Source organism: Nerophis ophidion, linkage group LG01 (genome assembly GCF_033978795.1).
Source record: "Nerophis ophidion isolate RoL-2023_Sa linkage group LG01, RoL_Noph_v1.0, whole genome shotgun sequence".
Taxonomy (NCBI): Eukaryota; Metazoa; Chordata; class Actinopteri; order Syngnathiformes; family Syngnathidae; genus Nerophis; species Nerophis ophidion.
Window position 1 is genome coordinate 26,262,823 of NC_084611.1, and position 265,000 is coordinate 26,527,822.

General features: G+C 40.1%; 3 protein-coding genes across 8 annotated transcripts in view; 1 reads left to right on the top strand and 2 right to left on the bottom strand.

Annotated features, from left to right (window-relative positions):
• Nucleotides 1–36,434: 36,434 nt before the first annotated feature.
• On the top strand, nt 36,435–51,218 carry LOC133552546 (corticotropin-releasing factor-binding protein-like). The gene is made up of 7 exons (XM_061899786.1): nt 36,435–36,638; nt 36,710–36,797; nt 37,078–37,235; nt 39,189–39,399; nt 42,573–42,727; nt 47,091–47,211; nt 50,826–51,218. The coding sequence occupies exons 1-7, from the start codon at nt 36,450–36,452 to the stop codon at nt 50,978–50,980; spliced, it is 1,077 nt and encodes a 358-aa protein (XP_061755770.1). The 5' UTR covers nt 36,435–36,449; the 3' UTR covers nt 50,981–51,218.
• Nucleotides 51,219–60,161: 8,943 nt separating this feature from the next.
• rasgrf2b (Ras protein-specific guanine nucleotide-releasing factor 2b) lies at nt 60,162–217,639 on the bottom strand. 2 transcript variants are annotated; one of them, XM_061899799.1, is made up of 29 exons: nt 217,161–217,639; nt 147,150–147,256; nt 141,695–141,842; nt 124,406–124,495; nt 124,190–124,326; nt 115,673–115,789; nt 115,495–115,574; nt 111,163–111,356; nt 109,595–109,704; nt 109,396–109,514; nt 104,857–105,017; nt 104,688–104,754; nt 104,328–104,464; nt 104,002–104,084; nt 100,348–100,596; nt 96,088–96,180; nt 92,032–92,513; nt 81,669–81,794; nt 79,319–79,408; nt 79,136–79,242; nt 75,137–75,249; nt 74,830–74,890; nt 74,629–74,732; nt 73,492–73,576; nt 70,962–71,159; nt 68,205–68,284; nt 68,007–68,124; nt 67,858–67,926; nt 60,162–61,585 (listed from the first exon to the last, which is right to left on the bottom strand). In XM_061899799.1, the coding sequence occupies exons 1-29, from the start codon at nt 217,434–217,436 to the stop codon at nt 61,493–61,495; spliced, it is 3,894 nt and encodes a 1,297-aa protein (XP_061755783.1). In that variant the 5' UTR covers nt 217,437–217,639; the 3' UTR covers nt 60,162–61,492. The 2 variants fall into 2 exon arrangements, with proteins under 2 accessions (XP_061755783.1, XP_061755791.1); XM_061899807.1 differs by lacking the exon at nt 96,088–96,180.
• Nucleotides 217,640–250,825: 33,186 nt separating this feature from the next.
• The window catches only part of msh3 (mutS homolog 3 (E. coli)), a 122,119-nt gene continuing 107,944 nt past the window's right edge, over nt 250,826–265,000 (bottom strand). For 4 of the 5 annotated variants that reach the window (XM_061899829.1, XM_061899840.1, XM_061899818.1 and 1 more), the window contains 3 exons: nt 256,015–256,147; nt 252,746–252,914; nt 250,826–251,043 (listed from right to left, as the gene is read on the bottom strand). In XM_061899829.1, coding sequence (XP_061755813.1) covers nt 250,962–251,043; nt 252,746–252,914; nt 256,015–256,147 — 384 coding nt within the window. In that variant the 3' untranslated portion in view covers nt 250,826–250,961. The remainder of the gene's footprint in view (nt 251,044–252,745; nt 252,915–256,014; nt 256,148–265,000) is intronic. The other variant, XM_061899848.1, reaches the window with a different exon arrangement.

Here is a 265,000-nt window from a genome sequence, read left to right on the forward strand (position 1 = left end):
CGCAGGGCCAACACAGATAGACAGACAACATTCACACTCACGTTCACTGTGCAACATAAAAACACCTATAACACAGAATAGGTAATAAATAAATAATAAATACTTTGTGATTAAAACACCTTCAAATGTGTTAATTAGAATTTCAACTAAGATGCACGATACAATCAAACAGCTGGTTTGTACAAAGTACAACACTTACAGTATAAAGACTTTGTAAGGCTCCACAAAAGACAAGACTGGTTCCTTCAACTTGATGGCAAAGACTACTCCCTGACCAAATACAAACCGAAATGAATGCATACTCAGATGTGTGAGAAAACGAGATATTAAAATCAAACAGAATAGTCGCCATCATCAGCTTGGTGTTAAACAGAAGGTATTTTATTATTAGACAAATCAACATTAATTGCCACATAAAGTACATAAAATCATTATTGTTGTGTACCTGTATGGATTCATATATATCAGTAATTGGTACAGTTTAAATGTGATAGTATTGCTTAGCAAACCTTGTTCCCGCTCCACTGTGTGTATTTTTCACACATTAAGGTGAGTGGTTTTCCTTCTATTTAGCATTATCACAGTGGTTAGCTCTATTGTTAAACAAATATGAAATACAGTTGGCCAAAGTGATAAAAGCGAAAATCTTTGAGTAGTTGAAATACCCCTAAACGTGTTTATTTTTGACTCTCTATACTCCTCCAAACCCCTCTGCACCTTGACGCTGTCTTTCTCCTCTGCCGACATCTTGTATGTGTGTTGCTATGCCGTAAAAACAAACATTTTACAAATCATTATCACGATTTATTTGTCCTACTTAGAGTAAAAGAGATGTGTTTTATGTGGCAAAAATGCTATTTTTGGAGATAGTTAATAATAGAAAAGCCATTTTGACCAAAAATGTGTAAATATGCAAGGATCTACTGTAATTATAAATGCTAAAATGTACATTAAAACATGTAATCAAGCTTTAAAAATGACCCTGAATCAAAATGACTATATTGACCCAAATCTAAGACTTTCTGTATGGGTTATTGGTAAATACAGTTATATTTTGGCTTTTTTAAAATGTATTTATTTTTGTACGTAGGCCGAAATATTCCTTCTCTTAAAACAAATTCCAGTCCCTTGAAATCCCATTTATCTGTTCCAGACACCAAAAAATATTAACACAAACACATTAGGGTATACTTTTAGTTCAAAAAATATATACAAGTAAAATACTAAATGATGAATGAAAAGGCTTAATGAACGTTATACATGAAGTGAAGTGAATTATATTTATATAGCACTTTTTCTATAGTGACTCAAAGCGCTTTACATGGTGAAACCCAATATCTAAGTTACATTTAAACCAGTGTGGGTGGGACTGGGAGCAGGTGGGTAAAGTTTCTTGCCCAGGGACACAACGGCAGTGACTAGGATGGTGGAAGCGGGAATTGAACCTGCAACCCTTTAAGTTGCTGGCACGGCCACTCTACCAACCGAGCTATGCCGCCACATGACCGTTTCCTTATTTAAGACTTACGCGAAAGAAGGACGGAAATTAGCAGTAGTGGCGGTGGCGTGGTAGATACACGAATGCCAGCTTTGTACTTTGCCCCAAGTTAATCCATGACTTAGGGCTGGGCTATATGGCCTTTTTTAAATATCTCAATGTTTTTAGGCCATACACGAGCTATATCTTGATATTTTGCCTCAGCCTTGAATTAACTCTCAATACATATAATCACAGCAATATGATGATTCTATGTGTCTACATTAAAACATTCTTGTTCATACTGCATTAATATATGCTCATTTTAAACTTTCATGCAGAAATGGAAATCACAACTAAGTCAATTGACCAAAACTGTATTTATTAAACAGTTATTAAGCAGTGGCACAAACATTCATGTCATTTGCAAAACAGAAAGTGCAACAAGCTATTAGTGCACTTTTGTGCATGATGTCACTAAGATGACATATCAAAACAACACTAAATTAAAGTGCACTTTTTGTACAGAACGCCGCTACAATAGTTTAAAACAAATGAAGTGCACTTTTGTGCATGATGTCACACAATATATTTCAGTGACTGTCAAAAAAAAAATTAGTTGCATAATAAGAATTCAAATAGTGTATGTCCTTCGCTATGTGGTAGATTCCTGCGGACATTATCTCCTTTTGTTGTTGACTATTTTTTTCATACGGTGTTGATCTAGAAATGTTTGCCTTAGTGTTTTGATGGTGTGGGCATGTGGCACCGAACGGAGATGATGACATGCGGAGTATGTACTCTTCATTCTCTAGCGGGTGACTTTTCAAATGATGCTACATATTAGCAATAATGCTACTTTTGTAGTAACGCTTGTGCCCCACACTTGACAAATTCCATTTGTCTATTCAACATATTCCCACTTGAAGTCAAACCACCGCCAGATGATGGACCCCCTGCTGTTTTTCTCGGGAATTAATTCTTCCTTCATTTGTTACCAGATTCTCACCTTCTTTCTCTTGTATTACCACTTGTAAGGCTCCGCTAGCATCACAGCTAACGTTACCCATGCTGCTACCTCTCTGCTCCCTGAGGGCGTATACGTATGTGAGCTATGACGTGACTGTATGTGATGTATGTAAGAAGGTACGCTTGCTGTCTGTGTGAAGGAGAGACAGGAAAGAGAGAGAAGAGCCTGTAGTATAATGCCCGCAGCTAAAAGCAACAGCATGAGAACGTATACTCGAATATCACGATATAGTCATTTTCTATATCTCACAGAGACAAACCCGCAATATAGCGAGTATATCGATATATCGCCCAGCCCTACTTTGACTGCAATAGTGTTTTTCAACTTTTTTATCAAGGGCCAGACACTTGTAACTTTTGTTGGCCTCATAGTGGCTTATTTTAGGTGTTCTCGTCTAAATGTTGGTTTGGGCACTCAGTTTCACGGATTAATACGCAGGCAAACCGATTTGTTTGTAATGTGTAATGTTTGCTATAGAATAACTAACAATAATAAAACGAAAACATTATCAATCAATCAATCAATGTTTACTTATATAGCCCTAAATCACTAGTGTCTCAAAGGGCTGCACAAACCACTACGACATCCTCGGTAGGCCCACATAAGGGCAAGGAAAACTCACACCCAGTGGGACGTCGGTGACAATGATGACTATGAGAACCTTGGAGAGGAGGAAAGCAATGGATGTCGAGCGGGTCTAACATGATACTGTGAAAGTTCAATCTATAATGGATCCAACACAGTCGCGAGAGTCCAGTCCAAAGCGGATCCAACACAGCAGCGAGAGTCCCGTTCACAGCGGAGCCAGCAGGAAACCATCCCAAGCGGAGGCGGATCAGCACTGCAGAGATGTCCCCAGCCGATACACAGGCAAGCAGTACATGGCCACCGGATCGGACCGGACCCCTTCCACAAGGGAGAGTGGGACATAGAAGAAAAAGAAAAGAAACGGCAGATCAACTGGTCTAAAAAGGGAGTCTATTTAAAGGCTAGAGTATACAAATGAGTTTTAAGGTGAGACTTAAATGCTTCTACTGAGGTGGCATCTCGAACTGTTACCGGGAGGGCATTCCAGAGTACTGGAGCCCGAAATGAAAAAGCTCTATAGCCCGCAGACTTTTTTTGGGCTTTGGGAATCACTAATAAGCCGGAGTCCTTTGAACGCAGATTTCTTGCCGGGACATATGGTACAATACAATCGGCAAGATAGGATGGAGCTAGACCGTGTAGTATTTTATACATAAGTAGTAAAACCTTAAAGTCACATCTTAAGTGCACAGGAAGCCAGTGCAGGTGAGCCAGTACAGGCGTAATGTGATCAAACTTTCTTGTTCTTGTCAAAAGTCTAGCAGCCGCATTTTGTACCAACTGTAATCTTTTAATGCTAGACATGGGGAGACCCGAAAATAATACGTTACAGTAGTCGAGGCGAGACGTAACAAACGCATGGATAATGATCTCAGCGTCTTTAGTGGACAGAATGGAGCGCATTTTAGCGATATTACGGAGATGAAAGAAGGCCGTTTTAGTAACGCTTTTAATGTGTGACTCAAAGGAGAGAGTTGGGTCGAAGATAATACCCAGATTCTTTACCGTGTCGCCTTGTTTAATTGTTTGGTTGTCAAATGTTAGAGTTGTATTATTAAATAGAAGTCGGTGTCTGGCAGGACCGATAATCAGCATTTCCGTTTTTTTGGCGTTGAGTTGCAAAAAGTTAGCGGACATCCATTGTTTAATTTCATTAAGACACGCCTCCAGCTGACTACAATCCGGCGTGTTGGTCAGCTTTAGGGGCATGTAGAGTTGGGTGTCATCAGCATAACAGTGAAAGCTAACACCGTATTTGCGTATGATGTCACTTAGAGGCAGCATGTAGATGCTGAAGAGTGCAGGGCCAAGGACCGAACCCTGGGGAACTCCACACGTTACCTTAACGTAGTCCGAGGTCACATTGTTATGGGAGACGCACTGCATCCTATCAGTAAGATAAGAGTTAAACCAAGACAGGGCTAAGTCTGACATACCAATTCGTGTTTTGATACGTTCTAATAAAATATTATGATCGACAGTATCGAAAGCAGCGCTAAGATCGAGGAGCAGCAACATAGATGACGCATCAGAATCCATCATTAGCAATAGATCATTAGTCATTTTTGCGAGGGCTGTCTCCGTGGAGTGATTTGCCCTGAAACCGGATTGAAAGGTTTCACATAGATTGTTAGACGCTAAGTGTTCATTTAACTGCTCCGCAACAATTTTTTCGAGGATTTTTGAAATAAAGGGAAGGTGAGACACCGGTCGGTAGTTTACCATGAGGTTAGGATCGAGGTTAGGTCTTTTAAAAAGAGGATGAATAACCGCTTTTTTGAATGCTAGGGGAACAGTGCCCGAGGAAAGTGATAAGTTTATAATATTTAGCACTGATGGACCTAATAATACAAATAGCTCCTTGATCAGTTTCCCAGGAAGTGGGTCAAGTAAACATGTTGTTTGTTTTATTCCATTTACACGTTGTAACAATTCCTCTAATGTTATTTCCTCAAAACGAGAGAAACTATTTTGGAGGGCAGCATCCGCCGTATATACCATCGTATCAGTGTTAATAGAACCCCGTTGTAGCTGGGACGCATTGTCTTTAATCTCCTTTCTAATGACTTCAATTTTCTTACTAAAGAATTGCATAAAGTCATCAGCTGAGTGGGTGGAGCTACTGGAAGGGGTCCCTTGTTGGGTTAGCGATGCTACCGTACTAAACAAAAATTTAGGATCGTTTTTATTACGATGGATGAGATTTGAGTAATATTTAGCTTTAGCTAAGGTAAGCATGCGTTTATAAGTTATTAAACCATCACTCCATGCTTGATGGTGCACCTCAAGTTTAGTCGTGCGCCATTTGCGTTCCAGCTTTCTACATAATAATTTCTGAGCTCTAGTTTCTTCTGTAAACCACGGGGTGCGCTTTTTTGGAGCCTTTTTTAACTTTAGCGGTGCTATGTTATCAATGGTTTCGCGCAGGGCGTCGTTAAAGTTATTAGTGAGGTTATCAATAGAGCCCACATATTTTGGGAATGGTGCCATTACCGAGGGCAGTAGGTCAGCAAGAGTTGTCGTTGTGGCCGTATTAATGTTGCGGCTGCTATAGCAGTTATTATTATTATTAGTTTGATGAACATGCGTCTGAACCTCGAATTTTATAAGGTAATGATCGGACAATACTTTAGTATACGGGAGTATCGTAACTTTGGAAACGGTGATACCCCTGACAAGCACTAGGTCTATCGTATTACCGTTGCGATGCGTGGGTTCATTTATTATTTGTGTGAGACCACAGCTATCAATTATAGTCTGGAGCGCTACGCACGGTGGGTCCGATGGGGTATTCATATGGATATTAAAGTCCCCCATTATGATTATATTATCGGCGTGTGTCACTAGATCAGCAACGAACTCTGAGAATTCATTGATAAAGTCCGAACAGGGCCCTGGGGGGTGGTAGATAACAGCCAGGTGTAGACGCAGCGGTGTGACAGACTTCATAGTAAGCACCTCAAACGATTTATTTTTATTATTTATGTTAGGACTAAGGTTAAAGTTTTCGTTGTATATTAGTGCGACCCCCCCACCCCTTTTAAGCGGACGGGCAATATGCGCATGTGTAAAGTTAGGAGGACATGCCTCATTTAGCGCAAAAAAGTCGTTTGGTTTAAGCCAGGTTTCGCTGAGACCGATGACGTTAAGATTGTTGTCTCTGATAATATCATTAACTAACAACGTTTTGGGAGACAATGATCTTATGTTTAAAAAACCTATATTATAGGTACTTATCATCAACTAAATCATACAAAAAGTGTGGGCTAAATTATTATTTATTTATTATTCATTTATTTTTATTGTGATTACTTATGAAGTATATTGTGCATACATCGAGAACAGGAAGTGAACAAAAGTTTTAGCAACTGTTATGTAAAAGAAAAGGGGTAGTATTAAATAAACTCTGCTTCTTTCTACTCCTTTTCGAACATTTTGAAAAGAGAAAAAGGAAATTGTGATGTATCATGTTGTATGCTTGCATGTTCCAAATAAACTCAAACTCAACTCAACTCAACTCAACTCAACTCAACTCAAAGTTTAGCCCTCACTTTTAAGATTTAGAGAGATTTATACATGCACCTAGTGGCCCAGGTGAGTCGGAGCTTTTATTCCTGTCACTCACATACACTACAGATGCTAAGAAGAGACGCTGGGGTGGGGAAAGTGTGTCAAAGTTTTTTAGCAAATTGGCAAACAACGGGAGAGTCTTGATAATTATTTTGACAGAACAGTAATCAGTAATGTCCCACACGCCCTCAGACTGTACAACTCCTTTCTGGGGGCAGGGGAGTACTAAAACGACAGGGGACGCAAAGCAATAATAATACTGAAATAAACTGAAACAAAAAAAACAGTGCAATTAACAGTGCAATAAACAGCAATAATAGTGCAATACATTTTAAACGTGCAATATACACATCAAATCTTTCATATAATCGACAGTATTACCGTTTTTCTTCATTTTTTTCCCCTTTTCATAACATGGTCACTACTGCCTAGTTTCTCTTGTTATATTCTTATTTTTACTGTAATATTTTTATTCTTATTGTTACTTTTTATTTTTATTCATATTGTTGTATTTTTTATTTCCATTTATAAGTCCACTATTTACTTTTAAATTCTCAATTCTGCACACTGATGCTGGAATTAAAATTTTCCTGAGGGAACTCTCCTGAAGGAATCAATAAAGTTCTATCTATCCATCTATCTATCTATCTATCTATCTATCTATCTATCTATCTATCTATCTATCTATCTATCTATCTATCTATCTATCTATCTATCTATCTATCTATCTATCTATCTATCTATCTATCTATCTATCTAACTATCTATCTAACTATCCATCTATCTGTCTGCCTGTCTGTCTGTCTGCCTGTCTGTCTGTCTGTCTGTCCGTCCGTCCGTCCGTCCGTCCGTCCATCGATCGATCGATCGATCCATCTATCCATCTATCTATCTATCTATCTATCTATCTATCTATCTATCTATCCAAAGCAGAGTCACCAGATAACTTTTAGCCTTCGGTTTTATCTTGAAACGTGTTTTTTCCAAAAACATCTGTGAAAAAGAAAAAGAGGGGGCGTCTTCGTATGGTAATGGCCTTGACATTGTTTCATATCGTGGAGAAATGCTGTAATTACAACATCTCGGAAGTCAACCATCTTCAGAACCTTTGCGTTTCTGCTGAAAACTAAAAGCAAAAAAAAAAAAAAAAAAAAAGTATTTGAAGTGACATTTCTTTTTAGGGAGAACCTCTCATTGATTGCATCATGAAACCGCCATCCATCAACATCAGCTGTTTGCTTTCAAACACGCTGATTTTGACATTTCACAAAGGCCTTGAAGAGAGCGAGAGAGGCCATAATTATGACGGCATATTCTCAGTCATTTTTCTCCCAATAACAAGTCATTTTTAATCCAATTAGGGGCGCTAACGTGAGAGGCATAATACTACGGCCCCTGGGACACATGAGAGAATATGCAGGACATTTATCCCGACAGTCAATATTGAATTTTTCAGCAAGCAGCTGTGCCTGCTCTCACTGACATTCTCCACCTCTGCACAGTGATCCGTCCTGATTAAAGCGGCTTTTCTACTTCATCAACATTCATTATATGAGCCAGCCATGCATGGCCACGTAAGGGCCGGCAGTAAACTTACACGTTTTCCTATACTGTACTTTTAGGGGCAAAGGTCATAAGTCACATTCCTCTCTGATGCTGCTTATTCCCTCAAAACTTTCCTAACAAAGATGGACGACCTCTATTGCACCACAATATAAGACGACTCCTGCACATTCTAATGACATCCAATTATGTGCTATTAAAAATCAATAATGCTCAATTTAGCATGTAAATATTAGAACCATCTCTTAGCATACTGCCGTGCAGATCTACACCAAAGCACAAGAATAAACATGACAACAGAAGGCGTTCTTGTCTAATTATATTGTGCAGGTGTACTTACTGTTGCTGCTCACAACAAATATTATGCAGCAATTGATGTGCCTCGTTTGCTAAGTATCAATACTTTTACACATTGTACACAAAGAAATCATGTCAGTGCTTTCATGCCAGCTTGGCTCAATGTCGCCATCTTCCGGTGACTTTAAAAATGACAGTGCTTTTTAAAAAACCCTTACATACTGTATGTATATCGTTAATTTTCTGTCCCTTCACTTTCAATTTTGACATGGAACAATCAGCATCAGAATCGGACATACTTTATTAAACCCTGAGGGATTAATTAAAATTTTCAGCACAATCCCATTCAAGGTCAGACAACCATTACAGGGAGACAGAACATGATCGCAGACGGGTCTGCTAGTTTCCGGCGCCCCTTACAAAAAAGGTGAGATACAGTTAAACAAGTGGGGGGAATGGGAGAAAAAAAAAATAAATAAAATAAAATAAAATAAATCGGTCTAAGCTTTGGGCTTCACGGTGGCAGAGGGGTTAGTGCGTCTGCCTCACAATACGAAGGTCCTGCAGTCCTGGGTTCAAATCCAGTCTCGGGATATTTCTGTGTGGAGTTTGCATGTTCTCCCCGTGAATGCGTGGGTTCCCTCCGGGTACTCCGGCTTCCTCCCACTTCCAAAGACATGCACCTGGGGATAGGTTGATTGGCAACACTAAATTGGCCCTAGTGTGTGAATGTGAGTGTGAATGTTGTCTGTCTATCTGTGTTGGCCCTGCGATGAGGTGGCGACTTGTCCAGGGTGTACCCCGCCTTCCGCCCGATTGTAGCTGAGATAGGCGCCAGCGCCCCCCGCTACCCCTAAAGGGAATAAGCGGTAGGAAATGGATGGATGGATGGGTCTAAGCCTGGGCCTCTGGAGAGGGGGTCCAGACTGAGGCCAAGGGAAAAAAAACAACTCATAGCCATAACACACATCCCTCTTACATGTACAAACCCCGTTTCCATATGAGTTGGGAAATTGTATTAGATGTAAATATAAACGGAATACAATGATTTGCAAATCCTTTTCAAACCATATTCAGTTGAAGATGCTACAAAGACAACATATTTGATGTTCAAACTGATAAACATTTTTTTTTAATGTAAATAATCATTAACTTTAGAATTTGATGCCAGCAACACGTGACAAAGAAGTTGGGAAAGGTGGCAATACATACTGATAAAGTTGAGGAATTCTCATCTAACACTTATTTGGATCATCCCACAGGTGTGCAGGCTAATTGGGAACAGGTGGGTGGCATGATTGGGTATAAAAGCAGCTTCCATGAAATGCTTAGTAATTCACAAAAAAGGATGGGGAGAGGGTCACCAATTTGTAAGCAAATTGTCGAACAGTTTCAGAACAACATTTCTCAATGAGCTATTGCAAGGAATTTAGGGATGTTACCATCTACGGTCCGTAAAATCATCAAAAGGTTCAGAGAATCTGGAAAAATCACTGCACGAAAGCGATGATATTAAGGACCCTTTGATCCCTCAGGCGATACTGCATCAAAAACTGACATCAGTGTGTAAAGGATATCACCACATGGGCTCAGGAACACTTCATAAAACCACTGTCAGTAACTACAGTTGGTTGCTACATCTGTAAGTGCAAGTTAAAACTCTGCTTTGCAAAGCAGAACCCATTTATCAACAACACCAAGGAACGCCGCTGGCTTCGCTGGACCCGAGCTCATCTAAGATGGACTGATGCAAAGTGGAAAAGTGTTCTGTGGTCTGACGAGTTCACATTTCAAATTATATTTGGAAACTGTGGACGTGGTGTCCTCCGGAACAAAGAGGAAAATAACCATCCGGATTGTTATGGGCGCAAAGTTCAAAAGCCAACATCTGTGATGGTATGGAGGTGTATTAGTGCCCAAAAAATGGGTAACTCACACGTCTGTGAAGGTACCATTAATGCTGAATGGTCCGTATACAGGTTTTGGAGCAACATATGTTGTCATCCAAGCAACGTTATCATGGACGCCCCTGCTTATTTCAGCAAGTCAATGCCAAGCCACGTGTTACAACAGCGTGGTTTTGTAGTAAAAGAGCTGTCTCCCATCGAAAATGTGTGGCGCATTATGAAGCGTAAAAGACTACATCAGAGACCACAGACTGTTGAACGACTAAAGCTCTACATAAACAAGAATGAGAAATAATTCCACTTTCAAAGCTTCAACAATTAGTTTCCTCAGTTCCCAAACGTTTATTATATTGAGTGAGAACAGGTGATGTAACACAGTGGTGATCATGCCCTTTCCCAACTACTTTGGCACATGTTGCATCCATGAAATTCTAAATTAATTATTATTTACAAAAAAAATTAAGTTTATGAGTTTGAACGTCAAATATCTTGTCTTTGTAGTGCATTCAACTGAATATGGGTTGAAAAGGATTTGCAAATCATTGTATTCTGTTTATATTTACATCTAACCCAATTTCCCAACTCATATGGAAACGGGGTTTCTATATAAGAGGGAAACATCAAACATCAAAGAAAACAAAGGACATTAAATACATTAAAGACATTCCTTTTTTATTTTCAGTTCACTGGTATTTTTCTGTCATGATAGACTGTTTTTTTTTTAATATATTTTCTTGTGTGTGATGTTATCTTTTGATCACAGAGTTGTAACTGGAGTGTGACGTTTGCAGATTTCAGATGGAATTTAAATATTTTAACACATATTATTTTCACCATTTTTTAACCTACAAACGTATTCAGAAAGTTTAACTAGTCAATGCCAGTGTTATATAATTGTAGGGGTTAGGGCTCATTGTTGGGCAAGGAGTGTACCTATAATTGCCAACCCTCCCAATTTTCATGCCCCTCCAGAAAATCTCCCCGGGACAACCATGCTCCCGAATTTCTCTCGATTTCCACCCGGACAACAATATGGGGGGCGTGCCTTAAAGGCACTGCCTTTAGCGTCCTTCACAACTTTTCGTCATGTCCGCTTTTCCTCCGCACAAACAGCGTGCCGGCCCAGTCACAAAATATATGCGGCTTTTACACACAGAAGTGAATGCGAGGCAACTTGATCAACAGCCATATAGGTCCCACTGAAGTTGGCGGTATGAACAACTTTAACACTAATACAAATATGCGCCACACTGTGAACCCCCACCAAACAAGAATGACCAACACATTTCGGGAGAACAGCCGCACTTTAACACAACATAAACACAACAGAACAAATACCCAGAACCCCTTGCAGCAGTAACTCTTCCGGGACGCTACATTATACACTCCCCCCACCCCTGCTACCACTAAACCCCACCCCCCGACCTCAACCCTCCCCCAGCTCCAGAATTTGGAGGTCTCAAGGTTGGCAAGTATGAGTGTACCCGAGAGGGCCGCCAAAAAGTACCTGTTTAGCAGGTGTGGTCCGTATTGGCTGCAGTCCTAAGTTGTAATACACTTTCCCACCACTTGTATCAGTAATGACAATCTAAAAAAAAACGGAAGAAGTGTGGAGTTAAAGTCATGAAGAAGTTACTTAAGCAAATTTAATTAAGACTAAAGTGGAAGCTTCCCTTTCATTTTATTGACAGTTTAGTTAAGAAACATATATATTATTCATAATAAAGGTAGTTAGAATGTATTTATTTTAGCAATGCGTAATTATATGTAAATTTATTTTTTAAACAGTTTTCATGAGTCTTTTCCAGTGTTTTTGGTTAGTATTTATTTTGTAATCAACCTGACCTAAGCGTTGCTAATAATCTTTATGATGAACGCATGCTTTCATATCGCTTGACAAGGTTTATCCTTTTAAACTATAAGTAGGTTAAATATAATTATACAATTAAAATCAAGCGATATAATTCAGTGTTAATATTTGAGAGGTCTTTGGGCCCCTGCGTAGTGGAAAAGTTTAAGAACCCATGGCCTATGCCACTTGAAAATAATGAAGGATTGATTTTTCATTAATGTTTTAGAGAGCAGGGAAAGTATATTTTGGTCAAAAACTTTTAGCTAAACTGTTCAACAGTATAATAGTTACGATCGGACCCCAATGCAGGAGAAAAACAGTCAGCCACAATAAGAATGTTTAATTACAGAAAGTGCACTGAGAAGTGGCAAAATAACGAAAAGTGCACTCAAAAAAGACACACTCAGAAGGAGTGGGGGGAAATATATAATAACTATACCGGGAAAAAGCCACTGGAAAGGTAAGTGTGAGGTGAGCCACGAAGGAAAATTATGTTCACCAGAAACGCCAAGCGAGTGAAAAAAGTACAAGCAACTGGCACTAAGACGACTGGCAGGGAGACTCAAGTAGGCCAGTAGCAAATTGTGTGCAAAAAAGGGCAGAAAGGAGGCAGCAGGGCAGCTAAACACATAACAGTACCTTTTCTCTTAAAAAGCGACACCTGGGGGCCTACCTGGTTTGTCAGGATAGAGAGAATGGAAGTTGCGTATTAGATCAGGATTAAAGATAGAGGAGCGGGAGACCCATGAGCACGCCCCTGTCTCTGCCTTTTAGAGTCCAAAATGGCCTCCACCTAATACTCTGGGAGGCCATTGATCATGCGGAGGAGGAGGTGTCGACGTAGGACACAAAAGACTTGTGGTAAATTGTTTGATGTTTGACATGTGAACCACCAGATGTCCCTTGATTGACGGAGGTAACTGAAGTTCGACCGCTGTGGGACTTACGATCTTTGTGATTCAAAGGGTCAAACAAACCTCGGAGACAGATTCCTGGGGACGCCGGCCAATGGTAAGTTGCGTGATGTGATGAAAGCCAAACCTCTCATGCAGGTGCAGGGACTCTGTGACAATCAGCCAGCCTACATCTGCGAGCAGCAGTCCAGGACAAGGATCCACACCCAATGTGCTCGAAAAAGGTGAAGGTGAACAGACGGAATGGCTAGCTCTGACTCCTGGGAGGGAAACAAAGGAGACCGATAGACGTTTTTTCTCTCTGGCACTTCTTTTTCTCTCTGGCACTCATCGAGGGTGGACGCCCCCCTTTCCCCTCCCTTATCTCTCCTGCTTGCTTCTTTGTTTTGTCTTGTCTTAACTTTCTTGTTGCCTCTTTTTGCACTGCTCTCCAAATCTAAACATTGGAACTATTTAACTGGCCTCAACAAAATTGACAAGATCTTGGGTTTGGGGGAACCTGCTGTCGTGATGAAGCGGTTGTTGCTGGACACACGACGGACTCTTGGGAGAAGAAGGAGTGTCGCGTGTCTGGCAACCCTTTTCTATCGAGGACGTGAAGATATCCACCTATTCGGAATTATGACAACAGGACATCTGCTGACTGGAGTAAGCATTGCTCGGGTTTTTCGACGAATCGGAAGTTGCTGGCAGTCTTCAAAGTACCCCAAAGCTTCCACAAATGATTGGAGGATGCGGGAAGAACTGTGGATTACATCGTACTGTCTACCCCGCAGTTTTGAGGACCAGTCATTGACAATTTAAAGTGAAAAGCAAATGTTATTTTCACCCGAATAAAAAACATTCTAACTTGGATTGTTTCCCTGGCTTTGAGACTCTCCCGAAGGACAGCGCAGTGAAGACACAACAAACTTCCATTTTGTCTTTCATGGACAAACACCTGTTGTTGTTGACTTTGGACTAGCGACTGCAATACATGAAGGCCGCGGAACAGAGACACACTACGGGCTTACACACACACATCCACAAAAATATACGCCACACATACACACCCCAATACCCTCCCGACCCCAACAGCCTCAACGCAAATCCCATAAGGGTGATGAATGGATGGTCAGCGCCTGAGAGCGCTGCGGCCTACCACCATCACCTTGAACTACCTTCCCTCTGTTGCTAGATATCTCGAGATATATGTTGTAATATGTATATGTGCTTTGCTATGGAAGTTTGTTCCCACTCCAGACTGGGCCCCCTGAGGAGCCCAGTCTGGATTGTATTTTTTACTCATCCTTCCCCAGCGTTTACCTTTATCCCTTCTTATATGGGGCGCCTTATGGCGGCCCATCAGCGTTCTTGTTCTGTAACCCTGTATGCTGTTTGTTTGTCTAATCTTGAACAGGTTTGTGCTGAAAACAAAGTTTCGTTGTACTTGTGCAATGACAATAAAGACCTATCCTATCCTTTAAAGGGAGACATACCTGTGGCCGAGGAGACGGTCGTTGCCCCAGACATTGGTCCGCTCCATCTGGCTGTTGGTTTGGGGAGAGAGGAGAGGCACCTAGATGCACCCAGTGCGTTGCAAAAAGTCTTATAAACTTGAACGAGCTTGTGGAGATGTCTGGAAAATATTAGAATGTCATCTAAGTAAACAAAGCAGAATTGGTCAAGCATATCGCTGAGGACATTATTAATTAGGCTTTGGAATACAGCGGGCGCATTAGTGAGGCCAAACAGCATGACAAGGTATTCAAAATTCCCCAATGTGGGTGTTAAAGGTGGTCTTCCATTCATCCCCCTCCTTTATTATAAACAGACAATAGGCATTGTGCAGGTCCAATGTAGTGAAAATAGTAGCAAATACCAAATCGATAAATAGCAGTGGGTAGCTTTTTTAACGATTATATCGTTTAAGATCCGATATTCAATACAAGGGCGTAAGGACTTATCTTTCCTCTCAACGGAAAAAAAATCCTGGCATCCACCGGCAAAGAAGAAGGGCGAATGAGAGACGAGGGATCATAGTCCTTTAATGCAGCATGTTCAGGGCCTGACACCTAAAATGTCAGCAAGAAGTTTGATGGCGCAGTTTTATTGAAAGTGCATAGGAAGACTCTGAGTATGGTATTTGGCGGCTTTGCCCGAGAGAATATTGGTCTCCTCAACCTTGCCAGGCATAACCGTGATGGGTACTGCAAAGCATAGAGAGTTAGCGTGGCATAATGCATTCCAGTTTTAACAATGTTGATCCTGCCCCCAATCAATACAAGAATTGTAGAGTTTAAGCCACATAAAGCCTCACGGGCGTCGACTGGCACGGGAGAATAAACGAGCGAATGGACTCGTGGTGATTACCAGATAACTAGCCTTTAAATAGACCCCATTTTTAGACCAGTTGATCTGCCGTTTCTTTTCTTTTTCTCCTCTGTCCCCCCTCTGCCTTGTGGAGGGCCATGGATGAAGTACTGGCTGTCCAGAGTCGGGACCCAGGATGGACCGCTCGTCCAGAGTTGGGATCCAGAATGGACCGCTCGCCTCTGTATCGGTTGGGGACATCGCTGCGCTGCTGATCCGCCTCCGCTTGGGATGGTTTCCTGCTGGCCCCACTATGGACGGGACTCTCGCTACTATATTGGATCCACTTTGGACTGGACTCTCACCGTTTTGTTAGATCCACTATGGATTGGACTTCCACAATATCATGGTCGACCCGCTCGACATCCATTGCTTTCGGTCCCCTGAGGGGTGGGCGGGGGGTGGGGGGAGTTGCCTACATATGCAGTCGTCTACAAGTTTTCTCATAGTCATCATTGTCACTGTCACCGACGTCCCATTGGTCGTGAGTTTTTCCTTGCCCTTATGTGGGCTCTACCGAGGATGTCGTTGTGGTTTGTGCAGCCCTTTCAGACACTTGTGATTTAGGGCTATATAAATAAACATTGATTGACTGATTGATTGATTGATTGATTGATTGATTGATTGATTGATTGATTGATTGATTGATTGATTGATTGATTGATTGATTGATTGAATGATTGATTGATTGATTCACTGTAAGGACAAAGATTCAGTTTGGTGTGTAACAAGTGCAAGTAAACAGCCATGTGAAGAGTGGACCCCTTATAGGGAGGCTGAGTTTGACTTCGGCAATCTTGTGTTTGTCCACAAAGTTTGCATCAATAAAGCAATCATCAGCCCCAGAGTCAAAGTCACAATTTTAAGATCTATTTTGGCTTGGTTAGAAGAATAGGAACTGGGCTTTTAGTGGAATACTAGCGAGCACTGTTGAAGGAATTGCTTGCATGAGCCTCACTCACTAGAAAAGCGGCAGGGGTGAAGAATATTAGGTTCCCCGGGTGGTAAAGCTGTGATGGTCCCCATCCCGGAGTGAACACCTTCCGAACTAACAGTAGCGCTAGCTTGCTCCAAGCACTGGACGAGAAACCCAATATTGGAGAACAGAGCCTGAATGGCGGCTGTCATATCAGGCAGCTGGTCGTGATTACCGATCGTCTGTCCAAGAGTTTTGCGTGCCGAGCGAAAGTGTTTTAATTCTGCGTGGATCATATTGGCCAATTTATTTTTTACAATTATTTTTAGTAGCTGGAGTAGGACCCCAAAGGAGAGAATAAACTCTTGGCAAAAATAAGAATGTTTAATAACCGAGAGCACACTCGAGGAGTGGAAAATGGAACAAAAAGCACACATAAAAAAGAGAGGAGAACAAAAGGCGCACTCAGAAGGAGTGGAGAAAAATATAACATTACTATACTAGGACAGAGCCACTGGGAAGGTAAGTTGGAGGAGAGCCACAAAGGAAAATTATGTTCACCAGGAAAAGCCAAGCAAGTGGTAGAATTCCATGGAAGTGAGTGGAACATCCACCATCAACGGGCATCGGGACAACTGGCAGGGAGGCTAGGTAGGTCAGTAGTAATTTGGCTGCAGGTCTGTGTGGGTTGCTCCACCCCGGAACTCCATAACAACGTCCTGCAAAGAAGGTCAGAAAGGAGGCAGTGGAGCAGCCAAACAAATTACTTCAAAATATAACCATAGAAAACTGTCATCACTGCTAGTAGATCCATCCATCCATACATTTTCTACTGCTTGTCCCGTTCCGGAATATCGTGCAAAAGTCTATTAAATTTAGCAGTTCAACTTCAAATGTGAAACTCATAGGTGATATCACCTCAATACATGCAAAGTGAGATATATCAAGACTTTATTTGGTATATTTTTGATGATCATACCTTACAGTTTTTGGAAACCTAAAATGTTCAGAGATTTTTCAATACCAAAAGAAGGCTTAAAATAGCTTGAGTTGCATATTATGAGTCTATGTCATATCTTAGTAGCATCTTGTAAATCTGATTGCAGGAATTAACGACCCTTTGCACGATATCCTTTTTTTTTTAACTGTACATTTTCACAGTTTTAACATTCCATGAAGTCATAATTTCTATTCAGTTGGTCTACACTGGTAGTTCTAAAATACCTCTGAATACATTCAACAGCTTCAAAGTTAAAAAATCTGTAGCACCTTTACACAAATATATAGTACAGGCCCAAAATTTGGACACACCTTCTCAATCAATGGGTTGTCTTTATTTTCATGACTACTTACATTGTAGATTGTCACTGAAGACATCAAAACTATGAATGAACACATGTGGAGTTATGTACTTAACAAAATAAGGTGAAATAACTGAACACATGTTTTACATTCTAGTTTCGAGTTTCTTTCTTTAAAAAATAATAATAAATCAAAATCAATGTCATTATGAATTATTGACCTATTCAAGGCCCCAATTACGTCACGTTAAATTTTCCACTTTGAGATATTTTTCGGGGAAAATGTTGCATATTTTTTGTTTGCCATATAAAAAACTGAGCTGTTTTTTTTTAAAAGAAGGGCCTAAAATGAACAAACAAAAAACATAAACAAAAATAAAACTTATAATTGACGGATAGATCTGAAGTTGATCTCGAGATTGTTGTGTTAAAAGTAAACTGTAAAAAAATGTATATTTTATATTTTAGCACTTTAAAGAGTAGGACCCTTTTGGATACCCGATAATTTTAGTGTGATTTTTTTTTAAGTGTCGTTGCTCAGAAAATAATAATGAATTAAAATCAATGGTGTTATTAGATATTGACTTTTTTAAGGCTCCAATTACTATATAATCTCAAATATTCCACTTGTAAAATATTGGGTGATAATATTGCATATTTTGTGTTTTTTTCCATCAAAAAACAGGGTTTTCTTAGACAAAAAGAATATACAACTTAAATCTTTAAAATCATTATATTGACAGATGGACCTAATGTTGATCTGGAGATTTTAAAACTTGAATAATAATAAAACTAAATTATACTGAATAATGAAACATTTTTAATATTTTTTGGACCAAAACCCTTTGGGGTCCCCAGGATCAAGCTTGGGTGGAGGCCAAATGTATATATGTTAAACATATATTGTATTAGTTTTTAAAATAAAACAATTTCAAAATGGCCCCCATTTGCTTTGATTTTTCAGTCTGCGGCCCTAGGTGGAAAAAGTTTGGACACCCCTGATTTAGGGTAACTGGAATATGTTAAGTCTGCAGTGAGTATTAAGAATATATAAATATAAAAACTGCTATTTTCAACTGATTGCAGGTCAATAACATGTATGCAAGGGCTGTGAATCATTGTCATTGAGTGCATTGATTATGTACTGTAATCAATGTTTATTAGGGCAGATAAGATGGGTCAGACAGAGGAGAGGCAGGATGATGGACGGACACATTTACTGTGTGAGAGTCATGGTGGGGCACAACATTTGGTGCACATTGATCTAATTTCTTCAAGAACTTTACAACAATAAACACTTTGTCAGCATATACAGCCTTGTGTACAATTCGGGATGAATGTTTTATTCCCTAATAAATTTGGGAAAATTATCTAAAAATTGGGTCAAAGGCTTTGTTGGAAAATTGCCTGTTTTCTTACTTGTTTATGCAACAAAGAAAACAATGCATTTTGTTATGCAGAGAACATCAATCCTTCTTTAAATTGTCCGTCAAAAAATATTATAAAAAAAAAAGTAAAATAGATAAATACATGAATACAAAAAACAACAAGTTAACTCCTTATTAATCACAAAATACTGTCGCAGTAATCATGTATGAATGCAGATTTTTCACTAAATTTGTTTTTTTAGGACTGTCCATGCTCGTTTACTTTAAAGGCCTACTGAAACCCACTACTACCGACCACGCAGTCTGATAGTTTATATATCAATGGTGAAATATTAACGGGCTTCACGGTGGCAGAGGGGTTAGTGTGTCTGCCTCACAATACGAAGGTCCTGCAGTCCTGGGTTCAAATCCAGGCTCGGATCTTTCTGTGTGGAGTTTGCATGTTCTCCCCGTGAATGCGTGGGTTCCCTCCGGGTACTCCGGCTTCCTCCCACCTCCAAAGACATGCACCTGGGGATAGGTTGATTGGCAACACTAAATTGGCCCTAGTGTGTGAATGTGAGTGTGAATGTTGTCTGTCTATCTGTGTTGGCCCTGCGATGAGGTGGCGACTTGTCCAGGGTGTACCCCGCCTTCCGCCCGATTGTAGCTGAGATAGGCGCCACCGCCCCCCGCGACCCCGAAAGGGAATAAGGGATAGAAAATGGATGGATGGATGAAATATTAACATTGCAACACATGCCAATACGGCCGGTTTAGTTTATTAATTACAATTTTAAATTTCCCGCGGAGTTTCTTGTTGAAAACGCCGCGGAATGATGACGCGTGCGCGTGACGTCTCGGGTTGCAGGGGACATATTAGCGCAGCACCATTTGCGGCTAAAAGTCGTCTCTTTTCATCGCGCAATTACACAGTATTCTGGACATCTGTGTTGCTGAATATTTTGCAATTTGTTCAATTAATAATGGAGAAGTCAAAGTAGAAAGATGGAGGTAGGAAGCTTTAGCCTTTAGCCACACAAACACACGGTGTTTCATTGTTTAAAATTCACGGATGTGAAACTTTACTATGGATCAGAGCGGTCAAGCGAACATGGTTCCCGACCACTTGTCAACGGGCAGGTTTCGGTGAGAAAATTGTGGTAAAAAATCGCCTCTTACCGGAGATCAGCTGAGCTTGCGCCGTCTATGCAGCTGCCGTCGACTTCCCTCAGAGACTGGCCTCAAGACACCCATGGACACACCCTTCCGACTATCAGGTACTATTTAACTCACTAAAACACTAGCAACACAATAGAAAGATAAGGGATTTCCCAGAATTATCCTAGTAAATGTGTCTAAAAACATCTGAATCTGTCCCAATGCAATCGCCTTTTTTTTTCTTCTCTTCTAGTCCGTCGCTATCAATATCATCCACGAATCTTTCATCCTCGCTCAAATTAATGGGGAAATTGTCGTTTTCTCGGTCCGAATAGCTCTTGCTGCTGGAGCCTCCCATTAAAAATAATGTGAGGACGTGAGGAGCCCTCACCCTTGTGACTTCATCGTCTGTGACTTCCGGTAAAGGCAAGGCTTTTTCATGAGCGACCAAAAGTTGCGAACTTTATCGTGGATGTTCTCTACTAAATCCTTTCAGCAAAAATATGGCAATATCGCAAAATGATCAAGTATGACACATAGAATGGACCTGCTATCCCAGTTTAAATAAGAACATCTCATTTCAGTAAGCCTTTAACTTTAACCAGTTATAGTGTCAGTGATAAGGTCAATGCATTGGTCAGTGCAAAGATTAGGGAGGAGATTCGCTGGCAAATTTTAATCAAAAATAAATCCCGTGATTAATCATGCTTAATCCAAATTCAAAAAGTATGATTAAACTGATTTTATTTTTTTTAAGATAATTTGACAGCATGAGGTTAAATGCTCCAATGACAGTCTGTATTCACTTAACTACTGAGTGTCCTATAACATCGACGTTGACACAGCTGTGGTTGTTGGCAACCTCTGGATGTAGTTTTTTTAATAATGCACAAGACGGCAGTAGCTGCATTTGTTAAGTTAAAGTTAAAGTACCAATGATTGTCACACACACACTAGGTGTGGTGAAATTTGTCCTCTGCATTTGACCCATCCCCTTGATCACCCCCTGGGAAGTGAGGGGAGCAGTGGGCAGCAGCGGTGCCGCGCCCGGGAATCACTTATGGTGATTTTACCCCCAATTCCAACCTTTGATGCTGAGTGCCACGCAGTGTAATATCATTAGTGGTCAGTTCTGCATGTGCTTTAAAATTATGTTAGCGCTACATGCTGTTACACTTGTCGTAATGTTGTGTGCAATGAACGTATATGTGGTATTAATGCTGATCCAACAGTTTTCTCCTTACCACTATTACAACGTTGGTTCTTTTGCCCTGGTGTTGTGCAATATTCTCGGTAAATAAAGTTTTTTCCAATTGCTTACACACTAAGTTTTACATTTCCAGACAGTTAAAGTCTACACACAGTAAGCAAAACCACTGTGCAGATTTGTCTAATATTAGGCATAGACTCTGCTTCACAGTTTTTGCAAAATATTACACACAATGTAGACACACCTTCCCATCTTACACACATATCAGGACTGTGATACACACATCTTCACATCTTGCACACAGATAACGATCATTATACACACATTTTCACACTTTACACACACACAAGGATTGGGATACACATATGTTTTCCTCCAGATTTTTTTTCAAACCTTTTTATTTGTCTTGGATTGTAATTTGTACCGCATGACATTGTTGACTACTGTGATAAGTTACTTGACCTGATTGTGGTAAAAAATAAATATTTGCAGTTTGCAGCATCATTGTGGAGCAGTTCTTGAAAAGATTAGAGGATATTTTTACTTTCTCTTTAGGCCCATGTCAAAGTAAACAATGACTATCGCTATGGATTTGCCAATATATTTTGTCAAGTTACAGTAATCATTCATCACATATTCTAAAGAGGTCGAGCAAAATGCCCCAAACATGTGATTTCTTCTAGCAAAATAGTATTTTTTTTTATGTGTTTTATATTCATCAATATTCTGGGTAATCCACTCCAATAGTTTCTTATCATTTGAAGTCTGTATGAGTGAGATGACAATAAAACTGCATTTTTACAAACGCTTGCTTTATTTTGATGAATGGGCATATAATATGACTGAAGTGTGTCATTTTGCTAATAATCTCAGAATTAGGAAAATTGAATGTGATGATTGGAAATGTGTGTATTTCTTTTGAAAAAAGACACAGTTAGTAAAATCGTGTGTAAGCAAATGGAAAAAAAATGTAAATGACGATGTGGTCAAACAGGCTATTTTTTTCTTTCCACTTGTATGCACTCATTATACAAGTTTTATAAGTAAGTTGTTATATATGTTTTAAACTTCCCAAATAACCTTTCTCCAATATCATTGTTTGCCAATTCACACTGCACCCTCTCAGTACAATTAATATTTTGGAACAGGTTAATATAATTGCATGTTTCGTGAAACTGTGATAATGTCTGTGATAGAGATGCACGGGTGGGCAATTATATCATCCGCTAGTGGGGGTGTATAATATAGTGGATGCAAAGGATTCTGGGTATTTGTTGTGTTGCGTTTATGTTGTGTTACTGTGAGGATGTTCTCCCGAAATGTGTTTGTCATTCTTGTTTGGTGTGGCTTCACAGCGTGGCGCATATTAGTAAGAGTGTTAAAATTGTTTATACCACAACCATTGGTGTACTCTGTATCACCCAGTATGCCTTGCAGTCGTGTGTGTGTGTCAGCGGAAGCCACACACAACATATAGCTGGACTGACAAGTAGATTGTATATGTTGTAGAAGGAGTCAAAGGCAAAGGCTTCATAGCACTCCCTAATACTTATTATCTGGGTGGCTGCCAGCAGACATTCTTAAGAATGATCACGTTAACTAATGTCTTCTTCGCTTTGTGACACGGATCCAAAATGGCTCTTTGAACGGTAAAGGTTACCGATCTCTGAACCATGTATATCATATATTTCCAAATGGTTCAACCGCCACCTGCCCGAATCTATTTAAAATCTATTTTTTCGTCATGTCACCCGCGGACTCCGCGGATGCGACCGCAAACCACGCATCTCTAGTCTGTGATAACTGGGTTGAATGTCATCTTTTTGTGTCAAAGTTCATAATCAAACACAGTAATGACTGGCTAAAAACTCTTTGAGTCTACATGTAAAGAACCATACTTCGACTAAATAAACTCTAACTTAAGACGGCACAAATGAGGGACTTGGCTCAGCAAAAAAAACAAATAAGATTGGCACCAGGAGACCTCCCTTGAAGTTGTGTCCAGGGAGGTAATTAACAGCAGACGGTGTTATCCATCGCTCTTCATTTAAACTAAACACATTCGGAGGGGATGTGAAAGAGATTAGGAGGAGGTAAAGAAAATCCATGCAGGCTTTGCAGTAATCTCTCTCTGTCCAGTCAGTCCAAACAGGGAGGGTCTTCTCATTAAGACCCCCCCCAGCCCCCCCACAGGAGATGAATCATTCACGTTGGACTGCCAGAGTAAAGTGAAAGGCCAACTAAATGTTCATTTTCCTTTCTTTCTGCCAGGGAGCAGGTGTGCTCAGGCGGCTTGCATGCTGAGATGCAAAAACAGGTGTGCAAAGTCAACAATCACCGCAATTTCACTTTGACCACATGATGTCCTGTGTAGACCTCTCATCTGACCTGCTCCAGCAATCATGACACTCAGTGGATTCTGGAAACATGCTCTTTTTTTTCCTTGCATCCGGATCGACCTGCATCTTGCAGGCCTGGGTGCCAATATAGTTCTCCCTCTTGGCCGCCAGAGGGCAGTGTTGCTTGAAGCGTAAGTAACTTTCAATTGTGTTTTTTTTTTAACTGATGAGGAAATAAACTCAAAGAAATCAAATAAAGTAATAACTTTGACATAATTTTTCTCAAGTACAATTGAAATCAATACAAATACTTTTAAAAAAAATAATTTTTTCACAATTTTAATAGATGGCCACATTTTTAAAAAAAAATGTTGCTTTATGGTAAACTTTTGCAGTTTTATCAACTTTGCAAATACGGTAATTTACAAAGAGGGTTAAGGGACAAGCGGTAGGAAATGGATGGGATGAATGGATGGCTTGCAATGGTTTGTACAAACCCTGTTTCCATATGAGTTGGGAAATTGTGTTAGATGCAAATATAAACGGAATACAATGAATTGCAAACCATTTTCAACCGATATTCAGTTGAATATGCTACAAACACAACATATTTGATGTTCAAACTGATAAAGTTTTTTTTTTTTGCAAACAATCATTAACTTTAGAATTTGATGCTAGCAACACGTGACAAAAAAAGTTGGGAAAGGTGGCAATAAATACTGATAAAGTTGAGAAATGCTCATCAAACACTTATTTGGAGCATCCCACAGGTGTGCAGGCTAATTGGGAACAGGTGGGTGCCATGATTGGGTATAAAAACAGCTTCCCAAAAAATGCTCAGTCTTTCACAAGAAAGGATGGGGTGAGGTACACCCCTTTGTCCACAACTGCGTGAGCAAATAGTCAAACAGTTTAAGAACAACGTTTCTCAAAGTAAAATTGCGAGAAATTTAGGGAAAAGTGTTCTGTAGTCTGACGAGTGCACATTTCAAATTGTTTTGGGAAATATTCGACATCGTGTCATCCGTACTAAAGGGGAAGCGAACCATCCAGACTGTTATCGACACAAAGTTCAAAATCCAGCAGCTGTGATGGTATGGGGGTGCATTAGTGCCCAAGGCATGGGTAACTTACACGTCTGTGAAGGCACCATTAATGCTGAAAGGTACATACAGGTTTTGGAACAACATATGCTGCCATCTAAGCGCCATCTTTTTCACAGGATGCAGTATTACTGTCATTCTCAAACTCACAAAAAACTCTCCGAATACCATCATAATGACCAAGATTTAGAAAAACAACAACAGCGTAGTAGGCCCAAGTATTCAATAAAAACTAGGCAGAGGTTTTATTCAACATATATATTTAATATTTGTGGCTATTGTAACGTTACTCACATGTTTAACATAAACACTGTGTTTGAATATAGGAAATAAAAGAGTGAAGTTTAATCATCCGATTCTTTGGCGTACCACTAGATCATCAATCAATCAATCAATGTTTACTTATATAGCCCTAAATCACTAGTGTCTCAAAGGGCTGCACAAACCACCACGACATCCTCGGTAGGAAAACTCACACCCAGTGGGACATTGGTGACAATAATGACCCAGTGGGACGTCGGTGACAATGATGACTATGAGAACCTTAGAGAGGAGGAAAGCAATGGATGTCGAGCGGATCTAACATGATACTGTGAAAGTTCAATCCACAATGGATACAACACAGTCGCGAGAGTCCAGTCCAAAGAGCATCCAAGACACAGCAGCGAGAGTCCCGTTCACAGCGGAGCCAGCAGGAAACCATCCCAAGCGTAGGCGGACCAGCAGCGCAGAGATGTCCCCAGCCGATACACAGGCGAGCAGTACATGGCCACCGGATCGGACCCCCTCCACACGGGAGAGTGGGACATAGAAGAAAAAGAAAAGAAACGGCAGATCAACTGGTCTAAAAAGGGAGTCTATTTAAAGGCTAGAGTATACAAATGAGTTTTAAGGTGAGACTTAAATGCTTCTACTGAGGTGGCATCGCGAACTGTTACCGGGAGGGCATTCCAGAGTACTGGAGCCCGAACGGAAAATGCTCTATAGCCCGCAGACTTTTTTTGGGCTTTGGGAATCACTAATAAGCCGGAGTCCTTTGAACGCAGATTTCTTGCCGGGACATATGGTACAATACAATCGGCAAGATAAGATGGAGCTAGACCGTGTAGTATTTTATACGTAAGTAGTAAAACCTTAAAGTCACATCTTAAGTGCACAGGAAGCCAGTGCAGGTGAGCCAGTACAGGCGTAATGTGATCAAACTTTCTTGTTCTTGTCAAAAGTCTAGCAGCCGCATTTTGTACCAACTGTAATCTTTTAATGCTAGACATGGGGAGACCCGAAAATAATACGTTACAGTAGTCGAGGCGAGACGTAACAAACGCATGGATAATGATCTCAGCGTCTTTAGTGGACAGAATGGAGCGAATTTTAGCGATATTACGGAGATGAAAGAAGGCCGTTTTAGTAACGCTTTTAATGTGTGCCTCAAAGGAGAGAGTTGGGTCGAAGATAACACACAGATTCTTTACCGTGTCGCCTTGTTTAATTGTTTGGTTGTCAAATGTTAGAGTTGTATTATTAAATAGAGTTCGGTGTCTAGCAGGACCGATAATCAGCATTTCCGTTTTTTTGGCGTTGAGTTGCAAAAAGTTAGCGGACATCCATTGTTTAATTTCATTAAGACACGCCTCCAGCTGACTACAATCCGGCGTGTTGGTCAGCTTTAGGGGCATGTAGAGTTGGGTGTCATCAGCATAACAGTGAAAGCTAATACCGTATTTGCGTATGATGTCACCTAGCGGCAGCATGTAGATGCTGAAGAGTGCAGGGCCAAGGACCGAACCCTGGGGAACTCCACACGTTACCTTAACGTAGTCCGAGGTCACATTGTTATGGGAGACACACTGCATCCTATCAGTAAGATAAGAGTTAAACCAAGACAGGGCTAAGTCTGACATACCAATTCGTGTTTTGATACGTTCTAATAAAATATTATGATCGACGGTATCGAAAGCAGCGCTAAGATCGAGGAGCAGCAACATAGACGACGCATCAGAATCCATCGTTAGCAATAGATCATTAGTCATTTTTGCGAGGGCTGTCTCCGTGGAGTGATTTGCCCTGAAACCGGATTGAAAGGTTTCACATAGATTGTTAGACGCTAAGTGTTCATTTAACTGCTCCGCAACAATTTTTTCAAGGATTTTTGAAATAAAGGGAAGGTGAGACACCGGTCGGTAATTTACCATGAGGTCAGGATCGAGGTTAGGTCTTTTAAGAAGAGGATGAATAACCGCTTTTTTGAATGCTAGGGGAACAGTGCCCGAGGAGAGTGATAAGTTTATAATATTTAGCACTGATGGACCTAATAATACAAAGAGCTCCTTGATCAGTTTCCCAGGAAGAGGGTCAAGTAAACATGTTGTCTGTTTTATTCCATTTACACGTTGTAACAATTCCTCTAATGTTATTTCCTCAAAACGAGAGAAAGTATTTTGGAGGGCAGTATCCGCCGTATATACAATCGTGTCAGTGTTAATAGAACCCCGTTGTAGCTGGGACGCATTGTCTTTAATCTCCTTTCTAATGACTTCATGGTTGTCAAACTCTGGCCCGAGGGCCAAATTTGGCCCGCTGTTTAATTTCATTTGGCCCTTGAGGCAATATGAAATTAACATTAGAGCTGGCCCGCCGGTAACACCAAATTCACCGCTAATACTCATACTTGACAACCCTCCCGATTTTCCCGGGAGACTCCTGAAGTTTAGTGCCCTTCTTGAAAATCTCCCTGGGCAACCATTATCCCGATTTCCACCCGGACAACAATATTGGGCGCGTGCCTTAAAGGCACTGCCTTTAGTGTCCTCTACAACATGTCGTCACGTCCTCTTTTCCTCCATGTAAACAGCGTGCTGGCCAAGTCACACAATATATGCGGCTTTCACATACACATATGCGAATGCCTTGCATAATTGGTCAACAACCATACAGGTCACACTGAGGGTGGCCATACAAACAACTTTAACATTGTTACAAATATGCGCCACACTGTGAACCCACACCAAACAAGAATGACAAAACAGATTTCGAGAGAACACCCGCACCGTAACACAACATACACACAACAGAACAAATACCCAGAAACCCTTGCAGCACTAACTATTCCGGAACGCTGCAATACACACCCCCCGCTACCACCAAACCCCGCCCACCTTATGTTTATTTTATTTTCTAATTTATTAGCCTGTGGAAAAAGTTAATGTTGATATTTACCTCAGAAGGCTGCAAATAGAAGAGAGGCATTCATTTTTTAATGTAAATTTAATTTAATATACCACTGATGTTTTTTTAAAGTTGATTTTGCACCATTTCGTTATATAAGCTCTGCCTGTTCCATGGGAGGAAGCCCGAGTACCCGGAGGGAACCCACGCAGTAACGGGGAGAACATGCAAACTCCACACAGAAAGATCCCGAGCCCGGGATTGAACCCAGGATTACTCAGGACCTTCGTATTGTGAGGCAGATGCACTAACCCCTGTTCCACCGTGCTGCCCTATTTAAGCCTTGCTTGTTCAGTATTCATTGCAAAACTTGTTTGGGTCCCTATTAAAAGGTTAATTTGTTCAAGCTTGGCCCGCGGCTTTGTTCAGTTTTAAATTTTGGCCCACTCTGTATTTGAGTTTGACACTCCTGCACTAGATGAAGCCTTCAGTTTGAAAAACACTGAAATCGTAAGTGTTTGTGTTCTTTTGTCTTCTTTTAATTAGATTTTTACTCTTTATCAGAATTCATTTTAAAAAGTACAATACTTAAAACAAAGCCCATTTTATTGTCAACATTATCATTATTATTATTATTATTATTAGTTGTAGTCGTGGTAGTAGTATTGCTGCTCCTCGATCTTAGCGCTGGTTTCGATACCGTCGATCATAATATTTTATTAGAGCGTATCAAAACACGAATTGGTATGTCAGACTTAGCCCTGTCTTGGTTTAACTCCTATCTTACTGACAGGATGCAGTGCGTCTCCCATAACAATGTGACCTCGGACTATGTTAAGGTAACGTGTGGAGTTCCACAGGGTTCGGTCCTTGGCCCTGCACTCTTCAGCATATACATGCTGCCGCTAGGTGACATCATACGCAAATACGGTGTTAGCTTTCACTGTCATGCTGATGACACCCAACTCTACATGCCTCTAAAGCTGACCAACACGCCGGATTGTAGTCAGCTGGAGGCGTATCGTAATGAAATTAAACAATGGATGTCCGCTAACTTTTTGCAACTCAACGCCAAAAAAATGGAAATGCTGATTATCGGTCCTGCTAGACACCGACCTCTATTTAATAATACAACTCTAATATTTGACAACCAAACAATTAAACAAGGCAACTCGGTAAAGAATCTGGGTGTTATCTTTGACCCAACTCTCTCCTTTGAGTCACACATTAAAAGCGTTACTAAAACGGCCTTCTTTCATCTCCGTAATATCGCTAAAATTTGCTTCATTTTGTCCACTAACAACGCTGAGATCATTATCCCTGTGTTTGTAACGTCTCGCCTCGATTACTGTAATGTATTGTTTTCGGGTCTCCCCCTGTCTAGCATTAAAAGACTACAGTTGGTACAAAATGCGGCTGCTAAACTTTTGGAAAAAACAAGAAAGTTTGATCATATTATGCCTATACTGGCTCACCTGCACTGGCTTCCTGTGCACTTAAGATGTGACTTTTAGGTTTTACTACTTACGTATAAAATACTACACGGTCTAGCTCCATCCTATCTTGCTGATTGTATTGTACCATATGTCCCGGCAAAAATCTGCGTTCAAAGGACTCCTGCTTATTAGTGATTCCCAGAGCCCAAAAAAAGTCTGCGGGCTATAGAGCGTTTTCCGTTCGGGCTCCAGTACTCTGGAATGCCCTCCCGGTAACAGTTCGAGATGCTACCTCAGTAGAAGGATTTAAGTCTCACTTTAAAACTAATTTGTATACTCTAGCTTTTAAATAGACCCCCTTTTTAGACCAGTTGTTTTGCCGTTTCTTTTCTTTTTCTCCCCTGTCCCACTCTCCCTTGTGGAGGGGGTCTGGTCCGGTGGCCATGGATGAAGTACTGGCTGTCCAGAGTCGGGACCCAGGATGGACTGCTCGTTCATAGTTGGGACCCAGGATAGACCGCTTGCCTTTGTATCGGTTGGGGACATCCCTGCGCTGCTGATCCGCCTCTACTTGGGATGGTTTCCTGCTGGCTCCACTATGGACGGGACTGTCGCTACTGTGTTGGATCCACTTTGGATTGGACTCTCACGGCTGTGTTGGATCCTCTATGGATTGAACTTTGATAGTATCATGTTAGACCCGCTCGACATCCATTGCTTTCGGTCCCCTGGGGGGGGTTGCCCACATATGCGGTCCTCTCCAAGGTTTCTCATAGTCATCATTGTCACTGTCACCGACGTCCCACTGGGTGTGAGTTTTCCTTGCCCTTATGTGGGCTCTACCGAGGATGTCGTAGTGGTTTGTGTTGTGGTTTGTGCAGCCCTTTGAGACACTAGTGATTTAGGGCTATATAAATAATCATTGATTGATTGATTGATTGATTGATTGATATTCCTGCTTCCTCCCACGTCCAAAGACATGCAAATTGGGATAGGTTGATTAGCAACACTAAATTGGCCCTGGTGTGTGAATGTGAGTGTGAATGTTGTCTATCGAACTGTTTTGGCCCTGCGACGAGGTGGCAACTTGTCCAGGGTGTACCCGCCTTCTGCCCAAATGCAGCTGATATAGGCTCCAGCACCCTCCGTGACCCCAAAACGGACAAGCGGGAAAAAAATGGATGGATGGATGGAAGTATTAGCATAGCTGTTTATAAGGATTACTCAAGAAATCGATGAATGAGGCTGTTTGCAACATTTACACACATGTCTGTAGAGGGTGCAAACTTTCCAATGTATTTTAAGCATTATATCCCACCCTCTTCTGGCTTCTACGACGTAATGACGTACGTAAGTAACACAAAATGGCCACCCTTTGCTCTGATTACTGCTTTGCACACTCTTGGCATTCTCTCGATGAGTTTCAAGAGGTAGCATCTGAAATGGTTTTCACTTCACAGGTGCGCATGAAGCTCATTGAGAGAATGCCAAGAGTGTGCAAAGCAGTAATCAGAGCAAAGGGTGGCTATTTGGAAGAAACTAGAATATAAAACATATTTTCAGTTATTTCTCATTTTTTTGTTAAGGACATAACTCCACATGTCTTCATGTATAGTTTTGATGCCTTCAGTGACTATCTACAATGTACAGTAAATAGTCATAAAAAAATAAAGAAAACGCATTGAATGAGGAGAAGGTGTGTCCAAACTTTTGAGCTGTACCTTTTGAGGTTTCTGTGGTTTTATTTCCCTGATTTTAATCCCCTGGCAAGCAGAGGACAAGCAACATGTTTTTTCCTGACCTAACACATATATATATATATATATATATATATATATATGTATATATATATATATATATATATATATATATATATATATATCCCTGTATATAAATATATTTAACAATCATTTTTTAAAAGGATGTTTTTTATATATATATATATATATATATATATATATATATATATAAAACATCCTTTTAAAAAATGATTGTTAAATATATATATATATATATATATATATATATATATCTCCCTGTATATAAATATATTTCACAATCATTTTTTAAAAGGATGTTTTTCAGGTCATCTCCGTGCTTACTTGCTACATGTAAATATCATATGTCCGCAGCCAAGAGAAGCGTTTGTAACCTGCAAACTGTTTTGAAAAATGTTCAGTATTATTTAATTCCAAATAATATGTTGCGATAATCGGTTTGAGTCATGAACCGTATTGAATTGAGAATCGATTCCGAATCGCATCGTTAGATGCTGTAAGATTTCTATCCTTACTGTTTGACATGTTTTATAGTTTTTGTTTTCTAATTTCTGAATTTCACCTTGACTTTTATGTTCAAATGCATTTATCCATCATGCATGTTTTGTTATGGAAGTTTCCCTTTTTGAATATGAGAAAAGATGCCATTAGTCCATATACTGTTATAAGTAACTTGTTTTTAATCACCATTAATCATGTATTCCATGGTATTTTGTAATCAGCTGCTGAAAAATATATATTTTTTTAAATAATGTAGTTATTTCTATCCATCAACTAAAAAAAAATAATATGCCATTTTTGCAGCAGAAAGCCTTTCTTAATTTGATTTCAATAGCCATATTTTAAAAAGCAAATGATTAATTTAATGAAATTAGTTATACTGTAGTCATATTATCAATGTTAGCAAGCATTAATTAAGAACACAAGCTTTAAAAGACTCCCAATTAATTTTGGTTGACCTCCTGGCGTTGAAATGAAAGTAATGCACCTTGAGTAGGTCATTGTCGCTGAGGGGATGACGCTGTAATTGCTTGTTGCTCTTCATTTTGCTTCTTATCTCCGAGGCGAGCGTATGGCGTCACAGCCTTTCATCGCTGCACAGGAAACGTCAACAGTCATTAGGCAAGGAGGTGGGGGGTTAGGGGGGGATAATTATAGGCCAGACTTTCACGCGGTATTTTTGTATTTGATGAATGGGAGCGAGCACGAGGCATCGCTGTCACATAGCTTCAGCTCGGAGTCGACTTTGACCTTTTCGCAATGGCAGCATGGTTCCTGCAATTAGCCTCATCTAAGAGAGGAATTAGATCACAGCATGCATTGTTTTCAGCGCCGCAGCCATTTAAAGAAATAATCAGATTGGCTCGTTGTGTCGATTACACAATCCTCAAGATGAGGGGATGTCAAACGTTTGGTTTGCAGAAGGTCTTTAAGGTTAAAATAAATCCACACAAAATAACCCAAAAACCCAATTTAAGAGGGAAAGAAGATACGTGTCCCCTGCACCTTTTCAAAAGGCAAGTTTTGGTTCCCCTGCTCTTTTTCCAAAAATAATGTTACGTTTCCCAGTGCACCGCAATGATTTACAGCAGGGGTGTCCAAACCATGCCAATGTCTCCAATTTTGCCATCCAGAATCCGCGAGACGTAAGTTTAATAATTAATCTCACACACAGGGAATTCGCTGATGTTATGTCACAGTCCAGTGGGCAACGTAAGTACTAGAGGTTTAGTAGTAAAGGTTTGCGCAGCATATACTTATATGGCCCAGTGCAAACAACCTTCCCTAGTTACGGTGAAAAAGAAAATATCCAACCCAACCACCACAAAATGTCAACAGACATGGAAACAGATAACACAAACCTGCTCACTGAACTTTGTGGACGTTAAAAAAAACGTCAGGGAGGTTGTCACAGAAGTAAACAAGGTAGAAGTTGAACTATCACATACTCTTAATATTCAATTATGTTAATTATTAATTATATATACAATATATTAATATAATATGTAGACATAATGTATGTATGTATCGGCTATATATATATATATATATATATATATATATATATATATATATATATATATACACATTAGGGGTGTGGGGAAAAATCGATTCAAATACGAATCGTGTTTCTCACGTTGTGCGATTCAGAATCGATTCTCATTTTTAAAAATATCGATTTAAAAAAAAAAATTATTTCATTTTTTTTTTTTTTTTTTTTTTTTTTTTTTTATCAATCCAATAAACCAATACAGAGCAATACCATAACAATGAAATCCAATTCCAAAACCAAACCTGACCCAGCAACACTCCGAACTGCAATAAACAGAGCAATTGAGAGGAGACACAAACACGACACAGAACAAACCAAAAATAGTGAAATAAAAATGAATATTATCAACAACAGTATCAATATTAGTTATAATTTCAGCATATCAGTGATTAAAAATCCCTCATTGACATTATCATTAGACATTTGTAGAAATTAAAAAAAAAAGACCAATAGTGTCACCGTGGCTTACACTTGCATCGCATCTCATAAGCTTGACAACACACTGTGTCCAATGTTTTTACAAAGATAAAATAAGTCATATTTTTGGTTCATTTAATAGTTAAAACAAATTTACATTATTGCAATCAGTTGATAAAACATTGTCCTTTACAATCATAAAAGCTTTTTTTTTTTTTAAATCTACTACTCTGCTAGCATGTCAGCAGACTGGGGTAGATCCTGCTGAAATCCTATGTATTGAATGAATACAGAATCGTTTTGAATCGGAAAAAATATAGTTTTTGAATCGAGAATCGCGTTGAATCGAAAAAAATCGATATATAATCTAATCGCGACCCCAAGAATCGATATTGAATTGAATCGTTGGACAGCCAAAGATTCGCAGTCCTAATATATATTTATTTATATACAGTACAGGCCAAAATTTTGGACACATATTCTCATTCATTGTGTTTTCTTTAGTTTCATGACAAGTTACAATATGGATTGTCACTGAAGGCATTAAAACTGTGAATGAACACATGTGAAGTGAAGTGAATTATATTTATATAGTGCTTTTCTCGAGTGACTCAAAGCGCTTTACATATCCATCCATCCATCAAATTTTTTTTACCGTTTCTTCTCTTCAGGGTCACGGAGGGTGCTGGAACCTATCTCAGCTACAATCGGCCAGAAGGCGGAGTACACCCTGGACAAGTCGCCACCTCATCACAGGCGCTTTACATGGTGAAACCCAATATCCAAGTTCCAAAAAAAGGTGAAATAACTGAAAACATGTTTTATATTCTAGTTTCTTCAAAATAGCCACCCTTTGCTCTGACTACTGCTTTGCACACTCTTGGCATTCTCTCTATGAGCTTCAAGCACACCTGTGAAGTGATAATCATCGCAGGTGACTACCTCTTGAAACTCATCAAAAGAATGGCAAGAGTGTGCGAAAAAGTAATCAGAGCAAAGGGTGGCTATTTTGAAGAAACTAGAATACAAAACATGTTTTCGGGTGATTTCCCCTTGTTTTGTTAGGTACATAACTTCAGTGACAAGGCACTTTAAGTGCAGTCGGCTTTCGGCCCTGGGCCAGATTTTTTTTTAGCTCATTGCAGCCCCCAAGTCAAAAAGTTTTGGCAACCCGGATTTACAGGATGCAGCAGTTGAATGCAGGTGGAGAGAAAAGCTCCAAATGGCAATATGAATCATAACTTCAGCAAATAAAAAACGAAAAAACATAAAAACAAGAGGAGCTTCACTTAATAAGGGCTATGTTGTTACATAAAACTTCATTTTATTTTTACTAAGTCAGAGGGCATAATAATACTAGAATACTTTGCATCCGTGACAATTCCTGAATATATTTTACACCCCCGCGCCCCTAAACCCGCCCACCTTACCGACGCACTTGCTGCTAGCGGGGTGTATAAAATAGTCGGGATTTTTCATATTACGGGGCGGCATGGCGCAGTGGGTAGAGCGGCCCTGCCAGAAACCTGAGGGTTGCAGGTTCGCTTCCCACCTATTGACATCCAAAAAAGCGCTGCCGTTGTGTCCTTGAGCAGGACACTTCACCCTTGCCCCCGGTGCCGCTCACACTGGTGAATGAATGATGAATGAATGATTGTTGGTGGTCGGAGGGGCCGTAGGCGCAAACTGGCAGCCACGCTTCCGTCAGTCTACCCCAGGGCAGCTGTGGCTACATATGTAGCTTACCACCACCAGGTGTGAATGAATGATGGGTTCCAACTTCTCTGTGAGCGCTTTGAGTATCTAACAATAGAAAAGCGCGATATAAATCTAATCCATTATTATTATTATTATTACTATTAGGATTTATTGTAGTCCTTTACGTATAATTGCACGCAGTAAAGTATTAAGTTATGCTGTGTCTTCTACATCGGTGTTTTTCAAATGAGGGTACGCGTACCCCTGGATGTACTTGAAGGTATGCCAAGGGGTACCTGAGATTTTTTTTTAATATTCTAAAAATAGCAACAATTCAAAAATCCTTTATAAATATATTTATTGAATAATACTTCAACAAAATATGAATGTAAGTTCATAAACTGTGCAAAGAAATGCAACAATGCAATATTCAGTGTTGACAGCCAGATTTTTTGTGGACATGTTCCATAAATCCATCCATTTTCTACCGCTTATTCCCTTTTGGGGTCGCGGTGTACCATAAATATTAAAGTTAAAGATTTATTTTTTTTGTGAAGAAACATTTAGAATTAAGGTCATGAATCCGGATGGATCTCTATTACAATCCCCAAAGAGGGCACTTTAAGTTGATGATTACTTCTATGTGTAGACATCTTTATTTATAATTGAATCACTTGTTTATTTTTCAACAAGTTTTTAGTTATTTGTCAAAAAAAAAATTCCCAATAGTTCAAGAAAGACCACTACAAATGAGCAATATTTTGCACTGTTATACAATTTAATAAATCAAAAACTGATGACATAGTGCTGTATTTTACTTCTTTAGCTCTTTTTTTCAACCTAAAATGCTTTGCTCTGATTAGGGGGTACTTGAATTAAAAAATGTTCACAGGGGGAACATCACTGAAAAAAGGTTGAGAACCACTGGTCTACATGTACGTTGTAATCTGTGTTGATGGAAACGAGAGAAAGTCCTGCTCCACTGAGCTCCTGGCTGCGCTATAAAAGCGTCCACGGTGCAGACCCAGCTGTTCTTTCTCCTTTCCAAGACTTTAGCATCAGCATGTCTGCCTTCGCGCGCACACAGCTTCTCTTCCTCCTCCTGTCTCTCTCATCCCGGATGATGCTGAGCCGCCATATTCAGGTAAAAGGTCACTTTTACAATGCCTCAATCAGGAATTCATCATAACCATGTGTGTTTTTTTCGGCATTAAGGATGACGACGCTTCAGATGGATTACATTCTCTCCTCAGTTTGGACCAGAAGAGAGAGTCAGAGGATTTTATTTTCAGACGACCTCTCAGTAAGCTGCTTTGTATTAAGTGACGTATCAATCATGCATATTAATTATATTCATGCCTTCATTACTATCACTTGTTTACTGATCTTCCACACTTTGTTTGTCTGCATTCTTTGAACAACAATATTTGGCATCTCTTTCTAAAATGCATGATTGTCTTCACCACAATGTACACCAATTGATTATGAGAATATCTGCAAATATTAATGTATTTTAGGCTACTTTATCTACATTATTATTTATTATTACGGTGTTGTCCACCCTCATTCTCCACTTTTGTCAGGATGTTTGGACATGTTGGCCACAGAGGGCCACTTTACCTTCGTGGCGTCGAAGCCGCAGCTCGCCTGTGCCACTTTTGTCATCGGCGAGCCCAGTGAGGTCATCGCCATGGAGCTGTCTGACGTCAAAATCGACTGCAACGCCGGTGACTTCATCAAGGTCCCGCAATAGATCCCAAACAATGTGTTTGTTACTGTTGCTGCATCACACTGAGAGCCGTTCCTAATATTCTGACCTATTCATACAGCACAACATGCAGGCAACTGACTCCTTAGAAAAAACTACTTGTCAATAGATACATTTTTATCCCAAATTATTCACACTTTTGCATTTTCATTCATCGCAGTAAATTACTTGCATGCATTGTTTGCACTGACTTTAAAAAAGACCCCAAATTTTTGACACAAATGCAGTTTTGTTGTCCGAATATCAGGTCATGTATTTGTTCAAACGGTTTTATCTGAAGTCCAGCCAGTCTGCCTTTTAGGTAAGCATCCCCACTAATGGTGCTACCATGAATTGATTAACGTGGACTCCGACTTAAACAAGTTGAAAAACTTATTTGGGTGTTACCATTTAGTGGTCAATAGTACAGAATATGTACTGAACTGTGTAATCTACTAATAAAAGTTTCAATCAATCAATCAATCAATGGTAAAGGAGCATGTGCCGCCTATAAAAATCTTTGGAGGATTAATCAGCGTTTATACATGATTAATATGTTAATGTATTGTGTTTAATCACATGAGTTAAAGCACCGGTCTCAAACTCAAGGCCTGGGGACCAGACATGGCCCACCACTTCATTTTATGTGGCCCTCGAAATAGTTGATAATGTCAATAGAGCACTTGCTAAATGTATTTGTTCTTTTATTTTTAACATGCAAAAATGCACCGGATGCATTTACATTTATTCTAAATTGTAAAGTTTTTTGATCATTTAACAAGATAATGCAAACATTTTGACTTGCCATTTCAAAGCAAATTATCCATCAATTTGTTTGGTAAAAATAATATTTATCATAAATACGAAGGTCCTTGTGTAAATATGTCATTAGGCAATTATACAGTATATTTATATCTATAATATATTCACCGTTACAAGTGTCTCTGAGTGGCAGCCGTGAGATGTGGCCCTCAATGAAAACGAATTAGTGTTAGCTTCTTAAAATAAACATATTTTTGTGTTTGTTTTTTTTTGTTTTTGTTTTTTCAAATAATACACATTTGACCGACTCAAAATGACTATAGGCCCATCTCAGGCAAAACAATGTTGCACAAGGTTGCTATGGTGAATATAACTCATTTATGCAACAGGACTGAAAGCAACAGGGGTGCGTTCTTAGCTTTGAATTTGAAAATACATCAATCAATCAATGTTTATTTATATAGCCCTAAATCACATGTGTCTCAAAGGGCTGCACAAGCCACAACGACATCCGCGGTACAGAGCCCATATAAGGGCAAGGAACAACTCACCCCAGTGGGACGTCGGTGACAATGACTATGAGAAACCTTGGAGAGGACCGCATATGTGGGCAACCCCCCGCTCTAGGGGAGACCGAAAGCAATGGATGTCGAGCGGGTCTAACATGATATTGTGAAAGTCCAGTCCATAGTGGATCCAACATAACGGTGAAAGTCCAGTCCATAGTGGATCCAATATAGTAGCGAGGGGGACAAAGGAAAAAAGAAAAGAAACGGCAGATCAACTGGTCTACTATTTAAAGGCTAGAGTATACAAATGAGTTTTAAGATGAGACTTAAATGCTTCTACTGTGATAGCATCTCTAACTGTTACCGGGAGGGCATTTCAGAGTACTGGAGCCTGAATAGAAAACGCTCTATAGCCCGCAGACTTTTTTTGTGCTCTGGGAATCACTAATAAGCCAGAGTTCTTTGAACGCAGATAGAAAAATACATCAAATTTAAGTACTTCCGATGCATGCTCATATAGTTTTGACACTAAGCACATTATTAAATAGTTGATTCACAGGACTCTGCTGAGATTTTCTCAGTCATGGTTGAAATATCATTGACTATTCAGAATCAGATACATTTTGGAATGCATGTTTTGTATTGGATGTTATCACACTAAATTGTGTATTTGCAGATGTTCGATGGTTGGGTCCTAAAGGGGGAGAAGTTCCCTAGCAGTGAAGACCACCCGCTGCCAATGCACCAGCGCTACACGGACTTCTGCTCCTCCACGGCACCGGGACACACCAGTCGCTCGTCCCAAAACGTGGCCATGATCTTCTTCCGCATCCAAAGCCCCGACAGTGGTTTCACCCTCGTAGTGAAAAAGCTGCGCAATCCTTTTCGTAAGTGAACGCAACATCTGTACAGACTGTAAAGGTCAAGAAAGCAATCCTATATTGTGGTGCTTCTCAAACCTCGTTCACCAGAACAAACTTGGCCTTCCAAGTACCATTATAGTGACCAACATTACAATACACAGTTTGAACAGTAACACTGTGTTTGAATATAGAAAAATAAAAGACTGTACTTTAATCAAGTGATTATTTGGCGTGCCACTAGATGACGCACACGTAACACTAGTGGTACACGTACCACGGTTTGAGAATCCCTGCTATATTGTGATGAATGTAAATATAAAAGACTAAAAAACAATGTAACGCAGATATTTTTACGCTCAGTTGTGCATCAATCATGTGTAACAGCGAGGACGAGTACAGCTAAAAAATACCAAAATAATGAAAATGATGGCATCTATTGGTAAACAATGAAAATCAAGGTTTAAAGTCTCTTTTGGACTGATTTTATTGGAGTTACAGTCAGAAAAATTTCATATCTTCATATCATACCCCATGATTAACCCTTTTAGAACTAAAAATACTTTTGTTAGTAAGATATAACGCAAACCCAGACGCCCACAAATATTGTACTTTGCTACAAGTTATTTCCTAAATTCAATGGTGTTTCTCACTTTCTTCTTCAAAGTGTAAAGTACTTGCAACTTTCTTTGGCCCCATGGTAGCACGAGTCACCAACTCCTGCAGTTCTTGGTTTGGGCTCTCGACAGCACGGGGACAAATGGACTTGTTTGTTACGTCCAATGTTTGGCCGCACAATAATAAAGACTGTATACAAAAACTGGGACAAGCTTGTGACGACAATGTTAGAGGAAAACCGAAAAACTTTACACTTTAGACCCGCAGGATCTAAGTTAACTTAAAGTTAAAGTACCAATGATTGTCACAAACTAGGTGTGGTGAAATGTGTCCTCTGCATTTGACTCATCCCCTTATTCACCCCCTGGGAGGTGAGGGGAGCAGTGATCAGCAGTGGTGGCTGCGCCCGGGAATCATTTTTGTAAATAACTCCCAATTCCAACCCTTGATGCTGAGTGCCAACCAAGAAGGTAATGGGGGCCATTTTTATAATCTTTGGTAAGATTCGGCCGGGGTTTGAACTCACAACCTACCGATCTCAGGGAGGACTCCCTAACCACAAGGCCACTGAGAAAGCTGATATGGTCTCTCATGTTAACATGTAAAAATATAATAAAACATATATTTACCTACATTGTATTGCCGTGCAAAGTGTTCAATCAAACTTTATATGATGAACTTTTGTGCTATTGTTGTTATTAAGATTGCTCATAACATAAAACCCAGTGGTGTGCCGTCAGGGCCAGCAAGGCCTTCTCTGCTGGCCTAACATAACCATAAATAATGATCATAATTAAAGATAAAAAAATTGTTTTTTTACTTTCCCTAAATATGTAAAATGTATATGTATTCATATTCTCTTCACGTCAATATATGCTCCTTCGAGTGCTGTTGTTTTTAAGTTATAGTTTTTAGCCAATCAGAATTCAGCTAGTTTATGTTGCCATGCAGTACCAAATCTGCCCAGGGCCTTTTGAATCAACAATGAAGGCATTCATGAAATGTAAGTGAACGTGGACATACAGTTGATAGACAGTTGCCATTGCCAATAAGATCACGAGTTGTTGTCAGTAAGGCTTTTAAGCTGGCCTCACATTTTACGTGTCCTGTGATTGGATACTCACCAGAACCATTAGTGGATAAATTTGAGAACACATAGAGTTGAGAGACAGTTGCGATAGCCAATCAGATCACAAATTGTTGACAGTAGCCTATCTAGATAACCTGATGTTAACGAAACTGTGATTTGATACTCACTTGTCGTTCCAAAATGAGTATCCAATCATTAGTTTTAATTTAGCAGGAAGTGTTGACCCACAACGAAGGAGAACAAAACGTTGATTAGATGGCAGATATATATTTGCAAGGCCATTTTCAAGAAGGATATTTAAAGAAAAACTAGTTCTTATGAGACGATGTCGGCGATGAAATGGGGAAATGCCCGCCGTTTCCACTCTAATCAGCCGACTACGCGCGGTACTACTGTCTTATACGGGGTCGAATGGGTTCTGCAAATTTTGAGTTCAAATATTTTATTTCGAAAATGTTTTCACGTTTGATATGTTTTTTGCAATTTTAATTTTGACTGTAGCACATAACATATGTTTTAATTACTGATGCGGGTTTATTGATTTCTAAATGTGCCCAAAAATAACCCGTTTTGTTCACTGTTGAGGTGGTTCAATGCCTAGTAGTGCGCTAATGTGTTTCTGTATAGTATTTCTCCAGCAATGGTCATGTGGTGACATCAATGATGGTATCTTGAGAGGTAATCATTGAAGTCGGACATCACTGAAGGCCTAGGTGGGCAACGCACGGCCCGCCACTGATAATAACCATTCTATTTTTTATTTTTACTCTTTAGGTATTAACTGGAAAATCAAGATTTAAGATGAATTAATTCAAAAACATATTTTTATTGGGAGTCAACGGAACCAAATGGGTCCCGAGGGTGCAGCAAACTAATTTCCTCCTTGGAAGAAAGACGGTCCTATAATTTTAAATCAAACATTTTTTAAATCGATACTGAGAATTAAAGCAATCGAAGAAGCTTAATGTACTGTACCACATGCCTTAAAGTGAAGTGAATTATATTTATATAGCACTTGTCTCTAGAGACTCAAAGAGTTTTACATAGTGAAACCCATTATCTACATCTTTAAGCTACATTTAAACCAGTGTGGGTGGCATTGGTAGCAGATGGGTAAAGTGTCTTGCCCAAGGACACAACAGTGGGGCTCGAACATGGATTCCTGAAGTTCCTGGCACGGCCGCTCTACCAACCGAGCCACGCCACCCCAAAGGTTCAAGTTACAAAACATTTCAGCCCTGTCAATCATTACTTGACAGTGTTAAAATTCACACAATTCCACTGCCGTATGAAGTGTGAAGTTACCAAATATGACCAAATATGATTCCCAACCCTATAACATGCAGACAACCACAATGTATGTCCCCCTGGCATCTTCTGTATTCTCTCATTCCTCTGATGCATATTATGCTATTGTATTGAACACGCTTTGATGATGTCAAGAGAACAGTATGGCATTTAAAACCTGTCCTCCCGTGTCTGTTGTGTCAAGCGTGTAACATCATGTCTCAGAGTCCAGAGGGCAGCTTCACCATGGTGACGCCACATCAGCGCAGGAACTGCAGCTTCTCCATCATCTACCCGGTGCAGATCCAGCTGACACAACTGAGCCTGGAACAAGCCAAAAGTAATGAGATCAGCCCCGAGGTGAGACACACATGATAGGAACATATGGATATACTGCATAGAGGTTATCTTGTCTCTATAATTACCACACAGGTTTGTTGGCCAAAGGAGCATTTTATAGTGACTCACCATTTCCTCTGCAGTAGAGTTGTACGGTGTATTGGTATTAATATACTATAGTACAGGGGTCACCAACCTTTTTGAAACCAAGAGCTACTTCTTGGGTACTGATTAATGCGAAGGGCTACCAGTTTGATACAGACTTAAATAAATTGCCAGAAATAGCCAATTTGCTCAATTTACCTTTAATAAATAAATCTATGCATACATATTTTTAAAAAATGGGGATTTCTGTCTGTCATTGCATCGTACTTTTTTTTCCTTTTACGGAAGGTTTTTTGTAGAGAATAAATGATTAAAAAAAAAACACTTAATTGAACGGTTTAAAAGAGGAGAAAACAGGAAAAAAATGAAAATCTAATTATGAAAGATAGCTTATCTTCAATTTTGACTCTTTAAAATTCAAAATTCAACCGAAAAAAAGAAGAAAAAAAACAAACTAAATCAAATCTTTTTGAAAAAATTGAAAAAAGAATTTATGGAACATCATTAGTAATTTTTTTGGTTAAGATTATTTTAGAATTTTGATGTCATGTTTTAAATAGGTTAAAATCCAATCTGCACTTTGTTGGAATATATAACAAATTGGACCAATAGCTATATTTCTAACAAAGACAAATCATTATTTCTTCTCGATTTTCCAAAAGAAAAATTTTAAAAGAAATTCAAAAGACTTTGAAATAAGATTTAAATTTGATTCTACAGATTTTCTGGATTTGCCAGAATATTTTATTTGAATTTTAATCATAATAAGTTTGAAGAAATATTTCACAAATATTCTTTGTCGAAAAAACTGAAGCTAAAATGAAAAATGAAATTAAAATGTATTTATTATTCTTTACAATAAAAAAAATACATTTACTTGAACATTGATTGTCAGGAAAGAAGAGGAAGGAATTTAAAAGGTAAAAAGGTATATGTGTTTAAAAGTCCTACAATTATTTTTAAGGTTGTATTTTTTCTCTAAATTTGTCTTTCTGAAAGTTATAAAAAGGAAAGTAAAAAAATAAATGAATTATTTAAACAAGTAAAGACCAAATCTTTAAAATATTTCCTTGGATTTTCAAATTATATTTGAGTTTTGTCTCTCTTAGAATTAAAAATGTCGAGCAAAGCAAGACCAGCTTGCTAGTAAATAAATAACATTTAAAAAAATAGAAGCAGCTCACTGGTAAGTGCTGCTATTTGAGCTATTTTTAGAACAGGCCAGCGGGTCACTCATCTGGTCCTTACGGGCTACCTGGTTCCCGCGGGCACCGCGTTGGTGAACCCTGCTATAGTATATTAATACAAATGAATCATATTCGGTACTATACTGCCTCTGAAAAGTACCGGCTTCACTACAGACCCTAGCTCATCCGCGTCAAAATGTAAACAAACGCCATTGGTTGAACCAATACCTAACATCCACTGTAATGATACCAAGTACAGGAGCGTATCTGGTCGATACTACTATGATTACATCAATATTTTAAGCCATCACAACATCTTCTTTCATTTAAAAAATATATATTATGTTCATAAACTCAGGAAATATGTCCTTGGACACATGAGGACTTTTAATATGACCAATGTGTGATCCTGTAATGACTTGGTATTGGATTGATACTCAAATGTGTGGTATCATCCAAAACTAATGTAAAGTATCAAACAACAGAAAAATAAGTGATTATTACAATAAAACAGAAGTGTAGATAGAACATGTTAAAAGAGAAAGTAAGCAGATAATAACACTAAATGAACAAGTAGATTGATAATCGATTTTCCACCACTTGTCCTTAATAAGTTTGATTAAAATAATAGAATGGAAAATGACACAATATGTTACTGCATATGTCAGCAGCTAAATTAGGAGCCTTTGTTTGCTTACTTACTACTAAAAGACAAGTTGTCTAGTATGTTCACTGTTTTATTTAAGGACAAACTTGCAATAATAAACATATTTTTAATGTACTGTTAGATTTTTCGTTTTAATAAAGCCAATAATGCAATTTTTGTGTGGTCCCCTTTATTAAGAAAAGTACCAAAAAGTACCAAAAAGTATCGAAATAATTTTATCGAAATATCAATATTATCAAAATAAAATATTGGTATCGGGACAACACTACTCTGCAGGACCAAAGTGGTGTTGCAAAAGGGTTTATTTGATGTTTTAGAAATACTTTACAAAAAGTGGCTTGAGGCGTAAAACCAGTTATGTGTGCAAAACACATGGTTTGCTTACCCAGTTCTAAACTATTTACATGGCAACTAATTAACAACCACAGTTGTGATCAAAATTATTCAACCCCCACACAATTTTGGTGTTTTAGCAAGTTGGACATTTATTCCGTATTTTGTTTATAGTCATAGCAAATAAAGATGTGTCAAATAGACAAATGCAACTTAAATTGTAACACTGTATTTTACAAAATACCAAAAAGGACATTTTTCTTAATATCTCATTGACAAAATGATTCAACCCCCTAGTTACATGCATCTTTAGTACTTAGTAGAACACCCTTTGGCAGTAATTACATCCTTCAAACGTGATACATAACCGGACACAAGCTTCTTGCAACGATCTACAGGTATTTTAGCCCATTCCTCTTGGGCAAAGGCCTCCAGTTCATTCATATTCTTGGGCTTGCGTGCTGCAACTGCCTTCTTCAAGTCCCACCACAGGTTTTCTATAGGATTTAGGTCTGGCGACTGTGAAGGCCACTCCAGAGTCTTCCAGCCCTTCTTCGGCAACCACTCTGATGTTGATTTGGAGGTATGCTTGGGATCGTTGTCCTGTTGGAAGGTCCAACGTCTCCCAAGCCTCAGCTTCGTCACTGACTTCATGGCATTTGCAGCTAATATATCCTGGTAGGAAATAGAATTCATAATGCCTTGAACACGCTGGAGATTCCCGGTACCTGAGGCAGAGAAACAGCCCCAGAGCATGATTGACCCCCACCATGCTTAACAGTAGGCAAGGTGTTCTTCACTTTGTAAGCTTCATTTTTTCTCCTCCAGACATAATGTTGATTCATAGGCCCAAAGAGTTCCAATTTTGTCTCATCACTCCATAGAACAGTTTCCCAAAACCTTTGGGGTTTGTCCAGATGATTTTTGGCATACTGGAGTCTATTTTTCGTGTGCCTGGTAGTCAGAAGGTGGGTGCGCCTGGGAGTTCTGCATGTGTCCTGTTGTAGTTCCTCAGCTGTTACCCGGGGGTTTTTCACCACTGTACGCTTCAAATACCGGACAGCATCCTCTTTCTACCACGCCCAGGTAGTGTTTCCACTGTGCCTTTAGCTTTAAACTTGCGAATTATGCTCCCAATTGTGTCTCTTGGAATGTTTAATGTCTTTGCTATTTTCTTATATCCATATCCTTTCTTATGAAGAGAAATTACCTCCTCTCTTGACTTCTTTGACCACTCCCTGGACTTCACCATGTTGCAAATACACCATTGACCATCTACAAGAAGCTGAGCGTCACAGTCTTTTTCAATCAGTTTAATTGATGCTCGTTATGGTTGTAATCACATCTACAGGTGTTTTTAACACCTGATTGAAAATACCTTGTTCAAATTCTGTTCTTAAGAGTTAAGATCTTCAAGGGGTTGAATAATTTTGTCAATGAGATATTAAAAAAAAATGTCCTTTTTTGGTATTTTGTAAAATACATTGTTACAATTTAAGTTGCATTTGTCTATTTGACACATCTTTATTTGATATTACTATAAAAAAAATACGGAATAAATGTCCAACTTGCTAAAACACCAAAATTGTGTGGGGGTTGAATAATTTTGATCACAACTGACCAAATATGTGGTATGACACTAACTAACCTCTCGCATGCGCTTCTTCCAATTCCAGCAACAACGTACTATGCGCGCTCCAAACGCAGCAGAGAAACGACAGGGAGACTAAACAGGTCACACTGGAAGACAAAATACCTAATTATGAATGCATATTATGAAACAAATGTACTCATACATATTAATTTCACAATTTAGTCAGTAGTCTGTATTAAATATACATTTTGCATGTGGCACATAGGACAGAACGAACGAGGCAAGTCAGCAGCAGTCCCTAAAAAAACACCAAAAACAGCATTATAAATAAATACTGTCAAACAGGTTTATGTGCACTTATTACATTCCATAATTCAGTCATTACTAAATATAAATATCATATTAACATGAAAAGAATGCTTTTGTTTAATGAGTATGTTATGAATAAAACTAGCATAGCATGAAAATAGAAATGATTGCTTTTCTGTGTCTGCAAAGGCGAGGCTCCGGTCCGGCTGTTCAGGTTCTGGGGACTACGTGGAGCTGTTGGGAGGAAACGGAGTGGACACATCTCGCATGTTCCCTATGGCCGATCTCTGTTTCCCACTCAACGGACTCGGTGAGAATCTCACTGAGAAGTTGTGTCTCGTTGGAGTAAAATTCACTAAGCAGAAAACTACTGTTGAACAAAACAACCTTTTTAAGATGGTAGCATGCTAATATGGACAGTTTTATAAATATCATCATTTCCTTAGATTTTTATCTCCACAGAAAATCCCCCTTGTAAATATATAGTCATGTTCACCTAAATGTTATATGTATAATAAAATAACGTTTAATAATCCATTTGTCTAGCAATTTTTAAATATCTAAAAAAAAAAATTAAATCATCAACTTAAGTATGATTAAAAGAACTGGTGGTGTCGCAATACAACATCTTCACCTCCGATACGATACCGACATTGGAGCCTTTAGTAATATTGATCCAATACAATATTATCACAAACCAGACATACTTGTAATATTTACGCAAACAGAGAACAATGATAAATATGAAAAACTTTAACCTATTTAGTATTAACTCTCTGGATTGGATTTATGCTGTCTTTAAATTGAAGGGGAGTGATTGTTTGGCGACAGCGTGGCCACAATAATTCAATATGTTATAACCCTTATAATCACATATTCCTGACCCAGGTGTTGATCCAAGCCAGGTCGGCCTTCTTAAAGGGACACACACCTAGACACTTAGTCATATTTATGACTTTTTTGGTGACTTCCAGCAAATAGAGGGACGTTTTTTCTATTCCTGACACAGTGTGTTGATCCAAGCCAGGTGGAGATTCTTAAAGGGACACGCACCTAGACACTTGGTCATATTTACAGCTTTTTTGGTGACTTCCAGCAAATAGAGGGACTATTTTTGTATTCCTGACCCAGTGTGTTGATCCAAGCCAGGTCGGCCTTCTTAAAGGGACACGCACCTAGACACTTAGTCATATTTATGACTTTTTTTGGTGACTTCCAGCAAATAGAGGGCCGTTTTTTCTATTCCTGACTTAGTATGTTGATCCAAGCCAGGTCGGCCTTCTTAAAGGGACACGCACTTAGACACTTAGTCTTATTTACGACTTTTTTTTTAATGACTTCCAGCAAATAGAGGGAAGTTTTTTCTATTCCTGACTTAGTATGTTGATCCAAGCCAGGTTGGCCTTCTTAAAGGGACACACACCTGGACACTTAGTCATATTTATGACTTTTTTTGGTGACTTCCAGCAAATAGAAGGACTGTTTTTGTTTTCCTGACCCAGGTGTTGATCCAAGCCAGGTCGGCCTTCTTAAAGGGACACGCACCTAGACATTTAGTCATATTTACAGCTTCTTTTGGTGACTTCCAGCAAATAGAGGGACAATTTCTGTATTCATGACCAGGGGCGGTTCTAGGCATGCTTATATGAGGGGGCAGTCAGAAATGTGAAGGGGGCATCATGTGTACACATCATGCTCCAGCACTTTTTTCTCTGTGCTTATAGTAACGATGCTTTCTTCATTGAAATGGGTCTTTAGCTATGTGTCCAACCCCAACCTGGAGTAGTGGATTGCACTTTGTCAGACCTCTACCTTCAGACCTGTCCAACTTGGGTGTCCCACCTGAAGACTAAGCTCCTGCTGGTATAGCTTTTACAGTCACTGAAGCACGCAAACCCCCCGACCACAGTAAGGTGGCAATCCCTCAGGGGGGGGGGAAGTGCCAAATTAAACTTAAAATTATTTTTTTAATTATTTTTTTTATTAGAGTTTTTTAAAATTTGTCTTTTCTAATCCATTTTCTACCATTTGTTACTCTCGGTCTCTCCAAGCTGTTCAGGCAAATCATATTGTCTAAAAATGCATTTTCCCATCGATACCGTGACATCGTCGCGCTCTCTCTCTATATATATATATATATATATATATGTATATATATATATATATATATATATATATATATATATATATATATATATAGGTGTTGGAAAAATCACAAGACTACTTCATCTCTACAGAACTGTTTCATGAGGGGTTCCCTCAATCATCAGGAGATTTTAATGGAAGCATTCACATACAATAACTGTCGCAAGAAACCTGATTGCCCTCTCAACGGAGGGTGCTTACAGACATCAGTCATTTACCAAGCAAAGGTAACACGCAAGGACATTAACACATCCGACAGGTACGTAAGATTTACCGAAGGAGCGTTCAAAACAAGATGGAATAATCACAACGCCTCCTTTAGAAACCAGACTTTGCGGAATTCTACAGAACTCAGCAAACACATTTGGAACCTCAAAGACAATAATGTTGAATATTCAATAACATGGCAAATTCTTGCATCCAGCACACCTTACAACATTGGTAATAAAAGATGCAACCTATGCTTAAAAGAGAAACTGTTTATTATATATCATCCAGATCTATCATCCCTCAACAGGCGCAGTGAAATCATTTCAACATGCCGCCACAGACGGAAACACCTCCTAGGTAACACATGAGCCAATTACCACGCCCCTACGCCTGCCTGTACCCACCCACTCTGTGCCCTATACAAACCATTGTATGTGAATGCTTCCATTAAAATCTCCTGATGATTGAGGGAACCCCTCATGAAACAGTTCTGTAGAGATGAAGTAGTCTTGGGATTTTTCCCACACCTACATATTGCGCTCTACCACGGTATCAAGCACTATTCTCTGGATAATCCAATCAAGACATATATATATATATATATATATATATATATATATATATATATATATATATATATATATATATATATATATTGTGACGGACTTTCTGCCATCCATGTGTGGGTTGCAGTGACGATGGACACATGACGCATCATAGCAGGTTTGACCCATGTTTATTATTTCAATACACATGAGGTTTTCTTGCCTGTCTGTCGCGCCAATTGCTAGCGCGCCGGCAATTCCTGCTGGTCGCGGCAGCGCACCTTTTGGTGGCCGGTAGTTGCGTCTGTTGCGGTGACTCATCTCGGTCGGGTTCTCCTTTGTCACTCTTGTGGTCGTTCGGGTTGGAACGTTCCTCTCCTACTTCTCCTCCGATTGCTCCTCCTTCGCCCTTTTTGTGCTGCAGCAGAAGATGAAGCGATTGAGCGCAGGTGTGTGGCGTACGCACCTGACGCTGATGGCTGCAGTCTCGCTGCAGGCGCGCCCCGCCTCTCCGCCTCGCCGCACGCTCCGCCCTCTCGCCGCCATCTTGGTCCGGACCATCATTTGTCCGAGCCGCCTCTCCACATATATATATATATATATATATATATATATATATATATATATATATATATATATATATATATATATATATATATATATATATATACATATATATATATATATATATATATATATATGTGTGTGTGTGTGTGTATGTGTGTATGTATGTATGTATGTACATGTACAGTATATACGAGTATATATATATATTTATTTTTATTTATTTATTTATTTATTTTAACCCAATGCAGCCCCCGAGTCAAAGTTTTGGGTACCCCTGCACTAATCTAAGGCCCATAGTATCGTCACCAGCTATAGTTCAACAACCACCTCCATGACAGTGTTGATTGAAAACAGGCATTGCTTTCTTTGCAAAGGCAAAAAGTCTTGCACTGGAAGAACATTCTCATATTCAATGTAATGTTAAATCCTCACTGTGGTTCTCTGTGCGGTTCCTCAGCCCAGATGAAGATCGGCTGTGATAACTCTGTGCTGAGACTGGTCTCCAGTGGCAACTACATCAACCGAGTGTCTTTCCAGTACCGACTATTGCAACGCAACCAGCTGCCGAAGGCCACTGACAACACCCTGGAACACGTGTGCACTGTAGAATAATCACATGCACAACACTACCTGTAAATACATGAGTTCACACATATAAGTAACTGTTTTCTTCTTATTAGCAGATATTCATTTTACTTCTCCGATAATATTAGCTTTTGCTTTATTGAATAAATGAAGGTTAATTCATGGACAATAGTCATTTATTTCTATTGTCTTCCTGAGTAGCCACTATTGTTGGTATCACTTTGATGTTTTGAAAATAAAAAAACATACCATAATGCACGACAAAGCAGATTTTGAATGGTCTGTTTTAAAACGTGTTGTTTTTTCAATGTCCTGCTGCGTACAGTATTCTATATTTAATCTGGCGGGGTTTTTTTTCTGCAGTTGCTCAAAGGACTCACCCATGCTCACTAATTCCAATCTCCATAAACAAACCATCTAATTTTAGGACAATTACAAGCCGAGCTTGAGAGTCATTGACAATGTTTGCGTGTTTATCTTCCTATTAAAAACATGTCTTTGGCACTCAGCGTCACACTCTGGCACATCCCCTTTAATTCCTCCTAATCCGATATGTTCCACGGGCAAACTATGGAAATGCTATGCCATAATTACAAAGGCTTATTTGCGGAATTAGCATGTGTCTGTAGGAAGGTTCTGTTTGTTGACCTCCATGGTCTCCAACTCCACCATGTGCATGAATGTGCAGCTGTTAATGGGATTATCCCACATGCTCTTATTCCCTCAGACATTCCCGGCGAGCTGGCTTGCCATTTGATCTTCTGCTTACGCGGGACTCATCTCAAACTTGCTCAACGGTGATGATTTAATCAAAATAGCTGGCTATAGCTTTTTTTTTTTTTTTTCCCCCAGTTTTTCGAAATATACTTTGGAAGCTACTGAAGAGGAAGGAGGGAGTTTAATTGTAGGAAATGACAGACTTTGTTCTTTGTTCTGCACATTTAAAAATAACCCATTAGTTTCATTGAGTACAGGACTGACCCAAATATAAGACGACCCTTCATCACAGTCAAATTTGATTTTTGATACATATTTATACATATTTCCTAAAAACCGTCATCGTTTTCATAAACATTTCTTGTCTTCTTAAAAGCCTTCTATACTCCTAAAACTGTGTAATTTGAACATATACAATGGGTACTCACGAGTTTAGTTGTTCTCAACCTTTTTTCACTGATGTACCCCCTGTGCACATTTTTTTAATTCAAGTACCCCCTAATCAGAGCAAAGCATTTTTGGCTGAAAAAAAAAGATAAAGAAGTAAAATACAGCACTATGTCATAAGTTTCTCATTTATTACATTGTATAATCGTGCAAAATATTGCTCATTTGTAGTGGTCTTCCTTGAACTATTTGGGAAAAAATATATATAAAAATTACTAAAAACTTGTTGAAAAACAAACAAGTGATTCAATTATAAATAAAGATTTCTACACATAGAAGTAATCCTCAACTTAAAGTGCCCTCTTTGGGGATTGTAGTAGAGATTCATCTGTATTCATGAACTTAATTCTAAACATTTCTTCACAAAAAAAAGAAATCTTTAACATCAGTATTTATGGAACATGTCCACAAAATATCTAGCTGTCAACACTGAATATTGCATTGTTGCATTTCTTTTCAGTTTATGAACTTACATTCATATCTTTTGTTGAAGTATTATTCAATAAATATATTTATAAAGGATTTTTGAATTGTTGCTATTTCTAGAATATTTTCAAAAAATCTCATGTACCCCTTGGCATATCTTCAAGTATCCCCAGGGGTACGCGTACCCCCATTTGAGAACCACTGCACTAGTGAATGTTGCTATTTAATCAGCTGTGCAGTACTGATGGCGATGAATGAATAAATAAACTAATGATTAAATGTTTTATTGGTGCAAGTTACCACCCTCTTACTGTATATCATTGTCCTTTATGTAACAAAAATGGGCAGCACGGTGGAACAGGGGTGAGTGCATGTGCCTCACAATACGAAGGTCGTGAGTTCAATCCTGGACTCGGGATCTTTCTGTGTGGAGTTAGCATGTTCTCCCCGTGACTGCGTGGGTTCCCTCCGGGTACTCCGGCTTCCTCCCACCGCCAAAAACATGCACCTGGGGATAGGTTGATTGGCAACACTAAATTGGCCCTAGTGTTTGAATGTGAGTGTGAATGTTGTCTGTCTATCTGTGTTGGCCCTGCGATGAGGTGGTGCCTTGTCCAGGGTGTACCCCACCTTCCGCCAGAATTCAGCTGGGGTAGACTCCAGCACTCCCCGCTACCCCAAAAAGGGACAAGCGGTAGACACTGGATGGATGGATGTAGTGAAAATGAATGTCAACTTAGGCTAATGGTAGCTGACAGTCGTGCATCTCCTTTAGCATGGAATTGAGAAGTTCCACCTTCTCTGCTTCCTGTGCTTGGGTTCGGTGTCAGAAGCCTTGCAAGGTCCAAATTATTCAGGCAGAAGGGCAAATCTCGACATGTAAGACAAACACATTTATTTGTGTATATTGTAACAATATGTTAATAAGATTAAGGTCTGAATATTGATCCGATGTTGATGTGTTAACCTCAGCAGCATGGCTCTTTTATTACCAGCAACATGAGGGTTCCAGGTTCGATCCCCGCTTCTGCCATCCTATAGTCACTGTCGTCGTGTCCTTGTCGTTGTGGACCCCGACTTAAGCAAGTTGAAAAACTTATTCGGGTGTCACCACTTAATGGTCAATTGTAAGGAATATGTACTGAACTGTGCAACCTACTAATAAAAGTTTCAATCAATCAAAAATTGAGCAAGACACTTTACCCACCTGCTATCACTGCCTCCCAGTCTGTTCTAAATGTAGCTTAAAGACGTAGATAATGGGTTTCACTATGTAAAGCGCTTTGAGTCACGAGAGAAACAGCGCTATATACAAAACCCAAAACCAGTGAAGTTGGCATGTTGTGTAAATCGTAAATAAAAACAGAATACAATGATTTGCAAATCATGTTCAACTTATATTCAATTGAATAGATTGCAAAGACAAACTTATTTTTTTCGTGCAAATAATCTTTAACTTAGAATTAATGGCAGCAACATATTGCAAAAAAAATGGCACAGGGGCATTTTTAACACTGTGTTACATGGCCTTTCCTTTTAACATCAATCAATAAACATTTGAGAACTGAGAAGAACAATTTTTGAAGCTTTTCAGGTGGAATTCTTTCCCATTCTTGCTTGATGTACAGCTTAAGTGGTTTAACAGTCCGGGGTCTCTATTTTTGTATTTTACACTTCATTATGCACCACACATTTTCAATGGGAGACAGGTCTGGACTACAGGCAGGCCCGTCTAGTTCCCGCACTCTTTTACCACAAAGCCACGCTGTTGTAGCATGTGCATAATGTGGCTTGGAATTGTCTTGCTGAAATAATGTCCCGTCCCGTTCCCTCAGGTCTAGTGACCCCACGACCAGGCGCCGAACCTTGGGCAACAGGGCCTTCTCCGTGGCTGCCCCCTCTCTCTGGAACGCTCTCCCCCGGCACATCAGAGATGCCCCCTCCCTCCCGACCTTCAAAACCACCCTAAAAACTCACCTCTTCACACTAGCCTTCTCAAACTGACCCTGCCCTTAGTGTTACTTTATTTGTTTTCTTTTTTTCATTTCTTGCTTGCTTATCTTAGTTTTCTTTTCTAATAAAGTTGCTTTTATACCCCCCCCCCCCCCCCCCACACACACACACACACACACACACACACACATGTAAAGCGACTTTGGGTATTTAGAAAAGCGCTATATAAATCCCAGGTATTATTATTATTATTATTATTATTATTATTATTATATGCAGAGGCGTCCATTAAAAAGAAATTGCTTGGATGGCAAAATATGTTGCTCCAAAACCTGTATGTACCTTTCAGCATTAATGGTGTATTCACAGATGTGTAAGTTACCCATGCCTTGGCACTAATGCACCCCCATACCATCACAGATGCTGGTTTTTGAACTTTGCGCCTGTATCAGTACGGATGGTTCTTTACCTCTTTGGTCCGGAGGACACGACGTCCAAAGTTTCCAAAAACAATTTGAAATGTGGACTCGTCAGACAACATTCGGGTGTTGTTGATAAATAGTTTTGGCTTAGCATATTACAGTTTTAACTTGCATTTACAGAAGTAGCGACAAACTGTTGTAGAAAACAGTGGTGAAATACAACCTTACACAGGCAGAAATGATGCATATTTATCAGGAGAGTCTTGATACCAATTTCCTTGACCCAGCCACTTACAAAGAAGTTAACCTCCATGCTTTTTCAAGTTTCCATCTGTTTTGTCATGTAGAAGATCTCTGGAGCACAATAGTTCAATATGTCTGGGGACTCCAACGACGTATGATCCTTGGTATCACTCGACAAATAATTTTTTGATAAAGTATAGGGATCCATTCCATTGCATAGTTAGATTTTTTTGCTCGTATTTGCTTTTTGCAGGACGATTTAAGCGTCTTTTGTTCTCAGATAGTTTGAGCATTGCTTGCAGTACAACAGCCATCTGACTCGGCTGACCACCACTGGTTCTCACTTCTGTGAAGAAGTCACGTGATGGAATACAATCAATTCCGAACCGCCATCGACAAGACAAAATTAAATATGATTGGATTCTGTTTTTGTCAACATTTTTGTCTCTTTTTTATACTTAAACTAAAATGTCAGTTAATTGTTTTATCATCTTGGTCAACGTGCCTTCGTTTTGATTAGTTGTCAACCTATTTTTACCTTTTGGAATGTAAAAAAACAAAACCCAAATATGGCTGACTTTGTGGACTGGCACAGCAACACTGACTGTGTTCGGTGTTTGCAGTTGGGATTATTCTATTCTGTTTAATTTTATTTGCATGTTTATTTTATGTGGGATTTTTGCAATATATAACTAAAATGTATAATTTAAAACAATTTACTTAACTGAAACCTTTCCCTTTCCCATCTGTCTTTTCGGGCTCATCCAATCACCAGTCAAGACACAGTCAAACTTTTAAAAAATAATTTCAAAAATGTCCAATCTACTGTACCTGTACACAAGTGGAACTCACCGGCTATGTAATGTGCAAATTATCCGAGCCAGAAAAAGCAACCATGGATGGCTGGCACATAATGTCTCTGTTCATCAATGAAGTGATTTATCAGGAGTATTCTCACACATGAAAACCTGCTGCAATCCTGAGGGGCTCAACAGCACATAACTTTACCCCAAACATTAATGAAGTCGTTGCCAAGTATCAAGCTGAGATAAAAGTGCATGAAATAAAATCAACTGGATTGCCAACACTTAATGTTGGCAGCTCTGTAACAATACATGACATAATTGATTGTAAAAAAAAAATGGTAATAGAGGATTATTGGCTATACGCTATCATGGTGTGTTAAAAAGAACGACAAGGTACACCAAAACAAACAGAAAACCGTGACCATAAGTCGTGATGAGAAGCGAACAGTGGACTTTTGCAAACTTTTGCAAATTAATTCCAGATGGCCCCAGATGTAAAATTCCGTTTGACTGAGAGTCGTAAATGCTGCCGTGAAAAGGTAAAACTTGAGAAAACTGCATAAAAGTTGTTTGTGGAGGGAGGTGTGGCCAGTGCTGCCTGCAGGAGCGCAGGTCACCGCCTCTGTCCATGGTGCCGAGGACAGAGCACCATCAGACGGGGGCATGGCAGTGCTGATGGCGAGACACAGCTGAACAGGTGATTAGATCTCCCAGGTGGTACGAGTTATCTAATCACCTGTTGTCTTTAACAATAGCGGCCGGGAACAGGAGAGGAAGAGGATTTGGAGTGACTGAAAAGTCACGACCTGCTGAAAAAACACTTGATTCAATCGATGAACATTAAAACTCTGTTAAAAACTGCACGCCTGGCTCCTGTGACGTGTGTAACAGTGGAACCGCTAGGAAGCGACTTCCACATTGTTGTTTGGAACTTTTTATTCCACATACATACCTGTCTGACCTCCCTGTAGAGGCCTTGAGGCAAAGTCTAAAAAACGAGAATCAAAATACTGCATATTTTTTTAATGTGAATTCTGAACATGCTTTGTGTTGAAAGGAGGACTTAACAAGGAGGGACAACGAATTAACGATCAGGTAGGTCATCATGGCAGTTTAGATTGACAAACACCATTATTGTTAGGACTGGGTGACGTTGTGACTGGAAAATTAAACAATATACTGTAGCGTTAAAAACAAACATTTTACAGTCACAAAACAGTATTTTGCGCGATATTGCCATATTTTTGCTGAAAGGATTTAATAGAGAACATCCACGATAAAGTTTGCAACTTTCGGTGCTAAGAGAAATGTGTGAGGGATGTGTGCTATGGCTATGAGTTGTTGTTGTGTTTTTCCCTTGGCCTCAGTCGGGACCCCCTCTCCAGGGGCCCAGGCTTAGACCGATTTTTTTATTTCATTTTAATCTTCTATTTTTTTCTCCCATTGACCGCGCTCTGATCCATAGGAAAGTTTCACCTCCAGGAATTTTAAACAAGGAATCACCGTGTGTTTGTGTGGCTAAAGGCTAAAGCTTCCCAACTCCATCTTTCTACTGTGACTTCTCCAATATTTTTTGAACAAATTGCAAAAAATTCAGCAACACAGATCTCCAAAATACTGTGTAATTATGCGGTTAAAGCAGACGACTTTTAGCTGTGTGTGTGTGCAGCGCTCATATTTCCTTAAAACCGGTGACGTCTTGCGTACACATCATCATTACACGACGTTTCCAAGACGAAACTCCCGGGAGATTTAAAATTGTAATTTGGTAAACTAAAAAGGCCGTATTGGCATGTGTCGCAATGTTACTATTTCATCATTGATATTAAAAATATCAGTGGTGGGTAGTAGTGGGTTTCAGTGGGCCTTTAAGAAGGAAGAGGTCAATAATTTTGTCTCGCAATTTGTGGGGAATTCGCTTCAATCCAAATAACGTGTGGGCGATTAGTCACAGCCAGAAGTGGTGGGGCATTGACGTTAGTTTGTCCACTTTTTTTTCTCAGTACTGTCTGTTTTGGCAAAAAGTTATTACTTTTGTCACACAGAAAACTACAAACGTGCTGACTTAAAAGAAGAAGAAGAACACCTATGTGCAATTACTGCTATCATGGCCAAAGCTGCAAAACAACCAAAGAAACAAAAAGTTTGTCCGAGGAGACAAATAAGAAAGAGGGAGGTTACCGGGATAAAAGAACGGCGTGAGCTTAAAAGATGAGTGGGGATTTTTGGTCGATGCCGCCTTGGCTCTGTTCCTGTTAAACCAGTGACTTTCGATGTTCAAATCAAAAAAAAAAATGTAATGTTAGCTATCAGAAATGTGTGTGGTAGCAATAAATAGCCACCAGTTTGATAGTTAGCTCCTCCACACTACTTCCTTGCAAAAAACACACCGGCCGGTCTCTCTTTGCTCTGGACCTGCATCCGCTCCGACATGTACTTGGTAGTAGCGTCATGTTTGTAACGCAATCAAAGATCATTGCTTGATAGTGTTTGCTATTTAACATCATCAGAGCCATCAGAGTCGTAATATTTATAATCTGTGCCAATATTTCTGCGGACATCGAGTCAGTTTGACGCCACGAGCCCTAGTCCTCATGGAAAGGTGGTCTTCCTTCTGGCAAAACAGTACCACTTTGGTCCAATCATCCATCCATCTTTCCATCCATGTTCTACCGCTTGTCTCTTTTGGGGTTGCGGGGGATGCTGGAGCCTATCTCAGCTGCATTCGGGCGGTAGGCAGGGTACACTCTGGACAAGTCACCACCTCATCACAGGGCCAAAACAGATAGACAGACAACATTCACACTCACATTCACACACTAGGGCTAATTTAGTGTTGCCAATCAACCTATCCCCAGGTGCATGTCTTTAGGAATGGGAGGAAGCCGCAGCACCCAGAGGGAACCCACGCAGTCACGGGAAAAGCATGCAAACTCCATAGAGACCCCAAGCCCGGGATCTTCGTATTGTGAGGCAATTGCACTAACCCATGTTCCACCGACAAAATCAACCAACACTGAAAATTCTTAAGTGGAGCTTAAAATTAGGGTTATGGTTTATTGTTTAAGTTGGCTTTGATATTGTTACATTAAATGTGGACAGAAGCCAGCAATATTTTACTAATGTCTAGTGATTGGATGAATTCCTCTTTCTACTTAAATCATCTTGCTAAACAGTCTCCCATTTCTTAGTCTTGCAATAATAGTCACTTTGAGTTAAAGTACCACTGATAGTCACACACACACACTACTCCCGTCCAAAGGCAAAACCTAGTAACTCCCTTCTAGCTGGTTTTGAGAAAACAAATGAAAACCAATCTATCTTGATGCTGTCTTACAAAGATCTACAAAGTCATCAAACGTATCGATGTTTTCTTGAGCTTTCATTTTCATGCCGATTGAGCCATGGATTGAATCTGCGTGAACGTGTGCCGTTTCTCCAGATATTTTATCACAATCTCGGGTGGGCCCCATTCTGCGTTTGCACATTGGGCAAGAGCCGTGTACAGCGTCCAGTTTTTATTTTGACCTCCACAGTTATCTGCCCAAAAGAGTATGCAAGGGGAAGAATCAAGAACAATACATTTAATGAAGGTGCTTGCAACGTCCTGGGCCAATCTTCCAAATATCCCCTCGTGCCATAATATCACATAATCAGGTTGACCGTCGGCCCCCATTCGTGCAAATGTCTCATTAAAGACAATAAGGCGACTGACAAAGAAGCTCCGATTTGTCCCTTGAGATACTAGGTTTTTCTGTTGTATCTACGCGGTTATGTGGTAGTTGCTAGGTCCTGCCATGTGCGTAACAGCTTACTTACGGAACAAATTACAGTATCGCATACACTAATGTAAAGCACATCACCTAGGAACTCCAAAATTATCAGCTCAGTTTTGACCAACATTGAGTTACTGGGTTTTGCCTTTGGACGGGAGACTAGGTGCGGTGAAATTGCTTTCTGCATTTGACCCATCCCTTTGTTCCACCCCCTGGGAGGTGAAGGGAGCAGTGAGCAGCACCGGTGGCCGCGCTCGGGAATAATTTTGGTGTTTTAACCCCCAATTCCAACCCTTGATTCTGAGTGCCAAGCAGAGAGGTAATGGGTCCCATTTTTATAGTCTTTGGTATGACTCGACCGTGGCTTGAAGTCTGACCCACAACACAGTTTGGAAAAAAACGCCAACACATAAGGCATGTTGATTTATTTTTTTCCCCTGTCAGTGAAAAATGCAGACAAATACAGTAGTAACAAACACAAAAACAAAGACATGATTTTTAACGATACAAAACACAGCATACATTAGTCCCTTGCCAGCATGTACTGGCGTTTGAAATAAAAAACAAAAACAAAAACAAAAACAAAAAAGCAATATTTTTTGAAGACGACACAGACAGCTGACCTGGTGACTAACAAACACCTCCTGACAGACCATAATAATCTTAGAGAAGCAGAGGGGCTGGCCAGACATGCACAACATGCAGCTGTTGTGTGCATGCAAGACAACAATGTTCATCAAGTTGGAATATTCAAATGCTACATTTGAAAAAAAAAAAAAACATTCAAACTCTTATTTTTCATTTTGTCTTTACAATGAAACAGATTTTCATTGCCACACAAAACAAGAGCCCGGCCTGCAATACATGAAAGCGATGGACACAATATTTTCCTGTGTTGAACCGTATATGCATACAAAAGTAATCAATGTGTATCAATCAAGCAAAGCTACATGTCAGAGAGTGCAAAAACAGGCAGTCCAAGTCAGAACAGAAATTACTTCAAACGCACAGGATCTGCAGAAGCTTTGAAGACAGTTGTATTTACGAAATGTGACCACTAAAGGGTGCTGTTGGCTCACACAAACATGCTGGGGAGAACAACTGTGAGGACTCTGTACTATATATAATATTTATCAGTGCATTCCTGTGATCAGAAGGCACCTGAAAGGGTTTTTAAATTACCATTCTTTTTTTTTTTTAAGGTGCCCATTTGACAAAGAATAAGTTGAAAACACGTACCAATAAGATGTCGGGCATTTTATCAAAATATTTGACTTTTTAGAAAAAAAATATATATGTTGCATTTTTATCGAAACGTTGAAAGATTTAAGGCCTGTCGCCATAGCCAAGCCACTCACGGAGGCTGCATATTGCTAAGCGGTAGGGGTCAGAGGTCAAGCTGAGGACCATTTAGAGACGCACACACAACCCAGGCTAAAATCATGCAAAAGTCAGGAGAAAGCATTTTCGGGAGGCTCAAAGGTGGACAAAGGCGCAACACAGATGACAACACAGAGACTTCAGCTCAGATATCTCGCTGCCACGCCCTCTCTATATGCTACATGTCTATAGATCCACTCCGTCCAACGAGCGGCACCACGGTCGCCGTTGAAAACAAACTCCCTCTTGCACTTGTGAAGGAGCGTCGTTTCCTCAGGCACTCTCGTCGACCGTTCCTTCTCTTGCTTTTAAAACGGGCTTCCTTCTTCATTGAGATCGCATGTTGTGGCAGATAATGCTAGCAATCAATCAGGCAGGAAGCCTAGGCTCAATCTTCAGTGAGAGGTCATAGAGCGTGTCTTCATCCATGATCAGAGTCTTGTCCAGAAGGTACTGGGTCACCTATGGCAGGGAGAAGACTTACATTCTGTTCGCCAATGCCCAATGACTTGCAGTTGAACCATTAGGCCACTGTTTTTCAACCTTTATTGAGCCAAGGCAGATTTTTTGCGTTGAAAAAATACCAAAGCACTTCACCAGCAGAAATCATTAAAAAATTAAACTTAGTTAACAGTAAAAAGTAATTGTCGCAATACATAGGTTTCTGCTAGCGGCGATTACCCATAATCCTTCGTGGCAGCCACCATCCTGTGTGTCAAAACTTGTCTGCGGCAGTTTTCTAAATATTTTTCCACACTTTTGCAGCAACAATGACGTCCACTTCGGGAAATTTGAAAGAAGTCGTAAAAGTTCCCTACAGGCAGACGCTACATGGGGTTTGCAAAGCCAGGTATCTACAGAAATTGAAGAATATTGGCGATAAGGATCCGTATGAGATGGGAAAGCACAAATGGACTACGGACTTGGAATGTTATCCTGATATAACTTACCCCGACATCGTCAACTATTTGGTGAACAATGTTAATGCCTACACTCTGGATGAGTTCAAGGGCTACAAGTCGCTCGAAGCGTACAATTACTTTGTGTGTGGATGTGTACAGGAAATGAAACTGGCTACAATGGAAGATAAATGTGTGCTCATCGCTCGTGTTCGTCACTCTCAGAGATCAACTGATCCGTGTTTGGTGCAATGGGGCATATCAGAGAAGACGGGTCGTGTTTTATCAGGACACTGTACGTGTATGGCAGGCATTGGTGAAATATGTTCACATGTTTCTGCATTGCTGTTGGCCATTGAAGCGAGCGTCAAGATGCGGGACAACACGACAGTCACACGGGAAAAATCTTACTGGCTACTTCCATCTGCAGTCAAGAAAGTTGGGTACAAGACCATTCAGGACATTAACTTTACATCCGCCAAGACAATGAAGAGAAAGCTAGACAAGACAATCGTATCCGGAGATACACCAGCACCATTAAAACAGAGGAAACTACCGGAGGTACAGAAGGGGACACAAGATGAACTGTCAGACTTGTACAGAGAATTAAAATCCAAACGAAAAATTAAGCCTGTCTTACTTTCTCTGATTCCAGGATATGCTAAAGACTATCGTCCAGAAGCACTTGATAAAAAGTACCCAAAAGTATTTTCCGAACTATATGATTCTAACTATGCAACTGCTGGCAAGGAAACTGTACTGACCAGGAGTAATGAAGTGTTTGAAACCTTAACAGTGACAGCACAAGAAGCAAACAATGGAGGCGTCCTTGGTTACAAGTGTTTGTTTTGACACACAAGATGGCGGACAAGGGAATTGTGGGACGGTTGTGACGTCATCGGAAACCCATGAATTGTTGGATATGAATTTAATCCATAACAAAGAATGCATCAATATAGCTCTTGTCTCAAAGTAGGTGTACTGTCACCACCTGTCAAATCACGCCGTGACTTTTTTGCTGTTTTCCTGTGTGTAGTGTTTTAGTTATTGTCTTGCGCTATTTTGGTGGCTTTTTCTCTTTTTTTGGTATTTTCCTGTAGCAGTTTCATGTCTTCCTTTGAGCGATATTTCCCGCATCTACTTTGTTTTAGCAATCAAGAATATTTCAGTTGTTCTTATCCTTCTTTGTGGGGACATTGTTGATTGTCATGTCATGGTGGGATGTACAGACTTACTGTGGAGCCGTCTTTGCTCCACATTAAGTCTTTGCTGTCGTCCAGCATTCTGTTTTTGTTTACTTTGTAGCCAGTTCAGTTTTAGTTTTGTTCTGCATAGCCTTCCCTAATCTTCAATGCTTTTTCTTTTTGGTTAAAGCATTAGACACCTTTTTACCTGAACGCTGCCTCCCGCCGTTTCCGACATCTACAAAGGAATTAGCTACCGGCTGCTAACTACTGATATGGAAGAGTATTACACGGTTATTTTGCCGAGCTCTAGACAGCAACGACACTCAACATCAACACATATTTTGCAGACTATAATATTTAACCCGAATAGGTGAAATTAGATAATCTCCCACAGCACACCAGACTGTACTGCACAGTGGTTTAAAAACACTGCATTAGGCAACTATGTTGGTGCTTTATAGCTGCACTGGTTCAAAGTTTCAAAGATTATTACGGTATGTTGTGGGTAGGGATGGGGGACCAATTTGGTACTGTTTTTAGGCACCAACTGAATTTCATCAGCACTACCGGTTGTGGATTCACAGCAAATCGAATGGTGCATATGTTCTATACATTCGTTGCACGTGAAGCCACGTCCGGTTGCTGACCTACACCGGCTCAAACACTTGGCGAGGAAACTCAAGACAAGACAAACTGCTTCTAAGTAATGTTGCAATTTTCAATGCCAACAAAGCAAATTTGCCTGATAGAAAACACTCAAACGTACAGTACAGGCCAAAAGTTTGGACACACCTTCTCATTCAATGCATTTTCTTTATTTTCATGACTATTTAACATTATGTACTTAACAAAAAAAAGTGAAAGAACTGAAAACATGTTATAAATTATAGTTTCCTCAAAATAGCCACCATTTGCTCTGATTACTGCTTTGCATTCTCTCAATGAGCTTCCAGCTCACCTGTGAAGTGAAAACCATTTCAGGTGACTTCAAGCTCATTGAGAGAATGCCAAAAGTGTGCAAAACAGTAATTAAAGCAAAGGGTGGCTATTTTAAAGAAACTGGAATATAAAACATGTTTTCAGTTAACTCACCTTTTTTTGTTAAGTACATAACTCCACATGTGTTCATTCAAAGTTTTGATGCCTACTTTTGAAAATGCATTAGTTTGATGCTAATTTACATTACATATGTCATTGACATGCTTCTCCTTAGCATTCACAGTTTTACATGGAAATTCTAACACCTACACATTTGGTATTGAATATACAACTAAGTTACAATCAATAAACAAGTGTGTAATGAGTACAATACTTACAGTATAAATACTTTGTAGGGCACAACGTAAGACTAAACTGGCACATTCAGCTTCATGGCCTAGGCTACTTTGCAGCTAGGCACACGTTACTGCCATCTAACGTTTTGGAAGTGCAACTGCACGCAAAGTCTACTATTGTTATATTACTGGCAAATGAGACTCAGAAATGTCATAACAGAACAAGATAGAAAAACTGCACAGCACAATTATTGTAATCAGCTCATTTTTAACGTTGCATTGAAACATTTGATTTTATGATTGTACAATTAACATTTACAAAAGTACCAAAATTTAGTACCATTTACTACTGGTATCAATTCCTATGTACCGAGGATTGGTTTTGTATCGGTTCAAATGTGAAAGGTAACCGTTCCTAATCGTGAGTTGTTCAAATATTATGGAGGATTTAATGAATAGATATTGTCTAAATTCTCAAATATTTTAAATTAATTCCAGAGGTCTTGGATTGTTAGTAGAGCTCCATGCTCAATATTTTAAGATGTGCAGTGAAGCCTGATTTGTGGTGGGCCCATGCATGGAGTCAGATCATTTAGCTCGGAGTGGGTCGGACGCAGAGGTTTTTTTTAAAAAAATTTTTACCTTCATGGCGTTGTGAAAACACAGAACTTCCAAAGCTACCATTTGAGCGCCTCTTTTCTCAAAGAAGTGATGGAGATGATGGCATTTTCTCATATTTGGGGCACATACAATTAGTAAAACAGTTACAGTACAATCAGGATTAATGTGGCCCTGAAAAAAATTTTGTTTGTGGCCCCATTTTAGTTTTTAAGATTACTTTTTTTTTTATTCCAAGACTCCTGAAGGAACCCCAACACAACCCCACCCTAAAGTCACCACCCCACTTACACACACTCAGTACGTTTACTTGCACTAAAAAAATAATCATTGACTTAATTTGGATAAAACTATTTGTTAAAACACACGTAAAAACCTTAATGATTTTTTAAAGCTTAGTTAAAGTTAAAGTACGAATGATTGTCACACACACACACGAGGTGTGGGGAAATTTGTCCTCTGCATTTGACCCATCACCCTTAATCACGCCCTGGGAGGTGAGGGGGGCAGTGGGCAGCAGCGGTGCCGCACCCGGGAATCATTTTTTGGTGATTTAACCCCCAATTCCAACCCTTGATGCTGAGTGCCAAGCAATTAATGGGTCACATCTTTGTAGTCTTTGGTATGACTCGGCCGAGGTTTGTACTCCCAACCTGCCGATCCCAGGGCGGACACTCTAACCACTAGGCCACTGAGTAGGTGATCAGTAGTAATAAGATATTACCATATCTAAAATGACAGGATTGTAAACTAGTTCCCTCTTGCACATCCATTTATCGCTCGTTGTACGCGTGCCAGTCTTACCAGTGTGATAACCCAAAAGAACCGTGCATGGCGCACTCCATCAGCAGAATGCCCAGTATGTATACATGTTTATGTTTCATCAATTGTTTGAACCAGTGGGGTAATTTGGCCCTTTAGGGGGACTGAAGGCCCCTTAAACTATTCTTAAACACCTTTAAACTATTTGGTGTTGGCAATACTTTAAAAAAAAAAACTAACATAAAGTGGCCAGAATGTGAAATTTTTAATAATCATACAACTTGTCAGGTTATATGATTATGAGTCCGTCAAGTTTCCCGTTACTTCACACTGTAAGGTTTGCTGATTTGTGTAGGATTATCATCAGTAGATAACAATAATATAATATTATAAGTGCATCTAGGGTAAAAGCCTTCCCTTTCTATAAAACATAGTGACGCCTTTATTTCGAATTTTAATCAAGGGTCCTTGAACGCACACCAGTTTGTGCTACTGAGCGCAAAAATGAAACATATACACAACTTTGTCCAACGCTACTACAAATCATAGTTTTACCTTTCTTTTATCGCCTCGTCTTGATTCCCAAATGTTGGCACTATGTGTGAATGCTTAAAGGCCTACTGAAATGAGATTTTCTTATTCAAATGGGGATAGCAGTTCCATTCTATGTGTCATACTTGATCATTTCGCGATATTGCCATATTTTTGTGGAAAGGATTTAGTAGAGAACATCGACGATTAAATCGCAACTTTTGGTGCTGATAAAAAAGCCTTGTCTTTGCCGGGAGTCGCAGACGATGACGTCACAAGGGTGAGGGCTCCTCACGTCCTCACATTGTTTATAATGTGAGCCTCCAGCAGCAAGACCTATTCGGACCGAGAAAACGACAATTTCCCCCATTAATTTGAGCAAGGATGAAAGATTCGTGGATGATGATATTGATAGCGAAGGACTAGAAAAAATAAATAAATAAAGTTTTTTTTTTAAAAAGGCGATTGCATTGGGACGGATTCAGATGTTTTTAGACACATTTATTAGGATAATTCTTGGAAATCCCTTATCTTTCTATTGTGTTGCTAGTGTTTTAGTGAGATTAAATAGTACCTGATAGCCGGACGGGTGTGTCCATGGGTGTCTTGAGGCCAGTGTCTGAGGGAAGTCACGGCAGATACAAGGACGGCGCAAACTCCACAGATCTCCGGTAAGTGGCGACTTTTTAACACAATTTTCTCACCGAAACCTGCCTGTTGACAAGCGGTCGGGAACCATGTTCGCTTGACCGCTCTGATCCATAGTAAAGCTTCACCTCCAGGAATTTTAAACAAGGAATCACCCTGAGTTTGTGTGGCTAAAGGCTAAAGCTTCCCAACTCCATCTTTCTACTTTGACTTCTCCATTGTTAATTGAACAAATTGCAAAAGATTCAGCAACACAGATGTCCAAAATACTGTTTAATTGCGCGTTGAAAAGAGACAAATTTTAGCCGCAAATGGTGCTGCGCTAATGTTTCCTGACAGTCCGTGACGTCTCGCGCACACGTCAGCATTCCGCAATGTTTTCAACAAGAAACTCCGCGGGAAATTTAAAATTGGAATTTAGTAAACTAAACCGGCTGTATTGGCATGTGTTGCAATGTTAATATTTCATCATTGATATATAAACTATCAGACTGCGTGGTCGGTAGTAGTGGGTTTCAGTAGGCCTTTAAAGGCAAGCTTTGATTATGTTATGAATTCTAAGTTGAGTGAAGCGCTCCAGAAGGAATGTACCATTTTGCGTGTTTGGAAGCAAGTGTCGGTACACACACATTCCTAATTTGATTCAAACAACCCTATTACTTTGACAGAAAAATTGTTTGATTATGACTTAGTCTTTTTTTAACTAAGACAAGAGACCTCACAAAAGCCCAGACCATGATCATGTGCCCCCCCTAGTGGTTGTGGCCCTGAACATCCACATTCAGTCTATGCCCTGGTTACAATATTAATGATACCTTTACTTGATGTTCTATCCTGTAGGGGGTCTGCTGGAACTGTCGTATCTCTCTGATGATGTGTGAGATCTAAACAAAGGTAGGTGTCAGATTACCTAAAAGAACACACACATGCACACACACACACAAATGCACACGCAGGACACTACCATCCTCATTTTGGAGAAGTTGACCAGCCCCTCCTCTGTGAAGTTAGGCGTTCCCTCCTCAATGAAGGCCAAATCCGTCAGGTACATTCCCAGGTAGGGGACACATGGGGGGTTGCAGCTGAGGTAGACACAGATGACTAGTGTGAGGGGTACGCCAGGACATTTTGCACGCTGTGAAGAAGCTAAAAGATGTCTTACTTTTTTAGGGTCTCCCTCAGATTCTTGAACCTTCCCTCTGAGGATACTGTCTTCTGCAGTTTGTCCATCAGCGCTTTTGCCTGAGACCAGCAAAAGGACACATTTTTGAAAAAGAACCATCTCACAAACTGCGGCCTCGGCACTCATAGACACGGGGGGCTTTGTCCGCTTCAAATATGCGTGTGTGTGTGTGTGTGTGCGTGCGTGCGTCCGCGTGCGTGAGTGTGTGTGTGTGTGTAATACTTGCCAACCCTCCCAGATTTTCCGGGAGACTCCCGAAATTCAGCACCTCTCCCGAAAACCTCCCGTAATAAATTTCCTCCCAAAATTCAGCTGGAGCTGGAGGCCACGCCCCCCCCCCCCCCCAGCTCAAACATGCACAGGTCGAAGTATTTAAAGTCATTTTTAAAAACGACTGCTAATCCTCCTCCTTTTCGACCGGACGACCGCGGAGAATTAAAGTAGGAACACTCCGGAGGCGGAAGTTCATTAAGAGGGGCGGACTAACCGGCTCTCAGCCATGTTTCCGTCACACAGAGGAAGTCAAGTCCGCGGGAAGTGAAGAAATCCTTCAGGATAAACGTTTTGTTCGTCAAAGATCTTGCGTTCACAAGCCCGAACCTGGCGGGGGCCAGCACGTCCAAGGGCGCAGCTAATCCAGGTGGGCCCCGACACACAGCCCGCAGGTGGCGGGGGAGAGGAGCCACGAGGCGGGAAAGGAAGGCAGGAATCCGGCCAGGTGAAAAAGCTGACCGGGACGTCGAAAAACCAGTCGAAGTTGATCATATCAGTGGGAAAGGGGCAAACAGTGTTTGGCGGTCATACACAAGCAGTGAGCTGACAGAGACGAAAATAAATGAACAGAGCTGACAGCGAGAGACGGCAGGGCAAAGCACATACTGGCGCCATCTTCTGGAAATTCAGAAGTGATGTTACTCAAATAGTGAAAGGTAAGTGTGGTTGTTGTCTTTTTAGCAACCAGCAAGCACAGTACGGTTAGAGAACAAATGTGTTTTTATTACTGTGTATTTGATAGGTGACGTCTGAAATTCAACTATTTATTTTATTTATATATATAATAAAATAAACATATATAGCTAGAATTCACTGAAAATTAAGTATTTCATATATATATTTATATATATTCATATATATATGAAATACCCGAGTTGGTGAATTGGCTGTAAATATACTCTTCTCTTAATCACGCCCCCCGCCCCAACCACGCCCCCAAACCACGCCTCCGTCCCACCCCCGACTATACCTCCCACCCCTGACCCCCTACCTACCGAAATCGAAATTCTCAAGGTTGGCAAGTATGGTGTGTGTTCTTGTATTGCTATCATCAACAAGGAAAAGTATCTTAGTATCTTCCATTTGAGGAGCGGTGAACAAGTTAGGACATAAATCATGGTCCCAATACGGAAAACCATTGTATCTAATAGCGAATGTCTATTTTGGACCCACTGGTGGTGAAATCTATTAAATTAAAATTAATATGGTCCCAAAAAGGAAGAATTTTTCAAGATGACTGAGTCGTTTTTAAAAGTGCTCTCCCTCTGGTCAACATATGAAAAAACAAGTGTGTGTAAACATTTTAAGTGCTCCCCCTCTGGCCAACATATGTGATAACAAGTTTGTGTAAGAAATTGAAATGCGCCCTCTTTGGCCCAATTTTTTTTTTTTTTTTTTAAATAAATAAATATATATAGGGAGACATACTGTAATAACTTAAAGTAAATATTGAAGATTAAAAAACAATTCCTAACAAAATAATCCCCCACCCTCCAAAAAAAATGAACTAAAAGCAGTCTTTTTCTCACAATGAGTCGACTTTTTTCTTATAAAATTGGGAACGATTTCTTATATTCTTTCTGTTTTTGCAATATTGCAATATTTTCTCATAAAATTAAGACTTTTTTTTGGAACATTATTCATTTTTAATGAAAAATGGTGACATTTGTCATATAAAATTCTGACTTTTATCACAATCTTGCCATTTGTTTTGTTGCTCTTGTAAAAAAGTGAAATGTTTTGAGTAAAATTGTGACAAACTTTGCCAAGTAAAATCCCGATTATTAGAATGCTGCCAAAATGTTAAAGTGTTCTTATGAAATTGTGACTTATGTCGAGTAAAATTACGACTCTTGTCATAAAATTGCCAAAACTTTAAGCTGTTCTTGTAAAATTGTGACTGTTATTGATTGAAATCCCAACTTTTATCCTATTATTGCACAAATTTTTCAGTTTTTCTTGTAAAGTTTTGACTTGCGTTTAGTAAAATTACGACTTTCATTATAATACTGCCCAAAATTATGAGTTTTTCTTGAGAAATTGTGACGTTTTTCTTTTGAAATTCCAACTCATCTTTCGGAGGTCTCAAGAAGTTAATAAAAACAAGAGTGTGTGTGTGTGTCTGTGTGTGCGTGTGTGTGTGTGTGTGTGTGTGTGTGTGTGTGTGTGTGTGTGTGCGTGCGTGCGTGCGTGCGTGTGTGTGTGTGTGTGTGTGTGTGTGTGTGTGTGTGTGTGTGTGAGAGTGAGAAGTGGATCCCTTAGTGTTCATTAGAATTAGACCAGAAGGTAACGTTTAAACATGGCACCTTATTGTCTTTCTGCCTCTTTTCTAATCACATCCATTCTTCCCCCTGGGGGTCCACATCTTTGTACCCGACAACAAAATGAACTTGTTTCAACAATCCCTGCAAAGGTTAATGTTTTGTTTGTTTACACCTGGTGGGGAGATGGATGTCCGGCTACCTGCTTGCTGACTTTGGCCCAGGTCTTCTTCAAACGATAGATGGCGCTACGGTTGAGCGCCGACGTGATCTCCAGGACGCCGTTGTAGTTGTTGAGGCAGCGGCAGATGTCGGCCACGGCCACCCACTTCTCTATGGAGCTGGCCCTGGAGCCCACATCTGTGTGGGTCATAATCTGCGACGCCACTAGGTTACTCATCTAGAAATTGAAGCAGTTCATGAAACATATTGTTACATTAAAGGACACATAGCGTCCAGATGTGACAGATGACAACCCAGTTGTCCCACCCCTGGGGACTGGAAGGGAGCGGCCAAGGCGGAAGAAGAGACCTCCGGACCGCATGCAAGATTTTGTGGTGTCCTTAGACTGAAGGAAAATAAGGGAAGGGGGAGGTTTGTGAAAACAGTTTTTGTGTGATGTAAGGGTTACGTTGTCTACACTGTTTTGTTTGCACTAATGAGTTGCTCTGATTTACATGCTGCTATGATGTTACCAAATGTTGCCTTACGGGTCAGTCCTCCAGGGCGAGGACGTTTTGTAAGGAAGGGGTGATGTAGCGGCTGGCTATGGGGTGTTAGCCAATGACTTTGGCTGGGGGTTGGGACTCCCGGGAGAGATATGGAAGTGACGTTGCGGATAGGGAGTGAGAGTTCGAGTTTTGCCGGGAAAAAAGGGTAGACACACATTGGAGCTGTTGTGTGATTGAATTGCATCTTGCACAATAAAGACAAGACAAACAAAGAAGTCGTATGAGCCTACATTCCTGGGATTATTACAATATATACATATATATGTATGTATGTATGTGTGGGAAAATCACAAGACTACTTCATCTCTACAGATCTGTTTCATGAGGGGTTCCCTCAATCGTCAGGAGATTTTATCTCCTGACAGTTCTGTAGAGATTAGGTAGTCTTGTGATTTTTCCCACACATACATATCACGGTATCGAGCACTATTCTCTGGATAATCCAATTAAGACATATATATGTATGTATATATACTGTATATATGTAACGGGTATAAGAAATACTTTGATTATTTGAGTGAAATGCCTGCAAAATATGTATAATAATTTGCAGAGCAATATCAGACCGTGGCTTACCATTAGCAGAGTGCGGGAAGTCTAACAGTTTCCGGTTTGCGGTCTTATTTATAGACTTTTAGGTACCAGCAGACGGCACAATTGGACCTCTCATTGCATAACAAAACAATATACATATTTTAGCAGAAATTTCACTCAAATAATCAAAGGGTTGACAAGTGATGCACTGAAAATACAGCCGCTGCTCACCAAAACTGGATGTTGTGAGGATGTATCCACTTCCGCTGGCAAATCGCGTCTTTTTCCGGGCACACGAATGAATTAGCTTGCCCAAAGATTACGCAAATTTTTGCATTCAGGTTGCATTTCTATTTAGACTGCAGTCACATATGAAAAAATCTGATTCGAATCAGAATTAGACTACCTCCTGATGTGGCACAAATTTGATGCGATAAAATCAGATTTGAAGCACTGCGGAGTGTTGAGACTGGCAAAAAAAATCAGATTTGGTGTGCAGTGTAAACGGAGCCGGTGTGACGTCATTCACAGAACTGGACCTATTTCCCATCATAGACAGTGTGGATAAAGGCATGTAAATCAATTTTTTTGATCACTAAATGCCATGTCACCCCGGTCCATGATTACTTCATAACTTTTATGGTTAACATTACGGCCAAAAAATATGTCCAAAAGAGTCACCAATTCCAGACTTCCCTACTCTTCCATCTCCTCTTCCATAGACACCTTAAGCCTGTGATTCCTTATGCAAATTGAGGAAAGCTTCAGTAGAAAAGGACACAAAATACAATAGTAGTTGCTTAGTTGTCCCCCCCCCCCCCCCCCCCTTTTCTTGTTTTTGCGCAGGTTTTGTCTGATTTTTTCCTCCTCGTATGGTGCTCCTCATTTAAGGGATCGCATTTGGCTACAGTCTTTTACATATTTTTCAATTCAAACTCCGACCAAAACCCTTCCTCTTAAAATTTAAAATCATTAAAATGATTGCTGAAAATGACTCTCCTCTCGCTTGGTCCATCCTGTTTTGTGCAAGTTCATTTGACAAAAAAAAAGTCCATACTTTACGCAAATTCCCATGATTTTGAAATGTATGCAGGCTGACGCCTTCTTTAGTAGTATTGCTAGAACCTGCAACAATGACATATTAGGTCATTCTTTCAAATTCTGCACAAAAATATTGTGGTTCTGGAAGAAGATGCTACCAAAACACATACTATGCAATGTGAAATTGCCTCCAGTCTTCTGTAGAAGACGTCAGCAGACTGATGTTTTGGGGCTTGAAATGGCCGTTCCAAAATGGGCTGAAATATGTTAAATAAAATAAGCCCTAAAATCCCTACAGCCTATTTTGGATAGAATTTTAACTGTAGACATCATTTTTATTTTCAGAACTATTAAATAAGTGCAAATGTTGTAACCAATAGAGGGGCCTTTTAATACTTTTCTGACCGTGTTATGAAAAACACTCACGTCGTTGAAGTGTTGACTTGTTTTCATGATGAATGGCGTCCTTTCTGTCTTATCAAACTTCATCCAGCCTTGGCCCAGGAACTCTCTAAGTGAGGGCAGATCAAGACATTGTAATTACACATTGACCTCGTGGGGTTGAAAATGCAGGCTCAGCATAATAGGTTGCAGCCAACCACGGCGATGCTTACAAACCTTGAAATGGCGGGAATCAGTCGGAAGACCAATAATGTTCACCATGATTTTGTCTGTTTTCATTTTATTTGTCATTTGTATGCGCTTTTAGGGCAAAAAAAGCATTATCTTACCAGTCCACTGATACTAGGTGTGTAACGGTACATATATTTGTATTGAACCGTTTCGGTACGGGGGTTTTCGGTTCGGTTCGGAGGTGTACCGAACGAGTTTCCACACGGACATATTAGGTAGCGCATCACAGGTTGAGTAAACAATGCAGGACGAGGCACAATACACGGGGGGCTAGCAGCGACCGGGCTAGGACAACATGCAAAAGCCAGAGCTAGAAGACCCTCCTGCCTCGTTAAGATCTCCCCTTTGGGAACACTTTGGCTGTGCAGTGCGATACAACAATGGAGGACGGAGATTTGCCGACATTTTTCAGCAGCAGTAGGGTACGCTTCTGCCAACACGTCAAACATGCTATCTCCTTTGAAGCGTCACCACCGCATTCAAGCAGCATCTCCTCGGCGAGTCAGGCAGGGCTGAAGTAATAACCAATATTTTTATAGCAGCAGACTTAAGACCATCCATCCATCCAATTCCTACCGCTTGTCCCGTTCGGGTTGGCAGGGGGTTGCTGTATTGCATTAAAAACTACATTTTGACCCACTTCTATGGTGAAAGAACAATAAACCCATATATCCTTTCACTGCCAAGTTACACCCCTAAATGATACGTTGCAATATATTGGATGTTACAAGGTACAATAAGAAATATTTACTAAGCAAACCTACACAACACCGAATTAGTTTCAGCGTGTTTAAAATAAAAACAGTATATGTCTACAATAGTTTTTACAACTGCAAACATGCAAGGTAAACGAAACACAAACTTAGGGTTAAATACTGTATATACATTTCTACTATATATTGTACGACTTGATGACAGTTGAGGACTTACTCGTAAGGAATGCTCCTGAAGACGATGTGATCCAGCAGAGTGATCTGTTCGGCCAGCTCCATCGCAGAAAGGGACTCGAAACACTCCGCCTTTGGACAGTCTGCCTGAACACACATATGAACACACAAACAGATGCACAATGCAGGAGTAAACGTATAAAACAAAGGTGTTGATTTCAAGGTTGACTGTGTGTTTTTTCACCATCTGTAAGATGTCTTCTATCCTCATCTGGGCGTCATCCTGCTCGTCTTGTGAAAGAACACTAAGGGATTTAGGAATATGGAATGAAGGTTCGGTTAAATGGTTACAAAGTTTAAGGAGTTACAGAAAAATACAGAAAGGTTTAAAACAAGAGGAATATCACAGATGTTGCGTTTGCTAAGATAATAATGCCTTAATAACCTAAATGTAATGTACAGTGTGTGTTTGCGTATGTGTGTGCATGCGTGCGTGTGCATGTGTGTGTGCATGTGCATGTGTGTGTGCGTGTGTGTGTGTGTGTGTGAACCTGAGTATGTTGGCAGTGGCTTTCCTCTCCTGAGGCAGAAGGTCAGGATCTCGTAGGACTTCCTCCAGCAGACAGATGACTGACATCTTTAGTTCTCCATTCATTTCAAAGTCCTGATTGCACAAAGAAGAAGAAGTAGAACCTCTATGAGTCATCTTGCCATTTTAAAAGAAGCAAAAGTTAACCAAAAGGTAATTTTCTCCTAAGCTATTCTCCAAAAGAAAAAAACAAAAGAAAACTGACATTGAGATATGTAGTTGACATTGGTTATTCCTTCATTTGTCAAACATTTATGTATTTATTCATTTTTTATTTATGATGAATAATTATTTGGAATTCCATTCAAAAATGTTCAGGATCCATTTTGCACACACACACACACACACACACACACATATATATGCATATATATATATATATATATATATATATATATATATATATATATATACTGTATATGTTCTATTAAATTATTCGCTTTCCTCCTCTTTTTGAATATCCTTTTTTGCATTACTTTATATTTTTGTATTTTTCATTTAGCATTACTTTTAAAATTTCGCAAGATTTATTTTATATTCATTTTATGGTTTTATAACCATTCAGCATTCACGTTTACTTTGCATTATTATGTTCACGTTGCATTTTTTTTTAATCATTGAAAAATAATAAATCAGAACTATATATTTTCCCCTTCTTCTTTTTTTATTTCTTAAAACAATATTTATTTGGGCTTCACGGGGTTAGTGCGTCTGCCTCACAATACGAAGGTCCTGCAGTCTTGGGTTCAATCCCAGGCTCGGGATCTTTCGGTGTGGGGTTTGCATGTTCTCCCCGTGACTGCGTGGGTTCCCTCCGGGTACTCCGGCTTCCTCCCACTTCCAAAGACATGCACCTGGGGATAGGTTGATTGGCAACACTAAATTGGCCCTAGTGTGTGAATGTGAGTGTGAATGTTGTCTGTCTATCTGTGTTAGTCCTGCGATGAGGTGGCGACTTGTCCAGGGTGTACCCCGCCTTCCGCCCAATTGTAGCTGAGATAGGCGCCAGCGCCCCCCGCGACCCTGAAAGGGAATAAGCGGTAGGAAATGGATGGATGGAATATTTATTTCAAATTTTCTTTAAATTTCTTTGTATTCTATGTGCTGTATCCATATTATTACCATTCATCCATCCATCCATCCATCTTCTACTGCTTGTAAGTTGGGTCGCCCAACTTTCTTTCACAACATTTGCCCTACCCTATTGACGGATTATCAGTCACTGCTGGTAAGTTGTTGATCTAACCTCTCTAATCATCAGTTCCTTCTTCTTTTTCTTGCCTTTTATAACTCCTTCCTAAAGTTCATCTGTAACAAGCTGATTCGGCCTATTGTATGAGATGTGTGTGTTGGTGATAGGAGGCATAAATATGAGGCGTATGGCTGGCCCCCAACATAGCGTTATTTTATGGTGAGGAAAAGACAAAGCAGGTCAATGTGGTTAGACTAAAGAGCCGTGATATTCAATTCATTAGAAGAACCCATGATCCAATTGACTCTGCAAGTCAGGATGATGCTACAGTAGTAGTGTGTGTGTGCACTTGAGTGAGGGCAGCAGAGACAAACGGAGCCGCTTTAAATACCCTTTTTCTTTATCCGATATGCAAAAAAAAGGAATGATAAAAGACGAAATAATCAATATTGTGAAAAACGGAAAATCCAAGACCTCAACTGATTGCAACGAAATTGATATGGAAACGATAAAGAAGGTTATGGAAGATATTTCAGAACCATTAACATATATTAGCAACCTATCTTTTCAAATAGGCAAATTCCCAGATTAAATGAAAATAGTACAATTTGTACCAATTTATAAGAGAGGTGACAAACACCAGTTTACAAACTACAGACCTGTTTCTCTACTTCCACAATTTTCTAAAATTATTGAAAAACGGTTTATCAACAGATTGGACAAATTTCATGAACAAAAATGTAACACGCAGAGAAAACCAATACAGATACAGAGCCAACATCTCAACATCACAGGCATTAATTGAAATAACGGAAGAGATCACATATGCAATAGATAGCAAAAAAATGTGCTGCTGCAGTGTTAATGGATTTAACAAAAGCATTTGACACAATTAATCATAGCATCTTAATAAACAAATTAGAAAGGTATGGAATCAGAGGATTGGTCTTGAACTGTGTTAAAACTACATAACCAACAGGAAGATATATGTGAAGATAGGTGAACACACTTCTACAGAGCTGAAAATATCTTGTGGTGTACCTCAGGGATCAATACTTGGACCAACATTGTTCAATCTCTAAAGAAACAACATTTGTAAAGTTACAAAGGACTTAAAATTAGTATTATTTGCAGATGATACAACTGCGTTTTGTTCAGGAGAGAACACACAGAAGATAATACAAATAATAAAAGAAGAAATTAACAAATTAATAAGATGGTTTAACAAAAACACTCTTTCAATCTCAGCAAAACTAAAATAATGCCATTTGGTAACAGTAGAAGGGAAAGTCAAACACATATACAAATAAACAGAGTAAATATTGAAAGGGTAAAAGAAAACACATTTTTGAGTGTAATAATAGATAATAAAATGAACTTGAAATCTCATGTAAAGAATATACAACACTAAGAAGCAAGAAACACATCAATAATGAATAAAGCAAAACCTGTTCTAGACCAAAAATCACTTTATATTCTTTACTGCTCTCTGAGTTATTGTGTAGAAATATGAGGAAACAACTACAAATGTGCACTTCATTCACTAAAGCTGTTACAAAAAAGTCAATTACAATAATACAAAATGTTGGATATAGAGAACATGCAAACCCTTTATTTATTAAATCACAATTATTAAAATTCAACGGTTTGGTGCATTTACAAACAGCTCAAATTCTCATGTCTTGTGATCATGTTTTGTTAAGCTATATTCTGTTTGTTTTTGACTCCATTAGTTCCTGTTTTTGTGCACCCTGGTTTGTTTTAGTTTCCAAGACGACTCATTAGTTTCACCTGTACTCATTTGGACTCACGCACCTGATTTGTTTAGGACTCACGCACCTGTGTTAATCATGTCACTATTAATCAAGCTTGTAGTTGCCAGGCAGTCAGCCTGGTGTCATTGTTCTTTTCATGCTCTGTTCATGCTAGTTTGTTTCACCTCATAGTCCATGCTGCTCGTTTCACGTCAGAGAAAGTGTTTTTTTGGTTTCATGTCCATAGTCTAAGTTAGTTTTTGTTTCCCTATGCTAAGTTTGTGTCTCCGCCTTGTGCGCACCTTTCGTTTGTACTTTGTTAGTGTTAAAATTAAATCATGTTTTCACCTTGACGCTATGTCCCGAGTAGTCCGTCCGCCTTCCTGGGAGAACGACCCCGCAGCAAGATGCGACCCCCCCCCCTTCTTGACAAAAATGATGTATAAAGCAAACTATAACCTGCTAACCAAGAATGTACAGCAATTCTTTTCAACAAAAGAGGAGAACTGTAACCTTGGGGGAAAATTTAATTTAAAACATTTGTATTCTCATACAACACTTAAAACCTTTAGCATATCTGTATGTGGAATTAAATTATGGAATGGATTAACCAAATAAATCGAACAAAGCACCAATATGATTCAGTTTAAGAGACTGTTCAAACTACAAGTGTTCACAAAGTACACAGAACAAGAACTATAATGAACATCTTGAAGCCAATTTTTTTCTTTTGAGATAATGATTATTTATGTATTCATTATTTGTTCACTTACTATGGTATATTATTTATGTATTATTTATTTATTCACTGTTCTGCTACAGAGAACAAGGAAATGGGATAAAAAAGCTATGGTACGAAAATGGGTAGGATTAAATGAGTTCAGCTCCTTCCTACTCCTTTTCGGACATGCTGTAATGAAACAACTGGAAACGTGATGCATTACATTGGATCTTATGCATGTTCGAAATAAACTGAAACGGGACTGAACTGAAAAACAAACCCAAGCACACACACCTGTGAGTGTTTGGAGACCCAGTGTCGCAGGACGTTCAGAACTCTGTTGGTCGCAGCCCGACGAATGATGAACTCTTTATCACATGTTCTTTCAGAGTTGGTGAACACTGATGACAGAGAAGCGGATTATCAAACTGTTCTGTCTGTTTGTGTTTGTGTGTGTGAGTGTGTGTGAGTGTGTACCTGGCTGTGTGCTGTGCCCTGCTGCTGCGGTAGCAATAGCAAAAGCTGACGTAGGAGAAACCGCACAGCGTGAATTCTCCCCTGACTGGACTGTAAGAAGAAAAAAATATAATATTGACTCGCAGGAACGCCAAATTTGTATTAATTAATTAATGTATTATTTTTAATAAAATACAATATGAAATACAGTATATATATTAAATATACATTGAAATATTGATACACATGTCAATTTATTAACCAATAATTACCATCCTAACCGAATATCCTATGAACATTTCTAGTTTGTTCAACTCCATTCATCCAAATCCCCCCCATCTCCCGTTTCCTCTGGTGTGCACCAGGGCTCTGTCCAGGGTCCCCTGCTTTTCATCATCTACATTTTACCTCTTGGCAATATTTTTTGTAAATTTAAAACACATTTTCACTGTTATGCAGATGACACGCAGCTCTCCCAATCGAACAAACCCACTGCTTCTCTTCCTCCTTCCTCCCTTACAAACTTCCTCAACGAACTCCAGTAGTGGTTGTCATCCAATTTCCTCCAACTCAACAGTAATAATACCAAAATCGTACTTGTACAGCTTGTCCATCACCCTGTCATGGTCATCTTTGTGTTCTGACGAGCGCACCGCGGGCCACGGCCACAGGCGCTCTCTCTCCACTGTGGGCGGGCCTCCTCGCGTCTGCAGACAATCTACAATCAGGGTACTTGTCTGTGATGAGCGACCTGCCTTCATAAACCGGCACAACCTGCCATGCTGGGCCGGAATATAATCTTCTGTTGGCGTACAGTAAGCGATCACCTGTTTTCAGCGTGTGTTTTCTTGTGTCGTCCCCGCAGTACCCTAGGTCGTCTTGTAAGTGAGCTGTGTGTCTCACTTTTCCCTGGATCTCCCTCTGGACTCTGACTGCCTCCCTCGTTCCTCGACAACTTGCTCGCCCCCAGACTCTGACGCCTCTCTCTGCCAAACGGACCTCACGTGACTGTCGGATCCCTTCTGCGTTGCCCTCTTTAGTTTTGTCTGCTTCCTCATTCAACATTTACGGTAACACTAAACAGCTAATATACACACATAGTCACACACATACGCTCTTGGATTTTGTCACACACCATTCTATAGTTTATTAGTTTTGTTTTGAATTATTATATATATATATATATATATATATATAAATTGACTATATATAATAAATTATTATACATACCCCCCCCTGGTGTCTGTTCCCGTCTCAACTCCCTCCAATCCATAACACACTCGGCAATTCCTCCATCTCACCCTCTTCCCAAGTTAAGAGTCTGGGTGTCATCCTCGACAGCCCATATAAACTACATTAGTCTGCTTACTTTAATCTACGCAATATGAATCGCCTTCGCCCTCCTTTACCCCATATGCTGCTCACTTATTGGTTCATAGCCTTGTTCGCTTTCTCCTTGTTTCGTCTCCTAACTTCATCTTCTCCAGAACTCTGCTGCCCATGTCTATGAATCTCCACGCCACGCCATCACGTTCCTTAAGATCCTCGTCATCCGTACATCTCACTGTCCCCTTATATAGACTGTCCACCATGAGGGGCTACGAGCTTTCAGCCACTTAGACCCTCATCTTTGGAATTCACTACCACCAGACCTTCGCAAATTGGACTCAATTTCCCTCTACAAAACACACCTATTCCTGACTACTTATTTATTGTAAATGTTATCTATCTGTGTGATGAGGTGGCGACTTGTCCAGGGTGTACACCGCCTTGCGCCCGATTGTAGCTGGAATAGGCTCCAGCGCACCCTGCGACCCCGAAGGGAATGAGCGGTACAAAATGGATGGATGGATGGATTTTATCTATCTATTATATCCAATTAATTTTATTGTTTTGTTTTTGTACAACGTCCTTGAGTTCCTAGACAGGCGCCTTATAACTATATATGTCTTGTTATTATTATTATTATTATCTAAGTAATACCATTTAATGAATATAATTAGATATTAATTAATAATCATTATAAACCAGCAAAATAATGTATTGATTGTATTTAATTAAAACGTAAAAATTAATAACTATATTAGCCTTTTTTTAATGGATTTGTTGGGATAAATCGCACGGGAGTGTCTTCAATATAAATTGATAAAAATACAGACCCTTGTCTTTTGAAGACGACACATGCAGTATTCCCTAGGATCCCTGCAAAGCTATAATTTTGTCTTCCTTAACATTTGCATATTTGCACTTTTTCAATTTAGAAATTTAACCCCTTCTAGAAAATAAATCCAAAAAAACCCACTCTCCATACGCTCATAGGCACATATAGCAAGTACATGAATACTATAAATATGAAAAGTGGTGGTGGTACCTCCTGGCGGCCTGTAGCGCAGGTGTCGCGGTGTGGATGGCGAGCGACACGGGGACATGTCTCCTGCCTCGCTGCCTTGAGGAGATTCTGGAATGATTTTCTCCAGTGACGCTGACTCCAGGACGGCTAGAAAAGAAAAGAAGAATGATAAATAACATAATAATCCCATTTATTATCTTTATTTATCCATCCATCCATCTTCTTCCGCTTATCCGAGGTCGGGTCGCGGGGGCAGCAGCCTAAGCAGGGAAGCCCAGACTTCCCTCTCCCCATCCACTTCGTCTAGCTCTTCCTGGGGGATCCCGAGGCGTTCCCAGGCCAGCCGGGAGACATAGTCTTCCCAACGTGTCCTGGGTCTTCCCCGTGGTCTCCTACCGGTTGAATGTGCCCTAAACACCTTCCTAGGGAGACGTTCGGGTGGCACCCTGACCAGATGCCCGAACCACGTCATCTAGCTCCTCTCGATGTGGAGGAGCAGCGGCTTTACTTTGAGTTCCTCCCGGATGACAGAGCTTCTCACCCTATCTCTAAGGGAGAGCCCCGCCACACGACAGAGGAAACTCATTTTGGCCGCTTGTACCCGTGATCTTGTCTTTTCGGTCATGACCCAAAGTTCATGACCATAGGTGAAGATGGGAACGTAGATTAAGCGGTAAATTGAGAGCTTTGCCTTCCGGCTCAGCTCCTTCTTCACCACAACGGATCAGTACAACGTCCGGATTACTGAAGACGCCGCACCGACTTGCCTGTCGATCTCGCAATCCACTCTTCCCCCACTCATGAACAAGACTCCTGGGTACTTGAACTCCTCCACTTGGGGTCTCCTCCCCAACCCGGAGATGGCACTCCACCCTTTTCCGGGAGAGAATCATGTACTCGGACTTGCTGATTCTCATTTCACACTCGGCTGCGAACCGATCCAGTGAGAGCTGAAGATCCCGGCCAGATGAAGCCATCAGGGCCACATCATCTGCAAAAAGCAGAGTCCTAATCCCGCGGCCACCAAAACGGAACCCCTCATCGCTTTGACTGCGCCTAGAAATTCTGTCCATAAAAGTTATGAACAGAATCGGTGACAAAGGACAGCCTTGGCGGTGTCCAACCCTCACTGGAAACGTGTCCGACTTACTGCCGGCAATGCGGACCAAGCTCTGACACTGATCATACAGACCGCCACAATAAGACAGTCCAATACCCCATACTCTCTGAGCACTCCCCACAGGACTTCCCGAGGGACACGGTCAAATGCCTTCTCCAAGTCCACAAAGCACATGTAGACTGGTTGGGCAAACTCCCATGCACGCTCAAGAACCCTGCCGAGAGTATAGAGCTGGTCCACAGTTCCATGACCAGGACGAAAACCACACTATTCCTCCTGAGTCCGAGGTTCGACTATCCGGCGTAGCCTCCTCTCCAGTACACCTGTATAAACCTATCTTTATTTAATTCATTTATATTATTTAACTAATTCAAAGTTATGGCTTAATCTATTTACATCATTTTTTTTTCATATTTTAAAAGGTTTTCTCTTATTTATGTATTAATTCATCTTTATTTACTTTCAGTTATTTTATTGTCAATGCATTTATCTATTTTTGGCAAATATTCTCTATTGTGTTGTGTACCCATTAAAAAAAATGGATATCATTTAAATACAGGAGGTGAACAAACTATCAGTAACAGTGGAGGCATGGAGAAGGGCAGACCCGTCCAGCTGCTGCAAAAACACATTTAAGGAGGGGGCGTTACATTTTTTTCAGTGGGGCACACTACTGTATCACTTGATGTAAATAAATTGTACAAAACTCAAAACCAGTGAAGTTGGCACATTGTGTTAATCGCAAATTGTAACCTACTCAGTGGCGTACTGGTTAGAGCAGGGGTCACCAACGCGGTGCCCGCGGGCACCAGGTAGCCCGTAAGGACCAGATGAGTAGCCCGCTGGGCTGTTCTAAAAATAGCTCAAATAGCAGCACTTACCAGTGAGCTGCCTCTATTTTTTAAGTTTTATTTATTTACTAGCAAGATGGTCTCGCTTTGCTCGACATTTTTAATTCTAAGAGAGACAAAACTCAAATAGAATTTGAAAATCCAAGAAAATATTTTAAAGACTTGGTCTTCACTTGATTGAATAAATTCATTCATATTTTTACTTTGTTTCTTATAACTTTCAGAAAGACAATTTTAGAGAAAAAACACAACCTTAAAAATGATTTTAGGATTTTTGAACACATATATGTTTTTACCTTTTAAAGTCCTTCCTCTTCTTTCCTGACAATTTAATATTTAAAGCCCACCAGGCTGCACCAAACTTTTGGTGCCTTGTGGACACAGAAAAGTACAGTGGTGTATGTGCAGCAGCTATGAAGGTTGCAAGCCTGTTTGGTTCTACTTATCTTTGTGAAACAACCTTTTCTGACATGAACTTCATCAAGAACAAACACAGAACACGCCTCACTGATGCACATCTGCAAGACTCACTCAGAGTTGCAGTGTCAAGCTACACACCAGAGTACAACACACTAGTTAACAACATGCAATGTCAGGCTTCCCACTAACTGACAAAGAAACAGATAACAGATTTGGTGTCCAGTTCAAAGTGTGACATGATTTATTTAAAAATTTGAGAGTTGACTTTTGTATTTTACATGAGTTATTATTTGTACAAACATGGTGCAAAGTAATTCATGATTTGTTTAAAAATGTTAGTGGCTAGCTAGTTAAAATGGGATATTGTGATTTCACAGGACTGTCTTAGAAGCGATAATTTGAAAATGTTCAATTTGAAAAATGTGCACTTAGAGAAAATATAAAAATAAAGTGTTGCATATTTATATTTATCTGTTTCTATATATATTTATTGTGAGAAATCATTAAGATGATCAGTTTTTCCACAAAGATAAATATCATTATTAATAATAACATAGAGTTAAAGGTAAATTGAGCAAATTGGCTATTTCTGGCAATTTATTTAAGTGTGTATCAAACTGGTAGCTCTTTGTATTAATCAGTACCCAAGAAGTAGCTCTTGGCTTCAAAAACGTTGGTGACCCCTGGTTTAGAGTGTCCGCTCCGAAAAATGGTAGGTTGTGAATTCAAAGCATTGTATTCTGTTTTTATTTACGATTTACACAACATGCCAACTTCACTGGTTTTGGGTTCATTTATGGTAATTTAATCCCCAATTCCAACCCTTGATGCTGACTGCCAAGCAGGGAGATAATGGGTCCCATTTTTTTATAGTCTTTAGTATGACTCGGCCAGGGTTTAAACTCCCAACCTACCGATCTCAGGGCGGACACTCTAACCACTAGGCCACTGAGTAGGTTTCATATACAAGTTAGAACGCATTAAAAAAAATACATCCGTGGTCATGTCTATCATAATGATTGTGAACGATGGGCAAAATTCTAAAAATGTGCAGTTTAAAAACATAATACATCATGTGACACATTTCCAAGTGTCACAGTTAAAAAAAAACACACTTAAAACATTGATAACAAATTTATCATATCACAAGCTGATGTAATGTTATTGAAAAAAAAAATGTACGCCTCAAAACGTGCTGTACATTTGTCGCAACTTTGTAAAAAATCCGCCGCAAAATCGGGCATTTTAGCCTGATCACAAAAAAAACCTACAAAATCCATTCATCCATCCAAACATTATCATTACAATTAGAGATGTCCGATAATATCGGACTGCCGATACTATCAGGCGATAAATTCTTTAAAATGTAAAATTGGAAATTATCGGTATCAGTTTTAAAAAGTTAAATTTATGACTTTTTAAAATGCAGATGTGTAAACTGACATAGGGAGAAGTACCAATAAACCTTAAAGGCACTGCTTTCACACACAAGTGAATGCAAGGCATACTAGGTCAACAGCCATACAGGTCATACTGAGGGTGGCCGTATAAACAACTTTAACACTGTCATAAATATGCGCCACCCTGTGAACCCACACCAAACAAGAATGACACACATATTTCGGGAGAACATCCGCACCGTAATACAACATAAACACAACAGAACAAATACCCAGAACCCCCTTGCAGCACTAACTCTTCCGGGACGCTACAATATACACCCCCGCCCTGTTACCCCCCATACCTCAACCCCGCCCACCTTAACCTCCTCATGCTCTCTGAGGGAGCATATCCCGAATTCCAAGCTGCTTTTTTGAGGCATGTTAAAAAAAATAATGCACTTTGTGACTTCAATAATAAATATGGCAGTGCCATGTTGGCATTTTTTTTCCATAACTTGAGTTGATTTATTTTGGAAAACCTTGTTACATTGTTTAATGCATCCAGCGGGGCATCACAACAAAATTAGGCATAATATTGTGTTAATTCCACAACTGTATATATAGGTATCGGTTGATATCAGAATCGGTAATTAAGGGTTGGACAATATCGGAAATCGGCAAAAAAGCCATTATCGGATATCTCTAGTTACAATGTTATCTGACCATAGATTAGGTCATATTTGCACTCTGCAGGCAAGTAAAGGTCACCAGCAGTACGACAAAGGAGAACACAACCAACATGAATACTTAAGAGTAGTTATGAAGCACACATGCAGAGGAGGTGACATTCGTTTCCTAATTGCTCCTTCTGTGTGTGGTGAAGCCTGAGAAGACGCTTGGGCGCACACTTGATGATGCGCGTGTGTGTCTGAGGTGTGCTAATGAGAGTCTGAAGATGTCCTGACATGTTGCCTGCTCGGTCCGAAAGCGGCGTTTAGCGGTGCAATTAGAAGGAGTGAGTGTGTGAGGGTAGAGGCCTTATTCAGCGCACTTAAAGGGCTCAAGTTAAAGGTGGTGATGATGTCATGGCAGTTAGACCTCAGCTATTTTGAATGGTGAACAGGACTATAGCGTGTGATGAATTTAGTTATAAGGACTTACACACAAAAAAACGATGGGACTATAGCAGGGATGAGCGATATGCCCTAAAATATCACGATAAATATTGGATCCTCTTGCGACAACAATATATATACATCACAATAAAATGATAAAAGAACCATTTCTGAAGGGGGTACAAAGGCTCCTAATTGATTTATGTGCTGACATTTTGCGTAATTTCTGGTTGTATTACTTTGTCAAATGTGATATTAATCTATAAGTTGATTGGCAACACTAAATTGGCCCTAGTGTGTGAATGTGTGTGAAAGTTTTCTGTCTATTGTCACGACGGGGTTTTCGCAGCTCCCAGGAATACAGACGGACTACTCCGGACAAGGCGTGCAGGTAAAAACATAATTTATTCCTCAAAATCAAAGTCCATCCATCCATCTTCTTCCACTTATCCGAGGTCGGGTTGCGGGGACAGCAGCCTAAGCAGGGAAGCCCAAACTTTCCTCTCCCCAGCCACTTTGTCCAGCTCTTCCCGGGGGATGCCGAGGCGTTCCCAGGCCAGCCGGGAGACATAGTTTTCCCAACGTGTCCTGGGTCTTCCCCGTGGCCTCCTACCGTTTGGACGTGCCCTAAACACCTACCTAGGGAGACGTTTGGGCGGCATCCTGACCAGATGCCCAAACCACCTCGATGTGGATGAGCAGCGGCTTTACTTTGAGCTCCCCTTGGATGGCAGAGCTTCTCACCCTATCTCTAAGGGAGAGCCCCGCCACCCGGCGGAGGAAACTCATTTTGGCCGCTTGTACCGGTGATCTTGTCCTTTCGGTCATAACCAAAAGCTCATGACCATAGGTGAGGATGGGAATGTAGATCGACCGGAAAATTGAGAGCTTTGCCTTCCGGCTCAGCTCCTTCTTCACCACAACGGATCGAAACAGCGTCCGCATTACTGAAGACGCCGCACCGATCCGCCTTTCGATATCACGATCCACTCTTCCCTCACTCGTGAACAAGACTCCTAGGTACTTGAACTCCTCCACTTGGGGCAGGGTCTCCTCCCCAACCCGGAGATGGCACTCCACCCTTTTCCTGGCGAGAACCATGGACTCGGACTTGGAGGTGCTGATTCTCCCCCCAGTCGCTTCACACTCGGCTGTGACTCAAAATCAAAGTATTACAAAAAAACAGAAAATGAGGCGACAGAACAACGTGCCCGATCGCACTCGAAGCTAAAGCAAATACTTAGCATGGACTATGGACAACGCAAAACTCACATAACAGGTGCATGTAGCAAACACATAGTATAAGCTCGAAACAAGACATGAACCTATGTGAGTGTTGCATACAGCAAACAATGACTCCAGGCCGATTGACCGGCAAAGGCAGGCTTAAATAATGCCTCTGATTAGTGCTCGGGTAGCAGGTGAGCAGGCGGACACTAATCAGAGACAGGTGAACATAATGAGCAACCATGGCAACCAAAACAAACTCAGAGGTGCACAAACAAGAACTAAAGGAGTCCAAAACTAATAGAAAACACAAAACATGATCCGGACCATGGATCATGATATCTATGTTTTGGCCCTGCAATGAGATGGCAACTTGTCCACGGTGTACCCCGCCTTCCGCACCTGTGCAGCTGGGATAGGCTCCAGGACTCCCGCGACCCCGAGAGGGACAAGCGGTAGAAAAGGGATGGATGGATATTAATCTACTTGTTAATTTACTGGTAGTAGTTAGTTACTTTTTGCTCTAACATGGTTCTATCCACACTTCGGTTAAAATGTAATAAACACTTACTCTTTTGTTGTTTGGATGCATTAGTTTTGGGTAATACTACAAATTTGGGTATCCATCCAATGTCAAGTAGCTAAAGGGGCAGTAATGGTGAGACTAATGCTCATACTTAACATTTTTAGGATCGTTAAATGATTAAACCTTTAATTTACAACACTAATCTGACAAAAACACAGGATAGCGGTGAAACAATATCAATTTTTTTTTTTTTACATTATTTCCTTTGTTCCATTTTTTTATTCAAATGTCAACAAAGTCAATAGTGCAAAATAACTAAACCAAAGTAAACCTACTACTGGCTCTTAAAGTAGATTCTGTGTTTGTGAAAAATAATAACAAAAAACGGTTTTGTGATAATAAAAAAATCTAATCATTGTAGTACTGATCATATACTGATACCACACCTGGTATTGATACGGTCGCTGTTATTTGTATCGATCCGCCTACCCCTGTTTACATTCAAGAGCTCTTGCTTAGTGGCTAGCTATGCGTTTTCATGTATCTTTTTCCTACAGTGTGTAGTGTAGCATTTTTAGCTATTCCTTGTCCTTTTGTACTAAAGTGATGAGGATAAACAAAGTTCATTTTCCACCATGGAGGCGAGGATTAGTGATTTAAAATTCAATTGTTGAGGACGTCTTATTTTGCTTGTCAAATTTGCAAGACACTGATAAAATTTGTCATCAACATGCATTAATCATCTATTGTGCGTCAAATTTGTCTCACTTGTATCACCCATCGTTTATATCCTGTAGATCACAGGTGTCAAACTCAAGGCCTGGGGGCCAGACGTGGCCCGCCACGTCATTTTAAATGGCCCTTGAAAGCCTGCAAATAATATGTATCAATAAAGTACTGGAACTTTTCTGATGAAATGTATTCTTTCATAAAAAAATATATGTACTCCATGTAATCGTAAATGATGTTCACTGTCTAATTATGCAAAATTATATTGTCAAACGTTCAAACCATTTTTTTTTTTTAGTAGAAATAAATACTAATAATGATTTCAAAGCAAGTTATCCATCAAATTGTGCAATGTAAAAGTAGCAATACATTTCATGGTAAAATTGTGAAATTTGGCTGGGGTTTTTACAGCATTTTTCTATAAATGAAAAAACATTTTTTATTTTTTATTTTAACTGCAATAAGCTGTGGTTCTGTTTTGGCATTTGCACTAATACACAAAAAATGCACAATTGTTGATTTGTGGTATAAAAAAAAAAACAAAAAAAAAACTGGCAGCTCAGGTGACAAAATTTGACTGTAAAATTGCAGTTTTTTTATTTACAGTAAAAAAAACTAATGTAAATTTTACAGTAAAATTCTGGCAACTGAGTTGCCTATTTTCTTTTTACCATAAAAATAACAGTACTGTTTTTTCATTTACAGTAATATACCCTACATTTTGAGGTGAAATTAAAGTCGTGTAATAATCATATTTACTGTTAGAAGCGGCCCTCTGGAGCCAAACAACTGCGATGTGGCCCTCAGTCAAAACGACTTTGACACCTCTGCTGTAGATTATAACATTATTGACTATGGCATGGGGGGGAACCTTTACTGTGATGCATACAAGTGGGATCAAAAAGTGTACCGGTATTTGTACTTTTCGTCAGTAAGTTAAGACTAGGGGACTATATCATTTTAGATTCTGGCAAAAGGGGAAGTAGTCAAATAGCAATAAAAAAAATATCAAGGGAATACACTACTTGTGTTTTTGGGGAAAAAGTCTGATTATATTATTCAACAGTCTTCATGTAGGTCAACTGACGGCCCGCGGGCCACATCCGGCCCGCCAAAGCTTTTAATTCGCCCCGCTGAACAACACCCAAATAGGCTTGATGAAACCATTCAAACCAGGGTTGCTCATGTATGCAGTACTCCCACCACGCCGCAGGGGGCAACAGTGATGCAAATATGTCACAAATGCAGCAGTGGGGGAGTAGAAGAGAATGGCTCAATCGACCCTGAAAAAAATCAAAATAAATCGAAATAACTCGAGAAATTCTGACTTTTAACAGTAACTGGACAACAAAGTATGAATGTATTAAAAATCGCTGACTTTGTGATGTCTTTTGTATTTGTGGTCGTGTTGTTTTTGGCTGTTTAACTCTGGTGATCAAAACTGCTTTAATACAAGTCATGCTGAATTTGACCAACAGCAGGCGATGAAGTTAGGTTTAATTGTGTTAAACCACATGTGTGTATTGAAACTCAACCTTCTATTTTATTTATGTAACACACAAAATGGACATTATTTATGTGAAATACAAAATGGGTAGTTATACTTTTTTAATGTTTATATTTTTAGTAGAGATGTCCGATAATGGCTTTTTTGCCGATACCCGATATTCCGATATCGTCCAACTCTTAATTACTGATTCCGATATCAAGCGATACCGGTACATACAGTCGTGGAATTAACACAATATTATGCCTAATTTTGTTGTGATGCCCAGCTAGATGCATTAAACAATGTAACAAGGTTTTCCAAAATAAATCAACTCAAGTTATGGAAAAAAATGGCAACATGGCACTGCCATATTTATCATTGAAGTCACAAAGTGCATTATTTTTTTTTATCATGCCTCAAAACAGCAGCTTGGAATTTGGGACATGCTCTCCCTGAGAAAGCATGTAGCGGCGGGTGTATATTGTAGCGTCGCAGAAGAGTGAGTGCTGCAAGGGGTTCTGGGTATTTGTTCTGTCATGTATATGTTGTGTTACGGTGTGGATCTCATCCATCCATTTACTACTGCTTATTCCCTTTGGGGTTGCGGGGGGCGCTGGTGCCTATCTCAGCTACAATCGGGCAGAAGGCGGTGTACACCCTGGACAAGTCGCCACCTCATCGCAGTACGGTGCGGATGTTCTCCGAAATGTGTTTGTCATTCTTGTTTGGTGTGGGTTCACAGTGTGGCGTATACTTTTAACAGTGTTAAAGTTGTTTATACGGCAACCCTCAGGTATGCAAGTATGCCTTGCATTCACTTTTGTGTGTGAAAAGCCGTAGATATTATGTGACTGGGCCGGCACGCAAAGGCAGTGCCTTTAAGGTTTACTAGCGCTCTGTACCTCTCCCTACATCCATGTACACAGCGACGTTTCAAAAAGTCATACATTTTACTTAATTTTACTTTTTGAAATGAACAATTTTGAAACAGATACCGATCATTTATGATATTAAATTTTAAAGCATTTTATCGGCCGATAATATCAGCAGTCCAATATTATCGGACATCGCTTATTTTTAGTCTTACAAACCTAAATAGAGGAAAACGTATAAGGAAATAAAACTGAAGAAGAAAAATCATTCAAAAGAGGGAACATCAATCAACTAAACTTAGCTTCTGTTTCTTCATGCTGTTAACTATCTGTCTAGCTGCACATGCTGGAAACGAGGCGCGAAGGCAGAATGATGAATGTACTGACAGTGCAGTGTGAAAACTAATGTGTTTACTTTGTAAACAGGTAAATGTAGTCTCAAAGGAATATAACCTACAGAGGCACTTTCTAAAGAAACATCCACATTTTGATGTCCAGCCCTTTTCGATATGTAGTTGAAAAGCCCTGACGTCGGTCATATAGAAATATGTGAAGTTTGTGCGTGCGTGCTTGTGTGTGTGTGTGTGTGTGTGTGTATGTGTGTGTGTGTGTGTGTGTGTGTGTGTGTGAACATGTATGAAAAAACAGCTGACCTCTGCGTATGCTCCGCCTCAGTTTTCCACAAAAAGGGTCAATCTTGGGCATCTCCTCCCCCTCTGTGCTCCCAACAGGACTTTGGTCAGGAGACAAGGGAATCGGGGGCGCTTGATCCTGCAATAGCTTGGAAGTGCTGGGTGGAGGAGAGGTGGAGGCGAGAGGAGGAGGCGAGGAGGAGGTGGTCGGCATTTGAGGCGTCGGGATCTTGGGGGTGTGGGCCGACGTGGGGCTACTGCCGGCAGACTGGGACGTGTTGTGGTTCAAGCCGGAAAGTGGACTGGTTAGGTCCAGCCCACCCACCCTGGCGCTGATGGGTGAGTGGAGCGACAGCTTCCTGGTGCGTACAGGTGAGGAGGTGCGGGAGGAGATGGAGAGTGGAGGCGGGGAGGAGAACTTGCGGCCGAGTCGGGGAGATTTGTCGTGGACGTGCTCGCCGCTTCTGTTGTTCTGGTTGGTAGCGAAGAACAATTCCAGGGACCTGAGAGGAGAAGACAAAGAGTTACAAAGTCATTTTATCAAGTGTCATTGCAATTTATTATTGATCAAATACATTACATACAGACCCCTTGCATTAAAACGTAACATATGAAGTAACATGCAGCTACAATTACTTTCCACAGGATGTTGGAATGTGTCTGGAATTTTTTTTGTCAATTTGTATTGTCAGGGGTCACTGAGGGTCATTTCCGTTCTCAATCATGTCAAAGGTGATGGGGTTTAGGTCAGGGTTAAAGTCAGGTTCTTCTCTATGCCAAACTTACTGTATCACAAAGTCTGCTTATATGAAAAAAAAGGGTCTTCCCCATTTTGTTCACAAAAAGTTGGAAACACAACAAAAAATATATTGTAAAGAGAAAGAATTATGCTGGCGATCTAGTACAATTTTAAATAATTTAAATGTTTGAAAAAATAATCCATGTACAGATTTATATTATTTAATTTTCTTTAACTATTATTTCATTAGATGTAATAATTTTGTGTTGTTTTTCATAATGTTCCACATTTATCTAATTATGTAATTAATTACTAAATAAGATTTTATTATGTTATAATATTCTAATATATTTACATGTATTTTTCTTGTATAAAAATCACAGTATCCTTGTAATGATCATTATTTAAAACTTTAAAATTGTAATTTCATAAATATATCTATATTAAGGCAGTACTTAGGTTGTAAGTTAATGTATGCGATTAATCACAAACAATTATCTCATTAATCATGTATAAACGCAGATGAATAACGCAATTTATCTTGACAGCACAAGCTCCTGATGGTTACCTGAAAGGCGGCCTATATGGGGAAATGTTGCTATATGGTCAGTGATCAGGTCAATGCAAATGTCAGAGGAAACTCCAATGGCTGTTCTTGCTGGAAAATTTAACTTCAAAATAAACCCAATGTGACTTTTTTATAATATTATCAGGTTTTGAGCAAATAAATTCATGCAAAACATTGAAAAATCTTAATATATGACGTTTGACAATAAAATTGCATTTCTGTCAAAATGTATTAGTTTTTTTACAGTTAATTTACATTACACGAGCAAGTAATTTTCTTTGTTTGAACACGGTTAATCAGATGCAAAGAGTGATTATATGGTTAAGGAATAAATTGTAAAGTATTGTGTTGTAATGTATTGTACTTTCTCAATGTTGCATGCATTTATGTATTCAATTAATATTGGGCTTCCATATGTTACAATATTATATATGTAAAAGTAATGAATACTCCAATAATATTTTTTTCCAATCAAATAATGAACAGTAATATTTAGAAAAATATATTTTTAATATTTTGTTTCTATTGATGTAATTATTTTATTTTATTATTGCATATTATATATAATCTTGAAATAGTACTAATATAATATTTGTTTTATGGGGGATTTGTGAAATGTTTACCTTATTAGATTTTTAAACATATATATACGGTATATTAATGTATAAAATTGTATATATTTATATGTATCAGAAATTTAAATGTCTTTGAATTCACATTTACATTAATACAACAGAACAGAAGAATGGGCTTTCAACAAGTGATTATCACCAAAACTAGTTGCTGCGCACGTAGTGGAAGGACACAGTGTGTGTGTGTGCGTGCGTGCGTGTGTGTGTGCGTGCGTGTGCGTGTGGGTGAGGCTGAACCTGCGCTGTGTACTCGCTGTTTAACGTCAGAGAGCTCACAGTTCTGTATCTACAGTACACTGAAAATACAGTAATGCCATTTTTTTATCAACATCATTATGTCTCCCATGCAGCAATGTGACATAGAAGAGACAATGAACATCATTAAAAGCTTAGAGAGGATAAAATGGCCACCAATGTTGCCTGCAAATGTGTTACTTATATTTTGACTATCGCGATAGACCATCATTAAAATTAAAGATAATGTATGTTCATGTAAGGGAGAGTGGTCATTGATTCTATGCCGTTACAAGATGGAGAGAAGAAGTGGTTATCTTTCCTGGCTAGCCCAGGAAAATATTTTACAAAAGGTGGAGACACCTGAAAGACAAGTTAGATACAAGTTAGACACAATTGCAAATCGACCACATGGATAAAAGTAAGTGTAGCCGATATTTAACCATACAGTACAAGCCAAAAGTTTGGACACACCTTCTCGTTCAATGTGTTTTCTTATTTTCATGACTATTTACATTGCAGATTGTCATTGAAGGCATCAAAACAACGAATGTGGAGTTATTTCCCTAAAAAAAAGGTGAAATAACTGAAAACGTTTTATATTCTACTTTTTTTCATAATAGCCACCCTTTGCTCTGATTACTGCTTTGCACACTCTTGGCATTCTCTCGATGAGCTTCAAGAGGTAGTCACATGAAATGGTTTTCACCTCACAGGTGTGGTTGAAGCTCATTGAGAAAATGCCCGGAGTGTGCAAAGCAGTAATCAGAGCAGAGGGTGGCTATTTTGAAGAAACTAGAGTATAAAACATGTTTTCAGTTATTTCACCTTTTTTGTCAAGTACATAAACTCCACATGTGTTCATTCATAGTTTTGATGCCTTCAGTGACAATCTACAATGTAAACAGTCATGAAAATAAATAAAAAAACATATTGAATGACATGTGTCCAAACGTTTTGCCTGTACAGTATATGTATATATATATATATATATATATATATATATATATATATATATATATATATATGTCTTGTGTATTCCGTGTAGTGTGAGTGTCTATGGGGTCTATGTACGTATATTGTAGTCTACTTACACTTTAAAACTTGGCTTAGATCACTGTCTAGGAACAGAACTCATTCATACTCAGAGGACTATCAACTGTATTGCACAATAACAAAGTACCTTTAGGACCAGTTTCATTTAAAACATCGCTCCATCCAAACGGTACTTCAGTTTGGGGATCGTTGGCCTGGAAAATCTCCAAAGACACCTGGTCCCAACATTTAGTTTTTCTAATAAAAACTTAATGTCCTATTACTCTATATAAGAGTGCTGATGTTTCCTTTTTTCATTCATTTAGTAATTATTTGATTGAGAAGTGTCACCATTTTGTTGTGCATTTTGTTCAATTGTCGTCATCCTAAAATACACATTTGGTTATTTAATTCTTACTTACATCATCTTATTTTCTTACTGTCTTCACTTACAGACACAATTTAGTTTGACTGAATTATGTATATATACTCTATGAACAGGATTGTCTTTCGAAATTGACAAATGCTAATAAATTAATCCAAAGGCAATCGACAGAGCAGCAATCAAAGACGAACACAGTCAATGCGTAACAAAAGCAAAAATGATGTTGTATGGGTTGAAATGTAATGGGATATACAGTGTGGAAGGATATATTGCAGGCAGCATAGAAGACTGGATTGAACTGAGTTTGGATGCAGAGATGTTTAAGTCAGAGAACATGCCGTCTTAAATTAAACTACAATGTTTTCAGGCCGGATGGTGGTGTCCATTCATCATAAACTTATAGAAGGTCTTGCATCAAATAAATATAAGACTAAAGGGCATGAGGGCGAGACTTAACAAGAAAGAACAAAGAAAATGTGGTTACTTGGATTGATCCACGGTTATCTTCTTGATCTTCAGACTGTAGTCAGGACAGATGGATGAAATGGATAGACGGTCTAATGAGTGGTACTGCCCCCTGCGGTTTGGACGGAGCATGACGAGACACACAGCCATGGACGACAAGGAAACATCAGTTAAATGGATGATGTAACAATGAAGAGAGAAGTATTTGAGTTGATCACATGGAGGCACAAAATATGTAAATGAGGTTAACAATGTGTAGCAGTACATGGGATCATATTGCATGTATCTAAAGCTACTGCATCGGGTTCTATCTCCAATAAGACACAACTATGACCACGTATTGAATATACGGTTTTAGACAACCATGACATATCCAAGCTGGTATCCACCAGTTGTTGGTTAAATATAACGGTGGGTTTTCTGCCCAGTGTAAAAAATTGCCTCAATTACTTTTGCTAATCACTCTATTTTTCATTCACATTTTAAGTAACAAATCTATTTCAATGCGAGGGGTAGAAATCCCTGCAGGTAACTCCTGATATGATAATATCCCAACATTATGCCAATGCTAATTACAGCATAGGAATATGAAAATGGCCAATAATACAATACTTATTTAATTGAAAGAGAGGCAATATCACCACTAAACAATACTAAAAATATATACATAGCACACGTTAGCATAATACAAGAAAAAGAACAATTTAATATGAATACAAACATACACTTACTGACTTATAACCTAGTTAGAGCAGCACTACCATGAGGACCTACAAGTATGTCAAAATAAATGAAAATATACACATGAAAAGTTGATCTAATTCACTACTTTAATTCACTGTCATATTGTACGGGCCCGATTGACTAAGATAAAAAAAAAAAAAAAGTCATAAATAATATGTGCTCCTACTATTAGTGGGCGTGTTGCGGGTGGTCTAGTAAGACAGCGTGCAGCAGTGTACAACTGAATGAAAAGGGCAAACGTGGTGCAGACTGCTCTGTTTAAATGAGGTTTTTGTGGCCAGCATTGGCTGTCACCATGGAGACAGTAATTTACCGTCACGTCCGTGGCAACATGCTAAAACCTGTGGTGTTTTGCAGCGTTGTGGAACATGCAGTACACTACTAAAATCTGTGAAAACCTAATAGCACACGCAAAGCTGATCTACTAAACGTGTGCAAAGTGGATTCCATCTGTTAAGTGAGCAGAATAAGATGTGCAATCCATTTTGCGTCTCTGTCTTCATTAGAATGCAAAATGCATGCTTATCTACAAAACTGGAGGAGAAAATGCAAATATAATAATTTAGCACCCGCAATGTGATTTATCAACACGCTCCACCGTTTTGCGAGCACTTTTTTGCGTTTTATACTGACATTTCCACACACGGCTGCAGGCTATCCTAAGTGTGTGTGTCAACATTTTGGACATCCAAAAATAAAACATATTAGGTACATCGTCTATTCAGCAATTTCCTTTTATAATTGTATAGCTTCAATTTATGCATTTTGGTGTCCGTCTTTTCTTAATGTCTTTGGTTTGGTTTATTCAGAAAATATACGATTATATTATATCTCCAACATTAAAAGAAGTATTGCATTGAGGATTTGTGCATATGTGTCTGTTCAAAAACGGTTTTACGGATTATAGTGGTGGCCTGGCTCAGTTGGTGGAGTAGCCGTGCCAGCAACTTGAGGATTGCAGGTTCGATCCCCACTTCTGCCATTCTAGTCACTGTCCTTGGGCAAGATACTTTACCCACGTGCACCCACTGCCACCCAAACTGGTTTAAATGTAACTTAAATAATGGGTTTCACTATGTAAAGTGCTTTGAGTCACGGAAAAAAGCGCTTTATAAATATAATTCACTTCACTAATGGATAGATGTGTGCTGCTGGTTCAACAGATTGCACACAAGTAGGAGCATGACAACAAAAATCCTCATTTAAATAGGGCGGCGTGCACCACCTTTCAATCGCACACGCAGTTTTAGTAGATAACACGCAACACGCCCACTCGTAGTACAGACACATTTTTTTTTTGCACACACTGTCTAGCGCGTGGTATTTGGTTCTTAGTAAACCGGCCCTTAGTCTCACATGAACTCCTGAATTCAAACCCTTTTGCACACTATTCTAATTTATTCACATGCACCTGTCTATACATTGTCTATGAATAAATCCCAGCAAAGGTCAAACTGTTTTTGAGGGCTTAAATATTTAGATAAATGATCATTTATTATTAAGTGAATACAGAATTGTACCTAGTAAACCCTGTATAAAAGTAACTTTGAGCTAGTTGCAAACAGCCCCTTTAAGAGTTGATGGATTGTATTTGCATCATTTGAGTATCTTGAAAAGTACTGCAATTTTATTTTTTATATTATTTTAACTGTATGCATGTCCATATTTTTCACAATTACTTTTCATTTAATATAGTTGTATTTGCTTTATGATTTAAATGGAACTGATGGCATTATAATGGACACATATTTAACTAAGTCAAATTATTGCCATTCATCTCATTACACGTTGGAGTAGTTGAACATATAAACATGTAGTTAGACGTTAACACTCACTACCTGCGTTTCCTTTTCAGCCTGAATACAAAGCCACAACTTCGGAAGAACTGAAATCCACTTTCAGAACAGAGTTCCCACACATGAAAATGTGCTTTCCTTTTGAAAATCCCAGTAAATCCGGTGAGGGAATATTAAATCTGATATCCAATGTGGTCAGAATCCTAATAAGGTTACTGGAACATGATGTAAGGAGTGAGTGAGAGGAAACCTTCATTCATATAATCCTATATAGATGCCAAAAAGCTGGTTAAGTACTGCTACTATTGGAATGTACAGTATGCACAAATATAAAACACAAATGTTTAAAGAACGACAATACTGTGAATTTGTCTTAAAATGAGAAAATTCTGGTCATAAACAACCACAATGTGAACATTAGACTTTTTCACAATTAATGTGTCTTTATCGCCTAAATTGAGCTCTTAAGCACTGTTACTGAACTACTACATTGGAATATGATCCTCCATATAACCGCAACCTGTGTATTAGAAAAAGTAAAAAAATAAAAAAGTATTCCATTCTATTCCATTGTTCCACAACCTTTAGGAATGTGAATCTTCCAACAACTCACAATTTGATTCGATTTCGAATTCAATATCCATTTTCCGTTAACATGACTCAAATTTAACCGATTCTCAAAGTATATCATCTGGTACAAGAAATATGATGGAGTAAAACCTTTCAAAACAGGTTGCAGTTTACAACAACTTCTCTCGACTGCTTACATATGACATATATATGCACAGCGAGTTAGCGCGGAGATGTTTTTTTTTAACAGTTGACCTGCCGCTTCTCTTTTCTGCTCAGCCACACTAGCTGTTCCAAGTCGGGACCCGGGTGGTCACCGTCCAGATTATATCATTGTTGGCCCTTTGAGACATTTGCGATTAAGGGCTATGTAATTACATGTTGATTGATTGATTGATTGATTGATTGAAAACAATGTATTCTTAAAATAAAAAAATAAAAAAAATAAAATATATATATATATATATATACATATATATATATATATATATATATATATATATATATATATATATATATATATATATATATATATGTAGTTTTTAATCAATGAAAATTATACATTTATTTACAATCGTAATAAATACAATCGTGATTTGGCTGTGAATCAATTTTGTTCAGCTTCCCTAATAAACTTTATTCATTGATTAAGTTATTTTCAAAATACTATAAAAGCTCAAATTAACGCATATATCCAATTAACTTTGCATCCCCTATAGTTGCATGGTGCAAAATAGCTAAAGAAATCCTGGGGTAATGAATGCAACACCAAAATACATTGGTGTGAACAACTGTGGCTGTGGGCAACCTCCTGAGTGTACTTTTTCATTAACTCCACAAAATGCTAGCACAGTAGCTGCATTTCAAGTATCCTAAGTGTCAGTTGTATCTACCTTATTTTGAAATGTTGGCTGTGCTATTTAGGCATCGGTGTGTGTTACACTTGTCGTACTGTAGTTTACAAGGAACAAATTAGAAATATTAAAGTTGGCTGAGTACTATTACAACATCGGCTCTGTTGCTGTGAAACCTACTTATTAAAGTTAAAACAAATATATTTTTTCAAATGTGTCTCTCCAATTACTGCCTGCTACCAGTTCATGACCGCAACTGTAATTAGAACATTAAAAAACAGAGACTTTAGATAAAGTTAATAATTGTGGGTTGACCTGATGGGAATAGAAGAGAAAGGCTTCTTGTAGATGTCAGCCAGCTTGTCCATGACCACTGTGGCAGTGGTAAAGATCCTGTAGGTGTGCAGGAAGGTGTTGAGGAAGTCGATGGAGAGAAAGCGCAGATCGGTCAACCTCTCCAGCAGACGCTCTACGCTGGCGTAACGAATCTGCGGGACCTTGCAGGAGTTGAGCGTCTTGCTGAAGCAAATGTCAACATCATCTTTATGGAGACGTGCATCGGATCTGATGGGTACACGTGTACACACACACAACACAACACACACTAGCATGGGTGACTTGTTGGATTGATAAGCAACGCTATGAGAACAGCTGAATTACAATGGTTTAAAAAATAATATACTGTACTGTACAGCAGAACCTCTAATGTTGTGTTACAATTTAGAATTGAAAATTGCACAACTTTTTGTTTGAATTAATATAATGCAACGCGTGTTCTAAAACAGTGGTTCTCAAATGGGGGTACTTGAAGGTATGCCAAGAGGTACGTGAGATTTTTTTTTAAAATATTCTAAAAAATAGCAACAATTCAAAAATCCTTTATAAATATATTTATTGAATAATACTTCTTGTATGTAAGTTCATAAACTGTGAAAAAAATAAAACAATGCAATATTCAGTGTTGACAGCTAGATGTTAAAGATTTCTTTTTTTGTGAAGAAATGTTTAGAATGAATCCAGATGGATCTCTACTATAATCCCCAAAGAGGGCACTTTAAGTTGATGATTACTTCTATTTGTAGAAATCTTTATTTATAATTGAATCACTTGTTTATTTTTCAACAAGTTTTTTATTATTTTTATGTCTTTTTTTCAAAATAGTTCAAGAAAGACCACTACAAAAGAGCAATATTTTGCACTGTTATACAATTTAATAAATCATAAACTGATGACATAGTGCTGTATTTTACTTCTTTATCTCTTTTTTGCAACCAAAATGTATTTGCTCTGATTAGGGGATACTTGAATTAAAAAAATGTTCACAGGGGGTACATCACTGAAAAAAGGTTGAGAACCACTGTTCTAAAAGATATGACGCCGTCCTGCATGGCGTCAAAAGAACTCTTTAGATAAAACCTTTTTTTTTTGGCATTTTGGAAACACATTTCGTCCAAAAGGGATGTTGATATAACGACCATTAAGAAGCAAATTGGAACAATGCACAGTAAATCTGAAGAAACTTGAACAGAACTCATATTCATAGCAGAAAAACTAAATCTCTGTCCCAATGCTTTGGTTGAGTGTGATCATATGCATCATCACATTTTATACAAGTTTGCTGTTTTACACATTTTTAACAAATGTATGATAGTTTATATTTTAAAAATGTTACTTGAAACATTTCCTATACAGGGATAATTACAATTATAATTGGGGCGGCATGGCGTAGTGGGTAGAGCGGCCGGCCAGAAACCTGAGGGTTGCAGGTTCGCCTCCCACCTATTGTGAAGTGAATTATATTTATATAGCGCTTTTCTGTAGTGACTCAAAGCGCTTTACATAGTGAAACCCAATATCTAAGTTACATTTAAACCAGTGTGGGTGGCACTGGAAGAAGGTGGGTAAAGTGTCTTGCCCAAGGACACAACGGCAGTGACTAGGGTGGCGAAAGCGGGAATCGAACCTGGAACCCTCAAGTTGCTGGCACGGCCACTCTACCAAACGAGCTATACCGCCCCACTATTGACATCCAAAAAATCGCTGTCATTGTGTCCTTGGGCAGGACACTTCACCCTTTGCCCCCAATGTCGCTCACACTGGTGAATGAATGATGATAGAATGACAGGTGGTGGTCGGAGGGGCCGTAGGCGCAAACTGGCAGCCACGCTTCCGTCAGTCTAACCCTGGGCAGCTAGGGCTACTGATGTAGCTTACCACCACCAGGTGTGAATGAATGTTGAGTCCCACTTCTCTGTGAGCGCTTTGAGTGTCTAGAAAAGTGCGATATAAATCTAAGTTATTATTATTATTATAACAGTAGCTGCAATGAAGGAGGGAAGGAGAGAAAAAGTTTTTCTTGCCTACTATAACGATTTTGTTTACATAAACGAAAGCAGCGCTTTACAGCACAACATGTCACAGTGTCGTGACTCTGCAACTCCACAGCAGTATGCAACAACTCGCAACTTTCTATGTCCCCATGGAGCGTTATTTTGCAGTCATACTCAATAAAAAAAAAAATCACAATGACTAAGTCACCAACCCATAGAAAATTGAATCACAAGAAAATTGGGGCATACTATATACCACTCTCACAGGATCAGTTTGATCCTGGAGAAGACCATTTCTGTTTATATTGTTTCGTTTAGGGCAGTGATCCTCAAACCATGGTACATGTACAAGTCGTGGTACGTGGGCCCCATCTATTTGTACGACAAATAATCCCTTGTACAGTGTTTTATTTTCCTATATCCAAAAACAGCGTTCCTGTTGAAACTGTGTGTAATATTACAGTGGCCAAAAATATTAAATATGCTAGTTAAATAAAACCCCTGCATTGTTTTAATGCATACTTAGGCCTACAATGCAACGTTATTGTATTTGAATGTCGGTCATTATCATGGTACTTGGAGAGCCAAGTGTATTCTGAGGTGGTACTTGGTGAAAAACGTTTGAGAACCATTGCTTTAGAGCAGGGCAGCACTGTGGGACAGGGGTTAGTGCATGTGCCTCACAATACGAAGGTCCTGAGTTCAATCCCAGGCTTGGGCTCTTTCTGTGTGGAGTTTGCATGTTCTCCCCATGGGTTCCCTCCAGGTACTCCGGCTGCCTCTCACCTCCAAAGACATGCACATGGGGATAGGTTGATTTGCAACACTAAATTGGCCCTAGTGTGTGAATGTGAGTGTGAAAGTTGTCTGTCTATCTGTGTTGGCCCCGCGATGAGATGGCGATTTGTCCAGGTTGTACTCTGCCTTCCGCCGGAACGAAAATGAGATAGGCTCCAGCACCCCCCGCGACCCCAAAAGGGAGAAGCGGTAGAAAATAGATGGATGGATGCTTTAGAGCAGGGGTCGGGAACCTTTTTGGCTGAGAGAGCCATGAAAGCCAAATATTTTAAAATGTATTTCCGTGAGAGCCATATAATATTTTTTAACACTGAATACAACTAAATGCGTGTATTTTAAGTAAGACCAACATTTTTAGAGTATAATAAGTCTCTAATTATTTTTAATAACATTGTTATTCTGAAGCTAACCAATAAAAAATAAAATACTTCTACAATTAATGCGACTTCTTGAACAGGTGCGGTAGAAAAACGGATGGATGGATTAAAATGCATGAGAATGTTTATTTTTAACACTGTGATTACCCGCGGAATTATTCATTACTTATAGTGTTAAGCAATGTCAGCTAAGATTTATCTGAGAGCCAGATGCAGTCATCAAAGAGGAAATAAAGAGTGAAATCCATAAAAGACTGGAGCAAACTATATGTTCAACGCAAGAGGTTCCACTGTATTGCAAATAAATAATAGAAACCAAACTTATTTAAAATAAATCAAATAAAAAAGCATCATTCCAAAAAAAGGTACACTTTGTGTTTCAACATCTTCACCCACTTAATGCTTTATGTTATGCAGCATGAAGAGATGGGTGCTCCTCTTCACACACACATTTCCACACTTACTTGATCATATGAGGCACGGTCACTTTGGAGTTCTCCTCAAAGACGCTGGTCATCAGGCCATTGCACCGGATGTTATCAATACACTAGGAGGGAGCGAGAGGGAGTTGACAAATGAGGCTTGAAATCAGATTTTGTCTTGCAGGAATGCTAGCATGGAGACTCTGTGTTTGTGAAGCTCCCCTCCAGGGAGCTGCACCCATGTATGTGTTTACGCTTCACTAAGCCTCGCCAAAGCTCAGTGGAGGCAAGCTCCCGCTCTTTGGAGGTTCTTGTTATTCAGTGTGCTTGTGTGTGTGTGTATTTATGTGTGTGTGTGTGTGTATCACCTGACTAATATCGCTTGTCCACGCAGCCTTCTCCTGCCGCGAGGGCGCCAGCAGCACCACTGTGAACGAAGCCGAGTCGGATGGCTCCACCACCAGCTTAAAGTCCAGCTGACCAAATACTTGACCTCCGGCTTTAGCTGAACAATGACGTATAAGCAAGTTAATTAAGTGCACCTGCTATCTCTACCTATAAATGTGTTTCTACATCCTGAGAAGCAAGCAAATTAATGGACTGTTAATGTCAAAAGATCCTACCCTGACTTTTAAAAGGGGCGAGCTGCTGATATTTAAAGGGAACTCATTTCGGGCTCACTTATCACCTGACAGACAATTAACCTTAAATGTGTGTGAACAGCTTACACTCTTCATCCACGGCATCCGGCTCCTCGATGAGCGTGCAGTCAATTAGGGACAAGACGCCGCCTTGCTGCAGGAGTGGAGCGAAAATGCAGTCAAATGTTGCCATTCAAATCAAACAACATGAAGAAAAGGAAGGGGGTGTGGGGGCGGGGGGAGGGGTGGGAGTGACCTTGAGGAGGTGCAGTTTCCCTCCAGAGCTGCGCGTGCACACAAGGAAGTGTTTTGTGAACAGGAAGCACTGTCTTTCTCCTTCCTTCTTCAGGGAGAGCGAGCCAAGTCGGACCTTGCTCAGCTTGCCCCGCTCCACTGACGGCAGCTGTATGAGAGAACCTGGACAGAGCAGATTAAGCTCAATACGACCCGGAGACGGCAGTCCATAGCTTCATCACACACCGGCTCGACAACAATATTTCACTGTACGTTGGCATTGATTAGGCATCAGTCTGCCGTTTGCAGCTTGTGCAAAACGCGGCTGCCCGTCTCCTCACCAGCACCAAAAAAACGCGAGCACATCACCCCAGTCCTGGCCTCACTCCACTGGCTCCCTGTCCGTCACCGCATTGATTTTAAATTACTTTTAATTGTTTTTAAATCCCTAAATGGTCTTGCCCCACAATACCTGACCGAGCTTCTGCATCATCATACCTCGTCTAGAGCCCTAAGGTCATCTGACCAACTGCTGTTGGCGGTCCCTAGATCCAGGCTAAAGACCGGAGGGGACAGCGCCTTTTCTGTTGCCGCCCCAAAGCTCTGGAACAGCCTTCCCCTCCACATTAAGTCAGCCCAGAGCCTGGGGGTTTTCGAAACCCTTCTTAAGACCTACCTCTTCTCGCTGGCCTTTGACCTGAGCTGAGTCTACCCACTGGGCCACCATTTTCTAGTCCTACCCCCCAACCCCTTCGCTTTACTTTTATTTTTCTATTTGTCGCACTTTTATTACCGTATTTCCTTGAATTGCTGCCGGAGCGCTAATTAATTTAAAACCTCTTCTTACTCCTGCGCTTACCAAAGGCATGCGGTAAAAGTAAGCATGCGCTAATTAATTTAAAACCTCTTCTCACTCCTGCGCTTACCAAAGGCATGCGGTAAAAGTAAGCACGCGCCAATTATTTTAAAACCTCTTCTCACTCCGGCACTTACCAAAGGCATGCAGTAAAATTTGAGTGTGATGTAAGCTTGGACCTTAAATCCTACTGAATAGCTCTTAATCTTCTTCCCTTTATGCGATTTCAAATTACAGGTATTCAAATCAGCCTCCTCCATTTTGAAAATGATGATGGGGAAGTGTCCCTTGTGACGTCACGAGTTTGACCAGGCGGTAATACTAAGCATGCGCTAATTATTTTGCAAAGCAAGTTTGACCCGGCAGAAATTCAAGGCAGGCGCATACTATATGCCCTGCGGCAATTCAAAGAAATACGGTATTATGATTTTTATTTAGCAAATGTTTTACTTTTTATTCGACCCCTTTTACCGTATTGCTTTATGCACTATTTTGTTCAGCTCATTCATTGTTTTTGTTCTTTGTTGGTTTTTTTTTTTGCTCTATGCTTTTTTTTTTTAACCTGTAAAGCACTTTGGTTCAATTTAAAAGTTGTTGTAAACGTGTTATTTGTTACGGTTCAGATTCCTGCCAGCGCCGCTCGTCCGTCTGTGCGCACCTCAGGACACGCCCACGGCCACACACAGCCAGGGACGAGCCGCGTGCGTCTCCGCTCTGCAGCAGCCGTCAGCTGCAATCAATCACGGGCAATCTTCACACCTGATGGTAATGACGGAGCTGCCTTCATAAACCTGGACAACCTGCCATCACTCGGCGGATTATAGTCTTCTGTAAATGTCACTCCCCGTGTTTCTCCTGGATCCCCTGTTGTTCCCCTTGCCTCCCAGACTGCCTTTTGGATTCTCAACCTCCCGCTTAGACACGTTTTCCCACGGACTTCCGCGTTCCTTCGCTCTCGTCAACGTTTTGGTAAGACACACCTCAGCTAATCTACACACATAGCCTTACACCATACACACTTGAGTTTTTGTCACACTTCATTTCCTTGGTTTATTCATTAGTATTGTTTATATTCTTATCATATATATATTTTTATACTTTATATAAAAATAAATATTTTGACAGGACTGCCACCTGGTGTTAGTTTGCCGTCATCTCCTCTTAGTAAAACATAACACTATATAAATAAAATTGACCTGACTTGACAATACAATTTCCAAAGCACATTTTGTTAGATACTTATTGACGTATTGCACTTTGACTACTACATAAAGCACATAGTGGATATTAGGAAGAGATAATCGATTGATTGTTCTGAAATTAAAGGTTGATTAATTGCATCTTAAAGCATTCGAAGATAAATTCAGTGCACTTCATGGATGCAACCACAGTAGGAAAGGGTTCCATATGGGCCCATTTGTCGCGATTTACCTCACACATGAAACGTGACGAATTCGGGGGGTGCACCATCCACTTTAGCCACAAGATGGCAAAAGAGTTTTGAAAAGCTTAAAATGTGTTTTGTGGCAATTCCAACTCTGACCACAGAGTCACCAGCCATATGTAGAGTGGAATGATTAACCCTCCACTTTCCTCTCAGACAAGATCTACCCAGGAATGAGGCTATATGAATCCCTTCCCTACTGGAGCAGAGCCGCTATTGATTCATTCTCAAGTAGGAAGCTGTCTAATGAAACAACATCACATCAGCTGTGGAAATTAGCAACATTTACCCTGTAATTATTTGATCCGCGTTGTAAATTATGTTTAATTTTAAAATGCAAAGTACTGCAAGTTCTATAAATACATTTAAAATGTGCATCAACAGTATTTTTCTGCGCAACATTTCCACTGAAACATTAGTTCAGAACATTAACTAGAAATTAACCTATTCCAAAGATTCTCAAACTGTGGTCGCGGGCCCCAACTGGTGAAGTCTGTATATATGTACTGTGTATGGAGTATCACTGTTATTGCTGTCTGCGCATTGTGTGTAATGCTGCAATGGCCACAAATAATAAATATACTGTATACTTGTTAAATAAAACCTCGGCCTTGTTTTAAATAATACTTAGGCCTATTAGGCTACTGTGGAAGCTCTCTTCCAGTGGGTCCTCCTGACCATCAAGCATCTCCAGGCGAGCCCGTTTCATTGATATAAAGCCAGTTTTTATTCTCACACAACCATGCAGGGATTGCTTTCCAGCAATATAAACTTGGACTTTTTAGTCTGGCATGTCTTTGTACGTGTGTTTTCCTCTGCCTCCCACTCCAACTACCTCTCCTCCCCGGCTGCTGCTTTTTACAGAGCGACAGGTGATTAGATAATAAAGCCCACCTGGAACATCTACGCACCTGTCGCTGACTTCGAGGTCGGCCCTGGCACACCCGGCTTTGCCGCAGGCCCGCAGGACACGCCCCCTCCACAGCTATTGTCTTTTAATATCGGTCATTATGGCGGTACTTGGAGAGGTAAGTGTTTTCTGAGGTGATACTTGGTGAATAGAGTTTGAGAAACACAGTCCTAATCTATTACAAAAAAAAAAAACTGATAATAAATATTCAGAGGAAGTACATTTTTTAATAATCTTCAAAATGTATTTTAGTTTAATTATCTATATTTCACAGCACATTACGCAGACAATACATGTAACACTTTATGTCACGTTAACCACAGGCCCAAAAATGTATGTCTGGCTACTCCGTACAATATGATAATGATAATGATAATGATAATATATAGAATAGAATAGAATAGAATAGAACTCCGGCTTCCTCCCACTTCCAAAGACATGCACCTGGGGATAGGTTGATTGGCAACACTAAATTGGCCCTAGTGTGTGAATGTGAGTGTGAATGTTGTCTGTCTATCTGTGTTGGCCCTGCGATGAGGTGGCGACTTGTCCAGGGTGTACCCCGCCTTCCGCCCGATTGTAGCTGAGATAGGCGCCAGCGCCCCCCGCGACCCCAAAAGGGAATAAGCGGTAGAAAATGGATGGATGGAGAATAGAATAGAATAGAATAGAATAGAATGAACTTTATTGTCATTATATTTGCATATAACAAGATTAAAGACTCCAATTTAAGGTGCGGTAGTGGGAACAAATATGGGGTGAAATAAATGACATAAGAGTTAAAAAGGAAAAACTAACAATATAATGATTGGTATGTAAAATGAGCTTTGTTAAGTTACGTGAGGCAACTATATGGCATGCATTTGTGTGTGATAAAAAGGGGAGTATTTTAAAGTCGTACTATTACAGTGTTTAATTAAAAGCAAAGGGAATAAGCGGTAGGAAATGGATGGATGGATGGATTGAATGTCCATGTATGATAATGAGAGAAAAATTACACTTGTTGATGCCTGTGTTAGGAAAAGAAACTACAAAGGTAAGGTGTGTAACTGTGGCTAAATTAGGGATGGATATCAGAACAGGGTCTCAGAAGAATCATCTGCAGTTTCAGGCTTTTGTTTGAATAAGCAATTGATGTTTAATGATGAGGAGAGCTGTTGGTATTTCTTTATTTTAATAAAAACTATACGTAATAAAACATGTAAAAAGAACCAATAATTTAAAAGTTAATTATTGTGTCCTGCTTTCCCAGTCAAAATAATTACTTGATGTTCATTAGTTTTTGTGGAATTCATGCAACACAATTTTTTTCCTCCTTGGCACTGCAAATGTGGAATTGATGAAGACTCACCCTGCCTGACGAAGGTCTGGCTAGTGTCCAGCAGGATGTCACAACCCTCCACGATCATTCTCTCGATGGCCAGGTTTTTGCGAATATTTTCAGTGTCGCTCACCTCATCGTGCATTACCCTGAGCACGCAAACACAAATCATCTGTCAGTGTTAAAACTAAACAAAGGGGTGAACAATTTAAAAAACATTCCCCTTTACCTTGACAGTTCCTCTAATTTGGACTTTGCAAACTCCAAACTCTTACGCTCCACATGTTCGTGCGGCGTGTGTGCCAATAACTCGTGCAGGGTGATGATATAACGAGGAATCTGGTACAAGAAATTAGTAATAACAGTATTTGATTAGGAAAATTATGGTGTAGTTATACAGTATGAATAGTGTCTTTCAAAAGTGAGTACATATTAGCAACCACTTTTATTATGTTGTCTAAAGAGTCAACACTACGAAAATGAAACCTGTATATAGGTTAGAGTTGTCTGTGTACAGCTTTTCGGTATCCACTAAAAATAATTAAAGACACAACAATTGTTGTCTAAATAGCCAGCATAAGTAAGCCCACCTCACAGTGAACATGCTCAAATTGTGTCCAAATTGTGTTGTGTAAGTATCAACATAAAGGTTTGCGTTTATTAAAACATGTACAAACTAGATTGCGCAAGTAAAGCTAATGAGCAAAATAACGAGAACAATCCATTTAACTTGTCTGTCGTCATGCATATGCAGAATATATGCAGATTGTCAGAAGACGCACAAGAGTAGTGGAAGGAGATGCAAATATAATAATTTAGCACTTGCAATGTGATTCATCAATGCCGCAAGTTTGCATTTATATTCATCATGTTTGGAATCTATGAGCAAACTGGCACAGTTACGCACAAACGGTTGTGCCACAGTCTCCTTCGGTGTGCTAAAAAGTGGGTTCAGTTGTAGACCGCACTGCATAAGCATTCTTTATTGTCCATAAAAGGTGGCACAGAATATAGTTATGTGCTGCATGTTTCAAAACATAACAAAATGCTACATGTTGAAGCTTGGTAACATGAATTTAAAGGGTAATAATCGATTTTCTCCAAGGGATTTAGATTTGAGAACAACTCTCTGACCCACACTTTGGAGCAGGAGGTGTCGGTAAGGCACCATTAAGTTGGATGCCAAACGTCGTAAAACACAAAGAAGAAGACAAAGAAGATTGTCTCCATGGTGACAGTTGGTAACATATCCAAAAATCCTTATTTGAATACGGCAATCTACATCACTTTTGCACTTATGTACTATTTTTGGCCACTGTAGCATTACACACAATGCACATAGTAGATCATCCGATAATAGTCCAAGTGTTTTTATAGTTTACATACGCTATTTTAGCACCTGATGTATACATCAGTCCCTCCTGTAGTTGTGTGTCTGTACTCATTATCAGTCCGTTACATTAGTGAGTTACGGTCCATGTTAGTATTCATTTTTCCTCTCATTGAACCACAGCTCTGCAGTGTTTGCAGCACTCATACATCCCCAGTCCGTGATGCAACCACCAACATGTTTAACTGTAAGTAAGAAAACTGTTTTGAAACTCACTTTTTTGCCAGCTATTTAAACAACAATGATTGTGTTTATAGTGCCTGGAAAATACACACGGTTCTAAAAAAAAAAGCCAGACACAAGATACTGTATATTCATGTACCGGTATATTATTTACTATTAGTAAAAATGCACTCTATCTAATATATTATCCTAAATGATTGAAGATCTCCATTCGTTGTGCAGACCTGAAACATGGGGTAGGTGAGGAAGGTCTCAAGCATCCTCCCCTCACAGGCGGCATTGGACTCGTACTGTTTAAGCAGCTTGTCAAAGTCTCTGTTCTGCTTACAATTGGCCAAAACCTGCAGACTGTATTGGTGGTTTCTTACAAACTCCTGGTAGATGTTCAGCATGGGCAGCAGGATGTCAAAAAGGTCGGCTGCGAAGAGAGCAAACAAGGAATCACATCTCTTTACCACTGACTTTTTATGTACAGAACATGGAGTGGTTGGACGGCAAAACTGTACATGACAGTGTTCATTTTGTCTATGGAGTTGTTATGTTATGGTTCAGGGAGGTAGGAGTGGACCAGTACCTGTTAGATAATCAGTGAAGTGGTTACCACTTGTTTCAAAAACATTGACTCATTGTGATTACCTTGAACACCGACTTGGCCCATTCTGGGACACCCTCATATGGACATACTAATACATTGCATTAGGAAAGTATACTTACACCTTCTCCTTTTACAGCCTTATCCAAACATGTATTGAATGCATTTTTGGGCTAAAAAGTCTGTACATAACACCCTGTAATGACATCTTTAAAATAATTGTATTAATATTTTTACTAAAATAAAATACCACATGTACTGTAGGTACATAAGTTTTCACTATTTTTATTGACTGTGAATTTAATTTGTGGCTGAAAATGCTAGCATACACATAATACGGAGAAGGGGAAAGTTGTATAATAAGACAAATAGTGAATGACATACAGTCATTTACCATATGTCAGCCTATGCCTTTGCAAATAAGTTTTGCTTGATGTTTTGACCAATTATGGTCCAATTTTACGTACGTGCTTACCAGTACCTTTAAATGTGAATTAGACTAGAGCACATTGAGCTGTTTTTTGTTTTAGCTTTTTAAGTCACTCTGGTTTGATGACAGTTCCACTATGTGTTCGTGTTTTTCCGAAAAATAATAACAACAGAGTAGCGGGACAAGTTTTGGCCAATGTTTACCCTTTCGTGTGGCGCAATTCAGGAATAGAAAAAATAACTTGCACATAAAAAGGTAAATACAAATGCATCTTAATGTAAATTAGATGTTCTTTTATCTGATTGTACACACAGTAACTACACAGTCAATACTTTTCAGCCTTCTGTTTGGAATTGACTCACGCTGTTGATGTGTCAAAATTTTGGGTAACACTTTAGTATGGGGAACACATATTCACCATTAATTAGTTGCTTATTAAAATGCAAATTACTAACATATTGGCTCTTAATTAGTCATTAATGACTTATTAAGGCCTTATTCTGCATGGCCTTATTATACAAACAGTAAGCCATTAACTAAGAGTCTTCCCTCAATAACCTCAGAATTATTGCTTATTCATAACCCTATCCCTAACCCTTAAATGTTCCCCAAGTGTCCAATAACTCTAAGTTAAGTCTTTAATACTTAAATTACCAACTAACTAATGATGAATATGTTCCCCATACTAAAGTGTTACCAAATGTAGTTAATCAATATTGGCTCTTATTTAATCATTATTAAGGACTTGTTAATGCTTTATTCTGCATGACCTTATTATACAACCAGTAAGCCATTAACTAAGAGTCTTCCCTCAATAACCTCAGAATTATTGCTAATTAGTAACCCTAACCCTTATATGTTCCCCTAGTGTCCAAATAAAACAAGTAACTAACTAATGGTGAATATGTTCCCCATACGAAAGTGTTACCAAATTTATTTAATCAATATTGGCTCTTAATTGGTCATTATTAAGTACTTATTAAGGCCTTTTCTGCATTGCCTTATTATACAACCAGTAAACCATTAACTAAGAGTCTTCCCTCAATAACTCAAAATTATTGCTTAATACTAACCCTAACCCTTATATGTGCCCCTAGTGTCAAAATAAAATAAGCCACTAAGTAATGGGTAATATGTTCCCCATACTAAAGTGTTACCAAATTTAGTTAATCAATATTGGCTCTTAATTAGTCATTATTAAGTACTTATTGATGCTTTATTCTGCATGGCCTTATTATATAACCAGTAGGCCACTGGCTAAGAGTCTTTCCTCAATAACCTCAGAATTTCTGCTTATTACTAACCCTAACCCTTATGTGTTCCCCTAGTGCATGCATGCATGCATGCATACATGCATGCATTTTCTACCGCTTATTCCCTTTTTGGGGTCGCGGGGGGCGCTGGCGCCTATCTCAGCTAGTGTCCAAATAAAATAAGCCACTAAGTATGGGGAATATGCTCCCCATACTAAAGTGTTACCAAATTAAGTACATCAATATTGGCTCTTAATTGTTCATTATTAAGTACTTATTAAGGCCTTTTTCTGCATTGCCTTATTGTACAACCAGTAAGCCATTAACTAAGAGACTTCAATCAATAACCTCAGAATTATTGCTAATTAGTAACCCTAATCCTTATATGTTCCCCTAGTGTCCGAATAAAATAAGCAACTAACTAATGGGGAATATGTTTTCCATACTAAAGTGTTACCAAGTTTAGTTAATCAATACTGGCTCTTAATTAGTCATTATTAAGTACTTACTAAGGCCTTATTCTGCATGGCCTTATTATACAAGCAGTAAGCCATTAACTAAGAGTCTTTCCTCAATAACCTCAGAATTATTGCTTATTAGTAACCCTAACCCTAACCCTTATATGTTCCCCTAGTGTCCAAATAACTCTAAATTAAGTCCTTAATACTTTAATAATCAACTAACTAATGGTGAATCTGTTCCCCATACTAAAAAGTTTGCGATGAGGTGGAGACTTGTCCAGGGTGTACCCCGCCTTCCACCCGATTGTAGCTGAGATAGGCACCAGCGCCCTCTGCGACCCCAAAGGAAATAGGTGGTAGAAAATGGATGGATACTAAAGTGTTACCAAATTTAGTTCATCAATAGTGGCTCTTAATTAGTCGTTATTAAGTACTTATTAAGGCCTTATTCTGCATGGCCTTATTATACAAGCAGTAAGCCATTAACTAACAGTCTTCCCTCAATAACCTCAGAATTATTGCCTATTAGTAACCCTAACCCTTATATGTTCCCCTAGTGTCCAAATAACTCTAAATTAAGTTCTTAATACTTTAATAATCAATTAACTAATGGTGAATATGTTCCCCATACTTAAGTGTCTGCGATGAGGTGGAGACTTGTCCAGGGTGTACACCGCCTTCCGCCCGATTGTAGCTGAGATAGGCACCAGCGCCCTATGCGAACCCCAAAGGAAATAGTTAAAGTTAAAGTACCAATGATTGTCACACACACACACTAGCTGTGGTGAAATGTGTCCTTTGCATTTGACCCATCCCCTTGATCACCCCCTGGGAAGTGAGGGGAGCAGTGGGCAGCAGCGGTGCCACGCCTGGGAACCATTTATGGTGATTTAACCCCCAATTCCAATCCTTGATGCTGAGTGCCAAGCAGGGAGGTAATGGGTCCCATTTTTTAATAGTCTTTGGTATGACTCAGCCGGGGTTTTGAACTCACAACCTACCGATCTCAGGGCAGACACTCTAACCACTAGCCCACTGAGTAGGCGGTAGGAAATAGATGGATCAGATGGATACTAAAGTGTTACCAAATTTAGTTAATCAATATTAGCTCTTAATTAGTCATTATTAAGTACTTATTAATACCTTATTCTGCATGGCCTTAATTTTACAACCAGTAAGCCATTAATTAAGAGTCTTTCCTCAATAAGCTTAGAATTATTGCTTATTTGTAACCCTGACCCTAACGCTAACCCTTATATGTTCCCCTAGTGTCCATATAACTCCAAATTAAGTACGTGTTACTTTAATAAGCAACTAATTAATGGTGAATATGTTCCCCATACTAAAGTGTTACCAAATGTAGTTAATCAATCAGTTATTGGGCTTTATTTGAGACTTATTGCAAAAATATTTCCTTTTGCTTCAGTCAGAATTGTGATGAGATGGAATTTTATTCAGTGATTCCATTTCTTCTCTTTAGAATTTGTCCCTAGCAATTTGCGGCAGTGTATGTCGGCAGTCTGTCTCCTTGGCGATGCTAATCAGTGCGCAGCCTCCTGTTTTAAAAAGAGGTGAAAAACACCCGAGGCGCCTTCCCCCCTTGGTGCTTATTGTTTGTCCCTACAATGTGTTTACGTGTTGGTGACAGAGATAGTGAAATGAGTGTTTGTGTGTGTTGAGTTAAGACGTCAACGCTAATGTTTGAAGAAGTCGAATTGGATGTCGAGAAACTGTGACCTTGACGTCACTGAGCGACTGCACACAATGTGTGTGTATGTGTGCGTGTGTTTGGGGGGGCAGGGGTTCAAGTAACAGCTTACCCAGCACCAGAGTGGGCCAGTTGGCAATCCTGGCCTTCAAGCCTTGGTGGAAAATTTCATGGAGGAACATGATGGTCTCACTGCAACCCAACACAACACAGTCTTCACACTCCCGTACACAGCGCACACGTCTTGCTTTTTGATCAGCAACAAATCTGGTCCGTTTGTCACCGCGCACCTGTTGAGGAATATGCTGCTGACGTCGTCGTGGCTGATGGGGGGCTTCTTGGAGCTGGCAGCCATTCTCAATGGTCTGAGGAAGCAGTTGACCAGGATGTAGAGCTGGTGGACGTACCTGCGTTAAAGAACAGAGAAACACGACAGCACATGTGAGCAGATCTGGCTGGTCCGCCAATACATGTGTTGTAAATCGCTGCGGTATAGCTGATGCTCGGTCGCCATGGAAACGCCATCGATGCTGTTATTACTGAGCCAATGTGCTTTTAAAGGGATTGTAAAGCCTTAAAGTAACTATCGAAGACATTATAGTGGCTTTAAGAGTGGTATTTGAGACTGTATACCTTCTAATAGTGGCTATAATTCAAACATAAGGCAAAGGGGTTTACCTGAACACATCATTTCTCACAAATAATTTTATCAAAACATTTTCTATGAACACATTATGACTGGTAAATATAAAAATAGAAAATGAAAAAAATACCCACTTAAGAAAATTAGAAAGAAAAACAGTAAGAGTTTTTACGACTCCTACATTTTTCGGGCAGTTTGTAACATCCCTGGCAGTGTGATTATATACGCCTCTGCCTGTAATGGAGGAAAGCATGGGTTTGATTCCCGGCCGGGGTAGCGTCAGGAGCGGAATCTGGGGTGAACAAAACTAAATGCATTTATTCGACTGACATTCTGTGGCTACCTTTGAGGGAAAAGCCGGTATAGCTTGGTTGGTAGAGTGGCCGTGCCAGATATTTGAGGGTTCCAGGTTCGATCCGCACTTCTGCCATCCTAGTTACTGCTGTTGTGTCCTTGGGCAAGACACTTTACCCACCTGCTCCCAGTGACACCCACACCTGTTTTAAATGTAACTTAGATCAGTGGTTCTCAACCTTTTTTCAGTAATGAACATTTTTTTTTAATTCAAGTACCCCCTAATCAGAGCAAAGCATTTTTGGTTGAAAAAAAGATATAAAGAAGTAAAATACAGCACTATATCATCAGTTTCTCATTTATTAAATTACAAAATATTGCTCATGTATAGTGGTCTTTCTTGAATTATTTGGAAAAAAAGATATAAAAAGATATAAAAACTTGTTGAAAAATAAACAAGTGATTCAATTATAAATAAAGATTTCTACACATAGAAGTAATCATCAACTTAAAGTGCCCTCTTTGGGGATTGCAATAGAGATCCATCTGGATTTATGAACTTAATTCTAAACATTTCTTCACAAAAAAAGAAATCTTTAACATCAATACTTATGGAGCATGTCCACAAAAAAATCTAACTGTCAACACTGAATTTTGCATTGTTTATTTTTTTCACAGTATATGAACTTACATTCATATTTTGTTGAAGTATTATTCAATAAATATATTTATAAAGGATTTTTGAATTGTTGCTCTTTTTAGAATATTTAAAAAATATATCACGTACCCCTTGGCATACCATCACGTACCCCCAGGGGTACGCGTACCCCCATTTGAGAACCACTGGTTTAGATAATGGGTTTCATAATGTAAAGCGCTTTGAGTCACTAGAGAAAAGCGCTATATAAATGTATAATTCACTTCATTCACGTATAGCAGAATTATACAATAAAAACATAGAGCATCACCTTTAATGTTTAAACGTCAATATGAACAGCAGCTTTACAGAAGCCCTGCAGGTAGTGTGTAGAAGTAGATTATGCCATTACAGTGAAGATAATTACCAAAACCTTTAGTTTTCTAGTAAGTGAAAGCATGACATGGCGTGATAAATCAATTGAGTCTATTACAGGAGCCTTACTATTTAAAGCAGGCCTGGGCATTTATTTTGACTCGGGGGGGGGGCCAAATCTAGAGAAAAAAAATGTGCCCGGGGGCCGGCATTATTTTTAGGAACACGAATACAAAGCCTCTCAAATAATGTCTGATTGAATGCTAAAAACGTTATGACAGACCGCCTTAAAAACGCAAGGGAATTTCACATTTTTTTTACTGAATGAGACACCCAGAATGTACATGAAAATAAAGAATGTAGGATTTACCGTATTAACTACGAACAATAAAACACTAAATATTGTCAACTTTTGAACGTCGCACCCCCTCTTCCTCCACATATACAAACACAGCAAAATATGGGTAAAAAAAAAAACACCTACGATCTGATACACCTGATATATCACTAAGCTTTAGAACTTTGTTGTAAAAATCTCCTTCCGTGTCTGTCCCTGACACCCACCCTCTGGAAAAGCTCCACACCCACACTGCTTGGTGCCTCGTCTGAGCTGCTGTGACTTAGATTACCATAGAAACTAATTAATTACCAAATTAACTAATATATCATGCAAAAGCACAGATTCCAACCATTGAAATACTTTGTATAGTTGAAGACTTACGGTCATCATAAGACATCCTTGCACATCATAATGATGGCAACAGTTTACATCTTTAAAGGGGAACATTATCACAATTTCAAAAGGGTTAAAAACAATAAAAATCAGTTCCCAGTGGCTTGTTGAATTTTTTGAAGTTTTTTCCAAAATTTTACCGGTCCCCGAATATCCCTAAAAAAAGCTTTAAAGTGCTTGATTTTCGCTATTTGCGATGCGACTATCCATTTCCCTGTGATGTCATACAGTGCTGCCAATGTAAACAAACAACGGCGAATACCACAGCAAGATATAGCGACATTAGCTGGGATTCAGACTCGGATTTCAGCGGTTTAAGCTATTCAACAGATTACGCATGTATTGAAACGGATGGTTGGAGTATGAAAGTATTGAAGAAGAAACTGAAGCTATTGAGCGAATAGCTATTGACGCTATTCATAGCCATAGTTGGGCCGAATAGCTGCGTTAGCATCCCCGGTAAAATGTGCGGACCAAACGATCAGGACTTTCGCATGTTGTGACACTGGAGCAACTTAAATCCGTCGATTGGTAAGTGGGTTTTTTTGCATTAAATGTGGGTGGAAGGAAACGTAATATAGTTGCAAATGCATCTGCAGGTTATCCATACATCTCTGTGCCATGTCTGCTTTAGTACTGCCGGTAAATAGCATGTTAGCATTGATTAGCGTAGCATGTTAGCATCGATTAGCTGGCAGTCAACATCAACAAAACTCACCTTTGTGATTTCGTTGAATTTATCATTGCAAATGCATCTGCAGGTTATCCATACATCTCTGTGCCATGTCTGTCATCGCCGGTAAAATGTGGAGACACTCTGGCACATTCAATGGGGCCTGGCGGCAGACACTTTTGCATCTTCGGGCCAGTGGTGCAACTTGAATCCCTCCCTGTTAGTGTTGTTACACCCTCCGAAAACACACCGACGAGGCATGATGTCTCCAAAGTTCCAAAAAATAGTCGAAAAAACGGAAAATAACAGAGCTGAGACCCGGTGTTTGTAATGTGTTGAAAATGAAAATGGCGGCTGTATTACCTCGGAGACGTCACGTTCTGACGTCATCACAAAAAGAGCGATAAACAGAAAGGCGTTTAATTCGCCAAAATTCACCCATTTAGAGTTCGGAAATCGGTTAAAAAAATATATGGTCTTTTTTCTGCACCATCAAAGTATATATTGACGCTTACATAGGTCTGGTGATAATGTTCCCCTTCAAGATCTAAAAAACTATCTGGGAATGTCCGGCGGGCCAGATTCAAAAGCTTAACGGGCCGCATGTGGCCCCCTTAATTTGCCCAGGTCTGATTTAAAGTAATGATACATTACATAAGACTTCTAAAGGGAAAATATTATTCAAAATCAACTTTTCTTACCTATTGGTACCTGTTTTTGAGTATTTGGGATCTGCATATGTCCTGGAAATTTGAAATTAAACCATGGAGAAATGGAGGAGATATTTATAAAACAACCTTGTCTTTTTTCATACATACTTATTCCAAACAAGCCCTTTGGAATGTGCCCAATTCGTAACGGTTTTTCAAAGTGTGACGTCAGCTGATGAATCCATAAATGGTAGAAATTTAGCCGAAGACCTTTGCGTGAGTTCGTCATTGTAGCCCGACACTGTATTCAGTAAGTTAAAGTAAAATTTAAAGTGCCAATGATTGTCACAAACACACTAAGTGTGGCAAAATTTGTTTTCTGCATTTGACCCATCTTCTTGTTCACCAAATGGGAGGTGAGGTGAGCAGTGGGCAGCAGCGGTGGCCACGCCCGGGAATCATTTTTGGTGATTTAACCGCCAATTCCAACCCTTGATGCTGAGTGCCAAGCTTGTACTCGCACATGCACATGTGTCTTCCGATGTTGCAATTTCTAATACAAATTAGCGCCTCGTTCTAACTTACATGTATATCTGTTTGTAGACTGGATATAGAAGAGCTAAAAACTACGACATTGCTGACGAGGAGAAGACACAAGTTGTGTTTCTATTAGCCCTAGAAATGGGCCAAACCTAAATATTGCAACCAAAAACTGGTAATGGAATCACTCATATATTGAAAAACCTCTCAAATATCGCAAAAACATTTTTTGCGGTTTCATGAGGTGGTTTTTAAAATGTTTCTATTTTTGCAGTTTTTCGGAAAAGCATGATGGAAACACTTTTTCAGAGGGCACCTATACAGCGAACCGACAGGGCGGCCCTGCACGACATCCAGGGCAGACGGGTCATTAGGTACACCTACGTAAGCGCTTAAAAATATGACATTTTTGAGAGGGAGGGGGGGTTTTCCCTCCAACTTTGCCACAGCTGGCCTACTTTACTCCGTGTCTCGACTTCTTTTTACACTCGTAACTACTAATAAGGTTAAGAAACCTACCACGTTAAAAAAATAAATAAATAAATAAAAATCACCTTGGTACTTTGCTTTCGTCAAAATATTGAGGCTGTGTAACTTCCTTTTACACTTGAAAACAAAAATCCCACACATTCACCGTAATATACTTTGGTATTACGCCTTCATCTTACAAACTGTAGAGGTTACACTGCTTATAAGTCCTAATATTTATGGCTGTTAGCTTCTTTTTACACTTTGATGACAGCTAATTATTGTTTAGCGGTAGCTTCGTTTTATACTTTTATGACAGCTGATTATTGTTTTAACTAGGGGTGTGGGAAAAACATTTATTTGAATACGAATCTAATACGTTGTGCGATTCAGAATCGATTCTCATTTTTTAAAAATCGTTTATTTTATTTTATTTTATTTTTTTTTTTATCAATCCAACAAACCACTACACAGCAATGCCATAACAATGCAATCCAATTCCAAAATCAAACCTGAGCCAGCAACACTCAGAACTGCCATAAACAGAGCAATTGAGAGGAGACAAACACGACACAGAACAAACCAAAAGTAGTGAAACAAAAATGAATATTATCAACAACAGTATCAATATTAGTTATAATGTCAGCATGGCAGTGATTAAAAATCCCTCATTGACATTATCATTAGACATTTATAAGAATAAAAAAAAAGTGTTACAGTGGCTTACACTTGCATCGCATCATATAAGCTTGACAACACACTGTGTCCAATATTTTCACAAAGATAAAATAAGTCAGATTTTTGGTTCGTTTAACAGTTAAAACAAATTTACATTATTGCAATCAGTTGATAAAACATTGTCCTTTACAATTATAGAAGCTTTTTTTTTTTAAATCTACTACTCTGCTAGCATGTCAGCAGACTGGGGTAGATCCTGCTGAAATTCTATGTATTGAATGAATACAGAATCGTTTTGAATTGGAAAAATATCGTTTTTGAATCGAGAGTCGAATTGAAAAAAATCTATATATTATGGAAGCGTGACCCCAAGAATCGATATTGAATCGAATCGTGGGGCACCCAAAGATTCGCAGCCCTAGTTTTAGCGATTAGTTTCTTGTTATACTTTTATGACAGCTATTTTTTTTTTTTTTTTTAGCTGTTAGCTTCTTTTTACGCTTTTATGGCAGCTTATTATTGTTCAGCGGTTAGCTTCTTTTTACACTTTATGACAATTATTTATCTCATTGTTTTTAGCAGTTAGCTTCTTTTTACACTTTGTTTGACTGCTAATTATTATTTTAGCGGGTAGCTTTTCTTTACATTTTTATGACAGCTAATTATTGTTTAGCGGTTAGCTTCTTTTTACACTTTAATAACAGCTAATTATTGTTTTTAGCAGTTAGCTTCTTTTTACACTTTGTTTGACTGCTAATTATTATTTTAACGGGTAGCTTTTCTTTACACTTTTTTGACAGCAAATTATTTTTTTAGCGGTTAGCTTCTTTTTGCACATTTATGACAGCTAATTGTTGTTCAGCGGTTAGCTTCTTTTTACACTTTTATGACAGCTGTTTATTGTTGTAGCAGTTAGCTTGTTTTTACACTTGTATGGCAGATAATCATTGTTTTAGCAGTTAGCTTCTTTTTACACTTTGTTTGACAGCTAATTATTGTTTTAGTGGGTAGCTTTTTTTTACACTTTTTTGACAGCTAATTATTGTTTTAGCGGTTAGCTTTTTATACACTTTCATGACAACTAATTTTTATATTGTTTCTAGCTGTTAGCCTCTTTTTACACTTTGATGGCAGCTAATTATTGTTTAGCGGTTAGCTTCTTTTTACGCTTTTATGACAGCTAATTATTGTTTTAGCGGTTAGTTTCTTGTTATACTTTTATGACATGTAATTATTTTTTTAGCTGTTAGCTTCTTTTTACACTTTTATGACAGCTAATTATTGTTCATCGGTTAGCTTCTTTTTACACTTTTATGACAGCTAATTATTGTTATCGCAGTTGTTACACATTTATGGCAGATAATTATTGTTTTAGCGGTTATATTCTTTTTACACTTTATGACAGCTTATTGTTGTTTTAGCAGTTAGCTTTTTTTTTACACTTTTTTGACAGCTAATTATTGTTTAAACAGTTAGCTTCTTTTTACACTTTTATGACAGCTAATTTTTGTATTGTTTGTAGCAGTTGGCTTCTTTTTACACTTCTATAAAGTGGTTTTGATTCCGATCGATTGGCCAGGGTTGAGCTAGGGTAGTGCATCGCCGTACTGGGAAGTTTTACGGGTCTCTCCCCCGAAATAGATGCTGACCTGCAGGCTGGGAGGGAGCCACATTCCCGTACAAGTGTCAAGGGGGCCGTAAGGTAATACCTTAGAGCAATCACCCGCTGCCTTCGTCTTCTATTGACATCGCAAAACAGTGGGTGCAATGTCTTCATTCAAAGTGGCGTCTCGCAGGATGAGATTTTACGAGGATTACAGCTCATGACGTACAACACCCTTTAATGGAAACACCTACAAGCCACAAATGTACTTTATCAGAATGTTTGAAATATCGCTTTTATTTTGCAAATAACTACAATGGAAACGCAGCTACTGTCAAAGTGGAGGCACGTAAATAAGACCGGGCACAAAAAAGCGCATCCTGAGGAGATGGTCAGAAAACGACTTGAAGACGGTCTTTAAAACATAGTGTAATCTAGGCAACATTTTGACCAAACAACCACTAATTCATCTTTTGTAAACCACAAGAAAGTGTTTTAAATGTACAAAATATGCACCATATTTTTTGGACTATAAGTCACAGTTTTTTTCATAGTTTGGCCGGGGAGCGACTTATACTCAGGAGAGACTTATGTGTGAAATTATAACCACATTACCATAAAACATCAAATAGTATTATTTAGCTCATTCACGTAAGAGACTAGACGTATAAGATTTCATGGGATTTAGCGATTAGGAGTGGCAGATTGTTTGGTAAACGTTAAGCATGTTCTATATGTTATAGTTATTTGACTGACTCTTACCATAATATGTTACGCAAACATACCAGGCACCTTCTCAGTTGGTTATTTATGCGTCATATAACGTACACTTATTCAACCTGTTATTCACTATTCATTATTTATTTTAAATTGCCTTTCAAATGTCTGTTCTTGGTGTTGGGTTTTCCATCCATCCATTTTCTACCACTTATTCCCTTTGGGGTCGCGGGGGGAGTTGGGGGGGGGGGGGGGGGCGCTGGTGCCTATCTCAGCTACAATCCGGCGGAAGGCGGTGTACACCCCCTGGACAAGTCGCCACCTCAACACAGGGACAAAACAGATAGACAGAACATTCACACTCACATTCACACACTAGGGACCATTTTTAGTGTTGCCAATCAACCTATTCCCAGGTGCATGTCTTTGGAAGTGGGAGGAAGCCGGAGTACCCGGAGGGAACCCACGCATTCACGGGGAGGACATGCAAAATCCACACAGAAAGATCCCGAGCCCGGGATTGAACCCTGACTACTCAGGACCTTCGTATTGTGAGGCAGACGCACTAACCCCTCTTCCACCGTGAAGCCCGGTGTTGGGTTTTATCAAATAAATTTCCCACAAAAAATGCGACTTATACTCCAGTGTGAATTATATATTTTTTTTCCTTCTTTATTATGCATTTTCGGCAGGTGCGACTTATACTCCGGGGCGACTTATACTCTGAAAAATACGGTATAAGATTTGACCGCTTGTAAAGAAAGGCCTTCAACGTTCAATGTGCAAACAGACATACTCTGTCTCTGCTTCCACCATGTTGAAGACAATCTGGTTCCTCTTCCTCATGCTCTCAGCGTGAGGAGAGCAGATGTAGTCCTGCACGATGATCTTCCACTTCCTCCGACAGAGCCAGCCTCGCATGAAGCTCTGTACCTGAGGCGAGACAAACACATCACCTTGCAGAGAGCAGGCGTTCGTTTCATTCGCCTCTTCATGATATGCATTTGTATACCTTCTTGATCTTTTTAATGTCGGGGTCTTCTGTTTCATGGTTGACGTGGTAGGGTCTCATACGCTCCTTTGTTTTGTTCAAAGCTACAATCTGCAAAACACAAAACATTGTATTATTGTTAACAATATACGGTAACACTTTAGTATAGGGAACATATTCACCATTATTTAGTTGCTTATTAAAGTAACAAATACTTATTTTAGAGTCATTTGGACACTAGGGAAACATATAAAGGTTAGGGTTACTAATGAGAAATAATTCTGATGTTATTGACGGAAGACTCTTAGTCAATGGCTTACTGGTTGTATAATAAGGCCCTGCAGAATAAGGCATTAATAAGTACTTAATAATGACTAATTAAGAGCCAATATGCTACTAAATTGCATGTTAATAAGAAACTAATTACCATATTTTTCTAATTGTAAGTCGCAGTTTTTTTCATACTCTGGAGCGACTTATGTGTGAAATTATTAACACATTACTGTAAAATATCAAATAATATTATTTATCTAATTCACATAAGAGACTAGGTGTTTATCAACAATCGTCACACACACACTCATTGGATGGATTGACAAAGTATGGTCTTCATTGACAACCGAAACCATCCTGTCCGAAGTCAACAATCCAATCCAATCCACTTTATTTGTATAGCACATTTAAACAACATAAATGTTTCCGAAGTGCTGCACAACAATATTAAAAACAATATTTAAATATCCTTAGCTCCACCAATGACTGAATAAAAAATAAAACCAATATAAAAATTAAAAAAAATACATATGATTAAAAACGATTTTAAAGGGTAAAACCAATTAAAACAATAAATAGAAATCAAAATTTAAAAAAATAATTAAAAAACAGAAAACAGAGGACCACACAACTCACGTAGTGTTAAAAGCCAAAGATTAAAAGTGGGTCTTAAGACGAGACTTAAAACATTCCACTGTGGGAGCAGTTCTGACATGGAGGAGCAGAGTGTTCCAGAGCTTAGGGCCGACCCCTGGTTTTAAGTCAGGTCTTGGGCACCACGAGCTGGAACTGGCTCTCGGACCTCAGAGCGCGCGCAGGGATGTAAATTTGGATGAGGTCCGAGATATGAGGTGCCAGTCCATGTAAAGCTTTAAAAACAAACAGCGATGTTTTAAAATCAATTCTAAAATGAACAGGGAGCCAGTGAAGACTCTGAAGAATTGGGGTTGTATGCTCACGTTTCCGAGTCCCTGTAAAAAGTCATGCTGCCGCGTTTTGGACTAACTGCAACCGGGAGAGAGCTTTTTGGCTAATGCCAGCATAAAGTGCATTGCAGTAGTCCAGGCGACTTGATATAAAACCATGCATGACTTGTTCAAAAAGGTTAAAAGATAAAAACGTTTTCATTATTGCTAAAAGGCGAATATGATAAAAACACAATTTTAAAACGCCATTGACTTGTTTGTCAAGTTTAAAATCACTGTCTATAGTGACGCCAAGGCTGGTGACTTTGGGACGCACATAATTTTGCAACGCTCTCAAGTCAGTGAGGGCCGGACCAAAAACTAAAATTTCATTTTTTTCCTCATTCATTATTAAAAAATTATGGGCTAACCAAGCCTTGACGTCATATAGACAGTGGAGAAGGGGTGTCAGGGGGCCGTGGCCTTTTGAAATCTGCAGATACATTTGGCAGTCGTCTGCATAAAAGTGATAAGACACTCTAAAAAATCTCTCCAAGAGGGAGGCGATATAGAGCGAACAGGATGGAAACAAAGGCTGGATTAATTGGAACTGCAGCTGACGATGAATCTGACTTAAACAACGTACCGATAGAAGAGGAATCGGCGCGTTGTCTACCTTTGGAGTTGACCGAGTTGTTTAGAAGTGACACCGAGTGTCACACCGAGACATGGACTATTTTTGCTTCTTCGATTCAAGGAGAATACGGGAAGAGCCAGACGTGACTGTGAGTACATGGTTGTTTATTAGGAATACTAAATACAAAAACAAACAAACGAAGGGCGCTCACAAGGAGGTACAAAACTTGGCTACAAAAATACAAACAGGAAAACCGAACAACTGCTCGATGGCATGAAAGACAATGAACTAAACTTAAACTTGCACTGTGGCAGAACTATGAATAACTAACACAAAAACACTTACTGTGACCGGTACAAGGGGCATGGATAGCAAGGTAATCGAGGGTGCGTGAAGGCATGAGGCAGAATGCAAAAATCCCAGAACGATAAACAGAAAGCAAGTGACATAAATAGTGGCCGTGGTAACTAGAAGCAGGTGTGAGAGGCTGATGATCGGGGCATGACTAGGGGAAACAGGTGGAAACTAATGAGTAGCTATGGTAACAAAAAAAACCCAGGAAGTGAAAAAACGGAACAAGACTCCAGAAAACAAAACAAAATATGATCAAACATAAAACCAGATTTACAGGCGTGACACCGAGGAAGAAGATCTATTCGGATTCAGCGATTTGGAGTGACAGATTGTTTGGTAAACGTATGGCATGTTCTATATGTTATATTTATTTGAATGACTCTTACCACAATATGTTACGTTAACATACCAGGCACCTTCTCAGTTGGTTATTTACAGTATGCGTCATATAACGTACACTTATTCAGCCTGTTGTTCACTATTCTTTATTTATTTTAAATTGCCTTTCAAATGTCTATTCTTGGTGTTGGATTTTATCGAATAAATTTCACCCAAAAAAATGCGACTTATACTCTAGTGCGAATTATATATGTTTTTTCCTTTTTTCTTCTTTATTATGCATTTTCGGCCGGGGCAACTTATACTCCGGAGCGACTTATAAGCCGAAAAATACGGTAATAGTGAATATGTGTTCCCCATATTAAAGTGTTACCCAATATACAAACTGTACATTCCAAGGAGCAATGCTTAGGTGCAATACACTAGGTACATCTGCACAATACTGTACAACACAAGCGCTGTATGAAAAACTATTTTACCCCAACAGGGTGCAGACCTCCACCAAGACTTTTTGCACTAAAACTGCCATCTGCTGACTCTGGTGGGTCACTGCAACACTTGGCCCCAGAAAGGGAGAACAAAAAACACTTGCTACATTCTTTTCATGCTTGGCAGAGATAATGCTTAGTTTGGACTGACACAACTGCATTTGTTTCCCTCTTTAGGGAACAGTCATTCATTGAAAAAAATGTTTGCAGCAAAATATCGGGGTATTTTTTTAAGTTGATTTAAATTGTGCAAGCAAGTAATTAACAGTGATTAATAGTGTTAAATCAAATTTCAAAAATGTGAACAATCTTATTGAAACGATTAATCGTTTGATGGCGCCAGTTTAAAGCTAATAATAATAACAATAATAGTACTTATAACTCATTGTATTGATATAATTAGGTACTATACATATGTAACACAATATGCATGTCATTTTGTTATTTAAATATATTCATTTGATTATTATCAGGGCCTTTGTTACCTTATTGTTAAGCATGGCCATTTCATCTCACATACGTTCGGCCTGTCCAGGAATCGTCATCTACCAAATTTTCATTTTCCCAAGTATCCCAAATTTTCTGGAATTCAAAATTTTTTTAGGATATTTTTCCCATTGAATGGGCCAATATTCAGACTTGTATAACTCCCACATTTCTCACCCTGTATGAACCGTTTCACCATCAACACACTCCACTCACCCTGGACATTCAAGCCAAAGTGTTTGAAAATGTAGCTAATTACCAGGAATTACCAGGAACGTTTTGCCCTTGAAAATCATTGTGGCAAAAACAAATCTCTAAATATCCTATATTTCTTAGCCCATTCAAATTGTTTTGGGTTCTAAAATGTCCCTGATTATTACAAATTCTGGCTTTTAAACAACACTGTTTTTTCCCTTTTATTTTTTTGACTTCTTTTCCCTCAGTTTTCATTCGATCAGAAGCGTTCAAGTATCTAAAAACTTTATTTTTTTTCTTCCCAAAGTTCCCAATTTTCCAGGAATTCCAGGTTTTCCAGGACATTTTTCTCTCCCATTTGTTTGCCCAATTTGAAGTATTCCACCATCCACACACACTGGATATTGAAGCTACAAGTTACCAGGAATATATCTCCATTGCTACCTATCCAGCCATCCAACCATTTTCTACCGCTTATTCCCATCGGGGTTGCGGGGGGCGCTGAAGCCTATCTCAACTACAATCGGGCGGAGGGCAGGGTACACCCTGGACAAGTCGCCACCTCATCGCAGGGCCAACACAGATAGACAGACAACATTCACACTCTCATTCACACACTAGTGCCAATTTAGTGTTGCCAATCAACCTATCCCCAGGTGCATGTCTTTGGAAGTGGGAGGAAGCCGGAGTACCTGGAGGGAACCCACACAGTCACGGGGAGGACATGCAAACTCCACACAGAAAGTTCCCAAGCGCAGCATCGAACCTAGGACCTTCGTATTGGGAGGCAGACGCAGCAAACCCTGTTTCACCATGCTGCCCCCATTGATAACTAATAGGTAAATAATATATCCCACATTTCTCATCCAATTTGAATCGTTCCACCATCCACACACTCCACTCATCCTGAACATTCAAGCCAGCATTATTCCCGTTCCGAAAATTTCCGGAATACATTGAATTACCATTTCCCCCATTGAAAATAAATTGGCAATATACAAACCTCTTCAAATCCCATTTGAACCATTCCAACATCCACATACTCCACTCACACTCGACATTCAGACATTTCAGTTCCAGTGACGCCTATCGGCGGCTTGCGCACATAAGGCATTTACACGGGTTGGAATGGGGGTTAAATCACCAGAAATGATTCCCAGGCGTGGCACCGCTGCCCCCCACTGCTCCCCTCAACTCCCAGGGGGTGAACAAGGGGATGGGTCAAATGCAGAGGACACATTTCGCCACATCTAGTGTGTGTGTGACAATCATTGGTACTTTAACTTTAACATGCAATTTGTACCGGAAATGCATATTCTAGTTTTTGATTGATTGATTGATACTTTTATTAGTAGATTGCACAGTTCAGTACATATTCCGTACAATTGACCACTAAATGGTAACACCCGAATAAGTTTTTCAACTTGTTTAAGTTGGGGTCCACGTTAATCAATTCATGGTACTTAGTTAACTGAATATTCTTCCCTTTTCCCAAACTTTAAAAAGGCTGCCAAAATATTCGAAAACCCAGTGCACTATAGTCCAACATAGAGCTGGGTAATATGGCCTTTTTTTAATATCTCGATATTTTTGAGCCATTTCATGATACATGATATATATCTCGATATTTTGCCTTAGCATTGAATGAACACTTGATGCATATAATCACAGCAGTATGGTGATTGAGTTTGAGTTTGAGTTTATTTGGAACATGCAAGCATACAACATAATACATCACAATTTCCAGTTTCTCTTTTCAACATGTTCGAAAAGGAGTAAGAAGAAACAGAGCTTATTTAATCCTACCCCTTTTCTTTTACATAACAGTTGCTAAAACTTTTGTTTACTTCCTGTTCTCAATGTATTCACAATATACTCCATAAGTAATCACAATAAAAAATAAATAAATAAATAATTGGTGAAGTAAGTTTTATTCTAAGTGAAGTACGTTTTACCAGAAAAATGCATGATGGATGGTGACATTAAGCAAAGAAAAGGTTTTAAAGCAGGATACCGGATGGGAAATCATATTTTATACTAATTGTATGTTCTATTATCTGGCATCAGACTACAAAGGTTGTGATATTGGCTAACAGAAAAGCTTTTAAAGATCCATGAATACACCTGTCAGCTCCTTTATGAGTGTCACATTGGCTACAAGCAGATACCAGTCAGATTAGCATTTAGATGTTTCTCGGAAGAGGGCGAGAAAAGCTGCCATATTATCAAGGCTTGTAAGGAAAGGAAATAAGCTTTTCCATGGTAATTACTCATGATCAAACGACAATTCTGCAAGCACGGCTAATAAAAGCAACACCTGCTTCTGTGCAATGTAACATTAGTTGTTTTACCTTTCAGCCTGTTTGCATATTAAACATCAACTAAAAAGCCATCTTCATTTCCTTCCCTTCAGCAGCAAATAGGATGCTGCCAACTGTTGAGTTACAGTTGCTTGCCATTTTAATTATTCATATACACTGAGCAACACACACACACTCACAAAAAGCAAGTGGGTATTTTTAATGAGAAGGATCGCCGGCTGCAAAATGGCTGTCGAATTGTAATCTTTTTATGAGCGGCAGATGTTCCTTACGAAAAACGGCCCGTGTTAGCATTTTGATTGTCTGCGGGGCTACATAGGATGTGAAGGCATCATGGCCAGAAGACATAGCAAAGGAAATGTTTATAAGTGCAATTATTGAGGCACAACATAATGCATGGTGGTGAAGGTGAGATTTATGGAGGTGATAGCTGCTGGTCCCCAAGGGACCAATAGTTGCTTCGACCAGGACTACAGCACCAGCACATCGACAATATTTCTGCACAGCTACTTCATTAAAAAACACAGCAATAGTACAGAGATTGTGATGTAATTTTTCACATGTACAAGAATAATGTCAAGCCATAACTCATAAAAAGTGTTGCATTAGCTGGAATCTTTCAGAATCAGGGGCAAGTGATATGTGTGTTTTGTTTGTTTTCATCTTTTTTGTGTTCATGTATATACAGCATTGACTTGATTTACTAATCCAAACACCACACGGTAAACGGCGTGTCCATCCATCCATCCATCATCTTCCGCTTATCCGAGGTCGGGTCGCGGGGGCAACAGCCTAAGCAGGGAAACCCAGACTTCCCTCTCCCCAGCCACTTCGTCTAGCTCTTCCCGGGGGATCCCGAGGCATTCCCAGGCCAGCCGGGAGACATAGTCAACGTGTCCTGGGTCTTCTTCCCCGTGGCCTCCTACCGGTTGGACGTGCCCTAAACACCTCCCTACGGAGGCGTTCGGGTGGCATCCTGACCAGATGCCCGAACCACCTCATCATGCTCCTCTCGATGTGAAGGAGCAGCGGCTTTACTTTGAGCTCCTCCCGGATCGCAGAGCTTCTCACCCTATCTCTAAGGGAGAGACCCACCACACGGCAGAGGAAACTCATTTCGGCCGCTTGTACCCGTGATCTTATCCTTTCGGTCATGACCCAAAGCTCATGACCATAGGTGAGGATGGGAACGTAGATCGACCGGTAAATTGACAGCTTTGCCTTCCGGCTCAGCTCCTTCTTCACCACAACGGATCGGTACAACGTCCGCATTACTGAAGACGCCGCACCGAGAACGTGAGAACGACAGGCGGATCGGTGCGGCGTCTTCAGTAACAAATATAGCAAACATCATATAGCAAACAGCGTGTGCAATCTATAAAATAACATGTACTATTTTATGTGATGTAGTTTTTCACATGGACAAGAATAATGTCAAGCCATACGTGACGTTTGCTAGGCATTGTGGTTATGGTGCTTCTTCCAAGATGCAGTTCGGGCTCGGACACAGGGTACAGGTAAGAAATGCTGGTTTATTTAACTAAAAACAGGCTAAGAACAAAAACACTGGTGCTAAGTAGAAAAGACAAACCAAAAGCTCTAGCATGGAAGCTAGGGAACTAAACACAGGAATAGCATGGAAGCTAACAAGTACAAAAACAGGTTTACCAATGTCAGGAGTTAGCGTCGTCACTTGTTGTGGGAAACAAATGCTAGGATGCGAGAGCGAGTAACAGAAAATGCAGGCTTAAATAAGGATGGTAATCACAAACAGATGAGAGTCCGGAAACAAGGAACAGGTGAAACAAATATGCAACCATGGCGACAGAACAAATCAGGAAGTGCACAAACAAACTCAAAAATCCAAATAACAAACGATCCGGGCAGAGGATCGTAACACCATAGATCATAAAAACTTTTGCATTGACTGGAATCTATCACGTGCAGCGGGTCGGGTCGGGGTTTGTTCTCCCGGAATGCAGGACGGCTAAGGACGACAGCGTAAGGTAGAAGATGATTTATTAATCATAAATCATTCTGGTACCAAGAAGACAGAAATATACAAAAGAAAAACGTGCCGATCGCACGGGAAGCTAAGGCGACAACTTAGCACAGGAATCCAGAACAGGAATCAAGAACAGGAATATTGGAACGTAACAGTTGCATATAGCAAACAATGATGCCGCACCGACAGTGGCAAGCAACGTGAATAAATAGCTCTCTGATCAGTGTCAACAGCAGGTGAACGTGCAGAGCACTAATCAGAGGCAGATGAAACCAATTAGTACCCATGGAAACCAAAACAAACACCCAAAGTGCACAAAACAGGAACTAAGGTAGTCCAAAACTAACAGAACATAACTAAAAAAAACTCAATCCGGATCACGGCTCATGACAGGATCTTTCACAATCAAGGGCAAGTGTATTTTATTGTTTCATCTTTTTTATGTCCATGTATGTACAGTATGGACTTGATTTACGAGCGTGTGGAATCTATAAAATCCATCCATTTTCTACCGCTTATTCCCTTTGGGGTGGCGGGGGGTGCTGGAGCCTATCTCAGCTACAATCGGGCGGAGGGCGGTGTACACCCTGTACAAGTCGCCACCTCATCGCAGGGCCAATCTATAAAATAGCATGTACTATTTGTGGTCGTGTTGCGTGTGATCTGCTAAGACTGTGAGTGCAATTGTAAGGTGGTGCAAACCGCCTTATTTAAATGAGGATTTCTTGTGAACTATCTGTGTTGGCCCCGTGAAGAGATAGCGACTCATCCAGGGTGCACCCCACCTTTCGCCCAAATGAAGCTGATATAGACTCCAGCACCAATTGTGAAAGGGACAAGCGATAGAAAAATGAATGGATGGATGGATGGATGGATATACGGGGCATCACCACAGAGACACTTTCATTTTATTTTTTTTTCCATCCATCCATTTTCTACCGCTTATTCCCTTTTGGGGTCGCGAGGGGCGCTGGCGCCTATCTCTTTTATTTATTTTTATCCTGCACTACCAAGAGCTAATGCAACAAAATTTCGTTCTTATTTGTACTGCAAAGTTCAAATTTGAATGACAATAAAAAGGAAGTCTAAGTCTAAGTCTAAGTGTATTATTTACTGCACTTGCTATCATGTTTTTACCTGTGGCGTTGAGCTATGTTTTTAAACAAGCAGGAGACATCTACCACTTTTATGGGCATTTTAGAAGCAGACATGCAGTGCATCTACAGAAAAAAAAACTTTTTTTTTTCTTTTCTTTTTTTTTTTTGTACACCCGAAGCTGCCCTCATTGGAGAGAGGCTGCACTTACGCCACTCAATATGCAAATAAAATGCATACTTAAAAAAGTGTTTTTTTCATATGAGAAATATTTTAATAATGAAAAGAATAATAATATATGTGGGGGGAAAAAACAGACGGCATTAAAGAAAATACTAAAGGACACCAAAACATATCATTTGAATTTGTCTTAATCAGCCCCTTAAGTTCTCTAGCAGCTATAAATGATAAAAAAAATGTTGTTAAATAATATATTTAATATTTAACTAATATTTTTAATTTCTGACCGTCCAAAATGCTGACAAACACACGTGTATGAAGGAGGATTCTTGTCTGTCCATTGTCCGTCTGTGTCGGTCAGCACCGATCCTGCAGCCGTGTGTGGAACTGTAAGTTTGCACGTCCGTCGGACACGTGCTAATCAAAACGTTAAATAGTGCTCGCAAAACGATGATGAGTGCTGATAAATCACATTGCAGGTGCTAAGTAAATATATTTGCATCTTCTCTTTCCCGTATTGTGAGCGTTTTGATGATCAGCATACATTGTGCACATTAGTAAAGACACAGACACAAAATGGATCATTCTGCTTACTCATACTTGCCAACCCTCTCGGATTTTTTGGGAGACTCCCAAAATTCAGCAACTCTCCTGAAAACCTCCCGGGACAAATTTTCTCCCAAAAATCTACCGAAATTCAGGCGGAGCTGGAGACCACGCCCCCTCCAGCTCCATGCGGACCTAAATGAGGACAGCCTGTTTTCACGTCCGCTTTCCCACAATATAAACAGCGTGTCTGCCCAATGACGTTCTAACTGTAGAATGATCGAGGGCGAGTTCTTGGTTTCTTATGTGGGTATATTGTTAGGCAGTTTTATTAACATCCTCCCAGCGCCGTAACAACACACAACAACACAGTCACGTTTGTCTGCCGTAAACAGCAATGTTGTGACACTCTTAAACAGGACAATACTGTCATCTACCGTACATGCATATGGTTAGAAAAATAGTGACAGAAAATAGAACAAGGATGGACAATTCAACCATTAACTCAACAATGAGTAGATGAGTGTTATGTGTGTGTATATATGTGTGTAAATAAATGGTAAATCGATTGTACTTGTATAGCGCTTTTATACCCCTTCTTAAGGAGCCCAATGCGCTTTGACAGTATTTCCACATTCGCCCATTCACACACAAATTCTCACACTGACGGTGGGAGCTGCCATGCAAGGCGCTCACCAGGACCCATCAGGAGCAAGGGTGAAGTGTCTTGCCCAAGGACACAACGGACTTGACTGGGATGGTAGATTGAACCAGTAACCCTCACATTGCTGAAATTCAAGTATTTCTTTTATGTGTGTATGAGTGTGTGTGTATATATATATATATATATATATATATATATATATATGTATGTATACCGTATTTCCTTGAATAGCCGCCGGGCATGTAATGTGCGCTTGCCTTGAATTGCGGCCGGGCAAAACTCGCTCCCCAAATTAATAAGCGCATGCTTACTTTTACCACCGGGTCAAATTTATGACGTTCCAAGTGCCCCTTCCCCTGCCGTCATTTCAAAACGGCGGAGCAGTTTTTTTACTTATAATGTGTGTAAACCAGGGGCCTTGTTCCACAGCCATACAGATCACACTAATGGTTGTGATATAAAACAACTTCAACACTCTTAATAATATGCGCCACACTCTGTGAACCCTAACCAAACACATTTCTGGAGAACATACAGTATGCCCTGCAACACACCACAAACGCAACACAACACCTACCCACAATGCAATGCATCCACGACTCCTGGCTACACCGTCCATACACCCGCTGGCACCAAACCCCAACTCCCACCTCCCCTCCGTACGTTGGTTGACGTGGGTGGGGTTGGGGGGCGCGTGTATAATATATCCAAGAGACACGGATACACAGCATTATGGGTAATCCCTGTGCTGCGTTTTGAATGTGTCACAGAGCCAATGCTCTCCAGCAATGTGCTTGGTGAGGGTTCACAGAGTGTGGCGCATATAAGTAAGAGTTTTAAAGTTGTTTATATCACAAACATCAGTGTAAAAGGTATGGCTGTTGACCAAGTATGCATTGCAATCTCGTATATAAAGCAGCGAAATGCATGCGTCCGGACGGCACGCAGACAGCATGGTAAAAAAAAGTGTGCGCGATGACATGCTATAAAGCAGAGGTCCCCAACCACAGGGCCGTGGACGCAGAATAATTTTTTCATTATTTTAATTTTTTTTATCACACTCAATTTTTTACTGGTAAGCGCAGGGGTGAGAAGAGGTTTTAAAATGATTAGCGCCCCGGCGGCTATTCAAGGAAATACGGTATGTATAAATATATATATATATATATATATGTATATATATATATATATATATATATATATATAATAAAATAAATAAATAAATATATATATATATATATATATATATATATATAGAGCTAGAATTCACTGAAAGTCAAGTATTTCTTATATATATATATATATAAATATATATACACATATATATATACATTTATATATATATATACACATGTATATATACATTTATATATATATATATACATATATATATACATATATATATATGTATATATATATACATATATATATGTATACATATATGTATATATATACATATGTATATGTATATATGTATGTATGTATATGTATATATATATATATATAAAAAAAAATATATATATATATATATATATATATATATATATATATATATATATATATATATATATATATAAAATACTTGACTTGGTGAATTCTAGCTGTAAATATACTCCTCCCCTCTTAACCACGCCTCCAACCACGCCCCGCCCCCCCAACCACGCCCGCCCCTTCCCCGACCACGCCTACCAGCCCCCACCTGCCGAAATCGGAGGTCTCAAGGTTGGCAAGTATGTGCTTACTTAACAGACGCAATCCACTTTGGACACGTTTAGTAGATCAGCTTTGCGTGTTCTATCACGTTTGCACGTGTTTTAGTACATGCAAACCTTTAATAAAGTGCTTTAAAATGATCAAATGTTTTAATCAGATTAATCACTCTTTTGCATGTGGACTAATCATGTATAACCACAGGTATTAACCATCTTGCATAATTTAAATCAGCCTGAAAAAGGTCTCAATATTTATATAAATACACTTTTATGGTGTTAATGTCTTACAGAAACATTTTAAAATGTTTTATGTGATTTTACATCATTTATTTGCTCAAAACTTGGTAACAGTTTAAGTTTACGTCCCGTCGCGTACAAACACACCAGTATTTTCACTTATCTTTGCACTGGCTTTTGTAAATAATGTAAATAATTAATTGTATGTACTTTGATGATTACCTTGTGTGATGAATGTGTTATGCTGATAGTATATACCTGTACCATGAATTGATTAACGTGGACCAAGACTTAAACAAGTTCAAAAAAATGTTCGGGTGTTACCATTTAGTGGTCAATTATGGAATACGTACTGTACTGTGCAATCTACTAATACAAGTTTCATCCATCCATCCATTTTCTACCGCTTATTCCCTTTCGGGGTCGCGGGGGGCGATCAATCAAAAAAGACTAAAGCATTAGCAAGATCACTGACCATATAACAACGCACAACACCTTTCAGGTAATCATCCACTGTTAGGGTAAATTAGCATGTGAGGTCAAAATACATTGTGCGATTAATCTTCTTATATACATTAATAATGTGATTTTTTGTGTGTGAATAATCGCATGAGTTAACTTGTTTTTTTGACAGCACTAATGTATTTAATAAATACTAAGTAAAACATAATATTTATGGGTATGTTTTTCGTATATTTGTTTACAAATACATTTGAACAAATATTGGAAAATAGAATACTTATAAAAATAGGGCTTCACTGTGGCAGAGGGGTTAGTGCGTCTGCCTCACAATACGAAGGTCCTGAGTAGTCAGGGTTCAATCCCAGGCTCGGGATCTTTCTGTGTGAAGTTTGCATGTCCTGCCCGTGAATGAGTGGGTTCCCTCCAGGTACTCCGGCTTCCTCCCACTTCCAAAGACATGCACCTGGGGATAGGTTGATTGGCAATACTAAATTGGCCCTAGTGTGTGAGCCTTCTGCCCGATTGTAGCTGAGATAGGCACCAGCGCCCCCCGCAACCCCAAACGGGAATAAGTGGTAGAAAATGGATGGATGGATATTTATAAATATGTTTAATGTTATTTTATTTTGCATATCAATATTCTTTTTAATCCTGCCGACTCTCCCAGTCTTTTAGTCGCTGCTGTTTCTAGGGAAACAGTGTTGTTGTTATGAATGGCTTTTTCCCCCTCACACTTGTACACATGCAGTATTCTGCCTGGCAACAAGTGGTTAGACAGACCTTTCTTTTTTTTTTGTGCAAATTATCCACTTTTTCGTTAGGTTAAGTATTTCAGTTGTGTTGACATTATAATAAATACTGAAAAAGCAGTGATTATTTTAGCCTACCGTTCCTAAGTGCCCTCTTTAACAGATATAAACAAATAGAGAATTACATATACTTATATAGATTTCTATAGCATTTCTGCTTTAGGAGAAATTGGCCCTGCGATGAGGTGGCGACTTGTCCAGGGTGTACCCTGCCTTCCGCCCGATTGTAGCTGAGATAGGCGCAAGCGCCCCCCGCGACCCCAAAAGGGAATAAGCGGTAGAAAAAGGATGGATGGATGTTTCCCTATAAAGCACGGGTCGGGAACCTTTTTGGCTGAGGGAGCCATGAAAGCCAAATATTTTCAAATGTATTTCCGTGAGACCCAGGTAATATTTTTTTACACTGAGTACAAGTAAATGTGTGCATTTAGGGGACGTTGTGGCGCAGTTGGAAGAGTGGCCGTGCCAGCAACCTTAGGGTTCCTGGTTCGATCCCCGCCTTCTACCAACCTACTCACGTCCATTGTGTCTTTGGGCAAGACACTTCACCCTTGTTCCCGCCATCAGTGTGTGAATGTGTGTGTGAATGGGTGAATGTGGAAATAGTGTCAAAGCGCTTTGAGTACCTTGAAGGTAGAAAAGCGCTATACAAGTATAACCCATTTACCATTCACCATTTTTAACATTGGAGTATAATAAGTCTCTTATTATTTTAAATAACATTGTTATTCTGAAGCTAACCAATAATAAATAAAATACTTCTTACCACTAATGCGACATTTTGAACAGGTGCAGTACCAAACAGAAGGATGGATTAAAATGCATGAGAATGTTTTATATTTTGAGTGCTATTTTTCACACTGTGATTACCGGCGGAATTATTAATTACTTATCGTGTTAAGCAATGTCAGCTAAGATATGTCTGAGAGCCAGACGCAGTCATCAAACGAGCCACATCTGGCTCGAGAGCCATACGCTCCCTACCCTTGCTATAAACCAATAAGTACAGTACATGTGTTTATGTAAAATAAGTTATGATCGATCAAAAGTAAAGGTCACTCAAGTGTGTTGGTTTGTGTGTGTGTGTTGTAAGAAAGCCATACATGCACATGCAGCGTTACATATACTGTAAGTGTAGCATTTCCTTGTCAGAATGTGATGGCTTACCATGATTCTACTCCTACGCTCAGAGAGCTGATCAATGCCTACACGCACATAAAGTTAAACCACAGGGATATGACTATATGTTGCTGATGAATACATGTTTGTACAGAATGCAACCACAGAGATGTGTGAACATGTGAGGAAACAACATGCTTATTGATCATGCATGCAGTTTTTAGTGGGTGTGCATTTCGAATTGCATAAGAAAAACACAATTTCTGAATGCAAATACCTTGTATATCAAACGAGAATGACCACTTTAAAATGTGCATTATCTGCATTGTATACATGTGTGTTTAGACTCACTAGTCACAGGATTAGGTACACCTCCACAGTCGTAAAACTAGAGTTGTGGATGTAGATGCATCATGGGAAATACACAGAATATATTTTCCTTATTTGCTGTACAGTATTTTTCAGAGTTTAAAAATATCGAATTGGATCAATTTCAAGCATTTCTAAGAAGCAACTGCTCTTCAGTAAAAAAAAAAAAAAAAAAAACATATGCTGTGTAAGATGAACTTCCACTTCCTTGTGGTCTACATCAGTGGTTCTCAACCTTTTTTCAATTTGTGAACATTTTTTTAATTCAAGTACCCCCTAATCAGAACAAAAACATTTTGGTTGCAAAAAAGAGATAAAGAAGTAAAATACAGCACTATGTCATCAGTTTCTGATTTATCAAATTGTATATATTGCTCATTTGTAGTGGTCTTTCTTGAACTATTTGGAAAAAAAGATATAAAAGTTACTAAAAACTTGTTGAAAAATAAACAAGTGATTCAATTATAAATAAAGATTTCTACACATAGAAGTAATAATCAACTTAAAGTGCCCTCTTTGGGGATTGTAATAGAGATCCATCTGGGTTCATGAACTTAATTTTAAACATTTCTTCACAAAAAAAGAAATCTTTAACATCAATATTTATTGTACATGTCCACAAAAAAATCTATCCGTCAACACTGCATATTGCATTGTTGTATTTTTTTCCCAGTTTATGTACTTACATTCATATTTTGTTGAAGTATTATTCAATAAATATATTTCTAAAGCATTTTTCAATTGTTGCTATTTTTAGACTATTTGGCATACCTTCAAGTACAGGGGAGGGCGCATGTGCATGTACGAGCCAGCCTGCCCCACAACAGGTTGACAGAGAAAAAGAAAGTACTTATTGACTGACTACAGCGTGGACTACGATGGCAGGTAGAACTTTACCATATATGGAGATATCAACTGACGTCACATGTGGGAAAACTGTCACAAATTGGGCTAATTCCAAACAACACGTTTGGAGGAAGTATGAAAGAAGCCAGGATTGTTTTATAAGCATCTCCACAATGCCTTCATGGTGTGATTTGACATTTTCAGGACTTATGCAAATCTCAAATACACAAAACCAAGTACCAATAGGTAAGAAAAGTAGATTTTGCATAACTTTTTAAAATACACAACTTAATACTACTGGTCAAACACTTACAGTCGCGATCAAAAGTTTACATTCACTTGTAAAGAACATAATGTCATGGCTATCTTGAGTTTCCAAAACATTCTACAACTCTTTTTTTTTTTTTTTGATACAGTGATTGGAGCACATACTTGTTGGTCAAAAAAAACATCCATGAAGTGTGGTTCTTCTATGAATTTATTGTGGGATTACTGAAAATGTGACTAAATCTGCTGGGTAAAGTATACATACAGCAATGTTAATATTTGGTAACATGTCCCTTGGCAAGTTTCACTGCAATAAGGCGCTTTTGGTAGCCATCCACAAGCTTCTGGCAAGCTTCCGGTTGAATTTTTGACCACTCCTCTTGAAAATATTGGTGCAGTTCAGCTAAATTTGTTGGTTTTCTGACATGGACTTGCTTCTTCAGCATTGTCCACACGTTTAAGTCAGGACTTTGGGAATGCCATTCTAAAACTTTAAATCTAGCCTGATTTAGTCATTCCTAAACCACTTTTGACCTGTGTTTGGGATCATTGTTCTGTTGCAACACCCAACTGCGCTAATGACTTTAGGTTGTCCTGAAGAATTTGGAGGTAATCCTCCTTTTTGATTGTCCCATTTAGAGCACCAGTTCCATTGGCAGCAAAACAGGCCCAGAGCATAATACTACCACCACCATGCTTGTCGGAAGGTGTGGTGTTCCTGGAATTAAGTGCCTCACCTTTTCTCCTCCAAACATATTGCTGGGTATTGTGGCCGAACAGCTCAATTTTTGTTTCATCTGACATCACATGGACAAAGATAAGACCTTCTGGAGGAAAGTTCTGTGTATGTACACTTTTGATAGTGACTGTAACTACCTCTCTGTTCTGTCAATCAAAACTGAGCATTATTGTCTTTCTAATGACATAATTTTCTTTAATTGGAGCTCATTTTATTGCAAATGTGTACCCAACTGAGTGTCTATGGTGTGTTTACAACTTACCTCCGATTTTAGCCTCTCAATCTCGGTGTCCTGGTCCTCTAACTGTGTGCGCAGCTGATTGGCCGCCACTTTCTCAGTCTCCACGATCTGTACCAGGTGGATATATTTCTGCATGAGCACCTCTCGCTCGATGATGATGTCAGAATAACTGAAGAAGGGGAGAAAAGAAAGAACGTTATTTCATTTATTTTAGATGGTGGCGATTTGTCCAGGGTGTACTTTGCTTTTTTCCATATACAGTAACATGGTGTACAAAACAATGTAAATGTGCAAATTTTACCGTAAACTACAGTCGTGCTCATAAGTTTACATACTCTGGGAGAATTTATGATTTCTTGGCAATTCTTCAGAGAATATGAATGATAACACAAAAACCTTTCTTCCACTCATACTTAATGGTTGTGTGAAGCTATTTATTGGCAAACAACTGTGTTTGCTCTTTTTAAATCAAAACGATAAAAGAAAGTACCCAAATGACCATGATCAAAGGTTTACATACCCCAGTGACTTTGATCTGATAACATGCACAAAACTTGACAGAAGCAAGTTTGAATGGCTAATCAAGGTTCCAATCCTCACCTGTGATATCTTTGTTTGTAATTAATGTGTGTGTATATTGTGGAGCATCACAATACCGCCAAACAGGTGAGACCAGGCAGTGGGCCAGCCATCACAGTGAAAGCATGCACCAGGAGGTCAAACTACGCCGACCTCTGGGTGTGGTCATTGAAGGCAAGTACATCTCTAACTGTACCCTCAATCAGGTTGATGTGTAGCCACCTGCCCCAAGACAGCTGTGTCAGGTTGGCAATCAACGTTTGTTTAAGTAGCACCTCAGTGTATGACTCAGTGTGTGGCTGGCTCCCTGACTGGAATGGTCTGCTCCCATCGGGCGGTAATTGTGTTGCTCCACTGAATTGTAGTTTATAGATTAGTCTGCTAAAGGTGTAATATGTTTTAATTCATGGAATGCTGTGATTTCTTTGAACTTTGTACTGATCAGAGATTTCTCTACTCTGTGTTCCAGGCAAATTTAGGGGACCTGATCAAGTCTCAAAAAAAGCAATAATTGGCTTTGTTTCAATGGAAACCCCAATCGGGAGAACTTTAATTTAACCTCCATTCAGAAAAGTGACTGAATAAACCAACGCTGCTGCATTTCAACACTAACGGAACTGTCTATGAGAAGTTGGTTTTGCCCGCACATCAAAATATAAAAGGTCAGTGAGTTTCTGGGCTTCTGACAGACCATTGCATCTTTCATCTAGTGCTGCACAGAGGTTTCTGGATTCTGAGTCATGGGGAAGGCAAAATAATTGTCAAAGGATCTGCAAAAAAGGTAATTGAACTGCATAAAACAGGAAAGGGGTATAAAAAGATATCCAAGGAATTGAGAATGCCAATCAGCAGTGTTCAAACGCTGATTAAGAAGTGGAAAATGAGGGATTCAGGTAGACCAGCAAAGATTTCAGCCACAACTGCCAGGAAAATTGTTCGAGATGCAAAGAAAAATCCACAAATAACTTCAGCAGAAATACAGGACTCTGAAAAATTGTGGTGTGGCTGTTTCAAGATGTACAATAAGGAGGCACTTGAAAAAAATGGGCTGCATGGTTGAGTCGCCAGAAGAAAGCCATTTCTGCGCAAATGTCACAAAGTATCCCGCTTATATTATGCCAAACAGCACAGAGACAAGCCTCAAAACTTCTGGAACAAAGTAATTTGGAGTGATGGCTTTACCATAGTGTGCGGAAAACAATAATACGTGTGCAACTTAACGTTTATTACTTGCATCAGAGCTAAGAAAACACTGATCAGAGCCACTCTTTCATTATTTGGTAACAGTTTGAACTCACTGATTAATTTTTTTCACCAGGGGGGCAAAGTGTGGCTCTTTTCCCAGAAATGAAGGAGCGCTCTGCTTTTTTCAAAAACCTTCTGCAAAAAAAGCTAGACAAAGATCATCTCTATGACAGCACTCAATTGTTTTTTAGAATCTGCCGCGAAAATGTGAGTCTCTTAAAAGTTTTTTGAACTGAACTTCTATAACCAATGACTACGGACTGCATTGGAAGTAAACAAGCTACGCCTTAATCACAAAAATCCAATTACGAAAAGGAAAGGACTTAAAGGGGTGCCTTGAGGAACGCCTAAATTATGTCTGGACCCCAGTGTTCTGTGTTTGCTAGCAAGGTTAAAATGTCAATGCAAGGATCTGCCAATGTGTAGTCAAAGTCTATCTATACAACAGAAGCACTCTAGTGTTTTAGGGAATTAGGCCGCATTCCCAGTTGAATAGCCTTGACCTAGGTACTATACGACAACAATCCAAACCAAATGAAAGCCTAGCTTAAAGGCCTACTGAAATGAGATGTTCTTATTTAAACGGGAATAGCAGGTCCATTCTATGTGTCATACTTGATCATTTCGCGATATTGCCATATTTTTGCTGAAAGGATTTAGTAGAGAACATCCACGATAAAGTTTGTAAGTTTTGGTCGCTAATAAAAACCGTTGCTTGTACCGGAAGTAGCAGACGATGTGCGCATGACGTCACTGATTGTGGAGCTCCTCACATCCTCACATTGTTTACAATCACAACCACCAGCAGCTAGAGCGATTCGGACCGAGAAAGCGACAATTTCCCTATTAATTTGAGCGAGGATGAAAAATGCGTGGATGATGATAGTGAGAGTGAAGGACTAAAAAAAAAGTTTAACATTTTTTTTTTTTTTTACAAAGGCGAGGGCAGTGGGAGTGATTCCGATGTTATTAGACACATTTACTAGGATAATTCTGGAAAATTCCTTATCTGCTTATTGTGTTACTAGTGTTTTAGTGAGATTATATAGTACCTGAAAGTCGGAGGGGTGTGGCCACAGGTGTGGTGACCGCCAGTGTCTCTGAGGAAAGCCACGCAACTGCAGGAGGACGCAAGCTCCACTCATGTCTACGGTAAGAGCCGACTTATTACCACAATGTTCTCACCGGAACCTGCCGGTTGACATGTGGTCGGGATCCATGTTTCCTTGATCGATCTGTTCCATAGTAAAGCTTCACCTTCGGGAACTTTAAACAAGGAAACATAGGCTGTGTTTTTGTTGCTAAAGGCAGCTGCAATACAGCGCTTCCCACCTCCATCTTTCTACTTTGACTTCTCCATTATTAATTGAGCAAATTGCAAAAGATTCAGCAACACAGTAGTCCAGAATACTGTGTAATTATGCGATTAAAGCAAACTACTTATAGCTTGGATCGGGCTGGAAAAAAATGTCCGCTACAACCGGTGACGTCAAACGCACGCGTCATCATACCGCGAAATTTTCAACAGGATACATCGCGCGAAATTTAAAATTGCAATTTTGTAATCTAAAAAGGCCGTATTGGCATGTGTTGTGATGTTAAGATTTCATCATTGATATATAAACTATCAGACTGCGTCGTCTGTAGTAGTGGGTTTCAGTAGGCCTTTAACACTGCAGTTTAATAGTCATATAGTAAAGTGTTCACGATATTCTGAAGGAACAACTTAATCCCTTGTCGTCATGATGCCGCTTCAGACTTGCTTCAAGCGATATCAGCCTGCACCTTGAATATGCCAACGACTTTGGACAAAAGGCTTCGCTACGGATCTTAAAATAAAGCCCTGCCAATTATCTGTCAGTCAGCAACAGACGTGTCAGCTGTATGTTTGATCATATTTTTTTTCAGCAACTAGGCTAACCTAGCATGACAATTATGGAACTGCAATTTTAGCACTATACCTCACATAGTTATTGCCAAGGATGCCAAGCCTCACGCTTTGAGGATTCTCCCGTCCAAAGGCAAAACCCAGTAACTCAATGTTGGTTAAAACTGAGCTGATAATAATTTTGGAGTTCCTAGGTGATATGCTTTACATTAGTGTATGCGATATTGTATTTTTTTCCGTAAGTAAGCTGTTACGCGCATGGCAGGACCTAGCAACTACCACATAACCGCGTAGATACAACAGAAAAACCTAGTATCTCAAGGGACCAATCGGAGCTTCTTTGTCAGTCGCCTTATTGTCTTTAATGAGACATTTGCACGAATGGGGGTCGACGGTCAACCTGATTATGTGATATTATGGCATGAGGGGATATTTGGAAGATTGGCCCAGGACGTTGCAAGCACCTTCATTAAATGTATTGTTATTGATTCTTCCCCTTGCATACTCTTTTGGGCAGATAACTGTGGAGGTCAAAATAAAAACTGGACGCTGTACACGGCTCTTGCCCAATGTGCAAACGCAGAATGGGGCCCACCCGAGATTGTGATAAAATATCTGGAGAAAGGGCACACGTTCATGAGAGCAGATTCAATCCATGGCTCAATCGGCAAGAAAATGAAAGCTCAAGAAAAAATCTATGCGTATGATGACTTTGTAGATCTTTGTAAAACAGCATCAAGATAGTTTGGTTTTCCTTTGTTTTCTCAAAATCAGCTAGAAGTGAGTTACTAGGTTTTGCCTTTGGACGGGAGCATTAGAGTCACACAATTTAACCCTTTCTCATGCCAAGTTTATTTTATACTAATAAACTTGTTTCCTTGTGGCCTGCCATAGTTGAGTAATTCTGATTGACTTCCCCGAAAGAAACAATCACAGACCAATCCATGAATTATTGTGCCTAAATCTAGCCAACCACAGAAGGCACCACATAATGTAAACCAATCAGAAGCAACCGAAGGCGGGTCTTGGCGTCTCTATGATTCACACACACCTCAGCGCACTGTTGTCAACTTGGCGAATTTCTCGCTAAATGTATTATATTTCCAACATTTGGGATGTTTTAGAGACTATTTTATGGCCAGTCAATAGATTTGGTTTGTTTGTGGGAATCACAATCTTTCAGTATTTTGATCAAATTTGATACTCTAACATTTAACAATATCCATCCATTTTCTACCACTTGTCCTTTATGGGGTCACGGGGGTGCTGGAGCCTATCCCAGCTGCACATGGGCAGAAGGCGGAGTACACCCTGGACAAGTCGCCACCTCATCGCAGGGACAACACAGATAGACAGACAACATTCACACTCACATTCACACACTAGGGACAATTTAGTGTTGCCAATCAACCTATCCCCAGGTGCATGGTTTTGGAGGTGGGAAGAAACCGCAGTACACGGAGGGAACCCAGATAGTCACGAAGAGAACATATGCAGTCCTCTCCAAGGTTTCTCATAGTCATTCACATTGACGTCCCACTGGGGTGAGTTTTTCCTTGCCCTTATGTGGGCTCTGTACCGCGGATGTCATTGTGGCTTGTGTAGCCCTTTCAGACACTTGGGATTTAGCGTTATAGAAATAAACATTGATAAATTGATTGAAATCAAATTGTTAAAAAAAAAAAAGAAAATAAAAAAAACATTGAACAAGAGACCTTTAAACCAGGCCCCTGGATGCTAATGGTTAGGGTGATTTGTGTGTACCTGGCCTGCTGTATGGCTTCCACCCACTCGTCACACTCCACCTCCCCCTCCGTCCGTAGCTCCAGAGGCTTCTGTCCATCATGGCCGAACACAACAAGGAAATAGTGCTGCGGACAGACAGAAATAAAAGGGAGGCGCTTGTCAGACGCATTGTCACAAAAATGGAAAAATAGCAAACCAACATGTTTTGGCAGATCATTTGAGTATGTAAATATGTGTAGTGCAGATGTTTGCTATCAACATGCTTTCACTACCTCGCCATCCATTTTCTACCGCTTGTCGCTTTTGGGGCCACGGGGTACGCTCGAGCCTATTTCAGCTGCATTGAATTGAATTGAAATATTTATTTCAAACCTGCACAGTACAACTAAACACAGTTTTTGTTTTTTTTCATGTTGGCAAAGATATTTATGCAAGGCTTGAAAAGGGGTTGGATGAAGCAGCTGCTTATAATAGCCCAACCCCTCTCACTCATTCCACATTTGACATAAACAATATAATACAAAAACAATACTCTATAAACAAAACAAGGAAAACTCCTGTACACTAACAATACCATGAGACAAGACAAGACGAGACAAAACACACACATGCACACACACACACACACACACGGGCCCAAACACTCTCCGACCATACACCTCCCTTCTATCGCTCTGTGCTGAGGGCATCACTCTCTTTCCTCATCGTACTTCTTCAGTACTTCTTTTTTAAACAGTGTTTTAAATTGAATCATGCTAGAACACGTTTTTAACTCGTCCCCTAAGTTGTTCCACAGACTGACTCCACGCACTGAAATGCACATTGATTTTAAAGTAGTTCTAAATTTAGGCAAATATAATTTGTTGTTTCCTCTTAAACTGTAACTATGGTGATCATCTCTGTCATGGAATAGGTTCTGTATATTGGATGGTAGAGAGTTTTGGGATGCCCTAAACATAATTTGAGCAGTTTTAAAATTGATCACATCGTTCAGTTTAAGTTGCTTTAAGTTCATGAATTGTAATGCCGGTTCGGCATCGTGGTACCGGGTTCGATTCCCTCGAGGATGTGTCAAACGAAGAACACAACAAAGGTAAGATCTAACAAATTTATTAACAAAAAGTGAGCTCTGAACAAAAACACTGGAGCTAATAAAAAGGGAAACAAAAGACGCTAGCGTGAAAGCTAGGAAATATAAAGAACTAAGATTTGGCACGATGGCACAAAAAATTAAAACAAAGATGATTAGCATGTGAGCTAAAGATGACAACAAAGTGGCTTAGCTAATGAGCTAGCGAGAAAAACATACCTGACGTTACTTGTTGCATGTGAGCAAATTAGAGTCCCAGAAAGAATAAACAGAAGAGGCTGGCTTATAAAGGGAAGGTAATTAGCAGTGAACAGGTGTGCAGGAACCGGGAGTAACAGCTGAAACTAATAAGTAACCATGGTGATGGACTAAACGGGAAATAAACGGATCAGACGGAGAATGAGAACAAAGATGGAAAAATAAACAATAATATTTGAAGATCCGAGTCACGGATCGCAACATGAATAGTGGATTTGAATGATGTCTGTAGTGAACATTGGAAACAATCCTGATGGCCTTTTTCTGCAGAGTGACTAAAGGCTATAGATGTGATTTATAACAATTTCCCCAGACTTCAACACAATAGGTTAAATATGACATAATAAATGAATGAAACAATAACAGCAGAGCATTGGAGTTCAATAAATGACATGATCTCCTCATCATTCCAACACATTTAGCAACTTTTTTCCTCAGGTAACTTATATGAGGCTTCCATGAGATATTTTCATCTATTACTACTCCTAAGAAAGAATGTTGATGAACATATTCTATTGGTGTATCATCAATAACAATCCTGATCGGTATATTACTTTTGCGATTGCTAAAGAGCATTATTTTGGTCTTCTTTAAATTCAAAGACAATTTGTTCGCATTAAACCAAGTTTTTAACTTGATCATCTCCTCAGTCACAGAAGTCAGAAGTTGCTTCACGTCGTCACCTGCACATGTAATTGTTGTATCATCAGCAAAGAGGATGAATTTCAGCAGCGTTGATACTTTACATATTTCATTAATGTATATTATAAATAGTGTGGGTCCCGGTATCGAGCCCTGAGGAACTCCACAGGTTATGTTCATCAGTGTAGATTGATGATGGTCCATCTGAACAATCTGCTGTCTCTCATTTAAGTAGCTCTCCAGCCATTTCCCTGCCAATCCCCTTATGCCGTAGTTTTCCAGTTTATTTACCAAAATCTGGTGGTCAATGGTATCAAAAGCCTTTTGCAGGTCAATAAAAATTCCTATGACAAATTTATTCTTCTCGATACCATTAGTAATGTTCTCTAATAAATTAATTAAAGCTAATGAAGTTGATCTATTTTGTTGGAACCCATATTGACAATCAGATAATAATTTGTGCTTTTCAATGAAGCCACGAAGTCTATTATCGAATAATTTTTCCAATATTTTTGATAGCTGTGGCAGAAGGGAGATGGGCCGGTAATTAATGAAGTGATGTTTGTCTCCAGATTTGAAGATGGGGATGACTTTCGATAGTTTCATTTGTGAAGGAAATTGTCCAAGTCGAAAAGATAAATTGCAAATGTGTGTGAATGGTTTGATGATTTCTTCCGCTACGTTCCGGACTGTCCTCATGTCGAGGTCATAGATGTCACGTGATGTTTTTTCCTTGCTTTTCTGAATGACCTCCAAGACTTCCTTTTCGACAGTCGGAGTAAGGAACATCGAATAAGGATTTTTTTCAATAAATTCCATGGGCTGTTCATCATCAATTGGTATTTTTTTTGCCAGCTTAGGCCCAATATTAACAAAAAACATATTGAAGCCGTCAGCAATCATTTTCTTGTCAGTTATGATTAGGTCGTTCTCAACAAAAAACTCTGGATAACAAGGACTATTTGAACCATGCCCAATAATTGTATTTAATACCTTCCAAATTCCCTTTATATCATTTTTCTTTTAGATTAATAGTTTGGTGGTGTATTCTTTCCTGCTTGCTCTTAATATGCTGGTTAATTTATTTTTATATGTTTTGTACTTTTGTTCTGTTTCTATGGTTTGTTGCTTAAAAAAAGTCCTGTAAAAATATTTTTTCTTTTTGCAAACGTTCGCAAGCCCTTTGGTTATCCATGGAGTTTTTTTGGAGTTACTTATAGTGCATTTTTTGATAGGGCAGTGTGTATCATAAAGTGAGAAAAAAATGTCATGAAATAAATTATAAGCTGCATTTATATCTGACGTTTGAAAAACAGAATCCCAGTTTTGTTTCGCTAAATCATTTTTAAGTGCTGTTAATGATTGTTCTGTTGTGACTCCTTGATAATATTCACTATTTACAGGTTTGGATGTTTTGCAGTTATTATTGTACACCATGAACACCGGTAAATGATCACTGACGTCACTCACTAACAAGCCTCCAGTTACAGTCTGATCCACAATGTTACAGAATATGTTGTCAATAAGTGTGGTGCTGTGTGTTGTGATTCTTGTGGCTCGTGTAATCAGTGGGAATAAGCCCATGGAGAACATGGTGTCAACAAATTCTGCTGTGCGTTTGTGTTTATTAGGATTCAAAAGGTTGATATTAAAGTCACCGCATACTATATATTTTTTGTTCCTCTTAAATAATTTTTCCATCCATTCAATAAATATTTTCAAGTCGGATCCTGGTGTTCTATAAATGCAGGTTACAATAATGTGTGTCCTATTTGAAAATGATAATTCCACAGTGACGCATTCAAAGAGTTCCTCAACAGCTAAACAGATATCATTTACAATACTACAGTTGATATATTTGTCCACATACAGAGCCACGCCTCCTCCTCTCTTAGTTTTACGGTTGGTGCAAAACATTTCATATCCATTTAATTCAAACTCATTGCATGTATTCTCATTCATCCATGTCTCTGAAATACCTAAAATATTAAATGGAGATTTAAAATGACTCAATTAGTCCTGGATATCATCAAAATGAGAGTATTGACTCCTGCTATTAAAATGTACCAGTGATATATTATCATCTTGCATGAATGTTTTATCAAATGTAACATCAGTATAATATAAACAATCATTGTTGGTGTTTTGAGGAGCATTTCTATCTGGATCCAATCCGCTCATAAATCTTTGTGATTTGTAGTTGCTGTGATCTGAGAAATAGATTGATTCCAAATTTTGGGAGTTTATCAAATCTTCATTTTCCTCTATTTCAGAGGAGAATTCACTATCAGAACTATGCATATCGAGTTATCTCAGGGACATGAAAAAAGGAAGAGGGTGTGTGATCATGGTCAGATAAATGATTACTTTGTTCATGAAACATGAACAAGAGACGAGGGCGTATGGTCAAGGACTGTGGGCCACAGACACACAACACAAACATGCACACAACAACTCGACCATTTAAACAAACACATAAACAATAACTCATCCACACACACAGAAACATACACTCACAAATTGCAGGCAATAAAATAAACATGGAAAAACAAAAAGCTCCCGCCAAAAGCTTCTAAATATCCGATCACAAAAGTAAAAAAACAAAGAAGTAATATTAACAAAATATATACATATACATACACACACATATATATATACATACAAATATACATACACATATGTATGAGGTGTGGCAAGTATCACATATTTAATATGGAACAACTTCAAAATTCAAAAATAATTTCCTAAATAATTCCCATTCATCACACCATTTTCTCAGTGAGGTTCGGAAAAGAAAACAGAAAAAAAGAAAAAACAGTCACGTGGCAACATGACGCGACAACGACTCAGGAAGTAAACAGGTCCATGCCTGTCTCCAGCACGGATGCACAACGATGTTAAAGTCATAGATGCACGACGAAAAAGACTCAATGAAGAAAAAATCAAACAAAAATAGTCTTACCAAGTGTCGTATGTCCATGTGGGTACCCCAACGTTTAGCGGAGTTTACGAGGCTGCGGAGATAAACTTTGCAGCATCTGCTGGATTGTCAAAAAAGTGTTGTTGGGAGCCTTTGGAGAGTTTGATTGTTGCTGGATATTTGAGAAAAGCTTCAAAGCCAGCTTTTCGAGCGCTGTACATCGTGGAGTAGCAGGGTCGTCTCAGCTTGGCTGTCGCATTCAGACGGAAGGCGGGGTACACCCTTGACAAGACGCCACCTCATCACAGGGCCAACACAGATAGACAACATTCACACTCACATTCACACACTCGGGCCAATTTAGTGTTGCCAATCAACCTATCCCCAGGTGCATGTCTTTGGCGGTGGGAGGAAACCGGAGTGCACGGAGGGAACCCAAGCAGTCACGGGGAGAACATGCAAACTCCACACAGAAAGATGCCGAGCCTGGGATTGCACTCAGGACTACTGTGGACCTTTGTATTGCAATTTCAACAGGCCTTACTCGCAAATCACAAAAAGCTGCTGCCTGACCACGGCTCAGAATAACTGTTGTGACTCCTCCCAAAAGGTACAAAAAAACTGAAAAAAACCCGAAGGCGAACGTGCCTATCGCACGCGGAAGCTAAGGCAAAAAACTTAGGACATGAAACATTAAACTAAAGACGTGAAAAACCTCACTTAACTGTGGCTTGAAACAAATAGCATGAACTGTTGAATCGCATGAATACAAGCATGAAACTATGGCATGAATAGAGCAATGTCGACAGGCCGACTAACTGGCAACGACAGGCTTAAATAATAGTTTCTCGATTAGAGACAGGTGTGACCCAAACGCAAAAGGCAGGTAAAGGCCTACTGAAATTCGATTTTCTTATTTAAAAGGGGATAGCAGGTCCAATTTATGTGTTATACTTGATAATTTCGCAATATTGCCATATTTTTACTGAAAGGATTTAGTAGAGAACATCAAAGATAAAGTTTGCAACTTTTGGTCGCTAATAAAAAAGCCTTGCCTGTACCGGAAGTAGCAGACGACGTGCGCGTGACATCACGGGTTGTGGAGCTCCTCACATCCTCACATTGTTTACAATCATGGTCACCAGCAGCGAGAGCAATTAGGACCGGGAAAGCAACGATTTCTCCATTAATTTGAGCGAGGATAAAAGATTTGTGGATGAGGAAAGTGACAGTGAAGGTCCAAAAAAAAAAAAAAAAGACGAGGGCAGTGGGAGCGATTCCGATGTTATTAGACAAATTCACTACGATAATTCTGTAAAATCCCTTATCTGCTAATTGTGTTACTAGTGTTTTAGTGAGATTATATATTCGTACCTGAAAGTCGGAGGGGTGTGGTGACTGCCAGTGTCTCCGAGGGAAGCCACGTTTTTCGACGAGGCAAGGCAGCCGCGCTGAGATTTTTTTTTTTTTTCCTCCACGGAGTAAGCATCCGACGGTCGGTGGCGGCCGGTGGGAGGAGGCAAGAGAGTCCACAGCTGCAGGAGGAACGACGCAAACTCTCCGCTCATGTTTACGGTGTGAGCCGAATGTAAACAAGGAAACACCAGCTGTGTTTGTGTTGCTAAAGGCGGCCGCAATTCACCGCTTCCCACCTACATCTTTCTTCTTTAACATCTCCATAATTCATTGAACAAATTGCAAAAGATTCAGCAACACAGATGTCCAGAATACTGTGTAATTATGCGATTAAAGTAGACCACTTATATATAGCTGCGATCGGTGCTGGATCAAAATGTCCGCTACAACCGGTGACGTCACGCGCACGCGTCATCATACGCGACGTTTTCAACAGGATACTTTGCGTGAAATTTAAAATTGCAATTTAGTAAACTAACCCGGCCGTATTGGCATGTGTTGCAATGTTAAGATGTCATCATTGATATATAAACTATCAGACTGCGTGGTCGATAGTAGTGGGTTTCAGTAGGCCTTTAAAGGCGAGCTTTGATTATGTTATGAAGTCTAAGTTGAGTGAAGCGTTCCAGAAGGAGTGTACCATTTTGCGTGTTTGGAAGTCGTCATGGAAACTAAAACAAACAAGGGTGCAGAAAAACAGGAACTAATGGAGTCTTAAACTAACAGAAAATAACAAAAAACATGATCCAGACCACAGATCATGACAATCTGCACCTTATCGCTCTTTTATCCTGCACTACAAGGAGTTAATGCAACAAAATTTAGTTCTTATCTGTACTGTGAAGTTCAAATTTGAATGACAATAAAAGGTAGTCTAAGTCTGGTCTTAACTGACAAACAGAGGCTCAACACACAAAACATACGTAATTAGCATACCTACACCAAGGTAAGGGAAAAATTCATTATAATTCAAATGAGGAAATGAGGAAAAGAAAACCAAAAAGTAAAAATACAGCAGGGACACCATATTTTTGTTTTGTGAGTTTTTTGGCTAATAATTAAGCTACTTCCTCGTTTACAGAGAACAACATGAGATGTTAGCATTAGACGGATACTCAGCTACCATTTGTCTTCTACACTATAACTTAAAACAAACAAAAACATATTGAAGAACAATGTGTGTTTAACATACTAAGCTAATAATTTGTATTTGTAATAATGTGTTTAGCTATATTAGCGAGCAGGCTACCTACCAGTTCATAGGCATCAACGTTGCCAGATGACAAATTACTGTCACACCGCGGTGAGGGAAGTCTTGTCTTGGTTTTTCTGTTTTGTGATTTACGTGTTTTATTTTGAAAAGCTACCCTCTTGTTTCAGACCACGGGCTCTTCCTCTTGTGTCACCAATCTGACGTCATCCCTGATTCCTGATTGTTTCCACCTGTTCCCCATCACTCCCACATCCTATTTAAGCTCACTTCTCCGTTTGTCCTTTGCCAGATCGTCTCGTCTATCGTGCCTTTCTAGCGTCCATGTACATGTCCTTGATTAGCTCCTTGTCTTGCTCCTGTTTTCCTAGTTACCCTAGTTTTTGCTGTAATTTTGAGTTTACTTTTTCCTCCTTCGAGCGTCCTTGGTTATCCTTCGTCTTCCTAATTGGTGAGTTTTTGTTTTTCCAAATTTCGAATTTATTGCCTCATTGATTGTGTGATTTTTTTGGTTATTTATAGTTTGTGTTTATATATAGGTCGTTTTGGTGTTTTTTCCTCCTGTTGGAGCGCTTTTTGTTTATTCTTATTAATATTCTTTTTTTGTTAAAATTTCCTTAGATTAGTATTCCTCCTTGTTTTTGTGGAGTGATTTTAAGTTAATTGTTTATCCTCGGAATTATTTTTCCGCGTGTTGATTATTCTTGTGAAAAAACTTTTTGCATTGGAGGTAAAAAGTTGTTTTCAAAATAAAAGCTTTATTTTTTTTTAACTTCTTCTCTGCATCTGGGTCCTCTCCTTACTCCGAGTCGTAACAATTACAAAATTCCCAAAAAGTCTTAATTGGGAGGAAAACAAAAAGTAATGAAAATAAAGTGTTAATTAATTGGTCAATTATTTAAAAAAAAAAAGATCATGAATAAATACCAATACAATTAAACAATTTTGCAGAATATATTAAAAAATATAAGATTGAAGGTAAAATAATACTATAATAGATAAATACAGGTTTAAACAAAAAACAGAAACATTTTATAATTGATAATATCATTACAGTATATTTTTATTCAGAAATAACTAATTAAATAATAATCCATCAGACCAAATGATGTCAAACACCAGTTGTCAACATTCTTCTTCTTTGATACACCATACGCTTGTACTGTTTCTCTCATTAGTACATTAAGTTCCGATTGGATAGCAGAAATAAGTTCTATTATAAGTGAAAACAATGAGGGAGGGCCTCATTTTGTTCACTTTCTTGTCAGCCTGTTGGAGAGCGCACTCCTTCCTGGTTAATGTGGAATGACACATGATGTTACGATTGGGCAGGACTCCACTGTAGTATTTACATTCTGAACATGTTTTAGTGTAACTCAAAGTGCAAAAAAAAAATTTGCTGGCTGGCTGTTTATTATTTCTAAGGTTTTACCAAAAAAAAGGTAACCAGGTTCGGCTAAAAAAAACAATTTTTAATGGTGAGACATCAAGGTAAACAAAAAAAACATTAAATCCCACCCTATACTCGAAAGTAGAGATGTCCGATAATGGCTTTTTTGCCGATATCCAATTTTCCGATATTGTCCAACTTTTAACTACCAATTCTGATATCAACCGATACCGATACATACAGTCGTGGAATTAACACATTATTATGCCTAATTTTGTTTTGATGCCCCGCTGGATGCATTAAACAATGTAACAAGGTTTTCCAAAATAAATCAACTCAAGTTATGGAAAAAAATGCCAACACGGCACTGCCATATTTATTATTAAAGTCACAAAGTGCATTATTTTTTTTAACATGCCTCAAAACAGCAGCTTGGAATTTGGGACATGCTCTCTTTAAGAGAGCATGAGGAGGTTGAGGTGGGCTGGGTTGTGGTGGCGGGGTTGAAGTGGGGGAGGGGGGTATTGTAGCGTACCGGAAGAGTTAGTGCTGCAAGGGGGTCTGGGTATTTGTTCTGTTGTGTTCATGTTGTGTTACGGTGCGGATGTTCACCCGAAATGTGTTTCTCATTGTTTGGTGTGGGTTCAAAGTGTGGTACATATTTGTAACAGTGTTAAAGTTGTTTATACGCCCACCCTCAGTGTGACCTGTATGGCTGTTGACCAATTATGCCTTGCATTCACTTGGGTGTGTGAAAATCCGTTGATATTATGTGACTGGGCCGGCACGCAAAGGCAGTGCTTTTAAGGTTTATTGGCGCTCTGTACTTCTCCTTACATCCGTGTACACAGCAGCGTTTTAAAAGGTCATAAATTTTACTTTTTTAAACCAATACCGATAATTTTGGCACCGATACCGATAATTTCCGATATTACACTTTAAAGCATTTATCGGCCGATAATATCGGCAGTCCGATGTTATCGGACATCTCTACTCAAAAGCTGAAGACTATTTCGCCAAATAAATTAAAACCGTAACCATAAACAAAACACAGGCATTGACACCCCAAATATACCAAGACAAGTTCAATTATAGTAATAAGTAGCGCTGTCTTTGACTAAGGAGTTTCATAATCGAATCAGATCCGTCTTATTTTACCAAGTGCTGACTGTCAAATTGATGGTGTTTTTTTTAAGAGAAATAACCAATGATGATGTGTAGTAGTGTATATCGACTGGCCCTTAGCTTTCAGTAACCTTACATAGATGTGCTGTAGCACTTATATAGGTGAATATTTCCAAGTTAATTAAAGGTACTTATGAAAAAGAATACATCCATCAATCCATTTTCTACCGCTTGTCCTTTTTGGGGTGGCAGGGGTGCAGGAGTCTATCCCAGCTGCACTCAGGCGTAAGGCAGGGTACACCATGGATCATTTGTCTCCTGGGCATGACGTTAAAGTGCATCCGGCAGTGGAGGCTACTCTATGGGGTCTTGGGGCACTAAGACGTTAACCTTTACTACTGTTACCCCAGGTGGCCCTTGGCAAAGGCCTAGTACCTGACTGCCCCGTCGCCAGGGATACGGTGAAGAACTCAACAGTGGAGCAGGCGTAAGACGGTAGATTTAAGAACTACCACAACGGCTGCCATGGCGGTAGAAGGCTGCAGCAAAAAAGGGTCCCCAGTCGTCTTGGACTCCATGCCACTGGACCCTGACCCGATTCTGTCAAGGATCGTGTGGTGACTGTCTGTGCACCAGTCTCCCCACGTTAAAACTAAGTCACGCACAGGCATCCTCCATAAAGAGATACACCCCTACCAGGAGGATCGTCATACTCGTTTCAAGTGACCGCCAATCAATAACACCATGGACAATTCGCTGATAGAGTCTTTCATTGGACGGCGTGGCGCAGTGGATGAGTGGCCATGCACAACCCGAGGGTCTCTGTTTCAATCCCCACCTAATACCAACCTCGTCACGTCCGTTGTGTCCTGAGCAAGACACTTCACCCTTGCTCCTGATGGGTGCTGATTAGCGCATTGCATGGCAGCTCCCTCCATCAGTGTGTGAATGTGTGTGTGAATGGGTAAAATGTGGAAGTAGTGTCAAAGCGCTTTGAGTACCTTGAAGGTAGAAAAGCGCTATACAAGTACAACCCATTTATCATGTATTTATCTCATATGCAACTTTTACCACCACCAAAAAAAGGCTAAACCACGGTTAAGTGAGGTCTTCGTTTTTTGTGCGTCACCAAGATGACATAAAACTTGACTTAAAAGAGCAAGTAAAAGGGAAAAACTAAGTTTCTGTATGTCAACCAGCCAAAGGATCATAACCTTTTTCCAGAGGAGAGTTACACCTCCTGGGCGAAGTAGTATGTGCAATTTCCGGCATTCAGTCCCACTGAGGCCGACAGCGGGTTTCGGTCAGAGGCGCGCGGTGGCATGGCGAGCTCAGTTTGTGAGCGCAACGTGTCCAGACGGGCCTCAATTGCGTCCCCAATATAGAAACAGCCTCCCAACACTAAGAGTAAAATTTTCTTGTGTTTTGTGACGTGACAAAACCAAGATGAATCTATTACTCTTTAAAAATGTTTAGTCTGCACACTATAGTATTTTTCAAATATTTAAAGAAGACATGAATACATTGAGGTGGCGACTTGTCCAGGGTGTACCCCGTCATCTGCCCGAATGCAGCTGAGAGAGGCTCCAGTACCCCCCGCGACCCAATAAGGGACAAGCGGTAGAAAATGGATGGATGGATGAATGCAGCTGAGATAGGCTCCAGCACCCCCCCCCCCCCGACACAAAAAGGGACACGCGATAGGAAAATGGATGGACGGATGATGAACGCAATCAATTCATCTTCCCACCACACTTTCTGTATGTGGGGGCCCAAAGCGTCCCCTCCCACAGAGTGGAGGTAATATTAACCAGACGATTTACTGTAAGCTTCATTGTCAAATCAGACTCTTCCGAATTGAATCGTCGAATAACAGACTATTTGAAAAAAGCCCATAAAATATTAGGATTTTTTTTTTAATTAATGTTTGTATTAGTAGAACATATTTATAGTAATATTTGATGTATCAATATCATCCATCCATTAAAAAATTATTTACATGTGTCCTTAATAATTGATTATGCTATAAATCATGGGTGTCAAACAAATTTTAGATCGAGGGAAACATGGAAAAAAATTGACTCCGAAGTGGGCCGGATTGCTAAAATCATGGCACGATAACTTAAAAATAAAGACAACTTCAGATTGTTTTCTTTGTTTAAAAAAAGAACAAGCACATTCGGAAAATTGACAAATCATAATGTTGTTAGGGATTTTTTGACACTTACATGTTAATAGTATTCTACCTTTATCTGTAATTATTTATACTTTCTGAATAAATTATGTGATAAAGTTCGCCAGTCAACTCATTGGTGTTAATTTTCAATCTATCAAGATAAGAACATAATATAAAAATCAAATTACAGGATGTTTTTTATGTAGTTTGCTCATTTTCCTCAACTGGTGCACTAACATCATGGGGTTTATTTTATTTATTTACGTATGTAGCATAATCTACAAAGATACAAAGAATTACTATTGCAACATCTAGTGGACACATCTAGAACAGCAGTTTCTTCGTTCAAAAATGTTGTCTCATTTTTATACTTAGCAAACTCATCCCGCGGGCCGGATAAAAATTGTTCGCGGGCCGGAACAGGCTATACGTTTGACACCTCTGCTATAAACTGTCATCAACATTAATAATTAGCTTAATAATAATTAGTATTTATATTTAGAGATTTAAATTAATATTACCAACTGAATTGTAAAAAAAAAAATCCTGCCACACAATTCTGTCTTTACAACTTCTGTTCTGCTGAGCAGCTGTCAAAACACAAACAAATCCAGTAGCAAAAAAATTGGGTAACTTTCATTTCAAAATCAATATTACATATATCTTTTTTTATTAATTTTCCGCCTCTTTCCCTACTGTGCTTTAACTTGTCAGATGGATCAATAGAAGTTCAAAATGCAAACAGCCATGCTGGCTGCGCTAGGAAGCAGGAGAAGTCAGATATGGCGTTGCCATGGAGATGCTATCCTGTTAGTGGCTGCTGACACAATCTCGAAAGATGTGAGCATTTAAATGTTATGTAATAGCTCTTCCACTCACTCTGGATGCCTCTGTGCTGCTCTGTCAAAGACTGTTACGCCGCTGATTAGCGTAGATTTAATAATAATCCCGCAGCCATTTAATCAAAGTGACAGGTACATTTTAAAAGAAAATAAAAGAAGACGACAAGATAGGAGGATGGAGATGTGGATGTTTTTGTCCCAATAACCCCAACCAGTAGCAAAGGGGGGGGGGCAAATTTGTGTCTTCTCTGGATTTTTTGCTTCATTGAATCCGCACTGAGACACAAAGGAAAGCATGAAAGCACGAGGGAATGCCGAGATGGGAGGACGGACGGGGGTTTGAGTTTGGAGAGGACGCAGAGTGGGATGATAGGTGGAGAGCCCAAGTCCACTCAGAGCGCAGAGTCTTTGCCCGACTAAGAATAGCAGCTCTTGTGCTAACCCAGTGCCTCAGGACATGAGCGTTGGAATAAAAGCTTTTATAACTACACAGTGCCCCTACAAACGCCTGTGCATGTGATGACATGCGTCTTTTTAAAAAAGACAATTTTTATTTTTGTACCTTAAAAATCTAAAACATAACAGCAAGGCATGTTTATTTATGGGGCAACACTCGTACAAAAGGCAATTCAAAGTGCCGTACAGAAAATTACAAGAAGGCCAAAAACAAAAACAAAATAATCATAAAAATATCCATCCATCCATCCATTTTCTACCGCTCATTCCCTTTTGGGGTCGCGGGGGGCGCTGGCGCCTATCTCAGCTACAATCGGGCGGAAGGCGGGGTACACCCTGGACAAGTCGCCAACTCATCGCAGGGCCAACACAGATAGACAGACAACATTCACACTCACATTCACACACTAGGGCCAATTTAGTGTTGCCAATCAACCTATCCCCAGGTGCATGTCTTTGGAGGTGGGAGGAAGCCGGAGTACCCGGAGGGAACCCACGCATTCACGGGGAGAACATGCAAACTCCACACAGGAAGATCCCGAGCCTGGATTTGAACCCAGGACTGCAGGAACTTCGTATTGTGAGGCAGATTAAAATCATTGAACAAAATCATCAAGAAAACAAATATAATTCAAATTTAAAAATCAAAGTGTGTGGCTAAAATAATTTCAGTTGTCATATGCACAACTACCGTATTTTTCGGACTATAAGTCGCAGTTTTTTTCATAGTTTGGCCGGGGGTGCGACTTACACTCAGGAGCGGCTTATGTGTGAAATTATTAACACATTACCGAAAAATATCAAATAATATTATTTAGCTCATTCACGTAAGAGACTAGACGTATAAGATTTAATCAGATTTAGAAATTAGGAGTGACAGATTGTTTGGTAAACGTATACCATGTTCTATATGTTATAGTTATTTGAATGACTCTTACCATAATATGTCACGTTAACATACCAGGCACCTTCTCAGTTGGTTATTTATGCGTCATATAACGTGCACTTATTCAGCCTGTTGTTTGCTATTCTTTATTGATTTTAAATTGCCTTTCAAATGTCTATTCTTGGTGTTGGGTTTTATCAAATACATTTCCCCCAAAAATGCGACTTATACTCCAGTGCAATTTGCATATGTTTTTTTCCTTCTTTATTATGCATTTTCGGCAGGTGCGACTTATTCTTCGGAGCGACTTATACTCCGAAAAATATGATAAATAAAATAGTTTCCGGTCTGGATTTGAACATTGCCAACGTTAAGGCCTGTCTCACATCTTCTGGAAGACTATTCCAGATTTTAGTAGCATAAAACTGAATCACAGCCACACCGTCTTTCGTCCTGACTCCAGGCACCAGCACGAGACCACTCCCTGAGGTTGTCAGAGCCCGAGATGGTTTGTGAGGTTCTAAAATGTTGGCGATGTACTTTGCCCTACCTCCAGGCCTAGCTCTAGAGGGGTGCCCCGATGTCTATATGGCTGTGTCATAATTCTATGCACACCTATTATTTTGTATGTGAGGTTGTGGACTCGGGAGTTATGTACACATGATAAACCCTCTACAATAATTCTAAATAATGCTAAACGTGTGCAAAGTTCTTACTATGTTACATGCATATGGAATATGATAAGAATATGAAAATAATATAAAGAATATTATAGTTATATTTGGCTCTGCACGGAATGGAAATGTAATGAAAATGATTTATTGTCAATTCTTAACATGCACAAGACACATAAGAACTGAAAAGTAAATTTTCGGCAGAGTCCCACTAAGAGCAGACATACGTTACAGGGAGACAAGACGGGACCGCCAACGGATCAGCCATTTTTACGGCGCTCCTTAAAAATGGTGGGAAAAAGGTGATATTGGGAAAGGGGGGAAGAGTAAAAAAATACCAGTCAAAGGCTGAGTCCAAGGGAAAAAAACTCATTTGCAATGCAAATATAAACACGTTACATTAATCACGACAACTCGCACAGTGTGATACTTAACGCTGGTACTAATTGTTAAACTATGAATTAATTATTAGAAGTTTACAGCGTTTCAGTTCTTTCCCTGTCATCTTCCTATTTTCACTGTCATGCTAAGGCTTTCTTCAAATGGTCTCCAATGTAGCCTCCTCATTACTGAGCTTTCCCAATGTACTGTAAGAAATCTAGTTTAGACAAATAAAAACACTGGGCCGAAGTTTTCAGAAGCAAATAGGCCCAGAAGAACTAATGGAGTCTTTCACTCCCTCACCTGAAACCTTATCTGAGGGGGGAAATGAGTGCAAAAATACAAAATGATGCACAACGAGGGGCAGCTAATTGTATATGGGTCATTAAGGTCCACCAGCTGGGAGAAGATTTGGAGCTTTTTGGAAGCATAATAACACATAACTTGCAGCCTAACATAGCAAGATGGTAAAAGAACCTACAGTAGCGCACATTCATCTCCAGGTTGGCGATGAAACACATATTTTGTAATGTAAGAATCAGTAATGAAATTGGATCGTAAGCAATACATTCATCAGGCAAACGACGATTTGAGAGGGTCCAGAAACATTCATCTGTTATGAATATTAAAAAGCAGACATGACAGCATCTCTCCCCTGACGACCGTCAATGACTGGAATAGACCGCAATGATGCAAGCATGCCTTCTGCCTTGCTGGATGCACTCAGTGATGGACACATTTGTGGTGTAGAACGCAACACTGGAACTGAAGAGACAACGATTCTTCAAAATAACAGTCCTACTGAATTTTGGAAAGAAATCAAAAGACTGATTGCTTTCAAAACATCATTGCTAACAAATATTGATGGGGCAAGCGAACTGGATGCAATTTTTCACTTACGGCAGTTTAATTGTGTTAGAAGGAATTCCCTTGTGGTGGACAATTTAGACAAAAAAGAGGATCTGATTAGTTCTGCACAAGAAGTAAATTATATTGTGATGAAGTTAGGCAATAATTAGGCCAGTGGTGCACATAAAAACATTTTCATTAACCTATCAGATGTTAGAGACATTTACGGCAATCCAGTCTAAAATTCCAATAAATATTAAGTTAAGTAGTAATGACGTATGGGACAAAGGAGTCTTTTAGTCTTGGACTTGGGATGAAGCAGTCTAGCACTGAACAGGCTCCTCTGGCTATTGATAACGGTATGCAGAGGGTGACTGGCATCATCCAGGAAGCTCACTAGTTTTTTCTACAGTCCTCTTCTCTGTCACCAACACCAGTGAGTCCAGTTTTATTCTGATTATAGAACCGGAACGCCTGATCAGACTCTCCAGTCTGGAACTGTTCTTCTTGGACAGTGTTCTGTACTACCATGTAGTACAGAACACTGGCAACAACAGACTGGTAGTACATCCACAATAGTTTTTTACAGATGTTAAAGGAGTGCAGCCCCCTCAGGAAGTACACTGTCCTTTCCTGTACAAGTGGTCTGTGTTAACAGTCCAGTCCAGCTTATATTCCACCCACACCTCGAGGTACCGGAATGAGTCCACAGTCTGTACCTCGACTCCCTCGACCACAATAGGTTGTGACCTTAAACTCAACCTCCCAAAGTCAATGACCAGCTCCTTGTTGTGTGATGGATTGAGCTGCAAGAGGATCCTGTGGCACCAGACAGAAAAGTCCTCCACCAGGCTCTGGAACTCCTCCTCTCTGCCGTCCCTGATGCACCCGACGATGGCGATTTTAAATAGAGAAGGCGGCACATTTGCTTCAAGGTAAGGGCGGCAATTTGCTGGCCTGTTCTTCTAAAACTGAGGTGTAATATTCCTCTTTTTCCAAAACACTCCTCAGGTGCAGCTCATTAACACCTCCTCTGCCCATCTCAACCCCGGGTCGACACATTTCCGCCTCGGGTTTTAAATACAACTCGAGGCGGAAAAAAATCTACCCTCCGAGACGGATCTCCGGCGGACCAAAACAAACCCCCAATGTTCTGCCTGCTGTATAAAAACGATGACTGAGCTGCCAAAAGGACGGGCAAAGTGGCGGCTTGGTGCTCTGTACGGCTACTGACACCTCAATATGCTGCTTGGAGTGATACATGTTGTGTGTGTCAGAAGAGGCAAGGGAGAGTGGGGTTGGTCTGTTGGTTGGTTGGTTGGTTGGTTGGTTGGTTGGTTGAAGATGATTTCAAACATGTAAATGATTTCAATATGATACATCACGTATTTAAATTTTTCTTTACAACATGTCTGAAAAGGAGCAGAAAGAAGCAAGAGCACCCTACACCTTCCCTACTACATAGCAATTCCAGTACTAACACATGTTCAATTCCTGTTCTTTATTTGTACACAGTTTACATCAATTCGCTCTGAATACAACAGTTATTTTCATAAAAAAGTTAAGTCAGTTATGACTCACATAATAAGATGAATAATATCTTATTTTTATTAAATTCAAGACGTGTGTCATAATTCTTCTTTGTACTTTATAAACACTAGTACTTTGTACATAATAAATGCACCACATCATCCAATTTCAATATTTCTGATTCCATAAATTATGAGTTTGTGCGTTCTCTGTATCCAACACTATGGATTATTCTAACTGACATTTTTTGTATCACGGTTAATGAATGAAGTGTAATGAGAGTAACTCTTCTTTGCACCATATTTTATAATACTATATAGGATGCCACAAGGTAATCTCATGTTGTTTTTGTTGTCTAAAAATTGACCGTGACATTGTTTCCTACATGTTTGTAGAATGCTTGGTTCATTTTTGCTGTACTCTCTGTACTTATATCCTGCCTCTATAGATCTTTGTGTTACAAGCATTTGTCAACCATTTTGTAATCCACTATTAATTGTTCTTCCTTTGTTTCTTACTAGATTGTTTCCATGGACAACGTTTGTCATACAGCATCAGGAAAGTATGAAAGAAAATATCATATGCTTCATTTACAGCATCTTCACTGTACAAATTGCCGCTGTGCGTGCTGACGAGGCTCCCCTCTTCTTAAGCCAGCCGAACCTGCGTTCTTGTGCCAGAACATAGCGACCTGTATCGTACAGTAAGCCTTCACGTCTCTAGCTCCCTCTCCATGTGCATTCTCGCTCTCTGTGTCTCCCCTCCTCTGTGCTAACTCTGTCTTGTCCTGTGTCGTCATCCTGCAGCCTTGCGTCATTCCCTGATTTCGAGCTGTGTCTCGTCACCCCGAATCCTCTTTGGACTCCCTGCTGCCTGTCCCGCATCTCGACCTACCCTTGGACATCGACGCCTTGCTCTAGCCCCTGACCACTTGCCTGTCCCTGGACCTCCGAGCCTGCCTTGCCTTTTCTGGACTTCTGCATCTGCCTCAACACACACCTCCAGCACCTCCTGGCAACAATCAACAGAGAATCGCGTCACATAGTCACACACCACATATTTGGTTTAATTACACACGTCACACATTTGTGCAAATAAACACGCTGCACGCTAATCCGACATCCCTGTCTCAGTGTCGTCTCCTTTCTCACTGTACAGTTACACAAAGTTAGATGATCTTTTGCTGAAACTTCTATCAGGACAAAGAAGTCTATCCTGAACTCTTCTTCAGCACAGCGTGAGGAGTCCAGCTGAGAATCTTCCTTTTCGTCTGCAAGGGGAGTGGGCTTCAGTTTGGACATCTTAAAAACAATGAGCGATTGTGCATTATTTACCCTTCAAATTTTTGTCGAGTTTGTTCTACAAGAAGAAAGTATTATCAATCAGCTTCATCACTAAGACCATTATCACCAGGACTGGAAGCCAAACAAACATCAAATAATCTAATCCTGCAAAACAGAGATAAACTCTAGAGGTAATTCTGACTTAACTGAATCCTCATCAAAATCGGATGGCTGTCTACACCCTGTTTATAAGAAAACTGCACCATTTACACAAACGCCAAGCCTTAAAAGCCTACTGAAACCCACTACTACCCACCACGCAGTCTGATAGTTTATATATCAATGATGAAAACTTAACATTGCAACACATGCCAATTCGGCCTTTTTAGTTTACTAAATTGCAATTTTAAATTTCCCGGGACTTTTTTCTTGAAAACGTCGCGTAATGATGACGTGTACACGTGACGTCACGGGCTGTTATGAATATGAGCGCTGCACAAACACAGCTAAAAGTCGTCTGCTTTAACGACATAATTACACAGTATTTTGGAGATCTGTGTTGCTGAATCTTTTGCAATTTTTTCAATTAATATTGGAGAAGTCAAGGTAGAAAGACAGAGTTGGGAAGCTTTAGCCTTTAGCCACACGAACACACGGTGATTCATTGTTTAAAATTCACGGAGGTGAAACTTTAGTATGGATCACAGCGGACATGGATGCCGACCATTTGTCAACCAGCAGGTTTCGATGAGAAAATTGTGGTTAAAAAGTCGCCTCTTACCGGATATCAGCTGAGCTTGTGCCGTCCATACAGCTGCTTTCGATTTCCCCAAGACACTGCGCGTCAACACCCGACCGTGGGCACACACTTCCGACTATCAGGTACAGTTAAACTCACTAAAACACTAGCAACACAATAGAAAGATAAGGGATTTCCCAGAATTATCCTAGTAAATGTCTCTAAAAACATACATCCGTCTCAATTCAACGCGATTGCAATCGCGTTTTTTTTTTCTTTTTAACTTGTTGTTTTTTTTTTGTTAGTTTTTTCTAGTCCGTCGCTATCAATATCCTCCAACACGAATCTTTCATCCTCGCTCAAATTAATGGGGAAATTGTCGTTTTCTCGGTCTGAATAGCTGTTTTTGTTGGAGGCTCCCATTAAAATCAATGTGAATATATGAGGAGCCATCAACATGTGACGTCATCGTCTGCGACTTCCGGTAGAGGCAGAGCTTTTCTCCAGTTGCGAACTTTATCGTGGATGTTCTCTACTAAATCCTTTCAGCAAAAATATGGCAATATCGCGAAATGATCAAGTATGACACATAGAATGGTCCTGCCATCCCCGTTTAAAATAGAAAATCTCATTTCAGTAGGCCTTTAAGAGAAAATCGCATAGAAAATGACAAGATTTTTTTCAGAAGAGGCAATCTGTGCTTACGATGTTGTTTGTCCTCACACAATGCTAAGCACGGCAAAGCGCAGGTACAGTGTTCTGAGTGGAAAAGTAAGCAACATAGCAAGGCCTGAAAGTGGCAAAACCCTGCTCCTGAGCATGACTGGGAGGCAGTCAACACTTTGCCTCAATCCCACATCATGACCAATTGTACCAAAGTAGAGCAATGGGTCGCTGGTTCGCTCCCAGTTCTTTATGTGTTTGCCGACAAAAGTCCAAGTACTCGATACAGATTAACAACATGTGCAGGAGTAAAGTAAATAACAGGAAGGAAAGCAAGTGGTAATAAAGTTGAAACCCCTCAATTAAGACACAAACAGGTGAACGTGTCACACCACCAGCTCTATGCACAGAAGTTGGATCTTGAGTATGTAACGTGTGCCTTGTTTGCATCCACAGACCACTCACAATCGGCGCCTTCTACAAAAACATCACACAAATACAACGGCCATCCATCTTCAACACATGGACTAACGTGTTTTATGTAAAAGAAATGCCCACCCAAGGGACAAACCACCTTGAAGGATGCTCTGAAGAGGAATCCACCTGCGATAACGATCTCAGAATTCACTGTGTTTTAGAGGACCAAAGACTATAACCAAGTTGCTCTTTCAACTTAGGATGCTTCATACATGAACATTTTGAGCAATGGTTGGGTAGCCTCATTGTCCTTCAACAGGACTCGAACCCTTTAAATCATGTAACGCACTTTGTTGCTGCTGGCTAAATGACACCAACTTGTTAAGTGGACCTATTATTATTTCCAAATTGAACCAAGGTGTCTTTGAAAGCACCTTTGATCTTGTGGACCCAGAGGTCGGTTCCAGACATCCGCAATCGAATGTCAACCTGAACCCTTAAGGCCAGATTCATATGGCTTGGTTCCCAGAGATTAGCAAAGTTTTCGTCGTGGAAGTCATTGTTTTGTGCCATAATGCACCTACAGTGCATCCGGGAAGTATTCACATTGCTTCATATTTTCCATATGTTGTTATACTACAGCCTTATACCAAAATGGTATACATTCATTTTTGTCATCAAAATTTTACAGAAATTACTTAACTCAGTCAGGTCATCTTGTTAGTTTGACTGATTTAAATTGAGTCAAAAAATTTTTTTTACAGAGTGGGGTATTGTCTTGAAAAAAAAAGGCCAACTTACAGTGTCAAGTATATTACACTTCAAAAAATGAGTTGACATTCAGTCTGATATAAGATGAACTTGAAAATATTAGTTGAAATAACGTAAAAATATATTGGTTCAATGTATTTTATCAGGTTCCTGCAATTGGCTCAACATGTTATATGGTTTGTACTTATATAGCTGCAAGTATATAGTGTGTCAGTAATATATATATATATATATATATATATATATATATATATATATATATATATATATATATATATATATATACAGTATATATTTATGTATATGTATGTACAGTATATATATGTATGTGTATATATACAGTATATACATACGTATATATATATACATACATACATATATATATGTATATATATATATATATATATATATATATATATATATATATATATATACATACAGTATATAAATTATTACATTCACCCATTAGCCAATTCACACACACACAAAGCGCTAAACACCAGCTATCAAAAGCGGCAAACCTATTCATATATACATTAAAAAAACAATAAAAAAAATAAAAACATCAGACATCAAACCTACATTACTATAAGACGGACACTCTACCCACTGAACCTATATGGAAATAGTTAATACTACTAGCAAATTGTTCTGTAACATGTGATGTTCACCAGAAAATATTACTTAAGAGAACTAAAAAGGATGTTAGTTGAACTAATTTTATCAGACTTTCAAGGTTCAAAACTGCACGTGTTGTCAGATTGGAGTCAGATGACGATGACAGTAGCTGCATTTGGAGTAACATCAATGGTCAGCATCATCAGATTAATCTACTATGCCCACATTTTAAAAAGGTATGTGTGTGACACTTGCCGTACTGTTGTTTACAATGAACATCAACGCTCCGATCTCAGCAGCCTCCCGAGAGTGATTTAAGCACTTCTGATGATCATACTCAGGCACCTTGTATGACTCAAAAACAAAAACAACAAAAACAACATAATCAACTCCATGGCGCCGATCTACACTTCTACACGATGTCGTTATTATGAATATATTTTTAAAAAGCTATGTAGTTAGAAACATATTGTAGTGTACAGTAACACATTCAATAAGAATATAACGATAATTTAAACTAGGGCTGGGTGATATATCGATGTACTCGATATATCGATATATTTGTCTCTGTGCAATATAGAAAATAACTATATCGTTATATTAAAATATATGTTCTCACACTGTTGCTTTTATCTGCGGGCATTACACTACAGGCGTTTCTCGCTCTTTCTTGTCTCTCCTTCTCACGGAAACATAAACAAGCGCTCCTTCTTACATACGTCACCCGTACTCCCCGAGCAGAGAGATAGCTACATGGGTAACATTAGCTGTGATGCTAACGGTGCGTTGCGAGTGGTAATACCAATCTGGTATCAAATGGAGGAAGAATTAATTCCCAAGAAAAACAGCACACAGTGCATCATCTGTCGGTGGTTTGGCTTTAAGTGGGAATATGTTGGACAATTATGCGGCAAAAGCGTTGCTACAAAAAGTAGCAGCACTGCTAATGTGTAGCATCATTTGAAAAGTCACCTGCTAGAGAATGAAGGGTGCTTGAAACTCTGCATGTCAACATCTCCGTTCGGTGCCACACCAACAAAATGCCGAAACAACTATTTCCAGATCAACACAGTATGAAAAAAAAATCAACAACAGAAGGGGATAACGTCCGCAGGAACCTACCACAGAAGGAACGAAGGACATACACGATTCGATTTCCTATTATGCAGCTCATTTTTATTTGACAGGTTTTGAAATATCTTGAGTAACATCATGCACAAAAGAGCACTTTATTTGTTTTTAACTATTGTAGTGGCGTTCTGTACAAAAAGTGCACTTTAATTTAGTGTTGTTTTGATATGTCATCTTAGTGACATCATGCACAAAAGTGCACTAATAGCTTGTTTGTCTCTGACAATATTGCACTTTCTGTTTTGGAAATTACATGAATTTGTGTGCCACTGCCTAAAAGTGATTAATAAATATAGTTTTGCTAAATTTACTTAGTTGTGATTTCCCTCTCTGCATGAAAGTTTAAAATGAGCATATATTAATGCAGTATGAACAAGAATGTTTTAATGTAGACCCATAGAATCATCATACTGCTGTGATTATATGTATCAATTGTTCATTTGAGGCTCTTTTTCTTATAGACTGTGTAAGACACTCCAATATACGACATATGCTGTAAATTGTGCCACCTTTCCACTCCATGTGTGACTATTAGAGATGCATGCAGCCCAGCAATAACAATAACATCACAGCACACTACAGCAGAGCAGAAGCTTCATGCCCCCAGAGCTTTATCGCCCACTGGGTACCTACTTGAACTGTGTGTTTATGTATGAAGATCACATGCACTGAAAGTGTATAATACTGTATATGAGTGTCAAGCAATTATGTGGGCCAGAGATCCGAAACACTAAAAGATATAATAATAATAATGTTCAGTTTTGAGTGACGCTGTAATGTTATTAATCTACAGTCTTGTAACATACACATTTTTTTGTGTATAATAACTATTTTACTTCAAAACCCTTGCACACAAAAGGGGTAAATGGGTTAAAGCATCCACCCCTACTGTTGCTATTATTTATCTAACAAATACATGTGGAGTTTAACAACACCACATGTTGTCAAACCCCAAAATTGTAATTGAAATGTGTCACTCGGCTCGACAAACAAGCATTGTCACTTCAGGGTTTTTTTACCGGAATCGCTACAATAGTTGGTACCGTTGTGCTTGTAATGCAAAAGAGGGACAACTTGTAGTATCTTTGACACACAAAAACTTGTGCCGCGTTTAATAATAAAACACGATAATGAAGTGACTCAAAATGGCAGTCACAACAAACCCCCACCTTTGGGTAAATCTCCTGAAGGTCACTTAAAGGAGCCGAGCCAACTTACTCACTCTTAACTGCATATATGAATGCTAACCCAGAACAACATTGTTATGTGCACAATCGAACAATGAATAATGATGACAAAGTCAAGTAAGCAGTTGTGGTGAGTTATGTCCATAAAGCAACCACTACAGTACACACTTTTAAGCGAGGTAAACACATGAAGACAATGTGGCGATTTTTGTCTCTATTTTTCCTCCTATGACGAGGAATGGTTGATATGGCCTAGAACAGGGGTCACCAACCTTTTTGAAACCAAGAGCTACTTCTTGGGTACTGATTAATGCGAAGGGCTACCAGTTTTATACCCACTTAAATAAATTGCCAGAAATAGCCAATTTGCTCAATTTACCTTTAACTCTATGTTATTAATAAATAATGATATTTATCTTTGTGGAAACACTGATCATCTTTATGATTTCTCACAATAAATATATATAGAAACAGATAAATATCAATATGCAACACTTTATTTTTATATTTTCTCTAAGTGCACATTTTTCAAATTGAACATTTTGAAATGATCACTTCTAAGACAGTCTTGTGAAATCACAATATCCCATTTTAACTAGCTAGCCACTAGAGATGCGCGGATATGCAATTATATCATCCGCAACCACATCACCAAAGTCCACCGTACACCCGAACCAACATTTTATCAGAACCGCAACTGCCCGCCACCCGCACGTTGAAATACATCAGAGGTCGGCCACCTTTACCACTCAAAGAGCTATTTAAATCCGTTTCACAGAGTAAAGCAGACAATGGGAGCCGCTAACGTTCTTGCGAATATCCAATTGTGTTCATCCTGATGACAAGAATAAGGAAGTGCTTTGACATCTTCAACAACATGTACAAACCCGATTGTTAGTCCAGTAACATGTTGTGTACAGCTTCCGCAAACACACGTACAAGATTGAACGGCATACTGGGCGACACAGAGTACACTGACGGTTGTGATATAAACAATTTTAACACTCTTACTAATATGCGCCATGCTGTGAAGCCACACCAAACAAGAATGACAAACACATTTCGGGAGAACATCCTCACAGTAACACAACATAAACACTTTGAACTGGACACCAAATAAACTAAGCAAGTAAATAAATACAATTTAAAAAATAGAGGCAGCTTACTGGTAAGTTCTGCTATTTGAGCTATTTTTAGAACAGGCCACCGGGCGACTCATCTGGTCCTTATGGGCGACTTGGTGCTCGCGGGCACCGCGTTGGTGACCCCTGGCCTAGAAGCTATATTGTGATATATATATTGCAACCTTCTGCAATAACAATATAAATCAGGATAGAATATTTGGTATATTTAGACAGTGTGGCGCAGTGGGAGAGTGGCCGTGCGCAACCCAAGGGTCCCTGGTTTAATCCCCACCTAGTACCAACCTCGTCACGTCCGTTCTGTCCTGAGCAAGACACTTCACCCTTGCTCCTGATGGTTGCTGGTTAGCGCCTTGCATGGCAGCTCCCTCCATCAGTGTGTGAATGTGTGTGTGAATGGGTAAATGTGGAAGTAGTGTCAAAGCGCTGAGTACCTTGAAGGTAGAAAAGCGCTATACAAGTACAACCCATTTATCATTTATTTATATTTATGATAATACAACCATTTACAAAGGCTCCTATGGCTTCTAACGTATGCATTTTGGGTAATTTCCAGCTGTATTATTTTTTTAACTATTATTAATTTACATACATTTTGAGTGATAAAACACATTTGGGTATCAATCCATTGCATGTTTTGTTTGCTATTATAATCAACAAAAACATAGGATGATGGTGTAATAATATCAAATAAATATTTACATTATTTCCTACTACTGGTTTGAATTAAATCATTTGGTTTTTTTGCATTTTTTTGCTTTTAAAGAGGAACTGCACTTTTTGGGGGATTTTGCCATCCACAATCCTTATCGAGACAGTACGTCAAAAGTTTTTTGTTTTAATTCGCTTTCAAATTATGTGTATTTCTGGTCTTGTCATCCTCGTCCGGACAGAATGGTAACACAGCAGTGGGGCTGGATCAAAAGAGACGTCAGAGACGCTTTGCGATCGTCAATATACAGGTCTGCTGTACCTGGAGGAGGTAAGGTCAAGAAAATGAGGCTCTCCTAACTTGGAAGAGCCAAACTATCAATTTTGTATTCCACCTTCCTGCCTGTGTGTGTGTGTGTGTGTGCTAAGTCAAGAGAGCACACCCTGACCATAAAAGGAGATGTTAGTGTGTAAGTGTCTGAAAAACAACTGCTTTATATGTCAGTAGTGTATGTAAGATCATTTCAGTAGTGTAAGGAAGAGCATTTTAGTAGTGTATGTAAGAGCATTTCAGTAGTGTATGTAAGAGCATTCCAGTAGTGTATGTAAGAGCATTTCAGTAGTGTATGTAAGAGGTAATTCTGAATAATGTCCCTAACGGCCCCTCATAATTTCAGTAGTGTATGGAAGAGTATTTCAGTAGTGCATGTAAGAGCATTTCAGTAGTGTATGTAAGAGTATTTCAGTAGTGTACGTAAGAGGTAATTCTGAATAATGTCCCTAACGGCACATCATAGCTTTAAGTCATAACTTACATGTTGGCGTTGAGCTCTTCTCAAGGATAGGGCTATCACTTTTACAATCCGAAGTCCTAAATAGGGCCTCTTTCCTACGAGAAGTGATCCACCTGCGTATATCAAACTAAGGGACTTTTTCTTATCATGTGCTCCAGCTGAAATAACACCAATTAAACTTGGTGGTTTGCTTTCTCCAAGATGAATATGAACATTTACCATATGCAAAACACTATATGAGTTCATTAACTCACTTCAGTAACATATAAAAAGGCACATTAATAATAATATTTACGTATTTTGATAATTTTAAGCATACACGACGCATTAATTTCAGAAACGCATCACCACTTTTGCTTTTTTTTAACATCACTGATTATTACTCACTGCAGACTTCATGAGAGCCAACAAACATAACAAAACATCAGTCATTGTACAATGTTTGCTGTCATTAGGATGCCGACTGCTAGGGTGTTTCTATTTTCCCATTTAGATGAAGAATGACTCATAACCCTCGCAAAGAGAGGGAAGGTGGGACCAAGTGGCTTTTTGTGTCGTTCTGGCCATTTCGGGGTCTAATTTGGCCGTCGAAGTGTACCAGCTTGTCGGTATACATCCTCAGCCTTCTTCTATCCAGGTGAGATGCATGATTTTTGATCCACAATAAACCTCCACGGCAAGGAAGCAAGAAGGCAGCAGATGATGTAAACATAGGCAAACACGGTAGGGATCACGCTATAAATAGTTTGTCAGCGTTAGCACTTATAATAACAATATCACTAATACTTGGTTAACATTCAAGTCACGAAATCTAAATGGAGTATTATTGGCGTTTTTTTGATGGTTATTTATTGGGTTTGATGGGTGGAATAGAGAACCTCCCATTGGCTCCGACTTTTATTTACGTTTTTTTTACAAGTTAGTGTGGCAGGGAGCCCTTTAGTAAATTCCTTGCATTTGGGTGGCGCTGTGTGCGTTAACAGGAAATGTTTATTGGGGAACTCCCTTGAAATGGTGGTATCACCAAAGCCATGCTCTCTCTCACTGGTCTTGGCATTTGGTGTGTGGCATGCTTGCGGCAGGTGGGCTATTGACGAGGACAGCCACTGAGTGTTGCGCAGTCCGGCAATGGTTCTGAGAGAAGTGCATGAGGCAAAAAAAAGTGTGCTTTCTTACCTGTCTGATAATCAAGGGCGTACTGTTTTGAAGGTTCGCTTTCTTGTTCCCCGTGCAGTGTAGCCGGTATAGCGGTAAGGTGAAACAGCGGTGCTAATCACCAATTAAGCCTGCAAAGTGCAGCTGCCACAGGTTACTCTGGGCTCCGCCTTGGGTGCATGCCGGGTGCAGCACGACTTGTCTGGCTGGTACAAACAATTTAACTATGGGCTGTGACACATCATTACCATGCAATTGTCGGTGGACACTGTTGTTTTGGCTGTTATTTTGTTTGTATTCCTTTTTTGTATATTCATTATTTAGAGCGCTGTTTTTTTAATTATTTATCAACCATGTGTTTTGTTTCTTTCCTTTGATGTTAAAAAATATAGCTTGTATAGAATGTGTCCAAATACGCTGGGAAGACATTGTTTCATTAGTTTGTGTGGACAAGAGTAGTGGCAATCTAAACATTTCTTTTTGTGTGTTTGTGTGCTTAGTAGGGTTGTACGGTATAGTATAGGTATTAGTATAGTACCCCAATACTATTGAATCAAATTCGTTACTACACCACCTCTGAAAAGTACCGGTCCCCCAAAACCCCGCGCCCCTGTCGTCGTCACGTCATGTCATTGCTGGTTTACAAGCAGAGGAGCATGTTCGGCAGCGCATAATCACAGAGTGCTTAGAAGCAGACAAGTTGTGTAAACACAAAAGGAAGAATGGACGCATTTTGGCTTAAAAACTAACGACAAAGGTGAAGTTATAACACTGAAACGCCCTCAGGAAGAGGTGCTGTAAGACATGACTAGCTACCTAGCGGCTAAAGTCCAGCCACAGTCGGCAGTGTTTTACCTACTTTCAAATCACTAACCCTCGCCTCCATGGCGACAAATAAAGTAAGTTTCTTACAAGTATTATTCATGCAGGTGTTTTTAGGTACTTTCAAATCACTAACCCTCGCCTCCATGGCGACAAAAAAAGTAAGTTTCTTACAAGTATTATCCATGCAGGTGTTTTTAGGTACTTTCAAATCACTAATCCTCGCCTCCATGGCAACAAATAAGTATTATTCATGCAGGACTAAGAATAGCTAAACATGTTTCACTACACACCGTAGCTCACCAGCGTCAAAATGTAAACAAACGCCATTGGTGGATCTACACCTAACATCCACTGTAATGATACCAAGTACAGGAGCGTATTTAGTCAATACTACTATGATTATGTTGATATTTTTTGGCATCACCACATCTTTTACAAACATTTATAGTATGTTTATAAACTCAGAAAAATGTCACTGGACACATGAGGACTTTGAATATGACCACTGTATGATCCGGTAACGACTTGGTATCGAATTGATACCCAAATTTGTAGTATCATCCTAAACTAATGTAAATGATTATTAAATTTTAACAGAAGTGTAGATAGAAAATGTTAAAAGAGAAAGGAAGAAAGAAAGAAAGAAAGAAAGAAAGAAAGAAAGAAAGAAAGAAAGAAAGAAAGAAAGGGATAGGTTGATTGGCAACACTAAATTGGCCCTAGTGTGTGAATGTGAGTGTGAATGTTGTCTGTCTATCTGTGTTGGCCCTGCGATGAGGTGGCGACTTGTCCAGGGTGTACCCCGCCTTCCGCCCGATTGTAGCTGAGATAGGCGCCAGCGCCCCCCGCGACCCCGAAAGGGAATAAGCGGTAGAAAATGGATGGATGGAAGAAAGAAAGAAAGAAAGAAAGAAATAAAGAAAGAAAGCAGATATTAACAGTAGATGAACAAGTAGATTAATACTTCATTTTCTACCACTTGTCCTTAATAATTTTGACAAAATAATACATTGGGGAATGACACAATATGTTACTGCATATGTCAGCAGACTAAATTAGGAGCCTTTGTTTGCTTACTTACTGATAAAAGACAAGTCGTCTTGTATGTTCACTATTTTATCAAACTTGCAGTAGGAAACATATGTTAAAATGTACCGTAAGATTTTTTTGTTAAAATAAAGCCAATAATGTAACTTTTTGTGCTCTCCTTTATTTAGAAAAGTATTGAAAAGTACCGAAAAGTATCAAAATAATTTTGGTACCGGTACCAGAATATTGGTATCAGGACAACATAAGTGCTTACAGGCTCTATGGGCCAACACGAGCGGCATCCCTTATGCTGGTGGTTGTATTTCTCACAAGTACTTTAGTTAGATTCACTGGTGATGTTTGGTCTGGTTATTTAATCCCTGGTTGCTCTGCCGTCATGGTAAGCTCCAGCCCTCAATTATTTGTCGCCTCCTCTGCCGTCTGTTCCAGCTACAATTTAGAATGTTTGTGTCTTTTATAACAATTAAATACATGTATTTGTGTATCTTTGAAATCACATCTCTGCCCTGTGTCGATGAATATGTGTGCCTTAAGTTAATGACCCTGGGAGGGTGAAATATTGGTTGTAATCGATAGGCAACATTTTAAAATAAAAGTAAAAATGGCAGTTCCACTTTAAGAGCTCTAGTTTGCGGTTAGCTATTTTTTTTTATTTTTATTTACAGACAGACATAATTTTGTATTACCTTATTGTTTATTTTGTTAATATCATAGTTCTTTCTTCAAAAAGGTTATCCCTAGAAGCACACAGCTTATGGACAAGGACCAACAGTTAAAATATACATCATCCTATAATATTCAAACTACAATACAATATGTGGAGGAGGGTTTGGCCTGCGGGCTTGCAGCGGAATGGGGTGTGCCGGGACTGGCCTTGAAATCAGCAACAGGTGCGTAAATGGCCCAGGTGGGCGTTGTTGTCTAATCACCTGTCGCTCTGTGTAAGCAGCAGCCGGGAGGAGAGAGGTGTGCGAGCTGCAGGGGAGCTGACGTGAGGGCGAGAGCGAGTCTGCCGGAGAGACATAAGCGAATTGCTGAAAAGCAACCTGCGAACATTGGCACAATAAAGCTGTATTGTAACCCTGAACCGGGCTCTCATGTCGGTGCTTGGTGGTCCAAAGAAACCCCTGGGGGGCAACCGCCACACAATACAATACATTTGAAAATCTACCAAATACTCATTTACAAATACATTTATAAATAAAAAAGGAATCTTTAAATCCACCAAATCAGTCTCAATATCCTTTTATTCAAGCTTGACTAAAAGGCGTATTCTAATGCGCATTAATTTGTGCACTGTGCTGAACGCACCTCCACTGCGGCAGTACCTGCACCGGTGCAATCAATCAGCAATCTGCACACCTGTGCTGATGAGACGCCGGGTTTCTTAAGCCTTCTTAAACCTGCATTCCGGACAAGAACGTAGTTTTCTGTTCCGTACAGTAATCCGAAACAACTAACTCTATATGCACTCTCTCTCTCTCTCTCTCTGTGTTCAATCAATCAATCAATGTTTATTTATATAGCCCTAAATCACAAGTATCTCAAAGGGCTGCACAAGCCAAAACGACATTCGCGGATCAGTGCCCACATAAGGGCAAGGAAAAACTCACAACCCAGTGGGACGTCGATGAGAATGACTATGAGAAACCTTGGAGAGGATCGCAAATGTGGGTAGAGACGGATGCAATGGACGTCGAGTGGGTCTGACATAATATTGTGAAAGTCCAGTCCATAGTGGATCTAACATAATAGTGAGAGTCTGTGTTTCTCCCCCTCTGTGTTCATTTGTCTTGTGCTCCTTGTCGCCGTCCAGCAGCATTCCTCCGCTTCCTCGTCACGAGCAGTGTGTCTCGTCTCCCCGTATTCCCTCTGGTTCCCTGGCTGCTTCTTTGGATTTCGACTTCCCACCTGGACATGGACTTTGACGCCTCGCTCTTGCCCCCGACCTCCTGCCCGTCCCTGGATCTCCGAGCTCGCTTTGCCCTTCATGGACTTCCGCACCTCGCTCAACACTTGTGGTAACACCCAGTTAATCACTACACACAGTCGCACACCACACATATTTGGATTAGTTACACGCCTCATATCCGTTGTTAAATAAAATAGGGCTAAATGACGTCCCTGCATCTGTGCCGTCTCCATCTTCCCGGCTGTACCATAACAGTTGCATCTTGAAGATCTGTGATAATCTCACCATACATACACAGGTCAAGACCAAAATTATGCGACTGATGTGAATCCCTCAACCATAAGGGGTATGCTAAATGTATTAAGCATAACATCGTAACAAATTTAGCTTAAAACGCTTTTTAAAAATGTTTAAAAATGTTGATTCTTTTATAGAGCTAGCAACCTCATTCTAGATCATCAGTCCTTGACAGGCTATACTAAAGCTTGTACACTTTAGATGGCCATTTTTCTCTCTTAATAAAGTTTGTATACTTCTTTCTAGTATTTTGTTAATGAGAAGTAGTGGTCACTGGAATGAGCTGGGAGTCTAGAATGAAATCCATATACTACGTTACACATAATACAAGCACTGTGAAATCTGTTGCACTCCGTAAGCTTCAGAAGATTGTACCCATAAAAAAGAGGATTTCAAGGAGCATTAAAGTTTGCCCATAATATAAAACGTATGACTTTCTTCTGAAGAATGTCCAGTTTTGTAAGATAACTGGGATACGTGTTACACCATACGACATTGCAATAGTTATATCCTCCTACCGTGTGTAGTGCAGCATGTTTAGCTATTCCGCAGTAATAATAGTTGTAAGAAACGTAGTTTATTTGCTGCCATAGAGGCAAGGATCACTGATTTACAAGTGGCTTTGCACTGTGGAGGGACATTAGCCGCTAGCAAGAACGCTGCGGTGTGTTTAGGACGCTTTTGTTCGCTTTTCAAGGTCAAATTAGAATGTGTCGTCAACATGCATTATAACGACACAATGATAACATTAAAAGCCAAATGTATTTAATTATCTATATTGTCTAAACCAGGGGTGTCAAACTTATCTGGCCCGCGGGATGAGTTTACTAAGTACAGTATGTTTGTATAAAAATGAGGCAAAATTTTGGAATGAAAGAAACCGCTGTTCTAAATGCGTCCACTAGATGTCGCAATGGCAATCCTTTGTATCTTTGTAGATTATGCTACATTTGTAAAAAAAAATAAACCACATGTTAGTGCATCACTCGAGGAAAATGAGCAAACTACAGAAATAACATACTGTAATTACATTTTGATATTATTATTTTATCTTGATAGATTGAAAATTAACACCAACGAGTTGACTGATGAACACCATCACATATTTTATTCAGAAAGTATAAATAACGACAAATAAAGATGGAATACTATTAACCACAACATGTAAGTGTAAAAAAAAAATTAAAAAAGATATGATTTGTACATTTTCTGAATCTGCTTGTTCTATTTTTTTTAAAAGAAAACAATCGGAAGTTGTCTTTATTTTTAAGTAATCGTGCTGTGATTTTACCCGTCCGAGCCAATTAGAGGTACATTTTTCTCCGTGTGGCCCCCGATCTAAAATGAGTTTGACACTCCTGGTCCAAACCATGCAGCCCGAACTAAAGTGTGTGCAGAATTTGAACGTGTTTGGTTGAAAATACCTGGTCCCTATCAAGCAAAACACAGGGCACCGGGGGTCCCTCTATTTTCCAAATTTTTTACTCCTTCTTTCTCTCATGTTTTCTACCACATGTTTTATGCTGCGCGTGGATGCACAAAGGTGCACTCTGTTGTTATTATTGACTTGTTGGAGTGCAAATCAAGCATATTTGGTCTTTGCATGATGCAAGCTAATCAATGCTAACATGCTATTTAGGCTAGTTGTATGTACATATTGCATCATTATGCCTTATTTGTAGGTATATTTGAGCTGATTTAATATTCTTTACTTTTATCCTCTTTGTATATAATTTAGTTGTGCATGTCTCATGACACATTATCTGTATGTAATATTGGCTGCATTTCAGATAGTCGTGTGTGTGCCAGTTTGTTCCAGACCACAGCAAACATTACCTAACTTGCCAAATATTGTAATAAATCTATTAAAAGAATACAGCCTGCCGTTTCCTTTAACTTGGACACATAAATCTCTACCTTTGGCCATTAAATTTGGCCAATTGTTTCCAGGAGTTATCTGACCTTCTGAGTAGCCTCTGATTTGCTATTGGTTTCTAAGGTGGAAAAAAATGTGTAGAATAAATATTACATTTCAACATTTCTTTCAACGAAGATTTGCTTCAGCCTGCAACACATAGTCATTTTGTTAGTAGGCTATATAGAAACTTAGGTCATGTGTTGCCTTCATTATAACACTTATATGGGGCGGCATAGCTCGGTTGGTAGAGTGGCCGTGCCAGTAACTTGAGGGTTGCAGGTTCGATTCAAGCTTCTGACATCCTAGTCACTGCCGTTGTGTCCTTGGGCAAGACACTTTACCCACCTGCTCCCAGTGCCACCCACACTGGTTTAAAAAAATGTAACTTAGATATTGGGTTTCACTATGTAAAGCGCTTTGAGTCACTAGAGAAAAGCGCTATATAAATATAATTCACTTAACTTATATACATTTTTTTCATTTTTTCTGGCTTCAGACCGATTTTTTACTTTTTATTTTTGGTCCAATATGGCTCTTTCAACGTTTTAGGTTCCCAACCCCTGCATTAGGCAAATACAAATTAGTAGTTGCACGAGGCAATAAAACAATGTTGAGAACGTATTGAATTAGGTCCTGAAGTTGAGCAACCTCAAACCTAACTTTGGAACAACATGCCTTTTGACAAAATTGGGTTCTGGCGTTGAATTGACCATTGAAATTTGGTCATTTCCCAACCAATATTCTACAACCCAAATACAACGTTGCAACAACATGCTTTTTGACGACATTTAGTCAGTGTTGTGACGTTGATTTGACTTGGTCATTTTCCCACTAACAGCATGGAAGGAAGTCTAAGTCTTAGTCTAAGGATCCAACTTTAGACATCAACGTTGTCTCAATTTACAAATACCACTATTTTGCAACGTTTTTGAGAAGTCTGTTTTAAAAATCAAGTACAGTGGGGCAAAAAAGTTTTTAGTCAGCCACAGATTGTGCAAGTTTTCCCACTTAAAATGACAGAGGTCTGTAATTTTCATCATAGGTACACTTCAACTGTGAGAGACAGAATGTGAAAAAAAATCCAGTAATTCACATTGTAGGAATTTTAAAGAATGTATTTGTAAATTATTGTGGAAAATAAGTATTTGGTCAACCATTCAAAGCTCTCATTGATGGAAGGAGGTTTTGGCTCAAAATCTCACGATACATGGCCCCATTCATTCTTTCCTTAACACGGATCAATCGTCCTGTCTCCTTAGCAGAAAAACAGCCCCAAAGCATGATGTTTCCACCCCCATGCTTCACAGTAGGTGTGGTGTTCTTGGGATGCAACTCAGTATTCTTCTTCCTCCAAACACGACGAGTTGAGTTTATACCAAAATGGATACATGGATGATACAGCAGAGGATTGGGAGAATGTCATGTGGTCAGATGAAACCAAAATAGAACTTTTTGGTATAAACTCAACTAGTTGTGTTTGGAGGAAGAAGAATACTGAGTTGCATCCCAAGAACGCCATACCTACTGTGAAGCATGGGGGTGGAACCATCATATTTTGGGGCTGTTTTTCTGCTAAGGGGACAGGACGATTGATCCGTGTTAAGGAAAGAATGAATGGGGCCATGTATCGTGAGATTTTGAGCCAAAACCTTCTTCCATCAATGAAAGCTTTGAATGGTTGACCAAATACTTATTTTCCACCATAATTTACAAATAAATTCTTTAAAATTCCTACAATGTGAATTCCTGGATTTTTTTTCACTGTCTCTCACAGTTGAAGTGTACCTATGATGAAAATTACAGACCTCTGTCATCATTTTAAGTGGGAGAACTTGCACAACCGGTGGCTGACTAAATACTTTTTTGCCCCACTGTATGTATAATCATTGTTGTATCAATGTCAGCTGGGTAAGTCCCACCTGTGCCCTTGCAAATATGTTTTGCTTGACAGCCAACATGTTTTTTAAACGACTCTTGCTCCAACTTTACACGCTTACTTGTCAGTCCCCTAAGGGTGAGTCTCAAGTTTTATGGTCATGCAGCAAAACACCCTAAAGTTACAGTGGGTGTTTTTGTGAAGTACAATTTCCAGTCAATCTGACGTATGGTGTTTAATAAAATAGCCACCATATGGTGTTTTTGTCATAAAAAAATAGCACAGGCAACACATTCTGTGTGCATGTCACGACAAATGTTCACCCATTTGTGTGCAGGAATATCAGCCGCAGCAAGAATGTTCTTATTTTTTCACACACCTGTGGAGCAGATAACTAATGTGTGGCCAGAGATCAATCTATTTGGTGTATCTCTTTTTTTATCTGTGGTCAATAATCGACGCTGCACCATGAGAAGAAGGCGCAAACTGCGTCTGTGTGTCGGCTACACAAAGCCAAATATGCACACTAGGAGAACACTGGTGCTCACATAGCAGTTTCACGGTCGCTGTGGAAACCATTCAGACCGGCGTGAATGCACTCCAAATTATTTGAAGGGTTTGTATCTCTGTGAGCGTACAGAAGGCGGCTCGCTGTGGGGGTGTTACGCTGCAGGATGTACACTAAAAGTTGGCAATCATCCTTTTTTTGTATGTACATAAAGGAAACATCCTAGTAATGAGTGGCTTTATGATTCTTGAGTTCACGGCTCTGCATGTGCGGTACGTGTGGCGGCGCACATGCTTTAAGCTTAAGGCAGTTTGAAAATAACCCCAATTAAGCGTCACAGCTGTAGTGCGAGAGTGATGCAGGGTGGAGAGTGCTTGCTAACGTGAGTATTAATACTGTGTTAAGAGTTGGGAGGAAAAAGCATTTATTGAAAATGTTCTTGAAGGGTTTTTTGAAATGAGACTGAATCTCACTCATTCAAGAAGAAATATAATGAACTGTTTTTTTCAGAAGGGTACAATGCATACTCTCTGCACTTTTACAGTGGCACTATTACCACAATATTAGAAACAGTTACCGGTACACCACTTTTTACACCACTGTCAACTACAAACCCTGTTTCCATATGTAATATTCAACTTAGAATTTCATGGCTGCAACACATGCCAAAGTAGTTGGGAAAGGGCATGTTCACCACTGTTACATCACCTTTTCTTTAAACAACACTCAATAAACTTTCCGGAACTGAGGAGGCACATTTTTCAAGCTTTTCAGGTGGAATTCTTTCTCATTCTTGCTTAATGTACTGCTTAAGTTGTTCAACAGTCCGGGGTCTCTGTTGTCGTATATTAGGCTTCAAAATGTTCAATGGGAGACCGGTCTGGACTACAGGCAGGCCAGTCTAGTGCCTGCACTCTTTTACTAAGAAGCCACGCTGTTGTAACACGTGGCGTGGCATTGTCTTGCTGAAATAAGCAGGGGCGTCCATGATAACGTTGCTTGAATGGCAGTATATGTTGCTCCAAAACCCTTTATGTACCTTTCAGCATTAATGGTGCCTTCGCAAAAGTGTAAGTTACCCACTTTGGGCACTAATGCACCCCCCTACCATCACAGATGCTGGCTTTTGAACTTTGCGCCTATAACAATCCGGATGGTTCTTTTCCTCTTTGTTCCCGAGGACACAAATGTCCACAGTTTCCAAAAACTATTTGAAATGTGGACTCGTCAGACCACAGAACACTTTTCTACTTTGCATCAGGCCATCTTAGATGACCTCGGGCCCAATTAAGACGGCGGCGTTTCTGAATGTTTTTGATAAATGGCTTTCGCTTTGCAAAGTAGAGCTTTAACTTGCACTTACAGATGTAGCAACAAACTGTATTTAGTGACAGTGGTTTTCTGAAGTGTTCCTGAGCCCATGTGGTGATATCCTTAAGAAATTGATGTCTGTGTTTGATACAGTGCCGTCTGAGTGATCGAAGGTCACGGTCATTCAATGTTGGTTTCCGGCCATCCCGCTTAAGTGGAGTGATTTCTCCAGATTCTCTGAACCTTTTGATGATATCATGGACTGTAGATGTTGAAATCCCTAAATTTCTTGCAATTGCACTTTGAGAAACATTGTTCTTAAATTGTTTGACTATTTGCTCATGCAGTTGTGGACAAAGGGGTGTACCTCGCCCCATCCTTTCTTGTGAAAGGCTGAGCATTTTTTGGGAAGCTGTTTTTATACCCAATCATGGCACCCACCTGTTCCCAAATAGCCTGCACACCTGTGGGATGTTCCAAATACGTGTTTGATGACCATTCCTCAACTTTATCAGTATTTATTGCCACCTTTCCCAACTTCTTTGTCACGTGTTGCCGGCATCAAACTCTAAAGTTAATGATTATTTGCAAAAAAAAAATGTTTATCCGTTTGAACATCAAATATGTTGTCCTTGTAGCATATTCAACTGAATATGGGTTGAAATTGATTTGCAAATCATTGTATTCCGTTTATATTTTCATCTAACACAATATCCCAACTCATATGGAAACGGGGTTTGTACATCCATAATTCAATTGTACAAGTGACAGTGGTACACCAAGACTAGAAGGAGCTGTAGCCTTGTCAGAAACATGCATAGTAAGTAGAAAGGGGATTCATATGTTTGTCGCAGTTTGCCTGACACATGAAACGTGACAAAGGGGGTGCATCGTCCACTTTAGTCACCAGACGGCAGTAGAGTTTTGAATATCTTAAAATGTCTTTTGTGGCAATTCCAACTTTGACCAGATCATCAGTTGCTATGTAGAGTGGCACTTTCTATCATTTTCAGCAGACCGCATTGCCAAATGATTAACCTCCCACTTTGCTCTCAAGCAAGATCCACCAAATAATGGGGTCATATAAATCCCTTCTTACTATATAGTCCCAGTAAAGCCCCGACAGCATTTTATTTTATATTTGTATTTATTCTAATAAAAAACATTAAAACTTTCACAAATAGCCGTTCTCTTCCAGACCAATCCCCGCTTATAAGTATTGTAACATTCTGAGGAATGGATGCTTCAGGAGCAAAATAAGAATGAAAGGATCGAAACCTGTACTCATATGTATGCTACATTTGAATTTTTATAGCTGCACAATTTGGTTTTAGGCGCATACACGAGTGAAAGGCTTGCACTGTACAACCCTGCTGTACCCGTCACCATTACATGGGAAGATTTTTGCCATTGTTTGTTGTGTAAAGCCTGCGATGAGGTGGCGACTTGTCCAGGGTGTACCCCGCCTACCGACAAACACAGCTGAGATAGGCTCCAGCGATCCCCCGCCAACCCAAAACGGACAAGCGGTAAAAAATGGATGGATGGATGGGTTGTGTAATGCTTTACTATTTTGTTAATTTTTTATTTGTTACGATTCAGACCCCTGCCAGCGCCGCTCGTCCATCTGTGCGCCACTCGGGACACGCTCACTGGTGCACACATCCAGGAATGAGCTGCACGCGTCTCCGCCCTGCAGCAGCCGCCATCTGCAATCAGTCACCTGCAAACTTCACACCTGATGGTAATGACGGAGCTGCCTTTATAAATCCTGGACAACCTGCCATCACTCGCCGGATTATAGCCATCTGTACCTGACTCTCCTAGTGTTTCTCCTGGATCCCCTGTTGTTCCCCTTGCCTCCCGGACTGCCTTTTGGATTCTCGACCTCCCGCTTGGACGCGTTTTCCCACGGACTTCCGCGTTACTTCGCTCTCGTCAACATTTTGGTAAGACATCCTTCAACTAATCTACACACATAGCCTTACACCATACACACTTGAGTTTTGGTCAGACTTCATTTCCTTGGTTTATTCATTAGCAGTATTAGTATTACTATTATTATTATTAGTAGTAGTATTACAGATTTATGTATATATTTACTATATATAATAAATCTTTGGACATACTGCCACCTGGTGTTCGTTTGCCGTCACCTCCCCTTTAGTTAAACATAACAGTATAATCCGGCCAATTGATTAGGGACCTGACGGCCGAGTACCTTAGCCCTGCCCCAGTGACTTTCGTTCAGCCCCCTGTGAATTTTTTTTTCTTTCTCCACCTCTTTTCACATTCACTGTCTTTTTCTTTTTTTTTTGCTCCACACGGGAGGATTTGTCTTGTCCCGTCAACATGTCTTGGGAGGGGATGTTCAGTAGCAATATTAGCAAAGAGGAATTTTCTCGTCGCCTGGACACCCTCTTCCCACCCTTAGAGACTGTTCCTCAGTCTGCAGGAAGCGTCTGGCATCGGATTTTGGAGGGGGGGGATAGTACTGGCGGCTGTGCTGGTGTGGCGGCGCAGCGGCACCCAGACAGGCTACCCCCTGCCAAACTAATTCCACCTGTCTTCCGCTTTTCTCAGCCACAGCCACCAGTTCCCTGGCTAGCCTCCGACCTAGCACCAGTTCCCTGGCTGGCAACCGAGCTAGCTCCAGTCCCCAGACTAGCCTCTGAGCTGGCACCAGTCCCCAGGCTAGCGCCCGAGCTAGCATCTGTCCCTCGGCTAGCGCCCGAGCTAGCATCTGTCCTTCGGTTAGCGCCCGAGCGAGCATCAGTCCCTCGGCTAGCGCCCGAGCGAGCATCGGTCCCTCGGCTAGCGCCCAAGCGAGCATCAGTTCCTCGGCTAGCGCCCGAGCGACCCTCAGTCCCTCGGCTAGCCCCCGAGCCAGCACGTGTCCCCGAGCTTGCACCAGCTTCCAGGCTGACCCCTGCGTCTCCGCCAGCTTCCAGGCTGGCCTCGACCTCTGCCCCTCGGCTGGCAGCGCCGACTTCAGCACCTCGGCCAGCTCCTCAGCTGCCCTCCTCGTCTTTGGCTTTGATGACGTCCGCTGCTTCCACGCCGCAGATGACGTCCGCTGCCTCCACGCCGCCGTCTTCCTATGCCTCTACGCTTCAGACGTCACCTCCTCGTTTCTGGCGAGACGCACCATGGCGCCACTCGCGTCCGCCTCCCCGACTTCCAAGATGGTGGCCGTTCCTTGGTTGCCCGCCTCGCCGGCGTCAGCTGCATTATACTCGCCGTCGCCACCAGACTCGTCCTTGGTGGATTCGGGGACACTTGGGCTGGCGACCCACCACCAGTTCGCCCCCCCGCCCTCCCTTGACTTTTGTTCCTGTGCTCTTGGTGTTTCGACCTGTGGGACATCTGGAAGCTGTCCATAAGAAGGGGGGTACTGTTACGGTTCAGACCCCTGCCAGCGCCGCTGGTCCATCTGTGCGCCACTCGGGACACGCCCACCGGTGCACACATCCAGGAATGAGCTGCGCGCCTCTCCGCCCTGCAGCAGCCGCCAGCTGCAATCAGTCACCTGCAAACTTCACACCTGATGGTAATGACGGAGCTGCCTTTATAGACCTGGACAACCTGCCATCACTCGCCGGATTATAGCCATCTGTACCTGACTCTCCCAGTGTTTCTCCTGGATCCCCTGTTGTTCCCCTTGCCTCCCGGACTGCCTTTTGGATTCTCGACCTCCCGCTTGGACACGTTTTCCCACTGACTTCCGCGTTACTTCGCTGTCGTCAACATTTTGGTAAGACATCCTTCAGCTAATCTACACACATAGCCTTACACCATACACACTTGAGTTTTGGTCAGACTTCATTTCCTTGGTTTATTCATTAGCAGTATTAGTATTATTATTATTATTAGTAGTAGTATTACAGATTTATGTATATATTTACTATATATAATAAATCTTTGGACATACTGCCACCTGGTGTTCGTTTGCCGTCACCTCCCCTTTAGTTAAACATAACATTATTGATGAAATTCAATTCAAACTAAGTTGTGTGTGCTGTGTATCATAACTTCTTTTATTGAAAAGGTGAAGTCATGAAAATGTATTATTTTCTTAGTATCACTAAGGTATCGGTCCAGCCCCCCCTTCAATCCCAGGAGGGGAAATCCTGGAGCTGTCCATTCCCTGGCCCTATGATGGGTTATTCTAGTCGCACTCAGTGAAAAAAGCAGACTTGTGGCATAAATATAGTAAAGAACTACAGAGGCAACTGTTGATGACGTCATAAAGAAGGTGATAGAGGTGAGAGAGAATGACTAACCAGTGTATGCCATATATTTATTTACTTAAAGGTGCTGTTTGCAACTTCCTTTCAGTAACATCTTCCAAAGCAACAATTACAACAAGAACACCTTATGCTTCTGTTCGTGGTTTAACAGAACACATTTGTTTGATTGTTTGACAAGTGTAGTTTCTCTTGTTATATTCTTATTTTACAGTTATATTTTTATTTTCATTGTTGCTTTTTATTTGTATTCTTATTGTAATATTTTCCTATTTTGTTTCCATTTATACCACCATGTTTACTTTTTACTTTTTAAATTCGATCTCAACTCTGTACACTGCTGTTGGAATTTTAATTTTCCTGAGGGAACTCTCCTTAAGGAATCAATAAAGTATTATCCGTCTGTCTATCTATATTTTTTACGATAAGAAAGTTTATGTAGTAAACATTTTTATTGTTCCGACTAAAATGATTGGTGTTTAACAACACGTACACATACAGTACAAAAGGAGTCAGAGAGACTCAAACTATTTGCAGTCGTGTTCAATCAATGACACTTTACTTATAGAGCGCTTTTCATACATAAAAGAAATGCAACGCAAAGTGCTCCACAAAGTCAAAAACAATACCCCGGGGACCCATATCCTCCATTATCACATACGCGCGCACGCACGGACACACACACACACATTTACACACATATGCAACTATATGAACAAATGAACGCCTGGCTGATTACAGAGGAGACATGTGAGTAAACACTATCACAAGAGCCATCTGCACCTGGTGGTCATCAGACTATGGTCACTGGAAAGCTGACACTAAGCCCCCCCACTACACGCCCATTAACCCCTGAAGCATATGGTTCCCTCTGAGGAATGTTGGAAAGTAAAAATAATAAAACCTGCAAAAAAGTAATAACCATTAGTGGAGATAAAGCAGGGGTAGGGAACCTATGGCTCTCGAGCCAGATGTGGCTCTTTTGATGACTGCATCTGCCTCTCGGATAGATCTTAGTTGACATTGCTTAACACGATAAATAATTAATAATTACACGGGTAATCACAGTGTTAAAAATAATGTTAAATTTCTAAAACATTCTCATGCATCCATCGTTTTCTACCGCACCTGTTCAAGAAGTCGCATTAATGGCAAGAATAGTTTTATTTATTATTGGTTAGTTTCAGAATAAACATGTTATTAAAAAGAATAAGAGACCTATTATACTCTAAAAATGTTGGTCTTATCAAAAAATGCGTGCATTTAGTTGTATTCAGTGTTAAAAAATATTGCATGGCTCTCACCGAAATACATTTCAAAATATTTGGCTTTCAAGGCTCTCTCAGCCAAAAAGGTTCCCGACCCCTGAGATAAAGGATAAAATACAAGTAACACATATGAAGATGAAAAATAAAAATAAAAAATCGAATAAAAAAGAAAAAACTAAAATGAATGTCAGTAAATATACAATAAATAAATAGAGCAAAATAAAATCGTGCATAACTAATGAGATAAAAAGTAGAGATGTCCAATAATATAGGCTTGCCGATATTATCGGCCGATAAACGCTTTAAAATGGGATATCAGAAATTATCGGTATCGTTTCATAAAGTAAAATAATGATTTTTAAAACGCCGTCGTACGGAGCAGTACATATCCGGTAAACACGGATATAAACCCAATCAAGCTCTGGCTGACTGGTAGGCCACTTCAAGCACTCACCACTAGCTTGCAGCACATTTGTGTTACTCATACAAACATGTTAGACCAGGGCAGATTGAACCTGGTTTATAATTTCCTGTTATACAGTATGCCAGGTAGTCTTGCACTAAATGAGGACTATGTTATTGTTTACTTTATGACTCTAGTATACTCTGGACTGAAGCTGTGTGCCTTCATTGTTTTTGTAGCTGTTGTTTTGAGGCATGTTTTAAAAAAAAATAAAGAATATCATATTTCCTTTAATTGCCGCTGGGCGCTAATTAATTTAAAACCTCTTCTCACTCCTGCGCTTACCAAAGGCATGCGGTAAAGGTAAGCATGCGCTAATTAATTTAAAACTTCTTCTCACTCTGGCGCTTACCAAAGGCATGCGGTAAATTTAGGCCTGCGCTTATAAATTTGAGTGTGATGTAAGGGTACCATCATGAAAAGCACATTTAATTAAATAAAAAACGTTAATGTACGGGAGCCTGTAAAGGACTGTATTTTACCTTGGGGGATGCTCCAATTATTCACTATTTACCCAATAAATCTAGTCCAGGGGTCGGCAGATCTTCCGTTAGCTACCTCACGAGTCCAGTCTGGAGCGAGAGTAGAACCAGCCTGTTCCTGGGTCACCTCTCTGTTGACTAGTCCGTGAGCGTGTGCAATTAACACTTCAACCTCGCGCTGTCCACTTCCCTCGCAGCAATGTAGCCACGATAGCACACAACTAAACTCTTTATAATGTTCCACACTTGCTCTCCAAATAGTAAACAGTCACAAGGGAAGGGGGTCTCTTTAACAAACTTAACTAAGATGTGACTAAACCTGCTGTTCGGGCAGTCACTGTGCAGCAAACAAACATACGTGCGAGCTGCAGTTAGCACACCAGTCCCATCTACTGGCAACGTGAGTACCCAAATGTCCTAAACTTTAACGAGTGCAAATTATAAACTATCACTTATAACACACTGAATTAGGAACCTTACTGTGGTTATTTCTCTGAACTGCAACCGTGGTGAACTATCTCTCGTGTAGTATTACCGACGCTACGTTCTTTGTTAATGCCGGAGCTCTTTTAACAGTTTGTTTAACTTGCCGGCGGAAACGGAACTGCCTGTAACCATAGCAACCGAAGCCATAGCAACGGTTAAACAACTTAAAGAAACACATTTTACCTTTCCAAAGGACACATATGAAATAAAAATAAATACCAGAAACCATCTCCTATTTGTAGAACTAAAGGAACAATTACATTAATATGCAAACCTTCAGAACAGTTAATATGTAGCATAAAAAATGCAGATGGCCTTAAAACGCCACAACACTAAGTCCCCGTATGTAAGTACCGAAAATAAAGACTCAACATAAATATAAATTCAACCGGATCAGAAACATTGGAGGAAACGGGATTAAAACCCGATGCTAACCGCCCATAGAAAATACATGAGGACGGCTAGTAGCTACTATTAGCAAACAAATTCACTTACCAACTCAGCTTAATATCTTAACATCGCCACACTCTCCCATCGCAACTCGGCCCTGATGGTCGGCACCTATAAGTTTACAATTAGTTGTAAAATGTTGGATGGTTGTTTTTACGATATGCAGGCAAATGACAACTTTAAAACATACCGGCTTCAGATGTCTCCAGGCTTAGCCACTGCACCTGGCAGCCATCTTGGAACACTGGATTATATAGAGCGTGGTAGGCTGCAGCGGGTCACGTGAGCGTTTGTGTTCAACTCGCGAGATTAAACGTGGAAACGGCACAGGTAATACGAGGGGATGCCATGAAAGGAAATATGGCTTATTTCCCACCCGTGTTACACACTTGTGACGTGACGAGTTTGACCCGGTAGTAAACCGGGTTAGCACTCAACCTGAGATCGTTCACAGTCTTTAAAAGATTTAAATCTCTGTACTGTGGTTCTCCCTAAAACCAGACTGAAACTTCTTTAAAATATTGGATTTATTTTTTTTAAAAATCAAATAGTTGTTCAGAAGCAAGCTTTTCTAAAATTTTACTTAAAAATGGTAAATTTGATACAGGTCTATAATCATTAAAAATTGTCAGCATCCAAATTGCTCTTCTTTAGCAGGGGCCTCACCACCACTTTTTTTAAAAGCAGCAGGCAAGACCCCCGTTTGAAGCGAGCAATTTGAGATGATTAAAAGCTCCATTAAAATTGGTTGGCATTGAATCTAAAAGACATGCGGTGGGTTTTTTTGTCGAAAAAAACCCTGTCAAGCATTTCAGCATTAACCAGACATCAAACAGACACTCAGATGGATTAAAAGCAGTGTGAAAAGATAAAATGTCACATCTGATGGTGTTTTTTTTTTTTCTCGAAAGTGGTCTGCAAACTGCTCACAAAGGGAGTTTGTAGGCATTTAACTTATATTAGTGAAGTTAATTATATTTATATAGCAGTTTTCCCTAGTGACTCAAAGCGCTTTACATTGTGAAACCCAATTTCTAAGTTTAATTTTTAAACCAGTGTGGGTGGCACTGGTGAGTAAATTGTCTTGCCTAAGGACACAACGGCAGTGACTAGGATGGCAGAAGCGGGGATCGAACCTGGAACCCTCAAGTTGCTGTCACGGCCACTTATCCAACCGAGCTATGCCGCCCATATATTATTAAACCAATGGTTAATTGTTGCAAAAAGGACTCTGCGGTTATTCCTATTGTTTGCCATTAATGTGGCGAAAAAACAGTTTCTTATCCGCCGTGTTGTATATTTTTTGCTGTTCACTTATTATTTGATGGTTAATCATTAGTTTATTATTCTTCCATTTCCTCTCTGCGATCCCGCAATTTCTTTTTTTTTTTTATTTCCTCATCATTTTTCCTTGAAGGTCTTGATATTAAAATTACATTTCTGCGTTTTAGAGGAGCAACCGCGTCAAGGCCGGATTTGAGGTTTTGATTAAAATTTTCAACAATAAAATCACAGGGTGCAGGTAAAACTATTGGTGGACAGTTACTAAAAACTCTAATAAAATGTGCAGCCACTTCAGAAGTTAGATAGCGTTTTATCACAGTGCGCAATGAGGTCTCCCACTGGATAAAAGCCGTTATATTAAAAAACACATGGTAGTGGTCAGACACAACCAAGTTGACAACAGAGGACACACTGGTGGACAGACCACAAGTAATGACCAAATCCTCTGTTATGAGTTGGCTGAGTGACATGTTGGGTAAAATCCATAAAACGTAACTGTCATGTCTTGTGATCATGTTTTGTTTAGTTATGTTCTGTTCTGTTTTGCTTAAGACTCAATTGCTTCCTGTTTTGTCACTCCCTTGTTTTGTCACCATGGCGACTCATTACATTCACCTGTCTCACGTGTTGGACTCACGCACCTATTTCCATCATGTCATTATCATTTAAGCCTGGTTTTTGAGTCGGTCGTGCTGGCGTCTTTGTTTCATGATCTTTTCACACTCTGCGTCATGCCATGTTTACTCTTTCTTGCAATTTCATAGTCCATGCTGCCCTGCTCACATCACCGCAAGTAAGTTTTTGTTTATTTATGCCAAAGTTAGTGTCTTCTGTTTTATGTCCTTAGTTTACGGCAAAGTGTTTTATTGTTTCCTTAGCCAAGTTTTTGTCTCCGCCTTGTGCGCGCCTTTTGTTTTCACTTTTTTTGCCCCCCTTTACCTCAAAGAACTGCTCACCCCCAAATCCTCCACAAGACACCTCCGCTACAAACAGGCTAACCTCCTCCAACCTCCACGGTTAAAGCTAAGAACTATGGGAAAAACAGGGCTTTCTGCTCCGCTGCTCCCAATCTGTGGAATGCTCTCCCTGACCACCTGAGGGCACCTCAGACTGTGGATACTTTTAAAAAAGGCTTAAAAAACATATTTTCAAAAAATCCTTTTTGTAGACATGCATGCTGGTTCTAGCTATTGAGCTGTTTCTAGTTTTATTTGTTTTTAATTTTTATTATCCTTTTATTATTATTAATATTTTTTTTCAATGTGGCACTTTGAGTTTGTTTGCTCAACTTTAAGTGCTTTTTTTTTTTTACAAATAAAATCTATAATTATTATTATTGTTTATAGTTTATTAAATCATGTATTTACCTTCACGCCATGTCCAATCCAGTTCTTTTGCATCTCGGGAAAACAATTCAGGCAGGAAACTGCACCAAAGTCCAAGTTTTGACAGTAACATATTTAAAATGTCCCTTGAAACAGGGTCTAAAACATTATCAGTGTGTTGATCAGACCTGGGTAAAATTCGCCGGACGTTCTACATACATTTTTTTCAGAGCTTTAACATAAAAACTGTAGCCGCCATGGTCCGTGTACCTTCCGTTCATTCTTTTTAGAATTCTGAAACGCAAATTAAAAAAATAAAATTAGGGCCATTTTTCGATTTTTATTATACATGGCAGATTTTAAAACCAACAAAAAAGGGTTGATTTTCATTCAAATATTGCCATTAAATTGGATTCTGTACTGTTTTATTTTTATGGAGTTTCATTTTTCCAGATAAACACAAAAATAGAAAAAAATTTGCAAAAATGTGTGGTTATCTGTGTGATGACAAATTGAACCAGAAGCAGTATTTTAGCATTTCTTTTGCGTATAGCATGTTTTTTTTAGCACAAAAGTAAGATCTTTGTTCAGCAGGGGTCCTAAAAAACAAGTTTTGGACCATTTTTTCTATTTTCATTTCTGAAACAAAAGTTGGACAACTATTTAATGAACACATGCTAAATGCACAGGAAAGGCTAAAATACTGCTTCCGGTTCAATTTGTCATCACACAGATAACCACAAATTATTGCAATTTTTTTTGTGTTTATCTGGAAAAATTCAAATCCATAAAAGCCAAACCGCACAAAATCCAATTTAATGGTAATATTTTAACCAAAATCAACCCTGTTTTGTTTGTTTTAAAAACTGCCAGAAAAAAATAAAAATCGAAAAACGGCCCTAATTTTTGGGGGGGATTTTGCGTTTCAGAATTGGAAATAGAATAAACGGAAGTCACACGGACTCGCCAATATGATGTGCAATGCTGTTTTTAAATTACTGTAAGTCTTGAACTATAGAGAGCATTTCAATGGTCAAAATCTGCGCTTTTGGGTGTTTTACAAATTATTACGGTAATTTACGTCACAGCAGCTCAGACGAGGAACAAAGCAGAGTGGGCGGGGTTTGTTTTTAGAGCAGCCAGCCGGAAACGCATGTGTCAGAAACAGATGCAGAAGCAAATTCTTACAACAAATGTATGCATAAAAGTGATAATATATCTTATTCTTGATGTTTATCACCCTTTGCATTCATATTTTGATGTTTGTTACATGTTGCTTGATTGTAAAAGATGGTCTGAGAAGTAAAAGAGGAGCGATGTTCATATAATGTTAATATTCAATGTTTTATTGCTCATAGTTAATATTGTAAATCCCACTTTCTTTATTTTATTGTGCATTTTTGGTGTCCCATTCCGTGTTTTTGAGGTGGTCTGTTTTCGAATTCTATCTGACATTGTGACTTTTGGTATTAGTGTTCCTGAAAAAAGGGAACCAAACACACATACTGTACAGCAGATTTTTACAGCTAAATGTGTATATATAATTTATAGACACATGCACATTGCCCTCTAGAGACATTTTTTTCTCTCAATGTGGCCCCCCCGAGTGAAAATATTTGCCCAGCTCTGATGTAGATTAAAATCCCCAGCTAAAATGATCATATTATGTTGAATGGATGATTGATTGATAAAAACTCAGAAAAATAATTCATAAAAGCAGTACATTTCTTTGGTGGGGATACACGTGCATGTGTTGCCTACGTACGTAGTGACGTCATTACGTACAAGAAGCCGTGAGAGGGCGGGATAGAGCGGTTGAAATACATTGGAAAGTCGGCGCCCTCTAGACATCTGTGTCAATGTTGCAAACAGCCCCTTTAACGAGTCAATATGTTGCGATGCAGGAAGAGAAGGTAAAACTTCACTTTTCAGTTTATATATGATGTGTTGCCATCTCTTGCCAATCCTGCGCTACAAAACATGTAACGACTATGTTATCTGTTTATTAGAGTTTGAGGTGTGAGCAACAGGCTTCCGTAGTTACTCAGCACGCATACCAATACCAAAATGTATTTTGATATTTTTCAATTCACTTAAAAAGAAAGGGTTTTAACAGAAAATGTTATGATACATTAAACATGTTTCTTAAAAACAATGTTGGCATTAAATAACATAATGACCATACTAGGCAACTTTTCTTTTAAAGCAGCACTAATTAACATTTCAAACTGCATAAAATATTTTCAGAATTGTACATGGACTTACAAATAGTTGAATGACACCTCTGTAATGGCCTCAGGGGGTCTGTACCACTTTAACTGGCACTTCCAACTTTGCTGTCAACACAACTGGAGGAGGCGGCACAGGTCTGGTGGCCATGGATGAAGTGCTGGCTGTCCAGAGTTAGGACCCAGCATGGACCGCTCGCCTGTGCATCGGTTGGGGACATATCTGCGCTGCTGACCCGTCTCCATTCGGGATGGTCTCCAGCTTTCCCCGCTATAGACTGGACTCTCACTATTATGCTGGATCCACTACGGACTGGACCTTCACAATTATGTTGGAGCCATTATGGACAGGACTTTCACAATATTATGTCAGACCCACTCAAAGTCTATTGCATCCGGTCTCCCCTAGAAGGGGTGGGGTTGCCCACATCTGCGGTCCTCTCCAAGGTTTCTCAGTCATTTACATAGACATCCCACTGGGTTGTGAGTTTTTCCTTGCCCTTATGTGGGCACTGATCCGTCGTTGTGGCTTGTGGAGCCCTTTGAGACACTTGTGATTTAGGGCTATATTTTTTTTAATTTATTTTTTATTTATTTTTTATTTTATTTTTTTATTTTTTTATTTATACTACCATATTGTATATGCACCTTAGGAGGAGCTGCTCCAATTTCGTTGTTCTTTGAACCTGTTCATTGCAATAATGACAATAAAACTCTATTCTATTCTATTCTATAAACAAACATTGATTGATTGATTGATTGATTGATTGATTGAACTACAAATGTGCTGACTTGCTTTACGGCGTGCGTCACTCTCCCTTTCCGCTTTCGTTAAAAAGACGGAAGTTGACGCGAATGCCTGTGTGCCGCAAGAGACCTAAAAGAAGAAGACGAAGAACACCTACGTGCAATTAGTATTATCAGGGCCGAAGCTCCTAAACAACCAAACAAATGAAAAGTTTGGTCTATGGAGACAAAAAAATAAAAACAGAGCCTAAAAGGAAAATAAAATATCAACATTGGCCTGGCTTTTACTCAATGATGAGGGATTTTCGGCTGACTTGGTTCTGTTCCTGCTAAAACTAGTAAGCGATATTTGATGATCAAGTCAAAATGATTGCTATTGTAAATGTGTGTGGTAGCAATAAATAGCCACCAGCTTGATAGTTTGCTGTTCTACACTACTTCCTTCGAAAAAAACTCCTTCGCTGGTCATTCTTTGCTTTGGACCTGCATCCGTCCTGATACAATCTTGGTAGTAGCGTCATGTTTGTAGCGCAATCTAAAAGTTAAAGTTAAAGTACCAATGATTGTCACACACACACTAGGTGTGGTGAAATATGTCCTCTGCATTTCACCCATCCCCTTGTTCACCCCCTGGGAGGTGAGGGGAGCAGTGGGCAGCAGCGGTGCGGCGCCCGGGAATCATTTGTGATGATTTAACCCCCAATTCCAAACCTTGATGCTGAGTGCCAAGAAGGGAGGGAATGGGTCCCATTTTTTATAGTCTTTGGTATGACTCGGCCGGGGTTTGAACTCACAACCTACCGATCGCAGGGTGGACACTCGGACCACTAGGCCACTGAGTGGTTAGAGATTAGGATCATTTCCTGATAGGTTCTGCTATCTAACATCAGCATTGCCATTAAAGACGTAATATTTCTAATCTGTGCCAACATTGCCGATTTCATGTCAGTATGCATTACCGTATTTTTCGGACGATAAGTTGCAGTTTTTTTTAATAGTTTGGCCGGGGGTGCGCCTTGTACTCAGGAGCGACTTATGTGTGAAATTATTAACACATTACTGTAAAATATCAAATAATATTATTTAGCTCTTTCACGTAAGAGACTAGACGTATAAGATTTCATGCGATCTAGCGATTAGGAGTGACAGATTTTTTGGTAAACATATAGTTCTATGTTATAGTTATTTGAATGACTCTTACCATAATATGTTACGTTAACATACCAGGCACCTTCTCAGTTGGTTATTTATGCGTCATATAACGTACACTTATTCAGCCTGTTGTTCACTATTCTTTATTTATTTTAAATTGCCTTTCAAATGTCTATTCTTGGTGTTGGGTTTTATCAAATAAATGTTCCCCAAAAATGCAACTTATACTCCAGTGCGACTTATATATGTTCTTTCCCTTCTTTATTGTGCATTTTCGGCAGGTGCAACTTATACTCCGGAGCGACTTATACTCCGAAAGATACGGTAGTTTTCATGGGAAATGTGGCCATATTTCTGGCAAAACACTACCACTTTGGTCCCCTGGCGCCGCAAAAGTAAACCAAACCTGAAAGTTCCTAAGTGGGGCTTTAATTGCATGTGAGCAAACAGGTTACTAAGGCTCCTAATTTGGCTGCAGACGGAGGCAGTAACATATTGTCTCATCTCCCATTGTATTATCCATCCATCCCATCCATTTTCTACCGCTTATTCCCTTTCGGGGTCTATTATTTTGTCAAAATTAATACATAAACTTAATTTTTGAAAAGGGTATTGTGAACCAACTGAAATTTCAAACACATGCATTTTCCTCACCAATTTGTATTCAATTCAATGTTCAATTAAAATATAAAAATATTCGGTGGTAAAGACACAAATTAACCTAAATTGGTTTCCAATTGTCCTTTGTGTGACAATTTGTGTTGTATTAAGTTTTGTTTTATGACGTGTTTATTGTTAGTTAATGTTCATTTACCCCCCCAACCCCACCACCACCACACACACACACACACACACAGTATTGAAGTAGTTGGTGAGTTTCTTACTTTGTTTCATGTGCTGTGTTCTAATTTTGTGTGACCGTAAGTTAAGAGAGTGTATTGCATAGTCACTTTCTCACCTATTATTACCGGCTTGTATCTAGTAATTGTCAAATGTGATTGTAATGATCTCTGTAATTAGAGAGTCACCGATGGCGGTAAGAAGTGCTTACACATTAGCGTTGCATATTATCTTTGACATCAATATGCTGATGCTGAAACATTACCTGGCGATTACGCCACAATGCAAATTGGTCACGCGGGCAAGATATTCATAGACATAAGGAATATGTCGGCAGAATGGCCTGATGGACTTTCTCAACTGTTCTCTCAAGTCCCGAATCAGTCATTTTAAAGTCCAAGTCGAGTTGGAAGTCTTCGATGATATTGTCAAGTACAATCAAAAGTCATCAAAATTGTGATTCGAGTCTGACTTGAGTCCAAATCACGTGACTCAGGTTTACACCTCTGCTCATTTTCGTTTGCCTCCCAATGGGCTCTTCCATCATACAATAGCATTAAGGTAGCAGTCTACGTGTTAATGTGCGTCATGTACTGTATTTTTCCAACTATAAGGCGCCTTATAACCCGGTGCGCCTTTTATAAGTATTCATTCTGATTGTAGTACATGTTGTAATGATAAGTGTGACCAGTAGATGGCAGTCACACATAAGAGATATGTGTGGACAGTAGATTGACGCCAGTTCAATAAATGGCGCAAGCAAGTACCGTAGTCAAGCAAGACTAAAACTTCTGATGTTTCATTGAGAATATTACACAAAGCTCAAAAAAATATGTTCAGATCAATGGTGTCCAAACTACAAGAGCAGCCCACTTGTAGTCTTCAATTTGGCCCATGAGACGTCAGTAGTTTTGTAAGAAATCTGGCCAGTGGGGTGTTTTCAAATTCAGTTTCATCCACTTGTACGTGAACTCAAGTGGAGTCCGGTTCACTTGCGCTCAAACCCAAACATAACATAGACCAAAGACTCCTGACTAATGTTAAAATGACAACAACAAAAAAACTTAAAGTACCAGGAGGGTGGAAAAACAAGTTGCCTCTATTAAAGCTATTGTCATATACAGTATATATCTGATTTATGACAACAAAGACTTCCAGAGTTTGCCAATAAATAAATATGAACAAAGTAGTATCAATCTTACAGAGATTCCTGGGCCATTTTGAGAGATAATAATTGCGTGATGTCACACTCGGAACCAAAGATCCCTATCCCATCAACAACAATGCTAATCAAACAGAGTTTGTGAAAGCCAACAACGCCTACTTTGGGAAAAATTATGATCCAGGAACTTATATTTTTGAGCCCGAACACAAAGAGGATGAGCAATAAGTTTTAGAAAGCCGACTGCTTCCCAACTATGCAACTTCATTGTGACATTGGCATCCGCAGCATTGCTAGGCACTAAACATACAAACTAACCATATTAATCCATAATAAAACAAACACTTATTGTAACATTTCCACTCTCGCTGGGATGTTGACCAACGGCAAGCTCACATAATTACGTCAAGATCCCGATTTAATCCTGATCCTCACAAAGGGTTAAATAAAAAGTTTCTGCCACAGGCGTCTTTTTGTCAAACAGCCACTCAGTCCATGATGACATTTGTCTACAGGTGAGAGATGCATGAAAATCAATCTAGAATTTAATTTTAGCAAGTTTGAGATGAAGCCAATTTATATCAGCATAAGCTACCATTAGCTCAATGCTCTAAATGTGCCACTAAAAAAGTCCGTCTCCATCATACTTGCCAACCCTCCCGGATTTTCCGGGAGACTCCCGAAATTCAGCGCCCCTACCGAAAACCTCCCAGAAGAATTTTTCTCCCAAAATTCAGCTGGAGCTGGAGGCCACGCCCACTCCAGCTCAAATATGCACAGTTTGAAGCTTGAAAGGGAGGATTGCAGTTGGATCTGACGGCATTTAAAGTCATTTTTAAAAACGACTGCTAATCCTCCTCCTTTTCGACTGGACGACCGCGGAGAGTTAAAGTAGGAACACTCCGGAGGCAGAAGTTCATTAAGAGGGGCGGACTCACCGGCTCTCAGCCATGTTTCCGTCACGCAGAGGAAGTCAAGTCCACGGGAAGTGAAGAAATCCTTCAGGATAAACGTTTTGTTTGTCAAAGATCTTGCGTTCACAAGACCGAACCTGGCGGGGACCAGCACGTCCAAGGGCGCAGCTAATCCAGGTGGGACCAGACACACATCCCGCAGGTGGCGGGGAAGAGGAGCCACGAGGCGGGAAAGGAAGGCAGGAATCCGGCCAGGTGAAAAAGCTGACTGGGACGTCGAAAAACCAATGTCGATGTTGATCATATCAGTGGGAAAGGGGCAAAGATCCAACAGTGTTTGGCGGTCATACACAAACAATGAGATGACAGAGACGAAAATAGACGCAAACAACACAAAAACTAACAGAGCTGACAGCGAGAGACGGCAGGGCAAAGCACATACTGGCGCCATCTTCTGGAAACTCGGAAGTGACGTTACTCAAATAGTAAAAGGTAAGTGTTGTTTTTTTTTTTTTAGTAACCAGCAAGCACAGTACAGTTAGTAGAACAACTGCATTTTTATTACTGTATATTTAATAGGTGCCGTCTGAAATTCAACTATTTGTTTTATTTATATATATAATAAAATAAATATATATTGCTAGAATTTAGTTAAGTATTTCATACATACATATATATATATATATATATATATATATATATATATATATATATATATATATATATATATATATATATACATATATATATGAAATACTCGAGTTGGTGAATTGGCTGTAAATATACTCTCCTCTTAACCACGCCCCCCGCCCAAACAACGCCCCCAAACCACGCCTCCGCCCCACCCCCGACCACACCTCCCACCCCCCACCTCCCAAAATCGGAGGTCTCAAGGTTCACCAATTCACCAACTCGAATATTTCTTATGTATTTCACATATATATATATATATATATATATATATATATATATATATATATATATATATATATATATATATATATACAGTTATATATGTAGGAAATACTTAACTTTCAGTGAACTCTAGCTATATATATTTATTTTATTATATATATATAAATAAAATAAATAGTTGTTTTTCAGACGGCACCTATCAAATACACAGTAATAAAAACACAGTTGTTTTACTAACTGTACTATGCTTGCTGGTTACTGGAAAAAAAAAAACACTTACCTTTCACTATTTGAGTAAAGTCACTTCTGAGTTTCCAGAAGATGGCGCCAGTATGTGCTTTGCCCTGCCGTCTCACGCTGTCAGCTCTGTTCGTTTTTGTGTTGTTTGCGTCTATTTTCGTCTCTGTCAGCTTATTGTTTGTGTATGACCGCCAAACACTGTTGGATCTTTGCCCCTTTCCCACTGATATGATCCACTTCGACGTTGGTTTTTCGACGTCCCAGTCAGCTTTTTCACCTGGCCGGATTCCTGCCTTCCTTTCCCGCCTCGTGGCTCCTCTCTCCCGCCTCGTGGCTCCTCTCCCCCGCCACCTGCGGGCTGTGTGTCGGGCCCCACCTGGATTAGCTGCGCCATTGGACGTGCTGGTCCCCGCCAGGTTTGGTCTTGTGAACGCAAGATCTTTGACAAACAAAACGTTTATCCTGAAGGATTTCTTCACTTCCCGAGGTTCCCGCGGACTTGACTTCCTCGGTGTGACGGAAACATGGCTGAGAGCCGGTGAGTCCGCCCCTCTGTTTTAATTTTCCTGAAGGAACTCTCCTGAAGGAATCAATAAAGTATTATCTATCTATCTATCTCTTAATGAACTTCTGCCTCCGGAGTGTTCCTACTTTAAAAAGTGTCTTATATAATTTCGGACTGTCTGTAAGGCCGTGAAAGCGAATAGTCTGAGTTCCGAGGCCCCAGGAAAACAAAAGAAAGAGACTGGAAGCCTGTGTGTTCAGTTCAGCTTCTCAAGTGTGCAAGCTAACCATGAATACTTTGCACAAATAAAAGAGAGACAAGGAAAAATAGTTTAACTTCACATGGACAGATTGCTTTTCCAGTAAAATACAAAATATGAAAACTTTTAAAAGTTTATGAGCTGTGTTACGTTTTGCAGATCTATACTGCTTTTCTTCAGAAGCGACAAAATGTCTCTTTTAGTAGTAAAGGTTGCAGATCGGTTGTCTAAACCAGTGGTTCTCAACCTTTTTTCAGTGATGTACCCCCTGTAAAACATTTTTTTAATTCAAAAACCCCCTAATCAGAGCAAAGCTTTTTTGGTTAAAACAAAGAGATAAAGAAGTAAAATACCGCACTATGTCATCAGTTTCTGATTTATTAAATTGTATAACAGTGCAAAATATTGCTCATTTGTAGTGGTCTTTCTTGAACTACTTGGAAAAAAAGATATAAAAATAACAAAAAAATCATAAATAAAGATATCTACACATAGAAATAATCATCAACTTAAAGTGCCCTCTTTGGGGATTGTAATAGAGATCCATCTGGATTCATGAACTTAATTCTAAACATTTCTTCACAAAAAATAAATCTTTAACATCAATATTTATGGAACATGTCCACAAAAATGAATATTGCAATGTTGCATTTCTTTTCACAGTTTATTAACTTACATTCATATTTTGTTAAAGTATTATTCAATAAATATATTTATAAAGGATTTTTTAATTGTTGCTATTTTTAGAATATTTTTAAAAAATCTCACGTACCCCTTGGCATACCTTCAAGTACCCCGAGGGGTACACGTACCCCCATTTGAGAACCACTGGTCTAAACCAAATCACAACTGTGAACTTAGCCCTATTATATTAACACAATGGTGTATTAATCGACTCTATAGCATGGGTGTCAAACGGATCAGGCCCGCGGACTAAGTATATATTCCAAGATGGCGGCGCCCGGACGGGCTGCGTCCTCGAGGGACTCCTGCTAAAGATGGAACATTTGGCAGAAATACCGGACAATTCCACAGACTTTATGGCTGGCTCACATCGTGGTCACTCCGTGATCACGTACGACCGCCAGACACTTCTGGATGTGGACATATCGGGCCGTTTTGGACTGATAGACGCGTGCGTGCTAAACCTGCTAACTAGCATGGGAATACCTCGGCGGCTACATCCAGCGGCCTGTGAAGCAGGGGAGTCTAGCAGCAGCGGGGGCCGTCTACGGAGCAGACGCCAGCGGTGTGATCGGAAACGCGGATGTCGAGCGGGGCTAAAAACAAAGCAGAAGGCTAATCCCCACAGAACACCACTTCCCTCCATCCTGAAGACGGATTTAAATGGAAAATGCGAGACTACTGGACTGGGTAAGGAGTCTGTTAAATTAGAACAAGTTTTTCCTGCTTTGAGTGTTTCAGAGTTGGACATGTGTTTTACTGAGGTGGCTAACTATGATGCGTGCAGTTTATCAAAGCAACAAACAAACAATCGGAAAATCCCCGTTACTGAGGTGGCTAACCATGATTCGTGCAGTTTATCAAAGCAACAATCAAACAATCGGAAAATTCCTGTCGTATCAATTCCTAGATATGGTCGTAACTATACTAAATGCACTCGGCATAATAAACACAACATTATTAATATTGCTACTACGGATAATTTGATCAAAAACTCCCTAAAACAGCCCACTACCTATAATATAGTTTTTTTAAACATAAGATCATTGTCTCCCAAAACGTTATTAGTTAATGATATTATCAGAGACAACAATCTTAACGTCATCGGTCTCAGCGAAACCTGGCTTAAACCAAACGACTTTTTTGCGCTAAATGAGGCATGTCCTCCTAACTTTACACATGCGCATATTGCCCGTCCGCTTAAAAGGGGTGGGGGGGTTGCACTAATATACAACGAAAACTTTAACCTTAGTCCTAACATAAATAATAAATATAAATCGTTTGAGGTGCTTACTATGAAGTCTGTCACACCACTGCCTCTACACCTGGCTGTTATCTAACGCCCCCCAGGGCCCTATTCGGACTTTATCAATGAATTCTCAGAGTTCGTTGCTGATCTAGTGACACACGCCGATAATATAATCATAATGGGGGACTTTAATATCCATATGAATACCCCATCGGACCCACCGTGCGTAGCGCTCCAGACTGTAATTGATAGCTGTGGTCTCACACAAATAATAAATGAACCCATGCATCCCGACGGTAATACGATAGACCTAGTGCTTGTCAGGGGTATCACCGTCTCCAAAGTTACGATACTCCCGTATACTAAAGTATTGTCCGATCATTACCTTATAAAATTTGAGGTTCAGACGCATGTTCGTCAAACTAATAATAATAATAACTGCTATAGCAGCCGCAACATTAATACGGCCACAACGACAACTCTTGCTGACCTACTGCCCTCGGTAATGGCACCATTCCCAAAGTATGTGGGCTCTATTGATAACCTCACTAACAACTTTAACGACGCCCTGCGCGAAACCATTGATAACATAGCACCGCTAAAGTTAAAAAAGGCTCCAAAAAAGCGCACCCCGTGGTTTACAGAAGAAACTAGAGCTCAGAAATTATTATGTAGAAAGCTGGAACGCAAATGGCGCACGACTAAACTTGAGGTGCACCATCAAGCATGGAGTGATGGTTTAATAACTTATAAACGCATGCTTACCTTAGCTAAAGCTAAATATTACTCAAATCTCATCCACCGTAATAAAAACGATCCTAAATTTTTGTTTAGTACGGTAGCATCGCTAACCCAACAAGGGACCCCTTCCAGTAGCTCAACCCACTCAGCTGATGACTTTATGCAATTCTTTAGTAAGAAAATTGAAGTCATTAGAAAGGAGATTAAAGACAATGCGTCCCAGCTACAACGGGGTTCTAGTAACACTGATACGATGGTATATACGGCGGATACTGCCCTCCAAAATAGTTTCTCTCGTTTTGAGGAAATAACATTAGAGGAATTGTTACAACGTGTAAATGGAATAAAACAGACAACATGCTTACTTGACCCTCTTCCTGGGAAACTGATCAAGGAGCTCTTTGTATTATTAGGTCCATCAGTGCTAAATATTATAAACTTATCACTCTCCTCGGGCACTGTTCCCCTAGCATTCAAAAAAGCGGTTATTCATCCTCTTCTTAAAAGACCTAACCTCAATCCTGACCTCATGGTAGACTACCGACCGGTGTCTCACCTTCCCTTTATTTCAAAAATCCTTGAAAAAATTGTTGCGGAGCAGTTAAATGAACACTTAGCGTCTAACAATCTATGTGAAACCTTTCAATCCGGTTTCAGGGCAAATCACTCCACGGAGACAGCCCTCGCAAAAATGACTAATGATCTATTGCTAACGATGGATTCTGATGCGTCATCTATGTTGCTGCTCCTCGATCTTAGCGCTGCTTTCGATACCGTCGATCATAATATTTTATTAGAACGTATCAAAACACGAATTGGTATGTCAGACTTAGCCCTGTCTTGGTTTAACTCTTATCTTACTGATAGGATGCAGTGTGTCTCCCATAACAATGTAACCTCGGACTACGTTAAGGTAACGTGTGGAGTTCCCCAGGGTTCGGTCCTTGGCCCTGCACTCTTCAGCATCTACATGCTGCCGCTAGGTGACATCATACGCAAATACGGTGTTAGCTTTCACTGTTATGCTGATGACACCCAACTCTACATGCCCCTAAAGCTGACCAACATGCCGGATTGTAGTCAGCTGGAGGCGTGTCTTAATGAAATTAAACAATGGATGTCCGCTAACTTTTTGCAACTCAACGCCAAAAAAAACGGAAATGCTGATTATCGGTCCTGCTAGACACCGAACTCTATTTAATAATACAACTCTAACATTTGAAAACCAAACAACTAAACAAGGCGACACGGTAAAGAATCTGGGTATTATCTTCAACCCAACACTCTCCTTTGAGGCACACATTAAAAGCGTTACTAAAACGGCCTTCTTTCATCTCCGTAATATCGCTAAAATTCGCTCCATTCTGTCCACTAAAGACGCTGAGATCATTATCCATGCGGTTGTTACGTCTCGCCTCGACTACTGTAACGTATTATTTTCGGGTCTCCCCATGTCTAGCATTAAAAGATTACAGTTGGTACAAAATGCGGCTGCTAGACTTTTGACAAGAACAAGAAAGTTTGATCACATTACGCCTATACTGGCTCACCTGCACTGGCTTCCTGTGCACTTAAGATGTGACTTTAAGGTTTTACTACTTACGTATAAAATACTACACGGTCTAGCTCCATCCTATCTTGCCGATTGTATTGTACCATATGTCCCGGCAAGAAATCTGCGTTCAAAGGACTCCGGCTTGTTAGTGATTCCCAAAGCCCAAAAAAAGTCTGCGGGCTATAGAGCGTTTTCCGTTCGGGCTCCAGTACTCTGGAATGCCCTCCCGGTAACAGTTCGAGATGCCACCTCAGTAGAAGCATTTAAGTCTCACCTTAAAACTCATTTGTATACTCTAGCCTTTAAATAGACTCCCTTTTTGGACCAGTTGATCTGCTGTTTCTTTTCTTTTTCTTCTATGTCCCACTCTCCCTTGTGGAGGGGGTCCGGTCCGATCCGGTGGCCATGTACTGCTTGCCTGTGTATCGGCTGGGGACATCTCTGCGCTGCTGATCCGCCTCCGCTTGGGATGGTTTCCTGCTGGCTCCGCTGTGAACGGGACTCTCGCTGCTGTGTTGGATCCGCTTTGGACTGGACTCTCGCGACTGTGTTGGATCCATTGTGGATTGAACTTTCACAGTATCATGTTAGACCCGCTCGACATCCATTGCTTTCCTACTCTCTAAGGTTCTCATAGTCATTATTGTCACCGACGTCCCACTGGGTCATTATTGTCACCGATGTCCCACTGGGTGTGAGTTTTCCTTGCCCTTATGTGGGCCTACCGAGGATGTCGTGGTGGTTTGTGCAGCCCTTTGAGACACTAGTGATTTAAGGGTTATATAAGTAAACATTGATTGATAAATATAAATGAGCCGAAATTTTTGAATGAAAGAAACATTTGTTCTAAATGTGTCCACTAGATATCACAAAATAAATTCTTTGTATCTTTGTACATGTGTAAAAAAAAAAAAAAAGCACATGTTAGTGCACCAGTTGAGGAAAATGAAGAAACTACATAAACAACATCCTGTAATTTGATTTTGATCCAATTTTTTATCTTGATGGATTCAAAATTAACACCAATGAGTTCACTGATGAACATTATCGCATAATTTATTCAGAAGGTATAAATAACGACAAAAAAAGATAGAAAGCTATTAACCGCAACATGTAAGTGTAAAAAAAACGACAACATTATGATTTGTACATTTTCTGAATCTGCTTGTTCTATTTTTAAACAAAGAAAACAATCTGAAGTTGTCTTTATTTTTAAGTTATCATGCCGTGATTTTACCAGTCCAGCCAACTTGGGAGTAGATTTTTCTCCATGTGGCCCCCGATCTAAAATAAGTTTGACACCGTTGCTCTATAATAATATTAAAACCGCTCAATATCTTGCAGTGCATTTTTACACCAGTCAACTACAAACCCCGTTTCCATATAAGTTGGGAAATTGTGTTAGATGTAAATATAAACGGAATACAATGATTTGCAACTCATTTTTAACCCATATTCAGTTGAATATGCTACAAAGACAACATATTTGATGTTCAAACTAATAAAAAAAATTTTGGGGCAAATAACCATTAACTTTAGAATTTGATGCCAGCAACATGTGACAAAGAATTTGGGAAAGGTGGCAATAAATACTGATAAAGTTGAGTAATGCTCATCAAACACTTATATGGGACATCCCACAGGTGTGCAGGCTAATTGGGAACAGTTGGGTGCCATGATTGGGTATAAAAGCAGCTTCCATGAAATGCTAAGTAATTCACAAACAAGGATGGGGCGAGGGTCACCAATTTGTAAGCAAATTGTCGAACAGTTTTAGAACAACATTTCTCAACGAGCTATTGCAAGGAATTTAGGGATTTTACCATCTACAGTCCGTAAAATCATCAAAAAGTTCAGAGAATCTGGAGAAATCCCTGCACGTAAGCGATGATATTACGGACTTTTGACCCCTCAGGCGGTACTGCATAAAAAAATAAAAACGACATCAGTGTGTAAAGGATATCACCACATGTGCTCAGGAACACTCCATAAAACCACTGTCAGTAACTACAGTTTGTCCCTACATCTGTAAGTGCAAGTTAAAACTCGACTATGCAAAGCCAAACCCATTTATTAACAACATACTAAAACGCCACCGGCTTGGCTGGACCCGAGCTCACCTAAGATGGACTGATGTAAAGTGGAAAGGTGTTCTGTGGTTCTGACGAGTCCACATTTCAAATTATATTCGGAAACAGAGGACGTGGTGTCCTCCAGAACAAAGTGGAAAACAACCATTCGGATTGTTATCGTTGCAAAGTTCAAAAGCCAGCATCTGTGATGGTATGGGGGTGCATTAGTGCCAAAGGCATGGGTAACTTACACATCTGTGAAGGCACCATTAATGCTGAAAGTTAAATACAGGTTTTGGATCAACATATGTTGTCATCCAAACAACGTTATCATGGATGCCCCTGCTTATTTCAGCTAGACAATGCCAAGCCACATTCAGCACGTGTTACAACAGTGTGGCTTCATAAAAAAAGAGTGCGGGTACTTTCCTGGCCCGCCTGCAGTCCAGACCTGTCTCCCATTGAAAAGGTGTGGCGCATTATGAAGCGTAAAATACGTCAGCGGAGACCCCGGACTGTTGAATGACTGAAGCTCTACATAAAACAAGAATGGGAAAAAATTCCACTTTCAAAGCTTCAACAATTAGTTTCCTCAGTTCCCATACATTTATTGAGTGTTGTTAAAAGAAAAGGTGATGTAACACAGTGGTGAACATGCCCTTTCCCAACTACTTTGGCACGTGTTGCAGCCATGAAATTCTAAGTGAATTATTATTTTCAAAAAAAAAAAAAAAGGTTTATGAGTTTGAACATCAAATATCTTGTCTTTGTAGTGCATTCAATTGAATATGGGTTGAAAAGGATTTGCAAATCATTGTATTCCATTTATATTCACATTTATCACAATTTACCAACTCATATGGAAACGGGGTTTGTACAACCACAATAACAAACATCCAAAACTCAAAATTAAGGTATCCTTAGGTGATATTGTGTAGGTGAATGTATGTACATATTTGAGAATATTCAGATGAATATCATTATTTTTTTCTTTACTATTCCTTTTCTGCATGCATTCACATTTTCATCACCATTTCTTCACTATTGTCTCGCCACCAAACTACCCGAACATCAAAAAAACATACCCAAAGTTTTTCCCAATACATTGTCCTCAGTCTCCTCAAACATGCTCATACAGGACCAGTGACGGATACAAGCCCTATAGCCAGATTTAATCACTGCTGTGACACGCACTTAAACATGAAACTTTGTTAAGAATGCTCGGAATCCCAGTAAAAGGGTGACAGAAAGCCCCAAAAATGAAAGAAGTCGCAATCAGAAGTTTACATACACTAGTAAATAACATAATGTCATCGCTGTCTTGAGTGCCCAACAATTTCCACAACTCTTATCTTTTTGTGATAGATTATGTATGTATGTGTGATAGCACATACTTGTTGGTCACAAAAAAAGTTAATGAAGTTTTGTTATTTTATGAATTTATTATGGGTCTACTGAAAATGTGACCAAATCTGCTGGGTCAAAAGTATACATACAGCAATGTTAATATTTGGTTACATGTCAGTTGGCAAGTTTCACTGCAATAAGCCGCTTTTTGTAGCCATCCAAAATCTTCTAGCAAGCTTCTGGTTGAAATTTTGACCACTCTCCTTGACAAAATTGGTGCAGTTCAGCAAAATTTTTCGGTTTTCTGACATGGACTTGTTTTTTCAGCATTGTCCACACGTTCAAGTCAAGACTTTATGAAGGCCTATCTAAAACCTTAATTTTAGCCATTCCTTTACCACTTTTGACGTGAGTTTGGGGTCATTGTCCTTTGAACCACCCAATTGTGCCCAAGACCCAACCTCTGAGCTGATGATTTTAGGTTGTCCTGAAGAATTTGGAGGTAATCCTCCTTTTTCATTGTTCCATTTAGTGTCTGTAAAGCACCATTTCCATTGGCAGCAAAACAGACCCAGAACATAATACTACCACCACCATGCCTGACGTCGGGCATGGTGTTCCTGGGATTAAAGGCATCACCTTTTCAGCTCCATATATATTGCTGGGTATTGTAATCAAAAAGGTAAACCAAAGAACGAAATTCCTCTACTGAATCTCCTCTCTGGTCAACAAAAGCACCTTGAAGATTCTAGCGGGAACTCTTATTCAACCCTTTTTCGATTACGCTTGCACCTCCTGGTACACCAGCACCTCCAAAACCCTCAAATCTAGACTCCAAACATTCCAGAATAAGCTAGTCCGGTTACTTTTAGACCTCCACCCCAGATCACACCTCACTCCAACCCACTTCTCCAAAGTGGGCTGGCTCAGGGTGGAGGACAGAGTAAAACAACTTGCACTGAGCCTAGTCTATAAAATCCGCTACACCTTCCTGATACCGAAGTACATGTCAAACTACATCCTCAACGTAAATGACCGCCATAACCACAACACCAGGGGGAGCTCCACAAACCACATTAAACCCAGATTCCGATCTAACAAAGGTCTTAACTCATTCTCTTTCTATGCCACATCAATGTGGAATGCACTCCCAACAGGTGTAAAAGTAAGTGCATCTCTATCCTCCTTCAAAACCGCAGTAAAACAACACCTCCAGGCAACTTCAACACTTTACTAATGCCCTCCTCCATTTACATCCAATCTCCCAGGATTATAAATAACCTAATGTAGATAATCAAATGTACTTCTAATGTATTTACTTGGTCTTATGCTATCTGAACTCACTATGTTCTCTGCTGGCTGTACGCTGTTTAAATGTCCATTTCTCTGTTGATGCAATTGTTGATGACTGAAGTACTGATATCAACCAAAGCTCCTCATCCCACCCCCCGGATTGTAAATAATTCAATGTATATACTATGATGATTAACCTGTGTGATGACTGTATTATGCTGATAGTATATATTTGTACCATGAATTGATTAACGTGGACCCTGACTTAAACAAGTTGAAAAACTTATTCGGGTGTTGCCATTTAGTGGTCAATTGTACGGAGTATGTACTGTACTGTGCAATCTACTAATAAAAGTATCAATCAATCAATCAATATTGTGGCCAAACAGCTCAAATTTTGTTTCATCTTACCACAGAACTTTCCTCCAGAAGGCCTTATCTTTGTCCATGTGATCTCAGATTAAACAATAGCCAGCAATATGTTTGGAGAAAAAAGGTGAGGCCTTTATTCCAGGGAACACCAACCCCACCATCAAGCATGGTGGTGGTAGTGGTATGCTCTAGGTCCGTTTTGCTGCCAATAGAAGTGGTGTTTTAAATGGGACAATGAAAAAGAAGGATTACCTTTCAAATTTTTTAGGAGAACCAAAAAACATCAGCCCGGAGGTTGAGTCTTGGGCGCAGTTGGGTGTTCCAACAGGACAATGACCCCAAACACACGTCAAAAGTGGTAAAGGAATGGCTAAATCAGGTTAGAATTAAGGTTTTAAAATTACCTTCCCAAAGTTCTAACTTAAGCGTGTGGACGATGCTGAAGAAACAAGTCCATGTATGAAAAAAAAAAACATATTTAGTTGAACTGCAACAATTTTGTCGAGAGCAGTGGTCAAAAATTCAACCAGAAGCTTGTGGATGGCTACTAAAAGCGCCTTATTGCAGTTGAACTTGCCAAGGGACATGTAACTAAATATTAACATTGCTATATGTATACTTTTTACCCAGCAGATTTGGTCACATTTTCATAAAAGAACCAAACTTCATGAATGTTTTTTTTGTGACCAACAAGTATGTGCTCCAATCCCCAAAAAAATAGGAATTGTAAAAATTATTGCAAACTCAAGACAGCCATGACATTATGTACTTTACAAGTGTATGTCAACTTTTGACCACGACTGTATATGTAATGCAATACTTGTTGCTTGCAGGTGACTCTGCCACACTCTTTACCTTCAACGCTTCAGTCAAGCAAACAACTGCAACACAGAGAGGGAAAACTAATGCCTTTCCTTGGAGGAGGATCACCTGCATGCAGGGAGGAGTCCTTTGACACTGCAGGGATGTTGAAATTGTGCTACTGCAGCCTTCTGCAACTTTAAAAAAGACGCATCATCTGCACAGGCTTAGGAAAACTAATAAGGCTGTTGTTCTGCCTTTACAAAGGTAAAAAAAAAAAATTTCATAAATGTACTTAACATGAGGTAATCATATTAGTATGGTGCAGTGAAGGTGTGCATAATCATTCAAACAATATTAAATGCATTTTTAGGCATACATGCTAATATTATAGTTGTTTGTGTACTATAGTCATTGCTGAAACAAGCTGGAAAAATTATAAAGTAATATTAATAATAATTTTGCACAGTAGGACATTAAACATTGAAGGGGGTGAGTCTTAATTGTCTCATTTATAAACTTTATGTGTTTCTAAATCAGTGGTTCTTAACCTGGGTTGGATCGAACCCTAGGGGTTCGGTGAGTCGGCCTCAGGGGTTCGGCGGCGGTCAAAACACACCCGACTCATTGTGTAAATACAAATTTCTCCCTATCAGCTGACAGATGCAGATGCGTAATTTGTTGTGAGTTTATGCACTGTTTTGGTTTTGTTTTTTGAACAAGGTGATGTTCATGCACGGCTCATTTTTTGCTCCAGTAAAAAAAAAAAAACATGGCAACACTTTAGTATGGGGAACATATTCACCATTAATTAGTTGCTTATGAAAATGTATTAGTAACATACTGGCTCTTAATTAGTCATTATTAAGTACTTATTCATGCCTTATTTGGCATGGCCTTATGATAACCCTAACCCTCTAACCCTGACCTTAACCAAATAACTCTAAATCAGTGGTTCTTAACCTGGGTTCGATCAAACCCTAGGGTTTCGGTGAGTCGGCCTTAGGGGTTCGGCGGAGGTCAAAACACACCCGACTCATCGTGTAAAGAAAAACTTCTCGCTATCGACATATTACGGATATGGCAAACGCAGAAGTCACACTGATATGCAGGTGTGTAATTTGTTGGGAGTTTATGCACTGTGTTGGTTTTGTTCTTTGAACAAGGTGATGTTCATGCACGGTTCATTTTGTGCACCAGTAAAAAAACATGGTAACACTTAAAGGCCTATTGAAAGCCACTACTACCCACCACGCAATCTGATAGTTTATATATCAATGATAAAATATTAACATTGCAACACATGCCAATACGGCCTTTTTAGTTTAATAAATTACAATTTTAAATTTCCCGGGAGTTTCGTCTTCCAAACGTCGTGTAAGGATGACGTGTACGCAAGGCGTCATGGGTTTTTAGGAAGTATGAGCGCTGCGCACACACACAGCTAAAAGTTGTCAGCTATAACGGCATAATCATACATTTTTTGGGATATCTGTGTTGCTGAATCTTTTGCAATTTGTTCAATTAATATTGGAGACGTCACAGTAGAAAGATGGAGTTGGGAAACTTTAGCCTTTAGCCACACAAACACATGGTGATTCCTTGTTTAAAATTCCTGGAGGTGAAACTTTCCTATGGATCAGAGCGCGGTCAAGAGAACATGGATCCCGACCACATGTCAACCAGCAGGTTTCGGTGAGAAAACTGTGGTTAAAAAGTCAGTTCTTACCGGAGAAAAGCTGAGCTTGTGCCGTCCATAGCTGCCGTCGACTCCCCTGAGACACTGCGCGTCAACACACCCGTGGAGACACCCTTCCGACTATCAGGTGCTAATTAACTCACTGAAACACTAGCAACACAATAGAAAGATAAGGGATTTTCCAGAATTATCCTAGTAAATGTGTCTAAAAACATCGGAATGTGTCACAATTCAATCGCGTTTTTTTTTTTAACTTTTTTTTTTTCTAGTCCGTTGATATCAATATCCTCAAATACAAATATTTCATCCTTGCTCAAATTAATGGGGAAATTGTCGTTTTCTCGGTCCGAATAGCTCTTTTTGTTGGAGGCAATGTGAATATGTGAGGAGCCATTAAACATGTGACGTCATCGTCTGCGACTTTCGGTAGAGGCAGGGCTTTTCTCTTAGCACAGAAAGTTGCGGACTTTATCGTGGATGTTCCCTACTAAATCCTTTCAGCAAAAATATGGCAATAGAATGGACCCGCTATCCCCGTTTAAATAAGAAAATCGCATTTCAGTAGGCCTTTAAGTATGGGGAACATTAATTAGTTGCTTATTAACATGCAAATTAGTAACATATTGGCTCTTAACTAGTCATTATTCGGCATGGCCTTATTATAACCCTAACCCTTTAACCCTGGCTCTAACCCTAACCCTTTTAAATTAAGTCTTTGTTACTTAGAATATGTTCCCCATACTAAAATGTTACCAAAAACATATAACTTTGTCTTGAATTTGAAAAAAAAAACATTTTATTTTTCATTTAAGAAGGGTTCGGTGAATGTGCTTATGAAACTAGTGGGGTTCGGTACCTTCAACAAGGTTAAGAACCACTGCTCTAAATTAAGTCTTATTACTTAGAATATGTTCCCTTCTAGTCCAAATAACTCTAAATGAAGTATTTGTTACTTAGAATATGTTCCCCATACTAAAGTGGTACCAAAAACATACTACTTTGTCTTGAATTTGAAAGGAAAAAACATTTTATTTTTGAAATTTTCACTAGAGAAGGGTTTGGTGAATGCGTATATAAAACTGGTGGGGTTCGGTACCGCCAACAAGGTTAAGAACCACTGTTCTAAAAGAAGTGTTTTCTGATGAAAAGGTCCAACCTGTTTCTCCAGGGCTTCCTTCCCAGTGGTGGACATCTTGGGTGCCGGTGCGCGCTCGCAGCTGCACCCTTCCAACAGGTAAATCCCGGCGGGGCGCGCGCTCTGCTCGTTGTCGAAGTAGAAGAGAACATTCTGGTAGAGGGCGAAGAACTTGTCGCTCCAGCGGCTGTTCTCCGCCGTCTTCTTGCTGAGGAAGCCGCGTTTGGTGCCTTCTTTACGCGCCACGGCCGACAGGAAAAGCGCGTGGCCCTCGTTGTACCGCACGCTCTTCTGCATTTTCAACACCGCGGAAGATCTTCCTTTTTTTTGGTTTTCAACGCTCGGCCATGTTCGTGTGAAGGTTGTTTTTTATTTTGTCCCACCGGGCTCAGCGAGGCAGAGCCGCGCGTAAAAGTTTTCCCGCCGGCGGAAGCGCTGCGTCCGCGGAGCTCCTCATGAAGAGGGGCGCTGGAGAGGAATCCACCATGGTGCTTGTTCAGAACTTCAATGACGGGGGTGGGGTGGGGTGGAGGGGAGGGGGGGGGGGCACACGCGTTCGTGTGTGCGAAGAGAAGCCTCAAGTGGACGAGGGCAGAATGACAGATGAGATCAGCTGTAATCGGCTTTGGCCGTGGTCAACTCTCCCGTGCGCACGCACGCACATACAGACGTGAGCACAAGCACCGCCCCGCGCGGTGCTGTCTCTCAGCAAATGATGCGCACACTCATGTTTAAAGGCCTACTGAAAGCCACTACTACCCACCACGCAGTCTGATAGTTTGTATATCAATGATGAAATATTAACATTGCAACACATGCCAATACGGCTTTTTTAGTTTACTAAATTACAATTTTAAATCTCCCGGGAGTTTCGTCTTGGAAACGTCGTGTAATGATGATGTGTACGCAAGACGTCACAGGTTTTTAGGAAGTATGAGCGCTGCACACACACACAGCTAAAAGTTGTCAGCTATAACGGCATAATCATACATTTTTTGGGATATCTGTGTTGCTGAATCTTTTGCAATTTGTTCAATTAATATTGGAGACGTCACAGTAGAAAGATGGAGTTGGGAAGCTTTAGCCTTTAGCCACACAAACACACGGTGATTCCTTGTTTAAAATTCCTGGAGGTGAAACTTTCCTATGGATCAGAGCACGGTCAAAAGAACACGAATCCCTCCCAAATGTCAACCAGCAGGTTTCGGTAAGAAAATTGTGGTTAAAAAGTCAGTTCTTACCGGAGAAAAGCTGAGCTTGTGCCGTCCATAGCTGCCGTCAACACTGCGCGTCAACACACCCGTGAACACACCCTTCCGAGTATCAGGTACTATTTAACTCACTAAAACACTAGCAACACAATAGAAAGATCAAACATCAAACATGTGACGCCATTGTCTGCGACTTCCGGTAGAGGCAGGGCTTTTCTCTTAGCACCGAAAGTTGCGAACTTTATCGTGGATGTTCTCTACTAAATCCTTTACATCGATGATAAAGTTGGCAACTTTTGGTGGCTAATAAAAACGCCTTGCCTGTACCGGTGTGAGGGCTCCTCACATCCTCACATTGTTTACAATCATAGCCACCAGCAGCGAAAGCGATTCCGACCGGAAAAACTACGATTTCCCCATTAATTTGAGCGAGGATGAAAGATTTGTGGATGAGGAAAGTTAGAGTGAAGCACTAAAAATTTTTTAAAAAAGGCGACGGCTCCAGGCGGCGGCAGTGGGAGCGATTCAGATGTTATTAGACACCTTTTCTGGAAAATGCCTTACCTGCTTATTGTGTTTCTAGTGTTTTAGTGAGATTTTAAAGTCATACCTGAAAGTCTGAGGGCTGCGGTGAACGCCAGTGTCTCTGAGAGAAGCCAATGGAGGAGCCAAGATCACAGCTGCCTTTTTGACAGCTGCAGGAGGTCGCATAATCCGCTGAAGTCTCCGGCAAGAACCGACTTAATATTACAACTGGTTGACATGTGGTAGAGAAACATGTTCGTTTGACCGCTCTGTGTTAAAGCCTCACAACAAACAAAGAAACACCGGCTGTGTTTCGGTTACTAAAGGCAGCTGCAATCCACCGCTTTCCACCAACAGCATTGTTCTTTATAGTCTCCATTATCAATTGAACACATTGCAAAAGATTCAGCAACACAGATGTCCAAAATACTGTGTAAATATGCCGTTAAATCAGACGACTTTTAGCTGTGTGTGTACGCAGCGCTCATATTCATAACAGCCCGTGACGTCACGCGTACACGTCATCATTCCGGATGTTTTCAACAAGAAACTCCCGGGAAATTTAAAATTGTAATTTAGTTAACTAAAAAGGCCGTATTGGCATGTGTTGGAATGTTAATATTTCATCATTGATATATAAACTATCAGACTGCGTGGTGGGTAGTAGTGGCTTTCAGTAGGCCTTTAATGACTAATTAAGCACCAATATGTCACTAATTTGCATTTTAATAAGCAACTAATTAATGATGTTACCGTAAATTTAAATAGAATATCTAATAAATAGAATCGCTTGTACGTAGCATAAATTAGAAGGAATAACTAATAGTTAGAATAGTATAAATAGAAAAATAAAATAGAGAGTGATTCTGTAGTTCAATTAGAATGGAAAAACGATGTCAGCGAACCAATCAAAATAAATTCCCAGTTCTGCACGCACAGCTGGTGTTACGATTTCTACCTGCTTGCTTTTCCTTGGCCACTCTGCTCCCCGTGTGTTTTTTTTCCCCCTCTCATTAGTTGCCATGACATTAGAGGAAGGCGGAAAAGGTCCTGCGCTTACCTGGCTTTATACTGATTGCTTGCACCTGCTTGATGCTGGTTAGTTTGTCCCTTTGTGAGTCAAGACCACGCTTACCTTTCTCCTGCCACTTCAGGCACGAGTATTTTGGTTTTGGTTTTGGGTTTATTCCCTGCTTTTTTGTGCCTGCCTTCCTTTGGTCAATTTTTATTTGGTAGCACCATTGTTTTTCTGTTCTTTCCCTAAATGGAATATTTAAGACTTTTTGCCTGTCACAGACGTCTCTCTCTTCTTCTGGGATCCAACTTTTTCTGCGAGTACCAACAAGTTTAAGTCAACTGTTCCTTGTGTGTAAGGTGGGTGTTGGTTGGACATTGTTGTCCGTCCCTCCGCAGCCTCCTGCCTGAGGAGAAGATGTGCCAGTCGTGGGTCTTTATGCTCTGGCGGAGGGTGCTGTCTACCAAAAATTTAAAATAAGTAGGGTGGTCAAGGTAGCTGTGTTCTCAATGAGGGCAAGTTGCAATTTAGCCTTTCTCAAAGGAAAAAATGCCCGATGCTTGTGTTTTCCGCTCTACGAATCTTTCGAATGGCAAAAAGGATGAACGTTTCTTCAGAGTTCCTCGAGAGGTAATTAAAAAGGGAGGAAGAGTACAAGATTTTACAAAACAACGAGAAAAGCAGCAGACACTCCGGTCCAAGGGAGCCGAGCCGAAGAATGCATGAGTTTGCAGTAGTGTTGTCCCGATACCAATATTTTGGTTCCAGAATACCAAGATTATTTCGATACTTTTTGGTACTTTTCTATTCTTTTCTAAATAAAGGGAACCAGAAAAAATGCAATATTGGCTTTATTTTAACAAACAATCTTAGGTTACATTAAACATATGTTTCTTATTGCAAAAAATAGTGAACAAAACAGTTCACTATTTTTTTTAAATAATATTAAAAATAGTTCTTCCCGCCTCCGGAAGAACTTTGAACATGTCACGATGGAGGCGCTGGACATTGAGTCCGAGTGGACAATGATCCATACCTCTATTGTCGAGTCGGCCGATTGGAGCTGTGGACGCAAGGTTGTTGGTGCCTGTCGCGGCGGTAATCCTAGAACCCCGGTGAGGGATGCCGTCAAGCTGAAGAAAGAGTCCTATCGGATTATTTTGGCTCATAGGACTCCTGAGGCAGCAGACGGGTACCGACAGGCCAAGCCGTGTGCGGCTTCAGCGGTCACGGAGGCAAAAACTCGGACATGGGAGGAGTTCGGGGAAGCCATGGAAAATGACTTCCAGGCGGCTTTGAAGCAATTCTGGACCACCATCCACCGCCTCAGGAAGGGGAAGCTGTGCACTGTCAACACCGTGTATGGTGGGGATGGTGTTCTGCTGACCTCGACTGCGGATGTTGTGGATCAGAGGAGTGAATACTTCATTGACCTTCTCAATCCCACCAACACGCCTTCCTATGAGGAAGCAGTACCTGGGGGATCTGTGTTGGGCTCTCCTATTTTTTGGGCTGACGTTGCTGAGGTACTTAAAAAGCTCCTCGGTGGCAAGGCCCCAGGGGTGGATGAGATCCGCCCAGAGTTCCTTTAGGCTTTGGATGCTGTGGGGCTGTCTTGGTTGACAAGACTCTGCAACATTGCGTGGACATCAGGGATGGTGACTTTGGATTGACACACAGGGGTGCTAGTTCTTCTCTTTAAGAAGTGGAATGGAGGGTGTGTTCCAACTATCATGGGATCACACTCCTCAGCCTTACCGGTAAGGTCTATTCAGGTGTACTGGGGAGGAGGCTACGCCGGATAGTCGAACCTCGGATTAAGGAGGAACAGTGTGATTTTCGTCCTGGTCATGGAACTGTAGACCAGCTCTATACTCTCGACAGGGTCCTTGAGGGTGCATGGGAGTATGCCCAACCAATCTGTCTACATTATAAATGATAAATGAGTTGTACTTGTATAGCGCTTTTCTACCTTCAAGGTACTCAAAGCGCTTTGACACTACTTCCGCATTTACCCATTCACACACTGACGGAGGGAGCCGCGATGCAAGGCGCTAACCAGCACCCATCAGGAGCAAGAGTGAAGTTTCTTGCTCAGGACACAACGGACGTGACGAGGTTGGTACTAGGTGGGGATTGAACCAGGGACCTTCGGGTTGTGCATGGCCACTCTTCCACTGCGCCATGCCGTCCCATTGGCTTTGTGGACTTGGAGAAGGCATTCGACCGTATACCCCGGGAAGTCCTGTAGAGAGTGCTCAGAGAGTGTGGGGTAATGGACTGTCTGAATGTGGCGGTCCGCCCCCTGTATGATCAGTGTCAGAGCTTGTTCTGCATTGCCGGCAGTAAGTCGGACCTGTTTCCAGTGAGGGTTGGACTCCGCCAAGGCTGTCCTTTGTCACAGATTCTGTTGGTAACTTTTAGGGACAGAAATTATAGGGGCAGTAAGGGCGTTGAGGGTATCTGGTTTGGTGGCTGCAGAATTAGGTCTCTGCTTTTTGGAGATGATGTGGTCCTGATGGCTTCATCTGGGCAAGACCTTCAGCACTCAATGGATCGGTTCACAGCCGAGTTTGAAGCGACTGGGATGGGAATCAGCACCTCCAAGTCGGAGTCCATGGATCTCGCCCGGAAAAGGGCGGAGTGCCATCTCCGGTTTGTGGAGAAGATCTTGCCCCAAGTGGAGGAGTTCAAGTGCCTCGGAGTTTTGCTCAGGAGTGAGGGAAGAGTGGATCGTGAGATCAACAGGCAGATCGGTGCGGTGGCTTCAGTATTGCAGACGCCGTATCGATCTGTTGTGGTGAAGAAGGAGCTGAGCCGTAAGGCAAAGCTCTAAATTTACCGGTCGATCTACGTGTCCATCCTCACCAATGGTCAAGAGTATTGCGTTATGACCGAAAGGACAAGATCACGGGTACACGCGGCCGAAATGAGCTTCCTCCGCCGGGTGGCAGGGCTCTCCCTTAGAGATAGGGTGAGAAGCTCTGTCATACAGGAGGAGCTCAAAGTAAAGCCGCTGCTCCTCCACATCGAGAAGAGCCAGATGAGGTGGTTCGGGCTTCTGGTCAGGATCCCACCCGAACGCCTCCCTAGTGAGGTGTTTCGGGCACGTCTGACCGGTCCGAGGCCACGGGGAATACCCAGGACACGTTGGGAAGACTATCTCTCCCGGCCTGTGAACGCCTTTGAATCCCCCGGGAGGAGCTGGACGAAGTTGCTGGGGAGAGGGAAGTCTGGGCTTCCCTGCTTAGGCTGTTGCCCCCGCGACCCGACCTCGGATAAGTGGAAGAAGATAGATGGATGGATGGATGGATGGATGGATGGACGGATTGTTCGTTTACTTTCAATATCTGCTTTCTCTTTAAACATGTTCTATTTACACGTCTGTTAAAATGTAATAATCACTTAGTCTTCTGTTGTTCGATATTTTACATTAGTTTTGGATGATACCACAAATTTGGGTATCAAGCCGATACCAAGTAGTTACAGGTCATATTTAAAGTCCTCAAGTGTCCAAGGACAAATTTCCTGAGTTTATAAACATAATATAAATTTTGAAAAAACGAAAGAAGATATCGATGTAATCAGAGTAGTATCGACTATACGCTCCTGTACTTGGTAATATTACAGTGGATTTTCGGTATAGATCCACCAATGGCCTTTTTTTCAATGGCGGTACTTTTTATAGGTGTATAGTACCAAAAATGATCCATTAGTATCGCGGTACTATACTAATACCGGTACACCGTACAATCCTAGTTTGCAGTGATCACTTCGTTAAAAGTTTGTTTGATATACTTTTAACGTTGGATTTCCCATTTAAGAATTACCTTTGTATTTACTACGAGTGTTTCGAAAAGCACCAACTCCATCCATCCATCCATCCATTTCCTACCGCTTATTCCCTTTCGGGGTCGCGGGGGGCGCTCGGCCAATCTAAATAAAAGAAAAATCAAATGTCAGCACAAACTAAGACTTAAGCTTTGATCAAAGGCACCAACCATAAATGAAGCCTTCAGCACATGCACAATGTTGACATCTATAGTTATATTTTTAAAAAGACGAGGAAAAACACACTACTCGTAAACGGCGCGAGAAACAGCAACAAACATGGCAGTAGATGCAAAGGTAAACGTAACCCTAACCGAGCAGAAATGATGCATATTTATCGGGAGAGTCTTGATACCAAGTTCCTTGACCCAGCCACACACAAAGAACTTGTACATCTCCATGTTTTCCAAGTTTCCATCTGTTTTGTTCTGTAGAATGGTGTCTCGAAACAATAGTTCGATATGTCTGAGATCTATTATATTGATTAGTTTGATATTCTTTGCTCGTATCTGCTTTTTGCAGGAAGATTTAAGCCTCTTTTGTACTCAGATAGTTTGCGCGCTGCTGACTGTACAAGAGCCATCTTTGCTTCGTTGTCCACCACCGATTTTCACTTCCGGGAAGAAGGCACTGATGTAATTCAAGCAATTGATGACTTCACAATACTCGTCTGAGTAAAGTCCTAACCAGTGATTTGATTAAATTGATTCAATCAGTAACTCAGTGAAGTCCATGACAGTCTATTGAAGAACATGGTACGCCTGCCACTTTCCTCTTTCCCCTATTCCGGGGTCAGCTACGAGCCGCATGTGGCTCTTTAGTGCCGCCCTAGTGGCTCCCTGGAGCATTTAAAGAAAACGGAAAAAGATGAGGGAAAAATATTTGTTTTGTTTTGAGTATGTTTTATGTTTGACAAACATGACACGAACCTTCCCGATTGTTAGAAAGCCCGCTGTTTAATGTGTTTGTGTGTATGCTTCACTGATAAGAGTATTTAGTGAACATCGTTTTGTCCTACTAATTTCGGTGGTTCTTAAACCCACCATAGTGTGGACTGTGACCATACTTGCCAAACCTCCCGAAATTCAGCGCCTCTCCCGAAAACCTTCCGGAAGAAATTTTCTCCCGAAAATCTCCCGAAATTCAGCCGGAGCTGGAGGCCACGCCCCCTCCAGCTCCATGCGGACCTGAGTGGGGACAGCCTGTTTTCACGTCCGCTTTACCACTATATAAACAGCTTGCCTGCCCAATCATTTTACAACAGCTACAGATTTGAATAAAAAACTGCACACACAAGGAGACGAAGCAGAAGAACGAGTAAGTTGCAGCCATGGCGATGCCGTCTGTAATAGAGTGATTCTATGTTGTCTGTTGCCATCTCCTGGTGAATGTTGGCTATAGCGTTATGGGGTTGCTTTTTGATTGACAAACGATTTACGTGGTGTTGCGCACCTGACGGCAAGTGAGGGAGTCTGTTCTGAAGCCCACAGTAAAGAGACGTAACTTCATCACCTCGCCTGGATATTGAGTACAGTTAGCAGAACAACTGTGTTTTTATTACTGTGTATTTGATAGGTGCCGTCTGAAATTCAACTATTTATTTTATTTATATATATAATAAAATAAATATATATAGCTAGAATTCACTGAAAGTCAAGTATTTCATATATATATATATATATATATACATATACATATATATATATATAGATATACACACACACACATATATATATATATATATATATATATATATATATATATATATGAAATATATATGAAATACTCAAGTTGGTGAATTGTAGATGTAAATATACTCTTCCCCTCTTAACCACGCCCCCGCCCCAACCACGCCCCCCAACCGCACCCCTGCCCTACCCCCCCACACACACCTCCCGAAATCGGAGGTCTCAAGGTTGGCAAGTATGACTGTGACGCAACAGTTTGTTTACACCTCCACTCCTTTTTTGTCTCATTTTGTCCGGCAAAAGTTTTATACTGTGCGTGAATGCACAAAGATGTGCTTTGTTGATGTTATTGACTTATTTGGTCAGTGCATGACCGCAAGCATTTTTTTTTTGTCCTGTCCAGCTACTCAGGCAAATCATATAGTTGATGTTAGATGCCCATATCTGCTGTTCAGATTTACTTTACATAAGAGAAGTGTGGGATACTTCTCTTGTTGCCTTATTTCTATTTGAATTTATTAAATGTATTTATATCATCATTTGGTGCAGCTGGGCCAGAGCAGGAGGGGATAGAAAGAGAAAAAAAGGAAGACAGAGGGGGAAATTGTGGGGACAAGAGGGGGATAAGACAGAGAGACAAAACAACAGCAAACACAACAATAACAACAACAACAACAATAGAGCAACATTAGCAAATAGGATATGTACAAATATGATGGCAAAAAATATAGCAAAGGAGCAGATAGCGAAATAAATAATAATACAGAAATGACAATGAGCACTATTACACTACAAATGGAGCAATACACATACCAATGGAAATAGCACTATTGATAATAAACAATACTAATAATTTACCTCTATTATCAACAATACAATTGTTCAAATGCAACAATACATACCGTATTTCCTTGAATTGCCGCAGGGCATATAGTATGCGCCTGCTTTGAATTACTGAATTACTCGCTTCCCAAAATAATTAGCGCATGCTTAGTATTACCGCCTGGTCAAACTCGTGACGTCACGAGTGACACTTCCCCTGTCATCATTTTCAAAATGGAGGAGGCTGATTTCAATACCGGTAATTTGAAATCGCATGAAGGGAAGACGATTAAGAGCTATTCGGTAGGATTTAAGGTCCAAGCTTACATCACACTCAAATGTTTACTGCATACCTTTGGTAAGTGCCGGAGTGAGAAGAGGTTTTAAAATAATAAGCGCATGCTTACTTTTACCGCATGCCTCTGGTAAGCGCAGGAGTGGGAAGAGGTCTTAAATTAATTAGCTCCCCGGTGGCAATTCAAGGAAACACGGTATACACTGGTAATGATAACTTGACCGCAAGCTAATCAATGCTAACATGCTATTTAGGCTAGTTGTATGTACATATTGCATCACAATGCCTCATCCATCCATCCATTTCTACCGCTTGTATGTGTAGGTATATTTGAGCTCATTTAATATCCTTTACTTTGATCCTTTTTGTATAAAATTTTGTTTTGCATGTCTCATGACACATTATCTGTATGTAATATTGGCTGCATTTCAGTTGTTTGTGTGCCATGTTGTTCCAGACCACAGCAAACATTACTCAGTTTGCCAATAAATCTATTAAAAGAAGACAGCCTGTTGTTTCCTTTAACTTGGACACACACATATATATATATTTGGCCTTTAAAAGCCAGTCATTTCCAGGACTTTTCTCACCTTCTGAGTAGCCTCTTACTTACTAATGGTTTTGTAATGTTGTAAAATGTGTAGAATAAATATTTAATTTCAACATTTCTGTCAACGAAGATTTGCTTCAGTCTCTGACTGGGGCGGTTTAGCTCGGTTGGTAGAGTGGCCATGCCAGCAACTTCAGGGTTGCAGGTTCGATTCCCGCTTGTGCTAACCTAGTCACTGCCGTTGTGTCCTTGGGCAAGACACTTTACCCACCTGCTCCCAGTGCCACCCACACTGGTTTGAATGTAACTTAGATATTGGGTTTCACTATGTAAAGCGCTTTGAGTCACTAGAGAAAAAGCGCTATATAAATATAATTCACTTCACTTCACTGACACAAAGTCATTTTGATAGTAGGCAATTATAGCTAATATAGATACTTACGTCATGTGTTGCCTTCAATAAAACACTTACATGCAATGACTTTTCAAATTTTGCGGCTCAAGACAAATCTGTTTTGTATTTTTGGCTCTTTCGACATTTTGGGTTGGCGACCCCTGCCCTATTCAAACAGCCCTATTCATGTTCAACAACAAGGTATTGTGAGTCAAACTAAAAGGTAGTCAAAGGTCTAAACACTTTGTCATCGTTTATAATCAGGTGATGAGTTTTAAAATAAATGTATTTTATATGTAATTGCAAGCAAGCTATCTTTTATACTAATCTTTATCATGCATGAATATTCTATAAGCAATCCTTTAAAGGCAGTCCAAATCGTAACAGCTATATGCTGTAATAAAATGTGCAGGGTTTACTCACTTTTCTGCAATGCTGTATATTTCATGTCATAACATATCATAGCAATCCCCTAGATAATTGTCAGTACTATCATGGATGACATTAAAAAAAAAATCAGATTGGTGTCAAAAGTGCAATAGAGACATCAAAGCCAACACATCATTGCTTTCCCGTCCAGGATCTCACCTTTCATCATATTGGCTGGCAAAGTCCAATATATTTCGGAACAGACCACACAAGATTAATAACACCTCACTTGTTCGATGCCATGCCGCAAATGTTGTTTGCCGTTGTAGTCGTAATCCATTGAGAGATACTGCTACACAGCAAAACTGGGAAGCAGTAATAAGAACAATAATCCCGGACCCGCCGCATGTTTTGTTCTTTGCTTTGCATCTGTTGAGCAATAAAAAAAAAGAAAAAAAAAGAGCAGAGGAACAATAACTCGAAATTGCAATCCACTCAGATATTGTGAGAACGCTGAGAGATGCAGAAAAAGTGGTCTGAGGAAAACGAAAAGCTCACCTGTCGAAAACAGAAGAACAATTTTACCTTTTTTGATTGCGTCACAAACTGTTGAGCAGTGAGTCATAAAAAGCTTGATATGAACAAATAGAATACAAATAGATGCTTGCTATCCCAGTGTGACGGATTCCAGCTATTTTAATTTTCAGGTAGAAAATAACGCATACCTCAATCTCCGACGCCTCAGGAGCTTGTTATCTAAGGCCTAAACATATTTAAGCGGAGTTTGCAGAAGACTACCACTACGCATACTCTGCTCAGTGCACTCCTGGCACACAAAACACAGAATATTTTTTACACCGATCTGCATTTTACCGTTACAGTAATCCTTCGTTTATTGCTGTTAATTAGTTCCGGATGTGACCGCGAAAAATTAATTCCCACAAAGTATGAATCCTTAATTAATTAACTATTTTAATAGCGAGTACATAAACTACCTGATTGATTGATTGATTGAAACTCTTATTAGTAGATTGCACAGTACAGTACATATTCCGTACAATTGACCACTAAATGGTAACCATATATATATATATATATACACATAAATATATATATATATATATATATATATATATATATATATATATATATATCGTATTTCCTTGAATTGCCGCAGGGCATATAGTATGTGCCTGCCTTGAATTACTGCCGGGTCAAACTCGTGACGTCACAAGTGACACTTCCCTTGTCATGATTTTCAAAATGGAGGAGGCTGATTTCAATACCGGTAATTTGAAATCGCATAAAGGGAAGAAGATTAAGAGCTATTCAGTAGGATTTAAGGTCCAAGCTTACATCACACTCAAATTTTTACTGCACACCTTTGGTAAGTGCCGGAGTAAGAAGAGGTTTTAAAATATTTAGCGCATGCTTACTTTTACCGCATGCCTTTGGTAAGCGCAGGAGTGAGAAGAGGTTTTAAATTAATTCGCGCCCCGGCAGCAATTCAATATATATATATATATATGAATATGAGCTCTCCAGACATGAAATAACACTCTTTAGTCACCTTTACACTATTTTAATCCAATACGGTAATGCTGTCTGAGGCTGAGCCAATCAGTAGCCACAATACTGCACAGCGTGATCTGATTGGTTCAGTCTCATCTATAGGCCAATACTACTCTAGTAATTACATTTTTAGTTTTATTTAGCCACTTTTATGCTTGCAAATGTGTATTTTAGGGCAAACATTTTGTAGCATTTCCTTTTCAAATATTACAATATTTGAAGCTTTTCTGAAATTACTGTATGTGGTGAGGAGAGACATGTACAGTATATTATAAAACCAAAATCAGGCCGATGTATCAAAGTTTTCCACAAGTCACTTCTGTGACACTATTGATAATTCGATCAGGGTCTCTGCATGTTTCAGCAAGTAAAATGGAGGACTTTTAAGACAATAATGGAAAAAAATTAAGACCCATTTCACACCGTACTGACAAAAAAGTCTGAAGACAGGGATGAAAACCGGAGGCCAAGAATGGTTAAATACCACTTATCATTACTGTGAGCTCCTCAGACCGTTGATATTAAAAAAACAATTTAAAAAAGGTTACAGAGGCCTTTCAATCAAGCTTTTTATTGATCAAGTTAACCTCTTCTAAAGTTCTTAATTTTATTAAACATTTGTTTAATGGGTTTTTACAGACATACAATTGACAAAGGTAAACACAAATTCATCAAATGCTGTTATCCTCCCCCCAAGTAAAATAAAATGTATAAAAAAACAACATACACTGGATATATATATATATATATATATATATATATATATATATATATATATACACAGTATATATATATGGTAAACTACTATATGGTGACCTTCCCTTTATTTAAAAAAATCCTCGAAAAAATTGTTGCGGAGCAGCTAAATGAACACTTAGCGTCTAACAATCTATGTGAAACCTTTCAATCCGGTTTCAGGGCAAATCACTCCACGGAGACAGCCCTCGCAAAAATGACTAATGATCTATCGCTAACGATGGATTCTGATACGTCATCTATGTTGCTGCTCCTCGATCTTAGCGCTGCTTTCGATACCGTCGATCATAATATTTTATTAGAGCGTATCAAAACACAAATTGGTAAGTCAGACTTAGCCCTGTCTTGGTTTAATTCTTATCTTACTGACAGGATGCAGTGCGTCTCCCATAACAGTGTGACCTAGGACTATGTTAAGGTAACGTGTGGAGTTCCTGAGGGTTCGGTCCTTGGCCCTGCACTCTTCAGCATCTACATGCTGTCGCTGGGTGACATCATACGCAAATACGGTGTTAGCTTTCACTGTTATGCTGTTGACACCCAACTCTTCATGCCCCTAAAGCTGACCAACACGCCGGATTGTAGCCAGCTGGAGGCGTGTCTTAATGAAATTAAACAATGGATGTCCGCTAACTTTTTGCAAGTAAACGCCAAAATTACGGAAATGCTGATTATCGGTCCTGGTAGACACCGACCTCTATTTAATTATACAACTTTAACATTTGACAACCAAACAATTACACAAGGCGACTCGGTAAAGAATCTGGGTATTATCTTTGACCCAACTCTCTCGTTTGAGTCACACATTAAAAGCGTTACTAAAACGGCCTTCTTTCATCTCCGTAATATCGCTAAAATTCGCTCCATTTTATCCACTAACGACGCCGGATCATTATCAATGCGTTTGTTACGTCTCGTCTCGATTACTGTAACGTATTATTTTCGTGTCTCCCCATGTCTAGCATTAAGAGATTACAGTTGGTACAAAATGCGGCTGCTAGACTTTTGACAAGAACAAGAAAGTTTGATCACATTACTCCTGAACTGGCTCACCTGCACTGGCTTCCTGTGCACTTAAGATGTGACTTTAAAGTTTTACTACTTATGTACAAAATACTACACGGTGTAGCTCCAGCCTATCTTGCCGATTGTATTGTACCATATGTCCCGGCAAGAAATCTGCGTTCAAAGGACTCCGGCTTATTAGTGATTCCCAGAGCCCAAAAAATGTCTGCGGGCTATAAAGCGTTTTCCATTTGGGCTCCAGTACTCTGGAATGCCCTCCCAGGAACAGTTCGAGATACTACCTCAGTAGAAGCATTTAAGTCTCACCTTAAAACTCATTTGTAAATTGAGAGCTTTGCCTTCCGGCTCAGCTCCTTCTTCACCACAACCAGATGGATACAGTGTCCGCATTACTGAAGACGCCGCACCGATCCGTCTGTTGACCTCATGATCCACTCTTCCCTCACTCGTGAACAAGACTCCAAGGTAATTGAACTCCTCCACCTGGGGCAAAATCTCCTCCACAACCCGGAGATAGCATTCCACTCTTTTCCGGGTAAGAACAATGGGCTCGGATTTGAAGGTGCTGATTCCCATCCCAGTTGCTTCACACTCAGCTGCGAACCGATCCAGTGAGAGCTGAAGAGCTTGGCCAGATGAAGCCAGGAGGACCACATCATCTGCAAAAAGCAGACACCCAATCCTGCAGCCACCAAACCAGATAACCTTAACGCCCTGACTGCACGTAGAAATTCTGTCCATAAAAGTTGGGGCGGTATAGCTCGGTTGGTAGAGCGGCCGTGCCAGCAACTTGAGTGTTGCAGGTTCGATCCCTGCTTCCGCATCCTAGTCTCTGCCATTGTGTCCTTGGGCAAGACACTTTACCCACCTGCTCCCAGTGCCACCCACACTGGTTTGAATGTAAAAATTAGATATTGGGTTTCACTATGTAAAGCGCTTTGAGTCACTAGAGAAAAAGCGCTATATAAATATAATTCACTTCACTTCACTTACCAACAGAATCGTTGACAGCCTGAAGGCAGGACACTTGGCGGTCCGATTCTCGGCTATATAAGCTAGCTCTTGGGACGTGGAATGTCACCTCGCCACACAAGCCACTGTTGATAAATTAAGTAAGGTCCAGCGATCAAAAACGACCTGGATTATGGACAGCAGTAGACCAAAGTTGGCTTTCTAAAGCTCTGCAAGCGTATGTGTGACCTGGAGGCCCAAGTATGTGAAACTTAGCAAGGCAATTCTAAAGGACAAAAAATTGTGTAGAGGATAATTATTTGCAGCAAAATTTATTGGAAATATTTAATTTTACCCAAATGCAGTTTTTAACCGGACACATGACCAAAAGCTTGAAGACTACTCAGGGCAGACGGGACTTATTAGGAGAGATCCGAGACATAAGAAGAGGTCATCGGTGTATAGACTTTCACGTGCACACTGTCATCTTTGTCTTTTTTCAAGGTTAAGCGTTTGTGGGACGTGGACAGATTTAAATGATTAATTATACATATTTGATAATAAAATGGCAAGGGTAACCATCTGGCCCTGGACATTTACTGTTTTTTTGGTATGCTGCTGAGACATTCAGTTCTGCAGCAGTGACTGGTCTCTCCAATTACATCGCAGTGGACTGATGAACTGAGGGATGTCCAGATTTTCCAAAAAGTCATCTAGTTGAGAGATAGAACATTGAGCAGATGAGTATTGGGATGTACAAAAATCCTGAAATACATTATTTATCTCAAGATCATCAGTAATTATACCTGAATCCGTTTGAAGCTGGGTAATATGATGGGATGCCGATATGTGGCATAAATGATTTTTTTGCTGGCTTTATTGTCATATTCATAGAACTCGGACCTTGAGTGCAGCGTTTGTTCAGTGGTGCAATCTGAAAAAAAAAAAAATCCAGTTCCTTCTGTAAAGAGAACCTTTCCTTGTAAACATCTGGGTTTTGAGAGACAGCATAAGAGTTGTCTACCAAGAATATGCGCCATGTCAGCTTAGTTCCTGAGTCTTTTCTCATAACTTGTATAAGAGATCATCTCCCCTTAATGTACGCCTCCAGCGTCTCCCAGAGCACGGAAGCAGACACCTTGGGTGTCTTGTTTGAGAGTATGAAGAAATCTATTTGACTTTAAACAAAATCCACAAAGTCCTCATTTAAGAGTTATCAGCTATTAAGACGCCACAGTGCATGTGTGGTTGTTAGGGTTTAACGTGTATATGCATTTAAATTGAAGCATGACCGGGGATAACAATTGCATCGTATTTGCATGGGTAATTTGTTATCAACTAAAAATTAATCAATACGGGTGAAGGTCTGATGAACGTGAGAAAGGAATGAATATTGCGTTTTTACAGGATTCATAAAGAAACAGAACATTTCTCCATAAAAGACTGGATTACTTTCGCCGATTTTGAAGGTGGACAAGTTTTGGGTGATGAGCGATAGAGCTGGGGATCAAGCCAACAGTCAAGGTCTCCTCCTAATGTTAAATAGTACATTGACAAATCAGGGGAGATTCAGAAAAATGTGTCATTATCATAGTTGAGGGCATAAACATTTACGATAAGGGCTACTGGAGTGTTTGTGTCACAGTCAAATTTACAGTGGAACAGAGGAACCCAGGGATGCAGATGGAATTGAGAGTAAATAGTTCTTTACTTCACAAAAAGGTAAGTAAATCACAACAATAATCCAAAACTTGAATGCAACAAAAGGCGACGGTGCGAAAAAGTAGAACACAAAAAGCACTGTGATAAAAAGAACTAAAGCTAAACTACAAACTAACTAAAACTAGGGTCAACGTTGCAAGACGTGCAAACTACAAAGTACATACCAAGTTGGATGGCACAGGAAATAGTCTAGCAGGTAGTAGGCAAAAATACAAGGAGTCAAGGAGTCTTCAGTCAACGGAGTGAAATTGCAGAGTGCCATCCAGCTATAGAGGAGCTGCTTAAATAGTGTCGGGAATATTGGACACAGCTCTGCACGTCTCACAACTCCGCCCAAAGGGAAACAAAGGAACTCTACGAAGAAAACAAACAATAAAAGCCAGGTCTGCTGCACCAACAATTGCAAACTGAACACAAACCACAAGATGGCAGCAGGCGGTGCCAGTATTACGCCCCCTAATCAACGGACGCCACCTGGCGAACCTCCTGGTTTTCCGGGAAATCTATGATAAAAATCAGAAATTAGTGCTTTATCAATAATAAGGGAACGTGAAATCCAAGAACGATCCTCTGGCGGGTAACACTTCCAGTCGATCAGAAATTGCACCCCCCCTGACCCGCTTCCTCGCGTCCAGAATGGTGTTGACAGTATAGGCTGGATGACCCTCCACCTGCTGAGGAGCTGGGGGAGACACTGGTTGAGGGCTAAGGTCGCTTGACTTCACGGGTTTCAGGCGGGAGACATGGTAGACCGGATAAGATTTGAAAGACTTGGGTACCTTAAGTCGAGCTGTGTCGGGAGTGATCATCTGCTGCACTTCGTATGGTCCGATGAATCTAGGTGCCAGTTTCTTAGACTCTCCTGGCAGTGTAATGTCTCTTGACGATAGCCAAACCTTTTGGCCGGGTTTGTAGTCGGGAGCTGGTCTGCGATGGTGATTTGCCATGATCTGGTTCCTAATGGCCGCTTGAGACAAAGCGGCACGGGTATCACGCCACACACGGTGCACACGGCGCAGGAAGGCAGCCACGGAGGGGAGAGTGGACTCGACCTCCAGAGAGAAGAAGATGGAGGGTTGAAAACCATGCACCACATGAAAAGAAGACAGACCAATGGATGAACGGATGAGGGTGCTACGGGCATAATCCGCCAATGCGAGATAGGTGGAACACAGTGGTTGATGCTGCTGACAAACACATCTCAGCGCTGTCCCTAAGTCCTGGTTGGCTCTTTCCGACTGTCCGTTAGATTGTGGGTGGTACCCTGATGACATGCTGACAGTGGCCCCTAACAAGTTGCAGAAGGATCTCGATGTTGCGGATGAAAATTGAGGACCTCTGTCTGACACCACATCCATGGGGATCCCGTGAAGTCGGACCACATGGGTGACCAGAAGCTTGGCGGTCTCCAGGGAGGAGGGAAGTCTGCGAAGGGGGACAAAGTGCGTGAACTTAGAGAATCTGTCTACTATTGTGAGGATCACAGAAAACCCCCTGGAGACCTGTGACAAAGTCCAGAGCGATGTGCGACCATGGACGAGAGGTGATGGGAAGGGGATGCAGCAACCCCACAGGAGCTTGACCGGAAGCCTTGCTCCTGGCGCAGACAGAGCATGCAGCCACAAAGCTCTTAGTGTCGATGTGAATGGTAAGCCACCAGAACCGTTGTGTGAGCAGGAATTCCGTGTGTCTGGCACCTGGATGGCAGGCAATCTTGGAGGTGTGAGCCCAAGACAAGACCTCTGGACGTAGAGCTTTTGGCACAAAAAGGCGGCCAGTAGGACATCCAGCAGGTGATGGGGAGTCCTTGATAGCCTCTGACACACGTCACTCCACCTCCCACTGTACTACTCCAAGGATCCGGGACTGAGGAAGGATAGTCTTTGGGGGAGTGTCTTCTGTAGGAGGAGAGAACATCCTAGACACAGCGGAGGTAGGCTAGGTTGGGATGATCCGTGTAAATGATGAAAGGGTGTTTGGCACCCTCCAGCCAGTGCCTCCATTCTTGAAGGGTGAGAATCACTGCCAGAAACTCTCGGTTCCCGATATCATTGTTCCTCTCTGCAGGGGAAAGGCGTTTGGAGAAAAAGGCGCACGGGTGCAATTTCTGATCGGCACTGGAATGCTGGGACAAAACAGCCCCTACCCCGGTGTCCGATGCGTCCACCTCGACAAAAAAGGGGAGATCAGGATTCGCGTGGATTAACACAGGAGCGGAGGTAAAAAGGCATTTAAGGCGTCGAAAAACCTGGTCAGCCTCCAAAGACCACACAAAAAGAACCTTAGAGGACGTTACTTTATTTAACGGTTGAGCTACTTTACTGAAGTTTCTAATAAAACGCCGGTAAAAATGAGCAAACCCAAGAAACCTCTGCAGCAGCTTCCTGGAGGACGGTGTTGGCCAGTCTACAACCGCTTGGACCTTAGCCGGGTCTTGTTTAACCTACCCCCTCTCAACAATCAATCCCAAAAACGACACTGAGCGAATGAAAAGTGCACTTTTGGGGCTTAACAAATAAACGGTTCTCCAAAAGTCTCTGCAAGACCGAACGGACATGCTGATGGTGTAATTCAATGGAGCGTGAAAACACAAGTATGTCATCCGAGTAGACTACCACAAAACGACCTAACATGTCACGGAGTACATCATTAATTAAACATTGAAAAACCCCAGGAGCATTTGTGAGGCCGAATGGCATGACGCAATATTCAAAATGGCCAAGCGGTGTGTTAAAAGCAGTTTTCCATTCATCGCCTTCGCGAATGCGCACGAGGTAATACGCGTTACGTAGGTCCAATTTTGTAAATATTACCGCCCCATGCAGGGGAGCAAATGCAGATTCTAGCAGTGGAAGTGGGTATTTATTCTTAAATGTAATTTTGTTAAGGGCTCGGTAGTCTATACACGGTCGCAACCCACCATCCTTCTTCTTAACAAAGAAAAACCCAGCCGCCACCTGAACGGAAGAGGGACAAATGTGTCCGACGGCGGGAGAAGAGGAGATGTATTCCTCCATAGCCTGCTGTTCGGGGCGCAAAATATTATAAAGCCGTGAAAAAGTTAGAGGAGACCCTGGGAGGAGGTCAGTAGCACAGTCATACGGGCGGTGGGGGGGTAACGACGTAGCCCAGTCCTTACAAAAATCACTAAGGGAGTGATATTTGTCAGGAATCAATGAAAGATCAGGGGGCTGAAGACTCGGAAGAATGACAGGTTTAGTGTGAGAGGAAGCGGAGCGCAAACAGCGGCTATGACAAAAAATACTCCAATTAGTAATCTTAAGTGTGGTCCAGTCTATACTGGGACTGTGACGTCGCAGCCATGGAAGTCCAAGAATTACGGGTGCTGAACAAGACGGCATTATCAGAAAAATAACCTCCTTACGGTGATTACCAAAAATAAGGAGGGATGTGGTGTGTGTTTGATGAGTAATATTAGCCAGGTGACGCCCGTCAAGTGAGCTAACATTCTTAATATGTTCAATACACACAGGAGGAATATTTAAAGACTCCACGAGCCCACTGTCAATGTTTTCATCAGCCCCTGAGTCAATTAGTGCCTTATCATCATCAATGTTTATTTATATAGCCCCAAATCACAAATGTCTCAAAGGACTGCACAAATCATTACGACTACAACATCCTCGGAAGAACCCACAAAAGGGCAAGGAAAACTCACACCCAGTGGGCAGGGAGAATTCACATCCAGTGGGACGCCAGTGACAATGCTGACTATGAGAAACCTTGGAGAGGACCTCAGATGTGGGCAACCCCCCCCCTCTAGGGGACCGAAAGCAATGGATGTCGAGCGGGTCCAACATGATACTGTGAAAGTTCAATCCATAGTGGCTCCAAGACAGCAGCGAGAGTCCCGTCCACAGGAAACCATCTCAAGCGGATCAGCAGCGTAGAGATGTCCCCAACCGATACAGGCGAGCGGTCCATCCTGGGTCCCGCTGGAGATAATAGGACAAGAACCCCACCACCCATGACAGAGTACCTTCCACTTGAAGTCTTCCCACCGTAGAAGATGCAGACGTCACCACAGGAGCAGGCGGCGAAGTTGGGAATTTTCCCTGCGGAAGGTCTCGGGTGGACATGAAATGGCCCCCAGTAGGCCAAACAGGACAGCGAACAACGACATGATCCGCAGCTCCGCAGTACAGGCACAGCCGCAACCTCAGCCGATGAGTCCTCTCTGCAGATGACAGGCGGCTGCCACCCAGCTGCAAAGGAATAGCCTCCTCTAGCCCCTCTTCCCGGGCACTGCAGTCAGAAGGCGGAAACGACGAAACTCGAGGCTTGGGTGTTGATCGTGTGGACCAGGTTGATGACTGCCATCTGGTGGACGGAGGACCCACCCCCCTCTGGGCGTGTCGCTCTCGTAGGCGGTTGTCCAATCGGATGGCGAGCGAGATGAGCTCTTCGAGGGTCTGGGTCTCGTCGCGGGCAGCCAGCTCGTCTTGGATCCGGGAGCTAAGACTAGCCAGGAATATTGCACGTAAAGCTCTCTCCCCCCAGCCACTCCCCGCCGCCAGGATCCGGAAGAATATTGAGTGGTCTGCTACAGAGGAGAACCCCTGGCGTGTAGCGAGGAGGCGGCTTCCTGCCTCTCGTTCCTTCACGAGGTGATCAAAGACGTTGCGCAACTCAGCGGAAAATAGGGATGAATTGGAACGAAGTCCGGGTTTACTCTCACACACCTCCATAGCCCAGCTTGCTGCTCTTCCAGCCAGTAAAATTAATACATATGCCACACGGGCGGAGCCGGTTGCGTATGTGTGAGGCTGCTGTGCAAAAACTAAAGAGTATTTATTTAAAAAAAAGTCGGCATTGTCCAAAGTCCCCCTCATACCTGGGCTGATGTGGTATGCTGGGCTCCCGGGTAAGAAAACCCGATGTCGAGGGCATGGAGTAGGAAGGAGCCGCGGGTTGAGCAGCTTCAGAGTCTGGGAGCGGGTGAGGGACAAGCATGCTTGTATGCATCTCCTGCACAAGTATGGTCAGGTTTAACAAAGCTTGCTCGTGATCGCTTATGCACTGGCCATGAGCCCTGAGGGCCAGCTGAATCTGATTCTCATCTGCGGGTTCCATAATGACTCGGCAATTCTGTCACAGTCTAATTTACAGTGGAACAGAGGAACCCAGGGATGCAGATGGAATTGAGAGTAAATAGTTCTTTACTTCACAAAAAGGTAAGTAAATCACAACAATAATCCAAAACTTGAATGTAACAAAAGGCGACGGTGCAAAAAAGGAGAACAGAAAAAGCACCGTGATAAAAAGAACTAAAGCTAAACTACAAAATAACTAAAACTAGGGTCAAAGTTGCAAGACGTGCAAACTACAAAGTACAAAACAAGCTGGATGGCACAGGAAATAGTTTAGAAGGTATAGGCAAAAATACAAGGAGTCAAGGAGTCTTCAGTCAACAGAGTGGAATTGCCGAGTGCCATCCAGCTATAGAGGTGCAGCTTATATAGTGTCGGGAAGATTGGACACAGCTGTGCACATCTCACAACTCCGCACACAGGGAAAGACAGGAACTCTAGGAAGAAGACAAACAATAAGAGCCAGGTCTGCTGCACCAACAATTGCAAACTGAACACACCACAAGATAGATGGCAGCAGGCGGTGACAGTTTAAATCTGAGACATAATGATAACATACCACACATTGGGGTCAGAAATTTTATTTGAGGGTATAAAAGGAACAGAATAGCAGCACCCCTTGATTTACCCAAAAATTCAAAAATCAAGAATCCTCATCTCAACTTCAAGCGTTCAGCAGGTTTAAGATGAGTCTACTGCGGAAAGAACTCTGTTCAAAACTTTTATGGACATAATTTCAAGGCGCAGTCAGGATCTCCAGCTCTCACTGGATCAGTTTACAGCCGAGTGTGAAGCAACTGGGAAGAGAATCAGCACCTCCAAGTCGGAGCCCATGGTTCTCGCCCGGGATAGGGTGGAGTGCCAACTCTGGGTTGGGGAGGAGACCCCTCCCCAAGTGGAGGAGTTCAAGTACCTCGGAGTCTTGTTCACGAGTGAGGAAAGAATGGATTGTGAGACCGACAGGCGGATCGGTGCGGCATCTTCAGTAATGTGGCCGTTGTATCGATCCGTTGTGGTGAAGAAGGAGCTGAGCATAAAGGCAAAGCTCTCAATTTACCGGTCGATCTACGTTCCCATCCTCACCTATGGTCATGAGCTTTGGGTTATGACCAAAAGGACAAGAACACGGGTACAAGCGGCCAAAATTAGTTTCCTCCACCGGGTGGCGGGGCTCTCCCTTAGAGATAGGGTGAGAAACTCTGCCATGCGGGAGGAACTCAAAGTAAAGCCGCTGCTACTCCACATTGAGAGGAGCCAGATGAGGTGGTTCGGGCATCTGGTCAGGATGCCACCCGAACGCCTCCCTAGGGAGGTGTTTAGGGCACATTGAACCGGTAGGAGGCCACGGGGAAGACCCAGGACACATTGGGAAGACTATGTCTCCCGGCTCTGAATCCCTCAGGAAGAAATGGACGAAGTGGCTGGGGAGATGAAAGTCTGGGCTTCCCTGCTTAGGCTGCTTTCCCTGCGACCCAACCTCAGATAAGCGGAAGAAGATGGATGGATAGATACTGCAGAAAGATGACATGAACACCCATATGGCAAAGATGGTGTAGCACCTTACTTCGCTTCATTGAAATATTAAATCCCTTACAGTTAAAACTAGTCAACCTAATTTAGCCACACCTACCGGACATCGTTGTTAGATTAGGTAATGTCATAGCAAAATGCCAGCATCAAATATACAGAACACAAGGATGCAAATCTGTTTATCCATTTTCTACCGCTTGTCCCTCTCGGGGTCGCAGAGAGGGATGGAGCCTATTCCAGCTGCATTCATTCGGTAGGCGGTGTACACCCTGGACAAGTCACCACTTCATCGCAGGGCCAACACAGATAGACAACATTCACACTCACATTCACACACTAGGGCCAATTTAGTGTTGCCAATCAACCTATCCCCAGGTGCATGTCTTTGGAGGTGGGAGGAAGCCGGAGTACCTGGAGGGAACCCACGCAGTCACGGGGAGAACATGCAAACTCCACACAGAAAGCCCCCTAGCCCGGCGAGAATAAATACGATAAATAAATAATAAATACATAAATAAAAAGATGAACTTGACTGATGTAAAAAAAGGAAAACACGCAAGCAACTCCCACCCCAACTCCAAAATACCGGCTGAAGCATCCCTACGAACCCCCCACACAAGATAAACCTTCAGACCTATGCTACACCAAGTAGCTGTAAAAAAAAAAACTGCACAGTGGCCATCGGAAATATGACATGACGTTAACAAGTAAAGTGCGCTATGGTAGGGCAGGGCGATATATCGATATACTCGATATATCACAGGTTTGTCTCTGTGCGATATAGAAAATGACTATATCGTGATATTCGAGTATACGTTCTCACGCAGTTGCGTTTAGCTGCTGGCATTACACTACAGGCTCTCCCCACTCTTTGTTGACTCTCCTTCTCACAGACAGCAAGCACACCTTCGTACATACGTCACATACTGTCACGTCATACGTCACATACGTGTGGTCAACCAAGCCAAGATGCCTGTCGTGCAGCAAGCAGCGGGCAAACTATCTGAATACGCAAGGGGACAAGATTTTCCTGCAAAAAAGCAGATACGAGCTAAAAATCCAACCGTTCAATGGAATAGAACCTTATACTTTCCAAAAAAAACGATTTTTAGAGTGATATTAAGTGTTGTTGGTAGAGTTCCAAGATATTTTGAATTATCTGGTGCTCCGACGTCATTCTACACTGAAAAAAAAAACAGATGAAAACTTGGTATAGCATGAGGTCTAAAACGTCTTTGTGTGTTGCTGGGTTAAGGAAATTGGGATCAAGACTCTGCCTGATAAATATGCATCGTTTTTGCTCGGGTAAAGCTGCATTTCATGATCCAACTTTGTGTCTTGCGAGGACGCGTACATATAAACAAACTAGCAGCCGACAGCTGCCACCCATTCACCGCTAGTCCCTTTAGGGGCCGCAGGGGGGATGCTGGAGCCTATCTCAGCTGCATTCGGGCGGAAGGCGGGGTACAACCTAGACAAGTCGCCACCTTATCGTAAGGCACATCTGCCTCCGTGACTGCAAATCTATTTAACAAACTAACAATTACTGAATCATCACCATATTTGACTTTTTATGCTGTCATATGTATGCTGACACATTTGTGTACAAAGTAAACAAGAGGGGAAACATTGAAGTTTCCTGGCAAAGTATCATTGACTCTGGCTTTCTAGTTTCTTTTTGTAAAAAAATAAAATACAATTAATATCTGTCATGCCTGTTAATCTGGGTTTATGTTTGATCATGCTATGTTTTGTTTTTGGACTCTTGTTTCCCGTTTTTGCACTTCCTGGTTTTGTTGGTTTCCATAGTTACTCATTAGTTTCCACCTGGTCTCCAAGTCACGCCCCTGCCCTCAGCCTCACACCTGTTTCTCATCATCATAGTCACTATTTAAGTCATTTGTTTTCTGTTCCTCGGCCTGGGAACTTTGCATACTGCTTATGCTGTACTACTTGCTACATGCTTGTGTACTTACTATGACTACGCACCTACATAAGATCTTGTTTGTATTTATGCCTCTGTGCAAGTTTTTGTTATTTCTTGTACCTTTGATAGTATCTTTTGTTTATTTGTATATAGTCACGCCATTGTGCGGTTTTGTTTGGAGTTTAGTCTAGGTTATTATTCGCCACTGAGCGCGCCCTTTGTTTTTCCTTTTTGTATTATAGCATATAAAAAAATTAATCATGTACTCACATTCTCGCCTGGCTCGTTCCAAATTCCCTCTGCATCGAAGAAGCAAAACTAATCCAAGTCAAAGTCCTGACAACATCAATATAATGTTTCAATGTGAAATACTATACAAAAATATATATTAAAACAAACTTGTAACAAAATGGTCACTGCAAACTTTTGTCGTTGTCTTTTGGAAAATTTTGTACACTTACGCGATTCTTGATAGCTTCTCGAGAAACTTTAAATAAACGTTTATCCTTTTCACAATGTCAATCAATGTTTACTTATATAACTCTAAATCACAAAGGTCTCAAAGGACTGTACAAACCACTACGACTACGACATCCTCGGAAGAACCCACATAAGGGCAAGGAAAACTCACACCCAGTGGGACCACAGTGACAATGATGACTATGAGAACCTTGGAGAGGACCTCAGATGTGGGCAACCCCCCCCACCCCCCAGGGGACCGAAAGCAATGGATGTCGAGCGGGTCTAACATGATACTGTGAAAGTTCAATCCATAGTGGCTCCAACACAGCCGTGAGAGTTCAGTTCAAAGCGGATCCAAGACAGCAGCGAGAGTCCCGTCCACAGGAAACCATCCCAAGCGGAGTTGGATCAGCATCGTAGAGATGTCCCCAACCGATACACAGGTGAGTGGTCCATCCTGGGTCCCGACGAGCGTTCCATCCTGGGTCCCGACTCTGAACAGCCAGTACTTCATCCATGGTCATCGGACCGGACCCCCTCCACAAGGGAGGGGGGGGACAGAGGAGAAAAAGAAAAGAAGCGGCAGATCAACTGGTCTAAAAAGGAGGTCTATTTAAAGGCTAGCGTATACAAATGAGTTTTAAGGTGAGACTTAAATGCTTCTACTGAGGTAGCATCTCGAACTGTTACCGGGAGGGCATTCCAGAGTACTGGATTGATTGATTGATTGATCCCTTTCACAATGTAAACGATTCGTACAGCCGAAAACAACCCAAACATATGGGCATTTTTCTTAGATAAAGGCTAAATGGCGCCCAGGACCCACTGAGAACAGGCGCTGTTCTTATATACCCATTCGAATAATAGTAATTTGGACAAAAATGGACAAAGAATAACCATAGCAATAACACTATCTGAGCAAGGCTACATTTTCAAAAACTTAAATAGTCGTCACGTTAACAAAAATGAGCCCAGAGCAAATCCAGTAGCAACGCTATCCGAGTGAGGAAGAACAAGTCCAACAAGTATCCAGATAAACACCCACCGGGCCCAGGGACAGCCTAGGCCAGAGGTGGTAGACGCCCACAGCAACCAGGATCAACGTGGGACCAAAGAAGGCGCGCTCTCCTGATGAGGGTGAGGAAATAAGGAGAGCGCTTGAATTTCTGACAGCGGAGGTGTACCAACAGACAATTATGCAGCTGGTGGAGGAGTTAACAACTCTACGCGTCAAGAATGACGCAAGAGAACAACAAATACAGCAATTAACGGACCGGGCTTCACATTAAGCCCCGTTACTAACCTCAGGCCTCGGCCGCCAATGGTTGAGAGGAGCCGAGAATTTGGACAACATCTCCACGGAGAGGCCAGTGGCAGCGTTCATGGAGTCCAAGGATGTATTCATCGGCAAGGCAAATGTGGAAACTTGCCAGAAGTGGCCTTGTGGTTTGAGCAGACCTGAGCAAAGTAAGGCCCGGGGGCAACATGCGGCCCGTTGAGCTTTTCAATCTGGCCCGCCAGACATTCCCAAATAATTTTTGTGGATCTTTAAGATGGAAAGTGTAGCTGCCATTGTGATATGCAGTGATGTTTTCTAATGACCGTAACTCTTGAACTATACAACGTATTTCAATGCTTGGAATTTGCGCTTATGGACGATATACCAGTTACTATGGTAATCTAATTAGTTGCTATGGTCATCTACGTCACAGCAGCTCAGACGAGGCACCAAGCAGTGTGAGCGAGAAACGTTTCCACAGACGCGGAAAGAGATTTTCACAACAAAGTTATAAAGCTTAGTGATGTATAGAATAGAATAAAATACAACAAATAAATGATAAATGGGTTGTACTTGTATAGAGCTTTTCTACCTTCAAGGTACTCAAAGCGCTTTGACACTATTTCCACATTCACCCATTCACACACACATTCACACACTGATGGAGGGAGCTGCCATGCAAGGCCCTAGCCACGACCCATCAGGAGCAAGGGTGAAGTGTCTTGCTCAAGGACACAACAGACGTGACGAGGTTGGGAGTAGGTGGGGATTGAACCAGGAACCCTCAGGTTGCGGGCACGGCCACTATACCAACCGCGCCACGCTGTCCCCAATACGACAAAAGAAATAAACACAACCATGACACAAACAAGCAACATTCAATCAGACGGACAATTTATAACCGGCATCGATCATAATAGTATGGAATTGGACAGAGCTATAGATCCAGACACAATTATTTTTTCTCACATTGTCAATAATTATTTATGTTGTACAGAAGTACAGTACAACATCAACATTAATTCCAAAAACAAACTGTCAATTATTCATATCAACTGCAGAAACTTGTATGCTAATTTCAACAACATGAAATCATTTTCGGAATAATTTAAAGAACCCTTCAAAGTTATCGCTGTATCAGAGACATGGATGGATACAAAAAAAAAAAAGAATGGACTTCGAACTAGAAGGAAATGAACTCAATTACATTAATAGAGTCAATAAGAATGGAGGCAGGGTTGCGGTGTACGTGATGAAGGACTTTTCCTACAGGGGGTAAAAAAAAATGTCACTGGCTATTGACAATGTTTTAAAATGTATAACCACTGAGATATATCATGATAGAAGCAAAAATGTATTGATCAGTTGTATATATATAGGGAACCCAACTCAAGTATTGAAGGATTTGAGGACTGGATTAAGGGAACTTTCAATTAAATCAGTCAAAAAGTACTTTTCTTATGTGGACACTTCAATATAGATATCTTGAACCCCAATAAGCAAAATTACATTGATGACTTCACAGATACAAGGTATAGTATGAGTGTGTATACCCAAATCACAAAGCCAAGCAGAATAGCAAGTCACAGTGCCACACTTATTGATAATATATTTCCTAATGTATTTAATAATAATAAAACAAGTGGACTGTTAACAACCGTGTGGAAGTCGCCTTCCCGTGGGTCCTCCAGACCACCAAGCCTTGCCATGCGAGCCCGTTTCATGGTTATAATACAGTTTATTTTGTCCAAATGTCTGCAGAATGCTTTTCAGCAATTGTCCTTTTTTCTTCTGGCAGACTCACTCTCGCTCTCCCTCCAGTTCCAACACTATCTCTCCTCCCGGTTGCTACTTATACAGAGCGACAGGTGATTAGATGAAGAGACCCACCTGGGCCATGTACGCACCTGTCGCCGACTTTGAGGCCGGTCCTAGCACACCCTGTTCCGCTGCACGCCCCCCTCCACAAAACGACATCAGCGACCATCTGCCAGTTTTTACTATTTATGATGGGAACTTCAGGGAGAAGAACTTTGACACAAAGACATTATAAACACTATGCACAAAGGAAGGAATGATTTATTTTAAGAAGGATCTGAGGAAACAAATTTGGGACAATGTGTACAATGAAGATGATGTAGATGATGCATATAAAAAATTTATTGAAGAGATTTCAGAACCTCTACACATATCAGCAACCTATCATTTGAAATAAGCAAATTCCCAGATAAAATGAAGATAGCAAAAGTCATACAGATTTATAAGACTATAGACTAAACCAGTTTTCCAACTACAGACCTGTTTCACTACCTCCACAATTCTCCAACAACATAGAAAAACTATTCCATAAACAATTACAAACCCCATTTCCATATGAGTTGGGAAATTGTGTTCAATGTAAATATAAACGGAATACAATGATTTGCAAATAGTTTTCAACCCATATTCAATTGAATGCACTACAAAGACAAGATATTTGATGTTCAAACTCATAAACTTTATTTTTTTTCAAATAATTAACTTAGAATTTAATGGCTGCAACACGGGTCAAAGTAGTTGGGAAAGGGCATGTTCACCTCCGTGTTACATCACCTTTTCTTTTAACAACACTCAATAAACATTTGGGAACTGAGGAAGCTAATTGTTGAAGCTTTGAAAGTGGAATTCTTTCCCATTCTTGTTTTATGTAGAGCTTCAGTCGTTCAACAGTCCGGGGTCTCCGCTGACGTATTTTACGCTTCCTAATGCGCCACACATTTTCGACGGGAGATAGGTCTGGACTGCCGGTGGGTCAGGAAAGTACCCGCACTCTTTTTTTGCGAAGCCACGCTGTTGTAACATGTGCTGAATGTGGCTTGGCATTGTGTTGCTGAAATAAGCAGGGGCATCCATGAAAAAGACGGCGCTTAGATGGCAGCATATGTTGTTCCAAAACCTGTATGTACCTTTCAGCATTAATGGTGCCTTCACAGATGTGTAAGTTACCCATGCTTTGGGCACTAATGTACCCCCATACCATCACAGATGCTAGCTTTTGAACTTTGCGTCGATAACAGTCTGGATGGTTCGCTTTCCCTTTGGTCCGGATGACACGATGTCGAATATTTCCCCCAAAAATTTGAAATGTGGACTCGTCAGACCACAGAACACTTTTCCACTTTGCATCAGTCTATCTTAGATGATCTCAGGCCCAGAGAAGGCGGCGGCGTTTCTGGATGTTGTTGATAAATGGCTTTCGCTTTGCATAGTAGAGCTTTAACTTGCAGTTACAGATGTAGCGACGAACTGTATTTAGTGACAGTGGTTTTCTGAAGTGTTCCTGAACCCATGTGGTGATATCCTTTAGAGATTGATGTCGGTTTTTGATACAGTGCTGTCTGAGGGATGATCGAAGGTCACGGTCATTCAATGTTGATTTCCGGCTATGCCGCTTACGTGGAGTGATTTCTCCAGATTCTCTGAACCTTTTGATATTATGGACCGTAGATGTTGAAATCCCTAAATTTCTTGCAATTGCACTTTCAGAAACGTTGTTCTTAAACTGTTTGACTATTTACTCACGCAGTTGTGGACAAAGGGGTGTACCTCGCCCCATCCTTTCTTGTGAAAGGCTGAGCATTTTTGGGGAAACTGTTTTTATACCCAATCATGGCACCCACCCGTTCCCAACTAGCCTGCAAACCTGTGGGATGTTCCAAATATGTTTTTGAAGAGCATTCCTCAACTTTATCAGTGTTCAATCACACCTTTCCCAACTTCTTTGTCACGTGTCGCTGGCATCAAATTCTAAAGTTAATGATTATTTGCAAAAAAAAATCTTTATCAGTTTGAACATCAAATATGTTGTCCTTGTAGCATATTCAACTGAATATGGGTTGAAAATGATTTGTAAATCATTGTATTCCGTTTATATTTACATCTAATACAATTTCCCAACTCATATGGAAACAGGGTTTGAAGATACATTTATCAACACAAGTGGTATGCTTGCAATATGGATTCCAAGCAAATATCTCAACATCCATACCATTAATCAAAATAACAGAGAAAACTACCAATGCAATAGATGGTAAAAAATGTGCGGCTGCAGTGTTCATGGATTTTACAAAAGCATAAGACATAATTAATCATGATATTTTAATAAAGAAATGTGAACGTTATTGCATTAGAAGGTTGGTCTTGCACTGGGTAAGAAGCCATTCAACCAACAGGAAGCAATACGTGAAGATGAAATATGTTGAAAATATGTCAACACAGCTAGATACAGTATATCTTGTGGTGTACCCCAGGGATCAATACTGGGACTAATCTTTTTACAAATTACATTTGTAAAGTTACAAAGGACTTAAAGTTAGTTTTATTTGCAGATGATACAACTGCGTTTTGTTCAGTGGTGAACACACAGAAGCTAATTAAATAACAGATGAAATTAATAAATTAAAAAGATGGTTTGAAAAAAAGAGACTGTATTTGAATCTCAGTAAAATTAAAATAATCCTATTTGGTAACAGTAGAAAAGGGTATCATACACAAATACAAATAGACTGAGTAAATATTGAAAGGGTAAAAGAAACTAGATTTTTGGGTGTAATAATAGATGGTAAAAATGAACGAGAAATCTCATATATAAATATACAACATAGGTAGCAAGAAACATTTCAATAACAAACAAAACCAAATATGTTCTGGACCCAAAATCACTTCATATTATCTACTGCTCACTTGTGTTATCATATTTGAGTTATTGTGTACAAATATGGGAAAACAACTACAAATATGCGCTTTATTCACCAATAGTGTTACAAAAAAGATCAATTAGAATAATACATAATGTTGGACATAGAAAACATACAAACCCTTTATTTATCGAGTCAAAAATATTCAATTTCAAGGATTTGGTAAAATTGCAAACAGCTAAAATGATGTACAAAGCAAACTATAACCTGCTACCCAAGAATGTAAAACAATTATTCTCAACTAAAGAGGAGAAATATAACCTTTTAACCTTTTTTTTTTTTCCCAAGATGGCACCGCTGTAGTGGCCGCTCTGTGGTCTTGTGTCATCCTTTTGTGCTCCTGATGTTTCCCGCTTGTTTTCATGTGTTTTTTTTGCCCTTTGGTCCAGGACCCTTTGTGACAAGGGGTGGCACTTTAGTGACTTTTGTGAACTTCTGCATCCGCCTCCCGGGAGTCTTTGGGTCATGGAGACCAGCTGCTGGGTCTCCATGGCGGGCCACAGCACAGTCCGTTTTGGAGAGACTTGAGGAGATGTGGATGAAGAGACATGGCTACGGAGCTGGCGCTGAGCGCCAGGACGAACAAGCTTCACAGTGTCTTGGCTGAATGAGCAGGTATCGGACACCTCAGTCTCCTTAGACGGGGGGGGTCGGCGATTGTGCAGCTGAGCCACATGAGAGCAGCCAAAGAGCCGCATGCGGCTCCGGAGCTGCGGGTTGCCGACCCCTGCCTTAGACGCATCCTCGCTCATCCATGCAGACTGGACACTGGCCAAGAGTTAGTGAGCGGCCGAGGGTGGAGTCGACTTTCTTGGTTGCTTTGTTGGGTCTGCTCCTGCTCCGGGAGGAGTATATTTACATCTACAATTCACCAACTCGAGTATTTCATATATATATATGTATATATATATATATATATATATATATATATATATATATATATATATATGTATGTATATATATATGTGTGTCTGTGATGAGGTGGCGACTTGTCCAGGGTGTACCCCGCCTTCCGCCCGATTGTAGCTGAGATAGGCGCCAGCGCCCCCCGCGACCCCAAAAAAAGGGAACAAGCGGTAGAAAATGGATGGATGGATATATGTGTGTGTGTATGTATGAAATACTTGACTTTCAGTGAATTCTAGCCATATATATTTATTTTATTATATATATAAATAAAATAAATAGTTGAATTTTAGACGGCACCTATCAAATACACAGTAATAAAAACACAGTTCTACTAACTGTACCGTGCTTGCAGGTTACTAAAAAACAACAACAACACTTACCTTTCACTATTTGAGTAACCTTTGTTCTGCCATTTGCGTACTGGCGAGAGTCACTTGCCGTCAGGTGCGCAACACCACATAAATCGTTGGCCAATCAAAAAGCAACCCCATAACGCTATAGCCAACATTCACCAGGAGATGGCAACAGACAACATAGAATCACTCTATTACGGACGGCGTCGCCATGGCTGTAACTTCCTCGTTCTTCTGCTTAGTCTCCTTGTGTGTGCAGTTTTTTATTAAAATCGGTAGATGTTGTAGTGTTTGGGCAGGCAAGCTGTTTATATAGTAGGAAAGCGGACGTGAAAACAGGCTGTCCCCACTCAGGTCCGCATGGAGCTGGAGGGGGCGTGGCCTCCAGCTCCGCTGAATTTCAGGAGAAAATTTCTTCCGGGAGGTTTTCGGGAGAGGCGCTGAATTTCGGGAGTCTCCCGGAAAATCCGGGAGGGTTGGCAAGTATGCCACGATTTTATATTTATATATATATATATTTTTTTTTTTATTTATTTATTTTTTTTTTTTTCGTATATACAGCCCTTAGGTGGGAAAAGTTTGGACACCCCTACCCTAACACTAAAAACGTGTCTGTTATTATTTGAGGGATTCAAGCGAAAATGACACTGAGTGCATGTTTACACTATGGTTTATTTGAGGATAGCACCACATTAAACCAGCCTGAGATATTTTTAAAAATCTGCAAACTTTGGCATCTGATTTGTGTGCACATCTATGTCCTGATTGTGTATTTAGTTGTGAGGATGTCAGGAGGTAGACTCCAGCCACTCAGTCAGAGAGGGTTTATCTGTGATGTTCCAAAGCTCTGTCAGTAACTTCTTATTTCTCCTGGAGAGACAAAAACAACACATGTCATCAAGCTGAGACTCACACAAAGGGCACACGCACAAATATGCGACTGTGTGTCCTGCGTACTCAGTTGTGGCTTCACTCCAACAAAGTACAAACAATTCATATAGGAAGGATTACACTGATGAGGGTGTAAGGCTTCGTGTGTGTTTTGGATGGACAGTTCATATAGTGAGGATTACTTAGACAGAACTCCCAGCAGGCTGTCTGTTCCACAGCCATTAGATGCCTGGATGTACACATTAACCATACTTGCCAACCTTGGGACCTCCGATTTCGGGAGGTGGGGGTTAGGGAGCGTGTTCGGGGTTGGTGCGGGTAGTTGTTGGGGCGGGGGGCGTGGTTAAGAGGAGAGTATAATTACAGCCAATTCACCAACTTGAGTATTTCATATATATATATATATATATATATATATATATATATATACATATATATATATATATATATATATATATATACACATATATGAAATACTTTCAGTGAATTCTATTTATAGACTACAATTCACTGAATTCACGGGCCGCATGTCTGAGACCCCCGGTTATGGGTTAATGAAAGGCAGTGCCGTTCATGTACTTTAACAAGAAAATTGGCCAATACTGATCGGTGGCCTGTAAATACGCACTTGTCCATTGATGCCATATATGACAAACAACAAAGTGATGATAAGAAGTGTGACAGGAGGACACAAACATATGTGAGCTACAATGCTAACATTACACTGACATATTAAGATATATGGTCAAGCCAGTTTTTGAGAAGGGGAAGGGTTTAAAAAAACATCCTCCATAAATTGGGGCCTTACAAACAGAGCGGGCTGCTGTAGCTGGGGTCAGGACAGAAGAGACATCATGTCCATCATGAAAGCACCAAACTTTAAAAGCACCTTTTCTCTCAAAAATGGAGCAAACAATTTTGGAAGACAATAGATTTTTCTGACATTTGGTGCTCATAAACGGGCTCGAGGGAGACATAGAACAAAAAGTCAATTTTACTTAATAGGAAACCTTAAGTTTTACACGAGGCTACAAAATAGAAGTCTTTCATTTATACAGGCTTTGTGTAATAACTCCAACGTTATTAAAATCATTTTTAAAGCTTTCATGACCCAAACGCAAAGGTGGAGCTGCAGTTAAATTTCTCTGAATATTATGTGCAATTTCGGCTTCAGAATTGTAAGCACAGGGATGAAATCCGGTTCATTAGAGTGTTAAACCTTACAAAAACACTCCATTGGCAATCACTGGAGCGGCTGAGAATTCACCCTCACGACATGCAAATAGATGTCAGAATCAGTTAGTAAAAAGACTGTGTTTTGTGAAAGGTGACTGCGAGATGTTGATCACGATAAAGGACTGCTGGATTCTCTGTTTACCGGCAAGCAAAGATTGTGAAAATGACATCCTTCAATCGTCAATGAATCCCAGCATGTGAAGCGCTCCCCTTCAGAGACATACCTTTTAATGAATACAGAATATCTTCAAATAGATGCCTTACTGACTTGACCTTTAACTAAGACCAATCACAAAGGAGCACAGACCAGGCTAATTCTGGAAGGTGATCCCACTCATTTCAATGGCACAATGTTACAATTTTTGGTATTTTGATGATTTTTTTCCATTTAAAAAAAATATTGGACTTAAAAGGGTTAAGGAAAAGTGACTGAGTGTATGCTGACCTTCGCTTGTTGATTGTGTCCTCCAGGTCTCGGGCTTTAAGGGCTGCAGTGTGTATTATTGATATTGGAATGTCAGCCAAGCGGGCGACATTGAGGCCATAACTCCTCGCTGCAGCTCCTTCGCTTAACTGGTAGAGGAAGGTGATGAACTGTGGTCGAATCTCTTCATCTGCCAACCAAGACACGTTTCCAGTCATTACCAGGGCGAGCCAACTAAATTGTAGTCAGAAAGCCAAGGATCATTGGGAAAAGATTTTTCCTTTCACTATTATTCGTATCATGTACATTCTGTAATATTGCCAGGCTGTGTCATACCTTCACAAACCAAACGGCTATTATAGCCAAAAAGTCCTGCACTAAAACAGAATGCACATGTTTACTGTATGTTAGTCAAAAATCCTCACAGAGAGGTAACTCGACTACGCGGTTAAGGAAGATGCTGCATTGCATCTGAGTTAGAAAATCAATTCTGGATTATAAATAATGGCTCTCATTTGTATAGTAGAAGGTTGTGGCCTAAAAACTGAGCAGTTGGTCAATTTTCACATTCATATTAGACGACAAATACAAGAAAGACATGAAAAGACGATTGCCTAGGTCCACCTTTTTTTTTTTTAAACCTGCATGTGGATTATGATCAAGCTATTCATCTAAACGGGACTATATAAACATCCCATCAGTTGGCATTCCAGTCAGAGCAGACATTGTACAGTAAGTGATTGTTTTATTTTGTTTGTAGTTTGTATTTCTTTTCTTGCCACTTTTTTGGAGGAATTTTGCCTATTGTTCACAATGAACATGACAGACAAAACCACCTTTTTTTTTTTTTTAGGATTTTAAAGACAATGAATGCTTGCAAAATGCTGCTAATGGCAATCATCGTTGTAGTTAAGTTAAGTTAAGTTAAAATACCAATGATTGCCTCACACACACACTAGGTCTGGTGACCCATCTCCATGTTCACCTCCTAGGACAGGGGTAGGAAACCTATGGCTCTAGAGCCAGATGCGGCTCTTTTGATGACTGCATTTGGCTCTCGGATAAATCTTAGCTGACATTGCTTAACACAATAAGTAATGAATAATTCTGCTGGTAATCACAATGTTAAAAATACAGTTCAAATTATAAAACATTGTCATGCATTTTAATCCATCCAACGGATTATCGCACCTGTCCAAAACGTCGCATTAATGGTAAGAAGTATAATATTTATTATTGGTTAACTTTAGAATAACAATGTTATTTAAAAGAACAAGAGCCTTATTATACTCTAAAAATGTTGGTCTTACTTAAAATGCACGCATTTAGTTGTATTCAGTGTTAAAAAATACTATATGGCTCTCACGGAAATACATTTTCAAATATTTGGCTTTCAAGGCTCTCTCAGTTAAAAAGGTTCCCGACCCCTGTCCTAGGAGGTGAGGGGAGCAGTGGGCAGCAGTGTGTGAAACAGAGTGTGAAACGTTGGAGCAGACGGAAGCCAAGAAAGTAAGGGTGGCGTGATTTTCCGGTGCAAATGTGGAACTTGGGGCCAAGATATGCCGACAGAAAGGGCAGGCTTACCCAAAATCAACTTGAAAAAACTTTCTCGGCCAGCCTACCCAAACAGACAACTGTCCCTTGAGTAAGTCACTATATTATTGATCATGATACATGATCAATATTTTCATGAATGCATCATGCGTGCTATAAAAACTACATACTCTGTTGAGCTAGCTGTGTAAAAACAAGATATGAAATGTGGGTTAATATTTTACAGATACTGCAATATGATTGTTTATGTGTTTTCAGTCAGTACAGATTGGTTTACTTTGTGTAGTGAATTACAAACTCAAAAGCTAGCTTACAGCTAATGCGGTAGGTAGTATGCCGTCACAAGGCCATATGTTACTACGGTAGATAAACAGTTTCTCAGTGTTCGCTGTAACAAAAACAATGTTGCTACAGTTTGGTTATTACACAGGTTACGGAACGTAAATGAAGTATTGTTGGCAGTTTATTGATTCTTTTTAAAGTGATTTAGAGGCAGAATGGATTGCTCTTATTAGCTGCAATGCCAGCCACCAGGAACTAGCCGATTTTTACAAATTATAGAGCAAGAAATTCAAATTTTCTTGTCTTTCATAATGATCGTGAAGGATAGGCAAAATTCCCCCCAAAAATGCAGTTCCCCTCTAACTAGGAATAGTGTTACTTGTTGGATCGGTTTATCACTCAGCTTTTAAAACATGTAGCTCATCCTACGTATATTCTGGCAAAACAAATAACGTTCTGGATCATTATTTGTCCCAAACTGGTTGTTTTTGGCTCTCATTAAGCTGCCATGATTTGTGATAGTTGTTGTTGAAGGAAATAGCAAACATTGTGATGCCTCTGTAAAATTAATGTGTTGCCGTACGGTTAAAATGACCAATGTATGAAAATATCATATTTTATTAGGGATGTGCCTGTTACTACATTACACATATTGTTACAGTGTGCGTATGTAAATCATTGGTGGATGTTTTGAGAGAGCTTAGCATGCGGCATTGATTGAATCCCATTACTTACATTGTTAGCTGACTTTTGTTCGACTTTATTTACAACTTAAAATGCATTAAACAAAAAAATGTGTGCTTGTTTCCCATTAGATTACACATATTGTTACAGTGTGTGTATGTAAATCATTGGTGGATGTTTTGAGAGAGCTTAGCATGCGGCATTGATTGAATCCCATTACTTACATTGTTAGCTGACTTTTGTTCGAGTTTATTTACAACTTAAAATGCATTAAACAAAAAAATGTGTGCTTGTTTCCCATTAGATGGTGAATGATGGGCAAAATTCCAAACAAAAGTGCAGTTCCCCTTTGACGGTTTTTGGACCTACTGAAAAAACCCAAATCAAAGATGTACAGATTTTACTGCTGTCTTAAGCACCTACTGCAAGAATCCCAGTCAAAGATTCTCTCAATGAGAAGATGACTCCGCAGTTTTTTATGATCGACTGCAAGAAACCCTAGTGAAAGATTCTCTATGCAGCGGACAGAAGTGTAGTGGACAGAACACATAGGATGTTGGTTCTAAGGAGGTTATGACAGGAGCGCTGCATAGTTTTTAATTACCTGGGCAAAGATCTGACTAGAGTACGCTGCAGTTTTAGTAATCTTCGGCATAAAGTCGCTTCTATGTTTTGAACTGAACTGGCAGGGGTCAGCAGTTGAATACATAATAAGGGCATAAAACATCCTCATGTGCATACAATATATCGATTAAACATACAGTACATACCATCCTTGTCAGTGGCCTCATTAGGTTCATTGAGTAGGAAGGACATGTGGTAGTTGGCCACACATTGTGGATACATCCTCTCCAGCTCACACAGGGGAGGGTAATGGGTCACAAACAGCGTGAGAGACTTCACCTGTAGTAGTGGAAGGACAGAGTTAAAAGTGCTTTATGATGCATTATGTTAAAGAAAATCTACATTAGGAGATAGTAACAATCACGTCTGCAACATGTAGTAAGGATAGAGTATGGTAGTAGAAGTATGAAAACAAAGTAAGAGATTAAAGTTAGAGGTATTGAACCAACAGCTGCCTTGTAAGCAAGTCGCCACCTCCCCACCTACCAACAGGCTTTGCAAGCCTCTAAACTCAAAGGTTGTTGTTGGTTTTTTTTTAGCTGTGTTCATATTAAACGATTACAGTTGGTACAAAATGCGGCTGCTAGACTTTTGACAAGAACAAGAAAGTTTGATCATATTACGCCTATACTGGCTCACCTGCACTGGCTTCCTGTGCACTTAAGATGTGACTTTAAGGTTTTACTACTTACGTATAAAATACTACACGGTCTAGCTCCATCCTATCTTGCCGATTGTATTGTACCATATGTCCCGGCAAGAAATCTGCGTTCAAAAGACTCCGGCTTATTAGTGATTCCTAAAGCCCAAAAAAAGTCTGCGGGCTATAGAGTTTTTTCCGTTCGGGCTCCAGTACTCTGGAATGCCCTCCCGGTAACAGTTCAAGATGCTACCCCAACCCCCCCCCCCAACCGGGCCGCGGGACAAATTATTAAGCGTTGACCGATCCGCGGATACAAAAAGGTTGGGGACCACTGCCCTAGAGGTGGGGGGGTTGCCCACATTTGAAGTCCTCTCCAAGGTTCTCATAGTCATCATTGTCACTGGCGTCCCACTGGGTGTGAGTTCTCCTAGCCCACTGGGTGTGAGTTTTCCTTGCCCTTATGTGGGTTCTTCCGAGGATGTCGTAGTCGTAGTGGTTTGTACAGTCCTTTGAGACATTTGTGATTTAGGGCTATATAAGTAAACGTTGATTGATTTATTGATATTTGTTTGTTTGTTTAATCTTCCAAAAGAAAATACAAACATACATAAATGTGATTATGCAGAAAAATATTCATACTGTTTACAATTCACTGTGACTGCAAGGGTTCTCTCTCTGGGTACTCAGACTTCTTCCCACCTCCAAAATCATGCACCTGGGGATAGGCTGATAGCCGGGTTTCATATGACGTTGTATCTGTTTTTCTTGTTCGCGGCTTAATTCACACCATGGCCAAGGAGCTTAAGCATAACATCAATAAAAGTGAGAGTGAGTGTAGAGTTTGAGCAGAAAATGCCGTATTGCTGTTCTGTTCTTAGGTGTTCCAATTGTTCAAATAGAGAGATAGAAAAAAGCTTTCATAGAGTCCCAGAAGAAGTGGTTCAAAAAGGTAATACTCAGGAAAAAAACGAAAGTGCATCAAAAGAAATGGCTCTTTAAAAAAATAACTTTTATCATATTTTGGAGTACAATCAGACCCCTTGTGTCTGCGGCAATCGCTTTGTAAAATGTTTGTATGAACATTTGATTTGGTTGAGAAAATTTCTGTGATGCAATTGAGTTTATTCTCAACTATATTAGTAGTGTTTGAAAGGGGAATTTAATGAAAAAAATAAGAGATCTTATTGTGTTCTTTTGTAGTTTCTATGCCTAAAAAATAACTACGGCGACCTGGTTGTGCAAATGAACTAACGTCATGTTAAGTCGTCATCCATCCATCCATTTCCTACCGCTTGTCCCTTTCGGGGTCACGGGGGGTGCTGGAGCCTATCTCAGCTGCAATCGGGCGGAAGGCGATGGACGCCTTAAGACAAGTCGCCACCTCATCGACAGACAACATTCACACTCACATTCACACACTAGGGCCAATTTAGTGTTGCCAATCAACCCATCCCCAATAAATATTTTAATTATTTGTCCAATACACTGTATTTTCTTTCTTTATTTTTATGACGGGTACGGCGTGGCGAAGTTGGTAGAGTGGCTGTGCCAGCAATCTGAGGGTTACTGGTTCAATCCCCACCTTCTACCATCCTAGTCACGTCCGTTGTGTCCTTGGGCAAGACACTTCACCCTTGCTCCTGATGGGTCCTGGTGAGCACCTTGCATGGCAGCACCCACCGTCAGTGTGTGAATGTGTGTGTGAATGTGAAAATACTGTCAAAGCGCTTTGGGCTCCTTAAAAAGGGGTAGAAAAGCGCTACACAAGTACAACACATTTACCATTTACCATGATAGAAACTAAAAGCTCAGTTGATGTTGTGCAGGAAAGTCTTAAGTGCTTTATTTGACACAGATGACCACATGATAGCGTCTTTGGTGTTATTTGTTTGCCTCAATAAAATATCCTTAAAAGTATTAATAAACTATATAAACAAATCTTTCGTAGGCTCAAAAGCATATGCTAAATCATGATACAGCTAGCAAACATTCATGCTGAACAACAATGACATTTATAGATAAATAATGGGAAAAAATATGAGCTTCACACCATAAAAACAACCACAAACATAAAATGTAAATGAGAGTAATTTTTGTAGCAGGAAATCAATTGCAAACAAACATATCCTTTTTCTCATTATTGTCCCAATCACAGCAGCATAGCACTTGTGTCAATCAAGTACGATACAAAGCGATGCACAAATACCAATGTTGTCTTTTACGGATTAATGTGTGGACCCCTCAAGATGTAAAGACATGTGCCTTCAATCTTTTCTTCTCTAAATACCGTGAGGGTCAAATGAAGAGAGATCATAGGGAGCAGTAACCTCTTGATGATGATAAATGCTTAAATCTTTAAAAAAAAAAAAAAAAAATTATTCAGGGTGTAAAAATCTACTCTATACAATTTTAAATATTTTTTTCATAATTAGTTTTATGTTTGTCTTTAAACCATTCAAAACATGCCCAAACATGCACTAATTCAGGTGCAGAAAATACCCTAATGGGGCTCTAGACCAGTGGTTCTCAACCTTTTTTCAGTGATGTACCCCCTGTGAACATTTTTTAAAATCAAGTACCCCATAATTAGAGCAAAGCATTTTTGGTTGAAAAAAAGAGATAAAGAAGTAAAATACAGCACTACGTCATCAGTTTCTGATTTATTAAATCGTATAACAGTGAAAAATATTGCTCATGTGTAGTGGTATTTCTTGAACTATTTGGAAAAAAAGATATAAAATAACAAAAAACTTGTTGAAAAATAAACAAGTGATTCAATTACAAATAAAGATTTCTACACATAGAAGTAATCATCCACTTAAATTGTCCTCTTTTGGGATTGTAATGGAGATCCATCTGGATTCATGAACTTAATTCTAAACATTTCTTCACATTAAAAATAAATCTTTAACATCAATATTTATAGAACATGTCCACAAAAGATCTAGCTGTCAACACTGAACATTGCATTGTTGCATTTCTTTTCAGTTTATGAACTTACATTCGTATTTTATTGAGGTATTACTCAATAAATATATTTATAAAGGATTTTTGAATTGTTGCTATTTTTGGAATATTTAAAAAAAATCTCATGTACCCCTTGGCATACCTTCAAGTACCCCCAGGGGTACACGTACACCAATTTGAGAACCACTGTTCTAGACCAATGCCTGAAACCCAGAAGTGCCAGGCTGTGCCTCTCGGTCACGTGATTGCAACCCAGCTATTAGCAACACTAAATTGACCTTAGTGTGTGAATGTGACCTCAGTGGCACTTTTGAGGCATTACAGCAGGGCTTGATCTGACCTCAGAATAGGCATTAAGGCTGCTAAAGTGGGGTTTACGAGGAAAGTGGAGGCACACCTGTACAAGAAAGACTCACAGCAGGTGTGGCAATTAATCCATCACATGAGAAGCTAGAAAAGTAACTCATCAGCAGCAAATAACACAAAAGACTCACTAGCGGAGGAACTTCCTTGCCCATTTCCATTCACCCAGGCCAGCCACACCCTAGATGCCCCTCCAACCCAATAGTCCTCAGCTAAGATGTCGGGGACTGAGTCTGGCCCTGACTTAAGGCAGCCACTGTCATCCCAGTCCCTAAGCCATAAAAGGCTTAAATAATTACAGACCAGTGGCACTGATGTCTGCGGTTATGAAGTGTTTTGAAAAGCTTGTTCTCTTATATATCAAAGCCTGTCTCCCCAAGAACTTGGATCCACATCAGTTTGCCTAAAGGCCAAACCGGTAAACAGACGACGCCATCGTCACTGCACCCTAATCAGCTGTGAAACATCTGTAACTCCCGAATACCTATGTCAGGATGCTGTTCGTCAACAACAGATTTCATCATCCCTGACATCTTGGTGGAGATGTTGAGCTTACTGGGTCCACCCCATCTTATATGTTCCTGGATAAAAAAAACTTTGTGACCACCGACCCCAGGTTGTTAATGTGGGTCAACTGTGCTCCTCCATCCTGTCACTCAGCACTGGCTCCCCTCAGGCTCCCCTGTGTGTTGAGCGCACTCTTGTACACCCTATGTCCACATTCATCCCTCGAACTCTATCAATAGCCTACAGAGAGGAAATACAGGCGCTGGCAGGGTGGTGCACCAAGAGTAACCTGAGGCTGAACACCCAAAAGACCAAGGAGATGGTCATTGATTTTAGGAGACAGAGAAGGGAACATGCTTCACTTGTGGTAAATGGAGCATGTGTGGAGACTGTGACCTCATTTGAGTGCCTGGGAACTTACAACTTGGAGGACCTCAACATTGCAGCATTGGTCAAAAATGTACAGCAGAGAATCCACTTCCTTTGTGTGCTCCAGAAGAACAGCGCTAATTTTGACAGTATTTAATTTAGTTTTAGTCATAGTCTTTTGAGGAAAATGTATTTTTGTTTTAGTATATTTTAGTCATCTAAATTGATTTAGTTTTAGTCGACTAAAATTACAGTAAACTTTGTCAACTAAAATACATACAAATAAGACATAGGATAACGTATGCTTGAAGTTGTCTCGAAACCACTTTTATATGGGTTATTGGAGAGCAGAGCATCTCAAAAACTAAATTCATAACAACACCTGCACTAAATAAATAGATCAAAAGGTAAATTTCACACAAACCTTACTGTGTGTTATTATTTTAGCTGCAATCTCAGGGAATTCAATCGATCACAACTGGACTGTTTGGTTTGTTTCGCCTCTCATCCGAGTATGCTTCATCAGTTCATGCACAAAGACTTAGATTTGTCAGATATAGTCAGACTTAGATTGGTGAAATCTAGTCTAGCGGCTGGTTCAGATGACTTCTAGGACAAACCAAACAGTCCAGTTGCGATCGATTGAATGCCTTGAGATTAGCTGAAATTAAGCATTTTTTTCAATTGATGAATAAAATACAACTCATTTTTTTATTTTTTATTTTTTTTGTCCTGTCCAGCTTCTCAGGCAAATCATATAGTTGATGTAGATGCCCATATCGGCTGTTCAGATTTACTTTACAAAAGAGAAGTGTAAGATACTTCTCTTGTTGTCTTATTTGAATGTGACTTTATTAAATGTATTTATATTATCATTTGGTGCAGCCGGGCCGGAGCAGGAGGGGATAGAAAGAGAAAAAAAGGAAGACAGAGGGGGAAATTGTGGGGATAAGAGCGGGATTAGACAGAGAGACAAAAACAACAACAGCAAATACAACAATAACAACAACAACAATAGAACAACATCAGCACATACATAATATGTACAAATATGATCGTAAAAGTGATAGCAAATAAGCAGTTAGTGAAATAAATAATATAGTAATGACAATAAGCATTTTTACACTAAAACTGGAGCAATACAAACACCAATAGAAAAAGCGCTATTGATCATAAACAAAACCAATAGATTACCTCTATTATCAACAATAAAGTTGTTCAAATGCAACGATACGTATACATAATGATAGCTAGAAAGATAATAAAAAAATAAAAAATAAAAAATAAATAAATACAATAAATTAAAAAAAAGAAGAAGGAATACCGAAAGATGAAAGGGAAGAGAGAGAGAGGCAACCTATATTAATCTTGTAGATTGTTATAGTAACAATGGTTTAAGCTCTGTCAATATGCCTTGTGTTACCCAGTTTACCCTAGGGCAACAGCATTGATATATGTTTGATGAAACATGATTATGTGCATGAGTGTATGTATGTATATGTACTTGTATATGAACAGAATGTGTATATGAATGTTTGTACAGTAAATGTATATGTACCGTATATGTATGTTTGTTTGTACAGTGAATGTATATGTACAGTATATTTATGTTCGTACCGTGAATGTGCGCGTGGATGGACGGACTTGGAGTATGTAGATATGTAATGTATTTGTGTATGTATGTGGGAGCGTAGGTACCAATGAATGGACGTTTGTATGTCTGAGTAACGGTGTGTGTTGTGTTAGTATATGTGTGTTTGTATGTACAATATATTTGACCCCCAGTGTGCGTGGGAGCCAGAGTGCGGATCCAGCCGCCCAGAGAGCCCAACCCAAACAGCAGGCGTGGCGCCCAGGGAACCAGGGACCACCCGCTCCACGCAGCCAGGCCGGCCGGCGGCGGGAACCCCAGAGCCCGGCCCATCACGCCGCCCGGAAGAGCCGGCAGCAGGCCGCAGACAGACGCGCCCGGCAGAGGACAGGGCACGAGAGAAGCAGCGGACGGCCAGACCCCAAGCCAGCGAGAGAGAACCCCCCACACGGGCAGAAAGACGGGACGCCCCGCCCGGGGGAACCCAGAGACTCCCCACAGCCGGACGGGAAGAACGCCCCCGCCCCACCAGCACCTGGGCCCCCCCGACCCCACCCCCGGGGAGCACGGCGCGGCCCACAACAGGCCACCCCACCCGAGCCGGCCTTCACAGGACCACCCAGCGCAGGGCCGCGGGGACCACAACGATGGAGATGGAACAACCAGCAACCGCCCTGTCGAAACCCCCCCTGAGGGAGGGGAGAAAAAGAAAAAAAAGAAAAAAATAAATAAATAAAAAAAATAAAACCTAAATAAATACATTAAATTATATATATATATATATATATATATATATATATATATATATATATATATATATATATATATATATATATATATATATATACACACACACATATACATACACATTCATACACATACATACACACACATATATATATATATATATATATATACACATATAAACATACATACATATACATATATATACACATACATACATACACATCCATACACACATACATACATATACGTATATATACACATACATACACACATACACATACATATACACACACACACACATTCATACATATATACACACACACATACATAGATATGCATACATACATACACACACACATACATATATATACACACACACATATACACATATATATATACATACATGCACACATACACATATACATACACATACATACATATATATACCCACATATATATACATACATGAAAACATACACATATATACATACATACATACATACATACATACATATACACACATACCTCCGCATACATATATACACACACACAAAAAAATATATATATATAAATAAATAAGCTCACAGACAGGCTGACACACAACCTCACTACCCCAGCAGCTGGCCGAATCGCAGCAATTCGGAATACCCTGCAGCACCAAGCTACCACAATGGATGAGGGGACTAGACCCACCCGGCCCCAACCAAGAAGGACACCTGGAAGGGATGGACGGCGGGACCCAGGGGCCCCAGACATGCAGCCTGGATGCAGTAGCCTGAGGCCCCGACCCCGATTGACCAGCATGCCCAGAGCGTATCCCTAGAAATATACATACACATATATACATATATATATATACATACACACATACATACACACCTACATATACAACTATATACATCTGCATATATACATACACACACACACGCGTGTGTATGTATATATTCATACATACACATACATATTACATAGCCATATATATATATATATACATACATATACACATACATATATACACATATATATACATACATATACACATGCATACACACATACACATATATACACATACATACATACATACATACATACATATATACACACATACACTTACACATACATACATACATACATACACACAGATACACACATATACATACACCTATATATGCACAAACATACACATATACATACACATGTATACATACATAAAAACATAAATATTAACATACATAAATATATACATACATATACACGCATACACATACATACATATGTATACATACCCACACATGCACATACGCACATACATATACACATCTATGAACACACACATACTTGTAACCATACATGCACACCAACATACGTACATACACACATTTGCATCCATCCATACACACACACATACATACACACGCACAAATATCTATACGACAACAAATCCATACACATGTCGGAGGGACAGCAATGAAGTCCAGGCATCCACTGTCCACTGAGAACTAGCCGAACCCCCAAGCCCCACAGGTCCGGCCGCGTACCAACGCCACCCAGGGACAACCCCCCACAAGCCCGGCCCAGACAACAGTGTGAAACCGGGCGCGCAAGGGCGGCGCGGCAGGGCGCAAGGGCACCCCAGGCCCACACCCGACAATCCAATCAACACGACAATAAACAAGTATGAAGCCAGCTGGTCAGTCAGACCCGACAACCACCACGAGTGCCCGCTACCACCAGTCACAACTTCAGCCACCCCCCTGCACCGGACCCAGCAGCCTCGGGCGCCCACACCACAAACAAACGGCATAAGAAACAGCAGCTGCAATATCCCCAGACAGCCAGCACCACCCCATCAAATCAAAGTGATCGGGGGAAAAAAAATACATAAAAAATTAAATAAATAAATAAACTGCGACCGGCAACCACACGCCAACAGGATCATGGAGAC

Bases quoted from the DNA above. Each gene is read 5' to 3' on its own strand.
- LOC133552546 (XM_061899786.1), top strand. From the start codon at position 36,450: ATGGAAACGAGAGAAAGTCCTGCTCCACTGAGCTCCTGGCTGCGCTAT. The intron at 36,798-37,077 runs GTAAGCTGCTTT...CACTTTTGTCAG, and splicing joins TATTTTCAGACGACCTCTCA to GATGTTTGGACATGTTGGCC. The intron at 39,400-42,572 runs GTAAGTGAACGC...TGTTGTGTCAAG, and splicing joins AAAGCTGCGCAATCCTTTTC to CGTGTAACATCATGTCTCAG.
- rasgrf2b (XM_061899799.1), bottom strand. From the start codon at position 217,436: ATGCAGAAGAGCGTGCGGTACAACGAGGGCCACGCGCTTTTCCTGTCG. The intron at 109,705-111,162 runs GTCTGCACAACG...TTCTTGTACCAG, and splicing joins TCACCTACCCCATGTTTCAG to ATTCCTCGTTATATCATCAC. The intron at 75,250-79,135 runs GTGTGTGTGCTT...TTGTGCAATCAG, and splicing joins GGGTCTCCAAACACTCACAG to GACTTTGAAATGAATGGAGA.